The sequence below is a fragment of the Thermobia domestica genome, chromosome 3 (genome assembly GCF_964235325.1).
Source record: "Thermobia domestica chromosome 3, izTheDome1.hap1.1, whole genome shotgun sequence".
NCBI lineage: Eukaryota > Metazoa > Arthropoda > Insecta > Zygentoma > Lepismatidae > Thermobia > Thermobia domestica.
The window spans coordinates 306,765,430-307,053,787 of record NC_137456.1 but is presented as its reverse complement, the minus strand read 5'-3'; the positions used below and the strand labels follow the sequence as shown (position 1 = coordinate 307,053,787).

The following is a 288,358-nucleotide window of genomic DNA, read 5'->3' as shown; positions in this document are numbered from 1 at the left end:
TTCCTCCTGTTGATAGGCTTTAGTTCGGAAAATCAGATTTTAATTTGAGTTGCGATCTGGTGACATTTTTAACTGTTCTTTTTCAATAATTTCCATCTAAATTGTACGGAAACTGCAACTACAAGCAATGTACGACTATCACTGGAGGGAGGGGGGGGGGGCGGGAGTGGATGAGGAAATAACCTGTGAACGTATTAGGTCTTGACAAATAGACCATAACTCTTAATTTTTGAGCAGATTATTGTGTAGCTGTGAAGGGTGACCGTCAGCTGTCTTATGTCACGCAATAATAACAGCAGTCACCAAAGGATAAGACGCATTTCGTTTTCTTTTGCTAGGAGCTGTCGCTTATCAGAGCATCGAAATTTTAACGAAAGTATCAATATACATGGCTTTACGCATTAAAGATTAAAGCATCTTTAATATACTTTCGAAGACCGCGTGCCAGAGCCGAGAATTAAAATGTTCACGGACTTTCACATTTTTTTTTCTTTCTTTCGAACAATTTCAAACCGATAACATGAACAAAATGAAAGATAAGCCTGTTGCTAGGTAAAATAGATAGGTTTTCCTTAAATATGTAAAAGTATGGATTAAAAGTAGAAATACGGAAAAATATGGACTATAAAGTTTATCTTAAATCACTGCAAACGTTATTATTCGTAAAGATACAACAATTTCAATGGGGTAATTGATCAAACTAAAAATGTGTATTCACATATACAGTAAATCCTGTGTTAATGAGTCTACCTGATATACCACGGTATATATGAAGGAACGAAATTTGATTTCTGAATTATCTCCGGTAATCGTTTAACATTACCAACGACAAAAAGGTAAAACGTGAGCTTTGAGAAAATTGGATAATTCGGATATGAGGCTGTCACGAAGAAATAACTGAAGTACAATACTAAAAAATAATAAAATAAAAAGCGAAACACTTATGGCCCAATAAGCTTGACGCTGTGGGCGTATAATGACTTATAATGAATTATTAAACGTGTGTGTTTTTTTTTTGGGCGGGGAGGGGACAAAGTCAAGAAACATACTGTGAACGAGTTACGTAACTTGAGTCTTGATTTGTACATTTAAAAGAAACAGGATACTTAATTTAAAGAAAATTAAGAAAATAATATTCCTTTATTGATTTTTTTTTTTTTTTTTTTTTTTTTTACATTGGCGGATAAAACTTCTTTCCAACCAAATGTTCGTTCTTTTGTACAGAGGCCGTTTTTCGGTCCCGATAAGAACTCATTTCAAATAAGAAAACTATATTTGTTCATTGATCACAAGCGTTGTACACCCGCAAGAACGAGGATGTTGAGTAACAAATGTTTTAATTGCGTATCTGGTTCATTTCCTTCTTTTGATCAGTGGTAATTCTGATCGCTTCTAAGCAAAAGCTGTGAAACCAGGCGTTGTTTCCATCATGTAAAGATTGGATTAACATATTATGTGCTGTAGAAACTGGGAACCAATCATGTTTCCTTCGACAGCTAAACACTAATGAAGAGCTTCGATGTCACAAACATACTTTTACATTTTATTCACTTTTCTTTTTTCCCACAGGAAACATTAAAATCAGCTACGAGTTAGTGATTATTACAGACACTAATTCACAACTTATCGATACTAATATAAAACAATCAGGATGTTACTATTACACAGATTTCATACAATTTAAAATGTTCCACTTTAAGTTGCTTTTTGAAGTGAAGTTGTGAGCTCAGTATGTATGATGATTACCAACATACTGCTGATTTTAACGTTTTTCCGGGAAGAAAAGAACTATGTTAAATACAGTGTAAGATAAGACAAAAAGTATAGACCAATCTGGGTGCACAAATGCTTCCTCTCGGAGTTATAGGCTGCCGAAAACATGAAAAAATGAAGTTTAAAGGTCCATAGCTAAAAAACTATGGAATCTACTGTAGTCGGATCAAAACTTAACTTAGGAATTAATATGTGGTCTATCCAAAAATAAATGTTTCAGAATCCTAAGGTACTCACGCAACAATTTTTATAGAGGCAGTTTAGCTATGGGCATATAATTTGAAGTACTTATCAACTACCTCTATAAAAATTGTTGCGAAAGTACCGCAGGATTCTTAAATATGGATATTTGGATAGGTCACATACTAGTTCTAAATAAAGTCTTGACCCGACTACGGTAGTTCCCATAGTATTAATGTTATGGACTCCATAATTTTTTAACTATGGACCATTAAACTTCATTTTATCATATTTTCGACAGCCTATATCATATTTGTGCACCTACATTGGTCCATACTTTTTGTCTTATCTTGGTGTCAGAAATCACTTCCCAAATGTTGTCGGTGCACGAAACGTTTTGAAACACCCTGTATATATGAAGCCTTCATTAGTGTCTAATTGTCGAAGGCAACAGGACAAATAACGGAAGTGTTAGTTAATCTTAACAAAATGTACAAGATTATATATGTGTTAAAGTACTGATCACGATGCTAGAAAAGTAGTTCAGTGGAAATTTTCTGAATATTCCACTTATTCAGTTCTTTTTTCCTTTCTTATAGTCTTTACTGGATGAACCAAATCCAAATTCTCCCGCCAACTCGCTCGCAGCACAATTGTACCAGGAAAACAAGAGAGAATACGAGAAGAGGGTGTCCACAATTGTGGAGCAATCTTGGCTTAATTTCCAGGAGAGCAGAGAAGAGACCCAGGAAGAAAATCAGTGATACCTGTGACGCATCTTGTTAACTGTTTGAATGTGTGTATGTGTGCGTATGGTTGTTTTGTGCATAGATATAAATATAAATATATATATTTGCATTTGCCAAATAGTTGACATATAATATATGATCTGAATCATGAATAAATGAACATTGCGGTCGAGTTGGAGACTTTTTTTTCCGTATGGATTGTATCTGAATCCTTGCACGATTTATGTTCTATGTATGTACATATATAGATATATATATAAATATTTAGGAAAAATATTACTATCAAAATTCTATTAATCCTAGCAACCAGAGAATTCCGCGTAATAATAATAATAATAATAAGGGGGAAAAGTCATAGTATTGATACTACCGAATAAGTGTGTTTTCCTTGAATTCTGTATGGTTATTCATAATATACTTTTAGTGTATGAACCAGTAAATACCGCTTTCTTACCAATTTAGGAGTAGATTTTAAGATTTACGTTTTGTTATTTAGTGTGTATGCTACAGAAACTGAGTGAGAGGGAGAGAGAGAAATAATGACTCATTCTTTCGGGAACAAAGAGAGTATAAATACTTTACGCTTGTGTGATGATACTGATAAAAAAATTCACTAAAGAAAACAGAAGTTTGAATGAAAAAAAAAAAAAAAAGAATCAAGTCAGTGGACTGTTAAACAGTTTCTTTATTAAAATCGAGGTGGTAACAATCTGCAAACAATCCTTTAGCAAGAGCTTTTGTGTTACTAATAGAATGGAGAAGATAATTACGTAATATATATAATTTGTTTTAGTAAATATGACTGATTCTAAAGTTTCAAGTGTGTACATATATATTTTTTGTTACCTAAATAGTTCGACTTTAAGAAAAAAATCAGTCAAGGCAGGTTGTGATTGATGACGTAATATATTTTGACGACTCCTGCTGCTGTGTATATTTACATTTAAATTATATTAAACAGAAAGTGAAAACCTACAAAAGTAAAATACTAGGTAAAATAATAGTAGACGTTAATACAGAGAAACACGAATACGACTGTACTTATTTCAATGAAAGGCAAGGGACGAACACATACTTAAAGTAATAACTCATGAGAGACAATTTTATAGAAGGCAATGGTATATTAAACAGCCTACTGAACTCTAGCACTGTACACTTCGTCCTGTTTAATTCTATGCAGTATGCACATTCATGGACTTGCTCAATACAAATAGCTTGTAAAATGCGATGAATGAATCGGGAGAGAACAGAATGATATTGGGACAAATTGCATACGGTGAAAGTTTTAAATTAATACATAACTTTTCACGACGAAAACCAAGATAAATGTATAAAATAGAAACCTCATTTAGTACTTATTGAGTGTGGCATCAAAATACTAATGCTGCTATGAGTGCTCATATTGTGATTGTCACGTGACCCTTAAGTAGTAGTAACGTTAAAAAAAAAAAAAGCGGAAATTTGATTGACTCAATTTAGTACTGTAATATGTTGTACATTATTTTACATTTTTCTAATTGATTGCATATGGTAGAGAGAATAATCCACATAAATTTGAATCTATATAACTATCATTTCATTTTCATCTTATTGCAGTGAGTGATGTGCACATAAAAGTGACAAATACTCCATTTAGAACCTTTTTAAAATTCGTATTTCTTACCTTTCACGTTGCAAAGGAAATCCGAACTGTATATCTATCTTGGTAATCGGCAGCTACAAAAGATAATTCCCTGAGGTGGTATACAAACAGATGCTTCTTCGGTTTGCGTTCGTCATATCCTTATGCAACTGGAAAATAATTTTTATCTATAATTATTGATATAGATGAAGGAACTAGGGCACGCACACACACATACACAAAGAAAAAGAATTCACGATGCCAGGACTGTCAGTGGTCAACGTAAGTGATCATGAGTTACCGACGCTTCCTTTGTTACCATCGTGTTTGTTGCAGTATCACTCTACACCCATTTTCACCGCCACTAAATTTCTCGGATAATATTTTACCTAGAAATAATAGTAACTAATCCCGGTAAAACTCTGTGAAGAAAGTTAATGTTTCGATCATCTTAGTAAACATTTTTATGTTTTTGTTGCGTATTTTCTTCGAAAATTTCTCGTCAAGTTACTTCATACTTTTGAATTCCCCGTCGAAAGTCCATTTGCACAACTTCGAAAGAGTAAGATTTAGAAAAAGCGTAAAGGGTCCCATGGTCTCTGCTCTTATATATTTGCGCCCTCATGTTCGCAGATTGAAATCCCTTATGGTCCAAATACATATCCCAATAATGGCTTGGATCCTGGCTTTCGTGTCCTTTAAAAAAAAAAAAAAAAAAAAAAAAAAAAAAAAAAAAAAAAAAAAAATCATGCAGTTTTGGAATAGAGAGGCATGCGTAATTATCACTGTAATTAAGTACGTTTGGGAAACTGATCCAGTAATGCCTTCAGAACATTAATTTCATTAGCAGCTTTGTACTAGGTCTGCTTGCTGTTGCGGGCCTCGATCGTAATCCACCGGAAATGTGGGAACCGAAGTTTGGGACGCTGCGATATTCGAAATCATGTAGTATAGAGTAAAAGGTACGTAAGTAACCTTTCTTGGGGAAATTTACATAGAACTCCAGTGTGTGTACTGCTTTCGTTATGGCTGATTAATATTTCCGCTTTGTATTTATGTCGTGGCATGCTTATTTTGGCATAAGCCTTCTTTACAGGGTACAGAATATTATGTCATTACTTGAAGGTATATCGTAAATATAATTTATTTTCTTATTTACACTTTCATTGTGAATAATTTTATCTTTTTTTATTTTTTTTTTTTTTTACAAAATTGTGTCACTCAGTTGTGAAGGAGCACCCTTGAATCAACTAATAAAGTTTGGGGTACAACTCTTCCTGGTGACTCCCCTTCTTAGAGCACAAGACCCTGGATTCAATTTTCAGTGGGAAAGAATCAGACGCATTACACGTATTACAGTGATTCATATCCCATGTTAAACCGTAGGCCTAATCCTGTGTAGTAGCCATTTCCAAGTATGATCATTTCCGATGTATGATGCGGTAGTGAGATTTTAGAAAGAAAATGAGAGAGAGAGAAATACAATGAAGAAAGGAGAGGGGACGACGTATGAGAATGCAATAAAGCAAGTGTTAGCAGAGTACGTGTAGTCACGGATCCACGACGTAGTATGCCTGGAAAACCATCGACTATGCTGTTGACAAGATAGAAAAATGCAGTAAAGCAAGTGTTGGCATCGACTACGCTGTTGAAGTTTCTTATCAACACCAGGTACGTGTCTGCTTCTTTTCCTCAATATAGTTTACTGGGAAGTGGACAAGCAAACTTGTGACGTAACATAGTATTGAGTTCCTTCCCTACATAGCCTTGCTTCTGAGCAAGGACGTAAATACAAATCACTCAGTCAAGGCTTAAGAATAGTTATTCAATTAAGGCCTACTTTGGGATGTAGCATGAACACAATGCACGAAAAATATTCCAGCAAGAACTATAAGATTTTGAGCATTGCAACATTGCCTTCTATAAAGTTTCTCATTAGTACATGTCTCTCTTTTCTTTCACCGAAGATGTAGTGACAGTTTAGTCGTGTACTGTTCTGAGAAATGCATTCTATTATTTTACTTAATATATACTTATATATAATGTCTCGATTTAAGTCCGCACTTTATATATGTATAATTTCTGCATAGCAGTTGTAGTAAATATAACAATTAATTGTGTAAACTCTGTAAAATGTAGCTTTTGTATATTTTAAATGTATAATTTATATATTAAAAAATAAAGGCTCACATTGTTGCTACGTACATTTTGCAGAGATTATGAAGCATGAAGATAGTGTATTGAAATGTAATTGTGTGATGTCCATGGTGGCTCACTTATCTAATTAAGTGCCAATATATTGCTGGTGTAAATTAAAAAATTAGTCTATTTCTTAGTTGTCAGTTTTGTCGTAACGATAAGAAACGATTTCAACCATGTTTGAGGTACATCACCTTTCCTTTGAAAACCTTTTTAATTCACAGTTGTATATATATAATATTTTAATAGTTGATATTGTAATAAAAGTATGAGAGAGATGTAAAAAAAAAAAAATGCGTGATTCGCTAATATACTTATACCTACCTGTCAGTTTAAATTTCCAACTCGCTAGGTCCTGGTTTCGATCTCTGAAGCAGGTACTTTCTTCGGATACTAACCGGAGTAGTAGTTCGAACAGTAAGTCTTGTCATACTTAGAGTCGGCGCTATATATATATATATATATATATATATATATATATATATATATATATATATATAAAAAGACATTAGACTTAATCGGCCCAGAGAAAAGTGCATCTATTAAAAAAATGGTTTTAGGTCGTTGGCAGGTTATAATTATTTTCAAAAAGAAGCCTCAGTTCAAAATAATCTCATTTGTGCATATTTTAACTATTATTATTAGGATCTTCGAGAAGATAGCGCTTCTGCCGATAAACATACAACATGCCCCATAATTAACTTTCTTTCATTTGTAGGCAGGCGATTGCGATATCACAATGCAGTATTTTGACGTAAAAAAGTACTAAATTGAATAGTTTAGCCCTTTTCTTGGCAAGAAAACTTGCGTTGCTCAGAAAAATACTGCATGCGATTTTTGTGTCAAATAGTTGTAAAATCAGACATAATTGCACATTTTAGTTACATGTTTTATTTAGAAAAGCCTGTGACGTTCAAGAGTAGGTAGTCACAAAGTAACCAAAAATATTCAAACACATTATGTATCCTACAGGATACATTGCCAAGAAAAGTGTTAGGAAATGTTCGTTTCTAGTGATGCCATATGAATTTTTCAGTGGTGTATTGAAAGGAAGGATTAGTTGCTTGATTCTCTCGTTCGTTCAATATTCTATTCTATATAAAACCAAAGGTGGCAGTGTAGACCTGAAATGAAAGGTTATTAGAGTAAGCTTTGGTACAATCTACAGGTGTAGGATTGAGAACGAATGTGGCAACAAATCGAAGTTTCCTGCAAATATACAGAATGTAAATTAGAAAGAAAGGTAAAAAATAAAAAGGAAAACTTAACCTTCCAGTATATATATATATATATATATATATATATATATATATATATATAAAAGCGTGATTGATCTCTCTCTCTTCACTGTCGGGGAACATTCTCGTCTATAATGCAGAGAGACAGTTCATTCCGGGAGGAGTATATAGTTTTGTCAGAGAAGTTTCAGGACATTTTTTTTTTTAATTTCTGAGTTTGCAATACTAAAAAGGAACTTTTTTTTTTTTTTTTGGTTACCTGGTGTATTCTTACTTGACATGATTGTTTCCGCTCACTCACTAGGTGGCAGGGCTGTGGTTAGCAACACATTGTTCGGGTTGTCGCATTAGTTAAGGTGACACAATGGATGTTGATTGTGAACGTTAAGTTCTGTGTTAAGGTCGGGAAATCCCCTAGAAAAGCGTGGGACGTGATTAAGCAAGCATATGGAGGCGAGGCACTGTTTTCGAGTAGCACAAAAAAGGTTTCGTGAAGGCAAAAATTCAGTGCAGGACGATCCCAGAACTGGTCGCCCGTCTACAGCACATACCGATGCAAATGTGGAGCGTATAAGGCAGTTATTGCAAGAAGACCGTTGTGTAACTGTGCGTACGATATCAGAAGAACTGAATTTGAATCATGATATGTCGTAAGATTTTATGCGAAGATTTAGGGAAACTGCAACCTAAGGCAAAATTCGTCCCTCACTCACTAACAGACGAACAGAAAGAGAAAAGACGAAGAATTTCTGCTGGACTATTGGATAGAGCGAGACGTGATCCCACATTTGTGTCAAAGATTATTGCAGGGGATGAAAGTTGATGCTACGAGTATGATCCTCACACGAAGCGTCAAAGTGTTGAATGGCGGAATCATGGATCGCCAGCCTCGAAAGTCAAACGACAACCTTCGAGAACAAAGACAATGTTGATCGTATTCTTTAATAGTAAACAATTGGTTCTCCATGAGTATGCTCCTCCAGGTCAAACAGTGAACCAAACTCTTTACATCGGAGTCTTGAAACGTTTGCGACAAGCAATTCGATGTCGCCACCCTGATTTGTAGCATTTTCAGGACTGGTTCTTACTCCATAACAACGCAAGACCCCATACTGCTTTATCTGTTAATGAGTATCTGGCCAGATATTGTTATTTCCATCCCACATCCACAATATTTGCCCGACCTCTCACCTTATGTGTTTTTTCTTTCCGCGAGTGAAAAGGCTACTGAAAGGAAAGCTTCATAAGATATTGCAGACATCCAACGGGTGTGACAAATGAGTTTATGAGCATTGCAGTTGAAGATTTCCCTGCTCAAGAGCTCCGGAAATGTTGGCAATTGTGTATAGATAGGCAAGGGGACTACTTTGATAGGAGCTAGAATCATTACTTGGTAAATGCAATTTTCTACTTTTTACGACCTTTGTCCTAGAACTTTCCTGACAAAGGTTGTATGATCTAAACCTCACGTGAACTGCAGATCCTTATTTTAAATAGGCTTGACTTTAAAAGTTATGCTTAAACTAGGACTTGCACTTAACAGCATAGCTAAAGTGTTAGTCTTCTTACTTGTGTAACAATTTAAACCTGCAAGAACATAACGCTTCCGATGCAAACTCTAATAAGGTCCGAATCCCATTTTAATACAAGATCATCATCTTTGTAATCTTACTCTTATATAAGTACAAGGGGCATTCTATATTGATTTACACTTTATTTCGTTGGCATACAATCACGATAGTTCACTTCAGTAGATATTTCCACTTTCTCAAAATAGTCTTTCTTCAACTCTATACACTTGCGCCAACGGTGTGTGGCAACTTACGCAACTCCTTCTGGAATCACTTTGTCGACGTGGCCTCTTATTCATGTAAGAGCAGATGCTTAGAGATGTGCGAAGTCAGTGAGATTTCTTCAAAGTCTCGAACAGGTGGTAAGTAGAAGGATCGAAGTCTTAACTAGGAAGGGTAATCAGAGGGATAACTTGCCTTCATTTCCGAGAACATCTTGCACCTGTGTTCTTGAATAAGCCATTCCACTCGTGAGCTTTTGAATGGCCTTGTTACTTTACTTCCGAAACGGGTTCCCTTCATTGCGGCATCCAGTTAAAAATGATTTTACATGATGTTGCATGCTCTCCACCAACTGTTTGTGAACCTCAGCAGTTGTTACACCATGCTATCCGCTCATGTCATGGTGACTGTATGAGAAATGCACAGTGGTTCATGCTTCTCTTTCATGTGCGTACACCTGAGAATACCCTTACGTACTACTACCTCTCAGTGAGTTATGCAAAGCCAAATGGCGGCCCGTGGATTCCTGGTACGAGATATGCAAAAAAAATGTATGGAACACTCCGCGTATGTAAAGTAAAATCGATTCCAGAATAAATTAAAAAATAAATAAATAATAATAAAAACTCATAAACTGAGATTTACTAGGTATTTCAGATATGATTAATGAAACCTCTAATTTTTTTTTAGTCTTACTCAATTTTCACCGTCGACTAATTCACTTGCAACACCGTACGCGGTGCACGTGTACGAAGTAAAGTGTCAGAATTTGCAAAAATATTTCAATTCAAGCTAATATTTCAAATGTTTTGACGCTTTCAACATTAGCAAAATTCATTTCGTTTTCGAATGTACACTCATGTGCAAAATGATTATCGCATATCTATAACTGTCTTCTTGTAAGAACATAATTTGATAATGATTTTGCAGAGTACTTTCAATACTGATACTATGTATATAATCGGGAAACGTGCATTTGTAGTAAATTTCATAGGAAAAGAATTATAAATACGAAAATTAGAATGAGTAAAACAAAATGTTGCTAAATGGACAAGAAAGTTTTATTTTCGTTTTGTTGTTCTCATTTACTGCTCTTTTGACATGAAATTTGCCACAGACTTGTCTTTGCTGATTATACACGTACTAACATCATAAGAAATACCGGGCGAATTCGTTATCAAATTATATTCCTACAACAACATATTTATAGACATGTGACAACAATTTTGGACATGAGTGTACATAACTGCCATATCTATCCTTATATATCCAGATTTCCCATCTGCCATTAGTGAAGTGCGTTACGTATAATAATTCCATTGATCTCATGTAGCCGCATCAATGCTGCTTTTCTGTATAAGTAATACTTCATGTTAATTTATATTCTTGTCTTCTAAAAGTTTGTCAAAAGCACGGCGATAATTTAAATATTCTATAGAACTAGCATTCAAACGTAGAAAACTCTTCAAGAACATAAAAAAATAAACAAACAAACAGACAGAGCCCTGCTTAAAATAAATGCTGACTTCCAATTTGAATTCCTGTGCTCCATGATGTGACAAGAACTTTATCCCCACATTATTACCTATAAGAATACCAAAATTCCTAAGATATATTACATTGAACCTGAAATGCCGATGAGATCAGTGTAGAAAGCTTTCACCTTTAGACGGCACTTGCATGGTGAGACAAAATTCATCGTAGGTCCACAGGAGATGCCAATGCTTTATAAGACAAACGCACGGTGGAATCAAATCCTATCTTCTGCACCAGAAGCGAAAATGCTACACATTCAGCTGTAAGGAGACCTTATACAGAAACCGATATGGTTTCTACATAACTAAAAGTGTTTTATTATGTTGACTACCACTTATGGAGCACATACCTGTAAAATAGTCTCATGATGATGATAAAAAAGATAAATAAATAAATAAAACGTCTCTTTGTACACTTCTCCAATTTATAAATGCGTAAGTAAAATTTTCTAAGTTCCTTAAAATTGTAAGTTTGGCAACAACGCAATCTGTGTGAGAGGACGGGAAGGAATGAAAAAGAAACAAGACTTATGAACACAGCTCACAGTTTGCTGTTTGAAATTCTCAGTTCCTTTTTTGTTACTTCTTATAACGATACTTCTAGTACGAAACAGTACCTTAGCATTAATGCAGCAAACCTTTTCTTTTCTTTTTCTTTTAAAAGAAAACACATACACTTCTCGACGAAAAACAAAGATCGTCATAAAAAAAAAAAAAAAAAAGGGAGTACTTAAGGAGTTCGTTATATATCAATGCAACTTAAGAAGCGTTCTCTAGTTGTTGCGATAGTCATGCGTGTTAGATAGTCTATTTTTTGTGTTGATGCAATACTTTTTAACCTGGTTCAAATCTCACTCGATGCATTTATATTTTTATTTCGTAATTTTTCAATCATTCTTGCCGTACATTTTTTTATAGTATATGTATTACACGGAGGTGATGGACAACTTTCTAATTTATCCAAAAATAAAATGTACAGGCGTAAACCTTCTCTATATATCCCAATGTGAGTCTCTCTTAGTGCAAATCACTTCTTGCATCGATCCATAAAAGTTTCGTAATCCTCTAAATAAATCCGGAGATCTAGTGTTCAGGAAATCAGTATCAGATCTAATACCTCCTTCATCACTACCAGAACGCAATTCATATTACTGTTATACATGTCTTTGGCGTGGGAGACCCGAGTTCGGTTCGGGGCCTACGTTAAGGTGTAGGTTTAACTTCTTATATAGCCTCGCTGCTGAGAGGGGCGCTAAACTCAAAATCAAATATATTATTATTATACGCATCTTTGTCGTGGGAGACCCGGGTTCGATTCCCGGCATATGCTTATGTGGTTCGGGGCCTACGTTAAGCTGTAGGTTTACTCCTCATATAGCCTAACTGCTGAAAAGTGTGCTAAACTCAATAATAATAATAATAATAATTGTAAGTAGGGAATAGAGAAAAGCTTTGAGGGTACTAAATTTGGTGATACATAGACATTTTATTTCTTCCCAGTATGGACTTTATTGTTGTCTTGGTGTATCAGAACCATTTTATATAGGTTTTCATGACGATCTCACTTTCTTTTTCACTTAAAAGTCTTAATAGCTCTCAATAGTATCACCGCTTGCTAGAGTCTATCTCACAAGAATGCACCTAGATTCATTGGCCATCACCTTACACCTGAACACTCACTATTCTACGAGAGGAGATGAGGTGTGTTCTCTGCTGTTTTCAAATCGGTTTTGTCTCGGGTTCAAAGTAACTGCGTTTGAATGAAGAAAAACCAATTGTGTGGAGATTGAAAGAGAAGTCAGACAAAGCTGTTGTATACCACCTCAATTATCCAACTCTTACAGTGAATGCTTAATGAAGGAAGCATTAATGGAAGTTAAGGATTTCAGGATTGCAGGACAAGTCATTAACAAGATGAGATATCCAGATGGCACGATTATTATAGCTAAACAGGAGATAATGCATAAAATAGTTGACATTGGGAAGCCATATGGAATGGAAAACCATGTTGAAAAATTGGAAGACATGAGAGCATCTCATGGAAGCACGGCCTTACCGGTCACAGTAGAACTTGATCATTTCAACTATTTGGGAAGTGTTTTGATGAGATTTGCTTACTGGTACACAGAGATCAGGTCAAGGATTGCTGTAGACAAAGAGGTATTCAGCAAGAAAAGATTACTCGTAACTGTAGGAGGGCCAAGCGGGGTACAATTTTCAATGATAGCTCTGTAAGTAATGACTGTTAGCTTTCCATTTTTTATATAGATAACTAAATAAATGAAGAATATAGCAATGAAATATTTTTTGTATAGAAAGTGTTATTTTTCGTGAAAAAAATTATTGGGGTCCAAAATGTATTCCACTCAGCACTCTGTGGAAATAATTTAAATTATTGCAATGCGCATTCTTTTACATTTGGGCTGGGGCACTACTGCTTCGTAACAATCAATTCTGAGAAGAATGATGTAATATTACCGTAGGAAACATTGAACTTGTCATTTGAAAAGCTCCAGAACGAATTGTGCAGCCCTGACCGAACAAGAAATAGAATCGGAACTTCTTGCATATGATACTTCATCTGATGAGGATTATATTGAGAATTTTGAAGAAGAAATTGAATACCAAATTGATGTAAATGGTTATTTTATAAATTTTTACGACCAAACACATGTCAACAAAAATACGTTGGGATCCAATTTGTGCCCCGCTTGCCATTTCGCGGGTGCTAAACAGTTTGGCCCTTCAAGAGTTACCTTGCACGCCAAGAGTTATATATGGAGTATTGGACTGCATGACCAGACTTGGACATTATGGAAGTTAGGTAATATAAAATGGAGGGGACGAAGATGTTTCGAGGGAAAGACTAACAAACGAAGATGATTAACACGAATAGAACAGAGGACACTTTTTGCCAGCATCCTTCGTAGGAAGATCAATTAGGTTGAACACATCTTACGAAGAAATTAATTGCTTTATAAAGCCATAGGGAAAAAAAAGACGGAAGAAAAGTGAGGAGTAGAAAGAACACAATTGATCGATGATTTGAAAATTAGAAGAAAATATTGGGAGTTCAAAAGAGGAAGCTGAAGATCGAGAAAAGTGGAAAAAACATTTCCATCGAATTTAAGAAAAAAAAAATCATTAGTCACAGGAGCTGCCAACAACCAGAATACTTTTATCTACTTACCACGAAACTTCTCCGGGGGTGGTGTGAGGTTGAGGACGAAACCATAGTAAGCGCTTTCGCTGACGATTTATTAGATAAGGAGGAAAAAAAATATTAAAGAAAAGATACCGGTATGAAACCATTATCCTTCCCTTTTTATTTTCACAATTCTGACGAAGCGTCGACGAAAGCTCTTACAACATACTGTTATTCTCTTAACCATTACAGGCATTCATTAATAATACCTAGTCACGAATTGCCTAGCAGAATATGAAGGCTGTGACAGCCCATATGGTCTGAGTTGAGGTATACACGGAATGTATATTTACATTACGACTTTATTCTAACTTTTAATTGTGGTATTGATCTGAAAAGAACGAAAGGCACAGTGGTAACGCACCGGCACAGTAAAACGGATACTATCTTGGCCTATTCGGAGATTTTTACCGTTTGAATTACACTATTTGTACATGTTCCCTTCAGTGAAAGATTGACTGGAGTCGCCTCTCTTTTCAGCAGCTCGACTATATAACACAAGGAGTGAAGGAAGCCACTTTAACTTTTATTTGCCTTAAAATAATCTTCTGAGTCTTAAGAAAGTGAAATAAATAAATAAATAAAAGAAAGAAAGAAACTTCTGTACCCATCTCACGCACACGTCATGGAATCGGGAGTGTCAGAATCTTAGTTATGGACCTGGCTGTGTGAAACGCAAATATTTTATATTTAGATATTATTATTAATCATAAATTCTAAACATCCTAATTCTTGTGCAGATATAATTATCGTAACTTGATAAAACCAGTTTTTTTTTTTATAAAAGTCTCGTATATTTTCGCACGAAGACCACAATCATCGTGTGTTGACGAGAATCCTTGCATATCTGGTAAAGTTAGACATGCTTGTAGTATCTGCTTGTTCAGGGTGTCTATCGGTCACGAAATCAGAAAGCGGTCATGAAAGTCACGAAATTTAGCTTTTGGGTCACGATTTTTTTTAACTGTACAAATGTAAGCAGATTGGAAAACTTTGTTCCATAAAGCGTCAAAATTTACCACCAAAAATGTCTGTGGCCGGCTTTAGACGCTACCAAATCGCAAGCAAAGTACGTTTTTATCGCATGGATGAAAATTCGGCCTAATTCGCACCCAAATTCGCTCTTGAAAATGTTAGGAAATGTTGTGATTTGGTAAAGAAAAGGTCAGAAAGTCACGAAATTTCATTTTGGAATTTTAGTAGACACCCTGTTGTTACAATAATTTCCGACAATGTGAAGGATATAATTATAAGCGTTTACAATATTTATAATTTCTATACGCTGTATTGAATCTTACAATCGTCTACAACCAACCCTATCTCATATACAATCCTGATTTTTTCGTGTCTATGGAGACTAGATATAAAAATGAAATACAGCAAATATTACCATTTTTAAAAACAAAACAAAAAGTTTAATGTCCTAAAATAAATTAGAGAATTAATTACAACAACTTGGAAAACTCAGCACTTTAGTATCTATCGGATCAGTGCAGCCGAAATTCTAATTTGACAGCCCAACCAATATTACAGTATATTATTTATTCATAAGCTACAGTATATCACAGCTGCTAAGACCAAAATCCGTGATTCATGGTCTTCAGAAGAATGAAGGAATCCTACAACTGACCGTATCAAATATAGAAGCTGCCATTAGTAAATTTAGAGGCATGAACAGTCCGACTAAATGGATATGGATGTGTATAATCGAGACGTTCTATTGGTCCCCAGCCGGCTTCCTTTGTACTCAAGCAGAAAATTTACCCTAACCGCCCTCATAAATAACATTCCAAATAAGTCATAAACTGCACGTGTTCGGTGTCGAAGTAATACGTTGTTGGCATCGCTAAACTTATATTATCGATGAATACATTATGTAATAATACTAATAATAATAACACAACAATCTTAAAGGAATTCAATACAATAGTGTGGACAGGGGCGGTCAAGGACGGATTTCTGGAGGTGGCAAAGAAATGATTTTTTTTCCCTCATCGACCTATTGCGGCACTTATGCCTTACGTGGGGGAGGGAGAGGAAAGGGGTGAACCATTTAACATGTTTGGTTCGTACAAGCGTTATTGTTGTGGAAGTTACACAATATGCTATATTTAAGAGTAAAATAAGCAAATATCAAGAAACAAATGATTGATTTCCTTTTTTCTATTCATTACAACATATTCAAATTGGGGGAACGTCCCACAATTATGCCCTTCAAGCTAAGGGAGACGGAAGGAGGACGATGCAACAAAAACAAAAGTAACGGAAAAAAAACTAGATAAAACCGTCTTCCTGCGAAGACTACTGAAGAATCAGTAAGCAAGATTGTGAAAATTGCAACATCGCTTTCTTTTTCAGCAGGTCAAATGGAAGGACTTGTCGAAATATCCCTCTCATGTAACAAAGAAACATGTGGTTTTCTTCAATGGTGTTCCGCTTCCTTTGAAGCCGCCTGAGGACGGTTTGAGCGATTTTACTTTAATAAGTGTAGTGCTGAATATGGAAAGCATATAGAAAATGAAAGTGGTTGCAGAACCGTCGACTGAGGTCAATGACCGATGAGGGTGAGAAGTAGTAGATGAACTGAAGAAACTTAAAGCAGCAATCTAATCGTTTACAGGGGAACAAGGAACTTGTGAGACATTGAAATTATTCGATAGACCAGTCATTTGCAAATGATGTGCCGGGAGAAAGTTAATCCCTTTATAGAAGAGTTTATTATTTAAATCTTTCAAAACGGCAACAATAACTATTTTTCGTTAAGATAGTTGCAGTTCCGTAGGTAGTAGATCAAACACACAAAGTAACTTGGCAGTAGCTATTAAATAAATAAAATGTTAATTTATATAGGTGTGCCGTGGGATTTTAAATAACACACTGCCTAACATTGAAAGAGATCTGAAAATGCTGCAATAGACAATCTTACTGATGTTTCTCTTCTACCATATACCAACTTTCTATTAGCAATAGAAAAATGGCAAAATACATAAAAAGCTTTTGGCATTACAAAATCTAAAGTCCGAGATCGCCAAGGAAAATACCAATAAAATCATAAATCGTGGTGGCCCAAAAGTAGATATAGACCCCTGCATTGATCTAGTGTAACATTCTAGTTATGGGTTTATTTACTTCGTATGTTCCGAGCTTACGGTATAAATAAAAGGACATTAAGAACAAACAATAAAGAAACTTAAGTATATCTGATGGATAGCAATAAGAAATGATATAAAATGGAATGAGCTGATCAGTACGGTACTGTATACCTACTTTTGGGCTACCCTGTATAATCGATTTAAAAAAAACAACGTGAAAATCAAGAATTTACCTTTACAGGATTCACACTGGCCTTGAAAAATCACGGAAATTCTTATATTTTATAGAAAAGTCAGTTGATTTTTGACCTGTCCTCAGAAGATATAAAGAGCATCTCAAAGAATCAAGACAGATTCATAAAGATGATAAGAAAAAGCTTGAAGAAAGACAATTAAGTTTTAGAACAAATGAGCTTGAAGAGCGCCGAAAGGTGCGAAAACTTGAAACTTTAACAGAAAAGTATAAGCTAAATAAAAAGAAAATCAAATGCAACATAAAAAAAAAGTTACGTTTGTTGATTCCAAATAATCAGAGATATGCCAAATTATTACACCTGTTTACTTGTTTATTTAGAATGCGACGATATTATACAGTACGTGTATAATTATTGTTTGGCACAGGAAATGAGTAAGTAAATAAGCTTACAATGTATGAAAAAATAAAAAACGAATGTATGAGAATGATGGAGATCGATTAAGAAATGTTATTTTTCTCCTTCTAAAGAACATTGAATGTGTATATATTTATACATTTAAATCTACATGCAATATTAAAATAGTGCCAATTTAAGTTAAAGAGGTACAATTTTCATTATTCTAAATTACATACAACGATATAAAACAACTTAACAGTTAATGTCAGTTAATAAACCCTTACATTATAGATATAATTTAAACCTTATTAACTATAGACATTTTTTGATATAACTGATTATTGATTTGCGAGATATTCTTCTATAGAATAGAAGAAGTACTCGAGGAGGTAGTATTTGACTGCTTTATTTTTTGTTGTTTAAACCGGATGTTTTGTTTTTTTAAAGTGGAAGGAAGCTTGTTATAAATATTCACTGCCATAGGAAATGTATTATTCTTATGCACTTTTAAACGTGAAGATTCCACATGAAGATCCGACGCTTGTCTTGTATTATGCAAATAAATATCTGAGTTCAATCGGAAGCTGCTTGTACCTATCTGTATATCTTTTCTTAAAAATTTTAGAAGTTCATATATATATAAACATGGAAGAGGTAAGATTTCAAGAAAAGTTTGACGTTTACTTCCGGTCATAAACCGGTCAGAAGGTTTGAGCCAATTTACCAGATAATTTTTGAATGTGAATTTTCCAATCACAGGAGAGTTTTCTTCTACATGTAAGAAGCGCTTTCGGAAGAAACTTCCTCTAGCATCAGCTTACTAAAATTCAATCAGGATTTAAAAACATGAAGAAGAACGTGGAAAGGAAAAAAAAAATTAACGAACTCGGCCCAGATCATCATTCTAGCTATTAAAACAAAAAGGAAAAAAAAAAGGACTTCAAAAATTCGCATTCGTTCGCTATCGTGTGGATTAATGGACATACTAACTTATAATCTTATAAGACTCACTTGCGTGATTCTAATAAGCTTAACTCCTTGACATGAAGCGCGGAAGAGCTTATGCCAACCACCTGAGAGTTTTACTTAGGGAATGTGTGATTACCACATCTGAGGCCCATAGACATTGGTGTCGGTTTATTCGACCAGTTCGCTACATTTCTTTTCTACTCCAGTAGTTCCTCAGTTGTACTCACGTCGCTGAGCCATCATCATCTGAAATGCAACTTAAAGAGAGAAAAAGACCTTACGAAGAAAGAAAAAAAAGTTTCGATGTTCTCTGGCATCTCTTTCAGTATCTTCAAACCATGCTGCTAGACTGGGGCTACCTCTCTGTGAAGTTTATTACAGATTTTCTCCTACCACAGTATTGATCATTTTCACTTCCACTGGGACATAAATATTCTAATTTCATCACATATACTACGTGAAAAATACTGCAGAACCTTTATTGCAGAAAACTATAACTCAACCTTCAAAAAAGTGGAACACCTATCCACATTATTATCTTCTTTCACGAGATCAGTTTAAAGACAACATAAAGTGAAGATTTTTTAAAAAACTTTTTTATAAGAAGTAAATTTTCACCGAAACACAGGAATCTACCACGTTGCAAGTCTTATAATGCAGTTGAAAGCATTGAAAAATATACCATACAGCCGTGGACGTCAGCAGGGGACAAATGCTCATTTCCCTGGATTTTCGAAAGGGGTTCAGTTGTTCGAAAAACGTCAAAATATACCAGATTCACTTCCTTACTCAGTATTTAGGCCTAATATATTTATAGTAGTTAATAAAATTATGCTGTGTCTATCAATAAGTATCGTTTTACATGAAAAATCATGTGTATAAGACGCATATATTGGGTATTTTGTCCCAATTGGAAAAAATCAATGCCAATAACTGAACGAAGTATTTTCAATGCAACAAGGCAAGATTGTACGGATACATACATAAATTCATTGAACATTGATACACTCTTTTTCATTGAATCGGCTGCCTGTATCGTACTTAATCATTTTTAGGATATGGATTTGCATTTGTCGGTTCAGATTCATTTTACGAGTGTTAAATTGCCTCTAAAATACACTAAAGCAACCAGTTCACTGCAGTAGAGCTCCGAAGTGGTGACATGTTATTGTACGATATTTGTACACATGTGTCATCTCCACCATTACTCACAATTCCGCAATAAATAATCCTTTATGTACATGTATTACTTCACCTACACTTCAATGGTTCTGCTTCTTAACTTCACTGCCTTCACATTGGCATATCTTCAATCATATGCCTTTACTTTGTATACTGTGCTTTATGGCTACCTTATGAACGAATCTGTTCTACAAGGATTACATTTTGATTATTTTATTTCTACGTATACTCATCACTCAGATAAGAACGGAACATAATTTCAAATATATAGACATTATTTGTCTATTGAAATAGGTCCAGTATTTTCCTGCTTAAAACGTGAATATTTTATCACTTATCGGGAAATTCATTGCCACTACCTTAGAAAGCGTCTCTTAAGAATTTTCGGTGCACATTCTCTTTAAGAGGACTTTACCGTCTTGTGTGTAAATACTGCGTCAGTTAATATGCCATAAAAACTCATGTAAAACACAGAAATCAGCCTGTGCTCGGTGGCCACTAAAAAGCACAAATACTATTTAACCGAGTCAGAGCAGAGGCCCGAGCGGTATCAAGAGGGGTGTGTCAACGATGGTGAGTATGCACGTAAATGAGGACGTCACACATACACACAACTAATTTTCGTTAGGTTAGTTGTTTTCTTAATATTCAGCTGCGACTATTTACCTTTATATTGTGGTAGAGGACTTCAATAGGTAAGTACTCTAATAAATTACCTTCCACGTGCTCACTTTTTTTTCATACCATCGACTACGATATTCATATTTAAATATGTAACGGTTTCTCCATTTGTTCATTTTTTAGGTCGTCATACATTTATCATATTTACTGCTTAATTTCAGCAATTAATGCCTCTTCATAAAAACGTAGTAACTCCTGTTCGCTAAGAGTACACTTTGAGGGAACAAATAATTTTGTCACAGGATGTGACATTGTTCACATAAGGAAAGGTAAGGTAGGGTTGGGTTAGCTTAGGGTTAGGGAAGTTCACATTTTCAATAACTAGCACCAGCTTCGTTGGAATATTTTCCTACAGAGCAAGAAACTGCAAATAAAATAAATAAATAAAAGAGCTTTCGCGGAATGTAGGAGATAAAAGCTTCTACAATACTAAATTTGACTGTCCCTTGTTGACGAAGATTAGAAGTATCTAAAGAAGCGACCCGCAAATCATGTGTATGAATATTGTATGAAAGCAATAATGCCAATTACATGATCACTGAAATTATAATACGTGCGAACAACGCAATAGAATGCGATGTTGCTTGAGAGCAACAGTGACAAATGAAAAAAAAGTTAAAATAGAACCAACAAGATGTAGCTTTTAACATGTCAATATAATGCATTAAACCTGTTGGTATGTATTAAGAAAAATAACCAATTCACTATTTCTTTCCTGTAAATTTTACGTATGTTTCATATTTGTGGACCCACTCTCCGACACTTGACACTTAAAATATTATCACAAATGTGTTCAGTAATTTTATAAAATATGTGGATCCGTATAATCAATGAACGCCCAAGGCACTCCTAAATCTACAATAGCAACATATTATTAACCCTGCACGTACACACTGGGGTCTGTGGGACCCCAAGGCATATTCATTTTAATACTATAACAATTCTATTTATTTTTGCAGTTTGGGCTACCAATGTAAATTAAGTTTGTAACACTGTCTATGCGGAGTAATAGCAGTTTAGCTAGTTTAGTGAGACTCATTGTTGGAATTAGACGTTATTTTCGCTCTTGCGTTGATTGGGGTCCAGCATACCCCAGTGTGTACTTTAAGTAAGTGATTTTTTTTAAAAAACATTTTAATAAAATGGATTTGGAATTTATACGACATGCATTATTGGAGAGTGAAGATGGTATGGAAGGTATGCTACTTACAACAAAGGATCACAAAGTTTAGTTTCATAATTGTCAGAAAGGTGATAACATTTACTGCCGGGGGGGGGGGTCCCACAGACCCCAGTATATATTTTAAATGAAGATTTTTTTTTATAAATTTGCCTCATTTTTTCAAAATAATACTGTAACTACAAGAATGGCATTAGAAATATTATTTTCAGTAAAATGTTGGAGCATTGTTGATAGATATTGTGTAAAAATGTATGAGTTCATTAAATAAAAAGAAACTCCATAATTTAGAGAAATATGATTGGGGTCCTACAAACCTCAGTATGTACTTTGTGAGTAAGAAAATAAGTGTGTACGTGCAGGGTTAACTAAGAACGTACTCGAATTACTGCGAAGTTTTAGTGTAAATGTAATGACTGTTGTAAATTTGTATATATATAAAGTTTTAGTTTATGTAAAACAAAACATGTCAGATGTGAAACGTAGACAGGATATTCATTCATACAACACAAGATATGCTAAACAAGTTGATGTATCATACAGCAGGCTAACAAAAATTAAAAATAGCTATGCAATACAGGATACAAAATTTATGAATAGGGTACCAATAGACATCCAAAAGTTACCCCTCACTCATTTTAAAAACAAACTATATGATTGGTTAATTACTGTACCATATTATAATATTAAGGAATTTGAAGAAGATAAGAGTATATTGAAATAGGGATTAAAAAAATAGTTGTAAAACTGCATTTGACGTTGTCTATTGTCTGTATACAGACTTAACGACAATAAAAATATTCTATTCTATTCTATTCTGTACACACAACATTGATATATACAATGTAATTACGATTTTTCACAATTTCGTTTAGAAATTAATCTCTGGCCTAACGTTATATGCGAAAGTAGAATATGCATTTATTAAAGTACTGATATTAAATGAAACTGATTTATTTCTAGCAAGATTCTAAAGGATCCCTAGCAGAGTAGAATTTTAACCAGTTCATGTAACAGGATACATACAATTTTGGAAATTTAATTACGCACAAATCTCGTATTACTCTAATATAAAAAAGCTACCCATAACTATTACACTGTTTAATGCTAATATCTGGTATTCGATAAAGCAAATATTTCTCACCAGTTCCTCCTACTATTGGTGCAGATTCAGAATACAAGGTATTTTTTAATTAAAATCTACAGGTAAAATGTGTCAACTTATAATTCTACGAAATGTAATTGTAATGCAAAAGTAACTTGTAGTGACCATCTAGCACAAACTGGTGCGTGTTTTTCGAACTTATTTCCCTTGATGAGCATACTCCCCTTGGGAAAGGTTTTAGAACACAGGTTCGTAGTTAGGATAGTTCCTTTCTGTACCAAAGTTTAATATTTAATTCAAATATTAGTCTCGATCGAGCGCCAGCGAATTGGAAGCCCCGCAGGGCACGTTGATTTCTGTCTTTACTACAGCCAAATGGGAAAGGGTACCTGTGTTCTAGAACCTTGCCCTCACCTTCACTAACGCTGCTATTTCCCTCTGTGAGCTTTCCAGAACTCGAATAGATGCAATGGTGGCCACCAAGCAAAAGTTGGTGTTTTTTAATTTATTATTATAAGGAGTCATCATTTTAATAGCTTATAAATCTGGGTAAAGCTTTTGGATAGGCGATAAAAAGTCTACAAGGTATTCGAATATAATTTGTGAAAGAATTACAATCCCTCAACGATTATTTCTGATGGCGGCCCTTCCGGTTCCAAGTTGGGTGTCCGCATATAACAAGAGGAGAGATGAATATATATTTTCTTTTGGGCAAACTTTACAATACACGCTCCAGCTCCATATCGATTAGGACCGCTTTTAAAAGGTATAGTAGAGTAGAATAAATAGGGATAAGTAAGGTAGGGTGTAGCTTAAGGATACGGAAGTTTTGAACTATTTTCTTAAAATTAACAGAATGTAATTTCTCGTTTTGAGTGAGTATACCAGTTGGAGCGGGCTTTGTAACGTTAACCCCTACTTATATATAAACTTGTCCTTGTATGCCCACTCTGTACGCCACTGCTTTTTTGGCGAACCATTTTCCGTGTACACTGCCGATGGAGTTTAGAAACTTCTAAAATCCCTTACTAAATATACACAAATTACAATGATCTGTGAAAAAAAAAAACCCTAGATAGGTCTAGCTGTTCAAAAATGTCCCAGTGCCATTCTGAATACGTGAACATTTCATATCTTTGCGATATATGTTTACTCTTATTACAAGTGAAATACAAAAATAAATATTTACAACTGTACAACACTGAAAAAGTCAAGTACAAAACAAACAGTTTATTGTTGCAGAATCACCCAAGTCGTGCACTCTGTGAACAATCACACTACTGTTTTCGGGTGAAGTTCCAAAGTTGGGCGTCCGTTTCCAGCAAAATTTTTAAAATTTACAGGAAAGATATGGATAATTTGATCGTGTGCTTGACAATATATAAGGGCCTTCGATAAAATCTGTTTGTTTGCTATATATAAGCGGTTATAAACATGGGACTATACCACGAGCGGAGGGAACTATTTCGCGCAAGCTAACTAAACAGTTGCATTGTGGGAATGTAACGAGCATTTATGGTATCAACATGGAGAATGTACAAGGGCAATGTAGTAACAGTTTGAACATTTGTGAAGCAATACGTTGATAACGAGCAAAATCTTTTAAAAGTTTGCGAAGAGCACGGATTAATGAACCTAATAACAAATTGCAGAAAATGTGGGAACAAGATGACAGCGAAAAAACGTGGCGAAAGCGGACGCCCAACTTCGGAATAAATGCCCAGTTCTCTTGCACTTTGTCATGAATCACACAATTTATCTTGCACTTTGTGATCAACTTCCATGTTAAACAGAAAAAAAAATATAAAAAAAAAAAAAATCTACCAATGTGCATTATGCCTTCTAGCAACTTTCTCGAGAAACTGAATGTGACTTGCGTATAGTTTTAGGTCACCACTAATATCCATCCACCGGACGTTAGCTGCATCATCACCTGCGTAAAGAGGAAACTGACCAACTGAAGTACCGGTATCGTCATGAAAATTCATGGCAACAGTCTCCATCCACGCGTTGTCTGTGTTGCGGGGATCATCCACATAACCTCTATATACTTCCACACCGGAATCAAAAAACTGGTTGATCATTTTTTCAGACTCTTCTTTTTGTTTACCGCTCTTTTCAAGAATATTTAAGGCTTCTTCCATAAACTCTCTTTTTAATGTTGTTGTCACAACTTCACCTGGATCTACCATGCCTCCTGGAATTGCCCACTCGCCGGAATCCTTTCTCTGTATTGCAACGAATTGAAGTATTGGGTTATTCGTTTCTTTGTTACGTTCTATCACATTCACATCCTCAGTTGTCCTCTTCCACCTTGTCACTATTGGATCAGCTGCGTGGTTTGGACCCCATCTTCCCAAACATCCTCGTCCCGAAATTCCAGTTCTTCCCACTGGATTTCTTGGAAAACCATTAACAACTTGATATTCTCCCATATGGCTTCTTCTGTTTATCTTCCCATCGACAGCGTTCCAAACTGGATTAAATCCGGAACTTCCGATATCAGGATCGGCCCAGGACTGGTTTAATATATAGTCAGCTGTATAGTTAACTGCCTTGTACTCAGGCCAGTCAACGTTCCACAACACTTTGTCGTCTGGTACAACAAAACGACGTATTTTATCCAATGTTCTTGGATAAAATAAACCTCTACACTTTACATGTATCATATTGTAATAGAAAATTTTGTCGTATGCATAAAAACTTAAAAGCACAATAAAAACGACTACAACGCACTGAGTATTACACATACATATTCGCGGCGTTTTTGTTTATTTTTCTCAATGTTGCCAGCAGCGATACCAATGTGAAACATTAGAAAAACCCATTTCAAGAGACATTTTCTCTGGAATTTCCCATTTATACTAATCACAAAATTAAAACGAAAAAAAATATGAAAAATAAAGTTATTGATTGCCACATATTTTCTTAAATGTCTGAGTAAACTAACCGTAATTCTCAATCTTTTATGTTTACCAAGTAGTTTATGAATAACTGTTTTACTTAATTGAGACACTTGGAAATGGCGACAATAGGTATATTTTGATGTCAAGAATTAGTAGGGTAGAAAGGGGAAATTGGAAGATATATTTTTATTGATTGATTGATTTTTTTGTTTAGCGTCCCGTTCAGCAGCGAGGCTATATGAGACGTGGACCTACTGATTAACGTGGAATCCGAACCACATGAGCTCCCGCCGGGAATCGAACCCGGGTCTAAGATATATTTTTGTCAACATTTTTTTTTCCTCACAGGTTATAGGTGTTTTTCTAGTTTTAAAGAACTGATTGTATGTCGCAGGCTTTTCTGCACCTATATAATGAATTCATAAAAAATTTGCTTACTATTTTGATATAGCTTTTCCTAAAATGGAACTCGTGTTAAAATCCCAGAAGAAGGGACAATGGGTTACTCCTGAAGTACTAAAAGCAAGTGCTACAAACATAAATTTACATAAACATAAATTTACATGATTTAGTTTGTGCCTGGGCCCTTCTTTCAATATATTGGACAGCTAGGACCATAGGCGTCTCTGGCGGGGGGACGAGGGGGTCGCGTCCCCCCCAATATTTTGAACTACAAAGTATTCAATATTTCATTCTAATTTAATTTATTTACTAACGACAGAATAACAAATAAACTTTTTCGATGTCCCCCCAAATTTTACATGCCAGAGACGCCAGTGGCTAGGACCCTTCTTTCATTACATTGAACAGTTGGGGCCCTGGGCCCTTCGTTCATTACATTGAACAGTTGGGGCCCTGGGCCCTTCTTTCATTACATTGAACAGTTGGGGCCTTGGGCCCTTCTTTCATTACATTGAACAGTTGGGACCCTGGGCCCTTTTTCATGATGTTGTGCAGTTGGAACCCTGGACCCTTTTTCATTATGTTCGGCAGTAATTTATTATATTGGGCAGTTCGGGTCCTTCTTTCATTACATTGAACGGTTGGAGCTCTAGGCCCTTTTTAATTTTGTTGGGCAGTTGGGCCCTTTCATAATTGAAGACTGGGGCCTGGTTTGTAGCTGGGCCCATATTTAACTACAGGCTGACCAGCCCTTTATGGATGTTAATACATCTCGTAGAGCTATATCTGATAACTCAAAAATAGAAAACAGCGCATTTTTAGAAATGTATTTGCTTTTGCTTAGACGAAATATCAAGTTCAGTTGAACCGAAAACATGCTTCGTTTTTGGAATTATCCGCTGGAGTTTATGCTACAGTGTTGACATGAATTTTTTTTCGCCAGCATAAATACCATAGTTCTATCCAGCTCTCGGACAAAAGTGTTCTATCAAAATCATGTCCAGTAGGCGATAATGCAAATAAAGTACGATATTTCAAATAATGGTATAGGTAATTGCTACAGTAGGCCGAAAACAACGTGATTGCTAATCAGAAGACAACGCACGACGTTTGAGTAGACGTAGCTCAGAATAGACGTAGCTCTGCAGTGAGCAACGCCTCTTCCTTAGCAGCCATGTTATTATTTTTGCGTCTACTGTATGGGGTCCATTCACGTTACGTCAGAGATATTTTGATCACGTGCACGAGCAAAAACATCCAAGGTATATAAGCAGCATTTGTAGAATTGAATGACAGAAATATCAACTACGGCAACTTCCTGGAGTTGGTTTTATTAGTGGCTGAATATGATGCTATAGGCGTACTGGAAAAGCATTTTAAAGGAAGCTATATCGCTCAGTAAACAGCGCAAAGAATTATTGCAGCAACGTGGAAATCTGAAAGGGCAGGGAAGAGGATCGCTAATGACTTTTCTATCAAAAACATTTATAAAGAAACTAATCCGTATTATTGGACAGTTATAGCAGAAGAAAGTAGTGGAAGACGTCATGAAAGCGGCCATTTTCAGCATAATGGTTGATTCTACCCAAGATATTTCAGTGCTTAATCAGCTGACTGTAGTAATGTGCTACGTTATAAACGTTCAAGAATTTGAGGGGCTATTAGCAGTTGTCGTAAACAGTGACACTATCGGACAAGGAACTTATAATGAAATCAAAAGAGTACATTCTGCCAACAATGTTTTGATGTGTGATATTGTAGGTTGCTCTTTCGATGGAGCTGCAAACTTGAGTGGATGCTATAAAGGAGTTAAAGCATTACTAGAGAAGGATAATCCCAAAATCATTTACACCCGCTGCATGGCTCATACTCTTAATTTGGTTATGATAAGTTCGATATAGCAGATCCCTGAAGCTGCAAACTTGTTTGGTATGGTTCAAACCAGTGCGGTGTTCCTATCTGAATCCTATAAAAGAATGGATGCTTGGAAGAAAATGATTGATGCAAGCCACGAGGGACATGACAGACTACGAGAAGTTCAAAAAGTTGATGCAACACGATGGTGGAGCAAAAACAAGGCACTGAATGTGATAATCGACACTAACGAGTTTCGCTACGAAACAGAAAGCCAAGTCGAGGACTACTGCCCATCATCATCAAGATTTCTTACATTTTTATTGTTTCTCAATGACGTTCTATAGGACATAGTAGTAATCGCGTCACTTTGCCTAACTTTTTGGCCCCTGGGTCCCTGCCTCAGGACCCATGGTCCCTGGCCGGGGTCAATGACCTAGGGGTACCTAGGACCACCCCCTAAAATTTGGCAGGGGTACATAGGACCACCCCCAGGACCCATGGTCCCTGGCCCGTGTCAATGACCTAGGGGTACTTAGGACCACCCCTCTAGATTTTGGCAGGGGTACATAGGACCACCCCTTAAATTTTGGAAATTGCCAAATCTAAAAATTGAATGGGGTAGCCTAGGACCGCAGTATGTACCTCTATCAGTATTGGGTGTCTATGTCGTTCCCTTTTATGAGTAAAAAATTGCCAAAAATTCAAATTTCGGGGTGTTTTTTGACCTAATTTATCCCCTTTGATGAGGTATTATTACCCTATATGGTTATATGTGCATATACAGGGGTTCATTACCTTTCATAAGACATGGGTATATTGCTGCACCCCTTGAAATTTTTGGGAGGTGTACCTTGGCCCACCCCTTCAATTTTGGAAATTGCCCAATTTAAACATTTTGGTACAATAGTATGTATTACTATAAATTTGGGTGGTCCACTTCGTTCCCTTTTAGGGGTACAAAATAGCCAAATTTTTAGTACAACCACATGTTTGGTTTTTTGGCTCATTTTATTCCCTTGGATGAGGTCCTATTACCTTATATAGTTATATGGGTGTATACAGGTGTTTATTTCCTATTGTAAGACATAGGTACATTTGTGCACCCCTTTAAAAAATTTGGCAGGAGTGCCTTGGCCCACCCCTTAAATTTTGGAAATTGCCCAATTTAAACATTTGGTATAATAGTATAGAACCCTAATATAGATCACTATAAATTTCGGTGGTCTATCTCGTTCCCTTTTAGGGGTACAAAATTGCCAAAATATAAACGTAAGCATTACGTTGTACCACGTGTTTGGTTTTTGACCTAATTCATTTCCTTGGATGAGATCCTATTACCTTATATGGTTATATGGCCATGTATAGGAGTCCATTCCCTATTATGAAACATAAGTACATATGTGCACCCCGGGAATGGTACCTTGGCCCGCCCCTTAAGTTTTAGAAATTGCCAAATTTAAACATTTGGTATCATAGTACTGGACCCTAATATATATTACTACAAAATTTGGGTGGTAGTAGTAGGGGTCGGCGTTGGCGCGAATGACTCATCCTCACTCTCTTTTATGACCGGGATTTTTGAAATTCGTTCCCTTTTAGTGCTTTGGTATCTCGATTCTGATTGGCTGAGAGAGGTCACGTGACGTTAGGCCCCGCCCACGCGGGAAATTCAAATTTCCAGGTCACGTGGTATGACGTCATGAGTCACCCTGCGGGGAAATCCCTCACCGGGATTTTTGAAATTTGTTCCCTTTTACGGGTACGATGTGTGATTCTGATTGGTTGACAGATATCACGTGATTTTAGACCCTGCGATATTTGAAAATTCGTTCCCTTTTACGGGTAAGATGAATCCTTTGGTACAACGATGCTGATTGGCTGATAGAGGTCACGTGATCTTAGGCTTTGGGACTTTTTTTAAAAAATGTTCTCTTTTACGGGTAAGATGAGTGCTTTGATACCTTGAATTTGATTGGTTGATAGCGGTCACGTGATCTTAGACCCTGGGATTTTGAAATTTGGGTATCCTCTTTGATGAGTACTTTGCTACCTCGATTCTGATTGGCTGATAGAGGTTACATGATCTTAGACCCGCTACACGGTGAACAGGTCACATGGTATGACTTTATGTTTTACCCTTGCAGGGAAATTCATCACTCGGGATTTTTGAAATTCGTTTTTTTTACGGGTAAGATGAGTGCTTTGGTACCTGAGGTCACGTGATCTTAGGTCCTAGGATTTTTTAAATTATGGTATCAATTTTGATGTTTACTTTGATACTACGATACTGATTGGCTGATAGAGGTCACATGATTTTAGACCCGCCACACAGTGAACAGGTTACATGGTATAACGTGTGGAAATCCCTCACTCATTTGTTTCATTTTATGTGTAAGATGAATGTTTTGGTACCTCAATTTTGATTGGTGGATAGAAGTCACATGATCTTAGCCCCAGCCCATGCGGGAAATTCAGAGTGATATGATGGCGATCCACCCTTGACCAGGGATTTTAGAATTACGTTCCCTTTTATTGTTACTGTACTGAAGTTCATCTTAAATATTATCGTTTCCTTTTATGTGCAAGATGTCTGTTACCTTGTATGTTTACGTATGAAGATCCTGTACTTGAATTAGCGTGTCTCTGGAAGTAACAATGGTGAAAGAGGGTTCCGTTCTTGTCGCATGTAGATTTCTTATAACACATTGTTGTGAGTTTAAGCGATTTATTGCTCAGTAAGCGCTTCATTAATGGAAACAGTGTTGCCAGATTTTTTCTTACCTAAACTGCTCCGATTCTTTTCGAAACGGTTCCGCAGAGTGCAAGAAATTTTAAACTAAAATTTTTTCGAACTAAAAAAAAAATTTGTAACTAAAAAATTTTAAAACAAAAAATTTTCGAACTAAAAATTTTGAAACAAAAATTTCAAAAAACTTTCGAACTAAAAAATTTAAACAAATTTTTCGAACAAAAAATATTTTAAACTAAAAAACTTTCGAACTAAATTTTCAAACCAAAAAAATTTCGAACTAAAAATTTTAAAAAAATTTCGAACCAATTTTTAAAAACAAGTTTTGAACTAAAGTTGTAAACCACATTTGAATATTTTCAAATCAATTTTTTGAACTAAATTAAAAACCAAATTTTGGACACTAAAAAATTCTTTAATTAATTTTTCAAACTAATCATGTAAACCAAATCTTGGATATATTTTCCACCTTAAATTTTCAAGATTACCATTTATTTGAAAACAAGTGTTCAGGATTTCAAGAAATAATAAAACATATTTTTTTCAACTTGTTGTATTTTAACGAAAGGTATGTGCTCTTCTCATACAATTTTATTAACATAATAAATACAGGATCTAGTTTAATGAATATGTTGGACGTGTCATCATCTTCGAATGTTGTAGACGTATCCTGTAAAGAAAAAGAAGAAACAATGGATTACTTTTTGAATTTCTTTTTTTTTGAAACAATAAAAACGAGTCAATATTGATAAGAGAGAAATAAAACTTACTCGTAAATGATGGATCTGTTTAGGCTCATCTTCCTCCTCGGGTACGAGATGACACCATTTCAACCACTGATGTTGGTTTACGAACTCTTCTGGGTACTGCATTTTTTTTCTTAGTGTTGCTCTTTTATGGTCAAGGTCCCCCTTGGATACGAGATGATTGCATTTCTTCCACTGATGGTGGTGTTGGTGGTTTATGAACTCTTGTGGGTACTTCATTTTTTCTTCTTGGTGTTACTGCTTTGTGGTCAAGGAGGGAAAAAAAAGGAAAAGGAAAAAAAGAAATGGCGGCCTCATTGGGTATTTACAGTTTTTTCTTCTTCATCTTCTTTTTCCAGTTCCATCTTCTGTTTTTTAACGTATCCGTACGGAACCGTATCATAAGAATTGAGTTCTTTAAATCGACGTTTTGTGTACTGGATGCTGTACATTTTTTCTTCTTTGCGTGTGACGACGGTATGGTCTTTGGTCCTGCATATTTTATGGGGGATAGTGATGGTGACTTGTCCACGGCATTGATTTGTAATCATTTCTTTTAGCGTGTTGAAATTTAATTGTTGTCCTGCATTGTAGTTTAATGTAAATCCTCTAATTTTACATATGTAGCTGGTGACGTTGGTATCTGGATTGTATATTTCTAGGCTGTAATTTTTCGGTCCTCCACTGACAAATGTCTTGATGTATGCTCGTGGTCCGTAAGACTCCATCTCATCCGATAAGCATCCCAAGTACGTAGAAGGTTCAATGGTTGGCTCCCCGGGCTTTTCTGTAAATATTACAGAATCCGTGTCGAAATATAAAACACGTTCCTGCAACATTTCCAGGTACTTGTACAGTTCCAGACGTGCCTGACATGTTGTAAATGCACCTAACACGACATTGGTGTTTCGGTTTTGAACAGGCACATGTTCATTGTACTCCCAGAACGCATACAACATCGTATCATTGATGGGTACAATTTGATGGAGTTTAATGTCGGGGGAAGTGAGTTTTTCATAAAATTCTTCCGGCCGATCAATAATTGTGGTCTGGCTAAAGTTTGAACGCTGACAAAGCTTTCCCCATAATGAGTTAACACAAAGCTTAGATAAACTTCTTCGTGCAGGATTATTTTCAATTTTGGACGGATCTAATGCAATACCTTCACGCTCCAGGACGGTTTGTATGAATTTTGATTTGTCTTCTTCGGTCACACAGGAACTGGGCCAGCCAGACGCTTCCATTTTTGATTTCAGAAAAGTATTGATATATTCCGTGAACAAGCCACCTGTTTTCGTGATGGGATCATATTGTTCAATGTCATAATCCCAAATTTCAAAAATTTCCACCGGTTGATATCCTAATTCTATTGCTTTCTGTATTTCATATGATACCCATGTTCCAGTGAGGCACCGCTCCTGATCGTTGTGTGTACACGTTGCTGTAGGGTCTGGGTTCATTTCTTCGGCACACGCAGCACACAGTGGAAAGAGTAGTTTCTTGTTGCATCGGTAAGGCAGGAGACCATGATAAAGATGGCGACTTGGTAATATCGTCATTTTGATCAGACCATTGACTTTATTTATTGATGGTATATTTTCATCACCCTGTAGATAAATTCTAGGATGGCCTACAGGGTATTTAGCACATTTATTTACATAAGGATAAAGCGAGACAATATCGAAATATTTTATTACTTCCCCTGCTTTTTCGTCGACTTGATGGTACAATTTCACACAATTGGTCCTTCCTCCAAAAAAGCTATCTCTTGGATTTAATGGTCTGCGGTTCATGTACGGGTGATTCTTCACATACGTCGCCATTGCAGGATTTTGTTTTAAGAACTGATTAAATTCGGACTCCCACATTTCATGTACAATGTACCCCAATTCACGCAGTCTTGCATTTTTGCGTTGCGTTCGTTCATAACGGAATTCCATGGTGTCTTCTGGATTGCCATAGATGGGCTGATTACGGCCTGTAGTAATACATACTTTACATCCGTGATAAAAGCAGCCAGCATGCTCGTAGACGTGCTCCTCTAACGTCTCAGGATCTTGGTAGTAGCCATCAACATGGAATCCCGCAATAAACACTTCTTTTTGTCGGGCCGCATGTAAGATTTGTTTTCCTTCGCTTTTTTCAATGTAGGCCAGCCATTGCATTGCAGCGATCGATTGGGTACTTCTCCATCGATAGCCATGTGCCGGTAGAATTCCAATGGTGTTGGGTTTAAGGAAATTCCGGCGGAATACTAAATTGGAAGCACTGGCAATCGTGATCGTCTCCAAGAAGGGATTCACTTTGGTTTCTGTTTCAAATGACGTCATAAACGAAACGCATGCTTGTCGCAGTACATTGACATCTTGAATACAATATTTGATAATTTCTTTCTGGAAATCAAACGTATCATTACGATGATCGTTGTACCACTGCATGAACTTGTTCCTGTCTTCGACGGCCATTTCATCTGCACCATAATACTTTGTTTCTGGAAGTGGTCCAATATACGATTGATTCTCCTTGCTGTTGAAGAAATGCGGGAAGTAGCCTTTGGTTGCGGGTAAATTGAACGCTTTTGACAATTTACTTAATGCCATAGGTAGGAAGTTCAACGAGTCAATGAACGTCAGATTATTCAACGTTAAACTCAGTATCTTGGTACCATTTAATATGACGTCAGGTCTCCATTGGCATTGTTCGACCATGGTCTTTAGGATAAAATGTCCATCGTATCCCTTCGCGTTGTGCGCGACACAGAAAATCCTATTTATATTGGGACGACGTTCCCGCAAGTACTGGAGAAAATTATAAATTGGATCGTCCCCCTGGAAAATATGCTGGCGCTGACCACACGTACTGCAAGACTGCTGGATATTAGCGTTTTCAACACATGCATAACATACTTGTTGTGCAACCAATAAATTTGGAACGTGTACATACGTATTATCGCCAATATTTTTGTCCTGCATAGATTCTATATCATAGAATATCAACAAGGCTTTCTTTGCGTGCATGAGCGAAGGAACACCAGGTTTCAAGCATTGTCGATCGGGAAGCATAAAACATTGATGTGATCCTGGAACAATCTTCTTACAAACATTGCAAAAAATCTCATTACAATCATGAATGCGTTGTCCACTTCGTACAAAAGAATAAACTCTGTAGCATCTAGTACATTGCTTCACCATTTTGCATATAGGTTCCCCTTGATGATATACAATATTACGATGATTGTTAAAACATTCTTCGCCGTAAAATTGACGATTGCAGTCGTTGCACAGCACTAGCGTTTGATTCTTGTCGCATAGAGGTCTCTGTAAGCATTTGGAGCACGTTACAGGACAATTTTTCACATGTCTGTTACGTTCACTATACTTTTTATGGCACGCTTCACAGTAGAAATTGGTTGCAAAACAAGCAGTTAAAGATTGGATGATGTCAAAGTGTCCAGCCAAACAAATCAAATTTATGGGAGTGCGATTTTCATCGTTGGGCCCCTCGTACATGATATCATGGCCTGTGAAACTGGTATACACTGTAATTTTATATTCTTTGAGGTATGACTGGAATTGTCGTATTTCATTTACACTGGCACCATGATCCAAATTGACTCCTGCATTTGCACATAGCGCATCGACTTCTTGGTCCACAACATATTTCGATTGGCGTTGATATTGCCAATATCGTTGCATATCTACATTCTTGTATTTTTTCAGGCCAATAGCAATAACAAGGGCGTACGCCAGGCACCTTGAATCTTGATTTTTTACACGTACAATCCCTCGCTTGCAACGTAACAATTCTTCGTTTTGAAGTACTCCTTGTCGCAAACCGCCGCCGTAGCCACGTGGTATATCCACACGATGGAAATGAACGGTGAATGGTTCGTGCAGGAGAAATGCATTGTTACTTTGTAAAACTCTTTCAAAGGAGGCCCACATCGTTTCCAGTGTTAGGTTTCGCGCTTGGCGAAAACTCACCCAAAATGGTTTATTCGTGTTGCGTGGTGATATTACCGATAAACCAACCATCGCCTCATCGTCGACATTGGATAACAAATGGTCCAGCATTGCTTGGAAACTGTTATGTACATACTGTATGATATCGGTTCCTACGGGCGGTGCGTTGAATTGAACTTCGAGCATTCTACCTTCAATGTTAAATCGTCTATAATGACGAGTGATTTCATTGCGAACAGTAAAACCCGATTCGGCCATGGTTAGAAAAGGTGAAAACAAACAAACAGGTACGGTAAAACAAATATGTAATGGGAAAAAAAGGAATTGTGCAGCGTGAATTTACTACAAAAGAAAAGAAGAAAGAAAAATCTTAATCATCTGATAAACAGGAAATCATAACATTCATGATAAATTCTTAACTAAGTAATTCATGTAAAGGTCCTGAGTTTGATTCCCTGGCGGTGGCGTTCAGAATCTCATTATGAAAGCACGTGTACTAGAAATCAAAGTTTTTTTAAAAAAATTATGTTACTGAAATGAGTGCTTTATTGCTGTCAAACTCGAGACCATTACATCAGCATGTAACTGACCTATCATTCTATAGTGATAAAAAGAATGCATGAAATGAATGAATGTTTTAACAGTGCTGAGATGTGATAAAGCACGCGTAAGCATTTTTTCTACTCACAACGACCTTTAAATGATGCGTTTGCAAGTTGAAGAGATTCATCAAACATTAACGTTACGCATACGTAATTGTCAAAACAAAATCTGTATTTTTTTTTATTATTGTGACTAAGCGGTTAGCGTACATGCTTTTAACGTGGAAGTCCCTGGTTCAATCCTCGGTGGGTTTGCTTTCCACGTCGGGGGCATGTCAAGCCTTTTCTGTAATTTAATATTCTCATGCGTTATCATACATTCTTTTCAAAACTAAGCTAAATGATTGACGTACACACCTCATAATACATAAACGTACATAAATCGTCTATAATGACGAGTGATTTCATTACAAACAGTAAAACCCGATTCGGCCATGGTTAAAAATGAAAACAAACAAACAGGTACGGTAAAACAAATATGTAATGGGAAAAAAGGAATTGAGCAGCGTGAATTTACTACAAAAGAAAAGAAGAAAGAAAAATCTTAATCATCTGATAAACAGGAAATCATAACATTCATGATAAATTCTTAACTAAGTAATTCATGTAAAGGTCCTGAGTTTGATTCCCTGGCGGTGGCGTTCAGAATCTCATTATGAAAGCACGTGTACTAGAAATCAAAGTTTTTTTAAATAATTATGTTACTGAAATGAGTGTTTTATTGCTGTCAAACTCGAAACCATTACATCAGCATGTAACTGACCTACCATTCTATAGTGATAAAAAGAATGCATGAATGAATGAATGTTTCAACAGTACTGAGATGTGATAAAGCACGCGTAAGCATTTTTTCTACTCACAACGACCTTTAAATGATGCGTTTGCAAGTTGAAGAGATTCACCAAGCATTAACGTAACACATACGTAATTGTCAAAACAAAATCTGTATAGCGTATTTTTTTATTATTATTGTGACTAAGCGGTTAGCGTACATGCTTCGGATGTGGAAGGCCCTGGTTCAATCCTCGGTGGGGTTTGCTTTCACACATCGGATCGCTGTCAACCCTTTTCTGAAATTTAATATTCTCATGCGTTATCATACATTCTTTTCAAAACTAAGCTAAATGACTGACGTACACACCTCTGGCCTTGGTTCAATCCCGGGTGATTGCTTGAATATCACGTTAAGCTGAAGGGGACGCTAAAATAAAATAATGCTTTCAAAGGGAATCGAACCATATTATTCTCAGGCATAGTTTTTAATATTCTGTAATGTATTCTTTTCAAAACTAAGCGTACACATTTTTCTGGCCATGGTTCAATTCCCGACGGGTGCTCGCTAAAGGGACGCTAAACCATATCATTTATCGTGCTTACTTCTAATGTGTGGGGGTCCTGATTCGTACTCTCACTTTCCCATTCCACTAATTCTTTCATAGCCTAAATATTTCGTACTAAAAGTAAAACAGTGTATGAGTGATCCACCCCCACAAATATGAAATAAAAATGATTTTCGAATCTTGTGTGAAAAATAAAATCTCACTGAACTTACCTCAAATTCAATGAACAAAAAGTCGGTGCAGTAAAGCTTCTTAAATGAAGACACTTTTAAAAAACAAACCTTCTCACTCGATAGTTGAGAGCGGTGTAGGATTTGAAAAATGAAATTTAGATTTTTATTTAGGTCGTTGTGAAAACGATGTCATCATCAACCAATCAGAAACGAGGAAATTTATAAAATGACATCACAACGAACCAATCAAAACGCTCGCTGCTTTTGTCATGAATCACGAACCAAAACGATGTGTAACAATCGATCGTGACGTCATTCACGTTTCTCAATAGTTACAACATCTAGTATCGCAATTCCGATGCCAATTCCCTTCTGCCAGGATCATGTCACTACTTGTCGTAACTGTGACGACATTTCATTTTTTTCCTCATATTCCGTAAGAAAATGTCAATGTTTGCTTTTTTCATGAATCATGCTGACACGTTCGTAGTAAAACTAAAGTAATGCGATCCGCTGACGTTTGCATTTTCAATCATATGTACTTCTATGTCTACACACAAAAAAGTCTATCAGTATTTTATTTTAATCCATGAACGGAAGCGTTACACTGTCAGATTTATTTTCTTAAAGTATATGTGTATCCTTTTCAAGAACCATGGTTCGAAACCCACCAAGCACGATTAAAACCGAATTCATTCATAGCTAAACGGTTAGCATACACATCTTTGGTTTGAAAGACCTGAGTTCGATTCCTGGAGAAACATTTTTTTAGGATTTTTCTAAAACTTGGTTTAAATTTCTAGTTCGAAAATTTTAAAAGTTTAGTTCGATAAAAAGTTTGATTTGAAAATTTTTAGATGTGATTTACATCTTTAGTTCGAAAATTTTGTTTTTAAAAAATGTTTTAGTTCGACAAAATTTTGTTTCAATTTTTTTTTAGTTCGAAATTTTTTTTGGGTTCGAAAATTTTTTGTTTGAAACTTTTTTGTTTCAAAATTTTTAGTTCGAAAATTTTTTGTTTGAAAATTTTTGTTTAAAATTTTTTAGTTTTGAAATTTTTTTAGTTCGAAAAAATTTTAGTTTAAAATTTCTTGTACTCTGCAGAACCGTTTCGAAAAGAATCGGAGCAGTTTAGGTAAGACAAATCTGGCAACACTGTTTCCATTAATGAAGCGCTTACTGAGCAATAAATCGCTTAAACTCACAACAATGTGTTATAAGAAATCTACAAGCGACACCCCTCTTTTACCTGTAAAAGGAAACAAATGAGTGAGGGGTATTCCCATGTAATCTGTTTACCGTGTGACGGGTCTAAAATCATGTGACCTCTATCAACCAATCAGAATCGAGATACCAAAGTATACATCAGAAAGGACACCCTAATTTCAAAAATCCTAGGACCTAAAATCACGTGATCTCTATCATCCAATCAGAATCAGGTATCAAAGGACTCATCTTACCCGTAAAAGGAAACGAATTAGTGATGGATTTCCCCGCAAGGGTAAAACATGACGTCATACCATGTGACCTGTTCACCGTGTAGCGGGTCTAAGATCATGTAACCTCTATCAGCCAATCAGTATCGTAGTACCAAAGTACTCATCAAAGAGGATACCCAAATTTCAAAATCCCAGGGTCTAAGATCATGTGACCCCTATCAACCAATAAAATTCAAGGTACCAAACCACTCATCTTACCCATAAAAAGGAAACGAATTTTAAAAAATCCATGAGCCTAAGATCACGTGACCTCTATCAGCCAATCAGCATCGTGGTACCAAAGGATTCATCTTACCCGTAAAAGGGAACGAATTTTCAAATATCGCAGGGTCTAAAATCACGTGATATCTGTCAACCAATCAGAATCACACATCTTACCCGTAAAAGGGAACAAATTTCAAAAATCCCGGTGAGGGATTTCCCCGCAGGGTGACTCATGACGTCATACCACGTGACCTGGAAATTTGAATTTCCCGCGTGGGCGGGGCCTAACGTCACGTGACCTCTCTCAGCCAATCAGAATCGAGATACCAAAGCACTAAAAGGGAACGAATTTCAAAAATCCCGGTCATAAAAGAGAGTGAGGATGAGTCATTCGCGCCAACGCCGACCCCTACTACTGTGGTCCACCTCGTTCCCTTTTAGGGGGCATTTTGTTCCGCTTTAGGAGTGAACATGGATACCTTGGAATCGTCCCGAGTTTGATTCTTGGAAATGTTGAATTTAACGTCCCCGCGAAAACGGTGAGAAATGATAGGACGAAACAGGAACTTACTTGACTGAGGATTGAAGCAGGGACCTCATACAGTAGAGACAAGCACTGAGCCATCGTACACGTGTGTTGATTACTATGCAATGGTCCCGAGTTTGATTCTTGGTGCTAGTGTTAGAAAAATTTAACGTCCCACTTGAAACGATGATGAGAAATGAGAAAACATCATAAACTTACTTGCTTGCGGATTGAAGCAGAGATCTCACACATCAGAAATAAGAGCTGAGTCACCATGGCCCATTGAGAAGTTCAGTTTGTTGATTACTATGTCATGGTCCCGAGTTCGATTTTTTTTGTGTTAGTTTAAGAAATGTTGAGTTTAACGTCCCCTTGAAACGATGATGAAAAAATGATAGGAGGAAACATGAACTTACTTCGTTGTGGATTGAAGCGCTGAGCCGCCGTACTCCATTCAGTGCGAACAGTTTCTCGTATGAAAAGAAGACGAGCAGATTATGTTACATTACACATTTCAGTGCGAGAAGTTTATACTAGGTTTATGTTTCATATAGAAAGATAGAAGATCTGCGTTGTCATCTTTTTTACTTCGTGTGCAACTTTGACCTTGAAGAAAACCTTGTTGACTCAGTGCAAAGCATTGACGTATACACATAATCTTATTGTTTAGTTGGCTGTATTTAGAGATGAATCAGACATGTAAGGTTGTTGGTTCGAATCTAGTTGTGTTCGCTGTAACTCAGTGCCTGAGCGATACTTACCGAAATTTTTCCAGTGTTGCCAACACTATCAGAATGAATCGATTCATTTAGTCGGAGCAGTTTCGTGACGAAAACTGATTTTTGTTTTGCACACAAAAATTTTTTCTGAAACAGAATTTTGTTTGTACATAAATTTTTTTTCTGAAACAGAATTTTGTTTGTACATAAAAATTTTTCTGAAACAGTTTTTGTTTTGTACACACAAAAAAATTTCTGAAACAGAATTTTGTTTTCGTACACAAAAATTTTCTGAATCAGTTTTTTTTTCGTACACAAAAAATTTTCTGAAACAAAAATTTAGTTTGATTTTTTTTTCCGCAAAACATTGATTTATTTTACCGGTAAACTGATTCAGAAAAAAGAAATTGAAATCGCAGTACAGGAAAAAGAATTTGATTTTAGGATGTGAAATAAAAACACAGAATCATGTTTTTGTACATTTATTTTTAGCATGTGAAAATGAATACAGAATTTCTTTTTTCTTCAAAGGAAGACGTGTCCGTGACGGGTACAAATTCTGTAAAGAGAAAATAAAACATATGAATATACATGGTAATATTTATTTTGTTTCCTGTGAAAGAAGAAAAACAGATTATTAACATCGAACTAACTGATCAAGAGAGAGTGAGGTGAGAAAAGAAACGCAAATGTGACGTACCTGAATTCCTTTTTTTTTCTCCACTGGTTTCTGCAAGGTGATGTCATCTGAGTTTTGTTTCCGCTCGTGCATCGTTGAAGCATGTCCCGTGTTGCGTTGATTCTTTGCGCCGTCTTTGGGAAGTGATGTTGGTGGGATTAGGGAAAAATATGGCTGTTATTCTGTTCTGGCTTTTTTATACCCATAGGGCAATGTCTCGTATGTGTCTGGTATTAATCGGCGTTTTTTATAGTTGAAACTGTACTTCTTTTCTTCAGGTTTTGTGACAAGATGATGATCGTGGGTTCTGTAAATTTTGTGCGGCGTGCTAATGGAGATTTTTTCACTCGATTGATTTATGATCATTTGCTCCAGACTGTTAAAATTTAACTTTTGACTTGCTGTATAATTGAGTGTGAATCCACGAATTTTGCATACATAACTGGTTGATTTCGTGTCGGGGTTGTAGATTTCCAAGGCGTACTGTTTTGGGCCACCAGACACGAATTTTTTAATGTATGCTTTTGGTCCAATTGATTCAAGTTCATTTGACATTGAACCAAGAAATACTTCTGGTTCTATTGTGGGCTGTGATGGTCGCTGCGTGAATATCACGGAATCTGTATCGAAATATAATACTCTTTCTTGCAGCAGTTCTAAATATTTGTAGAGTTCCAGACGAGCTTGACACGTTGTAAATGCTCCAAGGACAACATTAGCATTGTGATTTTGTACTGGAACATCATCTTCATACTGCCAATAAAGGTATAACATCGAATCGTTAACAGGTAAAATTTGGTTGACTTTTATATCTGGAGCAGTTAATTTTTGATACAGTTCTTTGGGGTCGTTAATGATGGTCGTTTGGCTGAAATTGTCTCTTATAGCGAGTCGTCCCCAGAAGGCATTCAAACAGAGCTTTGCAAGACTACGACGTGCTGAATTTGTCATTATATTTGCTGCATTGGATACCGTCCACATTTATTCACATAAGGATACAGGGAAACGATATCCAAGAATTTTATTTCTTCGCCTTCATTTTCATTTGCGACGTGATACAATTTAATGGCATTAACACGGCCACCATAGAAGCTGTCTCTTGGATTTAATGGTGTCTTATTAGTATAAGGATGTGTGCTTAAAGAAGAGACCAATGCTGGATTGGATTTTAACACTTGACGAAATTCACATTCCCACATTTCATGTATTTTATATCCCATGGATCGTAATAATTTCATTTTACGCTGTGTTCTCTCGTAGCGATAGTTCATTGTTTCTTCGGAGTTCTCATAAATGGGTTGATCACGGCCTGTAGGGACACATAGAGGACAGCCATGGAATCTGCACCCTTCAAATTCATACACGTGTTCCTCTTTAGTGTCGGGATCTTTGTAGTAGCCGTCCAGATGAAAACCAGCAACATAAACTTCTTTTCCTCTCGCAGCATGTAGAATTGAATGACCCTCTTTTTCTTCCATGTAGGCAAGCCACTGCAAAGCAATCCGTGACTGATTGTTTCTGTGACGATATCCTCGTGCAGGAAGAATGCTAATAGTATTGGGTTTTAAGAAATTTCGTCGAAATACTAAATTGCACGCACTCGCCAAAGTGATAGCCTCCAGGAAAGGATTGACGTGAGTTGCTTGTTCAAAAGTGGTCATGAAAGATATACAAGCCAATCGAAGTACGTTGAAGTCCTGGACACAATAGTTCACCAATTCTTCTTGGAAAATAAACGTATCGTTCTGGTGTTCGTTGTACCATGTCATGAATTTTTCTCGTTCATCCACTTTCAGTTCATCTGCACCATAATAATGGATGTCCGGTAATTTTCCCACATACGTTTGATTTGCAGCAGTATTAAAAAAGTGTGGAAAATATCCCTTGGTCGCTGGTAAATGAAATGCCTTGGATAATTTACTTGAAGCCATTGGCATGAAATTTAAGGAGTCAATAAACGATAAGTGATTCACTTTCATGCTTAAAATTTTTGCTCCGTTCAAGATCAAAGTAGGTTTCAATTCATGTTCTTCCACTAAAGATTTAAGAATAAAATGACCATCATATCCCTTACAGTTATGTGCCAAAGATACAATAAGTTTGATGTTGGGTCGTGGTTGACGTAAATACGCAAGAAAGGCATTGATCGGATCATCTTGAAAAATATGTTCCCGCTGTCCACAAACTTCATACGGATGATGTATATCCTCATCTTGAACACAGTTGTAACATACTTGTTGGGCCACCAGTAAATTGGGCTTATGAATGAATGTGTCTTCATCGAAGAAAGTATCCTGTGTGGCTTCGATATCATAGAAGACAATCATAGCTTTCTTGGCATGTAACACTGATGGAACTCCAGGTTTTAATTGAGTCGTATCAGGCTTCATGTAGCATTGGTGGGTAGACGTAACGTGTTTATGGCACACATTACAAAAATAATCTGTACAATCATGTTTTCTTTCCCCTGTATGGACAAACGAATAAATGCGTAGACATTTGGCACACTGTTTCACCATCTTGCATATTGGCTGGCCCTTATGGTATGGTACAGTTAGATGATTTGTATAGCATGTTTCACCATAAAATTTACGATTGCACTCTGGGCACTGCTTCTCCGTATTGGTCTTACTACATGACGGTTTCTGCAAACATTTTTCACACATGGCCGAACAGTTCTTGACGTGTGCAATACGATGATCATATTTTTTGTGGCATGCAGCACAATAATACACAGTAGAAAAAACGGCCGTTAATGACGTGATGATGTCATAATGTGAATTGATGCACATTAAATTGATTGGAATTTTGTCTTCGCCACCCGGCCCTTCATACAGAATATCTTCTCCGGAAAAGCTGGTGTATACGGTAAGTTTATAATTTGTCAAGTAGCGTTGCAATTGTCGTAATTCTTCCACGGATCCTCCATGATCTAAATTCACTGATGATCTGGATAAAAGTTCATGTACGGCTGGAATAACAACACACTTGCTCTGGTTGTGATATTGTCTGTACAGTTTCTTGTTCGTATCCTTATATTTCTTTAGGCCAATAGCAATCACAATTGCATACGCTAAACATTTCTTGTCGGTGTTTTTTACTCGTAGAATGCCTTTCTTGCACTTTAATAATTCGTCGTTTGATAAAAGACCTCGACGCATTCTTCCAAATCCACGGGGCACATCCACATGATGAAAATGGACAATGAACGGTTCGTTCATGAGAAAACTATCGTTACTTTGAAGGATGCGATCAAAGGAAGCCCATAAAGTCTCCAGTGTCAAATTGCTTGCATGCCGGAAAGATAAATAAAATGGCTTGTTCTTCTCATCGTGGGATAAAATCGATAATCCAACCATCGATGATTCGTCGACGTTTTCCAATAAGTAATCCAACATCTGTTGAAAGGAGGCCTGAACCCACTCCACAATATCGGTGCCACTGGTCGGAGCATTAATTTGAATTTCCAGCATTCGTCCTTCAAGATTAAAACGCCGATAATGTCTATTGATTTCTCGCAAGACAGTAAAGCCAGAAGTAGCCATATTCAAATAGGGAAAAAAGGTAAGGTAAGCAAAAAAGGAATAGGCAAAGAAAACAAATATCTAAAACGAGAGAGAAAAAAAGCACGAATTAAAATTGAATTCAGAGATCACTACATTATCAAAATGACTACACGATTAATCCTAAAAGAATTATCATATCTCAAATAGTTTTACTGTTAAAATTTTTATTGTCGTCATACTGGAAATCAAACCCGGACCAACATCAACATGTAAATGACCTAAGTTTCTGTAGTGATAAAAAAGAATGAATGAAATTGTTTTTCTAACTGTGCTGAAAGAATCATTGTAGTAAGCATTTTTTCCTCTGACACTGAACTTTAAAAACATATGACGAACATGAAACGAAAACAAAATCTCATGCGCTTGCTTTTCTCGAGCTAAGGCAAGAAAGACTCGAATTCGTTTCTCGGCGGGAGATCAGATCCCACATTAAACTGCAAGTCCACGTCTCACGTTGTAGGGAACAAATTCGTGCGTAGTTTCTTTGTTTACTTTCAGAAACTGAGCTAAGTGGTTAGCGTTACGCAACTCTGGCCCGGGTTCAACACCCAGTATGCGCTCAAATTCAACATTAAGCTGTATTCCTAGCACCCCACTACTGAAGGGACGCTAAACCAAAATCAACAATTTTCTCGCGCCTACTTCTAATGTGCGGGATTCCTAATTCGATCCCCGGTCAAGTTATTCTTCCATTTGCTAAATATTTCATGTTAAAATAAAAACAGTGATAACAATGTTATCCTTATGCAAAAGCACTCCATTGATATTAAGAAAACGCGGTTGATACTTACCTCAAATTCAAGGAACGGAGTAAAGTCACGCTGACACAAGAGGTACACCTACGTTCATTCAAGATCTTCGTGGAAGTAGAACTTCAAAAATGAAATTAAGAATTTTATTTAGGTCTGAAACGGTTCAACTATAAAGTGACAACACTATCAGCCAATCAGAAACGAGGAAAATGAATCAATGACATCACGGAGAACCAATGAAAACACAGCTTTCATCATGTATCATGAGCCGAAACGTGATGTAAGAAGCAATCTGATTGGTTGTGACATTATTCACGTTTTTTCTCCTTACACATCAATCGTTACGACATCTAGTATCGCAATTTTGATAATGACATCATACCGTTGACTCGTTAGTTTCTTACGACATTCAAATTACCACATCTAAAATGTGATTCATTTTTCTTAAACTTGATTGAAAAAATGTAATACTCATCGATATGTTACGAAACTGTCTTTGACATAAATGTAAAGTTGAGCTTTAAAAGTCCGTCAGCTGAGAAAAAAATGCTGATGTAGTATAAGCAGATTCTGCAATTTCACAATAACAAGCTTCTATGCGTAACAACGAGCAGAAATGTGTAGTAATGTAACATAATCTGTTCATGTTCTTTTTTCATACGCAAAAATTGCTTGCACTGAAGTTGGCATGGTGCCTCAGCGTTTTTTTTCTGATGTGTGAGGTCTCTGCTTCAATCCGCAAGCAAGTAAGTTTATGATGTTTTCTCATTTCTCATCATCGTTTCAAGTGGGACGTTAAATTTTTCTAACACTAGCACCAAGAATCAAACTCGGGACCATTGCATAGTAATCAACACACGTGTACGATGGCTCAGTGCTTGTCTCTACTGTATGAGGTCCCTGCTTCAATCCTCAGTCAAGTAAGTTCCTGTTTCGTCCTATCATTTCTCACCGTTTTCGCGGGGACGTTAAATTCAACATTTCCAAGAATCAAACTCGGGACGATTCCAAGGTATCCATGTTCACTCCTAAAGCGGAACAAAATGCCCCCTAAAAGGGAACGAGGTGGACCACCCAAATTTTGTAGTAATATATATTAGGGTCCAGTACTATGATACCAAATGTTTAAATTTGGCAATTTCTAAAACTTAAGGGGCGGGCCAAGGTACCATTCCCGGGGTGCACATATGTATTTATGTTTCATAATAGGGAATGGACTCCTATACATGACCATATAACCATATAAGGTAATAGGATCTCATCCAAGGAAATGAATTAGGTCAAAAACCAAACACGTGGTACAACGTAATGCTTACATTTATATTTTGGCAATTTTGTACCCCTAAAAGGGAACGAGATAGACCACCGAAATTTATAGTGATCTATATTAGGGTTCTATACTATTATACCAAATGTTTAAATTGGGCAATTTCCAAAATTTAAGGGGTGGGCCAAGGCACTCCTGCCAAATTTTTAAAGGGGTGCACAAATGTACCTATGTCTTACAATAGGAAATAAACACCTGTATACACCCATATAACTATATAAAGTAATAGGACCTCATCCAAGGGAATAAAATGAGCCAAAAAACCAAACATGTGGTTGTACTAAAAATTTGGCTATTTTGTACCCCTAAAAGGGAACGAAGTGGACCACCCAAATTTATAGTAATACATACTATTGTACCAAAATGTTTAAATTGGGCAATTTCCAAAATTGAAGGGGTGGGCCAAGGTACACCTCCCAAAAATTTCAAGGGGTGCAGCAATATACCCATGTCTTATAAAAGGTAATGAACCCCTGTATATGCACATATAACCATATAGGGTAATAATACCTCATCAAAGGGGATAAATTAGGTCAAAAAACACCCCGAAATTTGAATTTTTGGCAATTTTTTACTCATAAAAGGGAACGACATAGACACCCAATACTGATAGAGGTACATACTGTGGTCCTAGGGTACCACATCCAATTTTTAGATTTGGCAATTTCCAAAATTTAAGGGGGGTGGTCCTATGTACCCCTGCCAAAATCTAGAGGGGTGGTCCTAAGTACCCCTAGGTCATTGACACGGGCCAGGGACCATGGGTCCTGGAGGGTGGTCCTATGTACCCCTGCCAAATTTTAGGGGGTGGTCCTAGGTACCCCTAGGTCATTGACCCCGGCCAGGGACCATGGGTCCTGAGGCAGGGACCCAGGGGCCAAAAAGTTAGGCAAAGTGACGCGATTACTACTGACATGCGCTTTGATGCGAAATTAAAATTTGCTCAATAAATGGAGAGAATTTAACACCGTAATGATGTGTTAGGTGTATCAGGACTTATTTATAGAAACGGAGCCTGTTTCAAAATACCTGCAATCTCACTTATGGACTATCTTACGGCCTGGAGAGTTGTAGACAATTTGCAGCAGCAGCTTCAGAAGCAAATAGAGACAAAAGAAGATGGCTGTTTAATGCTTTACCAAAATACAAAAATATTTTGTGAAAAGATAAATCAACAGCTTGTGCAATCTGGTGAGATAGAAATGGAAGTAGACTTTCTGCCCAAGAGAATCTCAAAGAAGAAAATGCCAGGAGAGATTGCCGCAGATGAACTGGGAAAGAACTTAAATGTAAGTGAATATGATTTATTCAGAATAAAAAACAAACAAACAAACAAAAACAAAACGAAATTCTGAATCGATGTACGGTTGTCCTCAGTTAGTCTCTTCGTCTTGATGTAGCAATTTTCTGTCTTAATACCTTCCTTCAACTACAGTCTCCTTCACCCCTCCTCTCTTTCGTTCCACCATACTCTCTAGCGTGTCCCTCATAATACAGTTCCTCCTCAGCCAATGTACCAACTAGTTCCTCTTTATCCTCTTAATTACATCTAAAATTCTTTTTTTCTCTCTAATTGCTACTATTTCTAACACCCAGGGACATCGTTAGGGGGGCGCGGGCGCTTTTTCTTACAAGGACCACCAGCATCTCAATGTCCCAAATCAAGTTACGCAGTTTTCTTTCTGCAGTAAGTCAATAATATTAACCATTAACAATTAAAACCTTATATCTTTCTTTCAGTGTCTCATTCTGAATTGTTCAAAGTTCAAGGAATACATAAACTATATTAATAAAATTAGCAGATGTTCTAGTGTACTACCTTTTGATGCTACAAGGTCTATCATCTTTTCATTCAAAACATTCTCTAACAAGTCCTTTTCAATAGACATCAACATAAATGTCTGAGACATGGCACTCCTTAACCAGTTTTTAATGTATTTCAGTTTTGAAAAAGTTCTTTCACATGTTACCTGGGTTAAGGGGCAAAGTTAACAGAAATTCGGATGCTAGTAGCAAACCTGAATAAACATTACTGTTGTACAAATTAGAATTCTGCAATAATAAAAAGCAGCACATTGGACAATTTTTGCAACACCTTTTGCGCTCGCATTCTTTGTGAAGAAATGCGTTTTCTTCTAATCCTGAATCACTTGCGCTATCAACATAATCGGTCGTTTCTTCTTGGTTGTACTTGTCAGCAAGATTGACTTTCAAGGATTCCCACTTCCTTGAAGAGTCCAAAAGCTTTTCTTTTATAGAATCCTTGGAAACTTATTTACTGCTTTCTCAAGAAAGTCCGTAAGTTTATCGAAAACCTTATCTGGAAGTTCTGTTACTTGCTGAAATTTTTAGAGTCCGAACACGATAAATCAGCCCATAAAATATCTTGCTTCTTGAATCTTAAAGAAATACGAAATTACCGTATCCAATATTGTGTTGAATGCTTCGATGCAGTACCTGATCATTTTATCAGAAGCAGCTTCATCTTCAAATTCATAGGGAAACATCCTTTTCCACCTTCGAGGCGAGTTTTTGTCAGGTCAGTAGATACAAAGAATCCACGTTTTAGTTCTTCAAATCTGTTGTTGGCTGATTCTAAAAATCTTAACGGTGTATTTTTAGCAGATTCAAAATCAGCTCTCTGCTCTTTCAGTTGGGACAGTAGTTTGCAGCATTCGATATGACTATAATACATCAGTACCCTGTGTTTGGAGAAGTTTGACAGAGGTGTCGTCACTTGAAATATTCTTAGGAACACGTGATGTCAGAATTGTTTTGAACTTCAGAAAACCTTCTATATATCCTTCAGCTTTGTACCTAGCGTCTGGTTTGATATTTTCTGTAGAAGCAATCTCCTTCATTTTTATGTACGAAGCATTTTTTGGTTCGAGAAATGACAAAACACTTTCTGCAAAGCAAAGTGTTTAGCCCACCATCTTGTTTCTGCAATAACTGTAAGACGTCTTTGTTGACATTTGAACTTCCAAATGTTTATTTGCAGATAAGACTCACGTATAAATACGGCACAGTCATTCAGCAGAACAAACAATGACACAGAATCATTTCATTTTCATCCATAAGTCATAAAGCTCGTAGGAAGACGAGCATATGAATCGGACACGTCAATAAATAGATACAAAGAAATAGTTATTATATACTAAAAAAAAAAAAAAAAAAACAATAACGCTATGTTGTTATATGAGACAAAATTACACTATACAATCTACAAGCTGCATTTAGCAAAACAGGTATTCATCTACTGAATAAAAACAATTTTCCAATAGATACTTCTTTGTAACTGATTTAAATACATTCATTGACAATGTTACGGATATCTTTAGGGAGGTTATTATATAATGTTGGACCTAAGTATATGGGACCGTTTTGAAACAATGCTGTATGGTGATTTTGAATGTGGAGATTGCCGCTATATCTAGTATTATGACAGTGAAAGTTTTCTTTATTGGCAAAGAATGTATTAAGATTTTGGTGAGTGAAAATTCATAACTGTAATATATAGACATGGCAGTGGTAATATTTGTAGTCTTATAGAAAGTTTTTTTACATGGTTCGTTCACTCTTGCATTCGCTAACTTCTTCTTCTTCTTCTTCTTTTTTTTTAATAAGGAAGATTAACTTACTTCTTGAATCACTTCCCCAGAAGATAATGCCGTACATTAATAAAGATTGAAAGATACCAAAATAAATACTTCTACAGCTATTTATATCCAAAATATTTTTAATAACATTCAAGGCATAGAAAACATTATTAAATTTTTGTGCTGACGATATTACGTGCGTATCCCAAGTAAGAGTGTTACTTATATGAAGACCTAAGAATTTTGTTGAAGTTACATACTTTAAGTCAGAATTCATGATTGATACATTTATGTCATGAGTATGATTTTTCGTAAATGGTGAAAGTTCAGGGCCACCAATTTTTCTGTATTTACTTTTAAACCATGTAGTAGTATTGGCCCCACTTTGCCTCACTTTGGACTTTGACCCCGACCTTTGTGACGTCATAGGTCAAAGGTCAATGACCTTGGCCCGGGGTCAATGACCTAGGGGTACCTAGGACCACCCCCTCTAAATTTTGGCAGGGGTACCTTGGCCCACCCCCTAAAATTTGGCAGGGGTGCCTAGGACCACCCCCCTTAAATTTTGGAAATTGCCAAATTTAAAAATTGGGTATGGTAGCCTAGGATCATAGTATGTACCTCTATCAGTATTGGGTGTCTATGTCGTTCCCTTTCATGGGTAAAAAAATGCCAAAAATTCAAATTTCGGGGGTTTTTGACCTAATTTATCCCCTTTGATGAGGTGTTATTACCCTATATAGTTATATGGGCGTATACAGGGGTCCATTACCTTTCATAAGACATGGGTATATTAATGCACCCCTTGAAAAATTTGGGAGGGGTACGTTGGCCCACCCCTTAAATTTTGGAAATTGACCAATTTCAACATTGGGTATTATAGTACCGGACCCTAATATGTATCATGATAAATTTGGGTGGTCCACCTCGTTCCCTTCTAGGGGTACAAAATTGCCAAATATATAAACGTAAGCAATACGTTATACCACGTGTTTGGTTTTTGACCTAATTTATCCCCTTTGATGAGGTGTTATTACCCTATATAGTTATATGGGCGTATACAGGGGTCCATTACCTTTCATAAGACATGGGTATATTAATGCACCCCTTGAAAAATTTGGGAAGGGTACCTTGGCCCACCCCTTAAATTTTGGAAATTGACCAATTTCAACATTGGGTATTATAGTACAGGCCCCTAATATGTATTATAATAAATTTGGGTGGTCCACCTCATTTCCTTCTAGGGGTACAAAATTGCCAAAAATATAAACGTAAGCAATACGTTATACCACGTGTTTGGTTTCTGGCTCAATTTATCCCCTTTGATGAGGTGTTATTACCTTATATGGTTATATGGTCATGTATAGGGGTCCATTCCCTTTCATAAGATATGGGTATATTTGTACACCCCTTGAAAAAATTTGGGAGGGGAACCTTGGCCCACCCCTTAAATTTTGGAAATTGACCAATTTAAACATTTGGTATTATAGTACTGCACCCTAACATGTATTATGATAAATTTGGGTGGTCCACCTTGTTCCCTTCTAGGGGTACAAATTTGCCAAAATATAAACGTAAGCAATACGTTGTACCACGTGTTTGGTATTTTGGCCCAATTTATTTCCTTGGATGAAGTCCTATTACCTTATATGGTTATGTATAGGGGTCTATTCCCTATCATAAGACATAGGTACATTTGTGCACCCCGGGAGGGGTACCTTGGCTCACCCCTTAAATTTTGGAAATTGATCATTTTATATATTTGGTATTATAGTACTGGACCCTAACATGTATTATGATAAATTTGGGTGGTCCACCTCGTTTCCTTCTAGGGGTACAAAATTGCCAAAATATAAACGTAAGCAATACGTTATACCAAGTGTTTGGTTTTTGGTCGATTTTATCCCCTTTGATGAGGTGTTATTATCCTATTTAGTTATATGGTCATGTATAGGGGTCCATTACCTTTCATAAGACATTGGGTATATTTGTGCACTCCTTTAAAAATTTGGGAAGGGTACTTTGGCCCACCCCTTAAATTTTGGAAATTGTCCAATTTAAACATTTGGTATTATAGTACAAGACCCTAATATGTATTATGATAAATTTGGGTGGTTCACCTCGTTCCCTTTTAGGGTACAAAATTGCCAAAAATATAAACGTAAGCATTACGTTGTACCACGTGTTTGGTTTTTGACCTAATTTATTCCTTTGGATGAGGTCCTATTACCTTATATGGTAATGTATAGGTGTTCATTCCCTATCATAAGACATAGGTACATTGATGCACCCCGGGAGGGGATTCGGTATCATAGTACATGACTCAACATGTATCATGATAAATTTAGGTGGTCCACATCGTTCTCTTTTAGGGGTACAAAATTGCTAAAATATAAACATAAGCAATATGTTGTACCATGTGTTTGGTTTTTGGCCCAATTTCTTCCCTTTGATGAGGTTTTATTACCTTATATGGTTATATGGTCATGTATATAGGTTCATTTCATATCATAAGACATGAGTACATTGATGCATCCTTTAAAAATTTGGGAGGGGTATCTTGGCTCATCCACTCGGTTTTAGAAATTGTTTAATATAAGCATTTGGTATCATAGTACAGGTCTCCAATATGCACCACTATAAATTTGGATGGTCCACATCGTTCCCTTTTCATAGGTAAAGAACTACCAAAAATCAAATTTCGGAGGTTATTGACATGTTATATGGTTTATTACCTTTATATGTTTATGTTCCCTTTTAAATTTGGGAATTATCAAATAACAAAATTCGGTAAACGTTTTTTAGGGCCCATTGTAGATGTTGATGTTCCTCTTATGGCCAAATATTCAAAATTTAAATGTTATTGACCGGCTTTATTATTGAATAAGTACAGGATTCATTACTTTTTTCATAAGACACAGGTGTATTTGTGTACCAATCTTAAATTTTGGAAGGGATACATTTCTTATTGTCGTATCAATAATTGGTAATTGGATAGTATCTCATTCATTGGTTAAATCATTATGATCACGTGATCGGTTATTGACCTATGATGGGATTAGGAGTTCAGGACATTGGTACATTGAAACTTTGTAGGATAATTTGATAATGCGTCATTGGTTTTGATTATTCCCGCCAAATATAAACGTAAGCAAGACGTTGTACCACGTGATTGTCCTTGATGAGGTAGTGTACAGGGATTCATTTCCTTTGTTGTGGTACTTCTTAAGTTTGAGTACACACACACTTCTAGAAAACAGTTGGTTCTACTCAGGTAAACAATTGACGGACATTATTGACATTATTGAACATATAATGATATGATTAACTCTAAGACTTAGGTATATCAAGAGAAGTATTCTTTAAATTTGGGAATGGTGATAAACAGAATTTTAACATAAGGTGCGAAATTTGAAACAATACATTGAACTTTAGTCACAGCTCATAGTCTAAGATCATTGGTGGTGATTGATTTGAAATCTGATAGCTAACCTTATTGAATCTTATGACTCATAGACGAAAGGCAATACATGCTACAACACTGGCAAAGTTATTGTTAATGCAATTTGATTGGTTGATCACTATCTGTCGTGCAATCTGATTGGTTGATCACTATCTTTCGTGCAATCTGATTGGTTGATGATTTTCAAATCTTTGCTGTATTCAGTTTTAAGTTTTGTTTAACATTTAAAAATCTTGGTTTCGTTCAACATTTTACACTCACTGATAAATATGATCAAAACCGTTTATTTGTTAATCGAATAGTTAAAAACGGATAAAGTTTGACGGTTAACCGTGAAACGTAAAATTTTTAGTTTGAATTTTTTTTGTTTGAAAATTTTGTTTAAAATTTTTGTTTGAAATTTTTCGTTTCCAAATTTTTTCGTTTGAAATTTTTTGTTTGAAAATTTTTGTTCGAAAATTTTGTTTAAAATTTTTTGTTTGAAATTTTTCGTTTCCAAATTTTTTGTTTGAAATTTTTTGTTTCAAAATTTTTTCGTTTGAAATTTTTTGTTTGAATTTTTTTCGTTTCAAAATTTTGTTTCAAAGATTTTTTGTTCTAAATTTTTGTTTCAAAGTTTGGTTTGACATTTTTAAAAGTTTGTGCACTCATTAGTAAAGAACCGGAACTGTTTAGAGCAAAAACCTCTGGCAACATTGTGGTGCACGTCAGAACATGATAATGCAACGTCATCAGTTTTGCATCATATATAAGTATCGTTCGAGTTAGTATTCATGATAACATCATCATGGCTACTTGTCTGCAGTTTCTAAACACACGTGATGTGATGAAATCATTTACCAAGATTACTGATTTACAACAGAATGTACCTTATAGAATCTTAGCTAGCCAAATGATCCCTACAAAGTTTGGATTAAGAATCGTAGTGAAGCTTGAAAATGATAAGAATATAATTTTACCAGCAAGATATTTACCCATGGAGGCATCAAAACAAGAAGAACTGCTGCGTTTCTTAAATACTGTATCTGTATCTTTATGTTACAAAGGATTCTTGGGTCGAAGTCATCAACTTGAATTTAGTACACAGCCAGATTCGTCAGCCATTGTGATGAAATCATGAATCAGCACATTCCAATGACGTCAGCTGTAGTTGTATGAATTTGGTTGGTCGGCATGACGTCAGCAACTGTGATGAAATCATGAATTCAAACGTCAGCACATTCCTTACCAATGACGTCAGCAATAACTATAAACCAGCAAATACAGTGTCATCCCACGAAATCATTTGAGCAAGTGCTTTTCAGGAGGAAAGATGTGTACTTCTAACGATAAAGAGTTCATCTTCGCAAGCTATTATCCAATAAATATATTTCAAACAAAACATGTGATGATTGGTATCAGTGCTAGAACATTTGAACCAGTGATTCGATTGGTCAAAGCAGAACAATTTGGTGTACAACTGACCTGTGAAGAATGGCACGAATCGACCAAATGAACGATTATTTTCATGATGAGCTAAATGTGACCATAGTCAAATCATTAGGCTCAAATCATGAAGTGGTCCTCGAAGAGAAGATGGTGCTGTTACGTAAAAAGAGTACATTCCATGTCCATCGCAACATGGTGTATCTAACGCAAACAGAATGGAACAAATTTATAAACGTATTTCAGTGTGTGAAACATGCAGTGGAAGTGTGCAACAAAACTAGTATATTCCTGAAAAAGTACTATTTTGAAAAATGTGTTATGCATATTGTACAACATGTATCTAGATATTGTGATGGTTGTCAACATCGTTCGTGGGTGCATACCTGTATTGATAAACAGTTTATTTGTGATCAAATGGACATTGAGTTTCCACCAATTGATATCGCAATAGACCTTAAAAGACTTCAACTGGAATTAAAATTATATGCTAAAGACAAACTAGTGCAAGAAGTTCAAAATACATTGTATCGACAATATCCAGAACCACTATCTGGTATGGATGTATGTGGAGTGTAATAAAATGATCCATTTCAATGAATTGTGTTTTTTCATTTCAAGTACAACCCCAGGTTCTGACGTGTACTATTGCACCACAATGTTGTCAAAGGTTTTTGCTCTAAACAGTTCCGGTTCTTTACTAATGAGTGCACAAACTTTTAAAAATGTCAAACCAAACTTTGAAACAAAAATTTAGAACAAAAAATCTTTGAAACAAAATTTTGAAACGAAAAAAATTCAAACAAAAAATTTCAAACGAAAAAATTTTGAAACAAAAAATTTCAAACAAAAAATTTGGAAACGAAAAATTTCAAACAAAAAATTTTAAACAAAATTTTCGAACAAAAATTTTCAAACAAAAAATTTCAAACGAAAAAATTTGGAAACGAAAAATTTCAAACAAAAATTTTAAACAAAATTTTCAAACAAAAAAATTTCAAACTAAAAATTTTACGTTTCACGGTTAACCGTCAAACTTTATCCGGTTTTTAACTATTCGATTAACAAATAAACGGTTTTGATCATATTTATCAGTGAGTGTAAAATGTTGAACGAAACCAAGATTTTTAAATGTTAAACAAAACTTAAAACTGAATACAGCAAAGATTTGAAAATCATCAACCAATCAGATTGCACGAAAGATAGTGATCAACCAATCAGATTGCACGACAGATAGTGATCAACCAATCAAATTGCATTAACAATAACTTTGCCAGTGTTGTAGCATGTATTGCCTTTCGTCTATGAGTCATAAGATTCAATAAGGTTAGCTATCAGATTTCAAATCAATCACCACCAATGATCTTAGACTATGAGCTGTGACTAAAGTTCAATGTATTGTTTCAAATTTCGCACCTTATGTTAAAATTCTGTTTATCACCATTCCCAAATTTAAAGAATACTTCTCTTGATATACCTAAGTCTTAGAGTTAATCATATCATTATATGTTCAATAATGTCAATAATGTCCGTCAATTGTTTACCTGAGTAGAACCAACTGTTTTCTAGAAGTGTGTGTGTACTCAAACTTAAGAAATACCACAACAAAGGAAATGAATCCCTGTACACTACCTCATCAAGGACAATCACGTGGTACAACGTCTTGCTTACGTTTATATTTGGCGGGAATAATCAAAACCAATGACGCATTATCAAATTATCCTACAAAGTTTCAATGTACCAATGTCCTGAACTTCTAATCCCATCATAGGTCAATAACCGATCACGTGATCATAATGATTTAACCAATGAATGAGATACTATCCAATTACCAATTATTGATACGACAATAAGAAATGTATCCCTTCCAAAATTTAAGATTGGTACACAAATACACCTGTGTCTTATGAAAAAAGTAATAAATCCTGTACTTATTCAATAATAAAGCCGGTCAATAACATTTAAATTTTGAATATTTGGCCATAAGAGGAACATCAACATCTACAATGGGCCCTAAAAAACGTTTACCGAATTTTGTTATTTGATAATTCCCAAATTTAAAAGGGAACATAAACATATAAAGGTAATAAACCATATAACATGTTAAATAGGGGTCAATAACCTCCGAAATTTGATTTTTGGTAGTTCTTTACCTATGAAAAGGGAACGATGTGGACCATCCAAATTTATAGTGGTGCATATTGGAGACCTGTACTATGATACCAAATGCTTATATTAAACAATTTCTAAAACCGAGTGGATGAGCCAAGATACCCCTCCCAAATTTTTAAAGGATGCATCAATGTACTCATGTCTTATGATATGAAATGAACCTATATACATGACCATATAACCATATAAGGTAATAAAACCTCATCAAAGGGAAGAAATTGGGCCAAAAACCAAACACATGGTACAACATATTGCTTATGTTTATATTTTAGCAATTTTGTACCCCTAAAAGAGAACGATGTGGACCACCCAAATTTATCATGATACATGTTGAGTCATGTACTATGATACCGAATCCCCTCCCGGGGTGCATCAATGTACCTATGTCTTATGATAGGGAATGAACACCTATACATTACCATATAAGGTAATAGGACCTCATCCAAAGGAATAAATTAGGTCAAAAACCAAACACGTGGTACAACGTAATGCTTACGTTTATATTTTTGGCAATTTTGTACCCTAAAAGGGAACGAGGTGAACCACCCAAATTTATCATAATACATATTAGGGTCTTGTACTATAATACCAAATGTTTAAATTGGGCAATTTCCAAAATTTAAGGGGTGGGCCAAAGTACCCTTCCCAAATTTTTAAAGGAGTGCACAAATATACCCAATGTCTTATGAAAGGTAATGGACCCCTATACATGACCATATAACTAAATAGGATAATAACACCTCATCAAAGGGGATAAAATCGACCAAAAACCAAACACATGGTATAACGTATTGCTTACGTTTATATTTTGGCAATTTTGTACCCCTAGAAGGAAACGAGGTGGACCACCCAAATTTATCATAATACATGTTAGGGTCCAGTACTATAATACCAAATATATAAAATGATCAATTTCCAAAATTTAAGGGGTGAGCCAAGGTACCCCTCCCGGGGTGCACAAATGTACCTATGTCTTATGATAGGGAATAGACCCCTATACATAACCATATAAGGTAATAGGACTTCATCCAAGGAAATAAATTGGGCCAAAATACCAAACACGTGGTACAACGTATTGCTTACGTTTATATTTTGGCAAATTTGTACCCCTAGAAGGGAACAAGGTGGACCACCCAAATTTATCATAATACATGTTAGGGTGCAGTACTATAATACCAAATGTTTAAATTGGTCAATTTCCAAAATTTAAGGGGTGGGCCAAGGTTCCCCTCCCAAATTTTTCAAGGGGTGCACAAATATACCCATATCTTATGAAAGGGAATGGACCCCTATACATGACCATATAACCATATAAGGTAATAACACCTCATCAAAGGGGATAAATTGAGCCAAAAACCAAACACGTGGTATAACGTATTGCTTACGTTTATATTTTTGGCAATTTTGTACCCCTAGAAGGAAATGAGGTGGACCACCCAAATTTATTATAATACATATTAGGGGCCTGTACTATAATACCCAATGTTGAAATTGGTCAATTTCCAAAATTTAAGGGGTGGGCCAAGGTACCCTTCCCAAATTTTTCAAGGGGTGCATTAATATACCCATGTCTTATGAAAGGTAATGGACCCCTGTATACGCCCATATAACTATATAGGGTAATAACACCTCATCAAAGGGGATAAATTAGGTCAAAAACCAAACACGTGGTATAACGTATTGCTTACGTTTATATATTTGGCAATTTTGTACCCCTAGAAGGGAACGAGGTGGACCACCCAAATTTATCATGATACATATTAGGGTCCGGTACTATAATACCCAATGTTGAAATTGGTCAATTTCCAAAATTTAAGGGGTGGGCCAACGTACCCCTCCCAAATTTTTCAAGGGGTGCATTAATATACCCATGTCTTATGAAAGGTAATGGACCCCTGTATACGCCCATATAACTATATAGGGTAATAACACCTCATCAAAGGGGATAAATTAGGTCAAAAACCCCCGAAATTTGAATTTTTGGCATTTTTTTACCCATGAAAGGGAACGACATAGACACCCAATACTGATAGAGGTACATACTATGGTCCTAGGCTACCATACCCAATTTTTAAATTTGGCAATTTCCAAAATTTAAGGGGGGTGGTCCTAGGCACCCCTGCCAAATTTTAGGGGGTGGGCCAAGGTACCCCTGCCAAAATTTAGAGGGGGTGGTCCTAGGTACCCCTAGGTCATTGACCCCGGGCCAAGGTCATTGACCTTTGACCTATGACGTCACAAAGGTCGGGGTCAAAGTCCAAAGTGAGGCAAAGTGGGGCCAATACTACTCATGTGAAGTAAACCATTTTTGTAATTGATTGTTTATGTTTTTTTTATTTCCTGTTGCAGTGTATCGTAATTTTTATCTGTAATGAGAAAACTTGTATCATCTGCATATAAGGTTGACTTCCCTGAGTGAATGTAGTTAGGAAGATCATTAACTTATAGCAGAAAAAGGACAGGTCCCAAAACCGAGCCCTGTGGAACATTTGCTAAAACTGGGTTGGAATATGACAAGAAATGACTATGCATAATCAATGCAACTTTTTATTGCATCACGTGTAGAGATGCAAAAAAGCCGGCTTTTTTGAATCGATAGTTTTTTTCACATAAAAAGCCGGCTTTTTTGGAAAAAAACCGAGAATTTTGGAAATTTTGGCTTTTTTCATTTTCATGATTTTTCTATCTAAATAGCTTTCTTATAGTATATTCTATAGTTAGATAAGATTTCCACGACCTGAATGCCATATTTAGCTCTGTAATTCACCATCAAGATGGATGGAGCACATATTTTACGAATTAAAGCTAACATGAAGAATGTAGTATTTGAGGGCAATTATACAGGTTATTTAACTTTATTTTAACTTTTGAGTTATCGACATTTTTTTCCTTCTCTAGATCATTTTAGTTTGTCATCCGTGTTTCATTTCTAAGAGCTTAGTACTCCAGCTTCTAGCACGAAAGTTAAACTTACGTTTTTCTATATATCCGTCAAAGCATACGTTTTTCAATATGTCCGTCAAACCGTATTTCCACATTTCTGTTATACTGTAGTTGTGCAATGATTTAGCAATAATTTTCCAGATACAACCTTGAATACCAATTTATACAAATAATCAATAGCGGATTTAGAAAAGTACGTTGGGAGGGGTTTCTCTGATTGTTTCGTTTTCTAAAAAGTCCTAATTTTATTTGGGAGCAGCTTGAAGTTTATGAGTATAGGCATAACTAATATTTCGTTTCGTTTATATGTTTAGCAATAATCTTCCGGATACAAGCTTGAAGATCATTTTATACTGAGAATCAGTGGCGAATTTAAAAAAGTGTTTTGGGAGGGGTTTTCTTACTACTAATGTTTAGTTTTTCTAAACATTCGTAATTTTTATTTGACGGGAGCTTAAAGTTTATGAGTAAAGGCATAACTAATAGATATTTCGTTCGTTTTAGACATTCCACAACTTTGGAGAACAGGTTTCAGTCCGAAAGACCGATCCTCTAACCTTCGCAAAACCGTCACTGCTGGTAATTAGTAATAATAACGATTTAAAAACAATAAGAAAGGAAGTCGGCCAACTCCTACACTCCTAGTCGGCCAGTACACGCACTATTTCTACATTCTCAGATGGAATGAAGGAAGGCTTTGTCAGAATGGTCGAATGCTGGGTTGAATCCCGGACTTCCCGATAGAAGTGCAAAAGCCAAACACTCAGTCACGTTTGTTGTGCAGTTGTATTTAGCTTAACTTAAATATATTCCGTAGTCTTTTTTTTTTTTTTGTTCCGTAATGATATGTTGAATCCCTCTTGTTAAAAATTCAGAAAACTTGAGGACTGGGTAAACCGTGATGGTGGTCAAGGGTGCCCATGTTGTGGTTTCCAAGGAGGGGCAAGTATAAGCGACGTTTCAAAAATAGTTCCAAATTTTGCTGTAACTAATGTAAAAATCCTATTGGATTTTAAATATTCTGAAGTACATTTTCCTCTAGGGGGGAAGCGCCCCCTTAACCCCCCTGATGGGCGCCCTTGATGGTGGTTATAAAAAACGTGAGTGTACGTCTGATGAGGATCTTGGATAGGAGATCGAAACGTCACGTGTAAATGTGTTTTTATATTAAATAAGTGCAGTCTTGTTCAGCAGTGTGTTTATTTTTCTGATTTTATTCGTAAGACGTTGACTATGATTGTGTGTCACTCAGTTTTAGCGTACTGATTATAATACGTTGACCTTTAAATTTTACATGCAAATTAAATTTTACAGGATTTTCCCGTTATTGTTTTACATTTAAAAGAATGACGGAATTTTCCCGATGGCTAGGGCGGGAGTTTCTCAATTTAAGAAATTTACTGACCGGACTTCTTTAAGCTTATGGGACCTCTTCCAGCATAACCCCGTTGTTGGATAATAACACCAAGGCGAAACAAACTTATTTCTGTGAATATGTAATATAAATACATAAAGCAAAATATCTAAATCAAAAAACCTGGTTTAAACCCCAAAATAGCCTGGTTTAAACTGCCCCCCCAAAACGGGTTTTTGGCATTTTCAGAAACAACCATGGTTCTTGCCAACTCTGCTTACTTTTGTATATAGGAGGTTAAAATGTGTTTATTATATACATTGGTTAATCCTTTGGAATTCATAATGTAAAAATGTTGAAGTAAAATTGTTTAAAATATCTTTTCGAAATTCATGGTTTACTTTCGAGGTTTTATATTATTATCGGCACCAACCACTAATTAAATGACTTTCTGTGTTATAGAGAAGCGAAACAAAGTCTGCTTTATCGATTTAAAGCAGAATTTTGAAAAAAGCCCAAAATTTCCCAAGCAAAAAGCAAAGCAGAAAAAACCGAGTTTTTTTTCAAAAAAGCCGGTTTTTTTCCGAGCCCTTGCATCTCTAATCACGTGTGCCAAGATTGAGTTTGTGAGCATAACATCAGACGTGTAACTGATCAGTGCATACGGTACTTAGGTGTTTTGTAAAACCTGAATATTGTCCTTGCATATTATTTGTGACTTCGGTTGAATTTCCAATACACTTCTTAATATCAAAGTTCAACTTCAGCAGAATTTCCAGCAGTAAATCCCAAAAATACTGACCTGTGGTATATATGCATTTTGCAGAGGCGATAGTTCTTTCTTTAACAACAGTTTTAGCAACATATCTTCAGTAGTGTCTAATGCACTGAGTGCTCACTGAATTGCGACCATCTACCTAATATTTTGTTGATCATCTTTTGCTCAAAGGACGGCGTGGCATAGATTCTTCAAGTTGCTGATATGTTTTCACGATGATTTGACACCATGACATCCCACAATGATCCCACATATATTGGTGCAGGAGTCATGGCGCGAAGAGCTCGTTCCACAACATCCCATGGATGTTCTATAGGATTAATATTCAGTAAGTTAGAGGGCCAATCCATATGCTGCAGCTCCGTGGAATGTACCTCAAGCCAAGCAACTACAGTCCTGGCTCGGTGGCAGTGTGCATTGTCCTCCTGAAAAATTCCGTCTTCGTGTCGGTAGAACTATTGCATAGTAAAGTGCATGTGATTACCTAACACTTGCAATACAGAATGGATGTCATTGTGGTCCAGCCATTGTCGGCAGCCAACAAGGAATAAGGAGTGGCAGCCTCTTTGTCTTTGCTCAGTCGGCACCTGAACACACCTGTCTTTGATCGCTTGATCACTGGTGACGAAAAGTGGTTCCTCTATGACGCTCCCAAGCGTACTAGCCATTGGTTGTCTCCGTGTGATCCTGTTCCTCACACCCCAAGACCACCTCTGCATCCACGAAATATTAAGTTCTCTATATGGTAGAATTGTCTGCAAATGATGCATTACGAGCTCCTTTCACCTGGTCAGACCGTCATTGGTGACTTCTACTCTCGGCGGCTGCAAAAGGTGCACCGTGCATTGTGAATTGCAAGGAAGGAGCCGAAGTGGTGAATTGCAAGGGTGTGCTATTCCTGCACGACAATGCCAAACCATATGTAGTAAAAGGACGCGGGAGACCCTTCAACAACTTGACTGGGAGACAGTTATGTACCATATTCTTTGGACCTTGCGTCAACACAATGTCATCTGTTTTATTCCCTTCGTGGGAGATCTTTCGCAAATTAGAGAGACCTGCGGACTTTTTTGTATCCACGGTATCAGAGTTTTATCACCAAGGTACTGTGCATCTGCAGGAACGTTGGCAAATGATGTTGGATGCTGATGGAGATTGCTTCAAAATCTAAAGGTACGTACTTGTCTACTATATTGCTCTTTGTTTATCATTACTCTAGAAAGGCAAGAACGTTTTCGGATCCCATTATGTAGGCATCCACACTAGCCTGATGTATTTTAGAGGACTTGTGTTCTCTTATTCGCTGATAAGCGTGTTTAGTATCACATACAGAACCTTTAACTAATGTGTTCGTTCGATTTACAAAATAACTTATACACACGCTGCAAACAACCGTATTTTGAGGACAATATGACAGCCAAACACTGTTGGTGTCATCTGCTCGTTTATAAGCAAACTTTGGATATTAGGGTGTGTTCTTTTGGCTATGGAAATAATAATAATAATAATAAAAAAATTGATATAATTATCTTGTGGACGTATGAAATAATTTGTTGCTCCGTTCTCTGTTGTATAAAGCTTGATGTTGCCAAGTGTACTGTATTGAATCTAAACACGCTTGCTCGCGTCGTGAAAAAAAAAAAAAAAAAAAAAAAAGCGCGGATACTCCATGTATATGTATGCGTGGAAAATCAAGAAATTGAAAGGAAACGTTCGATATTGTCAAGTAGCATTATAAGAAAACAGTTACATGTATTTCAAATGCAAAATAATGTATAGCAAGCTAAGTTTACACAGAGACGTCCGAAATGTTTGAGTTTACGGTCGGGATGAGGTTAAACATTCAGAAAACAGAAAATTCAACAGTTTTTTTTTTTTTTTTTTTTTAATGTATGAGCCCCACTTAAAACAAAATATGTTCCTTCGTTTCTACTACACCGATTTTCACGATTTAAAGTTTGTTCTGTTCAGTTCAAAATTTAATTTTATATGTTGCATCTAGGGGACGCTTGGGGAAGAGGGCGCACGCCCGGTAGCCCAGTGATTTTATCCGCCCCTGCTAACACCGCACTCGTTTTCCGTTCAACCGAGCTAATTCTTTTATTCTTTTCAGACTCCATTTTTTCACCGCTTTTGCGTAATGTCGATGTTTCTTCCCCACTGAGTACATATTGGAATCAGTAAAATAAAGTCTCAGTATTTAATTGGACATTTGTTCAATACAAAGAGTAGCTAATCGTAGTTGAAAAGAAAAAAAAAATCTGACGCCTTTAGAGTGTAAAAATAATTTTGAAATTCATCATATTTGAGTAATCTGTGCCGCCTTGATTTTCTTTCATGCGTCTCAGGGGGTAACCTAGCTAGGTTGGGAACCAGTGGAGTATTGGATTTGTTAAGAAACATAGAAAAGATTACGAAACGTTGTGATTTATCTTATAAGTAGTGAAGCGTGGGCATCTATTAAAAAAAATAATGGCCATCGCCTATGTTATACACTATCATCATATTTACATGAAGCTAAATTATTACATTTGCAAACATACATTGTATTTCCGTTACTATTGACGCATGGTAGAATTTATTATCCCTTATATCCAGAGTAATATTTACCTATGAAAAGTATATGATTTCTTAAAAGCAAGACTTGCAATACTCTTGTAAGCAAGACAAGACCAAGACCGAGACCAAGACCAAGGGTTCCAGTGCAAGACCAAGACCAAGACAACCCAGGTCTTGATCTTGGTCTTGCATTTGCTCATAACTAGAAGCAATAAACATTCATTCAAATTTCACATGATGATGTAATGCATTTTGGGTGATTTTTCTTCTCCCTGGTTAATTTTTAATTTAAGCTAAAATGCCAGCGTGAAAGGTATGTTTGATATATGTGATGAGTCGTATTGGATAAATATGATATGATACGTCCTATTCAGTGCAAAACTACGCAGTCACATCCTCTAATTCAGCTACTGCGTAAAATTATAAAGATATTGTATTAATAAAAAAATTAAGGAGAATAAAACAATTCCAACTTATAAAATATAGTTTTGAATGTACTTAAGTACATATTACCAATTGAAGTAATTGAAGTCATTTTACGAACTGAGAAAATTATGGGAATGAAAATATTTTAAAGAAATTGTAAATCAATAGTTACATGAGGTAAATCTTTATTATTTGGTTAACTACATTAACAAATTCGTTTTAATAATATACTTATCCAAAAGTGTATGGACAGTCGCCACGGTACTGACAGGCCAAATACACTCCCAAGGGTACAACTCCAAATGTATACTGAAATTAGAAAAAAGATCCTATTATTTCATGGGCATACAATTATCTTTGTAAAAGAAAAAAATAGCAATATTGTTGGTATTTGTTCTTAGATTGATTCATGTTGTATTAAAATTCAATATAATGAGATTAATTGTGTAAATTCTACAACAGACATATCAAACTAACGTTTCACATCGAAGGCTGTCAGATTTAAGCCAGACTCGAAGGACCACACTTCAACAGAGAATAGTTTACCGGTTGTTTATTGGATAAATTTAACGAAAGAATTTTCTGTAATGTATCAGTAACTATTTTATGTTATTTGTTATACAAGTCCATATTACATATATTTAATATTGTCCACAAAACGAAAAAAAATCTTATCCGTTCCTGAAAGCGAGACAAGAAATATTTTTAAAAAAAATTCGAGACGAGACTAGAAACTCGAAAATTCTCGTCTCATTTTCGAGATATGAATCGAGACAAGGCTAGAAATTTTAATAGTCTCATGGATAACATCAATTTATTTAACTCTTAACTTATTTAACTTCAAATACCGTTTTAGTATTACATGATTCATACTATAAAACTGGTTCTAAGAACAATGAAAGAAAATTTATCAACTTTTAAAGATATATAATACAAATCATTGCACAATGTACTCCAACTATAAATAGGATTTAAATGTAAACCTTGAGATTTAATACATTATTATTGTGCTCTATTTTCTATGTAATTTAATATCATCCGAATATATAATGCATTCTGAATATTTAATTTCTCCTTTCATTAGATTAGATCAGGGGGAAAAGTGGATCTGAAAAAGGTAGAGGGACAGTAGAGTCATGCTGTCAGGCCGCTTCCCTGCCTATCTTTGCCTATTGTATTTTTTTTTAGCAACTGGAGGGCCACCGTAAATATTTTTTGGGAGTGGAGGGACCGCGTATCCTGCGTTCCCCCTCAGTTTTACCCCTGGATTAGATAGTAAATAATAAAGATCCGAATGCAAATGGTTTAGGATTAAACTACTTATGCAATTGTGTTTAACTATTGAACTCCTTAAACTGTTAATGGGATATTCTGTTATTCTTTTTAATTAAGGACTTTTTTTTTCATGTTATATGGTATGATGGGGGTCGTTGGTTCAATTCCAGTTGGTACGAATTTGTGATGGGGAATATCTGTACGTACGAGGTTTGCACTTATCTCGGTTTCCTTTAGCGCACAAGGCATGATCGTGAAACGTTGAACCCAATATTTAATAAGCGGTTTAATTGGTCCGGAATCCCGATCCGGAAAATATTTTCTTTAGATATATTCCGCAGTTTAGTAACAAATTGGCTCTTGACTCATATTTATTGTAACGTCGCGGTAAATACTTTTTGCAACCAAATTACTAGATTTAATCAAATATCATTTCGAACATGCAAGAAAGCACCAAAGAGTTCTTCGTACTATACTCGTTAAAAATACATAATACACTAATAACGGTTGAAGTGTCTGCTCATTGAATTTTGAATTTGGACTCCTTAACAGCATAACCATTTTAAAATTAATTGATACAATATAAGCCTATTCAAATCTTTGATATTAGATTAAAATATTGAATTGATCCTTAACCTTACTCCTTACAAATACATAAAATAATGTGTGTCTATACGTGTATCTGTCATCAAATTTTCATATAGAAAGACAACCCGCATTATTTTAGTGTGTTACAGGTTACATACTGTTGAAACCATGAAAAGAACGGCTATCCTGCTATTAAAAATAAGCGGACTCATACGGTATTTCTCGTTTTTATTTATTTATTTATTTATTTTTTAGAGTTCTAGTCTTAACTACGGTGTGAATGTTGCAGCCAGTCCGGTAGCCAGCCCAAAAATGTAGGGGCGTAGGGATGCGCACGAGACGAGTCGAGACAGGATTTCCCTGACAAAATTCGAGTCGAGACACGGCTGTTCCGGTAGAGAAATATACATTTTTCGAGTCGAGACATCACATTTACAACACATTTTCGAGACGAGACAGCCACAAATCTTGTCTCGTGCGCATCCCTAGTAGGGGGAGCCCGGTAGAAGTTAGGGGGGCTCGACCCAACCATATTATAGTTCATCACCATATTATAGTTGATTTGCAAGCCTAAGCGAAAATTTTAGGGGGGGCCCAGCCCCTAGACCCTCCGTAGATATGGGCCTGGTTGCAGCATAACTCTGGAACGTCTGGAGCATTTTCAACCAAATTGGTGCTCATGTGACTTACTATCTGGAAAAAGTAATTTGTGAGTAAGATCCTTAGCAGGTCTAGAGGTGGGAATGAAAAAGGATGAAAATTAAAATGTCCAAAATAACCGAGATTAGTGTCGAATCCTTAGTTTTCGTTGTTGCTAAACTGATTGGAGACAGTAGCCCAAGTTAAGCAAACAATAAAAAATAAATAAATTAATAAAATAAAATAAAAGACATATCAGTTTGCTCAAAAGCATTGTTCTTTATTATTATTATTTATTTCACTCATTTCTTTATTTCTAAATGTTATAAACGTTATTCTTCCCTTTCATGTCAGTTGGCCTGAATATCGACACGGATGATAACGCCGACGGCGTTGCTCTTCGTTATTTATTTGCCTCATTCCTTTACTTCAAGTATTTTGCACAATCCTTATTCTCCTCGTGCGGAGAACGGTCATTTCAGCTAATACTTAAATAAAATATTCTCTCTAGTCTAACTCTTGTAAAATAGTACCTACTGTCAGAAATATGTTAATATACTTACAGATTGTCTTTTTTGAATTTCCCGTGCTAGTTCCTCCTAAAGAAAGGAAGAAGAAAAAGAAAACTAAATAAATTGTGATATATATATATATATATATATATATATATATATATATATATATATATATATATATATATATATATATATATATATATATATATGTGTGTGTGTGTGTGTGTGTGTGTGTGTGTGTTTATAGTGTTAGGGAGTGAGGTAGGGAAATATCACGCAGATGTGAATTTAGACCGAGGGTAACATTGTTCATAACACATGTTACTAACAGTGTTTCTGACAAAATTTCAATTTCATATTTTAAAATGTTAACAACATTTGCTATGAATATTATTACTTCTTTTCGGTAACACAATGATAATAATGTTATCAGTTAATAATAATATTTTTGCGATCACTCTGAAGGCCGTTCGGATCAAAGGTATGTTGATAATATTCTTTTTGGTTTGTTTGTTTGCTTGTTTGCTGGCTTGAAAGGTTGGTTTTCCAAGGGAAAAAACTAGGAATATGTTCCCCCAGTATGTGGACACTCGACACATTAATCAAAACTCTGATTTATGTTGAGGATAATGTAGCACAACGGAATTAAAAGTTAATTGGTGTACGAGGAGGATCTTGAATCCTCGTTTTAGATTTTCCATTTTGTATATAAATACGGTTTGATTTTTAAAAATCATACTACATAATAAAACTTGCCAAACATATAGCCTAGAATATAGTACTTTCGAGATACATCTTGTGTATATACGTGAACCTGATGTCCCGATGTGGGTATCCAAATTGAAAAAAAAAAAATTGGGGGGGGGGCAAATTTCCTTGTGATTTTATGGATTGCGACACATGCGAATGATATCATTGAAAAGCCTGATTTATTTTAGTAACAATGTTTCTACTTATCGCACCTTGAATCTAACATAGTACATTCGCGATGTGTCTCCTCGGGATTCGTGTAAAATTGATTCAAATACAAAGTTCTCCACGGCCCAATATGTATTGTACTAATTTTAGCGGCCCATAACTGTAATTTGCATATTTATGGGCCTTCATCTATCCAGAATTCAATCATACATTACTATAACGCTCGGACATAAAATTATTTTTAGATTCTTTAGGTGTAAGTGGACATGAATGTTGGCATATCCAAACAAATTGGATCAAGTACTGCTTCTCTGATACATGTTATCCACCCCGTCGACCATCTTGTATTCGCCATATTAGATTCAACTTTCGGTTTTTCAAATGGGAATAGGTGCAAGTGATACATCAAATTCATGTATAGTTTTCTCGGAAATGCATTGGTGTAGTTAGTTTTACCGTAGCTTGTACCCTTTGCAAGGTATTGCATGTTAAATGTCAGGCACTTAACGAATGTTGAACCAAATAAAAAGTTGTGCAGGGCCCCGTGTGTATACTTTATGTTTTATGTTATTTATCGTTGACGAAATATTCTCTGAACGTACGTACATACTGTATATACAGACACATAGATGTCAATACGAACATTGTAGGTCTTCACCCAAAACTGGTTGTATCTGGATTTACATTAGGCATTTTGACCATAATACAATACTTCCTTGTTATAGTATAACATGGAAATACTAACAATCACTCACACAAATGTAATAACATTTTGACACCAATGTTGTAAAGAGTTCGTTTATACCTACAGCGTTTTTCCAGTTTAAATTTGTTTTGATTTGTCAACATCAAAAACGTAAGCTTAACTGATGTTACTCTGCAGTGTATTTGCGAAGTGCCTGGAGGGATTTAACAGGCAAAATCTTTCAAACGGCACAAGATACAGTAAAATTCATTACAACAGTGGATTTCTGAGAAAATTGATACACCAATTTGATGTATCACTTGCACTTATTCCCATTTGAACAACTAAAAGTTGAATCGAATATGGCGGATCCAAGATGGCGACCTTGATAAGTAACATGTGTCAGAGAAGCAGTAATTGATCCTATTTGTTTTGCATATGCCCACGTTCATATTGAGATATTCAGTTACATCTAAAGAAACTAAGAGCAATTTTGTGTCCGAGCGTTATAGTAATGATTGAATTCTGGATATATTAAACCCCATAAATATGGAAATTACCGGTATGGGCCGCCGCTAAAATTAGTACAATACACATTGTGCCGCGGAAAACTTTGCATTTAAATCAGTTTTACACTAATCCCGAGGGGACACTTCGCGAATATACCTTGTAAGATAATGATCGTTGGAGCAACTAATAACTCCCCCCCCTCCCAAAAAAAAATGGTATTAAAAGTGACAATTTCAATTAACAAGTATATTTAGGTATTTAAGAAAATCGAAAAGTTTTATTTTCAACACGAGTAAGTATCTAAAGATATAACAATTCCTGACTATCTCAGAAATTTATTGGCTTGATCGTGTTTAAACTTTTATTGATTTTTTTAAAGAATAGATTTAAGAAAGTTTTATAGAAAATTTTCAGTGTAGATTGTATTATGTTCCTGCTATTTTATACACTCAAGTCTATTGGTAATAGCATAGGCAATACCGATGTTCATAAAATTAAGCAGATTTGTTAACAATAGTTCAGAGAATGTTTTACGCATAACAATTGTAAATTTTAGATAGTTTATACTATTAAAATAAGTTTTAGCAGTTTTGTATTAGAAAGAGTTACAAACATAACTACATTCTAAAAAAGTACTGTATGCTTTCTGATGTTCTATGAATTTTATCAAAGTGTTATCTTTAAAAGGGTTTCTGTTTAGGGGGGCAGGGAGGGGCATTTGCCCCCCTGAGTTTGAGATTTATATAGATTTTATCAATAGAATAGTAGTAAGTCAGTGAAAAACGCGAAATTTTACTTATATCAAGGGGTCTTGCCCCCCTTCCTCAGACAAATCTGAAATCACGCTACTGTTTCTGTTAGTCTCTGATGTGCGTGAACCTGGCAGAACCTATTTTCGGAAATCAAAAATAAACCATGCGAATCGTTTGTTCACGATTGTTCTCATAAAATTTTAGTTTCTTCACGATTTGTAAACAATTTTTACCAGAAGCAAAGTGGGTAATGTCAACCCATTTTCGAAAATCCAAAATAAACAAAGCAGATCATTTGTTCATCGTTTGTCCACAATTGTCCAGATAAAAAAAAAAATCTCTTCTTCACGATTTGTAAACAATTTATACTAAAAACAAAATGGGCAAGGTTAACTTCATGTTCATGAAAAAGTTTCGAAAATTGATAATAAACCATGCAAATTGTTTGTTCACGATTGTTCACACAAAATTTTCATTTATTTACGATTTGTAAACAATTTGTACCAAAAACAAAACGGTAATGCAGTGAGAACTTTACGTTCTTGAAAAAATTTCGGAAATCCAAAATTAACCATGCAGATCGTTTAACTAAATAATAATAATAATAATAATAATAATAATAATAATAATAATAATAATAATAATAATAATAATAATAATAATAATAATAATAATAATAATAATAATAATAATAAATAATTTAGACTAAATAATAAAAACTTGCAACATTCGTCGTATTAGTCGTGGGCTCTTTCCTTCGGTGAGAGCGGTCCCGAGTTCGACTTCCAAAGCTTTTTCAGGTGAGCCATTCTGACTAAGGTTTTCCTCATCACTCTAGGCAAATATTGGGATGATACCTTACATAATGGCCCTAGGCTGCTTCCTTCCTTCCCCATTCCTTTCTTTCCCCCCAATTCCCCAATGTGATCGCCGATAGACGTCATTCCTCATACATGTTGGGTTAACATGACCATAACTGCCGAAATCTAATTTCTAATTCCCAATCCTAATTTTTCGTATTCATATATCATAATAGATTTTTCACCTCAATTTTTAGCACTGTGTTATTAGTGAGATACTTTCCATCAAAGGGAGAGACAAAAGATACAAAAGAATGTGCGCATATGTAATGCATGAGGAAAAACTTTTGAAACAAAAAAATGAATGATGAAACATACCTGCACAGATGGCGCTGCCAGTACTACATACAGACAAGTAGCTATTATTAGAAAAATCTTTAAGTTGAAGCCAACCATATTTGATTTTTTTTTTTTCGTCTCCGAAGTAGAACAAGAAACTATCAATACGGTAGACAGAACTAGCTTCTACAAGAAAAATGTTTTTATGAAAATGCTTTTTTTATTATTATTATTGCATTAACAATATGTTAGAAAAGAAGTAATATTCAAGTCATAATAAGTTATGATATGAATTTGTTGGATGACATGTAACAGTTAAATAAATAAAACAGGCATTTGCGCATCTGATGTACATATGTTCTGTACAATCTGTTTGGAAGGAAAATAAAATTTATCTTAGGTGTTTATAGCATACAAAATACATAAATTTTCCAAAACAGATGTTTTAAATACTCAATATGAAGTTTCTAAAGTATTTGTTTCTTTTATATCATTGATAGATTTTTGTTCACCGATAGCTACTACTACAAAAGGGTAAAGGACTTTGTGAACTGTCACCAGAGGCGTCATTTGGGGAGGGCAGCAATTGCCCTTCTCCGAGTTTCAGAAGTTCATACATTTTAGGGCCGCGGTGGCTCATTGGTAGAGCGTTCACCTCTGGTGCATGGGGTCCTGGTTCGATCCCAGCTCGCGTCAAGTGAACTTTCTGGAGGACAAACACCGTGTGCGTGGGTTTCCTCGGGGCTCTCTCACTTTCTTCATTTCACTCATTTCTCATCATCACCGACTCCTTTAGCCTGGCCGCCATAAGCGTGGGACATAAAACTCCATAATTTCATTTTTCCATACTTTTTAATCATTTGTATACCAATATAGTAATAAATAACGTATACATAAAAAATAAATATAAAATTCATTTTTGTAAAGAGTAAAGTGTATTAGTATATTACAATAATGGAACGTGTAGTATAGTGGGTATATAGTTATAGTGTATTGCCTATCACATGGAGATCATTACCCAAATGATTTATGACATTTTATTTAGATGTGACAGATAGTAGAATAAAAGAGACTGAATAAAAATAATAAGAATGCATAATGTAATTAATTAATATTTAGAATAAAAGAAATAATTACCTATTAGTTAAATGCACAAATATATTACGGCACTAAAAGAAAGAAGTATACATGTAAATTGCTAATAAATAATTTTGACTTCTTATATTATACCATACATTTGTTATAGGCCTACTTTTTTTTTTTTTTTTTTTTTTTTTTTTTTTTTTTTTTTTTGAGTTTATATTTAATGTTTTGGCGACAGGTACTCAGAGACTTTATGTTGAAGCTTTGAACGGAACGAAGTGAATCCGAAATAATGGAAGCCGAATGAATGATTGTTGAATGATTTTGAATGATTGATTTTTGGTTTATAAAATTTATTTTTTTTTATACTTGTAAATGTCCTTGTTTGTTACAACTAGTTGGCACTATATTTTTAAATTTTAAAACGTTTAAATTATAGTTTTTTTTAATAAATATTATTGTTGTGTATACAAATATAAAGGTTATTTTTATTCTTTTTGTTTAGTTTTAACAAATCCGTGTATATGTCCACCAAAACATTACCAGATATTTTGTTTTTAACTTGTTTTGCAAACAATAAATTAGATTACAGATGCACATATTCAGGTTAGCTAGGTGTTATGTTATAGCTTGTTGTGGAAAAGTTTATTTTTCAGTTTACACAACCTTAGCCTCATGTTATTTTTATTTTTGGATGCTTTAACTATTTTTTCACCTTCCGCGTACCAAATATTTGCACTGAAAAATATTATTTTAATTGTTTATTTTGTTTTATTTTAATAAAAAACTTTATGCACTAAGTAATAATTTATTTATTATATAATATAAAAAACCGAAACTCTTATGTAGGCATATCATCTCCAAACAGACTGTCAAACTCGTGTTCTGTGCTTTTGAGCTCAAATCGTACTCGAGTTGAATAATTGAGCGGTAACGCGAGCACGCGCACATGAGCACGAACGCTATAGGTAGAAAAAGAGGCAAAACCTATGTCCAAGTGAGCGCGTGCCCCATCAGGTTAGTGAGCACGAGAACGGAAAGGCAGCTCTATTGAAGATAGTATGCCAGAGCACTTAGAGAGCGTGAGGATGGAGTGGGAGCTCCATTGAGGATAGTAAGCCAGAACACTTAGGGAACGTGAGGACGGAGTGGGAGCTCCATTGAGGATTGTGAGCCAGAACACTTAGGGAGCGTCAGTACGGAATAGGAGCTCCATTGAGGATAGTGAGCCACTGCACTTACGGAGCATGAGCTCCATTGAGGATAGTGAGCCAGAGCACTTTGGGAGCATGAGCTCAATTAAATAATTAGGAACGAGATCGAGCTACCGTGAGTCTCATTGACTTCAACTAATAAATAAGGGTAAGATGTAACCAAAAGTTCAGGTCGAAACTGAGTGCATATATTTATTTCTTAAAGCAAGTCCGAGCTCGAAAATCTCTCGTCTCGCTTAATAAATATATGAACTTTACTTTTGATAGTTGTCTTGATAGAATTTTACGCTTAATAATGTAATTCAAATGTTATAATTGTTAAACAATTCCCATAAGTGAAGAAAGGTTAGTTTGATTTTAGCATCCCTTTCTGAAGATGTGGACGTACAGCTTACAGCAGGATCCTCTCATTGTACACACGAACTCCCACCGGGTATAAAATCCGGATCTCCTACGCGGAAGACACGTATGCTAACTATTTTTCCTTGTTTTTATTATGTAACAATAACTGCACATTAGCTGAATTACAGAGGGAAATAAGTGAACAATAAGTTAGGTGGTAGTAAAAATACAGAGGACGTAAGAAACAATCGAACAAAAATGAAAAGTTACCCTTAAAAATAAATAAATAAATACATAAATAAATAAAAACTGAAATTACATAGTAAGTATGGTTAGGATTAGGATTAGGATTTAGACTTCTGGGCTTTAGGCATCTATGGCTACGTTAGCCCGTCACTAGAGTTAGGATTAGAAATTAGATTTCTAGGCTTTCGGCATATATGGCCACGTTAGCCCGTCACTAGAATTAGGATTAGGAATTAGATTTCTAGGCTTTCGGCATATATAGCCACGTTAGCCCTTCACTAGGATTAGGATTAGGAATTAGATTTGTGAGCTTCCCGCATCTATGGCCATGTTAGCCCATCACACATACAGGCACGTAGCCAGGATTTCGTGAAGGGGGGTCCGTGACATGAAATACTGTGATCATCACACCAGGGGCTCGATCATTCTAAACTATTTTACTGGAACATATATTGGTTCGTTTAGCCAGGATTTCGTAACGGGGGGGGGGGGATTGAAGGCTCAGGAGCTTGATCAATGTAAACTACTTTACTATCAACATATATTTGTTTGTTAGGACAATAGAGGATATGTTGGCAAGTCTTTTAATAACACACTATGAAGAAATCTCGAGTAATAAAAGAAGAAAGAAGTATTGAAAAAGATTTTACAATATTTACGTTCCTTTCTTTGTTCATTCAAATATAACAATTTTCCTTTAATTATGATCTCAACTATTATGAGAAGTACATATTCACTATTATAAAAAGTACATACTCAATAATGTCTTGTAAAATATTTTACAATATCTGCGTTCCTTCTTCTGTTGAATCAAATGCTAATAGAACTCCTTTTCCGTATAAATTTTTGTTTTTATTATTCCGTCAACTACTGTCGGTTCCAAATGACAGGTTAAAGGAGCAGTAGAAAATTGTTTTTGAAATAACATGTTTGATTCTGCAAGGATGCGATGACGAAAAATGTTGATAAAAAATGTCCACGCTGTTACTCAACGGCACTCTATGCTTTCGGAAGCTTGAAATCTCCCTGACTAGTAGCAGAAATTCTGAGAATTCTGTAACTTTTCTAGAAATTTCAAATTTCCTGACTCTTCCAGGATATCTCGCTTACCTCGCCACCATGTATTGCAAGTAATACAAATCTCCTCATAAGAAAGAGTAACCAAAAGCTTCCTGTAGTATTTTTTCATTATTTTTTTTAACGCTGATCCTTTTTTATTCATTTCATTTTGTTTCATCCTTCCTTAATTTTTTTACATTTCTGGTCTCGAAGGGAGGGGGGTCCGGACCCCCCTTGGCTACGTGCCTGACACATATGAGGGATGACATCCCTCGGCGATCACACTGCCCGTCTTGTGCAGTTTGGGTCTATGCCGTTTAGGACTAGTGCCGCGTTCTCGTGGTATTTAATCTTCTGTTAATTCCCATGTAAGTCATAGTGTCTGATGAAGCAAATTTGTTAGTTAGCGAAACTGTCACAATATATTTGTTTATAGTAATAAATTGGTTTGCTTCACTGAACGATTAGTTTATTTTTAATTATAAGACTTTCACATTTTTAATTTCTTAAATTAAACTACTCGATGCTGTACATCTTACCTACACATTTATTTACCAAATATGGCCAAAATTACAGTAGGCGTATTTGAAAGCTTCGACTGAAGAAAATCAACTTTGTGGATTTTTCATGAGATATTACACGCCATATTGTAGGACTGTGAATGAAATATTTATTTATAAAGTATAAATAAAATTGCCTGATCAGTTTTTGATATATTTGTCCGGAAAGAACTCACTCTCAAAAGAAAAAGTACCCTTGTGGAGTACTTATTCCATATTGTAGATCTTTTATAAAATATGAGCAAAATAGCTTGAGTTACTTTTGAGAAAATCATGCGAAAATGAAGACTAAGGTTACCATTGGATTTTTTACTTGTGAGTAACGAGGTACTCCACGTTATGGGGCTGTTAATTAAGTATTTATTAATGAACAAAATTACTCGAGTTGTATTTGAAGAAATCATTCGGATAAATCTACTCCCATGGCTAATTTATCTTTCATGGATTTTTTCATAAACAATGAGATATCATACAATAAAACTGCTAATAAACAGTATTTGTGAAATATGAATGAAATCACTTGTTTCGTTTATGAGAGAAACGTCCGAAAACACACTCACCCCAAGAGAAAACGGTGCAATTTTACGAGATGTCGTCTCAAAAATGGTAACTTTACGTTTAAAATGAATGACTAGAAATGAAAGAAGGGTGCATAAAATAATAATTACTACCGGCGCTGAATTTCTACACAATGTTGGAAAACTGTATGTATGTATGTGTATACAAAAGATAAACATGGGATTCCATTAAAAACACTAAAAATATTTCAGTTTAACGTTCCACGATTATGCCAGTTAGGTTAAGGGAGACGATGATTAAGCAAGTGAACGATGATGGAATGAAAATGTGGAAGGAAACGGGAGTACTCGAGAAAACCCATGGACACGATGTTGTCAACCACAAACTTATTTAAGTGAGGATCGAACCAGGAACCGCACGCACCGTGTCCCCAAAATTCTTTCAAGAAGTCGCATTTTTCGTAATATGTATGAGTACTTACACCAACGTTTGCTTCACCAAGGGTCTTATTGACACAGTATTAGAACAAGTTCATCGCATATCTCTTTCTCTTGTACCCATCAAAAATGGAAATGTATAGAAGTAGTGATGAAAGTGCATCCAAGCAACATGAATGAAGCCATTTTTTCAACAATATTATAGAATTCAAAGTGTTTAAATCACCCACAAATCTGTAGGAACGTTGGAATTGTTCACTACTGTCTGAAGAAAAGAGTGGCTATCTTCCAACAATAAAATAACTCAGAGAAAGCATATACGAGTCTTGTTTGTGGCCATCACCTACCATAGGCTGGTGGGTATATTTTGCTCGAGCGATCGTTTTGTTCCTACCCACCGTCGCATCACGACTGCTTTCTACGTACGCATCCAGCACAGGCCCACCAGCTTCACCACCTTGCTCTGAACCGAATTAGGTACAATTCTTTTTGTGGAGTGACCTAGAACAGGTTATGCCCGTTTTTCACATGAAGAAACATTTTTACAGCATATCACTGTTCACGTGTATTATTAATCTGTGCGCAATTATTGGGGAATGTGCTAAGAAAATGACACTCTAGAATGTATAATGGAGTTATTTAAAGCTAGACAGGTGATGTGTTTTCTTTCTGAATTTGACGATATCTTGTAGAACTGCACGGAATAGGTACACACATATTATCAATCAGTACGCAGTTATTTAAGCCTATCTCAATAAAGCAACACTGTGAAATCATTAGAGAATCCTTTAGTGATAAAAGTATGGGTATATAGTAAGAAGATACCACCGTAGAATGTGTTAAAGAATCATTTAAAGTAACAAAAGTAATTATTTATTTTTGAACTTTAAGGTATCTTGGAAAATTGTGCAGTTATTTCTTTTCATTTCAATATCATAATTATAGAATACATAGTATCACAGAGGTTGGTTGGGTTCTGTTCTCGACATGGATAAATTAAAGACACGGCCAAATTTTTCTGTACATTTTACAATCTATGGATCTGTATAGTACATAATGTTATTCCGACTACAGTAATGCCGTCTTCTAGTAGGCGCCATTTTTATTGCAATGCATTGTGAATCAACACCTAGCAATGTCATTCGTTATGACAAGGAAAATATCTGCATCTATGACACGAAAAGACATGATTTCCTGTAAGATCTTTTATAACATTTTCCCTAAGAAATCTCGTAACAGAAATACTAGAACTTATTCCATCGTGTATAGCTCGCCTTAGAATCAAACTATTTAGTTATCTGTGAAAACAGTATTTCTAATTGATAGCTATCTTTATTATTTATACACATTAGGCATATTTTCTTTCTTTACCTAACAATGTTTTTCTTTCGTATCTACATAGATTATACTAAGAAAATTTTCTGTCAACATATGCACTTTCCCCGTACGCATGGTATTTGTCACTCAAAGAGCTTCTGATTGACATCATAATATTTGTATCAACATTTCACGAGATATTTAAAAGAAAATTATGCTAACACTTTTGCACTTGTCTCTGGATGCATAGGTTTTCTTCTACGGTACTAAGAGTAACAAAATGTCTAATTTTGTAGTTTGGTTCGTTATAGTTACTCTTGTTTCTACTTATGTTGTTATACCAACTGTGGTAATGGCACAGGTAACTGTTTTATTATTAATATATATTTAGTTTGATAGTGGCGCTATCTGTCTATTTTATTGGCACATACTTCTGTAAAATTTACGGGAGAAATATCTATTCTGATTTCAGGATAGGAATAAACAGGTAGTAGGATATATAAATGGTTATTACCTCAGACATAAGTAATAAGGAATACATAAAACAAAATATATGGTTAACCACGCATTAGTCCATAAGGAAATCATAAGAAGTCAAGAACTAGTTAAAGACAATTCCAAAGTGAGAATTCCAAGGCTGTCACACACGCAAGGCATTGTTTTTATGACATGTGAAGTGTGTTTTGCACTATCCTCGTTTATAACCGTGTATATCCACTATGGCTGAGAGCCTGTTCCGTACGGACTACGTACCCTGCGCTATCGCTCCGGTTCCTCTGCTGTGCTCCTATCCTGATTAGATCAAATAACATGCTTGTTTTTAATTGCCTCCTAGCCCAAGTAGGTTAATAGGGTTTGCACTGTAGATTTTAATCCGGACACGTATTTATACCCCTAGCGCTTTAGTCCTCCTAAATTGAAACTGTACTTTAAAATATCTCTTTCCCCTAAGAAACAATTACTAAGGCATTATGATGTCATTTAGTGATGAAAAAAAGTGCAAAACTAATGTTTTTTTTATTCACCTATTAAATAGGTAAGCATACTGCTGACCTCAGAACATACAGGCCTAATTTACGGCTATTGCATATTATTGAGTTTTATTTAAAGTATTTTTATTTAGAATGGGATTTCCGCTAAAATATTTATTTAATATTTAAATTAAGAAGTATATGTAAAAAATTGGTATAAAATATCCCTTAAAATATTCCTTCAAATAACTTTCTAATTTCTGAAGATATCAGAGATATATATACCACTTGAATTTTTTGCGAAACGCAATGCAATTTTATTCGTCCTGAAGACATCATATGCCTTTGCCCATTACAGATAGTGTAAAACAATGAATAATTACAGTTTCTTTTTGGATAAAAAGATCCAATATATTTCAGGCAGAAATTTTCTTGTAGGCCTTATATCTGGAGAACTACATATACTGTAGCGAAACCAAAATTATCACTTAACTCAGTATGATGTGCTTATTCCGTAAAAAATACGAAAACTCGATTTAGGAGCCATCCAAAATTTTTGTGGCTCCTGATCAAAAAAATCCAATGTTTTTCATTTAATTACAATTTTTTTTTTGTACGCCTTATATCTCGATAACTACATATACTGTAGCCAAACCAAAATTACCGCTTAACTCAGTATGATGCCTATTCCGTAGAAAATATGAAATCTCGATTTAGGGCCATTCAAAATTTTTATGGCCCCTGATCCAAAAAAAAAAAAAAATCCAATATATTTCACTCAATCAAACGTTTTCCTGTACGCCTTATATCTCGACAACTACATATAGTGCAGCCAATTCAAAACTACCATTTAACTCAATATAATATGCTTATTCCGTTAAAAAAAAAAATCTCGGTTTAGGGGCCGTTCAAAAATTTTGTGAGCCCTGAATCAAAAGATCCAATGTTTTTTCATTCAATTATAAAATTTCTTGCATGTCTTATGTCTGGAGAACTACATATAGTGTAGCCAAACCAAAACTACCACTTAACTCAGTATGATGTGCTAATTCCGTAAAAAATACGAAAACTCGATTTAGGGGCCATCCAAAATTTTTGTGGTCCCCGATCCAAAAAATCCAATGTTTTTCATACAATTACAAATTTTCTTGTGCGCCTTATATCTGGAGAACTATACATAGTGCAGCCAAACCAAAACTACCACTTAACTCAGTATGGTGCACTTATTCCGTAAAGAAAATAAGAAATCTCGATTTGGGGGCCGTTCAAAAATTTTGTGGCTCCTGATCCAACATCTAATTATTGGCGAAGATCTCAATCTTTTGATCCATTTCTTTGTATCATTCCTAAAATTCTTGTTTACATCTACATAATTATGGAAGAAGTATTTCTGAAAACTGATTAATCGAGTTTAACAGTTGTAAATTTCAATTCTTTGCTTACACGCAATATAAATTTTTCCTCCCTCAAACCTCTATTAAAACTTTAATTTCATTGTCATATCACTGACATGCCATGATACGTATATTTATTTAGAAACAACTTTAACTGAAATAAAAGGAGAAAGACAAAAGAGTAGTGAAAAATCCAGTTGTAGGAGAATTCATTAAAAATGAACATCAAATACTGTAACGTGCCTCGATGGACGCCGTTCTGGGCCGCTGGATATTAGATCCAGGACAACTATATAAAGTATTCGAGGGGTTAGAGTTGTTAGACCTTTTTTCTCTATCATAAGAAATTAACTGGTGTATATTCAAATATCTGGCTAAAGATTATGAATCTGAATAACTTTAACATTAAATTCAAATACATTAATAATACACTTGCGAACTGCACTAGAAATATACCGTTTTATAGGTAATTCAATATCAGGTTCTTTTAAACGGAAAATCAGTAAATTATCTTTTCTTATTTTATTAAAAAAAAAAAACTAAAAAATTGAACTATCAAAAATGTATCGAAATTACAGATTGAATATTGAAACAATTGAAGATAATATTAACAGTTATGAAATATCTATAAGTACATTCTCCGTTCATACAAGCCAACACGTGTTCAAGTATGTCTATAGGATACATTAACTGACACTACTTGATTAATACTATAATACATTAAATCGTGGATAGCTAATATATTTTAAATTCCTCCTTAAATTCAATAAGTATTTAGAATAATTAAATATATTTCACAATGTGATAAATTGAATAAATTACTTGTATTTAAATTGAAAAAGTATAACACTCACCATTAGACAATTTCACTATTATGCCTTGTTAAATACCAGCCAGGAGGAGTATTTCACAATATTGCCTCTGAATTCCACCAAATAATCACACAATTAGACTCCAATTACAGATTTATATAAATTATAATATTATATAACACTTGATTAACTTCAATAGAACTTTAACACTTTTCACCAACTCGGATATTAATACACTTGAACTTTTGAAGAATTATCGTATTCCGATTAGATTTAAATATATATGCTATAGAACCAGTATAATTTCAATGTGCCCAGTTCTACATTTCGTTCCGAATAGCCGCTTAGGTAATCCGCAGCTCATTCGAAACGCAGTAGTTCTCAAGTTTTCCTCTAGAGGCGCTGCATATGCCGAGTATTCGGAAGTTTAACATAACCTCTAGGATAACATGATTTCTATCTCTTTCTTTTTCTTTTTTTTTCCAGAATCAAGTGTGATAAAACTTATCACACGCAACAAATATCGCCCTCCCGGCATATAAAAAGTTGAGGCAACTTTTTATTAATTTAACCATATTAAGATATTCCATTTCGACCTTTAATTATGAATAGATAGTACTAGTTATTTTTAGTAGGTTAAACTTATAACTTACTTCTACACTACACTACTAACTACTAATTCTAACTAACCCATCACACTCACTATAATTCATTACATACAAAATAAAAATTTAAACGAAACTTAAGAAAAAAAATCCCCCAAAAATTCTAACACACCACTAACAATCTATCAACCACTCTAAGTTAGTTAAAATTAAATAGCTATTACTAATGTTGTCTATCTATTCATAAATTTACAATATATACTCATTAGATGTTCTTAAAAATACTCACATATACCTTATATTCTAATATGAATATCAGGAGGTAACAATATTCTATAAATCTCACATATATTTAATTTACAAAATTTTTTATCCTTTGTACTCATCTGATATAGCACCATTATTTTCCATCAATAATCTTTAGAACTATTTTTTCGAAGAACCTTTGAAACAATATTTGGAATAATCTTTGGTACCATCTTTGGAATTATCTTTGGAATAATCTTTGGAAGCTTCCATATATCTGTTATTCTCGGTTTCCATTAAAATCTCCATGTAGGACATTGGACAATGACAATTCATACAAACAATTCTCAATACATAGACATAAGGACATCCAGATCTGGAATACTGATAAAAACATGCATTAGTAAACACATTAAAAACCTTTTTTCCTTAAATAAATAATTTTATATAACACTACATTTGTCTAAATAGCTGACTAGATGGAAATTATTTCGAATAAGATCTTATAAACTGACTAGATTTTTTTTTCTTTAGGCTGACTAGATTATTACCTATTTTCCATTTAGCAATATTTACGATGCATTATTTCTAGGCTCTCTGTACTTTTTAGTTAAACTAACGTGGCTTTTACGTATATCCCTAGGATTATTAACGTTTACTACTCTAATAGTATTTCTACCTAAGAAACTCTCAATCTGATAGGGCCCGATCCATTTTGCACATAATGATTTAGTTCTCTTTTCTTTCAATGAAGACAAAACCTGTGACTTAATTAATACTTTATCTCCAATCCTATAGTCTGTTTCTACTCGTCTTTGATCATACAATTTCTTTTTACGTTTCTAGGCTTTATCTAGATTTTCTAAAGCTCTATTCCACAAGTTTGGATCCTTTTGAGTTAAATTCATAGTACTTATTTTCCACTTAACATCTAGAGGGTTGCAAACGTTATAATTGAAAACTAGGTCCATGGGACTACATTTAGTTTCTTCGTGGACCGCATTATTAACGGAAAATTCTATTTCCCATAGTCCTTTGTCCCACGAACTCTGTTTATTACCAAAATATATTCTTAAGGAATTTTTAATTGTAGCCACGTATCTTTCACTGGGATTAGATGCCGCGTGATATGGTGAGATACTAATATCTTTAATCCCGTTAGCATATACAAAATCTTTAAACTTCGCTGAGGTGAAGATTGAGTGATTGTCATGACATATACTGAATATAAAACCATTTCTACACATCAATTTGTACAATTTGTTTATTACACTTTGTGTAGATAAGACCTTTATCGGTTCTAAGAATACTCTTTTTGAAAAAGAGTCTACTACAATTAGACAGTATCGTCCCGACTTACTCTCTACCAAAGGACCTAGCAAGTCTACAGCCCAGAGTCCGTTAACCCTAGAAAGACCATGCTCGCGACAGCTACGTGAAGTACCAACGGGGGGTCAAATTTGCCCGCGCTCGGTTCAAGTAATTTGCTGACCTTATTTATTGACTCATGGTTAAACTGAACAAATTTCAAAACCGAGAATATTTCCAGCACTGGTAGTGTATATATACCAAAAATGCGTGAAATCACTGATATATTATACGAAAATGCTTGTTTTATTTATTAAAATATAAAGTTCAGGTTATGTAAGGTTAGGCAAAAATTTAAAATTATTGAGATGTAAGTTACTCTCGTTTATATGCTGTCCCACTCATACTTTTGGACGGACATTCCTTCCCAGAACGCTTTCCATTGCTGATACTACTGGCTTTTTGAGGCCGTCTATGTTCAAGACCCATTTTTCAATGTACGGTTTTAAAAGAGATTCCCCAAGTTGTAGCAGAAACAGTCGTCTTCTTTCCATTTTGTTGCTATTCCATTCGGGGAAATTTAGTAGAAATAGTGTGTAGCTATTTAGAGCAGCAACATCCACGAGTGTGTAAAAAAGCGAGAGAGGCCATCTTCTTGTTCCCCGCTTCGATGAATACTGTCGAACCATTTGGTCAATGATGTCCACCCCACCCTTTGTTTCATTATAGTAAATAATTATATCAGGTTTGTTGGATTCACTTGGGTTCACTTGATCGTCGTTATGTTGGTGGAAAGCATAAGTATGTTTCGTAGTGGTTTTTTCGAAGCAATATATGACACTAGCGTAACAGGTGGCTTACCGGTAGAAGGGTCAGTGAACGCAAACTTTGACGAATGTTCTGCACGATCTCTAGTGTCCTTCAGTTCATTTGGTATGCCTTTCCTATTCAGTTGGAGAGTTCCAACGACTGTCAGATTGTTGTTGGTGTATAATTCGCCAGCTAACTCAATGGAAGTATAGTATCGGTCCATTGTGATATTGTAAGTAATGTATCACTTTATATAAAAGCGACTCTTACTTTCATGACCATTTGGTTATCTTATCCAATCAGAAAGATATCATGGTATTTTAGGGCCGGCTCTATGTAAGGCTAAGTGTTTATATAAAGGGAAATTCAATATAGTTTAAAAGAATTAAATTTTGGACATAAAAAACAAAATTAAGAAATCATCAAAAAATAAAAGAATGGGTAGCACCTATGACCAAGGGGGGGGGGGTCAAATCAGCCCGCGTAACATGTATATTTTTTTATATAAAACCACACTGCTTTAAACATAGGTGGAAAAATTCCAAAATGATCTTCTAATCAAAAGTAACAATAACAAAAAAAATGAGAATCCGTAAAGCATTTTAAGGTATTCAAATTGAACAAAAAAAGACGCGCGGGCAAAATTGACCCCCCCCTTGGTATTTCTAGGGTTAACAATGTTCTCATACTGTGATATTAATTTACCTGATTGTTTTCTGTTATGACTTTTATTTAATTGGCAATCTACACAAGTAGATACGTATTCTCTTATGTCTTCTAGGATACCTCTCCAAGTAAATCTAGCACAGATCTTAGCTATTATCTTATTAATGCTAGCATGAGAACCTGGTAAAATTTGTGTATGAAAGAATTCAATAATGCTGGGAACTAACTCCTTCGGCAAACAAACCTTATAGGGATTCCTAATTGCTTTTGTCTTTTTACAAAGAATTTCTTGAATTATTTTATAACCTTCAACCTCTTTCCTAGCTCTTATATCTTTTATAATATTCTCTAACTCTGGATCTTTGAGTTGATGTTCTTTTATGGAAATATTAGCATAAGGCATATTCCAGATGTTTATTAAACAATAGTTATTAACCTGTTCCGCATGTGATGGTTCGGTTTCCATTTCTTCAAAATTGTTATGATCATATAATCTAGATATGAAATCGGCTGAAATATTCATATTCGAGGCTATAGATTTTACTTCAAAGTTAAAGGCAAAGAGTCTATACAATAGCGATCCATATCGCTTGACCCTCCTCATATTTCTCATAGCATATACTAAACCAGAATGATCCATCCTAAGTTCGAAAGGATTATGTAAGTAGGTACTGAAACGTTCCATGGTTTCGATTGCAGCTAACATTTCCAATAAATAAATAGGTTTGTTAAAGTCGTGTTTCTTTAAACGCCGACTGTAAAATGCAACGGGAACTAAGTTATTATTCTCATCGTACTGTTGGAGGACCCCTCCTAAACTTTTGAGAGAGCTGTCAGTATTGACTATACATTTCTTACTTAAATCTGGAAGTTTCAACATAACATGGTTGACAAATAGTTCTTTTACATCGTCTAGAGCTTTCTGTTGTTCCACTCCCCAGACAAATTCCGCTGAAGCCCCACGTAAACGTTCTATTGGTTCCATGACTTCATGGAATTGCGGTACAAACTTAGCATAATATTGCAAGAAACAACACAAAGATATTAAACCCTTTTTTGTTTTTGGTGCAGGTAGTTTTCTTATGACCTCTAACCTTGAAGGATCCATATACATTTTCCCATTTTCTATAATATAACCTAAGTAAGAAATTTTATTGGAAAAGAAAGTACATTTCTTAGTTGACAAAGTTAAACCTTTTTCTTCAAGTAATCTTAACACTTTTTCCAATAATTCCTTATGTGATTCAACATCTGGACTTTTACATATGAGGTCATCCATGTACCATTGTACCCCTTCGTCCTTCAATGGATATAATAACTCAGTCAAGATTTTAGACAAAACATGGCTACCTGCAGCCAAACCAAAAGGTAAGACCTTAAATTCATACAGCCCCCTATGCGTAAGAAAGGCAGTAAGGTGTCTACTTTCTTTTGTTAAAGGAATTGTTAAATAAGCCTTCAAAATATCTAAATGGCTAAATACTTTTCCATCTGATAATTCTGCCAATATATCTTCAATCCTAGGAGTGAACTGTGTGTTCAAATACAAATGACGATTAAGATCCGAATAATTAACAATTAACCTCTTGGATCCGTCATTATTGTTCACTAGGAAGCATGGAAAAGCATAGTCGCTATTGCTGGGCTGAATTAAATCTGCTTCTAGCATTTCATCTAATATTTTATCCATTTCTCTTTGCGAACTCCGAGATAATGGATAAGCTTTCTTACGTATAGGAGTGTAGTCGTTAAGCTGTATTTTATACTCAAAATCTTTTATTTTTCCAACCTGCGATGCAAAGACATTAGAATATTTATTATAAATCTCATCAACGTACCCTTGTAAGTCTGGGTTTGCCTCAAGTACATCTGGATCCACCCTCAACGGACAAGCCATTTGCTCCATATGGGTATTAGAACCACTTTCAATAGAAGGATCAACTGCACTGGCAACACTGCAAAACCCATGAACTGGACCACTGAGATGCCCCTCTCTCTGTGAAACCAATGTCTGACTGGTTGACTGTCCATCAGTGTCCGACTCACGCAAGAATAGCTTGGAAGTGTTTCCGGCCGCTTCACTGAAAAATAAATCACCCGGACGAGTTTCTGTTTTCAAATTAGGGGGGAGGGTCTTTAAAGTAAAGTTTAATGGTACATAAGCACCTTCCAAAGGGAGAAACAACTTATTGTTCACTGAGTCGATGTTCGCTTTTAGAATTTTAAGTTCATTTATCCCAACTATGAACACTGGTTCTAAGTCACTCACTAAGAAAAACTTCATTCTGTAAACACGGTATCTAAACTTAATTGGAATGATCACACACTGATCTAATGTTAACTTTTGTTTATCAACCCCAACTCCTACGAATTTTTCATTAATTATCTTAATTGGGTATTTTAACTGTTTATTCCAATTAATAAACCTTTGTTTGTTTATTAGTGACGCCGTTGAACATGTGTCCAAACCACCTCTTATGTTTTGTCCCAACACAAAAGCATCCACCAATGCTGCAGTCAAAGTTCCACAAGAATTGGCATTTTCTTTTTCTATTTTATTTTTATTATCACTAACTTTAGTTTCAGAATACGCAAATCTTCTTTCCCCTATCTCTCGTTGTTGCGAATCATGACAAAATCTATTTTCAGTTCTTTTAAATAGGTGTTTTTTACTTTTATAGCTGTTCCCTCCATAACCGCCACTGAAACCAAAGTCTCCGCGCTGTTGGTCACGCGTATTACTATCTGTCACTTTCGCATTAACTGGTATAGCTTTTGGGACCACTTCGTGTTGTTCTAATTGTACTCCCTTACGTCCATGACTTCTACCTCCCCCATGGGATCGAATCCCGGACCCCTTCATAAGAGTCAACACTTCATCATTACTTTCACTTTTTTGTTTCTCGGACCACCCCAACCTTGACCGATTACCTGCAAAGCGTCTTTCATTATTATTTAAAGTAATGGGTAATTGTTTATTGGAGGCACTAACACCACTATGAATGCTTCGGATTTGATCTTCCGACCCCGACGTCTGAGTAGTTCCCACTAACCGGTCACTAAGATCTGCAAAGCGTCCGTCCGAGTTTAAGTTCATATTCACTTTCACTAACTGCTTATTCACTAAACATTGTTTATGAGCCCTGCAGTTAGCAACACGATGCTGTCCGCCACAAAAATAGCACTCAATTTTGTTTTTCTGGGTTTTACTTGTATCGGAGTTTCTCACCAGTGCATTATACGATTCTAAGTTCCGCTGATGTTTCTCATACTCAATAATGTCTCCCATAAGATCTTCCATTGATACTGAGTATCGGTACTTATAAATATCAAACCTAATTTGTGGCTGCATCCCTTCCATTATTAAACTAATTAATTCACTAGAGTTATTCCCATTCACAGTACCATAACATATTTCATATGCATCGCATATATTGTTTACAAAATCTAGTAAATTTTCTCTAGGCTTCTGTATTACTCTTACATACCGATTTAAGAGTTCTCGCTTTCCTAAAGGTGTAACTAATTTAGTAAACAAATAATTAGAAATAAACCTCCAGTCATGTGACATTTCATACAAAGTAAGCAATTCTTGATTCAACCTCCCTTGCGCTTTACTTAACGCAGCAACTAAAACTGACTCGACTGGAAAAAATTTTTGTTTCATAATTTTATGTACTGCTAATAGAAATTGAAATAAATTAAGATCGTTTGTTCCATCGGTACTAGGTATTGATTGAATTTTCTCATTAAATAAGTTACCTGTAATATTACTATTTAATTTATCTGCCCTAATATGGAAAGGCATAAAACTATTTATTAAGAGATTTCTACCAATATTTAAATTTGTAGCTTCATATGAATTACCAACTACAAAAGGATTCTTACTTTCTTTTTCTTCGTATTCCTTGCTATCATCGGTAACCACAAGGTCAATAAACGGGTTGGTAACAAGACTTCCACCACTCTCACTTTCTACAGACAAAAGCTGTTGTGAGCTATCACGCGACATACCAATTGCAGCTAGCTTGCTTGTTTTGTCACTAGCGTTTGAACATAAATCACGTGTTTCACTGTTTTCATCAACAGACAACGAATGCCTTGACCTTGACTCACTTTCAGTTTCTAAATAAGAAAGATCCCATCGCCGCCTAGCATTAGGAGGAATGACTACCCCTGCATTTCCATTTTCAAATCCATTTAGCACCAACTGCGGCTGATTTCTTTCACCCATATTTTCTAGAAAAATTACCAGGCTAAAGAAAAGTATTATTCTTAAACCAAAGTAATGTCTGCTAGAACTACCTTTCTTTAGGATAAGCGTTTGACTCTTTACATTCATAGATATTAAATTTTATAATTGCTATTTCCGTAATAAATATATACAGGGTGTTCACAAAAGTTTTTCAAAAAATGACACAACCTACTAATATTCTTTCCACCTAATTCAGCGTTGAACATACTAACCCCTCTATTTTAAATCCTAATTTTCTTCCTATAGAAGAATTTTAGCATTCGGAACGAAATGTTTGTAACGTGCCTCGATGGACGCCGTTCTGGGCCGCTGGATATTAGATCCAGGACAACTATATAAAGTATTCGAGGGGTTAGAGTTGTTAGACCTTTTTTCTCTATCATAAGAAATTAACTGGTGTATATTCAAATATCTGGCTAAAGATTATGAATCTGAATAACTTTAACATTAAATTCAAATACATTAATAATACACTTGCGAACTGCACTAGAAATATACCGTTTTATAGGTAATTCAATATCAGGTTCTTTTAAACGGAAAATCAGTAAATTATCTTTTCTTATTTTATTAAAAAAAAAAACTAAAAAATTGAACTATCAAAAATGTATCGAAATTACAGATTGAATATTGAAACAATTGAAGATAATATTAACAGTTATGAAATATCTATAAGTACATTCTCCGTTCATACAAGCCAACACGTGTTCAAGTATGTCTATAGGATACATTAACTGACACTACTTGATTAATACTATAATACATTAAATCGTGGATAGCTAATATATTTTAAATTCCTCCTTAAATTCAATAAGTATTTAGAATAATTAAATATATTTCACAATGTGATAAATTGAATAAATTACTTGTATTTAAATTGAAAAAGTATAACACTCACCATTAGACAATTTCACTATTATGCCTTGTTAAATACCAGCCAGGAGGAGTATTTCACAATATTGCCTCTGAATTCCACCAAATAATCACACAATTAGACTCCAATTACAGATTTATATAAATTATAATATTATATAACACTTGATTAACTTCAATAGAACTTTAACACTTTTCACCAACTCGGATATTAATACACTTGAACTTTTGAAGAATTATCGTATTCCGATTAGATTTAAATATATATGTTATAGAACCAGTATAATTTCAATGTGCCCAGTTCTACATTTCGTTCCGAATAGCCGCTTAGGTAATCCGCAGCTCATTCGAAACGCAGTAGTTCTCAAGTTTTCCTCTAGAGGCGCTGCATATGCCGAGTATTCGGAAGTTTAACATAACCTCTAGGATAACATGATTTCTATCTCTTTCTTTTTCTTTTTTTTTTCCAGAATCAAGTGTGATAAAACTTATCACACGCAACAATACATGCTATTAGTGACTAATTTAGTCTAATTTATTTCGAATCTCTGTGGTAATAGGTATTAAGGAAGAATTTGTTTTTGTTTGATTTCTTAAGTAGATGAATTTTAAGACAATACTAAGTTTACATATGTTCCAAACTTGAGAGATGTATGTGGTGTAAAAATGAAATAATGTGTTTTCCTGTATATTTTGTGCATAATATAAACGAGGGCCGTCATTGCAGACTTCGCTTGAGGAGGGCAAGAGCACCACCGACATAAGACTTTCACGTTTTGTACTAGTATATTAGTAGACAATTGGTTAAAGTATATGTATTCCTCAAACTCTGGGGGAGGGGGCAACCCCCTAAATGACGCCCCTGATATAAAGTGATATAAACTAGTAGTAACTGCAGTATTATTTAAGTTATTTTTAATTATATAAGAACTTAAAATGGCCGTCAATATAAATTAGCTCCAAGGGTGACTTGTTAACAAAACGTTCATAATAAATTTGATTCGGTGTCTTTACAGTTTGTATCTGGAATAACTAAACATTACATACAGTAAAGAGGTTCAGAACTAGTAAAGTAACAGAATTTATCTCTGACGCTGTAATCGTGAAATTAGGAGACTATAATGGATTCTATCAACTCCCCCAATTCATTCATTGGTGCTATAATTGAAATTTCTGCGGGAAGAGTGACTTGCTTTAAAGTAGGTGGTAAAGTTAGTAGTAGAAAGCTAATTATTATAATGAAGATCTACAATGTCGTCAAATTAAAAAAAAGAAAAAAAAACAACTCAAATATTTGCTCTATATGTAGATAATTCTTTGGACTTGCGATAAATTCTTCGGCCCCACTTACGTCATTTCCGCATAAATATGGCGCGGTTTTTTTTTTTCAGTGAACGTAGCTTAGAGGAATTTTCAAGGTCAATTTTCTTAGTTAATATTCCATAAATAAAAGAGAGGAACATTCATTTATTTATGGCGTAAATTCTAATTGATGGGAGAAAATTAGCAAATATCAACGCAACGAAGTAATTATAACTGGTATGCCGAACACTAAAATGCAAAATCTGCGATATTTTGACGCAAGCCACTTGGTTGACGCAATGAGGTCCCGTATCCGGTAGTCTATAGGTATTTTCATACTAAAAGGCACTGCTCGGGTCAGGTCGCATGGCCTCAGTACAGCTCAGCACGAATATAAAAAGACTGGCTTTTCACTTCAACAAATATCCACCAGGGGGCAGGGAAATCTGCATTTTTGCTTCTGAACTTAGACTGATCTTGAAAAAATAACTCGAATTCATTCGTATTTTTAGCTCTGTATGCCATTGATGATCTTACAATATAACATTATTCACTAGTAAGAAAAAATAATGTTGAAAAGTTTAATTCACCGTTAGGAGCGAGTTTCTTTAATATGATTTCCGCATTTTCTTTTTAGATAGAAAAGAAAAGTTATATCCATTATTTAGTCCGTATCTTGCTTATGCAACATAAGGAATATAATTTTGAAATCGATTAATATTTATAAATAATACACAGACAAGTAATAATCGTGTAAATTGTGTGAGGAACATTCAAGGTACATTGCTACTTCTATTCTGATCTGCATAGTCCACAGAGTTACGTATTAAAATCTGTGGAACTATTTGAAACAGTCGGCGAAACATAAAAGTCAGCATCTCCTTACTTTGCTCCAACTACAACGGTTGACTCAAAATCCATGGGCATACCTACACATAGAACTTACCTAATAGTCGGTTATACTGCTTCTTGCATGGATAGCAGCATGGATTCTGTTTGGAAGTGATTCCATAAGGTGTTGCAGATACAGGGAATTTTGCATTTTTCATTTTATTATTATTTTACGAAAAAGGAAACGAAGCAAAAATTTCCGAAATATGTAAACGAAAGTTAGTACATATGCAAACGTTATATGCATAGAGTTCGATAAACACAAAAAATCCATTTCCATCAGGATATAACACAAGAAAAGTAAGTGGAACTAATCGTTCGTTTTATACGTGTTACAGCCCATACAACAGCGTAAGTACAGCATCTTCTCGTGTGATGGGGATCAGAAGTACTTGAACATTCACTATATTTGCCATGCTCCCACCTTGTGATTTCGACCTCATACCAAAACTGAAGGAGCAACTGCATGGAATACTCTGTGAAACAAACAATTCTTTGTTCTCATCTTTCTCGTGCTATATCCTGATGAGGATATGCATGTTCATCTTAATCCCAACATGTAACGTTCACGTATGTAGTAATTTTCGTTTGCATATTTCGGAATTCCATGTTTTGTTTTTATTTTTATTTTTTAAAAAATACAAAAACCCCTGTATCTGCAACACCTCATGGAGTCACTTCCAAATAATCCAGGCCCTTGGGGATGACTAACTTTTTGTCCGTTGTGTTTAAAAGAAGTTAAAATCTTGAGGCAAGAAGGTGAAATGCAAGGATCTTATAAAATATAGGATCTGCCCTTATAACAAAATCTTGAAGCCATACGTCACAGTTTCGCCACCCCTACTCTGCCCACTCCACCCAACAGGATCGTAATGTTTTGAGCCAACAAATATGGCGGGAACGAAAGTAGCCAATCAGACGATGCTGGAAACGAGAGTAGCCAATCAGACGTGCGGATGCTCGGTTGTTTTTTGGCTTTATTATTTAATAGGATGAAGATACATACGGGCAGATGCACTATTTTATAAGATCCTTGATCCTTGGTGAAATGATTGAAATGAAAGGAAATAAAATCTTTTAGTTTAACGTCCCATGATTATGTTCTTTAGGCTAAGAGAGACGAATGATTAAGGCAAGGGAATGATGATGGAAGAATTGGTGGAATGAGAAATGTCGGGGGAAAGGGAGTACCCCAAGAAAACACACAGACACGATGTTGTCCACCACAAGTTTACTTGGCTGGAGGTCGAACCAGGGACCCCACGCACCAGAGGTAAGTACTATTCTACTGGGGCACAGCAGAGATAAGGGCTCTACTGTTGAGCCCCCATGCCCCCGTTGAAATGATTGAATCTCATAATATATTGATTAACAATAATGCCTGGGAGTGCAAGCAATAAACACCAGCACTTTTTCTAATTATGTAACATTCAAGTAACCATTTTGTATATTTTACATCTTTAACATGTTAATCTTTGTTAAACTTTTCACTCTAACTCTCGTTTCTTCTTCCTTTTTTTTTTTGTTAGTGTGACAACTCCACTCGTCGACCTTCACAGGTAAGTCTCTAAAGAATCGTCTTTTTATAAGGCTTAACGATCATGCACGTACGCAGAAATTTATTTCAGGAGGTGTCCAAAGCTTTTCAGTGGGGTCAAAATCAATATAAGGGTAAATTGACATATTTTTGGAACTGGAGGGCCAGAATATTTCGCTTAAATATCATGCCTTTTTTGCTATATTTTCTGTATTTTTAATAGTTTAGGTAGGTTAGGGTAGTTTGGGTTAGTTCAGTTTAGTTTAGGTTAGGTTATGTTAGGATATTTGGATTTCGGAGACCAGAATTCTTCGCTTAAAATTCGTACTTTCTTGCTATATTTTCAGTGTTTTTGACGGTTTAGGCTAGGTTAGGTTAGTTTAGGTTAGGTTAATTTATGTTATTACTTAGTAGCTACACTTACGTAACACCAACTCATTTCTCCTGTAAACATGGCGATTTTACTTGATTCCCCCCCCCAGTTCCAAAATTATCCCGATAAATTATATTAAAATTTGTGAAATAACTCCTAAAATTAGACTAAATTTACGGAGAAGTCAAGATATCGGGGGTGTCCGGACCCACCAGGATCAGGATCCACCTTCTGCGTACGTTCCTGGCATTGTATAAGTATCTTGTAGTTCTCAATGTTTTAGTGTATGTAGTTTGAAATGTCCATCTCTGGGGTACAAATTGAAAACAAATCATTTCTAACATTTTATTTTAAATAGAAAAGAGTAACGAACTATCGTTTTTTTTTGTGTGTGTGTGTGTGTGTGGTCTACTTATTTCTATATGAACTTTCCACATGAATTAGTTCTTAAAAGTAAGTACTTTCTGTGAACGTTCTGGCTTCTTGTATAAGTGACTGCCTGTTTAATGAATGTATAATTGCATAGTTCTTTATATGATGTATTTCCAAAAGTTTCCGGCTTAACTATAGGTCGTTCATGGCATGTGGTGCCATCTATGAAATAAATAATGTATCTAGCTGCATCAGTTTGTTGGAGTCATTAATATGAATCACTTGCTTAACGCTACAGTGACCTTCTGTGGCTTCGGGGAGATTCAACACCTACCCACAGTCCAAATTTAGCACTAAGGCTGCAGTGGAAGACTGTAACTGTGAGTAGATTCCACATCTATCATCTGGTCCAGATTTAGCACTAAGCCTGCAGTGGAAGACCGTGGTTTCGAGAAGGTTCAGCACTTCCCGTACAGTCCAGATTTAGCACTAAGGCTGCAGTGGAAGACTGTAATTTCGAGGAAATTCAGCTTCCACCATACAGCCCAGGTTTAGCACTAAGGCTACTGTGGAAGATTGTGGCTTCGAGAAGATCAGCATCCACCCATTCCACATTTAGCACTAAAGCTGCAGTGGAAGATTGTGTCTTCGAGGAGATTCAGCTCCCACCGTATAGCTCAGATTTGGCACTAAGGCTGCAGTGGAAGACTGTGGCTTCGAGGAGATTCAGCACTCACCTACAGCAGAGTGGAGCATTTTGAACTTTTGCTGAAAATTCGATAACGACTAGTGCGGAAAAAGTGCCATTAGTGGCACCGACCTTACTGAATTTTTGGGGATTTTTTCGGACAACCCCTTACCTTGTCAGAACTGACTTAAAATTTTTACCGTGTCTGGTTAGGCAACACGCACAACACCAATTACAGAAAAGTTACTTGGAGTGGTTTTTAGAGCTGCCTGATGGTTGTAATACAATTATTTTATTAAAAGAAACTTGTAGGAATGCCAGTAAATAATTTACTGATGTTTATGAGTCAAAGTACGGCCATATTAGCTCAGTTGTTGGAACGAATGTCCAGATTTTGTTGGGAATGCCACGTTAAAGATGATTGTAAACCTAGTCTTTGTTACAACATGGTGTTTTCTGCAACTCTTCGCTTATTTTGCTCTGTACGCAAAATAACCCAGAACTCACCACAGGGAGGTGGTTGCACATCGAGCTCCGCCCACCCACGTACCCGGTACCTACGTTGACCTTTGACATTAGGTCGCGTGGTTCTTCTTGGTCTCGAAGCGGGGCATTCTTGTTCTAGACTTCAGTTTGGCTCTAACGTAGATATCTCTTGCGTCCTGGCCGCACTTTTTTGAAGCTGCCTCGGACAGTAGCTTCACTGTACGTTCCACAGGTTGACTATGGCAAGGAAATATTATTTAGAGTAGCTGAAGTTCTGATATTTTCTTCAAGCTGCTGATCCGTTATGTTTCGTATGATTGGCGGTTCTGTTAGACGTTTAGGCCAATTAATCATGTCGTAGTAATTTTCGGCTGTAAAGTATAATTTCGGAACAATGAAGTCACGTGGGCGGCATGATCTCAGTCTTTTGTCTGCGGCGCTTTTTTTTAAATTCTTCTTAGTAGGCATACCCGTGTTTTGTCAATATTTACTTCAATATCACGAAATCGGGGCTTTTGGCCCGATACTCTAAGCAAAACATCACAATTACTTGATCATGTGTGACTTTTAGTAGATACTCTACTATTGGTACGTGCAGGACAAGGGCGCCGTTTTCTGTGTAACTTTGGAGGGCCCTATGAAAGATATGCATTAGTAAAAAGGAAAAATGAATGACCATGTACTATAGAAATAGGAGAACCTGCTTCAACTTAGCAATTTGGCCCCCCTCGTTAGAGGGCCATTTCAACTTTGGGGGTCCCAGACCACTAAACCCCACCGGATCGACGCCCTTGGTGCAGGAGTAACAACTTATGCGAGCTAAATTAAATTTTTCTAAATAATCAACTTTCACCTAATAAGAATATTAAGTATTATTATTATTATTATTATTATTATTATTATTAATAATAATAATAATAATAATAATAATAATAATAATAATAATACCAGCGGTTCGGAGTTCACGCATGCATCGGATATATTTAATGAGAACCAAGCAGCCAGCACCATTTTTGATTTAAAGCTGAAATTATTTTCGAAAACATACGTACTTATATGTAAATTGGTAGCATGAGTCACTGCATGCACTCGTCCCGAATTACTGGTGTGTTGATTTTATGATTTTTGTCAAGTGTTTTTTTTTTTCAGTCCTTGGAAATGAATCACAAGCAAGTGAGATCCCTTTCAGCATACTGTAGGTAACCAAAATATTTGTTCACTCCTTTGTGGATTTGTGCAGGAAACGAGTTCCTTCTGAGAATCCCTTATGTCTTTGTCTCTTTTCTTGTTGCTATTTTTGTTTTGCTAACGGTACTGTTTCTTAATAACTACATACTTCCACTACCTAACACAATAATATCGTATTTTAATATACACTTACCTCCGTTTTTCTTAGCAGTTCTCTCCAGCACTAGACAAACGAACACACACAATAACAAGTCAGAATTCGCTCCATAACAACACGAAAACCAGTCGAGCATGCGCAGTAAGTGCTGGAGACTAGCTTCAAACAAAACAAGACAGGTGACGCTCACATCAAGAAGAAATGCATCAGTACCGATGCAAATATCTGCATCAATCGAGTAATCTTAAACTACAATGCATTTATATGTCTCAAATGACCCATTTTTTATTTTCGATCGTTCTCTAGGGTTGAAAATGCTGTGCATCAGTGACAAAAACGAAATTTATACATATTAACGCGCCATTTGATGCACGTAAATGTTTCAAATTTCCTATGATGCACTTGTAGTTCTGTGTGGCAGCCTAACGTTCGAATATCCGGATTTTCATCTGCTGTCATCGCTATCAGCAGGTTTTAATGATGAGTGTAATATACGTTTGTTTGTAGAACAGAATGAACTATGCGTTGTAGATTTTCTGGCAGAAAGCGTGATAACTTAACTATGCTAAACAAATGCATAGTGCCCATTTCGCACGAAGAATTTCGCCGTATTGAAAACCAGACGGGAGTGTACACTTTAACAATGTACTGGAAAAGTAGACGCAACATTGAGCTAGGTTTATCAGTGATGAATTATTATCTTTCACAGCTTGAGTATGGATTTCTTCTCTTGAGATCTTACGTGATTATATCTGCTGTATGACATATGATTTACTTTTAAAAAAAAAAAAAAAAAAAAAAAAGTCTTAATTTATTTTATCTTTTACAGGCTGTGAATGGATTTCTTTTTTTTTGAGATCTTATCTTAACTTATCTGCTTTATAACAAAAATACAGTACATTTTATTTTATTTTATCCTTTACAGCCCATATATGGGTTTCTTTCTTTGAGATTTTACGTTATCTGCTGCGTGATCACTGATTTACAACAACGAAAATACAGCAATTTATTATATCTTTTGCAGCCTGTGTATGGATTTCTTCCGTTGGGATCTTACCTTATCTGCTTGTTAGCTGGTAACTGCCCATATCGTCCGGTGGGATAATGATCTGGATATTTCTGCTTGAAGGAGATCGAAGTGTTTTTTTTTTTTAATAAATTTACTTTTAATCATAACATTAAAAAGTCAGTAAAAACGATATTTGAAAATCACTCGAGAATTATTTTTTAAAAATAACTTTGAACTTTAATTTACAAATTGAATGCCTTTCTTTCATATATTAGAGCACAAAAATGCTTACGTATTGTTCTAGTCATGTATTGCACTTAAGTTGGAAATGTTATTCGTAGGTCTATGTTATTAGGGACAATAATAACAATAAAATAAAAACTTTAAACGTACATTTACTGTTTATTTAAATACATGTTTTTACCTTTTCGAATGCTCTTGGGACACCGATTCCATAGCAAAAATAATTTCTAGGTTCATCTTTCAGGTTTTTTTTCTATAGAAATAAATATTGAAATTAGAAATTGCAGCAGATTTTTATCAGTTCTAGCTTTGATCAGGGGCGGATCCAGGACTGACTTCTGAGGGGCGGTGGGTTGTCATACTGCTACTTTTAAGGGCTCCAAACTTTGGGATGGGTTTTATTTATATATATATATATATATATATATATATATATATATATATATATATATATATATATATATATATATATATATATATATAAAATAAGAAAGTTTCCTCTTCTCGGGGGGCAATCGCCCCTATCGCCCCCCTTCGGATCCGCCCCTGGTTTTGATAGAGAAAAAAGAACAGAGATGGAGATCAATTTTTACAACACTGAATCCATATTCAAGAACAGATTTCCGCTACTAATTATCGCTTTTATTCTTTAGCGATCAGTGTTGAATTAGATTGGGTTTTCAATTTAGCGTCTCGTTCAGCAGCAAGGCTATATGAAGACTTGAATTAAAGCTTCATGTGAGATCCGAACCATATGGACTTCCACTGAGAATTGAACCCGGATCCCCTACGCCAAAGGCGCGTACACTATCCTCATAGCCACGAAGGAGCTCGTGATCAGTGTTGAAGCTGAGAATAGTAGAATTCTATCAATTTGGGTTTTAATAGAATAGGAAGATCATCATAGAAATGGAACCTACCGTATCTTACGGACTATAAGATGCTACGGACTATAAACACACCTTCATTTTTTAGCAATATTAAAAAAAATACCGTAACATTTTTATTATTGGATTGTAAAGCCACACTTTAAAAAAAAAATTCTTAGTTTATAAAACCGAACTATGCGCTATTGAAATTAGTTTGTATCGTCGGCATCTGCACGACGAAAGAGCCAATCAATGTTTGGTGAGAAACTATGTTTCATCATAAGTTGGTTGGCGCTGCCATCGTTTTTCGAGCGTGACGTCATGGGTCGTCGACTAACAGATCGACTGGGTAGTTCCGTCGTCGCATGTTAGAGGCGTTACGGTTCACCTTGTTTCCAGTTTTTCTCCGAGTTTACGGTCTGTATATTTTAGTCTGTGGTCCTGCGTTTGTGATGGCGGGATGAGGTGAGGGGTGGGGTGGAAACAGTGTTAGCAAGTTTGTGAATTTCCGCAACTCATGTTCGTCGCATCGGTGCACTGCTGCTGCAGGTTAAATCTAATGTTGCCAAATAGAGATAGGTTTCCCGCGGCATCGAATATGTGACCATTTTTAAGACTAGCGGGAATTTTAAATCAAACATTGGACATTTTTATATTAAGTTTGAGTATAAAACGCACCTGAATTTTAGAGGTAATTTTTCGAAGAAAAAAGCGTGTCTTATAGTCCGTAAATACGGTATTCTTGGGATGCTGAAATCATATCAGAAAACCATTTCTCGCAAACTCTTATGATAGGCCTATATTCTCTGTAAGCACTAATATTGAAACTGGAAAAGATAGATTTGTATCAATTCTGGTTTGAATAGAATAGAAGAGTAATAATAGAGAAGGAAACTATTCTTGGAACGCTGAAATCATATCAGAAAACCATTTCTCGCTAAGCATTTCTCGATATAATCTCTGTAAGGATTAATACTGATAACGGAAGTGATAGATTTCTACCACTTCCGGTTTTGGTAGAGAGATTAAAACGGAGAAGGAACCCCATATTCTTGGGTTGTCAAATCTATATCAGAAGACTGTTTCTCCCTGTTTCTTATCGTTTTCGCTCTACCGACAGACCGACGTAATTATTCTACATGATTTTATATTTTTATGCAGAGTATAGATTGAAAATTCATAAAACAAGAAGACGTAAAATAACGTAACCTTACATAAAATTACTAAACTTAACAGAAACCGAAAGAATTACTTGAAATGACATCCGTTAAGATTAAGAATAACGGTACATTTCAGCTGCTTATGTGCCAAAACTTTTAAAAATGAAGGTTTGAATGATATCTTCCACTGGAGAACTGGAAAAAAAAGTAAGGTAACTGTAGCATTTAGTTCAGTATTACAGAAAATTTTGCTAAAAGTTTTACTACTTGTCAATTGTTATGTTAATTTTAAGGGTGATAAGGAAAACATTACCTTATATCCTTTAGGTATTGTAATATTGTAATAGGAAAATTAGTTAATTGTGGTTTATTCTTTATTTTCTTCACTGAGTTATATGTTACAAGGCTTTATCTGTCTAGACAGTCAGTTTTTATTATTAGTAGTAGCAATTTATGTTACATAATTCTGTTGATTGCAAAAAGGACCCGAAGCCAACAACTATAAATTGTAACCATTGCTATGTAATTATGTTACTAAATTATGAAAATGTAACTTAAAATATGAGTATTTAATTACTGTTTGGGACCGAGTTAATTGGATATCTCAAGTACGAACATGGACTTTTAAAATAATTTTTCTTCTTTGTTGGATATCTCAAAGCTACACAAACTGAAGTCAAGTCCTTTCTGGAATGATTGATTTAATTATAATGGTAGGTTTATTTAAAAGCCAAAAACTCTTGAGCATGTTGAGATAATGCCGTACTCAGAGTTCTTCTTATTTGCGATTAGCGTCAAACTATGAGTTTGACTACTGTACCGATTCATACATAATGCTCTTTATACACGGTTAAAGAAAGCTTGAACAAGATTCTTCTTGTTCAAAGAATCATTCCATTCTTCTATAGGACACGTCCCTCAGCTAATAGTGTCCCAGTGTGTCCTCGTCACATTATGCTTTTGTCCCTGGACAGGTTTCTGGAGGGAAAAAAGCCTGGTTTAGATTTCGCCTTAGACTATAGGTCCACGTTTCATATAATTTCACTGCTGGAAAAGGATCGCTATATTTGAACAAACAAACCAAGATAACATAATATAATACATAAGATAAGTTTTATTAACGTGAGAGAAACCGCGATTTTCGAATTTCATTGTTACTGAACTGTTCTTTTTATTTCGCATATATCATTCAGGATAATATTAAGATATAACTTAGATGACCTAGATTTCCAAGTTTTTCCCCAGGAAAGGACACTTCCAATACAGGAAGGTGAAGAGTAGTACTGTGAAAGTATTTGAACCCCACTTCATACATGAACGTTTATATGATGCCTAGGGGGGGGGAGGGAATGTCGTAGCTGAGGGAGAGCATTTCCCTGGGGGATACTCGGAAATTGTCACTGCTCAAGATAATTCGAAAACTATTTAAATTAAGCGATATAGAATCCTGGACTGGAAAGGCAGAAATAACAGTGATGCGTTCTGAAATGCTGACCACACAAAGCCCCACTGAAAACTGACTGGCCGAACCCTTCGTGGGCTGAACGTCAGAAGTTTAGAAATGAAAATAAATTTCTAATTTTCATCCCATAGTTATGCTACGTGGGATAAATGAAAGATGACTAATAAAAATGGAAATGATTATGAAAAAGCTGGTGAAATGGGGATGTGGGAGAAAACTGGAAAACTTCGAGAAAATCCACGAACATGAATTCACATGGTTTGGTATCGAACTGGGGATTCATCGAACTAGAAATGAACTCTCTCTCATGAAGGCGCCGACTTTCCAAAATTTATGTGAGTGCAAATCAATGGCGGGGCGTGTTATATGTTTTAAGGAAAGTCTCGATATTTTTTGATCGATACCCTTTTAATTAAAATATTTTATCAACTGTGTCATAAAGAGCTGTGCTTGATTCTATTAACAATATAGTTATTATTATTATTATTATTATTATTATTATTATTATTATTATTATTATTATTAATATTATTATTATTATTATATTATTATTATTATTATTATTATTATTATTATTATATTATTATTATTATTATTATTATTATTATTATTATTATTATTATTGTGGGGACTGCCTTTGACTAGGCCAGAGACAGGCAAGGAAGGGAGAAGTGTGTTGCTTGGTTGCCTTTGCAGAAACATATTTGAAACAAATAATTATGTTTTAGAGGTTAGAAATTTTAACTTCCATCTCAATGTTCTAATTGCTTATTATTTTTTTATAATGGCAAGTAAGAAATATTTATCTTATTTTGTTTCTATCAAACTAAAAATCTTGTGGGTGAGCCGCATGGGTGCTGGAGTCCCGGAGCACTCACGTAGGTGGCGTGTTTGTCTCTCATTGTATCATTTTGCCCTAGTTTCGATTGATTGATTAGTTGTGATTTAAAATCTAATTTTAGCAGCGAGGCTAACCAGACGAAACGAAACGAAATTATTATTATTAGTTAGTTAGTTTAACACTCTACGTTTATGCCCTTTCCGCTAAAGGAGACAGAGGATTGATGAAAGTAAATGATTGTAAAATTATTTTTTTTGTGCTCTTCCACCAAGAATCGAACGCGGGACCACGTACAGCCAGTGTTGAATTCAGACATTTTCACCCGGGGGGGAATGTGAACTCCTCGGGGGGAGGGTTGTTTTTCTACATTTTTGCAAGAAAGCAGCATATTTAACAATTCCATTCACATGCAAATCTTAGCTAATATTGAAACTAATTGCTGATAACTATTCAATGTCAGATTATATAAAAAAAAAACAATCGTTTAATTTTATCTAAAACATTAAATAAAGACTGGCAAAAATATTTTAGACTAAACTTTAACTGCTATTTACAGTAGCTATTTTACTTATTTTTTTCTATATTCAGTAGTTACTGTTTGTTACTAATGTAGAAGTTTTTAAAAAGGTTTAAATTAACTCAAATATTTTTTGTCCTAAAACAAACATACATAGGAATATCTTAACAAAAAGTAATTATTCTTTCTCACACTTCTGATTCTAAATCAAGCATATTAGCCTTGGTTTCTTCATTGCATACACATCAATAATTTAGTTTACGAAATCTTCAGTAGGATTTTCCACGACTTTGTGCCGTGTCGTGGAAAATCAGCGCTTGGGTTGAGAGTATACGAAGGTACCCCCGTACATACGAGTGAGGTGGACAAACCAGCTGCGAAAGCTGAGAAAATTTTAAAAAGTAAACCCTCCTTTTTCTTGATTTTGAGCACTTTTTATTATTTTTTTCCTTTCATTTTATATATGTGCACATGCCCACGTGTGCACATGTGTTTCATTCCTCTCTTTTTTCTTTCCTTCTTTTGTTTTCTTTTTCCCTCCCGAATCGCTCGCCCCTTACTTCCGTGCCCGGGTTCCGTCGCCCCGCTTGCCCCATTTTCGTCACCTTCAATGGCAATCTTTCATTTATATACTACTATTATATTGATAAATTTTAGATAAATCTCTGACCCAGGAGGGATAACTGATCCTCCATGATCCCTCTAAATATCGCCCTCTGAATCTCACCCTTTAACTGACTTATTTTTAGTTAAAGAAATGTGTGTTTCATTTAACAATCGTATAAAACATTTACGTCTGTTAGTTCCGATGCGAGAAATGGGATTTAGGCGCTCTATTTCAAATAATGCAAGAACTGTACATTTTCAAGAACTGAAGTCTGCTGACATCAGAGATCACATGGACTGATCGAAAGATCTTCCCTATCTTTCCTTTCCTATCTCAATCTGTGCTAGTGCTACCTACTAATATATAATATAGGGCGAGAGTAGGCCTATAGTACCTACTAAAATACCAACCTTTCTTCAACAGTTGACAATTTCATGTTCTGCCAAACTCGGTCATAGCGTTAAGAAATACAGGTTTTATTGACTATTTGGTATTCTATCTTAGATGTTGCATGGTTAATATTTATATAGAATGGGTCTGCGTCATTTATATGTATATTGAGAGATCGGATTTCGTCTGCACGTGCACGGAAAGAAAAAGAAATAATTGGGTGAAGTAATTTTTACATTTTGTGACTGAAATTTTGGGAGTTTCTCCGGGGGGGAATGAATTTTCTTCGGGGGGGACATTCCCCCCCGGGCTACCCCCTGAATTCATCCCTGCGTACAGTTCACATGGGATATATTGGTTAAGGTGGATTTGGAACCTAAGTAGCATTTTTATTCGAGGTCGGTACCTCCATGTGGAATTGAAGTGGGGAGTACGCTTACAGAGAGCTCGCACAACGAAGGGATGTTACACTTCTGTCAGTTTTATGCTTGTTTCTTTATGCCTTCCCGTAAAAGGTACACAAGGTAAAGCCTAGCTACTCCTTTTTAAAATTTACTACAATTATTACAGTAAATATATATGTAATAATTGCAGTAAATTACATAGTAAATATATATGTACTAGGGATGGCCAAAATTTTCCGGAATCCGGATTCCGGAAATTTTGTTTTCCGGAATCGGAAAATTTACTTTCCGGAATTCGGAAAAATTCCGGAATTCGGAAAAATTCCGGAATTCGGAAAAATTCCGGAATTCAGAAAAATTCCGGAATTCGGAAAAATTCCGGAATTCGGAAAAATTCCGGATTTCGGAAAAATTCCGGAATTCGGAAAAATTCCGGATTTCGGAAAAATTCCGACATTCGGAAAAAATCCGGAATTTAGAAAAATTCCGGAATTCGGAAAAATTCCGGAATTCAGAAAAATTCCGGATTTCGGAAAAATTCCGGAATTCGGAAAAATTCCGGATTTCGGAAAAATTCCGACATTCGGAAAAATTCCGGATTTCGGAAAAATTCCGACATTCGGAAAAAATCCGGAATTTAGAAAAATTCCGGAATTCGGAAAAATTCCGGATTTCGGAAAAATTCCGGAATTCAGAAAAAATCCGGAATTTTTCCGAGATCCGGAATTTTTCCGATTTTACTTTCCGGATTCCGGAAAGTAAAAATTCTGGAATTGGCCATCCTTAGCTAGTAGTTGTTAAAAGAGAAACACAATAATGAATAGGCTATATATACTGTATTAATTTCTTGTAGTTGGATATGTCTTTATCATTTACGTAGACAATTGCTACTGCAGTTATTTACTACTTTATGAGAAAGATCTTATTTTCACACACAAAAAAGTCGCCGGTATGTCTCAAACATTATCGCGTTCCCACCTGCAGCTGCTCCAAAGCACTGGAAACTACTTTTTAATCAGGCGAAAGGCAGTGAAGGAAAATAAATCTCAACAAATATTCTAATAACATTCGCTTATTGTCAACATACCTACAGTGAGCGCAGAAAGTGTTCGTACACCGTGCATAGTTTATATTGAAAACAGCTAGCATGAGAACGGGAGGTGGAAAAATATATATATAACCAGAATTAAGACTACACATTCATACATTTTATTTCTATATACAAGAGAAAGGCCAAACAAACACAATCACTGTTTTGTTCAGAAGAAAAGAGAGAATTCCTTTTTTGTAAACGCAAAAAGTCACCGTACACTTATGCTTGAATTAATGCTTATAAAGTATATTACGTTATTTAATATTTTGTGGGATTACCCTGTGCGTTAATGATTGTCTGTAATCTTCGTGGCATTGATTTCACCTGTAGTAGTTCGTAGTTCTGTAGCTTCGGGACTGATTATGTCCCATTCTTCTTGAATAGCTTTTCTTAGGCCTTCTTTAGTAGACAAGCTGTGCCTTCTGATTCTTGTCTCCAGAACAGATCATAGATGTTCTATGGGGTTCATGTCTGGGGATTGGGGAGGTGTGCGAAGCTGTTTCAAGGTATTATAGAGTCAGGGGCGGGTCCAGAGGGGGCAATCGCCCCCCCCCCACAAGAGGAAACTCTTATTTTATACATAAATAAACCAATCCATAACAAGTTTGGAGCTCTTAAAAGTAGCAGTATTACCGCCGACCGCCCCCCCCCCAGAAGTCCGTCCTGGATCCGCCCCTGGCAAACCTTGCAGACAGGCCTTGTTCAACAGTACAAACAATAATTGCGATGTATAATGTTTCTATCACTGTGCGAAACCATAAAAAAAATAATAAAAAAAGAACTCGAAGACCAAGAGTGTTGAGTGAACAAGTTAAACGTTACATTATTAGGGAAAGAAAAAAGGTTCCAAAAAGTAGTGCTGTGCAATTGGCAACGGATCTGGAAACACGCGGTGTTAAAGTATCAGCCAGTACAGTGCGGAATATTTGCAGGGTATCATGGTCGGATAGCCAGGAAAATGTTCTGGGTGAACAAGACAAATCGTATAAAGAGACTAAAGTTTGAAAAAGAGTATAAAGATAAGGGATCAGGCTTCTTTCTGGAATAGGGTCATATTTTCGGACGAAAATAAATTTAATTTTATCGAGTCCAATGGGAGGCGTATGGTATGGCGCAAGGTGAATACAGAGATGAATCCTCAAAATCTCGTCTCTAAAGTAAGACACGGAGGAGGGTCCGTGCTCGTCTGGGGTTGTATGAGTGCCTCAGGAGTGGGTCGTCTCCACCTTATCGATGGAGTGATGATCTACAAAGTGTATATTAACATATTAAAGGAATATCTCCATACTAGTGGGCAGAAGATGGTTCTTGAAAACAATTTATTGTTCAGCAAGACAACGACTCCAAACATACAGCGGAAAATACTCGATTGTGGCTACTCTATACAGGGGCGGATCCAGGACGGACTTCTGGGGAAGGGGCGGTCGGCAGTAATACTGCTACTTTTAAGAGCTCCAAACTTGTTATGGATGGGTTTATTTATATATAAAATAAGAAAGTTTCCTCATGTGGGGGGGGGGGCGATGGCCCCGATCGCCCCCCTCTGGATCTGCCCCTGAGGTTTGCTATCTTTCTCAAAGACTTACCCTTCTTATGCACTTTAATAATTACTTTTCTTGTCTCCTCATTTGTTTCTGTTCGGTTGCTTCCCATTTCGACAGCCCACCGTGCAGTTTTTTCACTCCTATTCACAACTAAACTCATTCTGTTACTCGTCATGCTATACAGAGGTGTATACTCAGGTGAATACTAGTGAACCCCAGTTGTGGTATCTTTGTTTCGTATTCGTACGTCAGGTGTACGATCACTTTTTGCGTCTACTCTATATATTTTCTACGGAATTTATTTACTTTCTGACCATTAAACTTGTCTTTGTGGTTCTTTATTGATATATTCATAAAGCTTAGTTTTCATTATTCATATTGTGTGTGTTATTACACTTCTTAAATTTTCTGTTTCTTTTTCGCAGGCATTCTCGTTTCAATAGCATAGGTGTACGAACACTTTCTGCGCTCACTGTATGTACAGTAAATACAAATTGACTTTACGAAGTATACAATGTAATTGTTCAATAATTAACATAAGCAGGCATTCATTAATTTATATTAATATAATAGTTAACAAAACTAATAAGCGGGTGATTGATGACTCAGTGGTAGAGTTTTCATCTATGGTATTCTAACCCAGGACATGTGGGTTTTCGATGGCTAATTTTGTGTTCGAAAATTTTCCCGGTGGTACTCTTGGTTCCCTTTCTTATATTTGTTCCATCATCACTCATTAACGAATTTAGTTTATCAAAACTCTATAGCCATATATTCATTCTGTCCGTCAGTGAAACAAACAGTCTCAAGAACTATCTGATGGATTACCAATCAATTTTGGCCATGATGTACAGAGTCAATAGTTAAGAATCGAGTTCCCTGATGAATGTAATATTCAAACCGGAAGCGGTACAAATCAACCATTTCCGGTTTTAACGTTAATCATTATATAGTAAATATGGTAATAGATAGCGAGAAGCGGTTTCCAGTAATCGACATATATAACATTCATGTAGATAGCATGTTACCCAGTTTGTGCATCTGCTGAAAATAATGAGCTTAGGTATTTAGAGAGCATTTTCCGCTTTAGAAAATGTGTGCTTGGTAAAGAATGTAGAGATTTAGCTGAGTCAGGCACGTAGCTAGAATATGGTAATAGGAAGGGGGGGGGGGTCTGTCACGAAATACTATGGTTATTTACCAGGGGCTCAATCATTCTAAACTATTTTATTGGCAACATATATTGATTCGTTTAGCCAAGATTTCTAATGGGGGCATGATACTGTGGTTACACACCAGAGGCTCGATCAATCTAAATATTTTACTGACACCATACCCATATTGATTGGTTAGGACAATAAAATGAGGATATATTAGTAAGTATTTTAATAAGAAGCTATGAAGAAATCTCGAGTAAAAAATTATAAAAAAAGTATTGAAAAAGATATAGTCTTCCGAGGTCATTCGAACGGTGTCGAGAATTTTGCGTCTGGGAAATTTGCGCCCTACCTCAAGAACAGGGAAAATTGCGCCTGCGATGTACCTCCACCGGGAAGTTTGAGACCTGCGAAATAAAAGAACCTATTGGAGCTTACGCATTTCCTCGGAGGGGCTGACATTACAGCATAAACAATCCTCCCCCCACAACCATGCCATTTGTGATTTATTTTCATTGTGGCTATATAAGGGGAGAATAAACTTCAATATAAGCCAAAAGAACACAACGGATCAACGCAATCACTGCTTCTTCCAGAGATGATTTTGGGGGAACACTGGCCTCCCCAGAGCTCTCAGAGTGCCCCCTCGGAGGAGACCAAAATAATACGTCTATAATATAATAATAAATAGAATAGTACCAGCAGTGACCCCCCTCCGGAATACTAAATGTGCCCCCCGGAACATTTTTCCTGAAAGAACGACTGAACGCAATTGTGTGTTTGAAGTGTAATTCCAGCAAGTAAACACACTGTACATAGTTTTCTTGATAATATTACTGAACTGATTTTACATTCACTTTACATTTTCTTTTCTATATTTTGTGTCCTGAAAAGCCAAACAACTCTCAAGGATTGTGAACAGAGATATCTGGGTAGAGCCAAACAGCCTTTTGTAGATTAAATTATACTCTTTGATTATATTAATAAATAATTATATATCAGTCATTTATACGTTTATTGTAAATTTTGTAGTATAATGAAAAATTGTATTTGTATGGATTGCCCTTTAGTGAACTAAAATTGTATTTTTTTTTCATTTGTTCGGAATATTATAACGGATGGAGTAACTCACTGAGACGATGAGAGGCAAGCCTAGTTCAAGTGCGAGTGGAAGTTACTTTACACAATACAATAATAAGTTGAATTGTAGGGCGCTAACATCCCAGTGCAAATATATAGCCGGCGCATTTTCCCCTCTTTTTGGGGTAGGGCGCAAACATTCCAGTGCAAATATATTGCGAGTGCATTTTTTCCTATTTTTGTGGTAGGGCGCAAAATTCTCGCATTCAAGGAAAATATAATGTCCGTAAAGTTGACAAGCCACTTATGTCAGACTCCAATTTCGACTTTAAACGTCGCTAGTGCTAAGTTAGTGTTCGATAGTGACGCAAATCGTTAGTACTCCAACTGCATGCCAACACGCCCACTTCTAAGAATCATCTCAAAAGTGAGGTTAACCATTAGAGCAAGTAAGTGCTCATTGGTGCCATTAACATTAACGTTAAAGCCTCCATCGTACGGCCCTTTGAGTAATAATAACACCACGTTTTTTGCTAGTCTCAATGCGTCCCTATATTCTCGCGAATATTCTGACGTGCCCAAGTTAGTTACTTTTTTTTTGGGACTATTGTTTATGTTATTGTTTATTGTTTATTGCTAGTCTGCAGAGTAGTCCTTACATTAATATGCCATTGTCCTTGATAATCATTGCGTATTTACAAGCAATTTGTTATTACTGTTAGAAGATATCAAAAAACAAGATAAAATATACTACTTAACGGTTCATATTTTTCTTTTACAGTACATAAACGATTAATAATAATAATAATAATAATAATAATAATAATAATAATAATAATAATAATAATAATAATAATAATAATAAGAAGAAGAAGAAGAAGAAGAAGAAGACTATTCCAGCATAAAAGTTATCAATTGCATTACACTGGCAACAAGCGACGCATATTTTAACTTCATAAAAAATCGTTTCTCACGATTTTCTGGAAAACTACGTATGATAACATCTTCATTATGTCAAGTTGTTTATCTCAGTGTAATATATGTCTTACCTCTGGACAATATCACAGTAAAACAAAAATTAAATATTAGGAGTACATCGTACTTTTGGACTACATCTCATTAACCATGGGAAGATTGAGTAGTGTATACTTTAAGATATAAGTTTCAGCTTAACTTGCATCATACATTCTTAGGATTACAAAAAGGAAATTTGTTCGTTTGCATTTGAACAAAATTCTTAGGATTACAAAAAGAAAAAATAATTTTTCCGAATTCCGGAATTTTTCCGAAATCCGGATTTTTTCCGAAATCCGGAATTTTTCCGAATTCCGGATTTTTTCCGAAATCCGGAATTTTTCCGAATTCCGGAATTTTTCCGAAATACGGATTTTTTCCGAAATACGGATTTTTTCCGAATTCCGGAATTTTTCCGAATTCCGGATTTTTTCTGAATTCCGGAATTTTTCCGAATTCCGGAATTTTTCCGAATTCCGGAATTTCTCCGAATTCCGGAATTTTTCCGAATTCCGGAATTTTTCCGAATTCCGGAATTTTTCCGAATTCCGGAATTTTTCCGAAATACGGATTTTTTCCGAATTCCGGAATTTTTCCGAAATCCGGATTTTTTCCGAAATCCGGAATTTTTCCGAATTCCGGAATTTTTCCGAAATCCGGAATTTTCCGATTTTACTTTCCGGATTCCGGAAAGTAAAAATTCCGGAATTGGCCATCCCTAATATGTACAGTAAATATGTCCACGAGCAAAAGTAGATTCACACTTCCAATTTTTTACATTCTGCAACGTTACACAATTAACAATTCAGTTAAGTTTGGTTGGTTGAGAACTAATTAAGGCGTTTTACAAGTGCTTTAGTTTGTTCGAAAGATGTCATTGTAGCAAACGGCATAAAAAAACATGCCTCTCCAACGAATAAAGAATCGGGTAGAAGACAACGTTTAGTATCTACAGAACGATTGATATCATGAGAAAGTCACAAAGAGACTTATTTGGTCAAACATTCATTTTATTTCACATGTTACAGTATTTTGTAAAATATTTGAATGTTTTACATTGTTCGTTTCAACGTTATCTTCACTTTTTGTTAATTTTCAGTTTTAATAAATCTACTGAAACTGTGTGAAAAATATCATATCGTGCGGAGTTATTTGACCCTCATCTTTGTTTTACAAGAATTTCTTTCATCCGCAAAACCATCACAGTTTTCATATTTAAAAATGTATTATTGTTATTACGTGACATTTACACATTAAAGCTAACAAGAATATATTTCCGTGTTATATTATTGGTGCCCAGTGTGTTCTGAAAACGCAAACGAAAAAAAGATAATTTAAGAAAGTAAAATCAAGATGTGCAGTATGTAAATGAAATGAAAAAATGAAATCTTTGAGTTTTACGTTCCACGATTATGCCGGCTAGTCTAAAGGAGACGGTGATAATGAGAAACGAATTAATGAAATGGTGGAATGAAGAGAGTGAGAGGAAACAGGAGAACCCGAGGAAACCCACGCACACGGTGTTTCTACACCACCACAAATGTGCAGTATGTGAAGTTTAATTTGTGAAAACTATTGCATCAATTGAAAATATGCCATGTGTTTCAAATATGACAAATAGTAAAAATATATATCTTTGACATCCCTTTCTATACTTTAAGTAGTCGAGAACTAATTTCGTTGTAACGAGATAATTCTATTCGTTCCATTATGTTCATTTTTTTCTCTTCAGTGTTTCTCCTTTTCCTATTCTATTATTTTAATTCCATTTTTTGTTGTATTAGCCCCGTTCAAAATTATATATTTAACTTAAAACAGTATTTTTTCAAAAGAATTTTATCTTTAGTTATTAAAACATTGAGGAGAATTTTTGGTGAATTTTACGTTATAAGGAGTTAGCAACATTATTTAGAAGCAGAAACAAAGCCAGGAGGCGCTCGTATTGTGATGTAAAAAGGGCCGGCGTTGTGCTTCGTCGTGAATGTCACTCTTTCAATTAAATTAATGGGCACATACGACTAACAAATACGAAAGCAATGCCGAAACAAAATAAGAATTTGAATATTCGTAAGTTTTGATTTTTGTAAAATAGGTCTCATTTCCCAAACTCATAAAAAGAAAGAAAGACAAGAAATTTCGTTTCATATGCATTGTTTGTAGGGCAACCATATTTCTGTATAACGTGTAAATAATTGGATATATGAGAGGCTAGAATTATCAATAACTTCCTCTTCTTTAAATTTCTATATGCCTATGATGTGAAGTCATTGTTAAATCTTGTTATTTTTTAATGATTCTCCCTTATAAATGATTTTCGTTATAATTCGTTTATATTTGATGAATTTAAAGTAATTACAGTGTTGATGATTATTAACAATGTGTTGGCGTTAAGAAAAATATCGAGACAGTGCACAAAATAAGGTATAACTAGGCGACAAAAGAGTTGCCTAGTGGCGAGCTAGTGTCACCTAGTGAACAGCTATAGTGCGGCCTTCGCGGTCTTTATCTCACATGCATGCCAAAGTACTAATTGCGGCTTTCAAAGACACTGGGTTAACTACAGAATTTCCATAATTTAATTCATCCCTTTCAGCACTACAATACAGAAACCCGGTAATATATCGAGAAACGTTGGATATTGTTGGCGGTCTTAAGATGGAAAACGTTTCGGATAAATTGAAAGAGGCTGATATTTTTGCAATACAAATTGATGGTTCTGTAGACAAGTACGGAATTGATAATAAGTTTATCGCTGCTAGATTTTTATCCGAGAATCTAAAATTAACCACAGTATTCCTAGTAGAAAGTAAAACCGATATACTTAGACTGCAGAAGAACTTCTAGATTCAGTTAAGCTGCGTTTGCATTACTTAAACGTTGAGAATATAGCCAAAGAAAAGCTTACAGACTTAACTACTGATGGTAAGAGGATTAATGCAAGCGAAAAATGGGATTATAGGTTCGGATGAAAGAATATCTCGATAGGAATATTCTTTGTGTATGGTGTATTGTCCACCGAACGGATTTGGTTCTAACTGATTTGGAATCAACAATTTCAGAAATAAAATTTTGAAAGAGTAATATGAAGTCGGTTGCTACTTATTACCGAGGATTTGCTGTTCGTTTCGAAGAGCTGGAGAAAATTGGCAAGGAAACAAATGTTTCAATTGTGCGTTTCCTGTTTATTTCGAGGTGCGTTTTGTCGAACACTTGATAAAAAATTGAGTCAAGCCATTTGAAACAACTTACCATGCATGCAAAAGCACTGGACATCAATCAGTGAAAATGCAGAAGCAACAAAGTAGAAAAAGCTACTGGCAGAGGATTCCTGCGTCTTTGAAAAGATGGTGATCAACAACAACATCTCACGTGTCTCTTGATGGACTTATTGGGACACCTTAAAAAGCTTCAAAAAGAATGTCAACGATCAATGATAACCACGATAGACATATAGCTTACGAAAAAACTGTCATTCAGTATCTTACTTCAATGGAACAAGGACCTTACCGTGGTGGACTAGAAGAAGAATTGCTTAATAACAACAATGCCACAAGTGATGAAGAAGATTACCCATCACATTTTGGCTTGGAAGTTCTTTCCCAAAGACGTGCTGTCAACCCCCTTGTCCCCACTAAGAGTTGCTGGTCCGCAATAAGGACAAAAGTGATATTGAGTTGCAAAGAATGTATTTCCGAAAGACTTCGTAATGAGCAACAAGGCATCCTGAATTCAATAAATGCACTCATCGAGACAAGGAGGGTGAATGAAATAGTTCAAGCAGCAATTGTCCAAGTTGAAAATTTAATTTGAAAAATTGCAGTTTCTTCTTTAACAGACTATATTGTAAATTTATTTGCTGCTGAAAAACTTCCTATTCCTTTGAATTTGAGTATCCCCACGGCAAAATTAGAACACTATTAGAAGGCGTCCACACCGTACTCTGTATTTTCAAAATTGGTGCAGTCTTATATTTGACCCCTCATAGCGCTGAGTCCAAATATCAGTTCATACAATATTGAAAACAATAAGCAGTCGAGTTATTCAAGGGAAGCTCTAAATTCAAGAATGCATATTGTTTTTAATGGTGTTGGAACAGCATTGTATGATCCTAGGCCTCATGTGGCAAAAGTTTTTACAAACTAAAAAGACAAAAACTTCCAGATCCAGAGTTATATAAGGACCAAGAATACATCAAGAAATATTTTTCCAAAGGTAACCGCATCTAGTGCGAAAGTCGTCCCTTGTGTGGTATGTTACTTTAACTGAGTCATATTTTTGTTCTAAAGCTAGTTATTAAGATTTTGATTGTGATTTTTCAGAGTCAAAATTTTGCTTTTAATGATTTGTAAAAACATTATCGTGAAATCTGATGTTCCAATTATATTTGCTGTTTGTTACGTAACTGATACATTGATATGTTGTTATGATTCTATATATGATATTAATGCTTTAAACTACTTTATTGTATGTGTTCTTTAAATGTCGCCAAATATAGTAGTCAATGACCTCACTGCAATCAGCTGAGTAGATTCAGTGTCGCTGAAAGGGGGCCGCGGTGGCTCAGTGGTAGAGCGTTCACCTCTGGTGCATGGTGTCCCTGGTTCGATCCCAGTTCGCGCCAAGTGAATTTTGTGGTGGACAAACACCATGTGCATGGGTTCTCCCATTTCCTCCCACTTTGTTCATTCCACTATTTCATTGATTTCTCGTCATTACCGTCTCCTTTATTCTAGCCGGCATAACTGTGGGACGTAAAACTCAAAGATTTCATTTCAATTAATTTCAGTGCCGCTAAATTTATAATGCTGACCTCTTTACTTCATCTCTTTATCATCTATCGTTGTAATCTGAAAATAAGGTGTTCAGATAACGTTACTCAGTCTCTGCGACGTTAGTACAATGACATCGGAACGGTGATTTTAATGTTCTTTCTCTATAGCCTCCACTCTGTTGATTATTAACACACCAGAGCCCGGAGTGGTGAGGTATAATATGTTTTGCCTGTCAAGTGCGTGATCACTTACTCACTTTTAGTGCGGAAAGTATTAATAATATGGTGTAGAATAACAAGAAACATCAACTTGCATGCAGAAAATTAAATATACCGTCAATATCCTATTTTAGTCAACATAAGCTGATTTCGTAATTACTAAGTGAAGTTGCTCTGATATCTGCACAGAAGTTCTTAAAGTTAACTGTTCGTTCACTATTTACCATGAATAAAATAATAGATATATTCGTAAGTAGACTTCGGATTTTTGAATATTTGCATGTTTTTTCCTGATGTGATATTGATATGTTCTTTAAACAGAAATTCGTTTCAGTTGTTTAGCTGTTTATCGCAGAGTTTTATAGTGCATATATGTGCATATTTTAGAGGTTAGTGCATGTTTATGTCGTTATTGCATATGAATGCATATTTAAAGGAACGACCAAATTGATAATTTTTAATGTCCAACAACGTTCCTTATAAATGGAATTTCAAGTTTCTAATACAAATAGACTCAAGATCTTTAAGTGGTTCATTGTTATCGGTTTAGAATATCTTCCAAGGTCATGTGAAAGAAGAATAAGAAAAGGGTGAGTGATTCATCCTCTCGGCAATGATGCATGCTTGTCACCTTTTTGGAAGAATATATAAACAACGGTGTCAAATCACCTTCAACAAAATTTCTACTTCACCCATCTCGGAAGCTAAAGTTGCTACAGTTGAGTGTGTGTGTGGATTTGAAATTGTGTGGTCCTGTGGCAGTATAAGAATACCAAAAGAAAAATCTAGGTCCATTTAGTTGTAGTGTGACATCTTCAAATTTCAATTTTAACTAGCTCAGAATTTTGACAATTTTTGTCCACCCAAGAAAGAAATTTGTACCATTCAAATAAACGAGGGAGGGCCATTTTAAAATTTCGGTCACTTCGATCACCTGTGGTGCGACATCTTCAAATTCGAGTTTTATTAAGCTCAGAATTTTGTTAAATTTTTGAACATTTTGTACCACCAAGAATAAATTCTGTACCATTGAAATAAACCAGGGACTGTCATTAAAAAATTTGGCCACTTGGATCACCTATACTGAACCATTTTCAAATTCAAATTTCAACTACCTTGGTGGTATAAAAATTACAAAAAATAGAGAAAATTCTAAACTAGTTTGAATTCGAATTTAAAAATGTCGCACTACTGGTGATCGAAGTGGCCAATTCTAAAAATGACCCTGCGTTGTTAATTTAAATGCTACAATTTTTTTCTTGTGTGGACAAAAATAAACAAAAATTGAACAAAGATGTCGTACTACAACTAAATGGGCCCAAAAAATCTTCTAGAAGTTATCTTTTGAAACAATGGATTGAATTTGAGAGACGTTAACAATTCAAGAAGAAAATATATTTTACCAAGTGTATGCTAAACAAGTAATATTTTCAAAGTAAGCAAGCTTGTTTTCAGAAGAGAACATTTTTATTTTATTCGACAGCAAAAGCTTAAACTTTTTTCAGCAGCACTCTACTTTTTGGCCTTCTTATACTTTCAGAGCAATTTCAAGTTTGGTAAGAAGTTTATACAACTATGAAACAAATCAGGTGTGGCTTTTTTTCATACTCGACAGAGTTCATCCCAAAGAAACCGTTGAGAAATGTGTTGGCAGGAAATGTCACAAAAGTTTGCACATGGCGATGTGCCTAAGGTTAATGTCAAATAGTCGAAGGTTTACCACTGGCAAGCATGATACGTGTATCACTTGCAAAAACTACGCATTCATCATTCTCCTCCATATTGTTTTTCGTAGTTCTTCTACTGGCAACACTGGAAACTCCGTATTCACTGGCAACCCTGGAAACTATGCCTTCCATGTTCTCCTTCTCCTGTACTCTAGTCCAGTTAAAGGTATTATCCCCACTTGACTTGCCCCTAGCAATCTTCGCTTCAACTTTTTCACACTTCTGCTCAACTTCCTGTGGTTTCTAAGGAGAACATGGAAGGCATAGTTTCCAGGGTTGCCAGTGAAGACGGAGTTTCCAGTGTTGCCAGTAGAAGAACTACGAAACACAATATCGAGGAGAATGATGAATGCGTAGTTTTTGCAAGTGATATACGTATCATGCTTGCCAGTGGTAAACCTTCGACTATTTGACATTAACCTTAGGCACATCGCCATGTGCAAACTTTTGTGACATTTCCTGCCAACAATATGGATGTTTTTTCCTTAAATGATTATTTTATTCGAAAGAGGCTCGGGCCTTTTTGAGACAAGGATCTGCACTACTTGGCAGATGGATTTGTATGGTAATGGTAATGAGAATCAGATTGGAAATTTAAATAACTAGGTGAACCTCACTCTCTACACAGCCCATCATTCGCATATGAGCATAAATCTCCTCATTCCTCACAACATATGTACATGTCCCTTTACAGACACAAGTGAAAGACGTCTTGATAAAAAAAAATCGGCAAGGCGTATCATAAAGGGGAGATTTTTCGATTATTTTTTCTCAATATCTTGCACCGTTTGCAAGATTTGAACCTACTTCCGGTTGGAGTTTCTAATTCATGTATGACCAGTGTTTTCTTTCTTCTTGCATGAGTATGTAATAAGCAATTACATTACATACACAATTAATTATAATGTCAGTGTTCATTATGGTGTTCATTGGACAAAACACTCAAAAAATAAAGATTTAGCTTAGACTCGAGAAATGGTTATCCTTCCTTTTTGATTATTATTTGGCGATGAAACAAACGCCTGAGACATATATAACCCCAGTATACAACAGTGTGGTGTTGGAATGTATAACGCATAGGGTATGATGCTTTAGTTTTTTTTTTATTTCAACGCTTCTAGTGTACCCTAAAAAATGTAATAAAGAAACAATGGCAATGTTTTTTAAATATTCACTTAGTGCTGGACAATCTACGCAAAATTTCCAATCGATCAGTGAAAACGTCATCTTTCTAGAGACTGTAGTTTCCGAGATCTCATTGTCGAAAGGATTGACCACAAATATATAAACGTCCTCAACATATAGTTTAAAAGAACTCGAAAGATGGAAGCACAATTCACATGCATCGATTTTAGAGAAGACTTATTAAAATAGAAAGGCTTTGAACAATAATTTTATATCATAAACTTTATGAAAAAGATATAGTTAACTAATTTAGACTATTTAAAGTACAAATACTTAAAATGTTTGTCTCTGTTGAACGTGAAATCACACATAACCGTAAATGAAAGATTTGAAAGCTAAAGTTATAGGTTGGAGCTCAGGCGCTTTTAATTTCTGAAAGTAGTGCTGAATCTGTAGATCTCGATCCCGTTTACCTACTTATATACAGAAACCACCTGAACGTACGAAGAAATGCAGTTTACCACAGATCCGCCAGAGCCCACACCGTCTACTTCGGTAACACCTCCTATCTATATTGCATCACCGACCCGCCCGAAGATTTATTCATTTCTATTAATCAATTATGACGCCAAATACAGCAATAGTCGGCACATTTTCAATCAAATCATGAAGTACCTTCCCCCGGGCTAGTGAGAAGCAAATTATTTTCACCAAGAATGGTGTTATCATAAAGTCAGATGACGAAAAATTCGGCATAACACTCCGTAACAAAGCCAGTTATGAAATATTTGGTAAAAATGCCAAGCTTTCGAATCTGACTGACAAAGTAAAGCAAAATCCACCACCACCTCGCACACCGATGATGACTGTGGTTATTCGAGGTGTTTTGCCAGAAATAACGGATGATGAAGTTCTCGAGGAACTTAAAGCAGAAGGCATTGATGTAGCGAAATGTATTCGCATTAAAAATAACAATGAGGCTACATACATGGTTCCTGTCTTAACCACGTCCCAGACTTCTATTGACACCTTGTTGCAAGAGGGAGCTTACATCTTCAAAAAACGACACTGAGTAGAGCCATCACGTACTACGTCACCTCTCCCAGTTAGATGTGAGAAGTGACAAACTTATAATGCGCACATCACGTCAAAACGTCCAAATGTTCCCAAATGTGGATATTGTGCAGGACAACATGAAACCAAGGAATGCCCGAATACGGGAAAGCAACCATATTGTTCCACATGTTCCAGCACAACGCATCCTACTTACAGTTACAAATGCAAGTCTAAGCCGGCATCTGATCCAAATCAACCAGAAATGACAGTTCCACTCCGTACAATGGATGCTTCAGTCCTATTCTCACAATCTATTATTGCTTCACCAATCACTGTGGAAAACTTCTTGCGATATATCACTCTTATTTGCAAAACATTTTTCCATTTCAACGTCAGCTTATTCTCGACCATGTTATTGCAGCAGCCTCTGTTATTTTCCAAGTTAATCTATATGCCACGAATTCTGGTCCCATTCTTCACTTTCATATTACACCACGCGATACTGCAGTTTATATCGAGTTGGATCAGATGGAACCACCAACATCTGAAATTGATCTCAACAACGCCGTTCATAACAACCACTGCACTTATTGATGGTGCTAACAAGAATATCCCTATCTACCATGGTAAAACGTATCAATCAATATTACCACCTCAGTACCTCACACTTGTAAGAAAATCCAGGCAGTATTTTCGTGAATACGAGAGGACACGAAATCTTGAATATTTAGCTCAAGCGCGTCGTTGGCAACGCACAGTTCACAACTACATTGTTGCACACAGAAGACTTAGTTGGAGTAAAGTGTGCAACAAGTTGAACACGGAAAAGCACCATACAAAATACTGGAAGCAATTTAATCTATTGACTGGACAGAAAGTTGGTACTACTTACCCTCTGGTACAGGACGATCATCTTTTGCAGACAGATCAAGCAAAAGCTGATACTTTTGCATCTCATTTGCAAGCAGTCTTTACACCGCCTCTATCCACACACCGTTTAAGTCCCCGGCTATCTGAGCCAACACTTAACCGATTGCTCCAACCTTCTACATCGCATGAGTTAGATAACTCCAACCCTTTGACTGAGGAGATCACTTATGATGAAATACGTGAAGCTCTTAAACGTAAACGTAATACTGCTCCTGGATTTGATTCTATATCTTACAAAATTCTTAAAGAATGCTTTGTAAATTTTTTTGTCTTCTTAGCAACAATCTATACGTTTATTTTACGAGCTGGCTATTATCCGCAGGTCTGGAAGATGTCTATTGAAACTATTTGAAAAAATCCTAGTACACCGTCTCCATCCATATCTTAATGAGCATAACCTTCTACCTTCTAATCAAACAGGATTCCGGCCGCTATATAGTATTAATGACCAATTACTTCGCCTTACCACTATTATTACAAATCATTATAACAAAGCACTACCGTTTTGTTTCATAGGTATGGATCTGGAGAAAGCATTTGACCACATTTGGTATTACGGCTTAATTTAAAAACTTTTAAACTAAGAATTCCTCCCACTTATCTCCGAGTTATATATTCCTTTATACTCAACCATATTGCCTACGTGAACATCAACGGCTCTCTATCACATCCTATATTTCCATTCACCGGTGTACTACAGGGTTCAAGCTTATTACCTCTTCTTTACATCCTCTATGCTTCTGATTTGACATCTCCAGCACCTAATACATATTTGTTCCAATATGCGGATGATACCGCTTTTCTCACTCTTGGTAAAACAATCCAGCAGATTAACGTCCACTTACAGGTTACAATTACAGCATTCCTTCACTGGTGCGATAAATGGAGACTCACTGTTAACGAAGACAAAACACAGGCTATAGTAATTTTACCACCCAACCGCCGCAGCAGGGTTCATCGAAATCCAAATTTGCTACGGATACGTGTTGGCGATCATCATTTACAACCTACTAAAACTGTTACATATTTAGGTATTGTTTTCGATGATACATTGCGGTGGACAGCCCAACTCCAGAAACTTGTTGTGAAAGAAAAAAAAAAAAACGATTGCAGCTTCTACGTCGTCTTGTGGGTCAAAACTGGGGTTTAAACTCTAAATTATTACTGAATACTTACAAAGCCTTTATGCGTAGTGTCCTTACTTTCGGTCAAATAGCCTGGTGCTCTGCTCCGCAGAAGTTTTATAATAGATTAGAAATTCTTGAACGTCATGCTATCAGACTCGCATTTCGCATAAGACTACCATACCCCAATGATGATCTCTATAATAAGATCGATTTTCCTCCGCTTGTCAAACACATTGCTCTCTTACGCCGAAAATATATAGCTAAATGTCTTCATTCATATAAAGATATTTTTCTCGACACCATATTCACAGACTTGGAACAAGACTCTCAGTACCGATACTGCTATACACCTCTCAGCATCCTCCTTTCCATTTATGCTCGACAACTTCCAGATGATCATCATCATGCAAGATTTTTCCGAGCTCATCCATGACGACATTCCTCATCTCTTACCATTATAGCACTGTCTCCCACAACACTAATAAGGGCTTCCCCTTGTTTCACATCAGTCTTGAGTCGCCCCAAGACAGAAGACTAACCAGCATTCGTCTCACTAATTTATTTCATTGTGTTGTGATGTGATGTGCACTGCATTCATTATCATGAGCATACCAATCTTCCCTTACAATGCGCTTATATTCATTAGAACTTTTGTATACACATATTTTGACTATTCATTTATTTTGTTGCTTTCTCTGCACCTCTTATTTATTTTATGCACATATTCTCTTCTACTATTTATGTATTAGTTTAGATATTATTACTGCTCATAATGTTATATTATTATTTATTATTATTATTATTTCAAATATATTCGATTATATTAATGTACGTATAGCCTATATGTTTGCACCATTTGCTTTTTGTATATTGTTACTTACAAAAATTTTCCTTTGACAGCCCACTACCAAACTAAAATGCAATCAAAAATAATTGATGCTCCCACCTCCCAGGCCAAGAGAGAGGGCGAAACCCTCTAGTGGCAGTTCTTCTTATTCCCACACGTTGAATGGCAATAAAGATTTCAAACAAACCTCTCTCTCTCTCTCTCTCTCTCTCTCCTCTCTCTCTCTCTTTTAATTGCTATAACGCTTTTAATTGCTATTGTAGCATTTTAATAGATAGATTATTATTTTTTTACACTCCTTATTTTTCATAAATCTTTATTTAACAATATTTATTAATTTGTGCTTATCTTTACTGAGTCATTCTATCCCTTTTGGAATTAAGGTTCTCCCTAGTATGACTATACACCTCCACTGCCTCATTAGGATTACACGGCGTAAGCTAAACGGTGACCTATTATAAATATTTTTGGTTTTTAGGAAGATTTATTCTAGAAAAAAAAAGAAAAATCCAATTAAAAAAAAAATCCATTCAAGCTATATTATTATTGTAGAGACTTGTTTATTTTTTGTCTCATCGTAAAGAAGAATAAATAAAAATGAAGTAAAACATAAACAAATATGAATATGGATGAATGTTCCCGATAATATTTCAATAAGATCGATTTCCATTCTCTCTCTCTTTCGGTTAGTATGTGCATGATTCTTGCATCCAGTGGTGCTATTCTAATATTTTAACAACCGGTTCTGTATATACAAGGGTTGTTCAAGGTTGACCGGGACTTTTATTTCCTCAGAGGAAACAGATAGCACAAGAAGCACCAAACTATGTCAGATTTTCAAAGTATTTTCCGTGCGCGTCAAGGCACCGTTGCCATTGTTGTGGCAACTCCCTGATTCCCTTGGCGTAGAAAGAACTTGGTTGTTGTCGTAGCCACTGGAGGACATCGTTCCTCAGTGCTTCATCTGTCGTGAATTTCTTCCCTCCCAGATGATCTTTAAGGGGTGCAAACAAATGATAATCACTAGGGCTAAATCTGGACTGTAGGGGAGATGGGGCAGAACTTCCCAGCGCGGCCAGAGTTGCGGCCTCACATTGGCCGTGTGAAGGCAGGTATTGTCATGGAGAAGAATGACATTTCCAGACAGCATCCCAGGTCTTTTCATGCAAATGGACTTTCGTACAGCACCATTCAACAATGTGGAGTAATACTGGACTTAATTGTGCTTCTTTTGTCCAGAAAATCCATAACACCCTTCATGTCCAAGAAGACACTTGCCATGATCTTTCCAGAGGACGGCTGCATTTTGTTTTTCTTAGGCGGTGGAGAACCTTTATGCCGCCACTCCATGCTGTTTCTTTTGGTCTCTGGGGTTGAATTGTGCAACCATGTTTCATCACATTGATGATGGATTGCAATAATTCATCGCCTTCGGCTCGAAACCAATTCAGAAGCTGTTCACAGACCGTCATACGTGCCCACTTCTGATCAAATGTCAGCTGGCGGGGAATCCGCCTCGCACAGACTTTGCGGAAGCGTAAGTGGTCGTGAATGATTGTTCCAACACTCCCGACACTGATATTCACCTCGGCAGCAATATCCCGCACTGTTACTCGCCGTTTCTCAAGAATCATTTTCTCAACACGTGTGTGTGATATTCACTGGTGTGACTGCAGTCGGGCGAATGTGTCCATGCGCTTCATTTGTCACCAGCTTCCGTCCTTCGCGAAACTGTTCACACCATTCGTACATTCTTGTTCATGACATCGTTTGTTCACCATACTGTACTTGCAATCTTCTGAAAATCTCAGCTGGTTTAACTTTCTCCTTCACAAGAAATTTGATTAAACACCGCTGCTCCACAGCAACAGCCACACTGCTTGCCGCCATGTTCGCTGCAACTGCTGCGCATGCGCCAAATACGTCATGCCGGGTGCTAATTACTCGAGAATGAATACATTACGTCACCCGCAAGTTTCGTAATGATCCGGCTATTCATCGATTATTTACGTACGAAAATCCCGGTCAACCTTGAACGACCCTTGTATACATATACGAGGTGTCCCTTATTTTGGGTAATTTTGTGTTGCGACACGCACACACCCCAAATGTATTATATGTGAGCGTAAACACGCATTAGTGAAATAGCAACTCTCTCCAAGAACGTTAACCCGTCCCGACTTGACAGTCATGAAATGACGTTTCCACATTATAATTTAGAATTTCCAACAGTAATAACGGAGAAACTAAAAGAGACAGAGAAGCGAAACTTTGCACGAAGCAACTAGAGAAAGAACGACATCTGTCCGTGTATTGATGAACATAACCGGATGAACAGTGTTGCCAACCCAAGAGAAAGTTTGTTTTTGTAAACCGAATGAACTACATTGGATATCATCATTGGAAGCACCAATAAAAGTTAAGACAAAAGAGATGGTAAACGTACATCAATGTTGCAAAACTTTTCGAGAAATAAGGTGAAACATGTCTTAAATGTAAACATCGTTGGCCCATACAGAGAGTGAGGTACTAACATTTTGTACACCTTAAATTAAATATTGATAAGAATTATTTACGCTGACTCTAGGGTAAGTTTAGAAGGGTCCGCTGAAGAGTGTTGCCATCAAGAGAAGAGAAAAGTTGGGTTTGAAAAAGGTACAAGAACTCGGAAAAGGTCACTAGTACTGTATGGTTTAATACCTATAACGCAAGACGGTAGAGCATTAGGAGTAGTACCATGTGAGATCAATTTGTCAAATACTGACAGAGATATTCGGTATCTTGTTAAAGCTGAGAAGTAAGGTTTGTAAAAGATGGCAACATCGCACAGAGGCGATTTTTTACTCTTGAGGTCATCATCGTCCTCAGCAACTTCAAAAACCCACGAGCACATAAACCCATGCAAATTGCACGCTGTTTTCATATTTTAACCAGGTTGTTAGAATTCCAACCTGCTATGCAGCATTGCCACCTTTTACAAACCTCACCTATCAGCTGTAACAAGATACTGAATACCTCGGTCCGTACGTGACTTATAGATCTCACATAACCACGGTACTACTCCTGATGCTCTACCGTCTTGCATTATAGGTTTTAAACCACACAACAGTCGTGACTTTTCCGAGTTATTGTACCTTTTCCAAACTCAACTCTTCTCTTCTCTTGATGGAAACACTCTTCAGCGGGCCCTTCTAGACTTACCCCAGAGTCAGCGTAAACAGTTCTTATCAATATTTAAATTAAGGTGTACAAAATATTAGTACCTCACTCTCTGTATGCGCCAATGATGTTTGCATTTAATACATGTTTCATGTTATTTCTCGGAAACTTTGCAACACTGATATGCGTTTACCATCTCTTTTATCTTCACTTTTATTGTTGCCTCCAATGATGATATCCAATGTAGGCCATTCGATTTACAAAAACAAACTTTCTCTTGGATTGGGAACCCTGTTCATCCGGTGATGTTCATCAATACACGAGCAGATGTCGTTCTTTCTCTAGTTGCTTCGTGCAAAGTTTCATTTCTCTGTCTCTTTTAGTTTCTTCGTTATCACGGTTGGAAATTCTAAATTATATTATAACATGGAAACGTCATTTCATGACTTTCTCGTCAAGTTGGGACGGGTTAACGTTCTCGGAGAGAGTTGCTATTTCACCAATGCGTGTTTACTGTCACATAGAACACATTTGGGGGGTGTGCGTATCGCAACACGAAATTACCTAAAATAAGGGACACCCTATTATATATATATATATATATATATATATATATATATATATAATATTCTGTAGCAATTTTCGATTCTCTTGAACTTTTAGAACTGTAAAAAATACTGTGACTTAAAAAAAACCACCGATATTACATGGAACATGTGAGACAAATGAAAACATCTGTGTTTTCTGCAGTCAGTCCTGCACAAGCCCTGGCGTACTTCTGTGTATCATGCTTGGTATTGATTTAGTAGCCATGGAATCACAAATACTGAAATTACACTGACAAAACAGTGTTCCTAGACGGACACAAAATAAGGCATACATTGCTGTAAACAATTGGCAATGTTCTGAGTTAGCACGGTACTAATAACGGATTCTTATCTCTATTGAAATAATGTCCTTCCATAGAACCTTCCAGAGGCAAGCAACACTGCTCGGCGTGACGGTTTCAGCGCTGGCTCCCGAAGTATGCGTCAAATCGGACTTGTCCAAGATGGTGACACATAATGCAGGACACTCTAGCGGATTTCCTCGGAAACGTCCCAGTACTGAACCAATGCCTTCTACATCCGCCCGCTTAGTGAATCGAGGAGGCGGTGTACTGAACACTCTTCGTATATACAGTACCTGCAGTTACCTTCTATAGCCTTGTTTTCAACACGTTTATTTTGTATAGATGAAAACGTTATAATGATCTGCATTACAATTTTGTAGCCATTTGTTGAAAATTACGAAAGAAGCATTTAGAGAAAAACGCTTTTATCACAGTTTTCATATTTTATTATTATTATTATTATTAAATAAACAATTTTACGTTGAAATGGTACAATCAAGATTTTAGAAATGGTACAACTTACGAACATAATTACAGGTACAACTGGGAAAACTTTGTTTAATGATAGATTAGTGTAGTATTGTGCAAACATTCATGGTTCAGAGCACAAGGAAATCAAATCGAACTACCGAAATTGTACGAATAAGAGGCATAAAGTTTGCACTGTACGCTTAAGTACATGGAAACATAAACACTGTGTTTTTAATATTATATTTATATTATAATTTTACAATATAAAATGTTTCAAAATGTATATTCAGGTTTTATGGCTTTGTAGTATTTATTACAATTAACTTACAATTATAACAGTGGTGCCCCCCTCTTATGTCCATGACGCACCCCCCCCAATTGTCTATCCGTAGGTGTTCTTCCATGAAAAAATATTCTTTTCGATTAATTTTTACACCCCCTCAAACATACTAATATAGATTTTTACCTCCCTTCAAATATTTCAATGACGCAGTTTGCGTCATAGCCCCCCTCTGTGGGCACCCCTGATTAGATATAATATGTCAAGTGAAAGAGCATCTCAAACAGTTTTGTGCGCACGCATGTGCATGTACTGTTTCCGATATCTGCCGTTAGAAAGCGCTAGTATCAAAGATGGCGACTAGTGAGCAAAAAGCTTTTTGTGTTTCACATTTTGCAAAGACTGAAACTGTAGTTACAGTGCAATCTTCTTTGTGGGAAATTTTAAGGAGACTCTTACAACTACACCCTTGTCGTTTGCAGTTGCTTCAGGGTCCAACGCCTACCGACTACAGTTTACGTGTCAACTTTGCAATCAAATGTTGCTGCTAGGGTTGCCAACTGGCCGGTCTTTCACCGGTCTGGCCGGAAATATCGCTGTTATTTTGATTAAAGCCGGTGACCGGTACAAACTTCTTACCAGCCTCTTTATGACCGGTTTTTTCAAATTTATATCTAGTTCGAAGCAATTTCATCTAGTTCAAAGTATAGATTTAAAAAGTAACTTTCATTCTGTAAATCCAAAACTTTCACCTTTCACCATCTATCAATGATTAATATATTTTGTTCATCTGTTTAGATAATTTTAAAGAAATGACAAGGACTGTACCAAGGAAAATTTGAAATTTACTTCTAAGGAACTTTAGACATTTATTGGGAGTGAAAAAGGATTTCTTAACGCAATTTCCTGCAGTTGAAGTATAAGTTTAGAGAATAAATTTCATTTTCCAAATCTAAAATTGTCACGACCCTATACTTTTGTTAATCTGTTTCGACAATTTTAAAGAAGTGATAGTTGATGGTAAATACAATAAAATGATCAATGCCGATTTCAGTTTCTCATTTATAGCACAATGAATCTGTTAAGCTTATTAGTGAAGGTACTAAGGATATGCAGAATACAGGTGCTAATACACTTTTGTCCACAATAGTACATTTCCTTCCCATGAATAGGTCCGAAAAGAGATACTTCACACTTATACCTATATCATAGGGAATTTTGAGGAGGTGCCGGTTTTTTTATTTTCCGGAGTTGGCAACCCTACTTGCTGCATGACGATGAAGATTTTCTGAATTATGTCGTCTTCAGTGATGAATCGACATTTCACCTAAGTGGCGATGTGAACACTCATAATGTTCGTATCTGCGGGTCAGGAAATTTCCACGAGACTCCTCTACTAAATTGAATGTGTGTTGTGCTATATCCCGGTGGAAAGTTTATGGACCTTTCTCGCCTATCGATTCGATGTGTGCCATGTGATGAATGGTGCCCACATGGAACACTTGGTGGAATACTTGTAGCAAAATCTGTTTGAGTTGCTCTTTCATTTCATGTATTATTTATAATTGTACGTTAAATGTAATAAATACTACAAAACCTTAAAACCCCGATATGCACTTTGAAACACCCTGTATTATAAAAATTTTACATTTACAATATCTGTACATGAACCTTTTAAGGTCTTGAAGGATTTTCAGTTAGAGAGATGAAAGATAAAAAAATGTCCAAAATGACCTAAAGTGGACTTGACTTCCTTGTGGACTGAACGCGCGATATGCACAATGGTATTTAGTAAATATTACTTACAGACGGTAACAGAGGTCATTGCTATTTTATAGGTCATTTTATATGATGGTTCATATTTCCCGCATATGAAAAAAAAAAAGTCTCTCTTAGAAATTTGAAATTTTCCTCACTTTAAATTTTATAAATGACACATACACAGTATGGCACGTAGGTATTCATATATTATATCAACCAAAGGTTATAACAGTATCACACCAATTGCTAGTCAGGGATTAGACACGCAAACGTGAGCAGATTCTAGGTAAGTCTAATACGGGCGAAACAAGCATCACAAATTGTTGAAGTAAGAACAAACTTATCTCAGTATATAATTATGTTTTCCTTTTAGTTCAAGGGGATATTGAGATTGAAATTGGAATTTGGAGATCTAGAAAAAAGAAATAATTCTACGGTCACAAGAATATAAGATTTATAACTTCATAATATTCAACTGAGGTAATATTGGTATAAGTCACACAGAGTGCATATCAATTAAATAACAAAATATATGAAAACAGACAGCGAATAAATATACCTAGATATATGGTACTTTGAAAGGATGAATGTAAGTTTATTAATTATGGCTAATGTCATATATTACTTAAGCATAGAACCTACTTCAAATGCAATTTGTGCAAAATACATATTTACAGTTAATTCCGAAAATTTCTTACAATACACACTGTACACACAGAAATTACTTTTTCCAAGTTACAACATTTTCACTTCTACCATAATATTCTATGCAATTTGTATCTTAGTTCACCGTAACATTAGCTAAAATCTTCTACTCTTACATGGCAAATATATTGCATCATGTCATCCGTTGTTTGCAGAGACAAGGACAACCACACTTGAACTAATACTTAACTCTTTGCATTAGTTCAAGACTTGCGGTGCACGAGCTTTGTTTGAATAACGCAACTTCATGTCTTTCACTTGATTTTCAAACGGTACATACAGTATAACATTATCTTGCAAGGTACATTTTCTCTTTCCTAAGTAACGTGACACTTTAGGCTTATTTGCATTCATCTACTGAGTTGACCAAGAGCTTCGTTGGTGTTTGCTTTGCCGGAGATTTCAATTTGCAAATTTAATCTTTCTGACAATTCCAAGTATTCGTATGTTATCTAGAGAACAATAGGGACGGTGATGCCGCTTTCTCATCACACTCTGTCTTGTTATAACACAAACTAGCATGACGGGAGTCAAAAGAAATTCAGCAAGTGTTTCATGAAGTTTCTTAATTTTATTACAAATTAAGATTATACCGTAAAGCTGGTTGTAAGGATTTCCCTCCACCCTTCTAGTTCATCTGTTTATTTGTAATCTAATGTTAGATTAGCTGATCATTATAATCTACATTTAATGAAACGCCGAAGAAAATATTTTTAAAATTTAAAAAATCACGTGAACCTTCTTTATAAAGAAATCTTTTAAACGTCCTTGAAGAAAAATACCTGTGAAATAGATGCAATAACAAATTTTAAAAATACTGAATTAAATAAACATAACTAAAATAAGACCTAAATTAGAAGCCATATTTTAAAATATCTCAATTACGTATTATTCAGTGAACTTACGATATTGTAATAAAATCAAAATAAAAACAAGTTTATTCTGTACTAATTACCTATTATCTGCCTATTTTTACGTCTAAAATTTTGCAGCTGGGTGGTATTCTCAGCATATTACTCGATCGTTCAGTCATGGTTTGGGAAATCTGTTCTTTTCTAGAGATGTTACTGCATGACGTGTTTCTACATCATCTTTAAAAAACGTTTAATTAACGATCATCCATACTGAGATTGGTTGGTACTGTACGAATACTGCAACTAGAGCAATATTCTCAAATCACATACATATAACATCAGTGTTTGTTTAGTAATCTATCTAAAAACAACAAACTATCTATAATTTTTCTTTGAATAATCTTTGGTTTTAACGTTTAAAAAACATATGAATAGCAAGCGTATAACAACATATGCTATCCAAATAAAGTTTAAACAATATTTAAAGATAACCTAATTTAAGAAACTAAGAAAACATCATTAAGATAACTTTCAGAGCAATAATTATAACTTGCAGAAACACAAAAAGGTAACTTAAGACATATTTTCGAAATCAATAATAAATAATACTTCGAAAATAATTTTAACGGAACTTTAAATATGACTATATTTGTAAAATAACAATTGTTACTGTATTTAATTCCCTTTTGGATCATATCATAATGTAGTTACTTTTCTCGCAATAGTCGATGATACTCAAACGTCAACACAATGTCCATTCCGTTGGATTTGTCGTTGTCGATTTTCTGCAGGCTTCAGAAGTTCGTCTTTCTTTGCAATTACTTCGTCAAGGAAAGCGTCCCATTTAGTTTCCCATACGGCCATAGCTTCCGCCTTTTCAGTGTCATTCATTACACTATACCTGCAACACATCGAAAAAAAAAAACTTCCAATTAATTTGAAGGAGTTTATCAGAGTAATAACTAGCAAGAATACAACATAGAAGTAAACAGATGTAGCAATCACATCTGTAGAATAAATTTGTGAATTTTCAAATATTTTCTGTTGCTATTTTTTTTTAATAAAACATTTTATTTACACAATGCCTTGCCTGATAAAGTACTACTTTCATAGCAGATAGCCTCAGTCAAGGACTGGGTTAGCTATAGTTCTTCTACGTAGCAGGGTTGCCAGGACGTAACTCTAACAGGTTGCCCATCAACTTTATTGTTTCCTTTATTGAATTTCGCGTTTGAAGGCTGCATCAAAGAAAGAGTTCAGAAACAAGCAATAAATCGCCCAAGGTACAATGCTTGGGTAGAAACTCGACTGATTGAGTTTAACGCTCTTTTTGTGCCTCCAACCTAAATTTATATGAAGTAGGATTTGCTGCTTAAAGTGAGTTCCGAACTATTGGGATTTATATCCGAAGCTAATATTTCCACCGAGGATTGAGTCCAGAACCACAAGCACAGGCATTTCGTACGTTGGTCACTTGGCCACAAAGGAGCACGAGGCGGAACTCAAATCCACGGTCTAGCTTGCTTATGCTAGCCAGTCTAAGGCCTTAACTAACGAAAAACCTACGAAAAGTGTTCTACTTACCTGTCTGCATGTACTTTTACTATTAGTAGTGACGGAAGTGGTACTATTCTTAGCTTTGTAATAGAAATTCACGCACAGTTCTTTATTGCAACTCGATATTATTCCGTAACTATATTTTCTCAATTGTACTTTACAAAGAGTGCACGATCTTGCGTCTTGAAATAGAGTTAGGCCATGGTTCTTGTTGCATGTTAGATCACATTTTAATATCTAAGTTTATGTTGCTTAAATACCTCAATGATACTATTGTAAACATATCATATCGCTAGAACATACTCTATAATAGCTTCATATTGAAACTTAACTACATGAGTGGACAAAATTAAAACAATTTCTCGCTTACTGTATGCGAGGAAGTTTCTTTTTCTTTTTCGGTTCTGCAATTCCGTAAATTTCGAGCAGAAAGTCTGCTTTAAAATCCAATTTTTAATATACGTATGCTTACACTATCAGCTTAAGATTTTTTTTTTAGGACCACAAACTTATTTTTGTTCAGAGAAATACAAAAGACACCTTCTTAGCTAGTGCGTAATTATTAGGTATGCTTCAAAATACGTTTTATGAACTGAGCACTAAAGCTGAAGCTTTGCTTAAGCTTTTCGAAAGCTGAAGACATCCATGAATCTTTCCAATTCGTATATTGGCAAATTATCAAGAGACTAAGAAATTGTATGCTTTAACTTTAAGCGAGAATGGAACAAAACTATAATATGTTTATACGATTATGGATTAATTTCAACCCGGTAATCCTGTTACATCAGTCACAAAAAGATATTGTTTCCACAGTACTTTGGAAATGCTTAAGAAATTACCCCCATACCAATCCCAGTTATCTAGGCACTATGGCCAAACATGATTTACACTGTACTGACTGCCCTTTATCTGTATAATAGCGCCATCTACATTTTTCACGAAAAAGAATACGTATTTGTTTGTACAGCATTACATTTATGATTCTTTCTTTTTTAAGTAACGTGATTTTCTTTTCAATACGATTTTGACTAATTTTGACTCATATGAACACAGGGGAAAAGCTAAAAATAAGCAAAATTTCTACAAATTATATGAAATACGTGTTGTTCGTCCGATAAGAATGAAAATTAACGGCAAGCGTTCCTAACTATCTATGGGAAGTTTTATAGAGGGGAAATCATTCCTATCTTCCTGTCTATCTGTTATCAGGTATCAGGGCCAAAACGGCAAGACAACTAGGTATAGTATAGTTTGTATGTCTAAAAGTGAGAATATACCTTCTAAACATATTCAATATCCTGCACGTAGTTATATTTGTAAACAACAATGTTTTTTTTTTAATTTATAAACAATGCAATGTGTTTCGTCACCACTTTGTCATGTGATGGAAGAGGAACACCAGCGCCTCCGCTACTTAAAAGTATAAACTTCACGCACTGCCTCAAACGGCATCGATTTCGGCAGGTCAATTCTCTTCTCTTAGCTTGCCTGGAGCTCTGAGATATCCTAACCTAACCCACGCCTCCTAGCTTGCCTGAAGCTCTGAGGCCTCCTATCCACTCTGTTTGCCTGGAGTATTGTGGTAATTTAACTACTCTCCTACCTTGCGTGGGACTGTGAGAGATTCCTAACCGCAACCACCCAGCTTGCGTGGAGCTTCATGGTTTTTCTTCCTACTTAGCTTGTCTGAAGCATTGCGGAACTGTAACATCTCTTTGCTTGCGTGGAGTGTTGAGAATCCTAGCCCATCTTCACCCAGCTTGCCTGGAGCTTCGTGGTTTTCCTTCCCACCTAGCTTGTCTGGAGCATTGCGGAACTCCAACCTCTCTTTGCTTGCGTGGAGTGTTGAGAATCCTAGCTCACCTTCACCCAGCTTGCCTGGAGCTTCGTGGTTTTCCTTCCCACTTAGCTTGTCTGGAGCATTGCGGAACTGTAACCTCTCTTTGCTTGCGTGGAGTGTTGAGAATCCTAGCTCACCTTCACTCAGCTTGCTTGGAGCTTCGTGGTTTTCCTTCCCACTTAGTTTTTCTGGAGCATTGCGGAACTGTAACCTCTCTTTGCTTGCGTGGAGTGTTGAGAATCCTAGCTCACCTTCACTCAGCTTGCCTGGAGCTTCGTGGTTTTCCTTCCCACTTAGCTTGTCTGGAGCATTGCGGAACTGTAACCTCTCTTTGCTTGCGTGGAGTGTTGAGAATCCTAGCTCACCTTCACCCAGCTTGCCTGGAGCTTCGTGGTTTTCCTTCCCACTTAGCTTGTCTGGAGCATTGCGGAACTGTAACCTCTCTTTGCTTGCGTGGAGTGTTGAGAATCCTAGCTCACCTTCACCCAGCTTGCGTGGAGTGTTGAGAATCCTAGCTCACCTTCACCCAGCTTGCTTGGAGCTTCGTGGTTTTCCTTCCCACTTAGCTTGTCTGGAGCATTGTGGAACTGTAACCTCTCTTTGCTTGCGTGGAATGTTGAGAATCCTAGCCCACCTTCACCCAGCTTGCCTGGAGTTTTGTGGGGATCCTTCCCTGGCTGCCTGGGCCTTGAGAAGACACCTATTTACCCTAATTGCTTAGTGGATTTTGTATTGATCTCAGTGTATTTGTGTCATATTGTTTTATAACAAAATTTAATAATAAAAGGCTGTGGGAGAAAACCGAATGCCGTGTGTGAATTTCTCTACCTTCTATCTAACTAGGTAATTTTATAATATATACATATAATATTGTATTTTGCACTATATAAATACGGAATTTGAGCACTGATCGTATCTATGAACTCAGATTTTGAACGAAAGAAATCTTGCGGAAATATTGAGAGGCCAAAGTAACACATAACAAGTTAATAGAAATATAAGTTACGTAACTCGAAACTCCCTGATAAATACACATTAGTGGGTATCATGTAAACATTTTTAAAAAATCTAAGATTGGAAGTCATATTGATTATATCTGAAATACATTAAGAGGAAAATAGAAGTTTAGTTGGAAGTTTTTGGGAAGTGACCTTCGGGAAGGCCAAGATGAAGCAAGTGAAAGTATAATATAGCGTTTGGTCTTTGGTAGATAGGAAATAATTTCTTGGCTGGCTTGGATTAGTACTCCCATTGGTGGATTTTATTCTACGATGACGAATCGTCCGAGGTTTTTAGAGAGAATCTGCTACATCTACAATACAAATAAAGAAAAAAGTGCACCAATATTTGTAATGAAACATTTAAATCTTTTTCGAAAGATATTTTTACACAGACACTGTGATCAAGTGTACCAGTTTGATACATTTGTTTGAAATTTAATACTCCTTTCAGCACTAATGCTATATGAGACATGGATCCACAGCTTAGTGTGGGATCCGAACCATGGAGCTCTGACCGGGAATAGAATTCGGGTCTCCCGAACCAAGAACCGTATAGGCACGAGGGGATTCTGTAGGATAAATGGTTAAATAGGAAGGGATTATGATAACAATGATCAATATGATATCACATTATATAAATATTTCCTCCGAAGGAAACAACTCGTGACTTTGTCCTGCGCTTGCCAGCCAGCGTCTGAGCTCAGAGCAGGGACGTATGCAGGGGTGGGTTTTGGGGATTCGCACCCCGAAATCCTTATTTTTCCGCAAATTTGGTCTAATTCTAGGGGCAAGTTTACAAATTTTAACGTAATTTATCCTCAAATTGAATTTGAAATCCCCCTCTAATGAATTGACCCCTTCCGAAATAAATTCCTGCGTAAAATTCAACTGAGCACGTTGCTGTTTTTGAGAATGAAGACAATAGTATACAATGATTTTGCCCACAATATTAGCCATAAAACAGGAAGATATACTAAACACTAGCTTAGCAAACAATGTTGCAATCAATTAAGCCTTATTCCTGCACATAGTTGGTAATACTTGTTTTTCATTCTCGTAGCGGGTTCTCCGAGCACGTGTATGCTCTGGCCAAACTTCAATGCTCGTTTGAAATTAGAGAGCTGATGCTGATTACGTCACCGATTCCTTTCCTGATGGGTAGTGATCTAGATTGTAGTTCACAGAAAATAAAGAAAGCACGTAATTAGTAGGGGCAGGAGTTTTTCGCAATTTGAAATTAAACATTTCGCATTTGAAATTAAAAATTTCGTATTTTGTCGCATTTTGAAATATGAAATTTCTCATTTTGTCGCTAAGTAAATTATTTTTCAAGCTCTAATATACGAACGCTAATATAGGCCCAATAAAAGCAATAAACAATAATACCACTTAGGACAATGAATTACAAAATTTATATATTAACGTTTGAATATCACTTACGTACAAGTCTTCATTAGCAAATTCACTTGCTCGATCTTCTATCGACCCCATTTTATTCACCATTTTTAAAATTATAGAATCTTTTAGCGAACGTATTCCACAAAGACATCGAAGTGATGATTTTTGCTGTTTTAACACGACACTGAATGTTCTACATTCCACAACTACCAGCTATGAACTTGAAACGGAAGTTAGTAGTAATCAACGTTGCCAAACGAAAGCATTCCTTGGAAAATTGTACTTGTTATTTCTGTATTTTAAGAACTGAAATTAATTTTTAAAAAATCGCAATTTGTCGCATTTTACGGCATATTTTGCTCAAAATGTCAGTTATCGTATTTTGTTGCAACTTCAAAATACCCATTTCCTTACTCAATCTGACGTAGTTGGTTGAAAAACCAAATCTCGGCTTTGTCGGAAAATTTTCGCGATTTCGCAACTTGCGAAAAACTCCTGTTCCTAGTAATTAGTTTTTAATCAGATACTAGATATTGGTTTTTGGTAAATAAAATTCTGTGAAGATTGATGATAACATTAGCAGCTAATAAATACCAGAGTACCAGTTCACTTACGTTATCGAGTTCTTGGCTAATTGCTTGAGCACTCGTAAGTCTGCATTGAGTCCAGCTAAACCCATGAAAGTTTCGTAGAAATCGTAGCTAAGAGCTTTGGTTCCCCACATCCCAGGGTCATCATAAGAAACCACTACAGGGTAACCGTCAGCTATTAAAGTAGCACCAGGATGATTTCGAAGGTCTTTCACTAGTAACAAAACCTAAAATAGACCAATATAACTTCATCAACAAATACTGTATAACAAGGGTTAGTGACATCATATGTAGGCTACAAGTATACACAAACAAATCCACATGTATATACATGAGTGCCAGGTTTTGTACATCAGTGGAGTATTCTAATTCACAGTACACAACCAGAGGTTCTAGGGATATCTCAGGGGTAGTGGGAGTAGTATTGTCAAGGCGTAAAAAAAAAAAAAAAAAAAACGGAAGTTTGAAAAACAATCAGAAACTAGGTCGTTAACTAAACTTGTTGTCACAGTTCGCCACTTCTGAAAACGTATATTTATTTTAGGGCGTGTGACAACTAACATCGTGGTTGAAGGAGGAGTCGCCTGAACTTAGCAAAAGAGTGATAATGAAATATCTACTACTAATTGAAACTATAAATATTTTCTAGTAAAGTAAATTTTGAATAAGTTATATTATTATTCTTAGTTTCTGTATATGTTCATTTTAGAGGCAAATATCCCAAATCGGACTTCCGAAGAAACTTATCGAATCGAATTTATTGACCGTGCTGATAGCGACTACTCCCAGTCACGACCTAATTAGTTTTCAGTTTTGTTAGGAATAAGAAAAGGAAGTGTGAGAAGGGAAAGGAGGGGAAAGAAGTAGAAAGAAATAAGAAAAGAAAAAGAAAAGGAGAAGGAAAAGGAAAGATTGAGGATTTTAAAGGAGAATGGATTACTGGATGATTTAGGAGATATAGTAATGAATTCGAATGGTTATTATCCGGTAAATCGTTACAAATACTATTAGCGGAGAATCAATTTTGAAGTGATTTGTAATAGACACATGTTCCCTCATACCACCCAGACCTAGCTCCAGGCACCACGTTCGTGGGGTTGCCCAGACCTAGACCTGGAAATGAGAAAAGTGAAATTTAATTCTTTGTAATTTAATCTCAAACAATAGTTGATAACTATCCAACATCGGAACTCCATGATCTGAGATCGACCACACATGAATTAGTCAAGAAAAAAAAATATAAACTTATAAACTCAATATAAAATTTATATATCATCTCAATAAGAGTTTCAACTTCCTGGAAGAAAGATGTCGTATTTAGGCTCATCCTGTTATTTTTGTCTCACTCCTAGAGCCGACTTTAAATTTGTTAGTAGCGGTCTTTCATGACCTAGGTTATTTACCTTAACACATATATTAAAACATGACACATATATTATAGATGTTAATATGACAAATGATATTACTAAAATTACTTAAATTAAACCTATCATGCATTCACTCGCTCACTCATTCAGGACAGTGTATGTATGTTTAAAGGAAACCAACTAGCTACAAGGGTACAAATAGTTTATTACATTCATAGTGAAAAGGAAAAATAATTACAAAGAAAATCTTAAAAGCACAAGTTCTTGGTTATATATTAATAGAATACATAGAGTTATATTTTAGTAAATTTTTATATATTCAATCATCTTGACAAATAAAAAAATAATTACGTATATTATATCTTAGGCATGCTAAAGCAAATTATGATTTGCGACATACGCAAAGAAGACACTTATTTCACTTAAAAAAAAAAATGGACAACGAGGAAAGAAAAAAACTTTTAGGTGTACTAGAACTTATGACTCTCTACCTCACGTCGAGACATTAAAAAAAAAAGTATTCTTTGTACGTCCTGTAGCGTATATCAAACTCGGGCATTCGAGATCACTATTAATTCACTAAAGGTAGTGTCCAACACATTTCGCTCGATTTAAATTCAGTTTATGTTTATACACATATATTTTGCTTTATAATAACCATTTGTCCAGTATATACGAACTACCAGTTTGTAGCTGTATTTGCATATTGAAAGTTCTACCCATCTAGGGATTTCAACGACGATATTTGGTCAGAGGAGAATTCTCCTCTCGGTTCAGTCCATTTTTGGATTCATTATTTAGTAACTCCAGGTCACTAGTTAGTCATTCATCACTTGGACGCATCATAACACTTTATTTGTGAATTACTTATAACTTTTATTCATAGTATTTATATTTGAGAAGATCTTCAATGGTTGGGAGGATTATGATGATTTATATCGTGGTAAACACTGGTTAAGTCATAGGATACACATTGGAAAACAGGGGGGATTCTAGGTACACTTTCCAAAAAAGAAATTTCTGGTTGATCACTAAAGGATAATATTTGTTGAGAGATTGGATTACGTTTAGACCTGCCGTTATTTTGAAATGCATGCCATTGAAATTGTTTACATTATTGATTACTAATTACATTTATGCAGAACAAAAAAAATATTTAAGTTCGCGGCGGTATTCCTTAAAAAGAAAATTAGACTACATCATTCCATTCGTCGGAAAACATTACTTAAAACCCATGGCAACCAATAAACGTATGGGGCAGATGCGGTGCTCTTACCTATATCCATATTCTAAATTTAACATTTTACATTTCACTTTAATATTCTATATTTCATATATATTTACATTTCGACGTCTCTCTCTCTATATATATATATATTTTCAATACACGCGCACACATTTAATTACATAACTCCAACACTAATTTGTCCAAGAAGGTTGCAACATTACACCAAGAAACAAGACTTCCGACATATCATCATAAAATATTATTTTCATTTATACCGCGCGTCTATTAATTTTAAATTTTCACATATTCAATTGGAGAGTAGATCAAAGAAAAAAAAAACTTGTAAGGCAGGCACGTAACACAGAACATTCTTAGATACATGAACATATAGAAACCAAACAATTTTTATCTTAACTTTGGGCCCAATATTACAACAACATTCACGGAAATCAAATAAACTAAATGGAAAGTGACCACTGGATGAAAAAAAAAATATAATCCCAGACGGACAATGGTGAAGGAATGAAAGTGGAAATTACGGTGTACCGAATCGTTACTCACCCCGTCGATGGGTCAAATATAATGTAAACCCAGTCCCTAACTATTTCATCAAACGAATCGTGTCTTGAGATGTCTCAGCCGGTCATTTCGGTTAAAAAATATATATATATATTATACATTAATTCATTGATATATTATACTTTCAAAATCGGGGGGGAGGTTGAAAATTAAAAAAAACTCTAGAGGAGAAGTAGAAGAAGTATAGGTAAAGAGAGAGGAGACAGAACACTACAACTACGAAAGATAAGTGGTCGAATTTACGTATACAACATAATATAACCAAATATTCTCTTTTATGCCAAAAGGGGTTCGGCTTACCAAATAAATAGCCGAAAAAGATGTCTGCGAAGATGAGACAAGTCTGTGTCCCCGATGGGATTTTCGGAAAGACAAAGGCTTTAGGGAAATCCCACCACTCATCGTATCCGGTCAACACCCTTGCAGATCCCGGAATCCTCCGGAAGGTTAGAGTAGGCGTTAATTTAGAATTTCAAAAAAGGAAAAAAAATCATTCGACCTCTCGGAAACTAAAAGATTCCAGAATAGTAATGAAACTAGAGTAATAGCTAAGATATCCCTAATTAGCGATTTGCCAAAATAAAAAAAAATTAAATAAACTGGATTTTGGATCGGTGATTTCTATTGCCAAACTTCACCGATAGCTCCCCTTCGCAGAATGCGCTAAATTCTGAGGCATCGATTAATTTCCATCACTATCTAGTTTGGAAACTAAGAAAAGAAAACGAAAATATTCAAGGGGGGAGGGGTCGATGCCCGGGTACGGTATAATAAATTTCAATAACTAACTGTTTCGATTCTGTAACCCTGTCAGAGCTGTCGCCTCCATGAACATTGTAAGCTAGCCCGAGTAGGTAACGTGGAAAAAAAAATCTCAGAGTCATAGGGTCTTCTCTTTCATAACCGACTGTAAACACAATTCACAACAGCCCAAAACGCCAACTATTTGGTATCATAATCGATGAACAATTACATTTAGTTAGCCATTACATGATGCTATCCCTACCCTGCTGTCAGACGAGATTGAAATAAATAAATACTACTGTTATGGTATACTCAACTGCGAAGTAATAATACATGCTGATATATAACTCGCCTACCTTGTCGAGTGATGTCTCGGCGTGGAGGTCAGAACTCGAAACGATTCTCACCACACATTTACGTTTCATCTATCTATATATATCAACATATGGCTAAAATATACCGGGCCCATGTATACACTATACGGGTGTCCTATCATCTATTCACTTTTACTACAATATTCATATTCATATTCAAATAAATATTCATATATTCATATCATCATCTTTTCCATTTACTACGACGCTATATTTAAAAAAAAAAAAAAAACACCCTGTTTCTTCTATCTATGCCCGAACTATTCATTCATTTCATCATATATTCTAAAAATCTATAAATCGCGTCCCGATCAACACGCAAGAAACATTACTCGAACCCAAGACTTCTTTGCCACACAAACCATCCTATATCTTACTTCGCAGCTGTTTTGAAACAAATCTCTATATAGAAATATTCACAAAAAATAAAATATGTGCGATAATATTGCTGAATGTGATAGCATTCTGACAGCAACAATGAAAATTGTTCTGCAACTACAAGAAAAGAATTGGAATTCAATATCGTAATTTCAGAACGGAAATAGCATCACATTGGCTGACTTCGGTTAAGAATCTATGCATAGTTTATTTACTTAAATATTTTCATTATTGGATTACACAGAATGTTGTAGTTTTCAGAATATTAAAGTGTCAAATCACATTATCCAACTATCTGTTCATATGGGCCGGAAATTGTGTTTACTCGGTTTTAAATCGAAAATAAAGGTCAATTTTGTAAAACCTAAATCACTAACTGGGTTTGATGGTAAAATATGCACGACTGATAGTACGGAATTTCGACACAAGGGCGCTAGTAACTATTTGTTCGAACTGTAAACCACCAAATGTGACCTTGTACTTAGGATTATTGTACTATATTACGTTCACTTTCAAATATTGTTTATAAGTTCATTTAATGACGGAATAAAAAAAAATATCGCATAGTAAATACTACACTGTCCATATTTAATTATCTCACGCACTCTTTCATCACTTAACTACCACAATTACTACTACAAGAAAATGTTTACTACATTACAAATATACACATACTACTTAAACTACAAGACACATCATGCAAATACACACCAATCATCACTACCATTAATCTTATTATCCATTTAACACACATAGAACTCATCAGAATTTACCATTTTTTTGTTCAAATCGGCTCTAGCTGATTTAGGGGAAGGAAATGGACAGTGAAAACTGAACCAATTAGTCCTGATTAACTCATGATATTTTATCAGATACTGGTCAAAACGTGTTCAAGGGGAACATACTAAAGCTATTAATTTTGAGGTTCCCCTCCCTAAAAGGGAAGGAAATCTAGATAATTAAATATTTAACCCATCCCTACTGGAAGCTATCCCAATTCGGGATGAAAACAGGAGCCCTTGAAGTTAACCTAACCGATCATTCTCATGTTACAAGATTCCAAAACTCAGAATACCGCCATGTGGATTAGTAAGAAAAATCACTTACTATCTATATTAATAAGTTACTACATGGACAGGTCTTAACTGTATATAATATCGGGAGGGGTGAAAAGGATAATCACTGTTCTGAAATTTCTAAATCGAAGCAAATGAAGAGTTTAGCACACCAAATCAAATGCACGTAATGTCGAACCTGTCCACACTAAATATTTACATCCGGCATGGCGTCCTATGTATCCGGCTTCTTTTCACTGAGATTTTAGTCTGTTTTAACTATTAAAATTGTCTAAATTTTAGCTCCTGTGCTTCCTGGTAGAGTAGTTTTGACCTGGATATACAATTTACCTGTCTGACTCGGTTTTACTGTTAAAATTCCTTCATATTCGCTAGCTGATCAAACACACTGCTTTCTTTTTCGATCGACGATGTAGAGTGAAGATGATCGCGCCTTAATATGTAGCGCGGGTAACTGCACCAAAGTAAAGCTTTTTTTTTTTTTTTTTGCGGTGGAGTATTTAAAACGAATAAAAAATGGTAAAATCTGGATTGAACCGGATCTTTAGATGAACATTGGTACCAAAAGAGGGGTGAAGAGAGTCCAAAATATTGTGCCAAAATTTAGATTGGTTAATTATTCTAAACTTCCATCCAATGGTGGGACTATATTTCCGAATAGCACTGACACCGTGAGATTTGTAATCGTCCATTTAAAATATGCATATATAAGATTTATAATTAGTTAATAGATAAATAAAGATATGAATCCCCAAAATACGATTCCTAAACAAATTTTTTTTACCGTCTTCCATGTTAATTTGGAATAAAATAACGAACAAATAAATAATTTATATGGATCGAAAGAAATTTTTGCTAAATAGGAAGTACAGTCGGTGCAAAAATTTCTGGGACCCTCCCATCAAAAATATCATTACATTAAATTGTAATGTTCCATTACAAGTTTTGGGTTTAAAAAGTTTTTGTTACGGTTTTTCCCTGAGCTTGTAAAAAAAAAAAAAAAAAAAAAAAAAACAGAAAGTTTGGGAAAAATTGAAATTTTTGAATATTTTACTATAGTAGCTTTTAAAATGAAATAATTTAGAGTTAAGATAATTGAGTACTTATGTTTCTTATATTAGGATATGGAAATTTTGTGGCATCTGTACCGCTCATCTTAACACTTTAAAGTTACCATTGTGATAAAATGGAGTTGTGCTACAAAAGAAACTAAAATATAATCCTAGTTATCTTAATTAATATAGACGCATTAAAATTATCTTGAACAATCTTATTAAGTTCCCCCTTGATGGCAGGGAAGTATTAAAATTACCGGGCTAGAATAATTTTAGTTAATATATTAAATCAAATTTTATGGAGATATCTTCCTTGTGTTATGTAAAATTTCCGGAAATTTTGAGCCCGTAAGAAAAAATAATTTCGGAAGTATTGGCAAAAACCGGGAAACAATTTTGAACGCTATTTCTTCGCCTGATGCTAGAGTCTCTTTATTTCAATGTACCCTTGCTGGCGCTGCTGTAGATGTGTTTTCCCATACCTCCCTCAAAAGAGAAGGAAAAAGCTGCTGTGGCCGAGATCCTTCAATAGTTGGAAACGCACAAGATTCTTTCCCCAAAGCAAAGGGAAGGTTTCCTCCGTAGGTCAGCGGGACTGAGACCGAATAATGCTTCACTTTTTTTTTCTTTCTTCGAGTACACACTTGAAATGGAAAGAATCTAATCTTACTTGTAACCTGTCTGCAGGATATATACAATGTACTTCGCTAACAGGAAAAATTCTTAAAGCAAAAGGTTTTAATTTTACTTTTTAGTTTACACATACAATTATACACCGCACAAGTAAGTAAATTTGAGCAGCAAGAAATATATAAAAGGGTTGAATATATGAAACTTCCGTTCGTTATTACAGACTAGCAGAATATCCGTTCTTCGTACGGGGAGAATACCTTTAATTTTGTACATAAAGGACACCAAAACTGTCACCAATCGACTTATGGACTCCCAAAACTATAAATTCGACACTGCTATCGGCCATTTTCAATTATCTTTACCTGTCACCACCTAGGAGCACTAATCGGGCTGAATTTGCATTTAAACGGCATTGGCTGTTCATCTCTGCGACCCCGAATATATATATATATATATATATATATATAGTTGCGGATCCAGGATATGATCAAGGAAGGGGCTAAGCCGTAGTTTGCCGCTTTATCCAGTGTAAAACAGGATTGAAGCCCATTTTATCCAGTGTATACCTGAGCGTTAAGGGGGGCTATAGCCCCTATACTTCCCTCTTGGATCCGCCCCTGTATATATATATATATATATATCCGCCTTCCTCCTCCCCCAAGTTGCGGGGCTGAATTTGGATTTAAACGGTATCAGAAGTGTCACTGTTCATCTCAGCGACCCCGAAAATTATGCATTCGACACTTATATCGGTCATTTTCGATATATTTCCTTCTCCCCTAGCCTCAAGTTGCAGCTTGAAAGTGAAATGATACAAACCATCCCGAATCTCATCTATGTTGAAAATTATTTCGAGGTCGGTCGGGTAATTTGAGAGTTATTAATTTACAAACATAATCATTTTCATTTTGATACAAGTAGATATTTTGTCGCACTAGAAAACAGGTATTTGTTTACATACAGGATTTTGTACATAAAGTTTATAAAAAGTCTATATTAGAATTAAGTAATAGTAATTATATGTTTTAGTGCATGGGTATTAGTGAAATTTGCCTACTGCTCTTTGTTTTAAGAAGTAATTTAGTTAAAATTAACAAAACTTCATCAGATCAAAGAGCATATTAGGAACTCAGTTTCACTCAATATACCTACTTGTTGCAATAGAAACGCTTCATGATGATAGGCTTGTATGTAACTGTAAAAGTTCTGTAATTAATGCAAATCCACGAATAAACGACTAAAAAGCACATAATGGAACTGAGTGTAGACTACCGGTATTAATTTTCAAGAATAATTGCAACAATTTTATTTTCGATTTTTTTTTTTTTTTGTTTTTACTTCTGAACTTACATTTTTCGCGCGTTCGACAAAAAAAAAAAAGTTCCATTACTAGTAAAATTAACCTAATACAAAGATTTTTATTTTTTCCAATATTTCCAATTTTTCGGGAAAGAAACCAAAAGAATGGGTTTTTACCTACAGATTCAAAATTTCCGGAAATTTTACAACACTAAGTGGGAGTCTGGATGTTTCTCCGGAAAATTTCGATAATTTACTCCCCTAAAAATCAGTTCTAGTTTTTTTTTTTTTTTTTTTTTTTTTTTAATACAGTGAAAAATATTCTTGAATGAGAGTATCACGACATAACCAGGGAGCTTCTACAGTGTTTCCCCGTATCTTAAAACTCACCACTCCATTTTGAACACTGAATGCTGAGTTACAGATCTTGAAAGGACAGAAAACAAATGGAGTTATTTAAATAGAATAAAATGCAAGCGCATAGTTTTGTATAGTGATAATGTATAGAACGCAACGAATTGAAATGAAATGCTTGCCTTTAGTGCTAAACTTCATCTTACATCCTCTCTTTCAGCTCTATGGAAAAGTCGAGCCCTCTATCATTGAAGAAATATGGGGGAAAAGGAAAAATGAACATTTCCCTCTTTTTCTTTTCATTTGTCATTTCTTCTGTTTCGTATGGGTGCTGAGCACTCCGACAAAAATTCTAAGGGTGCTCAAACACCTGAGCATCCCTAATTATGTACAAAGTTGGAGCATAATGCATCCTTTCTACACCAAGAGTCCAAGATTATAGAAGATGCGAGTTATTGATTAAGGTTGAATTCGAAGCATTATTCGTGTCTCTCAACTCTATCTGCTGTGGCTGGCGGACAACATCGTCTCCGTGGGTTTCTCCGGATACTTCTGTTTCCTCCCACTTTCTCATTCCACCAATTCTTCCATCACCATTCACTTCCTTTAATCATCGTCTCCTTTAGCCAAAAGGTCATAATCGTTAGATGTTAAACTGAAATATTTCATTTCATTTCATTTTCAACTGTTAAACTGAAATATTTTATTTCATTTCATTTTCAACTGTTAAACTGAAATATTTTATTTCATTTCATTTTCAACTGTTAAAGTGAAATATTTCGTTTCATTTCATTTCATTTTCAACTGTTAAACTGAAATATTTTATTTCATTTCATTTTCAACTGTTAAACTGAAATATTTCATTTCATTTCATTTTCAACTATTAAACTGAAATATTTTATTTCATTTCATTTTCAACTGTTAAAGTGAAATATTTCGTTTCATTTCATTTCATTTTCAACTGTTAAACTGAAATATTTCATTTCATTTCGTTTTCAACTCTATCTGCATGTAGCTGTTCGATGAATTTTTTTGGTGTGTTTGTCCATTTTTATAGATATTTTGACCATTTATGTGGAAATTATTAAGTTTCTATGTGTGTGTGCGTGAGGGGAGGGGGGTTGACAGTTTTCCAAGTTTTGTTTTTTCCATTTATGTGGAAGATTTGACCATCTATGTGGTCTTTTGACATTTTCCCCGTATGGGTGGTATGATCTGCCAATTCATGTATTTGGGAAATTTGTCCATTTGTTTGGTGGTTGTGACCCTTTCAATGCACGTTTTGACATTTTCTCAGTGTGAAAGTTATGATTCAGACACATTTAAAAGAAGAGTAGAGTCTACTGAAAATAAATTATAACAAGCACCTGATTTGATATAGGATTCAATTCTATTGAGATATTTCTCTGCTTAGCAGTCTCTAAAACCAAGGGATGCTTCGTCACTGCATAGCCATGCCCAATTCTTGTAGTATTTAACAGAAGAGCGTCAATCAGATTTTCATCTGTTAAGCCTTGCCAATCTAGAATAATATAAAGAATTATCATTAGGTTAAGGTAAATACGATACAAGAATTATAATTATTCTATCAGGCCTTGTTTCCATTTTGTACTAATATACAATAACACACTGAGCAATGCTATGTGATAATATGTAAAGAAACACTATCACGTAACAGTTTCAACACAATAACTGTTTCTTTATCAGACTTCCACTCCTTCTGCTTATGATGATTATGATGTAGAATCTACAAGTACATTTATTTTTCCAAATATGAGGTGTCCAGAGCACAAGAGATTGGAATCCAATTACCAAAGTTATGAAATAAAGAGACATAGCTTAAAGTTTGTATGGTCCGTTTAACTGCGTAGGCCAATCAAATAGTTACTTGTATTGTTTCATAAAAACGGTTGCTACAAGGATATTTTGTTGAAACTTGATGGCAATACTGTAGACGTTTATCTGCAGCACGTGATATAGTGGCTTTGATGCGGCAGTTGAAGTTGGCTTTCCAATCAGTTGTAAATACGTCTCGGCAGCTGCAGGTGGCGTCAAAATTGGAAGTGTGTGCAGTGATTCGTTTTTTGTGCAGAAGAAAAGGTGTAACGGCACGACATGGCAAGTGCACGAAATGTATGGTGAAAATGCAATATCGCGTCAAGCTATAGCGAACTGTTGCAACATGTTTGACAACAAGTGTACAGATGTTGACGCTTACCGCGACGGAAAACCATCAATTTCGGCCAATGCTGAGATCGTTGCTCGCGTGAATGAACTGAACTAGCACCTTGTGATTTCCATGTTTTCGGCTCCGTAAAAGAAGAACTTTCAGAGCGACTATATCACTCAGATGGCGAGGTGAAAGCTATAACTCAACAATGGTTATCGGATATTGGACGAGAATTCTTCGCAGAAGGCATAGAAAACCTTGTACCATGCCTTGACAACCATTTAAAAAAGAAAGTGATTGATTATGTCGAAAAGTAGATTTTATATGGAACTTTTGTGTACAAATAAAAGTTCCTTAAAAGTTCGCTTCTGTTTTGTTTTCTCAACAGCGCAACTAACTTTTTGACTGACCTTCGTACATGGAAAACTGAACATTGACTTTTAGAATATAAGAGTTATTTACAATATCTGGACATGAATTTTTAAGCATTGAAAGGAGCTTCAGATTAAATAGAGCTTCAGATTAAATATGAAGTATGGCCAGAATTGGATTTGAATTCCTTGTGCACTGAATGCCCCATATGATACACAAGGTGATAAAGTCTAAGACAAAAAGGTTAAAAGTATCTACAAATCCTCCAAAGCTTACTTGATTTTTCTCAATTGTTTATTTATTTATTTATTTCATAAGGACAACAGGCTTAATGCCCAGTTATAGTGTCGTATACAGAATTATTTAACATACACTATTATACATACATTATATACATACACAAATATACGCTATCTAATTATACATAAGTTATTGCATGATAATTCTTTTGAACTTGTTCTCTGACATACTAAACATATCTATTACATGAAATCTAATCATTTCATTGTACGAAGCACACATTCTCCACAGAGGAGACTTATGTAATATTTTTGTTTTTGCTTACGTAATAATACTTCTGAAACTAATTCTGGACAATCAATTTTACCATTTAATAATTTATGTAAGAACAACAAATTAAAAACACGTCTCCTTTTTTCTAATGTTTGAAAATTAAAATTCCTTACCAAGTCTTCATAGGGGTCATACTTTGGATAGAAACCGTTTTTTTTTTTTTTTTTTTTTTTTGTATGCAAGCATTTTTAAGAATTTAAATTGTATATTTTCTATTGCATCAGTGTATTTAGTGACATTTGGTGTACAAACAGTACAACAGTATTCTAATTTTGACCTCACATATGAAACATACAGTATAACCTTATAAATGTTGATTTTTTGCAGAAATCCTGTCCTATCCTAGGATTCTATATGCACTACTCGTTATCCCGTCAATGTGTTGAGTAAAAGTTAATTTGGTATCAAATATAACTCCTAGATCTTTGATAGTATTTGGGGTAGACAAGGAAGTACCACTTATTGTATACGTAAAGTTAATTTGATTTTCTTTCCTCGTGAAAGATACAGATTTACATTTGGACACATTCAGGACTAATTTATTCTTATCACACCACATTTGAATACTCTCTAGATCTTGTTGAAGTTTCACGCAGTCATCAATTGAACTTACTTTGGAGTATAATTTGAGATCGTCGGCAAAAAGAAGAATTTGAGAAGTTTTAATATATAGAGGAATATCATTAATAACAAGAAGAAACAACAGAGGACCTAGATTAGATCCTTGAGGGACTCCTGATAGAGTATTAAATTTTTCAGCAACAAATCCTTTATATGAAACATATTGTTTTCGGTTATGCAAGTATTGTACCTGTTAATTCGAGAATATTACACTTCGTAGGAAATTTGGAGGATTGCTTATAAATTAACTCTTCGAATAATAATGAACAAATATACAGCATATCGAATTAATTTCCTCATGCTAGTAGTTTCCTTATATAATGTCCTCAAATATTTTTCCTTCGATGTGCGATGTGTAACAAATGATGCTAAAAAAAAAAAAAAAAAAAAAACAAACACACACACACTAAAATTGTTAATCTCTTAAGTTCAGAAGAAGCAAAATATGTTTCTTAAGTCTAAAAACACACTAAAATTGTTAATCTCTTAAGTTCAGACGAGGCAAAATATGATTCTTAAGTCTAAAAACACACTAAAATTGTTAATCTCTTAAGTTCAGAATAGCAAAATATGATTCTTAAGTCTAAAAATACACTAAAATTGTTACTCTTAAGTTCAGAAAAGGCAAAATATGTTTCTTAAGTCTAAAAACGCACTAAAATTGTTAATCTCTTAAGTTGACAAGAGACAATATATGTTTCTTAACTATTCTATCAGGCCTTGTTTCCATTTTGTACTAAAACACAACAACACACTGAGCAAGGCTATGTGATGATATGCAACAAAACATACAATTACGTAACAGTTTCGACACAATAACTGTGTCTTCATCAGGCTTCCACTCCTCTTCTTCTGATTATTTGGGAGTTGGTTGCCTTTTATATACTCTCCGGAGATCAACTTTTAATTAGACTCCACGCCTTCATTAAAAAGTAACACTTGTGTGGTTTTCACTTTCACTTTTTAGCTGCACACGTGTCCAATTAAAAGTCTACTTTTTTCCCTGGATACATTCTGCCTTTAATTATTCTTATTTTTCTTATAAGTTTGTTCCCTTTCTTTCTTCTTCCTTTTCATTTCTTCTTCTTTAAGCAGAATCTTCTCCTATTCTTTATTTATCGAGAATCCTGCATTCCAATTCATCACCTTATCTCCTGCCTTCATAATGTCCCTAGCTTCCTTCCATTTACTCACAAAAGTTCTGGTCTCTACTTCTATGACCTCTGCTCCTTCCCACCCAATCCTGTGGTTTTTATCTCTTTCTGATGCTTGTATATCGTATTGTTGTCCCTTTTCAATCTTACATCATCCTGGTGCTGTTTAATCCTTTCTTGCATTTTCTTTTTTGTTTCTCCTATGTAAATTTTGTTACACTCCGCGCATCCTACTCTATATATTACCCCCTTTTCGTCTTTGTCTGCTTTGCTTTTCTCTTGGTTTTCTTGACCAGTTCAATTATTCTGCTTCCTCCTTTCCTGTACGTCCTTATTCCTGCTCTCCGAAGCATTTTCTTTATCTTCTCCGTTTCTTGACTAGGCTTTCTATTCCAAACCATTTTTTTGTTCTTGTCTTCTTCCTTTCTCTCTTGCTGTTTCTTGTCCCCCCTATCCTCTTCGTTGTATCCATTTCTCCTTAGTTGTGTCCAGAACTTCCTTAAATCTCTTTTCCTCTGTTCTTCATTTGTGTTTAGGTCTCCTATTCTTTCCTCCATGCTTTTTATGAAATTCTTCTTTGTACCCTCATCCACATCACTTCGTTTGTGGCAATACACTCCCGCTGCACACTCTTTGTGGTACCACGATGTAATAAACTCTCCTCCTTCTGATTTCTTTATTTACATATCTAAATAGTTTATCTCCTTGTCTACTTCTATCTCATTCTCTAGTCTAATTCCTTTCTTTTCATCTTCCCCGTCTCTTATAAATTTCTCCAGCTGCCTTTTCGTTCCTTTCCATATCCCTAAACAGTCATCTACATAACGGCAAAAAGAAAAGAAGCAGTCTTTCTCCTCCTCTTTCTATCGTCTCCTTCTCCCATCGATTCATTATTATATCTGATAGTACTGGACTCAAACAAGATCCTATATTAAACCCTTCCTTTATTTTAGCAATCCTGGAAATCTGGGTGTGGAAGTCTGATGAAGACACAGTTATTGTGTCGAAACTGTCACGTGATTGTGTGTTTTGTTACATATTATTACATAGCCTTGCTCAGTGTGTTGTTATGTTTCTTAAGTCTAAAAATACACTAAAATTGTTAATCCCTTAAGTTCAGAAGAGGCAAAATATGCTTCTTAAATCTAAAAACGCACTAAAATTGTTAATTTTTTAAGTTCAGAAGAGGCAAGATATGTTTCTCAAATCTAAAAATTAATAAGTATCATAAAGCCCTTCTTTCTAACTTAAAAGACTTTCTTCCATCTTCGATAGATGAAGTTCTGGGTTTGATTTCCGGTGGTAATACATTAGGTCATATCCTTGATGCTGGCAAAGAACATAAAAAAACTAGTAGCGTCACAGTTTCGTGTAAGGATTTGGTTTCTCACAATATAGGCTACTCAACGCAAAAATTGAAGTTTGAGTTTTTTTAAATAACTCAACAATGGAAGCTTCCCTGCTACCGTCTACCCTTCAACGATTCTCTGCACCTCCCGAACACTCCGCACGCAAAAAAATATTATGTATCTAGTTCATTTGAGAGTGCAGTTCGAATTTAAATTGCATGCCGCCTCAAATCTCCTCTGAACAATGTATTTCCTCAGCCTCGTTTCCCCATTCAAAAACTTTAGTGCTGTAATGGAAACTGATTTCTATTATATTTAAGGTTTACTCATGGCGTGATGTTTTGTCAATTAATATTAAAATCGGAGTTGGTAATATATTTGGTCTAGGAATTAATTCGTGCGGGTGGACAAGAGATGGCGCAACGAACGGAGCGTCCCACAGTTCCGTGTATCCACACATGTGTTTCAAACCCCTGTCATCCCGTATCGTTCGTAGTATAGGGCAGTGGATTAAAGCGTCAACAACACCAGTTTGTAGTTAAGTGAACATGGCGCAATTTGTGCCTGATAAAGTGTTTTTGCGGGGTGTCCTGCTGCATTACTTTAACATGCAGAAAAGTGCGACTGAAAGTCATCGTATTTTGGTGGAAGTGTATGGTGACCATGCTCTAGCTGAGCGAACGTGTCAGAAGTGGTTTGCACAGTTTAGAAGTGGTGATTTCGGCTTGGCAGACCAAGAGCGAGCTGGACAGCCAAAAAAATTTCAAGACGAAGAATTGACAGCATTGCTCGAGCAGGATTCGTGTCAAACGCAGGAACAACTTGCAGCAGCATTAGGCGTTGATCAAACAACAGTCTCCAAACGCTTGAAAGCCATGGGAATGATTCAAAAGATGTCACATTGGGTTCCACATGAATTGAAAGACAGAGACGTTGAAAGACGAAAAACCATTTGCGAATTGCTGCTTCAACGACAGAGCAGAAAGGGGTTTCTGCATCGAATTATTACGGGTGATGAGAAGTGGATCCATTACGAGAACCCTCAACGAAAAAAGGCCTGGGTGAAACCAGGTGAACCAGGTCAATCACAACCAAAACGAGATATTCACTGTGCAAAGGTTATGCTGTGCATATGGTGGGATATGAAAGGTGTGGTGTACTATGAGCTGCTGCAACCGGGTGAAACTATGAATGGAGAACGTTACCGACGACAATTAATGCGTTTGAAGCAAGCTCTGGCCAGAACACGACCAGAATGGGAGAACAGACATGATAAACTTATTGTTCAACATGATAACGCTCGCCCACATGTCGCAAAACCGGTCAAAACCTATTTAGAAAATGTCGGATGGGAAGTTTTACCCCACCCGCCGTATTCACCAGACGTTGCTCCTTCGGACTACTACTTGTTCGATTGCATGAACAACGATTTGATTGGACAGCGGTTTACTTCTTCAGAAGATATCGAAACATGGGTCTCTGACTGGATCTCTTCCAAGGATGAGGACTTCTTTCGCCACGGAATCCGTACATTGCCTGACAGATGGGCGAAAGTGGTGGCTAGCGATGGACAATATTTTTCTTAAGGTATTTATGTATTTTGTGTTTGTACTACAGCTTCAATGTGTGCGTACCAACCGCACGAATTAATTCCTAGACCAAATATTTGTACCACTTCCGGTTTTAGTAGAGAGATTAGAGTGGAGATGGAATATAGGCTATTCTCGGTGGCTCGTAATTGTTTACTCTACAGTGATCAACGGGAGGCACGATGGCTCACTAGCAGAGCGCTTACCTCTGGTGCGTGGGGTCCTTGGTTCGATTCCTGGCCAAGTAATTTTGTGGTGAACAACATCGTGTCCGTGGGTTTTCTCGCAGTACTCCCGTTTCCTCTCACATGCTGATTCTACCAATTCTTCCATCATTATTCACTTGTCTTAAGAGTCTTCATCTCGGTGAAATTAAAATACCGTGAATTTTACAGTAATTATGTGATATCTTCAAATAGATAAAAGATAATTGAAATATGGAACAAGAGCGCCCTAGACAATATTATTTTGCGTGAGGTACCGTTATCACAAGTCACCTAGTGGATTTCCGTTTTCAGCTGTTTAGAAACGCGAAAATAAATCCCGATTTTCAAAACGGCTCGAAATCGAAAGCAGATAAGTGAGTCGTGATAACGGTTTCTCATGTAAAATAATATTGTCTAGGGCGCTCTTGTTCCACATTTCGATTATCTTTTATCTATTTGAAGATATCACATAATTACTGTAAAATTAGCGGTATTTTAATTTCGCCGGGATGAAGACTCTTAAACATCGTCTCCCTTAGCCTAAAGGGCATAATCGTGGGATGTTAAATTGAAAGATTTCATTTCATTTCATTTTCATTTCAGATAGTGATCAACCTTTGAAACCGAAAGTGATTGATTTTTGTCACTTCAGGTTTGAATAAACGGTTAAGACATAAGATGGTGCCTATTCTTAGAACGCTAAATCGACTCAGAAAAAAAATCTTCTTGCTATCTCTTATCGCTTCAGCTCTATGTAGATCAATATTGAAACCGGAAGTTGAAGTGGATTTTCTATTAGTTCCGGTTTTAGTAGAGAAGTAAGGATCGAGATGAAATGTATTCTTGCTGTTTCTGTTGCATAGTGTGCAACGTTAAAACCGGAAATAGTTTATTTATACCACTTCTGATGGATGGATCACCTGCATCAATAATCTCAATTCCTAACTCTTCATCATCTACATCCTGGACAAGATTGATCCATCAAGTAGTTCTTGAGACTAGGTGTCTCCCAGACGGACATAGAGACACACAGTAAATATAAGTTATAAAGATTTTGGTAAACGAACTCCTTAAAAACTAACCAATCAAATCAGTAATTGGGCGACCAAGACTTATTTCACAATTAGCAATGTGAAAAAGTTAATTGCACTAAATATATTTCAATTCTGAGGTCTTTAGTATGGGCTAGGGAAATTTGAGCCATATCCTATATAGGCACACATGATCAAATTCAAAACTTGAGCTAGAGAGAGATCTTGAGCCGTATCCTACATCCTATAAAGGCGCACATGATCAAATTCGCAACTTGAGCTAGGGAGATCTTGAATCATATCCTACATCCGTATAATCGCACATAATGAAATTCAAAACTTGAGCTAGAGAGATCTTGAGCAATATCCTACATCCACATAATCACACATAATGAAATTCAAAACTTGAGCTAGAGAGATCTTGAGTCATATCCTACATCCTATATAAACGCACATGATCAAATTCAAAACTTAAACTAGAGAGATCTTGAGTCATATCCTACATCCTATATAAACGCACATGATCAAATTCAAAACTTAAACTAGAGAGATCTTGAATCATATCCTATATCCTATAAAGGTGCACATGATCAAATTCAAAACTTGAGCTAGGGAGATCTTGAGTCACATCTTACTCCTATATAGGCGCACATGATCAAATTCAAACTTTGAGCTAGGATGTTCTTGAGTCACATCTTACTCCTATATAGGCGCACATGATCAAATTGAAACTTTGAGCTAGGATGATCTTGAGTCATATCCTACATCCTATACAGGCGCACATGATCAAATTCAAACTTTGAGCTAGGATGATCTTAAGTCATATCCTACATCCTATACAGGCGCACATGATCAAATTCAAAACTTGAGTTATGAAAATTTTCAGCCACATCCTACATCCTACATAAGCGCACATGATCAAATTCAAACTTTCAGCTACGGAGATCTTGAGCCATATCCTACATTCTACCGTATATAGGCGAACATGATCAAATTCAAAACTTACTTGTCTCTCCTGCGTGAAAGAACCTCTTAATATCAGCTGGGATGTTCCCCAATTTTTCAGCAAACTTGAGTAGAGTTCCTCCTTTATCTTCTTGCCCCACTAAATCAAATCCTGCCAGAAAGTCGCCATATTCATTTTTGAGTTTAATTACAGTGTCCACATATTGCCCAACAACAGACTCGTTGACGCCTCGGGGAGGAGCAAAGATAAATCTCGCACCCCAGAAGTTTGGACGTGGATAATCCTGAAGGAATTTCTTAGTTACATCTTTGTAAATACCTACGACTTCAGATTGAGTATGGATGGTGCCATCAAGGTCGTACACCTGCAAAGTGAGAAAACGTAAAGTTTTTCATTCAATATAAGAATGATCATGATACAAACACATCATATGGCTCCACTGAAACGATCTGCAAACTACACCATGATTTAAACAAGTGATGGAGGGGCACAGAGGCTCAGTGGTAAAGCGCTAACCTCTGGTGCATGGAGTCCCCAGGCAAATATGTTTGTGGTGGAGAACATCGTATCCGTGGGTTTTCTCGGGATACTCCCGTTTCCTCCCACATTTCCCTTAGTCATCTGTCTCCCTTAGTCTTAAAGACATATTCGTGGGACGCTCAACTGAAAGATTGCATTCATTTCAATACAACAGTGATGGGTAAAGTTTTTTATGAGGGGCAGACGGAAGAAACAATAATATTTAAATAAGTCAATAAAATTAATTAAAAACAAAAATGATACTTTTACGAAACCTTTATAATGATTGAAAGATTATGAAGAAGAACGCGATTAACGGAATTGTAAATGTATTTCCAAACGTTTCTTGTTATATAATTTAAACTAGGATGAACTGATTCCCAGTAGTCGAGTTAAATTAGTTACCTGATGGGCAAGATAGAACTTTTAAGGGTTTCGCGCCTAGCCTGTCGGACGTAGTTTGCCTATCACTAATTTAAATTAACGTAAGAGGAATATAAAAACATTTATTCTAACATTTTTTCAACATCATCTTTCGTTCTGACTATTGTTCATACGGCTCTGTCTATGTATTGTTATAGGACACTAGTGAGCCTTTGCGCCCATCAGTGGAGATAAGCGAGAATTCTTTATGAGCGTCGTTATCTTGAGAAGACTGAAGGTAAACCTTACGTTAGGGTGAATCAAGTTGCTGAATGAGACACATATGAGAAAGTAGTACTAAATGTAATCAGTATTTCAGTGAAGTTGTAAGTGCGAAGGTCCAGGGGTTTAGGAGATACAGCTACCACATCACATGGAAGTACAGAATAGTCTCCATACAGTTGGAGGTAAAAGCCCTGTAAGACCTCTTGTAACTACAAAAGGTGAATAACAAATATATGGGTACATATTAGGACTAGGGGGAAGTCATATAGTAAGGGTATACATGATGGCGGCCATCTTGAAATCCGCCATTTTGAATTAAGGTTAAGTTTTTAAAATAGGGATAGGGTCATGTGATACATGATTTAAGGCGCAAATTTAATCAAAAGAACAATGGTGACATTAATTTTGATTTACGCGCAATTGGTAAAAAGTTACAGGGAAAATTAAATATTGTTGCAGCATATGTATTAGTCCTTTACTCCACTTTGTAAATTTTGTGTTAATGATAATAATTAAATAAAAAGCAGGTGGATAAATATTAGGTCTATGGTAAGAGTTGCCTTGATGGCGGCCATATTCAAATCCGCCATTTTGAATCAGACAAAAGTTTTAAACAAAACGCATAACAGTGACACCTTATTAATAGCAAATTTTACCATAAATCCAACGGTATAACCATTTTTGTTTTACCATTAACCAGCATTTGTTACGCCACCATTGTAGTTCTGATTAACTTCTAGCCCAAGTCATCTATTGCATTACTCTATTCCCATTTAATTTTGTGCTGGTTAATGATAAAGCAAAAATGGTTATACCGTTGGATTTATGGTAAAATTTGCTATTAATAAGGTGTTACTGTTATGCGTTTTGTTTAAAACTTTTGTCTGATTCAAAATGGCGGATTATAATATGGTCGCCATCAAGGCAACTCTTATCATAGACCTAATATTTATCCACCTGCTTTTTATTTAATTATTATCATTAACACAAAATTTACAAAATGGGGTAAAGGACTAATACATATGCTGCAACAATATTTAATTTCCCTGTAACTTTTTACCAATTGCGCGTAAATCAAAATTAACGTCACCATTGTTCTTCTGATTAAGTTTGCGCCTTAAATCATGTATCATATGACCCTATTCCTATTTTAAAAACTTAACCTTAATTCAAAATGGCGGATTTCAAGATGGCCGCCGTCAGGTATACCCTTACTATATCACTTCCCCCTAGTCCTAATATGTACCCATATATTTGTTATTCACCTTTTGTCGTTACAAGAGGTCTTACAGAGCTTTTACCTCCAATTGTATGAAGACTATTCTGTACTTCCATGTGATGTTCTGGTAGCTGTATCTCCTAAACCCCTGGAGCTTCGCACCCATAACTTCACTGAAATACTGACCACATTTAGTACTACTTTCTCATATGTGTCTCAGTCAGCAACTCGATTCACCCAAACGTAAGGTTTACTTGTGAGTGACAAGGTAGTACTACGAGGTACAGTCAAATACGATTGAAACTGTTGTCAGTGCAAGATGAATAGTTTATTGGAAGATGGCTGGAGGATTTAAACTAAGTTATTACCATATTATTGTGGTTGAGCTGTTGGTCTGGTTTAGACAGGTCAAATTGTTACAGAGGTTGCATGCGTGATAGGCGTATCAAAGACTATTATTTATCGACTTCAAGAACCCACTGTTACAAGAGAAACATTTATATGTGTACGCATGGAGCTCGTGGAAGGTGTACACATTTTGACTGAATCGGTGCGTAGGCTAGTTGATTCTATCTGCCACTGACTCCAGATCAAATCGCTCGCGGATTGCCACTGTTTCTGGTGTCATTATCTTCTCCAAGCATGTTATAAAATAGAGGATCTGCCCATATGTATTTTTATCCTAGTAAATCAACGAAGCCGCCCCTCCCCCCCAAAAAAAAAGAGCATCGGCACGTCTGATTGGCTATTCTCGTGTCCGCCATCGTCTGATTGGCTACTTTCGTTTTCGCCATGATTGTTGGCTGAAAACATTGCGATCCTATTGGGCGGAGTGGGCACAGTAGGGGTGGTGAAACTATGACGTATGGCTTCAAGATTTTGTTGTAAGGGCAGATCCTCTGTTTTATAAGGTCCTTGATCTCCTCAATAATTTCAGAACAATTGACGTGCTGCCCTGTGTGCCCGGAAGCCAGTGAAGTTTGTTCATTATCGCCCACTCACCGCCGTGTCATGTTACATGGTGAGGAACACCGTAACTGGGACCAATAGATGACCCACTGTGATATTCTCAGATGAATCACGGTTCTGTACTATACATGATTCTGGAGATCGTATGGTGTACATGACGGTCGGGGGGAAGGGGGGTCTGGAGTTGTGACATGGGCGGGCTTAATGAAAAATGGAAGAACACCATTTAACATTTTCAAAACAAGATCAATTACTTAGAGTTACCATATGTTAGCATTTATGCGGACGTATCCGCATTTTGGGAGTAAAAATTTCCATCCGCATATATTTTCCGAAATTCCCTGATTTGTCCGCATTTTCTAAGCTCAAGAGTATTGTAAATTCAATTTCAGATATTTGACATGTAAAGATATGTTTGATTATGTGTATTCAAAAGAACTGAAAAGATTAAACATACTGAAAAAATATTAAAGTCAACATGATGTTTGTACCTAAGTGCTCTTCTTAAATTATTTCTCATTCTTTTCAATATATGTTTCATAAGGATTTAGAAGCAAATCTCAAAGTAAAAAAATAAAGATTGTCATTATTGTGCCGAAAATAATGATTATCTATATAACTAGTTACCCGGATGGAAATGTGTCCGCATTCTGGCATTTTAGAATATAATAGATCCACCAGTACCGGTAAACACTATTCTTTCGGGATCCTGAACGGGTATTTTTAATCTTTTCCGTGGAAATGATGTTTTTACATGTATGACAACACGTGCCTACACAGAAATTGTCCAAATTACAAAGACAATACAGAGTGAGGAAAATGGCCGTATGAAGTAACAAACATTTTCCAGATCTTAATTTCATCAAACATGCCAAAAATAATGATTAAATTCCTTCAAATAATGTAAAATAATGTAAATGTAAAAATTCCTTCAAATACGCTCCATATGGTGTTTATGTCTGGATACACTTCTGCAACAGAAAAGAATTACTTTCTCTTAAAGATTTTTGTTGATCAGGAATAGATAAATAGTTTTTAAGGTTTCAAATCAATCGGTTTTGAATTAAAATTACGCAGCGAATCATCATGAATGCTCTCGAAACACGAGTTTCACAGAGAAATTCAGAGAAGGGCAATTTCTCCCTGCCCCCTGGAAATAATATATAATTTTTACATCAGGTTACTTTATGATATGCTCACAAATAGATTATTGATTTGTTTCTAGTGTTTCTTAACAGTCAGACTACATGAGATTTGGACCTACAGCTTAACGTGAGATCCGAACCACATAAGCTCTCGCCGGGTATCGAACCCTGGTCTCCTACGCCAAAGGTGCAGAAGAAAACAAGTATGCGCAGAAAATAGAACAAGAAAATCAATATACTCACAGGAGGAAGAATTCCACGGAACTCCAAGTACATAACATTGTCTTCCATTAACTCCTTGAGTGATTCGTAGTAGTAATCTTTAAATACAGGAGTATAAGTGAGAAGCCCGCTCAATATTGTAAAAATTCCTTCAAATACGCTCCATATGGTGTTTATGTCTGGATACACTTCTGCAACAGAAAATAATTACATTCTCTTAAATATTTGTTGTTGAATGGGAATAGATAAATTTCTTTTCAAATCAATCGGTTTCGAATTAAAATCACGTAGCGAACCATCATGAATGAACGGTTTTCAGGGGAGTTTTCAGCTAATGTTGGCATCTTGCCGGCTAGCTCTTTTTCCTTACAATGGAATTGACTAGTGGTCTGTAAAAGCAGTGGTTACAATAACAAAGACACGCTCTCTGCATCTAAATATTACATAGAGCTTAGAAAAGTACATTTTCCTTTATTTTTATGCTTAATTATTATGTTTACATTTACTATTATCTTTTAATATTCTCAGTTAACAAAAAGTGCTCAATATTTATTTAAAGGTTATTGCTATAGAACATTGATCTAAATGATTTATAACATATATTATAAGGTATGAAATATTCTTTAATAATCATCTTCTAAATGAGAATGAAAACGATATACTACCACAGTTACACCTCACACATGCAATAAAACAAGACTGATTTTTTTTTAAATAGCAGGATTAAAAGCTTGGACCACTCTAGACAACACTCTCTTTTCCCTAGTAGACACAACTCGAATTCACTTATGTGAGTAGAGAGAGCTTTCAAGCTGAACATCCTCATACAGGAAATGCTACGAGCACCTTCTTCAGTATATGGTTAGCATGCGCGTCTTTGGTGAGGGAAAGCCGGGTTCGATTCCCGGTGGAAGTTCATGTGGTTCGGATCCAACGTTAAGCTGTAGGTCTATGTCTCGTCTGAAAGGCATGCAAAACTTTAATAAATATATATACAAGATATACCATGTATATTTAAATGAAATGAAATCTTTAAGTTTTACGTCGCACTGTATGCCGGTTAGGGTAAAGGAGACGGTGATGATGAGAAATGAATGGAATGGTGGAATGAAGGAAGTGGGAGGAAACGGGAAAACCCAGAGTAAACCCACGAGCACGGTGTTTGTCCACCACAAGGTTCATACGGCGCGAGCTGGGATCGAACCAGGGTCCCCAAGCGCCGCAGGTGAGCGCTTTACCACTGAGCCACCGCAACCCCCCCCCCCAATGTATATTTATTTTGAGCGCTTGTATTAATGTAAAGGAGCCGAAAGACCAGTTAAATTAGCCCGTATTACTGGCGGATTCACGGAAGGGGCGAACAATCCTACATACTTCTTACAATCCTATTTGAATTGTGAATACTTCTGTCTCTAATTCCTTGAAGCGGTCATCATAAGCCCCAAAGGGGCGAGAATATGATTCCTTCGTTGGACAAACAGCTGAATTTGAGATGAGACTTTTCGGTTGGTTGATTGATTGATATGTATTTACGTCGTTTGTCAAAAGTGATGCTTTACAGAACGAGAACTAGAGTTTAAAGAAGGATCTGAACCACTGTAGTGCGTTCGTTGCTCACTCACCGGGAATCAAACCACAGAACCTCATGCATGTACGTATGCCAGCTAGTAGATAAACAAACAAAGCCGTGACTTTTACGGTTCAACACGGATACATTAGGAAGGGACCAGGGATTCATTGTGACTTTTAATGGCATTTCATCTTTCCTTGGGAAATAACAAATCTGAAATTGTAATTGACGTATAAAAGACGAAGTCCTGAGTGAATAACTGATCTTCGCACAGGCCAAACCTCCTTTAAAAACTTGAAATTCGGGCAGTAGATAAGATTTTTGACGTAGGGTATCATTAAGGAAGGATATTTTGGAAATTCGAAGAAAGGAAGGGGGAATGGGGTGGAAATTATTTTAATAAAATGACCATCTCTCCGAGTCCCTTAAGGACTTGAAATTTGGTATTTGGATTCTAATTTAAAATAATTTGACACGCGTTTCAACGTTTTTTTGATACTTTAGTAAAATGGAAAAAAAAGAGGTAAAAAGAGAAAAGGGGTGGGGATTGCAATTATAATAATAATAGGTCTATATCAATAGCTAAGAATCTTTGAAGGTTAGAAACATGGAATGTGGTATATGAACTTCTCACTTAAAATACCAGGCATATTCCAAAAGAAGGGCCGTTTGATGATAAAAAATAGACGCTCGTTCGGAACGGGGTTGATTGCCAGAAGTAGGTGCCTACAGAGCTACTTTACTTTTCCACATAGTCACCATGCCGTTCCAAACACTTTTCGCAACGCTGCACCATCTTCCGTAAACCCTCTGCATAAAAGTTTGCTCTCTGGGATTGGAACCAGCTCACAACGACAGTCTTGAGATCCTCGTCGTTTTCAAACTGTTGTCCACTAAGCCATCGTTTCAAATGCAAGAAGAAGTAATCGCTGGGGACAAGGTCGGGACTATATGGAGGATAGTCAAACAGGTCCCAACGAAAATCTTGAATCTTCTTCTTGACAACGGCAGCGGTATGAGGACGTGCATTGTCGTGAATGAGAATGATTCTGGGCAACAGTTTCCCGCTGCGTCGATTTTGAAACGCACACCGCAGTTTAGTGAGAGTGTCGCAGTTCCTGTGACAATCCTGTAAATGCTGGTTCGTGCAACGGGGGGAGGGGAAGTCATTAGCCAGAGCACTGATAGTCAATCGCCGATTACTTCGCGGTTTAAGGTTCACTTGCTCCAAGAGGTCATCAGTCTGAACACTAGGCCTGCCACTCCGGTCTTCATCATGCACGTTGGTGCGACCATTTTGAAACTCGCGACACCATTTCCGAACCTTTCCTGCACTCATTATTGTAAGTTCATACACTAGGCATAACTGATGATGGATATCAGCAGCAGAAGTTCTTTTTGCAAGCAAAAATCGTACCATACAGCGCACTTCACAACTAGCGGGAGAAACAGTTCTCGCAACCATTGTGATCAGGCTTCTACGGCTGCCAAACTCCTACTGACTCAAGAAAATTACTGCAGTGGCTTCGTCAATAGTCCGCCGTTGGCGCTGCATGCGTGAAATTGTATTCCGGCCCTAAACTATTTCACTTTAAGTCGACGGCTCTTACTTTTGGAATACGCCTTGAAATTCAACACGTATTTGAGCGTTTTTGATAATTTACCGAGAAGGAAAGAAAAGAGGTGGGAATTATTATTATTATTATTATTATTATTATTATTATTATTATTATTATTATTATTATTATTAAAATATTTCATATCTCGGGATTCCTTAAGGTTAGGACATGAAAGTTGGTAGACCATTTTTCTGTATATATTATATATGAACATAATAATCCCCACTCCTATATAATGTGTATATATTATATTTTTAATAAACAGTTATATATTAAACGTATGATATTTGATTTGTTTGTTTAACGTCCCACATTTGTGCCAGGAAGGCTGAAGGAGACGTGGCCCTACTGATTATAGTGGAATCCGAACAACTTTTTTCGTTCAATTGTACCCCCACTGGGAATCGAACCCGGGACCACGCACACCAAAGGCAAGCGTGTTAGCCATTAGGCCAAAACAGGGACCATATTACATCTGAGATGAAAGAAAAACAAGTTATACGTACTTTATTCTCTATTGGTAATTTCGTTTAAAGGTGAGAATTTTTCGAAATTAAATTTTCATTTTCATTTTTTTTTCAAATATCTGATATTGTCAGAAATATCTCCAGTCGGTATGTTAAAGGAAATACAGTTTGTGTGCAGTAATGGACGGAAACATCACTTTGGTTATACATATCCTTTTGTTCATTTCATTGTAGGCTTTGCTAATCTTTCAGAGGGTTTCGTTTCTTAAAAACTATTTATGTATTATAATGGCTTATATTGAGATTTTATATAATTTTAATTCATGTACAATGTATACACATTTTGTGTTAGATTTGAGAAAATTTATGTTGAGTTTGTGTAAGAGAAAGTTTAGTACTGATGTTTTTATTATTACCGTACATTATTTGTAGTATTTTATTGAATAAATTGTGCATTTACCTTCGTAGTGATTTATATGATTAAAGAATACTTCAATATATTATATTAATATAGGATTTATATTCACAATTCATGTATTTATGTTACTACTGTAGTTTAACTTCAAACCATCGCTCTTGGTTCCTGTTAGTAGTACATTACAAGGTTTAAATGCAGTAATGATTAGTATTATATATTAGAAAGTGTACCCATTTCATTCTACTGTACTTGATCTGTGCTCTTGAGTCAACAGGCCAGATCTTTTAAGGGAAAAAAAATTATTTCGGGAAAAGCCACGAAACTGATGTTCGGGCAATCACTACCACGGGGAATAGTCACCGAGCCACTAAAACATCCTTGGATTTCAGTTTGAATATTGTATTTTTTTTCTTTTCAATTTTCAATTTGCCGAATTATATCCTGATATAAACAAAAATGAAAGCAATATATAAAGATTGCTCCCCTATTTTTGGCCCACTTGGAACAAAATATACCATATACTATTAAACATTACTTTATAATGAATTATTGTATTATTCTTAAGCTACCAAGAAATGTACATAGAAATATCATAAACTCTTTTAATATTTGTTGACATTTTGTATTTATTTTTTCGTAGAGCGAGTTTGCCTTTTTTATTTATTTTTTTTCAACTGTTATCCCGCAATTGTTATTCAAAATATAAATGATTAGAGCAAATTTTACACACTTTCGTTAAAATCAATGCCATCACCAATACAGTATTTTCTTTTGTGCAAGTACTATGCAAGACAGCACATCTGATATATTGCGGTGACTGTGTGTGAAGTGAATCATAACACCACCTCGCCTCTAAGTGCGTACCGTATTTAATGTAAATCTACAGAAAGAATATACTTTTATATTTAAAAAAAATAGAAAAAACTGACAAATTCGGGTTAAAAAATGGAATCTGGGAATCAGGTTTATACCTCCCTCCAGCTCCGGATTCATATGCGTCCTATTCTTGCAAATTAAAATTCTGGTCACCTTAAGGCTACGCTTATCTTCCAGGAAGTGAACCGCTCCCTTCAAACGATCCTTCTGGATCCGCTGGTGGCCTATAGGCTATATGCGTATTATCCCAATTATAAAAGAGAAATGTACCTGTTATCCATTGTTGCGGGAGACCCGGGTTCGATTCCCGGCGGGAGCTCATGTGGTTCGGATTCCACGTTAATCAATAGGTCCACGTCTCATGTAGCCGCGCTGCTGAAAGGGACGCTAAACTAAAATCAACTAAACTCAAATTAACTGTTATAAATTATGTGTCACGCGAATTCCTTATAGTAAGTGACGCTAATAGTTGTTGGAGTCTGCCTGCCTTATGCCAATGGCTGTTACTAGCGTGCAGGTAAGGACGTATAGAGGGATGGGTTCTCTGGTTCGAATATCTCCCCCAAAATTCCTCCCCCAATAACTTTTCTGTTATTTTAATCTACTTTTAGGTACTTTTACAAATTTTAATATAGGGTCTAATTTATCCTCGTATTGAATCCCCCCCCCCAAAAAAAAGATTTGGACCTCTCCCGAAACAAATTCTAGAGTACGTGGTTGGTGCAGGTAATTTGTAGTTCTAAAACAATTGGGACGATTTAATTGCAACTCAGAAACTAGATTGTTTCAATTCAAAGTAGGACAAAAGACTGTGACCATTTTAGATTTAACCATTAATATTTGTATAAAAGCAAGTTGGTTGAGAGATACTTTAAAAAAAAGGGTTAAATTTAAACAGTCAGAGATTTTAATCTATAGTGCTCAGCGCGGGCAGCGGGGGCTCAGTGATAAAGCGTTCACTTCTGGTGCATAGGGTCCCGGTTTCAAACCCTGCTCCCGCCAAGTGAACTTTGTGTGGACAAACACTATGTGTGTGGGTTTCCTCGGGGTTCTCCCGTTTCCTCCCACTGTTTCATTCCACCATTCATTGCTCGCCATCACCGTCTCATTTAGCCAAGCCGACATAACGGGGCGTAAAACTTAAAGATTTCAGTTCAATTTTTTTTATAGTGCACAACGGGCCAAACTCGCTGCCACAATAACTAGTTATCACAGAGCACGCACTACACTGTGCTTAATTGTGGGCAGCACATGAGTGGACGGGAAACTGCCCTCTTTCAGGTCATTCAACATGGAAAATAAATTGAACAGAGGAACTGCAAGAAGGAAATGACGACCGCAACTGTTCGGCGTCACGGTTTTTACTATTGTAAATGCTTTTTCCGTGTTTTGTTCAAGGTCACGTCCAACTTTTACATTTACTCTAGTATCCATGTTTGATTGTTTATCTTAACCTAAACCCAAATGACAATTGTTGTAAGCGTTGCCAACACGTACATGATAATAATTAGGAAGTGATATGTTGATTTTGACTTGTACAATACGACGTACGATAACTATCAGGGCCAGTTCTAGACATTTCTTAAGTGTAAGCAAACGTTAATAAGGCGTCCCATCTAAATCATAATAAAAGAGTGGAAAGTTGTAATGGACACAAATTCTTCAAATAATTGTTACAATTGCAAATTTCTTCAATATCTGTAGTCTCCCTGTGAATATTAATGAAAAATGACTAAATTACAACTAATTGACTGTGGATGAATAGTGAACAAAGCTCCAATTTTAGTAACTAAAAGCATTTCTTATTAAATAAACACAAGACATAACTAAGATATATATATATACCTAAGATGTATATTGACAAGCACAATTGAAACATAAAAGTCGAAACAGAATAAAACTCATGAGCTTCAAATCTAACATGAACACAGGTTTGATTTTTGACAAAGTGGTACAGTAGACGGTAATATCTACAAAAAGGTATGCTAGATGGAAAACACTATGTAAATATGCTTCATTGAAAGCATATTGATATAGTGTTTTCTAGTGATACGATTACGGTAATTAGCTTATCTTCTCGTTTTCTTTGTTATTAAAAAGTTCATGTTATAAAGACAGTTGTCTGGCTTTCAATTTGGCAAAATATCTTATTGCATCCGTATCCATTTTCTATGGCCATCAAAACTAGTTCATAGAGATATAGTTGATCTCAAATAATTCTTTATTAATTTTAGCTGAACTTGTTTAACACACGACAAATGACAAAAATGTGTGCCTTAATCAAAATTTAATTTGTCTTTGTTTCAGTGGCGGAACTTCAAAATCAGGTTCCTGCAAATATTCTTTTCAGGGCCCCTTAGGCCTATAAAAAAATCAGTTCTTTCATGCCTCTTTCCAACATAACCCTTCGAAATTAGGCAATGAGTACCGGTAACACAATGTAAATACAAGCAGTGGCGCACACAAGATTTCTCTTTTGGGTCCGATTTTTTTTTTTTTTTTTAGAGTAATCTACAAAATACAAATAATTTTGTGTATTTGTCCCCTGAAATTGTGCTATTTTTTTCTTTAAAATTAAAAGTTCTGGAGGATTTAGACTCTCGGACGACCTCCGTCGGTGCATTCCTGAGCCCAAGTAACTAATAATCAAACTGTACTTTGCATTAGGACTATAACCAAATGTTTTAAAATATCGTTCTACCTAAATTTATGAAATGAAATGAAATCTTTGAGTTTTACGTCCCACGGTTATGCCGGTTAGACTAAAGGAGACGGTGATGATGAATAATGAATGAAATGGTGGAATGAACAAAGTGGAAGGAAACGGGAGAACCCCGAGGAAACCCACGCACACGGTGTTTGTCCACCACAAAGTTCACTTGGCGGGGGCTGGGATCGAACCCGGGACCCCAAGCGCCAGAGGTCAACTACTGAGTCACCGCGGCCCCGAATTTTTTTAGAGTAGTCTACAAAATACAAATAATTTTGTGTATTTGTCCCCCGAAATTGTGCTATTTTTTTTTCTTTAAAATTAAAAGTTCTGGAGGATTCAGACTCTCTGACCACCTCCGTCGGTGCATTCCTGAGCTCAAGTAACTAATAATCAACACTCTACTTTGCGTTAGGACTATAACCAAATGTTTAAAAAATATCGTTCCACCTAAATTTAATAGGAGAGAATGGAATGATAATGATTTGTAATATACCATTACAGTTGAAAGTAATGGCAATTTTTTTTTACGCACCCTGTACCTAGTAATTTTTTTTTTTAATTCAATTTCGGTTTAGTTACACAATTTATTTACTCTCTCTACTTCGAATTAAATATAATGAACCCAAAGGTTTCGTTAGTAACCATATTCCCACTGTATAATATATTTATTTATATTTTGATTAAGTGTAAATCCCATTTCCGGATATATAACTTGAATAGTTACAAGGTTTACCATTCTGACGTCATACCGAAACATAGTTCCGTTATTGGATATAAATTTCCTTAATTTCAGACCAATGTAGATTTTGGCCAGGTACCTAATCTTTCCCTCACCCCCTCTCACTAGTCCATAGTCGCTTTCAGATCCGGTTATATCTGGATTTGCCAAATTTCTATTTGCTTTGTAATTTCCGCGGCTAAAATTTTCGTTCTGATTGGAGGAATTCTCCTACCTCTGGCTTTTTCGGCGCAATGTTATCAGAATAATAGAAGACACCTTACGAGACGCAGCTTATATTTTCGCCTACATATCTGCGTTACAAGGACTAGGATTTTAATAGAATTCAGGTAAAAAATATGATTTAATTTCCTAATTGAACACTGAAGGCTGTGTAGGAGCCCCCAAAACAGTGAAAAAAGCTACATTTTCCGTAAAGAAACAATAAGTTAGTGAAGCATCCAGTTCTGTTTTTCTAGGAAGCCATGTTTGCTGCCTATCGAGAATAGACAACAGTGAAAGAGTGACTTTACTTTTTTTTATTTCAAACTCAAGTAGGGATTAGGGAAATTACGACCTGTTAGTGCATGTTGTTCGTGTATTAAGTAGAAGTGACTTTTTATTATTTATTCAGTAATCGCATGTACGTAGGTTTGATGGTTGTAAAGTGAATAATCATAATGGCAGCTTAAGTTAGCCTAAAAGGGCTCCTATCCCCTTTTCCAAATTGAACCAGTTCTAGCGGGGGAATGGGTTAGTTATTGTTTGTTTTAGGGCCTTTTCCCCTTTCAGGGGAAGGGTCCCTCCATAAACCTCGTTAAGGTGCCCCCAGGGCATCAATTTTTGGCAATCATTATGTAAACAATTGGTCAGGTCAATTAGACCTAGTGTTACTTTTCTCATTTTTGACCCCTTTTAAATTAAATAGAGCCGACTGTATATATCGACGAGGGAGTAATGTATTTTAAATTTAATGTGTTAGGTTATTTTCGTCAACATGCATGTAACTAAATGGTGCATGTTTAGTTTAGTTAGTTGTCTTTATGTATAGTACTAACAGTGGTGTATGTAGTTAGTAGGTTTGTGTGAGTGTGTGAATTTTCGATTTGGACAGTGTATAAATATGCTTTAATTTAGTACCATTTTGCTAACATAAATAAACCAGAGTAAATATTAAATTTCTGATTAATGAGTACAAGTATACATTTCAGTACACGGTAAATTATGCCTCCACTACAGCGCTATAGCGTCAGTTTTCGGTAGTCAATTGTTTGTTGACAGTACGACATCGCATGACTTAGTGATTTAGATTGTTTGATTTTGGACAGTTATTCTCAAATTACTTCCCGTGGACATGGTTTTCGGTTCAGATGAGTATACCTTCGTATAAAATAGCATGAGATCTTACTGTACTGAAAATTTCAGCTTGCTAGGTCCAGTAGTTAATGAATAATCCGCTGAAATAAAGAACACCTATTTTCTTAATAGAAGTAAAGTCCATATGCTGTTACTGTTCGTTTAAAAATGTAGGATTAAATTCTCTTTTCCCGTGGCTGTAGAAAATTCCATTGTTGCTTCAGTTTTATCAACAAATCAGAAATAGATTAATCATTGACAATTTAACTTTCCGTAAATACATGTATGATTTTTTTTTTAACCTGCAAGGTAAATACAACTTGGGTGCTTCGAAATAAAGAGTACGTGGTTCGATGAATGTGATCGTGTGGTGGTTTGAGCGTGATAGATTGTGATAGTTATATATATATATATTTATTACTGCGTAACGTAAATATGTGTATGGCCTGCGTGTAAAATGTACGAAATAGGGTGTTTATAAAATATTACTTCGTGCGAAAATTAGTAGATAATGAATGAATGTAATGATATGTTAATAATATGATATATAATATGAATGAAATGATGACCCCTATATTTAAATGGATAGGCCTAGTGAATTTTATATAGTGAAAATATGAATATGTTTACGAAGAAAGAAAAAAAAAATCTCTCGCGTTTTGACTTCCACACCAGTGCATTCATCCAACCGAGTTTGCTACTTGGATAGTAAATTATAGTTGGGAATTGTGTGTTACTTTGCATTTATGTACCTCCTAACAACAGCCCCAGATCTTAAGCCTTTCAATAGATAGAGTAGCATCATGTGGAAATTACTTCTAAAGGTTGACAGAAATGATAATTAAGAAAACCAACTGCTATATCCTGTGATCATCGAAAAGTACAGGTTTCGGTCATTTGTACCTTTAGCATTCATTGCCTCTCCGAGATTTTTTTTTTGTTGCTTACCTTATTTATTTATTGTGCAGTGTTCATATAACTCAGTTCGGACTATCCGATTAAATTAACTGCTACTAAATTAATATTCATGGATAGCGTACCCGGATGTCGACCCCTAGTCCCTTTAAGTATTTTCATTTCTTTTCTTAGTTTAATTAGACGAGGGAAATTAACGACATCCCAGACGGTGGCATGTCTGCGCTGGGTAGCCATCGGTGATGTTTCGGTAATTGAAATCACCGATCCAAAATTCAGTTTATTTATTTAATTTTTTTTTATTTTGGCAAATCACTAATTAGGGATACCTTAGCTATTACTCTAATTTCATCCCTATTCTGGAATCTTCTAGTTTCCAAGAGGTCGGATGATTTTTTTTTCTTGAAATTCTAAATTAGCGCCTTCTCTAACCTTCCGGACGATTTCCGGGAACCTGCTGGTTTGGGCCGGATACGGGGATCGGATTTCAATCTTACAACCAAATTCTTGTGGGATTGGGATCTGATGGACACAGAACTTGCATCCTTGGCAGCAGGGCGTTCCTTGAGTCTACGTATTTGAGTAGACCACCCTTTTGGCATGTTAAGAATATTTTGGCTATGGATTTTGTTGAGAGCGAAATTCGATTTCTGTCTTTGTAGCGTTAGTTATTTCTCACTTAAGTCTTTGGCGCCACTATTTCTTCGTCTTCCTTCTTCTCTATCTCTCTCTGTCTTCATTACTTCGAGATTTTTTTTTTTTAAATTTCAACCTCCCCCCCCCCCCCCCGGTTTCTGAAACTCATGAAAACGTACAATATTTCATATCACCTATTTCGATCGTATGTACTAACTGAGACATCGAGGGATGCAATTCGTGGAGGTATTGCAGCACAACTCAGGACCATTTTCGCGATATTCAATCCACCACGGGAGAAATTGACGAGAAGGTACACTATGCTTTTAGATTCCTAGAAACCCTTGTTATTCATCGATCATACAACTTATATCAATTGATTACTGATTTCTGGTTTTTATTTCTATTGATTGGTCGTATAGTGTGTATGTATTAATAGTTTGGGCCCACTAGTTTCGAATAACATTGATTTTTTTTCCTGTATATACATCTATATATGTACTTACATAGTGTTAAAAGTTACGTGCCTGCTCTATTTGTTGCATTTTCCACCTCTTATGTCAACTCATTAAATAACACCAGCTATTTTGTTTTTTGTATATATACGCGGATCTTTAGTAAACTGAAAATGATTATTGATTATCGGGTTTATTCATATGAAATACAATGTTGCAACCTTATGAAGGAAAAAGGTGAATGTTGATAGTCAGGGTTTTTGTTTTGTCTTTGAGCCAAATAAATATAAATATTTATAAAATATGAATACTTGTCGAATATGAACGGTGATGTAGAATTTAAACGTCGATGAAATATTAGGATAGATATTAAAGTGAAATTTTATTGTATTGATTAATATGAATACATATATATATATACGAGTATGTATGTAATGGGCTCGATATTTACCCTGGTCTTGTTAGGTTGCCATAGATTTTAGACACCCGGTATTAACTAACTATTTGTGATATATAGTATTCCCGCGTAAATTGTCATAAATTACTTTTTGTTGAGTTGTTATTAATTTTTGTAACTATTAAAGTGGAATATAATGTTAACTACTGCATGTGAATAAAACAAGTAGCGGGTCGTAAGATAAATAAGAATAACCCTAATCCTTACTCAAATTTACTTTGCGAGTGAAATTAGCAACCTACGAAACAGTGCGCCCCTCCCACGAATCTTTCCATCAGTAAACCATGAAACAAATCCTTCCCCTACGATCGGAAATCAAACTATTCAATATTTAGAATCTTTTGACTACAAGATCTATACTGAAAAAAAAAAATTAGTGATCTTAAATTCAACGAACTGAAATCTGTTTAATAAGTTAATATGAATACCGGAATATGGAAATATGTTCCCAATATCTGTGACTGGATTTGATAATTTTTTCTCTAATATTAACAAACTTTGAAATTTTAGATCAAGTGTGTCGAGTGACAAAATGAAAAAATATAAACATATATGTGATATGAAGCAATTAGTTGTCTATAGTTAAAACAAAACCAATTGAATACTCTCATGGACACAAACCACAGTGCGTAAAGAGAGTTAAAAAAAAAAAAAAAAAAAGGAGCTATTATCGACGTAAAAACAAAGACTCATAAAACTGTCGATATGTCTCCTATTGAGACAAAGACTCAATAAAATATTACTAAAGTGTTTTTTTTTTTTTGAATGATTAACCAATTATTTTTTCTCTTCTGCCTGCAACGATATGTATTCATTGCACTGAATTTTAAATATATCTTGACCCTTGAAGTTTTTTTTCTTCTTTTTTCTTGTTTCGTCTTTGGTTTAATTCTTTTTCATGTAATTCAACTTTTAATATATATATAGGAAGATAAATGTGTTATTTGGTCTTGATAAAATTAGCGAATTTCTGTGCATGTTTATGAAACATTCTTTTCATGTATTAAATTTTTTGTTATGTTAAACTAAATCTTCTTCTATTGAAATGTAATAAATGTTTATATCAATGTAGTTAGGTTAGTTTAATTCAACCAAATACAACCCGAAGTATACATTGTCCTGTATGAAGGTGTGTGTGAGTGAAATGTAGGTTTAGTATTAAGTGCACCAATTATCTTGTCATACATGTGTAATTTATTATAATTATTGGTAGTTATCAATTGAACTCATTGAATGTTAATACTAACTTAAGTTGGCTCTATGAAGGAAGTAAAAAGGACTGAAGTAGCCTGAACGAATGATCATCATGAGAGAACTGTGAAAGTCAAAATCTTCGACACATATGTGATACTCTGATTTTTTTTTTTCTTTCTGTGGTCGTTTCTAACATGCCATCAACTGCGTCGTTCATTTTTCAAATATTGAATATTAGTCTAAAACTTCTGGAAATATTAAATAAACGGTAAAACTAAACTTTCTCATCTATCTCCGAGCTAGATTGGGATAATTCGGTAGTTGGGGTCAAATGGATCTAGATCGGGGATGTATGGGTTAACATGTGTCTACCTTTGATCACCCTGATACCAGACATTTACCCAATAGCTATTGGAAATGATCACCATTAGATAATTATTCACTTTCCTTTACCATATTCCTCAAAATATCCAGTAACAGTTTCCTCTTTATCACCTTCTTACTTTACCTCTTTCCTCTTCTATCTTCCTCTTCCTTTCTTCATCTTCTTCTTCTATTTTTAATAAAACTGAAAGGGGGGTCGTGACTGGGAATTCTATATGTAATAAACACGGTCATGTATGTATTTGATTTTATTTTCTTTAGAAGTCCGATAAAAGGTTTTCTCTTTTCGATCGAACCTAGTATGTTCGAAATTAAGAAATTAAGAAATGGAAATTATATTCCAATATAATTAGGCATAAGCTGATAGCTTCATGAACATCCCCACCAGGGGTGAAGGGTTCCCACTCACGACTTATTCTGTGCATCACATTTGTTGCCCTTTTTCCTCAATCAGTCTTAGATTGACGAACGGTGACAGGATTCGTTGTTATGGAAACGTTTGTTTCTATGGCAACGGCCCCCTTTTTCCAGTTTTAGAATGGCGACACGTGACAAGATTGTTGCCATGGTAACCATGTTTACTGTGGTAACGGATCTGAAAATGCTTATTGAATAATACCAGTTATCATGCCAATTAGTTTGAATTGGTGAACCGCGACAAGAATGTTTGTCATGGCAACGTTTGTTCCCATGGCAACGGATCTCCGTTTAAATGGCGACCGATAGATTTGAAAATTTTTTTAAGAATGTCAAAGAGTGAGGTTGAAGGCATGTTGAATTGATTACAACATTGAAATTAATAAGAGAAATTTTATAGTCAAATGAAATAAGTAAAGTCGTTGGCTACTTTGTCATTTTTGTTTCCTTTTCTAAGGGGGAAAAAGAGAAGGAGTGTCCAAATTTTTCTAAAATTAGAATTAAACGCTAGAAGGGTTTCAAGGAAGGAAAGAGAATGGGAGTCCTTTAAGTCATGAATAATACTTGTCTGGATAGTGAATAAGTATTTTATAGTATATGTGTATTTTTGCTATATATATCTTGTCTTTTGTAAAGTGTAAAGTGTCTCAAAACTATGGCAACAAAAAAGGTTGTGGTGTCACAGGGCGAGTGTGAAATCACGTGCACTCAATGCACATTAAATGAAAAAGAGAAAAGATCTCGCGCCCCGCGAAGATTAATTAGATGCACCGGTTGTGGACAAAAATGGATCCACTTTGCTTGTTCCAATTTAGATGATACTGCGGAAAATGCAGAAAAGGTGCAAACCGGCGAAATAGAAAAATATTGTGAGGACTGTGAAAAGGACCGAGGCCAAATATCTCCAGCGGAGATATCTGACCTCGACGATGAGGAAAAAAATGAAAATCACAGTGATTCTCGGGATCAGACGGCAAACCCGAAGGAAGGAATGTCATCTGGAGGGTCTGACACGTCTGCATTAATTCGCCAGATGATGGAAATGATGCATGAAAAATTTTCTAATATGAACGAAAAATTCACTAACATGGAAGTTAAAATAGAACAGAATGGTGCAGATCTGAGACGTGAGAATGCAGAAATGAGGCGTGAGAATGCAGAAATGAGACGTGAAATAAATGAGAAGTTTGATACCTCGAAACGGGAGACCGATGCTCGATTCGAGGTATTAAACAATAAATTCGACCAGATTTGTTTAGACTTTGCCTCTTCGATTAGTAAATTGAAAGAACAAACGTCTACTGAACTGGAGCAGGTTAGATACCAGGCCCAACAGTCTACCGAGCAGCTCAGAGACGAAACAAATGAGAAATTAAACGAAATAGATGTAAGGTTTGAGAGTACGAACAAAAGATTTGGTGACATCGAACAAAAAGTTGAACAGCAGCAGGCTGAAATAAGTAGATTGAATGTTGTAATATCAGACCTATCAATAGAAACTAAACTAGAGTCGGTTGATCAAAGAATTAGTCGAATTCAAACCGAAGTAGACAGTATTAAGGGGAATATTACTAAATTGCAAATCGCCAAGTCTGATATCTCCTATCCTTTTCCTGATGGCGATTCTCCAGGGAAAATTTTCCCAGAAACAAGTAATGTCCTCCCGGGTAAGAGTCAAGTGTTGCCTGATGCACGGGACACAGCAATGTATTGCTCCCCGCATCAGCCAACCTCGAAATCATGGTTGAGTAATTTCGATGTACCGATGCAGTCGAGTGTTGTGACTACAACAGTCACTAGCGTAAATGCTCACTCTACCTTTGGAATGGTACAATCGTACAGCGTGCTGCCAGGAGGGGAAAGGAGATGTGCCGGACCGTCGGTTACTACCGTGGTGGGTCCTAAATTCGAACCTTACATGGTCAATACTAATTATAAAACCTCTCTTGGTCATATGGGAGCGTTCAGTTCAGTGACCACTCCGTCGGTGGCAAATCCGGTGACAACCCCAACTGCTCAGGATAACGTGTTGATTCCACTGGATTCTTTTCCTGCCCCGCATAGTATGAGCTCTAAAGTTTCCCTCCGGGATATTGAACGTTTTCCCACTTTCGATGGGAACATTACTAACGGGTTACCTCGAGTTTTCCTGCGGAGACTGCAGCAATATTTAGACATGTACAAACTTACAGATGGGGAACGCCTACAGATAGTTGAAAAATGTTTGATCGCCGCTTCGGGCGCATGGTTTGCTTCAGTTAAATACCAAATCCGGATGTTTAGTGATTTTTTGATTCTTTTTAAAGAAGAATATTGTAATGAGCACATCGAACGGCTCCAAAAGAGAAACTTACAATCACTCCGGTATGATCGCTCCAAGTATGGGTCCCTCTTGGACTATGCTTGGAAAATTATCGAACTATATTATCAGATAGCTGAACATCCCTCTCAGGCTGAACTTGTAGATATTATAGTTAACGCTCTTCCACCCGATGAGTCCCGGGCCATAGCGTCCCACTTGTGCCAAACGGTACGAGAAGTCACCTCACGTTTAGCTGCCTTGTGCGGTAAGGAAGTTGGTGGTCCACCAAAACGATACTTCGCCCGACAGGCAAAAATTCTAAAACCGACGAAGACGAAGGTAACGGCAAGTTGCCAGACAGATTTCCTGAGTTATACCCAAGCTGGATCTCGTTATCCTAGTGGGTATGGCTCAGAAAACAACAATAATGGCCGGCGACTATTTAGGAATCGGCCCATGTTCAACAATCGCCGGAGTTATCGTCCCTATGACCGTACCAACATGGAATCGAACCCGGGTAGGGGCGATAACACCAGGAGGAATTTTAACAGGGCGTACGGAAGAAGGGAGAACGGTAATAGTCAGAATAATAGTAACAATAATGTAAATCGACCCCAGAATTCAGTCCCTTCGCAAGTGCGTGGTAACGGTGAGCCTAGAACAATATTAAATGGGAGTGATAGTCGGGAAACTAGATCCTAATGTCATCTGATATGCTAGTCGGCGAGTGAAGCCTTACGAATTGTATCTGTCGATTTCTCAGTTAGAACTTCTATCCGTTCTATTGCTATATGAACACTACTGAAAAAAAAAAAAAGTATCGGAACTCACAATTTTCGAAATTTAAAGATTTTCAATTGTACAGAAGATAAACGTAGTGAATTACTTGCGCAATACCCCAAGTAGATATAATACACTGTCCTAGAGTGACTGGTAACGTTTGAATGGGATGAATGAGTGTGTTAATTTAACAAGCATCATTAGTTAGTATTCCCAATTAGCAAAATTTTGTTATTCTAACAAAATTTTGTTAATGGGCCGGGGAAAACTGTAATATACCATTACAGTTGAAAGTAATGGCAATTTTTTTTTACGCACCCTGTACCTAGTAATTTTTTTTTTTAATTCAATTTCGGTTTAGTTACACAATTTATTTACTCTCTCTACTTCGAATTAAATATAATGAACCCAAAGGTTTCGTTAGTAACCATATTCCCACTGTATAATATATTTATTTATATTTTGATTAAGTGTAAATCCCATTTCCGGATATATAACTTGAATAGTTACAAGGTTTACCATTCTGACGTCATACCGAAACATAGTTCCGTTATTGGATATAAATTTCCTTAATTTCAGACCAATGTAGATTTTGGCCAGGTACCTAATCTTTCCCTCACCCCCTCTCACTAGTCCATAGTCGCTTTCAGATCCGGTTATATCTGGATTTGCCAAATTTCTATTTGCTTTGTAATTTCCGCGGCTAAAATTTTCGTTCTGATTGGAGGAATTCTCCTACCTCTGGCTTTTTCGGCGCAATGTTATCAGAATAATAGAAGACACCTTACGAGACGCAGCTTATATTTTCGCCTACATATCTGCGTTACAAGGACTAGGATTTTAATAGAATTCAGGTAAAAAATATGATTTAATTTCCTAATTGAACACTGAAGGCTGTGTAGGAGCCCCCAAAACAGTGAAAAAAGCTACATTTTCCGTAAAGAAACAATAAGTTAGTGAAGCATCCAGTTCTGTTTTTCTAGGAAGCCATGTTTGCTGCCTATCGAGAATAGACAACAGTGAAAGAGTGACTTTACTTTTTTTTATTTCAAACTCAAGTAGGGATTAGGGAAATTACGACCTGTTAGTGCATGTTGTTCGTGTATTAAGTAGAAGTGACTTTTTATTATTTATTCAGTAATCGCATGTACGTAGGTTTGATGGTTGTAAAGTGAATAATCATAATGGCAGCTTAAGTTAGCCTAAAAGGGCTCCTATCCCCTTTTCCAAATTGAACCAGTTCTAGCGGGGGAATGGGTTAGTTATTGTTTGTTTTAGGGCCTTTTCCCCTTTCAGGGGAAGGGTCCCTCCATAAACCTCGTTAAGGTGCCCCCAGGGCATCAATTTTTGGCAATCATTATGTAAACAATTGGTCAGGTCAATTAGACCTAGTGTTACTTTTCTCATTTTTGACCCCTTTTAAATTAAATAGAGCCGACTGTATATATCGACGAGGGAGTAATGTATTTTAAATTTAATGTGTTAGGTTATTTTCGTCAACATGCATGTAACTAAATGGTGCATGTTTAGTTTAGTTAGTTGTCTTTATGTATAGTACTAACAGTGGTGTATGTAGTTAGTAGGTTTGTGTGAGTGTGTGAATTTTCGATTTGGACAGTGTATAAATATGCTTTAATTTAGTACCATTTTGCTAACATAAATAAACCAGAGTAAATATTAAATTTCTGATTAATGAGTACAAGTATACATTTCAGTACACGGTAAATTATGCCTCCACTACAGCGCTATAGCGTCAGTTTTCGGTAGTCAATTGTTTGTTGACAGTACGACATCGCATGACTTAGTGATTTAGATTGTTTGATTTTGGACAGTTATTCTCAAATTACTTCCCGTGGACATGGTTTTCGGTTCAGATGAGTATACCTTCGTATAAAATAGCATGAGATCTTACTGTACTGAAAATTTCAGCTTGCTAGGTCCAGTAGTTAATGAATAATCCGCTGAAATAAAGAACACCTATTTTCTTAATAGAAGTAAAGTCCATATGCTGTTACTGTTCGTTTAAAAATGTAGGATTAAATTCTCTTTTCCCGTGGCTGTAGAAAATTCCATTGTTGCTTCAGTTTTATCAACAAATCAGAAATAGATTAATCATTGACAATTTAACTTTCCGTAAATACATGTATGATTTTTTTTTTTAACCTGCAAGGTAAATACAACTTGGGTGCTTCGAAATAAAGAGTACGTGGTTCGATGAATGTGATCGTGTGGTGGTTTGAGCGTGATAGATTGTGATAGTTATATATATATATATTTATTACTGCGTAACGTAAATATGTGTATGGCCTGCGTGTAAAATGTACGAAATAGGGTGTTTATAAAATATTACTTCGTGCGAAAATTAGTAGATAATGAATGAATGTAATGATATGTTAATAATATGATATATAATATGAATGAAATGATGACCCCTATATTTAAATGGATAGGCCTAGTGAATTTTATATAGTGAAAATATGAATATGTTTACGAAGAAAGAAAAAAAAAATCTCTCGCGTTTTGACTTCCACACCAGTGCATTCATCCAACCGAGTTTGCTACTTGGATAGTAAATTATAGTTGGGAATTGTGTGTTACTTTGCATTTATGTACCTCCTAACAACAGCCCCAGATCTTAAGCCTTTCAATAGATAGAGTAGCATCATGTGGAAATTACTTCTAAAGGTTGACAGAAATGATAATTAAGAAAACCAACTGCTATATCCTGTGATCATCGAAAAGTACAGGTTTCGGTCATTTGTACCTTTAGCATTCATTGCCTCTCCGAGATTTTTTTTTGTTGCTTACCTTATTTATTTATTGTGCAGTGTTCATATAACTCAGTTCGGACTATCCGATTAAATTAACTGCTACTAAATTAATATTCATGGATAGCGTACCCGGATGTCGACCCCTAGTCCCTTTAAGTATTTTCATTTCTTTTCTTAGTTTAATTAGACGAGGGAAATTAACGACATCCCAGACGGTGGCATGTCTGCGCTGGGTAGCCATCGGTGATGTTTCGGTAATTGAAATCACCGATCCAAAATTCAGTTTATTTATTTAATTTTTTTTTATTTTGGCAAATCACTAATTAGGGATACCTTAGCTATTACTCTAATTTCATCCCTATTCTGGAATCTTCTAGTTTCCAAGAGGTCGGATGATTTTTTTTTTTCTTGAAATTCTAAATTAGCGCCTTCTCTAACCTTCCGGACGATTTCCGGGAACCTGCTGGTTTGGGCCGGATACGGGGATCGGATTTCAATCTTACAACCAAATTCTTGTGGGATTGGGATCTGATGGACACAGAACTTGCATCCTTGGCAGCAGGGCGTTCCTTGAGTCTACGTATTTGAGTAGACCACCCTTTTGGCATGTTAAGAATATTTTGGCTATGGATTTTGTTGAGAGCGAAATTCGATTTCTGTCTTTGTAGCGTTAGTTATTTCTCACTTAAGTCTTTGGCGCCACTATTTCTTCGTCTTCCTTCTTCTCTATCTCTCTCTGTCTTCATTACTTCGAGATTTTTTTTTTTAAATTTCAACCTCCCCCCCCCCCCGGTTTCTGAAACTCATGAAAACGTACAATATTTCATATCACCTATTTCGATCGTATGTACTAACTGAGACATCGAGGGATGCAATTCGTGGAGGTATTGCAGCACAACTCAGGACCATTTTCGCGATATTCAATCCACCACGGGAGAAATTGACGAGAAGGTACACTATGCTTTTAGATTCCTAGAAACCCTTGTTATTCATCGATCATACAACTTATATCAATTGATTACTGATTTCTGGTTTTTATTTCTATTGATTGGTCGTATAGTGTGTATGTATTAATAGTTTGGGCCCACTAGTTTCGAATAACATTGATTTTTTTTCCTGTATATACATCTATATATGTACTTACATAGTGTTAAAAGTTACGTGCCTGCTCTATTTGTTGCATTTTCCACCTCTTATGTCAACTCATTAAATAACACCAGCTATTTTGTTTTTTGTATATATACGCGGATCTTTAGTAAACTGAAAATGATTATTGATTATCGGGTTTATTCATATGAAATACAATGTTGCAACCTTATGAAGGAAAAAGGTGAATGTTGATAGTCAGGGTTTTTGTTTTGTCTTTGAGCCAAATAAATATAAATATTTATAAAATATGAATACTTGTCGAATATGAACGGTGATGTAGAATTTAAACGTCGATGAAATATTAGGATAGATATTAAAGTGAAATTTTATTGTATTGATTAATATGAATACATATATATATATACGAGTATGTATGTAATGGGCTCGATATTTACCCTGGTCTTGTTAGGTTGCCATAGATTTTAGACACCCGGTATTAACTAACTATTTGTGATATATAGTATTCCCGCGTAAATTGTCATAAATTACTTTTTGTTGAGTTGTTATTAATTTTTGTAACTATTAAAGTGGAATATAATGTTAACTACTGCATGTGAATAAAACAAGTAGCGGGTCGTAAGATAAATAAGAATAACCCTAATCCTTACTCAAATTTACTTTGCGAGTGAAATTAGCAACCTACGAAACAGTGCGCCCCTCCCACGAATCTTTCCATCAGTAAACCATGAAACAAATCCTTCCCCTACGATCGGAAATCAAACTATTCAATATTTAGAATCTTTTGACTACAAGATCTATACTGAAAAAAAAAATTAGTGATCTTAAATTCAACGAACTGAAATCTGTTTAATAAGTTAATATGAATACCGGAATATGGAAATATGTTCCCAATATCTGTGACTGGATTTGATAATTTTTTCTCTAATATTAACAAACTTTGAAATTTTAGATCAAGTGTGTCGAGTGACAAAATGAAAAAATATAAACATATATGTGATATGAAGCAATTAGTTGTCTATAGTTAAAACAAAACCAATTGAATACTCTCATGGACACAAACCACAGTGCGTAAAGAGAGTTAAAAAAAAAAAAAGGAGCTATTATCGACGTAAAAACAAAGACTCATAAAACTGTCGATATGTCTCCTATTGAGACAAAGACTCAATAAAATATTACTAAAGTGTTTTTTTTTTTTTTTGAATGATTAACCAATTATTTTTTCTCTTCTGCCTGCAACGATATGTATTCATTGCACTGAATTTTAAATATATCTTGACCCTTGAAGTTTTTTTTTTCTTCTTTTTTCTTGTTTCGTCTTTGGTTTAATTCTTTTTCATGTAATTCAACTTTTAATATATATATAGGAAGATAAATGTGTTATTTGGTCTTGATAAAATTAGCGAATTTCTGTGCATGTTTATGAAACATTCTTTTCATGTATTAAATTTTTTGTTATGTTAAACTAAATCTTCTTCTATTGAAATGTAATAAATATTTATATCAATGTAGTTAGGTTAGTTTAATTCAACCAAATACAACCCGAAGTATACATTGTCCTGTATGAAGGTGTGTGTGAGTGAAATGTAGGTTTAGTATTAAGTGCACCAATTATCTTGTCATACATGTGTAATTTATTATAATTATTGGTAGTTATCAATTGAACTCATTGAATGTTAATACTAACTTAAGTTGGCTCTATGAAGGAAGTAAAAAGGACTGAAGTAGCCTGAACGAATGATCATCATGAGAGAACTGTGAAAGTCAAAATCTTCGACACATATGTGATACTCTGATTTTTTTTTTTTCTTTCTGTGGTCGTTTCTAACATGCCATCAACTGCGTCGTTCATTTTTCAAATATTGAATATTAGTCTAAAACTTCTGGAAATATTAAATAAACGGTAAAACTAAACTTTCTCATCTATCTCCGAGCTAGATTGGGATAATTCGGTAGTTGGGGTCAAATGGATCTAGATCGGGGATGTATGGGTTAACATGTGTCTACCTTTGATCACCCTGATACCAGACATTTACCCAATAGCTATTGGAAATGATCACCATTAGATAATTATTCACTTTCCTTTACCATATTCCTCAAAATATCCAGTAACAGTTTCCTCTTTATCACCTTCTTACTTTACCTCTTTCCTCTTCTATCTTCCTCTTCCTTTCTTCATCTTCTTCTTCTATTTTTAATAAAACTGAAAGGGGGGTCGTGACTGGGAATTCTATATGTAATAAACACGGTCATGTATGTATTTGATTTTATTTTCTTTAGAAGTCCGATAAAAGGTTTTCTCTTTTCGATCGAACCTAGTATGTTCGAAATTAAGAAATTAAGAAATGGAAATTATATTCCAATATAATTAGGCATAAGCTGATAGCTTCATGAACATCCCCACCAGGGGTGAAGGGTTCCCACTCACGACTTATTCTGTGCATCACATTTGTTGCCCTTTTTCCTCAATCAGTCTTAGATTGACGAACGGTGACAGGATTCGTTGTTATGGAAACGTTTGTTTCTATGGCAACGGCCCCCTTTTCCCAGTTTTAGATTGTTTCAGTATTATAATACAACGAGCATATGTATACGCTACTGTGATTGACAGTGAGAGTTCTGAAAGAAGAAATATTTTACTTATAATCTTAATGAACTTTCAGTTACGGTTTCCATTTCGAGTACAGTTACCCTTTCGAGTTACGTATTCAAAAACAAATTTGAAAAACACTATATTTAACTCAGACCCGTAACCGAAGAGACCGTACCCATTCCATTTTAATTTAACAATTAAATTATTGTAATCAAGTAAAATAAACTTATAGTTTCAAAAGTTTGTCGACTTGCAAATGCTTCGTTAATAGTAACTGATATTGGCAACTCTCCCACCTTGACATTTGTATGATTGTCACTTTCGAAATTTTGTTCAGAGACCTCTCATCTTTTTCATAATAAGTTTCGTAGTTTTGTTTTCCGATAAAATGCTCACTTGTTTCTTTAGTATTAACCATTATTATTATATGAAAAACAAAGCACTATTGAAAAGTAAAAACACACATCATTATAAATAATAATAATAATAATAATAATAATAATAATAATAATAATAATAATAATAATAATAATAATAATAATAATAATAATAATAATGACTCAGAATATAAATGAAAATGTTGACGAGTGACAAATGACGCAATAGACATTAACAAAGTGAGCATTAAGCAGTGGGCAACGATTGTAAGCCATTAGGAACTTAAGTTAAAATTTCCCTCAGAACTGATAAAAAATTCCCTTTGTACTTCCTGTCTTTTCTTAGTATTTGCCCCCATCCATGGACCAATGGACAAGTCACTTGAACTTCGATAATGAGTATTTCATTTACGCTGACCTTTCTCAACCTTGGTCAATGAACCGAAGCACTGTGCAGTAGGGTGGAGCGAAAATTTTTTTTTTCGAAATGCGAATTTGGATAGGGAGCAAAAGTTGCATCATATCATAATACTTTTCCATAGAAAATTTCAGCTCTCTGAAATAATTTTTAGCCGGGGCGCAAAGGGCCTTAAGTTTTGAGATTTTGTAAATCAATTTCCATTTACTACGTAACTATTTGGCAGATCTTCGTTGGAAGCAGACTGTAAGTTTTAGTATAAATAGAGTGCAAAAGATGCATCCTGTATCAGTACATAACAACAAGAACTTTTAATTCACTAAAATTATCTTCAGCTGGGGCGCAATGGCCCTGAAATTTGGGAATAACTAGACGAAAAGTGATCAACTATAAACATTTTGCTAGTTTGCCATAAAGAAGGTTTTTTTTTTTTTTTTTTTTTTTTTTTTTTTTTTTGCTATTTAGTAACAGTCTTTTTCTGGTATAATGAACTTGTTAGCTGTATTAAGTCACTAGTATAATAGTTTGGTGGGTGGAGAAAAGAGGGTACAAAACGAAATCAGGACGCGCGGTCGTGCAAGTGCTAAAGTCTTATGCAACTGTTTGGCAGCGTAACGATTGTTATTTGTGTGTTGTACCTGTGCTCGGGGCACGTGTCTGGTTAGCGGCTGTGTTGCTACGTTAGTGATTTGATTAGTTTTGCGCTTTTGTAGGTACTGATGGGTTTATTATCTACCACTGTATTACAGCCTAGTATTTGGTGTTTTTGTTTTGTGCTATAAAGAAGAAAGATGACAAAATCAACCAGGTAGAATATGTCAAGAGCACAAGAGATGTTTCGTAGTGCCAAAGGTCGCGACTGGAGAACGCTTCCAACTTACGAAGACGTTATGGCATGTTATTTATTTACGCGTCAGCAGCTGAAGGGGGTGGAAAGTAAAGAACCAGCAGAGAACTTGGTTTCCACGAAGGTAGCAGTAAAGGTGGAAGACATTTGGTAACGTGTTTCAATTCCTGTTGTTTCGCTCGGCCTTGTATCAATAGTGATCAACAGTCACCACAGGAAACTGAAAATATTTTTAAAATTGGCAGTAAGAGGGAGAATGAAAGAAGAAATAAATTACAAGAATTGAATAGCAGGGCAATAAACCATTTGATATAGCAGCTTGCAAGTGTTTAGATTTCACGGTGTGTCGTTGTACAGAACACTCAAAATGCCTGAATCGGAGAGAGTGTTTTATCAGACCAAAGGATAAGTAGAAAAATGGTAATCGGTGGCATTGATGTTACTTGAACAAAGAAAAGAGAAGAAAGGAAAGCCAAAAAGCAACTTGTGATCAAACTTTCAACCAAAACAGTACCAGTTACATTATTGAATCTTTACACTCCTCGTCATCTTTGGAAACAAGAAACGAAGGCAATAAAGAACACACTAAAGCTGGAGGAGATCCTGATTTTAGTTCGAAGTATCCTTTAAAGACAAGAAAGCAATCACAGATTAGATGCACGGAAATGAGAAAATTCCTCTCGACATTAGCAAATTGAGGGAGAAAACTGGCATGACTGGAAGAAAATTTGTAGCTATTGGTACTGAAGTTTTGGAAGATTTTAATATTGTGAGTCCAGAGCAGCTGCAAAACATAATTGATAGAAGTAAAATACAAAGAGAGGTTGCGAAAAATCGTAGAAGTGTAAGAACTAATGTGACTGTTAATAAAGAGAAACCTCGTACCATCTATTTTGATAGGAAGAAAGAGCAAACACTCGTAATGTCCGGCTCCGGAAGTCATAGAGATATGAAGAGGAAACAACATTATTGTGTTCTTGAAAAACCGGGTAATAAATTTCTCAGCTATGTCTCTGACAGTTTCAGCATCAGCAAAGAATACTGCTAATTCCATCTGCCGGGAATTACAAGAAAATAATGTGAACCTATGAGATCTGGTAGCTATCGGCTGCGATGGTACTAATACTAATGTTGGGTTGATTAGAGTGCTCGAAAACCATTTAGAGAGGTCCTTGCAGTGATGCATAAGTTTATTGCACATCATTGAACTACTACTTCGTCATTTACTGAAAGAAATCGATTATGTATCTACTGGTACTTTGTCTGGTTCTATTCGTAGATCAATGGTGAATTGAGAGACGAATCCAGTGTGCAGCATCGGAAAGATTTCTTCAGATCTCCCTACATACCTAAACGTGCGTCATCTCAGTTATGATCAAAGATATTTGTATGAAATATATCAATTTGTCATAAGAGGAGACTGTGATAAAAACCTAGCAGATAAGAAACCTAGGAAACTTGCGCATACTCGCTGGTTAACAATGGCTTGCAGATTTTTGCGTCTATATATATATATATATATATATATATATATATATATATATATATATATATATATATATATATATATATATATGCCAAATTCTTGAGAGAAGCTCTAAACCCTCGTAAAGTTCGTAGTAAAAGTATATGCACCAGTCTGGTTCAGCATAAAACTGAAACCTCTTGCCAAATACGGAGCTAAACATTTGTTCTTGACCATAAGACTTTCGTGATGTTTGCAAGAACCATACAAAACTTTTGTCAATAAAGTAATTTCCAAAAATGCATTCTATTCGAATTCTGAAAATATTCTTATTGCCATGATTGGTGACTACAGATCAGCTACGCGAATCCTTGCTGCCGATAAAATTCTCAAATCCAGAAAACAATGTAACGTTGTGAAACTCGTTCCTTCCCTGTGCCAGTGTTAAACTTCGAGGCTAGTAATTACACAGAAATGATAAACTAAAATGGGTGTAACAACAGAACCGCCAATACTTACTCATATTACAGATGATAAATTGCGAGAAATTTGTTTTTAAGAAAGTACAAGTGTTGATATCCCTGAGTTTCCATGAAATACGCGAGCAGTGGAAAGATTAGTGAAAATACTTAGTGAATGTTCTTCTTCAGTATGTGGGCCACGAGAGATTTCTTTATTTGTTCCAAATTTGACTTAAGAAAATACATGACTACTTTTCAGATAAAGTCGCAGTATTTTGCTTGAAGACGTGAATGAAATTTATGAAACATTCAATCTAATACTGATGTAGCTGTAACATAGAATATGAACTTCGATAGCTTTAGAAATCCACCTGGACACGACAACGAATCTTAACACCTTCAAATTATAGTCTCCTTCAAGAGAAGAGCTGCCTAATAATTACACAAATGAATAATAAACGTGTATTTATTTACAAAATCTATCAAACTTAAGGCCCATTGCGCCCCTGCTAAAGAATATTTTAGAGAATTGAAATTTCCGGTGGTAAAGTACTACAATATGATGCTGTGCATATGGTGGGATATGAAAGGTGTGGTGTACTATGAGCTGCTGCAACCGGGTGAAACTATGAATGGAGAACGTTATCGACGACAATTAATGCGTTTGAAGCAAGCTCTGGCCAGAACACGACCAGAATGGGAGAACAGACATGATAAACTTATTGTTCAACATGATAACGCTCGCCCACATGTCGCAAAACCGGTCAAAACCTATTTAGAAAATGTCGGATGAGAAGTTTTACCCCACCCGCCGTATTCACCAGACGTTGTTCCTTCGGACTACTACTTGTTCGATTGCATGAACAACGATTTGATTGGACAGCGGTTTACTTCTTCAGAAGATATCGAAACATGGGTCTCTGACTGGATCGCTTCCAAGGATGAGGACTTCTTTCGCCACGGAATCCGTACATTGCCTGACAGATGGGCGAAAGTGGTGGCTAGCGATGGACAATATTTTTCTTAAGGTATTTATGTATTTTGTGTTTGTACTACAGCTTCAATGTGTGCGTACCAACCGCACGAATTAATTCCTACACCAAATATATATATATATATATATATATATATATATATATATATATATATATATATATATATATATATATATAAAGTACGGATCCAAGGGGGGCTATAAGGGCTATAGCCCCCACCCTTGACGCTCAGGTATACATTGGATAAAATGGGCTTCAATCCTGCTTTACACTGGATAAAATGGCAAAATATGGTTTAGCCCCTCCCTTGGTCATATCCTGGATCCGCCCCTGTATATATATATATATATATATATATATATATATATATATATATATATAAGATGATGAAATATGATATGGTCCTTACTTTTCCCTCTGTTGGAGACCCAGGAAACGGTTGATTCGGCCCTGCTTTATTAAAGAGATTGTTAAACTGTTTGTAGTTTAAAGAAGGCAGTTAAATTGAGATTTCTGCTTTAACCCACCATTATTCATAATCGGCCTTGATCATACAGGAAATTGTGGGACACACGACTGTTAGCAACTCAGATTGATACAATAGAAATCGTTTTCTGGTCAACAGAATACGTGATTACCATTTCCTGCCTTACAATACAGAACATAAGCTGTATGTTACTGATTTCAGTTATCGATCTGTTTTTCTATGCATTAGACTCCTATATGTTCTGGCTGGGTTTATGAAGCTATTGAATATAATGGTGAAAACATGACCAGCAGGATCTAGAAAAAGACTGAGATTATTGATGGTGGTTATTATATTAGTTGCTATTAGCTATACCTTTGATATAATACTTGCTATTCTATAACATTATTAATATATGTCGGGAGATTAGACATATAGCAGTTGATAACAAAATGAGTATCAATTCTCATGCGTAGTTTTCGACAAAATTATTTTGTAAATTTAACAAGGAAGAAGTTGGATGATACTACGTCATCTGTTAAGATGAAGCTGATACTGAAGCATACAATTATCAAACCCTTCATTGTGCCATTAGAAAGACGACAGTATATACATTAGGGGATCTAGAAGGTAAAAACTGGGGGGGGGGGTAGCCAGAACCAAGAATATGATAGGTATATCATGAGTTTGCTATAAGCTTTCAAAATATATAAATAATAGTTTCAATTATTTTGATCATCCAAAAAACTGGGGGGCTTAGGCTCTCTCGGTTCTGGATTACATCAGCCACTGAGTACATAGACGTGACCGAAAATTACGATTACAAATTACAGTCCGGTTTCAAACATATTGACGTCTGGTGAAAGCCAATGGCGTGCAAGTGCGACGTTGTCGAATTTCATTTTTTTTTTTTTTCGTATTCAGGTAACAAGCATAACGTGAAAAATTAATGCGAGAATATAGGTACACTAAGCATCATTCTTCCCCATTTACTACCATATCCATTCGAATAAACATTATCACTTGTACTGGACCTTATTACGCAACATTAAAAAAAAAATAGCTGTAACACTCTAACGCTGAAGGCTGCAAACAAATATACTGCTTAAGAGAGCAAGACACGATTTGAACTCAAACTCCAAACTAAACGATGTTCCTTGTTCTTTCTGTGGCACTGACTGATAGAATGTTCGTTATAAACATCGTTTGTTCATTCGAAGTTTTGTTTATACGGAAAACACAAATTGTATAACGAAGCAAACACTTCGAAGGAAGATATGGAAGAATAAACGCTGTTTAGATTGATTTTTATATAAAGTTTACAATAAATAACAATTGCTAGTTGATAGATGGCATAATAATTGATAGATGGCACTGGACTCAACAAAATTACATGCTTTGAGGGTAAATTTTCATTTGTAGTAGCCATTTTTTATTGAGTTATCATTTTTGTTAGGTTAAACATTTCTTAGCATTCAATTAAGTGGGAAGAACACAGAAGCGTATTTTTGGTAAATGTATACTTGAAGCATCAATTATGTTGGGTTAACCGTTTTCTAGCATTCAATTAAGTGGGAAGAAAACAACAATGTACTTTTGGTATATGTATGCTTGAAGCATGAATTATCATTTATGTTGGGTCAAACGTTTCTTAGCATTCATTTAAGTGGGAAGAACACACCAGTGTACTTTTGGTGCATGTATATTTGAAGAATGAATTATAATCTTGGTCGGGTTAAACGTTATTTAGCATTCAATTAAGTGGGAAGAACACAGCAGTGTACTTTTGGTAAATGTATACTTGAAGCATGAATTATCATTTTGTTGGGTTAAACGTTTCTTAGCATTCAATTAAGTGGGAAGAACACAACAATGTACTTTTGGTACATGTATACTTGAAGCATGAATTATCATTTATGTTGGGTTAAACGTTTCTTAGCATTCAATTAAGTGGGAAGAACACACCAGTGTACTTTTGGTCCATGTATACTTGAAGCATGAATTATGTTGGGTTAAACGTTTCTTAGCATTCAATTAAGTGGGAAGAACACACCAGTGTACTTTTGGTCCATGTATACTTGAAGCATGAATTATGTTGGATTAAACGTGTCTTAGCATTCAATTAAGTGGGAAGAACACACCAGTGTATTTTTGTTACATGTATACTAGAAGATTGAATTATAATTTTGGTTGGGTTCAATGTTATTTAGCATTCAATTAAGTGGGAAGAACACACCAGTGTACTTTTGTTACATGTATACTAGAAGATTGAATTTTAATTTTGGTTGGGTTAAACGTTTCTTAGCATTCAATTAAGTGGGAAGAACACAACAATGTACTTTTGGTACATGTATGCTTGAAGCATGAATTATCATTTATGTTGGGTTAAACTTTTCTTAGCATACAATTAAGTGGGACGAACACTCCAGTGTACTTTTGGTATATGTATACTTGAAGCAAGAATTATCATTTTTGTTGGGTTAAACGTTTCTTAGCATTCAATTAAGTGGGAAAAAGACATCAGTATACTTTTGGTCCATGTATACTTGATGCATAAATTATCATTTTGTTGGGTTAAACCGTTTCTTAGGATTCAATTAAGTGGGAAGAACACAGAAGTGTACTTTTGGTACATGTATACTTGAAGCATGAATTATCATTTTGTTGGGTTAAACCGTTTCTTAGGATTCAATTAAGTGGGAAGAACACAGAAGTGTACTTTTGGTACATGTATACTTGAAGCATGAATTATCATTTTTGTTGGTTTTAACGTTTCTTAGCTAAGTGGGAAGAACACACAAGTGTACTTTTCGTATATGTATACTTGAAGCATGAATTATATTTGGTTAAACGTTTCTTAGCATTCAATTAAGTGCGAAGCACTTACCAAAAAGTACCAGTGTACTTTTTTTACAGGTATATTTGAAGCATCAATATGTTGGGTTAAACATTTCTTAGCATTCAATTAAGTGGGAAGAAGACAGAAGTGTACTTTTGGTGCATGTGTACTTGAAGCATGAATTATCATTTATGTTGGGTTAAACGTTTCTTATTATTCATTTAAGTGGGAAGAACACAGAAGTGTACTTTTTTTACATGTATACTTGAAGCATGAATTATCATTTATGTTGGGTCAAATGTTTCTTAGCATTCAATTAAGTGGGAAGAACACACCAGTGTACATTTGGTACATGTGTATTTGAAGAAAGAATTATAATTTTGGTTGGGTTAAACGTTATTTAGCATTCAATTAAGTGGGAAGAAGACAAAAGTGTACTTTTGGTACATGTGTACTTGAAGCATGAATTATCATTTTTGTTGGGTTAAACGTTTCTTATTATTCAATTAAGTGGGAAGAACACAGAAGTGTACTTTTGGTGCATGTATACTTGAAGCATGAATTATCATTTTTGTTGGTTTAAACGTTTCTTAGCTAAATGGGAAGAACACACCAGTTAGAACAGTTGTTGACTATATTAAGGAGAGTTTGTGCTAAACTGAGGTTCTATACAAGTACGGAAGAAGTGTTTTTATTTCTAGCTGTTTACACGCGACTGAGATTTAAACATATTTTTTGTGCTAGATTTGGCTACAGGCGGGAATATTTTTTTCTGAACCTGCAGGCAAAAATAAAAAATGCAGCTTACGGACATGATAATACTGTAATCCTAAGAAGTGAATGTTTATGTTATTCCTTAGTTTAACATTGATGAAGAGTTGAGATTGTTTCGTCTCGTAAAACGTATTTATTTCTATCATAAGACCTCTTCAAGCATTGACACATGTGGAATCTTTCTGGTTTATTTTATATCGAGGTACGTATTTGTTTTTATCACTGCTTTGATCTATTACAATGCTTAAGCTCCCTCGTAGCTTAGCGGTTCATGTACACGTCTTTGGCATGGGAGACCTGTGTTCGGTTCCCGACGTGAGCTCATGTGGTTCGGATCTCACGTTAAGCTTTACGTCCACGTCTCATATAGCCTCGCTGCTGAAAGGGATGCTAAACTGAAAATCACAGCAAATCAAAATCTATTACAATACGTTAGAAATTAACGAGTTCATGGTTTCGTAATTCTAAAAGGCTTACCTTCTGGGTTAGGAACAACCAAAGTCAAATTTCCATAAAGCGTTTGGTCATAAACTTCTGCGCCCATTTCCTTCCTGACTTCGCTCACTAATCGCCATGCACAGTTGTTGTCCGGAGTATCAAAGAACATGAATCTGGGCTTCCCATCAGTTTCAATGCAAGTGTATAGGTTGTCTCGGTAACTTACGTTTTGTACCACATAGTCTGCCGAAGCAATCGACGTGTCATGCCCATGAAGCGCAGCTCCTAAGAGTAAAAATTCATAAATTAATATTTTCCCAATAATTCTGTATTCAAAATTATAGTATTTTAATCATGAAGGTTTGTCTATGGGCGAACACAAATAAACAGTTAAAGAGGTCGTTTATTTTAAAATAATGAACTAGTATACTTTCTTTAGTGTTTTTTTTCGGTATTACTGTTTTTTCTCAATTTTGACAAACGGTTTGTCACTACTTTTCGTATGATTTTCTGTATTCTACTCCATACTAACATTTAGAAAGCTCCCACCTTTATACATTGTTCTTTCGTAATGTTACGTATCCGCCAGGAAGGAGGAACGAATTTTTTTTTTTTTTTTTGAAGTGTTAAAAACATTTTAAGATAGTAACTGACTGGCAGCGAATGAAAACCAAGGCAACTGGATAAAACCTGACCCCGCATGCTTGCACCCAACCTTTAGATAAATGACTATTAAAATGGTTTTTAGTAACTAAACAAAAGGTAAAAACAAAGATAAAGTTTCAAATAAAAAAAAACCTGGTTGGGAGCAGCGGGGTCATCTCTCTCTCATCGCCGCTCTCCTCATCTCGTCACTCCACTGCAAAGGATCAGACCTTCTCTGGAGCATGGAACTGGAGACAATAGTGTGAGCCATTTTCCCTTTTCTCCAATCTCTGAGCTGTGAATTGGGTAGCTAAATCGGTATCCCGTGAGCGAATAATACATTCACTTGTGTGCACTATACTATTTATTAATTTTATAATTGCAACCATCAATAAATCAAATTTTGTTTAAATTAAATTCATTATTTAATAGCCGAAGTTAACAATTAAGTTGCATCTCAAAAAATTGTCTATCAAAAAGATTGAAATCAACATTTTAAAGATCGAAACAGTAATATCCATCTTTCTGCTCCTAAATATATTTCTTCATGGGAAACATTTGATAAGTTTCTCCATAAATTTTCCGTCTTACAAAATACATGTTGATACATGCTAAGGCCTCTTGTTCTAACAGGACTAGCTCAGGAGAGTAATGCTCCCGTAAGTAGGAACGGAAAACACAGTTCTGATTGGTTGGCGTTATCTATGTTTTGCCACGTTGCATTCAAATAGGAGAATTCAGACAATTGTTGTTGTCGATACTCGAGGCCGAGCTATATGCTAATAACAAAAATTTCTTTTGGCGTGAGTTCAAACCCGGCCCGAGGAAAGTTTTTTAACATTATTTTTTACATTTTTGTAACACCTTTTAAATAAAAATAACACGAAAATAATACTCAAAAATGTGATTTACTTACTTTTGTGCAGATAAGTAGTAGTAGTAGTAGTAGGAACGGGTTAGAAGCCCCGCAGCGCTCGTTTTGTTGCCCTTGTACTCCATGATATAAGGCTCGTTTTGTTCCCCTTGTACTAAATGATATAGATTTTGTGACCAACTTAAAACAACTGACTAGGATAGCGCGTAAAACAGCTGGCTAGAGTAGCGCGCGAAAAAAACGTGGTTCCGGGAGTATTACTCTCCGAGCGGGTCGTGTCGTGTTCTAACTTACTGTCTTGGCTGACATCTTCTGATTACATTTCTTATTTTTACTAATAATACTAGCAAAACTAGTCATCTTTCTTATAATCTAATATAGAAGGACTTTATTTAGGCCAATGCGGTCTGTTATATTATATAATGTTTCTGGAGAGCGTACTAAGTGATGGTTCGTCAATATTTAGTATCGATCCAACTATGTAATCAATAGAATGGACGAAGTAAACATCATGTGTTAAGAGTTGAATGCTCTGACTGAAAGAGACCAGAGAAATTTATAACTTGATTTTTACATTGCTCAATACATACAGCAAAAATATTTTCGCTAAATAACAATAACAATAAAAGTATATGTTGTTTTATTATAGTGCTACGTACACTTGCTTGTTACTTTCGAAATATTTTTGTTTGTTTGTTTGTCTATAGGAATTATATATATATATATATATATATATATATATATATATATATATATATATATATATATATATATATATATATATATATACACAGAGGGTTGATTAATTCGTGTGTCAATTTCATTTGTTCACTGTGCAAAGGTGGTATGAGGTAAAGCCAGGGCCGGATTTTCCTCTAGGCCCGGTGGGCCCGGGCCTATGGGCGCAGGCTCCCAGGGGGCGCACGGCCGAGGGGAAAAAAATAAAAAATATCTAGAAATAAAAATAAATAGCCATAATTTAACATATTTTTTGAATTGATTAAAAGAAATCAGGCTAATAAAGCACTCTGATTTTGAAGTTCATTGGAACAAATAATTGTTGGTAAAGTTCACCAATCTTTTGTTAATACATTAACGGTATTTTGTTAAGCCCAGAACCAAGTAAATTCCTCAAAAAACTTGCAAAGATAAAATTGCATCGTGGAGTGGTGTTTAAGCAATTAACATATAGGCCTGATATAATTTTTTAATAAAGGTTTTTAGGAAAGTAACTTTAACCAGACTAGGGGGCGAAAAAAATTATTGGGCCTAGGGGCGCCAAAATGCTAAATCCGGCCCTGGGTAAAGCTGTGCAATTTGGTGTAACTTTAGATGAAGGACATAAGTTTGGTTTCGCCATAGAAGCATGTCACTCGTACTAAAGATTGAAGAGATATAGGATCAAAGGTCAAATTTCGATTTTTTTCCTTATGGGACTTCAATGGTAAATTCTGAAACAGGCTGAAAAAACGTAAATCGAAGTGATAACAGAGAAAAAGCTATGATTCTATGTTGCAAGCCGACAAAATATTCGTCAATCAAGTGTCAAGGTCAGAGGTCACGGTCAGATCAAGGTCACAGGTCATCTTGAGAACCCATTTGAATACACTGAAAACAACACAATGTCCGTACCTCATCATGTCAAATGGATTCTCAAGGTGACCTGTGACCTTGATGTGGCAGTAACCTCTTACCATGACACTTGATTGACGCATATTTGGTCGGCTTGCGATATAGAATCATACCATACAGCTTTTTCTTTATCACTTCAATTTACGTTTTTTTCAGGCTCTTTCAGAATTTACCATTGCAATCCCATAAGGACTAAAATCGAAATTTGACCTTTGACCCTATATCTCTTCAATCTTTAGTACAAGTGACATGTTTCTATGACAAAACAAAACGTATGTCCTCTATCTAAAGTTACACCATATTGCACGGCTTTTACCTCATACCACTTTTGTATATATATGGGCTTTCGGCATCTATGGTAATTCTAGCCCGTCACGTATGAGGTATGACGTCCCTCGGTTATCACACTACACACTGATCGGGAAAGGGAGGAAGCAAGGAAACGGCATGATACCTTTTATGTTAGGTACCATTCCGTCATTTGCCTATTATAAACGAGAGAAACAAAGGAAAAACTCCACTCAGGATAGCTAGCCTGAAAAGGCTTTTATATCTTTTCAACCCGAGTGGCTCCACCAGGAATCGAACTCGGGACCGCTTGAACTAAAGGTGAGAGCATTAGCGACTACGCGGATCTTGTCAACATTAAGTAAAAATGTTCAAACTCGCAAACCCGGCTTCCGAGTTTTAACATTAGGTATAAATGTTCAAACACGCAAGCCTGGCTTTCGAATTTCAACATTGGGAAGAAATGTTCAAACACGCAAGCCTGACTTTTGAGTTTCAACATTGGGAAGAAATGTTCAAACTCGTTAGCCTGGCTTTCGACTTTCAACATTGGGAAGAAATGTTCAAACTCGTTAGCCTGGCTTTTGAGTTTCAACATTAGGATGAAATGTTCAAACTCGTTAGCCCGGATTTTGAGTTTCAACATTAGGTAGAAATTTTCAAACTCGCAAGGCTGGCTTTCGAGTTTCAACATTGGGAAGACATGTTCAAACTCGTTAGCCTGGCTTTCGAGTTCAATCATTGAACACGAACACGTGTGAGCAGGAGCTAATGTTGCTCATGAGTGAGAAATTCCTCTTCTTGACGAGAAGTACATTTTAAATTTGAGACGAGGCGAGAAACGACATTTCTCGTCTTATTACTAGACAAGACATTTCACGAGTCTCTTAGACAACACTAGTTCATCCAAGTCTTAGATCTTAAACACTGCATTAGCGTTACATGCAGGGCGGTATTAACTCATCTGGAGGCCCGGGTCTAGGAAAAGATATGTGGCCCCTACTGACTTAACCTAATACATTTCTGTGAAAGTACAGTACGAAACTTAAGGGAATACAATAGAGCGTCGATTATCCGAAGTAATTGGGGGACATGGGTGTTCGGAAAACTGGTTTGTTCGGATAATCGAACTGTACATGTTGAAACCCAGCGACTGGCGGCTTGGCCGGTCAGCAGCGCCTTATGAAGGCCCCATTAGAAGCAATGTTCCGCCAGCGGTGGCTCAGTGCGGCGACTACTGTGGGAAACTTGGTTTGGGAGTGAGGGGGATGATGGACGGTAGGGTGGGAGAGTAACAGGTGCGAGCGAGTACACAGTTTGGTTAAGCGGTCGTTCGGTTGAACGACGTTCGGATAATCGACGCTCTACTGTATGTTTCAATTTTTGATGTTTTATTTTATGATGATCATTGTATCTTCATGATTGTTTTTAGATAGCCAGTTGAGATTTGAGTCAGAGTGGAGGCCCGGGGCTATAGCCCCCCTAAGCCTCTCCCTTAATCCAGCCCTGGTTACATGAGTCATAACTATCACATAAGGATTATAAACATATACTGTATAGTGTACGGACACAATAAAGAGCATTTGTCAACGTTTAAAAACACACAAGTAATTACAAAATATACTCCAATAATAAATATGGTTTGAATGTTGTTAAATCACACTCTTCGTTGACCTCATGTAACGCGGAACGATTCTAATAACTTCTAGATAACGTTAAGAAAAATCAGGGCATAGATTTGGGTATATAAATTTACAAAACGAAACGAGATAATTTCGAGACAATAAGAGAAAAACTCTTCGAGAATCGAGACGATACTTTTTTACAAAATGTACAATATTTGCCATAGCCAGTAGATAAAATAATGTAAAGACTGAGATAGATAGATAAAGAGAGAGAGAGAAATATGACTGAGTTCTTTAATTTAAAGAAGGCTACAGAGACAACTCCTGATTAACAGTCAATATTTCAGTTTTTCAATGTAACTGCAGGCTATAATAAAAATTCACGTAAAGTAAAGAGAAGTGAGAATCAACTCGGAGTAGAATACCTGCAATTGATTCCCGATGAGAGCTCATGTGATTCGAATACTAGGGATGGCCAGAACCGGTCTAAACGGATCCGGTTCTAGAAGATCCGGTTCCAGAACCGCATTTTCGGATCCAGGTCAGAAACAGAATTTTCGGATCCAGGACTAAAGCCGGTTCTTCGTATCCAGGTCTGGAACCAGTTCTTCAGATCCAGGTCTGGAACCGGTTCCCATGATTCGGTTCTGGAACCGGGTTTTCGGATCCATGTCTGGAACCGGTTCTGGAAACCAATATCCAACAACCGGTTCCGCTGGAACCGAAACTTTGTGACTATCCCTACGCTAAACCCGAGCTGCTGGCAGGCTGTGAACAGTGTGCTAGATGAAATGGTGGAAGCGACAGGCAGACGCCCAGGAGGCGGCCGCTTGTCTCATTTGGCTAAATAAACTGGGTAACTGGCAAACTCATTGGCCAAAGAGGCAAACTGGCCAACTCATTTGGCTAAATACAGGCAAGCGCACGGACCTTTTTGCAGTGTTTTGAAGGTGAACTTTGTGCCTCCTTTACGAGTCTTTGGGAGCTTTCGGATCCAGGCCTGGAACCGGTTCCTAAGATCCCGTTCTGGAACCGGGTTTTCAGATCCAGATCTGAAACCAATTCCTAAGATACGATTCTGGAACCGGGTTTTCGGATCCAGGTCTGAAACCGGTTCCTAAGATCCAGTTCTGGAAACCGGATCTCCGAGAACCGGTTCCTCGTGGAACCGGTTCCGCCTGAACCGGAACTTTGTGGCCATCCCTATCGAATACCATGTAGCTCCAATGCTCATGTAGCCCCGATGCTGAACAGGACGACAAAGTCCAAAGCAAACAACAAATCAATTATTGCAGTTACTAAGTAAATATCTGTATGTATATACAAAAGTAGAGATGCAAGGGCTCGGAAAAAAACCGGCTTTTTTGGAAAAAAACTCGGTTTTTTCTGCTTCGCTTTTTTGCTTGGGAAATTTTGGGCTTTTTTGAAAATTTTGCTTTAAATTGATAAAGCAGACTTTGTTTCAATTCTCTACAACAAAAAACTCATTTAAATAGTGGTTGATGCAGATAATAATATGAAACCTCGAAAATAAACCATGAATTTCAAAAATTCTTAACATTATGAATTCCAAAGGATTAACCAATATAAGTAATAATATTTTATCGTCTTATATACAGTAAGTATTTTAAAAAATGATTCACAAATAACGCAAAATTGTATGTAGTATTTTTACTTCAAAATATCACACACCCTCTTTTTGAAGCAAAATAAAGAAAAACATGAGAGAAATCTGCACATCAAGAGCTTCGTTTCCGGAGGTTCTGTACATTCTTGAAATTTTTCAGTTAAGTTTTATCTTTCATATACATTGTATGAATATTTCGAACAAATTTTTCACTGATTGATCACATACGTAATAATATGTTACCACCTATTATGTGCTTCGGATCTGCAAAATCGGTAAAGCTCCAAATTATGTAATGCACTGACTGCTTCTTAAGCTTGTTGAGAATCGGGAAAGTATCGAATTTTATGTTCATGGATAATATACGTAATAGACGGTTCATCTGAGCGTATGGTTTCCTAAGCTGTAGAATATATAACCACCATCACGGTTTACCCAGTGCTGAAGGTTTCTAAATTTTTAGCAAGAAAATTCAACATATAGTTGCGAAACTTTTTTTTTTTTTTTTTTTTTTTTTTTTTTTTTACAAAAAAGAAAAACTATGGAATACATTTGAAAAGAGTGGAACAATCAATCACTGTTTCAATTCACAAGAAAGACGACAGAATTGATTGTAATAATTGTCGAGGCATTTCTCTTAACATTCTAAGATTGACCCCATACGCAGATTAAATTATTGGAGATTATCAGTGTGAATTTACTCGAAATCGACCAGATATTTACCACTCGACAAATACTCGAAAAGAAATGGGAATATATTACCCAGTACATCAACTGTTTATTGATTTTAGAAAGGCTTACAACTCGGTTAGGAGGGAAACATTGTACAACATTCTTACAGAATTTGGAATACCGAAAAAGCTAGATTTATTAAGTGTTTAAATGAATTCCAGAGTAAAGTCCGAGTAGAAAAATGCGAGCTTTCACGTCGAGATTGGCCTGAAACAAGGATATGCATTATCGCCGTTATTATTCAGCTTTGTTCCGGAGTACGCTATAAGAAATATCAAAGATAGGAACCAGGGCCTAGAGCTGAATGGTATTCACCAGGTTATGGTGTATGTTGATGATGTAAATCTGATAGAACAACGAAAGAAATGCAGAGGCCTTATTAAACGCTTGCAGGGACATGAGTATGCAGAGAAATCTAAATACAAGGAAGTTCACAAGGATCGTAATACGGCAAATTATGAATGCGTTAAAATATTAATTAACACTTTCGACACAGTGAATACTTTCAAATATCTTGGATCAGTATTACCAGATCAAAATCATACCCACAAAGAAATTAAATGTCGACCAAAATCAGGAAATTCTTGTTATTATTCAGTTCAAAATACTTTGTCGTTGCGAATTCTGTCAAGAATTTAAAGCTTAAAATATATAAAATGATAATCATGCCTGTCATGCTTTAGGTTGTGAAACATGGTCGCTTACGCTGAGGGAAGAACGCAGACTGAAATTATTTGAAAATAAAATTCTGAGACAAATATTTGGACCCAAGAGGAACGGGAATGGGGAATGGCGGAAACTTCATAAGGAGGAACTACATAATTTATACGGTTTACCAAACATCGTTAGAGTCATCAAGTCTAGGAGGCTCAGGTGAGCAGGTCATGTAGCCAGAATGGAAGAAAGTGGGAACGCTTTCAAAGTTTTAACTGGAAATCCAATCGGAAAATGTCCATTAGGAAAACCTAGGCTCAGATGGGAGGACAATATTAAGATGGATTTAGCAGAAATAGGAATACAGAGTAGAAACTGGATTGAATTGGATAAGGACAGAAGTCAATGGAGAGTTTTTGTGGCCACAGAGAAAGAGAGAGAGAGAATATATTTAAGTTAAGCACAACTGCATAACAAACATGGGTGAGTGGTTAGCTTTCGCGCTTCTATCGTGAAGTCCGGGATTCAACCCCGAATTCGACCATTTTGACAAAAGTTTTTCTTAATTCCATCTGTGAATGTAGAGATAGTGCGTGTACTGTGAGTCCTGGCCAACTTACTTTCTAATCGTTTTTTAAATCTTTGTTATTAATTACCAGCAGTGATGGGTTTGCGAAGAGAGTTAGGGTGGGGATGTCTTTCGGATTGAAGCCTCTACCCCGAAATTACGGAATTTCTAAAACAAACTAAATATTAGTTTTGCCTTTACTCATAAACTTCAAGCTGTCCTCAAATAAAAAATTAGGAGTTTTTAGAAAAACGAAGCATTAATAAGAAAAGCCCCTCCAAAATACTTTTCTAAATCCGCTACTGATTATCAGTATAAAATGGTCTTCAAGGTTTTATCTGGAAGATTATAGCTGAATATACAAACGAAACGAAATATTTGTTATGCCCGTACTCATAAACTTAAGCTCCTCTTAAATAAAAGTTAGAAATTTTTAGAAAAACCAAACATTATTCAGAAAAAAAAACCCTCCCAAATATTTTTCTAAATAAGATACTGTTTATTTCTATCAAATGGTATTCAAGGTTGTGTTCGGAAGATTATTGTTAAATCATTGTACAGCTACAGTATAACAGAAATGTGGAAGTACGCTCTGACAGACATATTGAAAAACGTACGCTCTGATGGATATATTGAAAAACATAAGTTTAATTATGTGCTAAAAGCTAGAATACTAAGCTCTAAGAAGTGAAACACGGATGACTAAAAGGAAATGATCTAGAGAAGAAAAAATGTCGATAATTCAGAAGTTAAAGTTAAATAGCTTCTACAATTGCCCTCAAGTACTACGTACTTTATGTTTACTTTAATTCATAAAGCATGTGCTCCATCCATCATGATGGTGAATTTCAGAGCGAAATATGGCATGCAGGTCATGGAATCTTATTTAACTTTAGAGTATACTATAAGAAAGCTATTTAAACAGAAAAATCATGAAAATGAAAAAAGCCAAAATTTCCAAAATTCTCGTTTTTTTCCCAAAAAAGCCGGCTTTTTATGTGCAAAAAACCATCGATTCAAAAAAGCCGGCTTTTTTGCATCTCTATACAAAAGCGCTTAACAATTCTGATTGGTGATAACCGTGATCGGTCAGTTTGATATTACTACCTCCTTTTACTTCCTATTCAATAGCTTTCGCCAAGGAAATGCACTAAAGCGAAACTAACGTGATGCTGACCCAAAAGACCCAGAGACAGTCAGACTCATGACTCACCAGTGGTTCACAAACACTTATGACCCGGATTGACCTAGATTGACCCGGGTCAAACATATGGGGAATAAGTATAAAGCCACTAAATCCAATTCTGACAAACATTATTCTCTCTTCTCCCATTACCTTTTCACAAAATATAATTTTCTTTCTCGCTTTTTGTTTACGGTTGTGTGTGTCAAGCGCTGCACTGAAAGATAACTATAAGATTTATCAGCGAATAAACGCGTATGAATTACATAAATAATAAGCTCTACATGTTTCTCTTCTGAGGGATTGTCAAAGTTTAATCGACTTGTAAAACTTGTCGTTTAGAATATACTGTATAAAAGATACCGCTGAGAACAAACAGTGTTTTGTTACTTCTTTTTGCATAGGCTAAGTTCACGTATAGGAAAGGGAATAAATATCAAAGTATATTTGTGAAAACATGAAAAATTCAAAACATGGTATCTTGATTAAGAGATGTCCAAGAAGACCATGAAATGACCAAGAATCAAATCAATGAACATCATTAATCGAGCTCGAGTAATGAACATTATTAATCAACTACAAAGTTCTGCAGTAATGCCGCTGAGATGATATTTCGGTTGCTTGTGGGTCGCCAAGTCTGATCAGGGAACTGCTCTGACTGGATCTCAGAGTCTGTCTGCTTTACGAGGTCTATCTTTGTCTCAGGGTCTGTCTGGATCACTGGGTCTATCTTGAGTCTCGAAGTCTGTCGGGGTTACCGGGTCTGTCTGGATCAAGAAGTCTATCTGGGTGTCAGGGTCTGTTGGGGTCACCTGGTCTGTCTGAGTTACGAGGTCTCTCTGGGTCTGTCAAGGTTATTGAGTCTCTCTGGGTCACGACGTCTGTCTAGGTCGCAGGGCTTGTCGTGGTCACTAGATCTCTCTGGGTTACGAGGTCTGTGTGGGTCTGGGGTCACCGTGTCTATCTGAGTTACGAGATCAGTCGAGGTCACTGGGTCTGTCTGGGTCCCAAGGTCTTTCAGGATCACCGAGTCTGAGTCACTGGGTCTGTCTGAGTGTTAAGGTCTTTCAGAGTCACTGAGTCTATCTCGGTCACGAGGTCTGCCTGGGTCACCGGATCTATTTGGGTTCGAGGTCTGTTTGGGTCCCAAGGTTAGAAAATCGAGTCCCACACCAGGATGACCAGAACAAAATTCGTGATTCAAGTGGCCTAGTGAGCCATAACCCATTCCATCACTGGTTTGCAAAAAAATGTTTGCATTAAAAAAAAGTGCAACCAAAACACAGGCGTGTTTATTTAAGGTGTTTTTTTGCAATACAAGTTAATTTGGGCATTTAGTAGCAAAAAAAGATCAATATGTAAAATTCCTACTTTATTTATTATTATAATATGAAATATCAGTAATATGAATTAGTGTGTTTAGCCCCTTTTAAAAGTGTGCCTACACCACTCAATGAATAGTGAGGAAAAAGCAACGTATGAAAATATTGAAACTGAACTTTTGCTGCTGTACTACATATGATGCTCCATAGCTGCACCCGCCAGATAATGACAATATGTCAGTAGGTCACAAAATTGAATTGTTGATTTCGTGAGTTAAATTCTTAGCATGATACGAAACAAAACAAGCAAAAACGATGTGAACGTATGTTTATAATTTGATATGTATACCTATATACAGAGGTAGATATGGTACTAGCCGGAGTGGAATTTCCATATTTAGCCTAGTGAGTTATTTGGGTATATAATATCACAATGTTTTTTAAAAGTAACAATACAGTGTTATATAGTATGCTCGTACATCAGAAGCTGCACAAGTATTGTGGTGCCTCAGTGCTAGAGTGCTCACCTCAAATGCAATGAATCCGTGGTTCGAGCCCAAGACACGTAAGTTTGTGGTGGACATCGTGCCCAGGCGCTTTTTCGACGTCCTCTCAAACACTTGAATTCAAATCATTTTTAAAAGAATCATTCACTTCAGTAATCATACATCTGCTTTAGCCTAAATGGCATAACCGTGCGACGTTAAACTAGATATTTGATTTCATTGCATTTTAATTACGGAAATGTCAGAATCAATTATCACTATTCATATTGCCAACATAAAATATTATTCTTGGAGTAAAACGAGTGAATCTTTTAATAGTTAAATAACACTTGCGAACTACTCTTATCTGTTACTAATGTATAAACAGGAAAATATAGATCAATTACTTACAGTTTAAGCAGTGGTGTCCACCCCCCTTATGCCCATGACGCACCCCCCCAATTGTCTACCCGTAGATGTTCTTCCATGAAGAAAATCTTTTCGATTAATTTTTACACTCCCTCAAACATATTTATACAGATTTTTTAAGCCCCCCCCCCAAATATTTCAATGACGCACTTTGCGTCATAGCCCCCCTTTGTGGGCACCCCTGGCTTAAGTAAAGAGACAACGGCAGTAAGTGAACCTAGATACGCTAATTGTCTTATAAAAAACCATTACGGGAACGCAGTGGTTTACTGGTAAAACGTTTATCTCTGGTGTATAGGTTCGATTCCCGGACAAGTAAGTTTGTGGTGGACAACATCGTGTTCGTGAGTTTTCTCAGCGTATTCCCGTTTCCTCCCATATTCTCATTCCACCAATTCTTCCGTCATCGTTCACTTGCCATAATCATCCGTCTCCATTAGCCTAACATGCATAATCGTGTGACGTTAAACTGAAATATTTCATTTATTATTATTATTATTATTATTATTATTATTATTATTATTTATAAACATAGCCACTTAAGCGGACAGATTTTATCCTCCTATTTACAGCAGACACTTATATACGAAGAGAAGTCTAGGAGCAACTACTGATTGCAGAAATCACCTATAAACAACCTATACGTTATGATTTCACCGCTTTGTTCTTACAGAACAAATAGTGTTACTCATGAGACGAGATGAGACGAGATTAGAAATAAAGTTTTCTCGTTTCGTCTCGTAAAATTTGCAGAAGTCTCGTCTTGATTCTTGAAGAATTCTTTCTCATCTCGTCTCGAAGTTTTCTTTCTAGTTTCACTTTGTACATTTATGTACAAATTTTATGTCCTGGTTTCCTCCTTTAATTTTATCCAGAAGTTACTATCAGAATCCTTCAAATTGTAGAAAAATATTTCAATAGTTAGAGTGCAAACTGCAACCAAGATGGCATGAACGCAAGTTCGACATTGCCTGTATCTAAGCGATATGCTTAAACACTTGAATTGTTATGAAGACGCTGAATTGTTTCATTTAAATTGCATAATATCAAAATTCATATCAAAACACAAAAGATCTAAAATAAAATTTTAAAAAAATAAAATAGAAAACTTGTATTAAAGTTGAATTAAAAAATACTCTGCTTACTAGTGATTGGCAACCTATCCAAAATCCTCGAATACGACATTTTGAGTCACTCGAAGCTCTATGTATAAAAGAAGTCTGAGTGAGTGACTCACTTGATCAACGCTCAGGCCAAACCGCCTACGCTAGTAACTTCAAATTTGAACAGTGCATAGGATCTGTGACGTAAAGTAACACCAAGGAAGGATTTTTGGAAACTCAATTCAGAAGGTGGAGTTGGGGATAGAGGCGGCGACTATTACATTGAAATGAATATACATGAGTTGCAGCGTGTTTTATATATGATCTAGAAGGGAATAAAAGGGGTTCAAAAGGAAAAAAGTGGGGATTACAATTATTATAATTAAATGCCCATATCCAGGCCCGTAGCCAGCCCAAAAAAGTAGGGGGCCCGGTACAAGTTAGGGGTGTCTCATTCAACCATATTATGGTTCATTTGCAAGCCTACCGTGAAAAAGTTTGGGGAGATAGTAAAAATGTTGAGGATCCCCACTCCCGTATATTCGGGCCTGCCCATATCTCAGAATTTCTTAAGGTTAGAGAGATAATATTTGGTATTTGCACTTCTCATATAAAATAAGAATGGGTTTAGGCACTTTCTGGTGTTTGACCTACGATGGAAGAATATGAAGTGGGCAGGTAAAAGGAGGTGGAATTACAATAAGATTATCATATTTCGGAGTCCCTTAACGTTAGAGATGTGAAATTTAGAGTTTGGTCCCTTCATTTAAATAATTATGTGTTTCATAGTTTTTTTATAATTGTCCTAAAAGAGAAGAAAATAGGTAAGAAGAAAAAGCTGTGGGGGGTTGCAATTATTATAATAAAATACCATATCTCGGAATCCTCTAAGATTAGAGACATAAAATTTGGCGTTTAAACTTTTCATCTAAAAATGATTAAACAAACGTTTCAGCGTTCAGTGTTTCAGCTTTTGACCTAAAATGGAAGAAAAGGAGGTGGGAGTGCTTCCTTAAGATGCTCATACGAGACGTTTTAATTTTGTGCAACACTGAGTCCAGATGAATTCTGTAGAAGACAGAATGCAAAATAATGCCACAGGGTCACCTATGGGCATTTATTTCTAGCTATTAGATCCTATAACAAAATCAAGAAAGAGGTTATTTACATCATAATTATATTTGTGCGACATAAAGTAAATTTGTACGAATATAAGTTTCGAGAAGATTGTAAGTAGAAATGTATTTCTTGGTGCTTTAACATTTACAGCACAAAATTTAAACCGCAAAACTATCAATTTTGACACTCCTAAAGAAAATTTGTTTTACAATTCGGTACAGATTTACTGTACGGATCCACATATTTGTAAAATTTACACAACAAATTTGTAATAATCTAAATATCTAATCTAGTGTGTAAATAATCTAAATATGTTGTGTTTTTACCAGTGAGATGCGTATCTACGTTAAAATACACTGATGAAAGTCCAACCTGTAATGTATGGATTCCGCTATATGATAGCTAGTTACCATAGTATACAAAATAAAGTGAAGCGAAGAAGCTAAGTCAATGTGCTAACTCCTGATGCGCCTTAAGGGATCTATATAATTTTGAAATTTTCATTAGTAATCTGCACTACAAACCTAGTAGTAGTTACTTTGGAACACAAATATGCAAGCAATGAAAACATATCGGGATATTACCTATAACGTCTTTAATAACGTAAATACATAATTCAACTCATAAGATAAGTAATTTTATGCCATATACACTATTTTGCACTATCTTTGTTTATGTGTATACGCACCTTCACTGAAGCTGCCTGTTCCCTACGGACGCACTCCCCGTTACTGCTCGGGCTCCCTTGTTGCACTTCTGCTCTGACGCAGTTAGATAGCATTCTTCCTTTTAGTGGCTACCTAGCACAAGTTGATTAGTGTCTTTTGCACAACAGTTCTTATCGTGTACGTACACTGAAGCCCCACTAAAATGAATCTGCACAGAGGAATGCAAGTCTACACCCCAAAAATGATTGTTTAACCCTTTCGGCCTTAGCGGTACGGTAACATATGTGTACACTATATTTCAAAGTTAACATAATTACTCTGGAGGATTCAAAATGGCTAATTTTTATGTCTTTGCATTCATTGAATTTATCTAAATCATTTTCCACTATTTCTATAGTGCTTTAAGTTCAGTCATGTAGGTTGTTCTACTTTTAGCGAAGAAAAAAATTAGCAGTTCTGCTCTTAGTGGTGCATTTCGAGTCTCTAAATCACGTAGAATACAATGATATTTTCGATTAATGCAAATTTGTATTTTCATTCATGTTTTAGCTCTAGTGTATGCAAATGTGTACGTCTCATAATTATGTAAATATGACAGCCGCGATCAAAATGGCGATTGTATTTCATTTGTTAAGTCAAAAAATAAAAATAAAAATCAAGAGTAAACAAAGAACAGGGCTGAAAGGGTTAAGATACAAAAAGTCGAGTAACTGAAAAAGTACTATATATGCAATTTATGTATGGATCCGTACAATAAATCTGCACTTATTTAAAATACAAGAAGTCGATTTACTGAAGAATAAGTATATATGCAATGAATTTATGTATGGATCTCTACAATAAATCTGCACAGACAATTCACTGTAAAATCTTTAAGTAAGTTACATATTTTGATTGTAGAGATGTAAATATATAACATCTGAGAATTAACCATCTGTGTAAAGTACTAGGCTGGAAACTCTTAAAAAGAAGCCACATACACAATAAACAAGAAGAAAAGAAAAAAATGCAAACATCAATAATTTTGTACTCCATCAAGATGCTTCAAATCTTCAAATTTTGGAGCATCTTAATCATTCTAAATTCTTCAGTGTTTCGCCTCATGTAATTTATCTGAAATTTAATTTTTTTACCTAAATAGAAATCATGGCAAAATATGATCGAGCAAAAATAGATAACATTATATATCGCTTATTAGAACCATACCGACAAAAACACGATATGGGTGTGGATCTTCCAGAGGATGACATAACTGATCTATGTATGGTAGCAATGGATGTCTTTCAGCATGAAAACTCTCTTCTGGAAATATCAGCTCCGATTAAAGTTGTTGGTGATCTCCATGGACAATACTTTGATCTTCTCCGTCATTTAGAAGGCGCAGGTTTTCCACCAACATCCAAATATATTTTTCTCGGAGACTACGTGGATAGGGGTAAACGTTCCATAGAGGTAGTATGCCTCCTCTTAGCTTATAAAGTGAAGTATCCAAATTCAGTTTATTTGTTACGTGGGAATCATGAATGTGAGTTTGTCAACAGAGATTATGGTTTTTATGACGAATGTAAACGCAGGTACAGTATCAAGATGTGGAGAACATTTGTAAACTGTTTCAACTGGTTACCACTTTCTGCTGTCATTGAAGGCAAAATTTTTTGCTGCCACGGAGGTTTAGGGCCTGATCTACACCACGTAAATCAAATAAAACGCGTTGTGCGACCAACACAAGTACCGGTCGAGGGTCTTGTTTGTGATCTTCTCTGGTCTGATCCCGACAAATATATACGTGGTTTTGGAAAAAATGATCGCGGTATTTCTGTGGTATATGGTGAAGATGTTGTTCAAAGGTTCCTTCAGACGCATAATTTTGATTTAATCTGCAGAGCGCATCAAGTTGTGAACGAGGGATATGAGTTCTGCTTCAAACGCACTTTAGTAACAATATTTTCTGCTCCTAAATACTGTGGTGAGATGAATAATGCAGGCGCCATTATGAACGTAGATAGTTCCTTGCTTTGTTCCTTCTTAGTTCTCAGATGACAACAGTGTTAGTATGTGAAGAAGAAAGATGTCAAACAGGTTGTATAAATCTAATACCTCTAATGCCAAGAGGTATTAGATGTTTCCGTTTTCATGTATTTTTGTACAGATTTGGATTGTGAAATTAAACGTTTAATAGTTTTGATGGATTTTTATTTGTCTATATATCCTTAAAAGCCATAATAATTGGACTTATCAATATTACTAAATTGGGCTTTATTTAATAGAAGCAGCCCAAACCTGAACGATGGCATAAAATGCCAAATTTCGGTTAGGTTAATAGATGAGTTGCTAAAATCGATTTGCTTAAGTTAGGCTTGGCTATTTGTGGACCCAGTCTCTGAACTTTACTCTCTTAAATTCAATTTAAAGTATACGCGTTCGTTTTGGAACAGTAATATTAATAGATTTTAAGTTAAGTTTAAGTATATATTAAGAATATGGAACGATTTTTTGAAGAAAAGCTACAAATAATGCATGTTTTCACAATGGAAGAGCTCCCTTCATGCAGTGGACCGTCATCGCCGGGCAGAAGTGAGGTTGAGAGAACAGCTGACAGCTTCTTATAGCATTCATTTAGTCACTCTTCATTTTGATTTTCTTTGCCTGCCCTCTCAGTTGCGAATACCGCTGCAGAACTCGGGGGTTTGTCTTGGGAGTCTTACAATGATGCGTCTTAGGAGTTGAATGATGCGTCTTAGAATGTTGAGTCTTAGGATGATCAGTGTCATATTCCTCTGATGTGGATGTGCACCACTCCGTCCTAGTTTACTTGAGTGCAATGTTTGTTTGCTTTTTGTATAAACAAACCCTCTAAAAATGAAAATGAGTTGAATTTTGGATTTAGCGTACCATTCAGCAGCGTAAAACGTGGTTCTACAGCTTAATGTGAGATCCAAACCACATGTCCCCGGGAATTGAACCTTGTTTTCCCCGCTAAAGACGTGCACACGAACGATATAGCCACGAAGGAGCTCATGAAAAATTTTAAAAAAATGCAAAATCGGTTTTTAAAAAATTCGCACGATGTTTTTTTACGAGGGGTGTACTATAATGATTTATACTTTTTTCTCTCGTTCCAGACGCAGTATACCACTGAAATTGAGAAGGCTGTCACAAGCACCTAGGACCTTCATCTACGAATTGGGAGCATCATTGGTAACGGAGGCGACAGGAAATTCCTGTGCAACCCATTTCTTGAACCTCTGGGAGTGTTACTAACGGACAACTTGGAAAGTTACTATGGAGGACATCGCTGAAACTCGTGGTTCCTGTGGAAAGAGGGTGTGGTCGCTACTGAAACTCATAGGCGATTTTTGATAGTGTGTAGAGAACATGCAACCGACGCGGAAAACAATGTACAACCGGGTAGAAGGTTTGAAAGTGGGTAGCACCTCGATGAAAAAGAGCAGTTCTGGAAGGAAAGTAACAGTGACAACACGAGCCATCATCGTTGTGTTAGAAATGGCCAATCAAGAGAACAAATATATTACATTCTATGAAATGGAGGCTGCCACAGGAGTAGCCAGAAACATCCTATAGCGCATAATGCACAACCAGCTACAGTTGGGGTAGGTCAAAAACAATGTCGAGTGGACTGTGAAGGGAACTTTTGCAGCGCCATGATTATGATCTCGAAGATTTCATGCCTCGGTTTGTGACTAATAAAACCTGGCTTCATTACCATGAGCCGTCGACGAAGCAGCAATCAATGCAGTGGAAACATCGTAACAGTCCACCACCAAAGACATTTCGAACAATACCTTTAGCTGGGAAGCGTATGTCTACAATATTTTAAGACATGAAAGACATTATCCTGATCGACTGGCTGGAAGATGGAGCCACGATTAATAGTCCAACATACGTGGAGACCTTTAAACGCTTATGTCGTGCCATTCAAACGAAGTGGCCCAAAAAGTGGGCGAAACAGTGCTTCTGCAACATGATAATGCGCGTCTTCATGCCAGCGGGGAAACCACTGCTGCTATTGGTTAACTAGGGTTTACAATGCTGCATCACCCTCTGTACTCTACGGATTTGGCTCCCAGTGATTACCATCTGTTTAGGGCAATGAAAAAAATAACCCTCTGTGCGGTCATCGGTTTCTAGACGCTCATGAACTTCAAAAAGCTGTCCAAACGTGGGTGCGTGGGACTCCAATCATTTGGTTCCAGGAAGGCTTTCTGAAACTGACACACCGCTGGCAAAAGTGCACAAAGATAAAGGTAGATTATATTGAGAAGGTGGATACATTAGTTGCTGTGTAACCTGTATAAATCATTAAGTCTATAGTACGCATCTCATATGTTCATAATTTTGTTCAGGTTTTGTATTTGTTAATTCCGGCTTTTATTAGTTTTCGTTTCTTTTTCTGATTCCAGAGCCATGTATTTCTGTCGACGGGGTTCCTGTCATTCTCCTTGACCACGTCGGATCCACACTAATTCCTAACTTGAGAGCGTGTCTCCGCCATGGCTAGTGCAGTAGCATCAGTTTTCCCCGTGAAGTTCCAGTGTGGTGGTGTTGTGGCGATTACATATTTTTCAATTTATTATGTACTAACTGAAGTACTCGGCACGGGAAGAACAATGCATGTGCACGATATTTGAAAATAAATACAAGGAGGTGCTGAAAAGTTCCTGGCTTTGCCAAGGAAAACAAGTCAGAGGTCTGAGATTACACATTTATTCAACGTATTCCTCATTGAGATCAATGCAGCTTTTCTAGCGCATGCAAAAAATCTTTTTTTTTTTTTATTGTCCCTCAAACCAGCTCTTAGCAGCCTGTGTGACGTAAGGAATGTCCTCAAAACAGTGATATTTCAGGTTGGAAAATAGAAAATAGTAAGAAGAAGCCAGGTCTGGGGAGTAGAGTAGGTGATGGGGCAATTGGAATCCTAGTGTGGCCCATTTGGGAGCAACAATGTTGGACTTGTGGACGGGTGCATTATCGTGCAACATCACGATCCCTTTTGTGAGCTTTCCATGGCGTTTCTTTTAATTGGCTCTTTCAGTTGGTCTAGAAGATTAGCATAATATTCTCTGGTGATAAAGGCGCCATTCGGTAGGTGGTCCACCAATATAATTCCAGAAAACGAAAGCCAGGATTTTTTTTTGCCCATTTCTGGATACGGAACATTTGGGACGGGGAGAATCACTATGGCGCCATTCTTTTGACTGTTCCTTGGTTTCGGAATCATAAATATGGAACCAGGTTTCATCCTTTGTCACTAGTCTGGCACAAAAGTCATTTATCTTTTCAAAATGGACCAAGGTGATTTCGTAACAGTAGAGTAAAAACGAAGAGCAAAGTACTCCGAGTTACCTCTGTCAGAAAATAAGGAACTGAATAGAATGAACAACAATAATCAACGTCTTCAAAAGTAAAGAACCGAGTAAAATAAATATGCACGAGCAACGCCTCGAACCTGTTGGCATGCAGGTTCTTGACTAAATCTGGCCTTAATCCACGTAGCACACGATGTCCCTAGGGCGTCGCATTTTGATCCCAATTATCTCATATAGTTCCCGGGATTATCGGGACAATGAGTACACATCTTACTGTTGCCTTATGCTCAGCATAACGTAACATGGCCCGGTGCTTTTGAGCACCTTGTATATTGGAAAGGAAATTTTAAAATTTTATTTAGAATGGAAGAGAAAATTTTTATGTTATAGTAGGAAAACCGTAGGTCGAAAATTTTGTGTAATTTTAGTGAAATAAATCGTTTCAATGGATATTATATGAAGATTACATGATTATTAATTATATTTTGTATATTTTACGTATTTATCCAAGAATATATCATTATTTTAGACAAATAAGTGTATATTCCAGCTTTTTCAATGGTTTTCAGTTTATTTCTATTCATATTTCGGCATAGGGAATCTTCTCAAGAAAGCTAAAAATTTTATTTCGTAAAATCTTCAAAATTCCAAATTAAGAAAGTCAGCCATAATTTCTTCTTGGTGCATCTCTTTGTTTTCGGAGTAAATTATTTGATTGGATAATCCACAATCACAGCTGCGGCTGAGATTTCGGTTTTCTTTGATCTTCGCACAGAAGCCTATCATCCGATAGTAACGTCACGATTATCTTCCAATTAGGGATCATCTTCATGTAATTCTTTGTCTTACGGCGTCAGCCATTTCAGGAGACAGACGTGCAGTGTTCAGCGTCTGCAGAAATTGTGGAATAATTTGTTGTTACGTTAAACTGTGATAAATTCTTCGTTTTGGCGAGTATTAGAAGTTGTCAGCAGAGATAAACGTGCTGTGTTTGGTGTTTTCAACAAAATTATTAAACCAGTAATATTATAAACTGTGAAATGATTTCGTCTTGCATAAGGGATACTAGCATGGAAGGTGTCTGTTGTTACGGAATGAGCTCGTTGGCAAATTTTACGTTCTCGGTCAGCGAGAGAACGTAGGAGATGCCGGAGGAGACGGTGACGGAGAGTAAACATTGAGTCGTTGTGCAGGCATCGAAGAAGAAGAAGAAGTTAAGTGATGCTCAATGGCTTTTTCAGATCGGTGCTATAGTAGTTAGTATCCGAAATTGTTTTGGGACCACAATTTAAGAGTCTCCCAGGAAACTCAAGTGGAGTAGTTCGTCAGGAAACTTTTTTTTTAATATATCCGTTCAGTCGCTGTTTAAGAAGCAGATTCACGTAAGTAGGAACCAGTGAAAGTGAAAACTCACTCCAGGTATTTGGCATCTTCAAAATTCCTTGTTTCGAGAAAACAGATATGTGTGATTATATTTTCTGTTGTATGTGTGAAATCCAAAACATGAAGTGTTAAGTGCGTAAAGTTTCCCTCAACGCCGCACACATGCAGGTTCGGGCAATGTGACGTCGTGATTTCATTCGATGGGGGGGGAAAAGAAAGCTAGATTCTCAGCACAGAGCGATTGTCGTAATCACAAGAAAATGTGTGTACCACACACACATTTTCCCCCAGTGAAGAAAAGATGTTTTAGATTCCCCAAATCTTGAAATTATTCATTTTCGGTAACACTGCTCGAAATTAAGTTTTATTTATTTTGGCATGTTATCTTTGGTTTTGAAACAAAATGATTCTAAACGTTGATTTCTTGTAAGTAAGTGTCAGATTCACGGCTACATTTAAGTGCAAGGGTACATGAATTTTGCGTACCGGTAACTGAAAACTTTCGGCAATAGGCTAGACCTTCGTAATATTTTAAATCTGATACCCATCAAGTTTAGAAATTTCAATTTTTAATAATTACTAGTAAATACCTTTTCTTCTTCTTTTTTTTTAAGAAACTTAAAATATTCAGAGCGACACTAATGCAAGTAACCACTGCGTCTTCGGTATGAATGTGGTAGCGAAACAAAAACAAAATATAAATACAAAATAAGGATGGTGCTTCATGAAATATATGTGTGATTTTTTTTATATATTCTTGTTTAGGTTAAGTTAGTGTAGTTAGAATAGGGATTTAGGTTTAAGTATTTGGTCTAGGAATTAATTCGTGCGGTTGGTACGCACACATTGAAGCTGTAGTACAAACACAAAATACATAAATACCTTAAGAAAAATATTGTCCATCGCTAGCCACCACTTTCGCCCATGTGTCAGGCAATGTACGGATTCCGTGGCGAAAGAAGTCCTCATCCTTGGAAGCGATCCAATCAGAGACCCATGTTTCGATATCTTCTGAAGAAGTAAACCGCTGTCCAATCAAATCGTTGTTCATGCAATCGAACAAGTAGTAGTCCGAAGGAGCAACGTCTGGTGAATACGGCGGGTGGGGTAAAACTTCCCATCCGACATTTTCTAAATAGGTTTTGACCGGTTTTGCGACATGTGGGCGAGCGTTATCATGTTGAACAATAAGTTTATCATGTCTGTTCTCCCATTCTGGTCGTGTTCTGGCCAGAGCTTGCTTCAAACGCATTAATTGTCGTCGATAACGTTCTCCATTCATAGTTTCACCCGGTTGCAGCAGCTCATAGTACACCACACCTTTCATATCCCACCATATGCACAGCATAACCTTTGCACAGTGAATATCTCGTTTTGGTTGTGATGGATCTGGTTCACCTGGTTTCACCCAGGCATTTTTTCGTTTAGGGTTCTCGTAATGGATCCACTTCTCATCACCCGTAATAATTCGATGCGGAAACCCCTTTCTGCTCTGTCGTTGAAGCAGCAATTCGCAAATGGTTTTTCGTCTTTCAACGTCTCTGTCTTTCAATTCATGTGGAACCCAATGTGACATCTTTTGAATCATTCCCATGGCTTTCAAGCGTTTGGAGACTGTTGTTTGATCAACGCCTAATGCTGCTGCAAGTTGTTCCTGCGTTTGACACGAATCCTGCTCGAGCAATGCTGTCAATTCTTCGTCTTGAAATTTTTTTGGCTGTCCAGCTCGCTCTTGGTCTGCCAAGCCGAAATCACCACTTCTAAACCGTGCAAACCACTTCTGACACGTTCGCTCAGCTAGAGCATGGTCACCATACACTTCCACCAAAATACGATGACTTTCAGTCGCACTTTTCTGCATGTTAAAGTAATGCAGCAGGACACCCCGCAAAAACACTTTATCGGGCACAAATTGCGCCATGTTCACTTAACTACAAACTGGTGTTGTTGACGCTTTAATCCACTGCCCTATACTACGAACGATACGCGATGACAGGGGTTTGCAACACATGTGTGGATACACGGAACTGTGGGACGCTCCGTTCGTTGCGCCATCTCTTGTCCACCCGCACGAATTAATTCCTAGACCAAATATTTCAATATGTAAGTGAATGTTTACCTGTGCTAGATTGTCTAGTGGGTCCGAGCTGTAAGAGAGGTCGCGAAGAGCGTAAATCCTCTATGCCGGCCACAATCTCTATGCACAGAGAAGTTTAAGCACCAAAGAATAAATAAATAAAAGTGAAAGTAGCTAACCACAACTGTAGGCAGTGAAGTATTATTTTAATAGTGTAATGTGTTTATATGGTATCCTTTCATTTGTTTTTGCGTGTCGATTCAATGTAAATGTTCTGAAAGTCAAGAATATTAAATGAATATTAAAGAATATGAATATTTTGGGAATATGTGCAAAAGTAAAGAATGTTTTGGCTCTGAAAGATATCGAAATCGATCATATTATTTTCTTAGATGGGTATGTCAGTTTAGTGTAAAGATTTTTCTGTTATCAAATATTTTGTCCAACACTACATTCATGAATATTTTAAAGAATAAAACTTACTAGCCGTGAAAACATCTTTCTTTTCGAATACAGAATCTAATTATCTTGTAATTTTAAGAAGTAGTAGAAATATGGAGTTGATGTTTTTGGTATGCATGCGAAGCATGATCAAAGCAAAGAGCAGTGTGTACAGAATAAGTTTACTGGGGAAACGAAATAGCTGTGAAATTCAGGGAAGAGACTTTCCTTAGTGTGACCGAGTTGAAAACAACCGAATCTGTAGAAAATTTCTCATTTTATCAGTTTCAATCAAAATCTCAGTTTGGACTTTTTTTTAAGTTGCAAAATTCTGTTTCAAGATTTTTTTTTTTTTAAGATTCAGATAGGGCTTTCACAGACAACATTAAGATCTTCATTGTGCTCATTGCCAGCTCCCCTCGTAGGTCGATGTCCTGTGTCTGTAGTCGTGGTTCACAACCTATTTCCGGATGGGATGTGGATGATGAACTGCAGGCCTGGATACCGAACTGCGAGTCGAGATGGAAGAGAGTTTGGAAGCTTTATATTTCGGGCCAGATTTGAGTTCTATTTTCCGTAGATGATTGGCTTGGTGAGTGTATCAGTGACTGTTGATGACGAGCCCATACGGGCCCAGTAGGTTCGGCGTCACTAGTCAGTGATACATTCAACATAGCATGTAATCTCAAGGAAAGGGAACATCATACAAAAACACAAACAGTCAATTACATTTTATTTATTTATTTTTTTTAAAGTAAAAATGGCGACCCAGCCAGGATTTCTGTTGTTTCAATCCTACGCGAGCGCTAAGGAAAACAAACAATCACAGCAGAGTATTTGTAATGTGGATCATTATGACAATCGCTGCATTGAATGAATCATGGTCACTTCTGGATCTGCATGTGCGTGATGTTGTGGGAAACAAACTTAATGAAAGTGAAAATGTCTGTGGGTAGCAGATCGAGTAACGAATCTCGTCATCCGAACGAATATATATGCTGTAGTGACGAAGTTGCAGGGTTCAGCGTTTATTGTGACAGTTGTTTTAGATGGGTACATGCCCAATGTTATGGTTTGTCAGAGGAACAAGTGCAGGAATTAGACAAGAGTAGTGAGCCGTGGTTATGTAAGCCTTTCCTGGCGAAACAGGTGACAGTGTTGCCACTTCCGAAATCATCGGAAACCGAGAGTGAGGAAGGTGAACGTGTAACGCGGGGTAGCCCGAACGATTCTGACAAGGAGGAAGGAAGTCGAGGAAACGTAGCTTCCGGTTCAAATGTGCAATTAACGGACTTTGCAGCCATGATGGAACGATTTAGTCAAACTTTAACTTTGACGTTAAACGAAAAATTTGAAAAGGTGGACAATAAATTTCAGGCGATGAGTAATCAGGTTGACCGTAAGTTTCAGGATATGAATGTAAAATTCGATAATGTCAAATTCGAAATGTTGCAAATGATTAATGAGAAGGTAGCCCATGTAAACGAAGACGTAGAGGCTGTTAGGTCGGAAGTTCGCGATTTATATACCTCTGTTGGGAACTATCAGACTAAAATAGACGCGCGGGTAGATGCCGTTGAGGAAGGTCTCCGGTTATCGGTTGAGGCGCAGAATCGACGATGTGATGACTTGACTAAGGAGTTCTCACATCTCGAACTAAGTACCCAAAGGTCGTGTCAGGCACTTGAAGCCAGGATTCAGACGTTGGAAGAGAAACAAAACCAAAGAAAAGACAAACGGTGTGGACGTAAACGATCGCGAGACTTTGTTGTCGGTGATGGAATCGAGTCTGACGGGACCGAGTCAGACATCCAAGTGGATGTACCGGTCTCTTCAGTTGGGGAGACTCGTACTATTCCCACGGTGACTGTCTCTGTCTGTCAGCCGACCAACATTCACGGCACAAATGTCCTTCCCTTTGAATTATCCTCACATACGTTGAACTTAAACAAGTCACATACATCCTGTGTTGAGACAATAGGTTGTCAGGCGTTGTCCAGGAGGTCGAATCCATTGTTAGTTTCATCTCAGGTGTCAGGATCTTCCAATACCAGTTGTCGGTTGAACCATGTGGTGTCCTCTAGTAATGTAGCAGACATGACTCCATCGTGTGCTGGAGTTCAGGAGGGAATGTGTGGTCACGCGGTGGTATCAATGCCAGACAACTTAACTTCTGGACAAAATTACCAACACTATTCTATTTTCGGTCAAAATCACTCGGGTGCAAAGAGCCCCGTCGTTGGCCACAATTCTCCCGTGAACCCCAGTAGAAGCGAGGAAGGCTTTGGTAAGCGAACTCTAAATTTAAGACTTTCTGAATTAAATTCACTTACCTACATTTTCTGGTGAATACGGTTTGGCGAGATCATTTTTAGAAAATTTGGAACAAACTTTTAAGGTAATTTCAGCATCAGAACACGAAAGTCTAACCTTGGTACCTTGTTGTTTAACAGCTGGGGCCAAGACATGGTTTCAGACTGTGTGTCAAGACATTAATAGTTATGCAGATTTTGTGCGTCTGTTCCGGGAACACTATTTCTCGGCAAGGATGGAAAGGTTGCAAAAGAAGTTCATTCAGGGAATGAAGTATGATCGAGCGAAGTACAACCGATTGACGGACTTTGCATGGAAAATTGTAGCGGAATATTATGCGGTGGCACAACACCCGGATGAAACCGAACTTATTGAGATAGTCTTGGATTGTTTACCAGCTGGTGATGCCAAGTTGTTGAGGGCTGTTGAGCCGAAAAACATTCAACACCTTATGGTCAAAATAGCCGAGATAGAGGGACATCCGGAGCCGAGTGAACCGGTCACTGACAAGAAGTTTAGACGCTTTCAGGTGCGTCAGGCGAAAGTCGTCAGAAAGGCCGAAAAGTCAGGAAAACAAACCACCAAAGATACTTCGTCTCAGACGGAGGAAGACGAAGGCAAGAGGAAGGAAGGAAATTCCAATGGCAAAGGAGATGACCGATTTTCCGGAAACAGGGGTCGAAGAAGGAACTTTCAGTCTCGAAGACCTTGGCCCAATCAAGGAAGACCGAATTGGGTAAGAGATGGTAATGGAAATCGGAATGCTCCGTATGGGTACAACCAACGCTACTATCCAGCAGCGATGAGTTACGGGTATCCGCGGGGTACATCTCAGACATGCGCGCCAAACGCGATGAACTCAGCAGGAGCGCAAGCCTATCCGTGATACGCGCCGAATTTACTTCCTGGAGGGGGAGTGGCGGCTCCCACGTCCACTTCTTCCCCAGGAGTGAACATGGCGATGTCCACTGGATGGCCTCCGCAATATACGACATTCGTACCTACGATGACTCAGCCACCGGAAACGAACGGGAATAGTTTGGGAAATGCATACCGCAGCCCTCATTAGGGGAGAGTGTGGACTGCGATGTGGATTTCTCAACTCCCCAGAAAGAACAAGATCGGTTAGCGAGTAGTCAAAATTTCAATTTGGTAACAACCTCGTTCGGTTTTGATACCAACCCTCCAAATTCAAAATTCAATGTTTTGGCAAATGGAGTAATTTTCTAAAAACCGCCCAAGATTTGTGCAATCACTCTTGGTGTGATGCTCTCGGATGTACTCCAGCAGAGCGTTTCTTATCGTATTCAGCATCCAAGAGCTTCAAAGAAAACTTCATTTGGCCCCAAAGAGACGGTGCAAGTAAAGGAAGACAAGAAATTTGTAGTTTCTATTCCGGCAGCAGAACCGAAGAAAGAAAGAAAGAAAGCTGCGGAAACAGCAAGACATCGTCACAGAAGGTTCTTTGGTGATGGTGAAAACTCACCATGTGTCGTCGATACCAAAAAAGGTATTCGCTAAGTTTATGCATACCTACGTTGGACCTTACAAAGTGGTATCTCTAACTCGAAATTCAGCGAGATTGCAAACTCTGAAGGGAGAAAACATAGGAGTTCAGAGTTTTGACAATCTAAAATTGTATCGTTGTTCCGAAGAGAAAAGAAAGGAATTATTAGAAGGATGAAAAAAAAGGAGAAAGCTTAGTTTATAGGTTAAGGTTAGGTTAGGATTGATTAGAATGTATAATTGTGATTAGAATCGAGAATTTAGAAATTTTGTCTTGTATAGTCTCCAGTAATTTTGTAGTAACAAAAAAAATAACTTAAGAAGAACTCATAAGTTCAGGTTTTTTTTTCTCCGAAGCTCCCGGAGGATGTTACCTTATGCTCAGCATAACGTAACATGGCCCGGTGCTTTTGAGCACCTTGTATATTGGAAAGGAAATTTTAAAATTTTATTTAGAATGGAAGAGAAAATTTTTATGTTACAGTAGGAAAACCGTAGGTCGAAAATTTTGTGTAATTTTAGTGAAATAAATCGTTTCAATGGATATTATATGAAGATTACATGATTATTAATTATATTTTGTATATTTTACGTATTTATCCAAGAATATATCATTATTTTAGACAAATAAGTGTATATTCCAGCTTTTTCAATGGTTTTCAGTTTATTTCTATTCATATTTCGGCATAGGGAATCTTCTCAAGAAAGCTAAAAATTTTATTTCGTAAAATCTTCTTCAAAATTCCAAATTAAGAAAGTCAGCCATAATTTCTTCTTGGTGCATCTCTTTGTTTTCGGAGTAAATTATTTGATTGGATAATCCACAATCACAGCTGCGGCTGAGATTTCGGTTTTCTTTGATCTTCACACAGAAGCCTATCATCCGATAGTTACGTCACGATTACCTTCCAATTAGGGATCATCTTCATGTAATTCTTTGTCTTACGGCGTCAGCCATTTCAGGAGACAGACGTGCAGTGTTCAGCGACTGCAGAAATTGTGGAATAATTTGTTGTTACGTTAAACTGTGATAAATTCTTCGTTTTGGCGAGTATTAGAAGTTGTCAGCAGAGATAAACGTGCTGTGTTTGGTGTTTTCAACAAAATTATTAAACCAGTAATATTATAAACTGTGAAATGATTTCGTCTTGCATAAGGGATACTAGCATGGAAGGTGTCTGTTGTTACGGAATGAGCTCGTTGGCAAATTTTACGTTCTCGGTCAGCGAGAGAACGTAGGAGATGCCGGAGGAGACGGTGACGGAGAGTAAACATTGAGTCGTTGTGCAGGCATCGAAGAAGAAGAAGTTAAGTGATGCTCAATGGCTTTTTCAGATCGGTGCTACAGTAGTTAGTATCCGAAATTGTTTTGGGACCACAATTTAAGAGTCTCCCAGGAAACTCAAGTGGAGTAGTTCGTCAGGAAACTTTTTTTTTAATATATCCGTTCAGTCGCTGTTTAAGAAGCAGATTCACGTAAGTAGGAACCAGTGAAAGTGAAAACTCACTCCAGGTATTTGGCATCTTCAAAATTCCTTGTTTCGAGAAAACAGATATGTGTGATTATATTTTCTGTTGTATGTGTGAAATCCAAAACATGAAGTGTTAAGTGCGTACAGTTTCCCTCAACGCCGCACACATGCAGGTTCGGGCAATGTGACGTCGTGATTTCATTCGATGGGGGGGAAAAGAAAGCTAGATTCTCAGCACAGAGCGATTGTCGTAATCACAAGAAAATGTGTGTACCACACACACATTTTCCCCCAGTGAAGAAAAGATGTTTTAGATTCCCCAAATCTTGAAATTATTCATTTTCGGTAACACTGCTCGAAATTAAGTTTTATTTATTTTGGCATGTTATCTTTGGTTTTGAAACAAAATGATTCTAAACGTTGATTTCTTGTAAGTAAGTGTCAGATTCACGGCTACATTTAAGTGCAAGGGTACATGAATTTTGCGTACCGGTAACTGAAAACTTTCGGCAATAGGCTAGACCTTCGTAATATTTTAAATCTGATACCCATCAAGTTTAGAAATTTCAGTTTTTAATAATTACTAGTAAATACCTTTTCTTCTTTTTTTTTTAAGAAACTTAAAATATTCAGAGCGACACTAATGCAAGTAACCACTGCGTCTTCGGTATGAACGTGGTAGCGAAACAAAAACAAAATATAAATACAAAATAAGGATGGTGCTTCATGAAATATATGTGTGATTTTTTTTATATATATTCTTGTTTAGGTTAAGTTAGTGTAGTTAGAATAGGGATTTAGGTTTAAGTATTTCAATATGTAAGTGAATCTTTACCTGTGCTAGATTGTCTAGTGGGTCCGAGCTGTAAGAGAGGTCGCGAAGAGCGTAAATCCTCTATGCCGGCCACAATCTCTATGCACAGAGAAGTTTAAGCACCAAAGAATAAATAAATAAAAGTGAAAGTAGCTAACCACAACTGTAGGCAGTGAAGTATTATTTTAATAGTGTAATGTGTTTATATGGTATCCTTTCATTTGTTTTTGCGTGTCGATTCAATGTAAATGTTCTGAAAGTCAAGAATATTAAATGAATATTAAAGAATATGAATATTTTGGGAATATGTGCAAAAGTAAAGAATGTTTTGGCTCTGAAAGATATCGAAATCGATCATATTATTTTCTTAGATGGGTATGTCAGTTTAGTGTAAAGATTTTTCTGTTATCAAATATTTTGTCCAACACTACATTCATGAATATTTTAAAGAATAAAACTTACTAGCCGTGAAAACATCTTTCTTTTCGAATACAGAATCTAATTATCTTGTAATTTTAAGAAGTAGTAGAAATATGGAGTTGATGTTTTTGGTATGCATGCGAAGCATGATCAAAGCAAAGAGCAGTGTGTACAGAATAAGTTTACTGGGGAAACGAAATAGCTGTGAAATTCAGGGAAGAGACTTTCCTTAGTGTGACCGAGTTGAAAACAACCGAATCTGTAGAAAATTTCTCATTTTATCAGTTTCAATCAAAATCTCAGTTTGGACTTTTTTTTAAGTTGCAAAATTCTGTTTCAAGATTTTTTTTTTTTTTAAGATTCAGATAGGGCTTTCACAGACAACATTAAGATCTTCATTGTGCTCATTGCCAGCTCCACTCGTAGGTCGATGTCCTGTGTCTGTAGTCGTGGTTCACAACCTATTTCCGGATGGGATGTGGATGATGAACTGCAGGCCTGGATACCGAACTGCGAGTCGAGATGGAAGAGAGTTTGGAAGCTTTATATTTCGGGCCAGATTTGAGTTCTATTTTCCGTAGATGATTGGCTTGGTGAGTGTATCAGTGACTGTTGATGACGAGCCCATACGGGCCCAGTAGGTTCGGCGTCACTAGTCAGTGATACATTCAACATAGCATGTAATCTCAAGGAAAGGGAACATCATACAAAAACACAAACAGTCAATTACAACATTTTATTTATTTATTTTTTTTAAAGTAAAATTACGGACGTTGTAAAGGATTACCACGTAGGATGTCCACAGGACGTCCCGGATGAGACAGGAGATCCCAGGGGAATCCCACACCGAACATACCTAGGACCACATTATCCCTTGATTTACCAGTGGACATACCTTTGAGGTCCTGTTGAATATCCCACGGAGGTCCTACAGATGTCGCAGGAGCAAATTTGTATGAACCCGGGATGTCCCGATGTTCATTGCGGATCAGTCTCGGACGTCCCGTCGACGTGCGTGTGCTATGTGGGAAATATTATTTGGAAAGTCACCAATCAGCTCGGCGACTCGTAAACTATGGATTCGACATTAATATCAGTCATTTTGAACATTTTGTTTTCACTCCTTCGTTTATGGCACTAAAAATTGTCGTTTGTTGCCAATAATAGTAATAATAACAATAATCGATATTTCTTTTTATTTTCCTGAAACATATTATTTATTTAACAGATTGAATTTGTTACTGTTATTTGTCTTCTTGTAACAATGGTTCACATACTACTTGTAATCTTTAAGATATCTGGTACCAGTGGCGTATTTAGGGGGGTTATCGGGCTCAAGCCCCTCCCCGAAATAAATTTGTTATAGGCCTATGCAAAACTTCATTAAAATTTTTCCGCAACCAAAAGAAAAAAATATAAGTGCTTGTTCACGTGTTGTGCATAGCTCCCTTCCAAACAAAATTCTAAATACGCCACTGCCTGATACCCTAAATTCAGGACGTCCCTTCACTGATAAAGCTTGTAGAATCTGTTTCGAAGGAATTGGAAGTTTTAGTGCAGTGTACAAACCGTCCATTCAACTCACCATATCCTGTATTTCTGATCTTAAATCACACTTAAAAAGACAGAATTGTTTTTTTTAAAAAAAGAAGAATTAGAAGTGATAGCAATAATACGTCATCTTTTAAAGATCTGATAAAAGTATTGTTATTGTAAAAACGATTAGAGAAATCTTGAGCAACAGCCTATCAACCAAGTGTCTTGTAGCAGCAAAATATCTAACAATTTTAGATCAATTGTTTTGAGATCCCGCCTAGTACTTATCATCCCACCTTCCTCACAATTTGGTACCTCTGCTACGTTACATTAGGCAAATAGGCTACAATTTGCCTTTTGAGCTAGGGTTGCCAACTGTCCGGTAAAATACCGGACAGTTCGGTTTTTGGCCTTGTCCGGTGTCCGGTACAGGCCCGTATCCACGGGGGTTAGGGTGGGCCGCCCCCCCTAAATTTTCACTGCCCCCCCTAAAATTTTCACGGTAGGCTTGCAAATGAACTATAACATGGTGATGAACTATAATATGGTAGGGTCGGGCCCTCCCTAATTTCTACCGCCCGCCCCCCCCTACATTTTTGGGCTGGCTACGGGTCTGGTCTGGTACAACCTCGAAACCGGACGTTTAATGTCCAACAATTTTTCCTTTTACTAGTCCTAATATCCGTGCTATTTATATTATTTTGTACGAAAAAAATCGTTTGCCAATGAACATAATTTCGAGCTTATAGTTCACTTTGATATCGACCTGTCGTGTGCGGAATTTGCTGGAGAGTTGAAGACAGGAAAATTTACTGATCGTATCAAAACTGCTAACAGTCAACAGAAGTACATTTTCAAGAGCGCACCTAGCACTGCTTCATCTTCAGCTACATCTTTTAGTTTCATAATGCATTCAGATCTAGTAAAATTATGTAGGCATTATGAAACATTACCGGCCTCAGTGAAGCTAGTAAGACTTATTTTTCAAGTATATTTTGTGCATATCATAATTATATTGCCAATTATATTTGCTTTTCTGTTTTAAAGATGGTGTATTTTTGATGGTAGACTACAAAACTTACATGTGCCAACTCAACCAAAACTGGAATAAGTAGGTTTAATAAATGCTTCAAAAGTAATTAAAGCTATTAAATTCGAACTCCGAATCTCTCAATTTTATGTGAAGAGATCTCTTTCAGATTGTTCACATTTTTGACGAGCGATGATGTCACTATCTTAAGAGTATACGTACTTCAGGAGGGTGTCCGATATTTCAATTTTCAAAAGTTGGTAACCCTACTTTGGGCAGAAAACGTATACAATGTTATGGACTCTTAAAAGAGAAGATATTATTCATTAGTTTATAATGTAAATTCCAAGGATGTTATAAATAGAGGATCTGCCCATATGTATCTTCATCCTATTAAATCGACGAAGCCAAAAAGCAACCGAGCATCGGCACGTCTGATTGGCTACTATCGTTTCTACCATCGTCTGATTGGCTACTTTTGTTTTCGCCATGATTGTTGGCTCAAAACATTGCTGTCCTATTGGGCGGAGTGGGCAGAGTAGGGGTGACGAAACTGTGACGTATGGCTTCAAGATTTTGTTGTAAGGGCAGATCCTCTATTTTATAAGATCCTTGGTTTATAATGTAAATTCATACAGAATGTTTTCTGCTTCAATAAAAGTGGAACCTCGCGTTTACACTATTCCACGTAAGAACTATTGTATAACTGGTAATTGACTGACATTGCTGTACGCTTTTCAGTTCCCAAATGCGTATAAGCTCAGACAATAACGTTATTATTGTGAATATAAGGCCTTACCCTCCCTACAACTTACATAATATCCTCTTTTTTTTCTTTCTTTCGTACGAAGAAGTCTGAATGAAGGTCCATACAAGGGATTCCATTATTATTATCTTAAATTACCCTTCGAAGATGGGAAAGGAGCCACTCCTAGTGACGTGGGATTTCCGCTTCATTTCCATGGAGTGAATCCAAAGTTCTGCTTCTATCAAGATGATAACGCTAATGCAAACTGTATCTATTATAATTAGATTGGAACTGTATTAAACACTAGGATACCCAAAACCAGCTACTCTCTTTTAATTTTCTTTGCTCATTTCTTATCTTTTGTTCTTTTACGTTTTATGTCCTACAATTATGCTAGCTAGGCTAAAGGAGACGGTAATGATGAGAAATAAATAAAATGGTGGAATGAAGAAAGTGGGAGGAAACGGGAGAACCCCAAGAAAACCTACGCGCACCGTGTTTGTCCACCACAAGGCTCACTTGGCGCGAGCTGGGATCGAATCAAAGACCCCATGCACCAGAGGTGAACCCTCTACCACTGAGCCATCGTGGCTCATTACTCATTTCTTAGTTTAATACGTTATACTAACTATAAATTCCGAAGACATGGCATTTGCTGATTGACATTCAAAAATCCAGCAACCTCCGAATACTTATAGAACAGAAAATGACTAACTGTACAGTCTTCTAAAGTAGGGGCTTCCATTTTTTTTTTTTTTTTTTAAGCTTAAGGGCCACACTGGCTTCACTTAGTCCCAAGAACCAGACCCATCTAACTCATATCAACATACAGGGCTAACATAAATAATTCATTCATTTTGAAAAGGCTGTATTTTCAAAAGTATTAGCTACACGTACACACATGAAAGATTTATGGAAAGAACCACAAACTCACCATTCCAGGTGGCAGCACAAGCCCATTATCCTTCTGATTGGATGTGGCAGTACATGGAGGGAAAGCAAGGAAGAAGACGTCGAGTATCGTCTGTCGTGTCACCAAAGCCGAAGGGGCACATATTAGTGAACATTTCTAGAGGGCGTATAAACTTGGTGAGTTTGTGGTTCTTTTCATATATATATATATATATATATATATATATATATATATCTTTCGTGTGTGTGTACATGTAATACTTTTGAAAATATAGCCTTTTCAAAATGAATGAATACACCACCTTCTGGGGAGCAGTGGAATTACGCAATTATGCTTGGTTAGTCGAAGTATACAGCTTCATCTTGTAACGAGTAGCATGTTCTGGAGCTCGAAAAGTAGATGATATTGCAGAAAATATACTCTATGAACTCGATTGTCTGACGAAAATTGGCACTTACAGCGGTTCTCTTTGGCCTTCGATGAGTCAACAGATCTTTCAGATGCAGCTCAGGTGTTACTTTTTATTCGAGGAATAGATAAAAATTATGAAGTGTATGAAGAGCTTCTTGAAATTTTTAGTATTCATGAACACTGGAGATGAAATTTTTAAAGGAGCTGAAAATGACGATATATATCACTACTGATAGTGGCAAGAACATATGTGGAAAAATAAGGATGTTGTTGCTCTCGTATCAAAGGCCGTAGAAACTGACAGTGGTTAAAAACCATTAATAATACATTGCATCATTTATCAACAATCTTGGTGCAGAAAATGCTAAGATACGTCAAAAGTTTTCAAGCCAGTCATGTCATGTTATTAATTATATCAGATCACATGTGATCAGTCACTGTCGAGTTTATTGAAGCGATTGGAGAAAATGACTTATGATATACTGCAGTACGCTGACTTAGCTGAGTTCTATTATTTGACTTATTTGACTATTATTGAACTCTGAGCAATAATCGGAATTTTCTTGAATGAAAAGTTTCGTCCTTTAGCTGAGTTTACGAGGTTCTAACCAAAACAGGGAACAAGGAAATACAATGAACTAACCTGTGTGTATTTCTCAAGAAACTCTCCCTCTTTATTGATACACAGTTGCCATCACTCCGTCCATTTTGTGTAGCATGTGGCATAGTCATTTTTTTGAGTGTGTTTTAGATACTGTAAAATAGCAGGGATGATCCTACTGGTAAAATAGCACCAGTATATAATTGAAAAAAAAAAATGAGAATTAATGAGCAGGAATGCTCATTCGTAGGTGCAAGACTCTATTACTGATTATTGACTACAGCGCCATTGAGACAAATGAAGTTTCCAGAAAACAGTGGCGCACCAAGCCGGTAAATTCGAAAATGCGCTCCGAAATACATGCCAGGAATGGGATTATTGATGGCCTGATTTTTGAAAAAATGAAATGAAATCTTTGAGTTTTACGTCCCACGGTTATGCCGGTTAGGCTAAAGGAGACGGTGAGGATGAGTAATGAATGAAATGGTAGAATGAACAAAGTGGGAAGAAACGAGAGAACCCCGAGAAAACCCACGCACACGGTGTTTATCCACCACAAAGTTCACTTGGCGGGGGCTGGGATCGAACCCGGGACCCTAAGCACCAGACGTGAACGCTCTACCACTGAGCCACCGCGGCCCATATGGCCTGATTTTTGAATATCAACCTGTACTACATATGAGAATTAAAATATGTAACATTTTTCGTCCTTCATTTTATTTTTATGTGTTTTCTGATAAAAGGATAGTATATAATTCCAGTGGTTCACAACCGGTGTGTCGCAAAATATCCATAGATTGTGTTGCGAAACTTATTTGACATTTTAAATTTATGGAACATTTGATAATTGGTTAATCAATTTTGAAGCAGGTTGAATCAATCAATGCCTCCAGCGGCGCCAATAATGCTGAATACGTACTACTTAATAGAAACTCGTAGTCTTACTCTATTGCAATTTGTCATTATTATTAATGAAAAAAAAAACAAGCAAGTGATGTGTCGTAGGCGACCAATAGAGTCGCCAGCTCATCAGCTAGAAAACTTTGGGAACCCCTGACATATCGTATGTAATTAATGAAAATCATCAGATCTGGATCAAATTTGGCATCATGGTAGATCTGGACAAGTTTAGTAAACTCATGAAATATTACGGTGTTCTGACCTTTGATTCCCGAGTTATAAACATCAAAGGACTCCGCACAATCCTTATGGAAATTGGATTGCGGTGGAATTGCTTGAAACCGTGATATATTGTATTGTATATATTGTAATCCTGAGAAAAATTCTCAATGGGTACAACTACCAATCACTGATCGTTTGGCCACTATAGGGCCATATTTTTGAAAACAGCAGAAGGTAAGGATATTCTTGAATTTTGGTGGAATTGTATGAAACTCAGAAAAGGTGTAGATCTTCTCATCCCATCCAACAACCCGGAAAAGGGATGGTAAGAGTAGCTGCCAACACCATTTAAGCATAGATAGCATTCCGATGTTTATCTTGTGGTACAAATGAAAGTCCTGGAAAATCCTAGACAGGATGACCGGCCCGCATCGAATCTCCCGAATGCGATCAAATTCTCTATCAATTGACCTACCGTTGCTCGGTAGCCATAAATTAACATTGTTTCTCAGAATCACAATATCTACAACACATCACGGTTTAAGTCATTTCCACTGAAATCCAAAAGAACACTATCTTCTGCTGTTTTTTTAAATGACCCTGTAGTGGCCAAACGGTGAGTGATTGATGGCTGTGTATATTGAGACTTTTTTTTCTCACGAACACAATATCTACAACATAATCACAGTTTGAAGCAATTCCACCGAAATCCAATTTCCATAAGGATTGTGCGAGGTCCTTTGGGGTTTAAAGGTACCCAATTTTTCGAAGGGGTAAAATCTTTAATTACTATCTAGAACGAAAACACATGGGACACACCTGTTTTTAAACATTAATTTGAGGCACAAAAAGTAAATAAGACGATTGATTAGCTATGCTGTTACTTATAAATAAAGGTTTGTTGAAAATAAATCAGTCAAGGACTTAGAGGCGAATATTAGGTTGCAAGAGGGAGGAGAATGACGGAAACTTCATAACGAGGAATTGTACTATTTATACCGTTTACCTAACATTGTTAGTGGCATTAATGCTAGGGAGTTCAGGTGGGCAGGTCATGTATCCAGAATGGAAGAAAGTAGGAACGCTTTTTAAAATTCTAACTGGAAACCCAAATGGAACCTGCGTCGAACCTGTTATGCATAAGGTAGCTAGTAAATACAGTAAGTGAATTGAAGTATCTGAAGACAATGTGCTAACTCATGATGCGCAACTAGAAACGTTCGAGAGTTAAGGGATCCACATAATTGTGAAATTTACGTTAGTAATGCGTTATCTTAGTTTGGAATACAAATATGCAAGCAATAAAAACATATCGGGATATTACCTATGACGTTTTCAGTGAGCACAAATTCAATACATAAGGCAAGTAATTTTATGCCATACACAGGGGTTTGTGCTATCTTCGTTTATGTATATACCCACCTTCGCTGATGCGCCTGTTCTCTACTGACGCACCCCCTCGCTACCACTTGAGCCCTCTTGCTGCGCTCCTGCTCTGACTCGGTCAGATAGCATTCGTGCTTTTTAATGGCCACTTAGCACAAGTTGCTTACTGTTTTTGTACAATAATTCTTATCGTATATGTACAGTAAAGACCCCCTAAAGTGAATGTGTACCGAGAAATTCAAGTCCACACCCTAAAAGTGAATGTTAAAGATATAAAATGTATATTTACTGAAAAATACGTATGGATCCATACAATAAATCTGCACCAAATGATCTTCAATCTTTTTACTAAAATTAACAGTCATTCTTTAAAATTCAATATCAGTAGTTTTAAAAAGAATACGAAGAATCTATAGTGTTATTCTTTGTATGCATTGGGTAGCAAGTGTTCACATATTTAAGCATTAACCAATTTAGAAGTGAAAAGAAAGAAAAATTATCTATTCATAGTGTATTTCTTGAGAGAATAATGTCTATATTTAAGTTTTGTGAGCAATATTTGTGCCAATATGGCTAATAGTACAAGCAAGGAACAAGATGCTCCCGGCGGATAGGACATGTGGAGCATTTTTCTCCTCTCAAATGTGTCAATATTTAGTCATGTATGTCTGATCGGACCTTTACGAGTTATTCGCAGGGAAATCATGGCACGACTTGACAGAGCTAATATAGACAATATGTTATTTCGACTATTAACTCCACATCGAACAAGGCTAGAAAAAAGTGTGGACCTTCCAGCGGAAGACCTAACAGAACTTTGTATGTTAGCACGGGATATTCTCCTCAACGAAGCCACTCTTTTGGAACTTGAAGCGCCGATCAAAATAGTTGGTGACATACATGGACAATACTTTGACCTAATTCGTCATTTTGAACGAGCAGGTTTTCCACCTTACTCAAAATACCTTTTCCTTGGAGATTATGTAGATAGAGGTAAGCAATCAATAGAGACCATTTGTCTACTTCTAGCGTACAAAGTGAAATATCCAAATTCAATCTATCTGTTACGAGGAAATCATGAATGTTCAAACGTCAACAGACTGTATGGTTTCTACGATGAGTGTAAACGCAGATATAGTATTAAATTATGGAGGACATTCTCAGATTGTTTCAATTGCTTGCCTCTTGCAGCCGTTATTGAAGAAAAAATATTTTGTTGCCACGGTGGCCTGAGTCCTGATTTGCATCATGTAAACCAAATCAAACGAATCAGTCGACCAACTACTATACCAGACCGAGGCCTTCTCTGTGATCTTCTGTGGTCTGATCCAGACAAGGACATAAAAGGTTGGAGGCCGAATGAGCGAGGAATCTCCGTCGTATTTGGTGGTGACGTTGTAGAGCACTTCCTTCACGCCCACAACTACGATTTAATAGTGAGAGCGCATCAAGTAGTAGAAGATGGCTACGAATTTTATTTTAGACGTAAGCTAGTGACTTTGTTCTCTGCTCCGAACTACTGCGGGGAGTTTAACAATGTTGGTGCCATTATGAATGTTGATAGTTCACTGTTGTGTTCATTCAGACTTTTGAGATCACAGCTGCGCTGAGCTGAGGTAATGAAAAATAAAAGCATTTTATAAAGACCTAAAATAGTTTTCTGTAACAACTTGATGGCAGTCACACGGTTATAAGCTTGGCAAACTCATTAGTATGAACTCAATCAGTATTGTTTTATGAATTTTTTAAAAAAATAACGACCTCGAAATTTTAATAATATAGAACCTGCTAGTTATCGCAGTAGAATCATCCTGGCGATCTGTTAGCCTTTATATCAGATGATCTTTTTAAATATAATTGTTAAACCTTACAGTTAATGCAAAAGGCACCAATAAAGTATTAGTATTACGATATAAAAGATGAATTTGGATTAGAATTTCAAATAATTGTGGTTTTTAGCATTACTAATTTCATTCTTTCTTTTTCTTGATATTGAAATCTTGGTGAATATAAATTCAATGCTGCATAATCTGTCGATAATATAATAAATTAATTACTTTCATAATGAACTGAAGAAATTGCATCAAACGACAATTTTAATAACTTTGCAGCTTGTTGTTGCTGAACTATGTGAGAATTATGATCGTACTTGAACTAAAATTCTGTTTGTCCACCTGCCTGGTAACAAAAAATCACCTTATCGGAGGACATAACCTCCTCAAAGAAAGGATAGCAGCAATGCACTTTGGCATGGAAGGAATGAAGCCTTGGTAGGTGACGCGAGTCATCGAGCACCACGTTTGCGCACACAAGTTATTTAGTTACTGTAAATTCCGCGTAGAGGGGGATGATGAGCTCTGATCTAATGTTCACTGATATCTCAAAAATGTGTTCAATTATTTTAAGATTATGTGAGTTTGGGGGTTACTGTAGCAATTAAAATTCAATATTGTGCTCTTCCAACCAGGGGCGTCATTTAGGGGGGGCAGGGATGGGCATTTCCCCCCCTGAGTTTGAGATGTATATAGATTTTATCCATAGAATAGTAGCAAAACAGTGAAAAACGCGAAATTTTACTTATATCAAGGGGTCTTGCCCTCCCAAGCAAAATCTGAAATGACGCTCCTGCTTCCAACCACTATAGCACAAAATTGGCATTGTGACAAAGAGCGTCATCCTGCTGAAAGATGCAATTCCCAGTTTCAAATATGGCCGACATGAATGGGTGTACATCAAGGATGTTATAGAGGATCTGCCCATATGTATCGTCATCCTATTAAATCGATGAAGCCAAAAAAAACAACCGAGCATCGGCAACTCTGATTCGCTTACTCTCGTTTCCACCTCGTCTGATTGGCTACTTTTGTTTCCGCCATGATTGTTGGCTCAAAACATTGCGATCCTATTGGGCGGAGTGGGCAGAGTAGGAGTAGCGAAACTATGACGTATGGCTTCAAGATTTTGTTGTAAGGGCAGATCCTCTATTTTATAAGATCCTTGGTGTAGATGGTCAGGAATGACATACCGATAAGCAGAAGCTGTTATGGTGCCCTCTTTACGCACTACCGGACCCATGGATTACTATGTGAAGATTCGCCAAATCATAATGGAGCCACAAACAGCCAGTCATTGTCTTACTGTGCAGGTCTCGAGGAGCAGCTAATCCCCTGGAAGACGACAGATTCTCGCAGGGTTATCAATGTGATTAAGGCAGTATCGTGATTCATCGGACTATGCAACGTTAAGTCATTGCCCGGCAGTCCAATGATGATAGTCATGTATCCATTCCACTCGTAATCGACAAAATCATGCGGTTAACCGAAGGCCAATATATAACGACTTACGGTTAACTGTGTGCTCAGACATATTCGTGATTTGTATACTATTGAAATCTGTTAAAGTTAGTTGTTGATTGTGCTACAGTTTGCGTCCTGTCCTATTGTACCGATCTCGACAGTTTACGATGTCCGACATTTTAAATAAGGTGTGGCTACCCTATTCCTTGTGGTTTGGTGCTAGTTTCACCGTTATTTGCCCATCTTTGGAAATCACTAACCACGGCAGCTCACGAACACCCGACAAGACGCGATGTTTCTGAAATGCTCGTTACCAGCCCTATAGCCATCACCTAATTTTTCCGCAATCAAACTCTTAATATATCGACGGCGTTCCTCACCCTACTCACAAGCATCACACTGAGTGATCAGGCGAGATCCCCGTCACCGTCTGGCGAGTGGTTCTGCTGTGTGTCGTGCCTCTTACTTCAGCCCAACGACTTCGTTCAAAAAGTAGCAGGTGATCATAATATATATGTAGCTCTGTTGTGAATTTGATTTTGTGATAGGTTGTTATGGGATTTTAATATTAATTTTAATTCTGTTAGTGATCAAGATATCCTGGTTGAGCAACAGCGTCAAAGGAGCATTAGAATAAAGATCTCAGGCTAAGAAAATTGTTCAGGTTAGTAGCTTAATAACGAAAACAGTTTTAAATTTTATAACTTTAAGAAACGGAACAAAAATGTTAATTTTATAGACTAAAAGGGTATAATGAAATACACTTAGTATCGCAGATGTTTATAATCTTTTACTACGAGCATAAATAAGCCAACCCCCTAGTTCCAATGGGATAGCGCTTCTTGAGAGATCAGCGAGATATTTTTCAGTTTAATGTCCCACGATTATGGCCTTTGTTCTAAGGGAGACGGATGATTAAAGCAAATGAATGATGATGGAAGAATGGGTAGAATGAGATTGTGGGAGGAAGCGGGAGTACCATGAGAAAACCCAGGGAACCCACGCACCAGAGGTAAGCGCTCTACCACTGAAGCATCGTGCCCCCTGGAAATATAGATTATTACCTATTATTATTATTATTATTATTATTATTATTATTATTATTATGATTATTATTATTATTATTATTATTATTATTATTATTATTATAGAAGATTTGAGAATTTAATGCTGCATCTGAAATCACAAAGAAGTCAAACCAACAAATAGGAAGGAGATGAGGGTGAAGTAACCAGGGTTCACGAAGAAGGGCGTTCTAACGGGTTTTACTAAGGAGGCGCAAGGTAATCAAGGTTGGGAATCACTGGTTTAAGAGGATAAATAACTGGGAAATCGTTCTTAAATTATTTATTATGTCAAAGAACTTAAAACTTGGAAGTTTTTATTTTTTCCCAATCATAAAATATTAGACCTATACTAGAACGATACCCTAACAGCACAATTACATAACGGGTATATGCCTATCATGTTCCCTCAGGTGCATGGGAATGTGTCCAGCATGTGCTTTATGTACCTCTGAGAGAGAAATCACATGGATGGCAAGTGGTAGTCACAGTCTATGTCCGCCCCTAGGCACATGCCTGACATGTACCTGGGGAACGTGCTTAGTATGTTCTAGTTATGTTCCCCATGCAGTAAGCGTCAACGAACCACAAAATTACTCCCCCAAAATATGTTAAATCGTCTATATGTGTAATGTGTTTACATTAAGGTGAGTCTAAAAAACACTTTAAACAAGTAAAAAAAATGCACTCTAGGGTGAGCGCAAACCATCAACCTTGGGAATAATAGCCGCATGCTTTACCGACTTGGCCACGAAGGCGATGAAGACAATGTCGCTTGTAGAGAGATAAATTGTTGAGGTCTTTTGAATTTGACTAATCATAGTGCTCCTTTAACCGCGTATATTCGACAATAACCGTTTGGGATAAGATAAAATCTACTCGCCATGTAATTTTATAACAAAATGACGAGTGTCTATTTACTTTATTTCATGGTTCTTCCATATTCACTTTTAAATGATCGGCGACAGTTGCCATCTAATAAAGTTGATGCGTTTGTTGCTTCTAGTACACAATTGCTTAGAAAAAGAAGCAACGAATGCATCAAATGTGAGAGATGAATTTAGAACACCTAAATGTAGCATGCCTAGCACATCTTGTGCTGTTAGAGTATCTGAAGCAGTATGTACCTAAAGGACGTACTTACAATATGACAGATATATGTCCCAAGTGACGACATAAAAACAAATAACTGTTAGACTGCGAAGCTGAGCCAGGTATATAAATGCTATATTTGTGGTACATAGTTGCAAATATCAATTAGGTGCAACAAGTATCTAAAACTGTATTTAGCTGAAGTACATACTTAGTACATGAATATTATATGTGCCAAGTGTCGGGTACCTAAAAAGTAGCTAGGACACCTAAATGGCACATGCCTAGCATATCCTGTGCTGTTAGGGTAGTAAAGGAGAGTAGTTCTAATTTTATGATCCATTTGGAGAAAACAATCAATAGGTTTATCATAGTGTTATAAGAAAGGTAAAAATAAGGGGAACGCGAGGGAACGACGTCCCCTTAGTAAAATCCAAGATAGAGGAAAAAGAGATAAGTTAAAAATGACTAGAATCACACGAAAATGTGGACACAGGAACAACTTTTCTTTGTTTCGTACCCACTGAAAATATGATGTAGATTAGGGGATGGGAAACTACTTAAGTAAAACCATACTGAAAATAATTTGTACAGCTGAGCGCTGTCAAATGCCAAAATGAATCTCGAAGCAAGGGCGCCGATTTCTCTGTATTCTTTGGGGGGGGGAGGCATTGAGATGCAGAAGGTATATATATATATATATATATATATATATATATATATATATATATATATATATATATATATGAGGATTTTAAGACAAATTGCATTCAAATTATGCCAAATATTGTATATTCATAAATACAATAGGGGGGCTGACATGAGCTTTGGGGAGGCCCGTTCGAATACGCGACAAAACGTACTAGCGACAAAACGTACTACCGACAAAACGTACCACTTACCCTGAGGGATACTTGTGAAGGGTTTTTCAAAAACACTTTAAATAATGACAAGCGACAAAACGTACCACTTGATAGGACAGCATATAAGTATATATATATATATATATATATATATATATATATATATATATATATATATATATATATATATCGGCCAAAACAAGGTTAAAAGTTGAACATATTGGTGCTGAGAAAAGTACCGATGCAAGACCAAGACTACGACTAAGGCTAAAACTAAGGCCATGCCTGCAAGATTCTCGCAACACCAAGACAATACCTACAAGATTCTCGCCAGACCAAGACCAGCAAGAATCTTGTATATGCAATATTTGAATATTTGCTGATTTCCATCACACTTTATCCAGGCTTTGAACCAGGGACGGATAGGTATTATTAGAGGGGCGCGGGCGCTTTCTCCCACAAGGGCTACCAGCATCTCAATGTCACAAATCAAGTTGCACAGTTTTCTTTCTACAGTAAGTCAATAGTATTAACAATTGACAATTAAAACCTGATATTCTTTCATCAGTATACACCGTATTATTCTGAATTGTTCAAAATATTATATGATGTTCAAGTAGAACGTATACTATATTACAAAATTAGCAGATGTTTTAGTGTACTAGTTTTTGATGCTACTGTATCTATCACTTTTGCATTCGAAATATTTTTTAATAAAGCTTTTTCAATAGACATCAACATAAATGTTTTCAAATGGTCCTGAGACATGGTACTCGTTAGCCTATTTTTAATGTATTTCAGTTTATTTCAATTTTGAAAAATTTCTTTTGCATGTTACCTGAGTTACGGGCAAAGTCAATAAAAATTTGTTTGCTGGAAACCTGGATAAATATTACTGCAAAATTTACAATTCTGCAAAATTAAAAACCACCACTTTCCCTTTGCATTCACTTTCCTTGTAAAGGAATATATTTTATTCTAATTCTAAGGCATGTCTGGAAGTTCTGTTACTTGGTTGAAGAATAATCCATAAAGTACATTGCTTCTTGAATCTTGAAGAAATACTCAAAACTACCATGTCCAATATTGTGTTGAATGCTTCGATGCAGTACCTGGTCATTGGATAGAAGCAGCTTCATTTTCATATTCACAGGAAAATCTTTGTCCATCTCTGAAGGCGAATTGTCGACAGGTCAATAGAAAAAAAATCACGTTCTAAGTCTTCAAATTTGTTATTAGCCCATTCTGCAAAGCTTAATGCTGCATTCTCTACGGATTCAAAATCATCTCTCTACTCTTTCACTTGGAACAGAGTACTCTGCACCATCCGATAGGACTACACTAGCAGTACACTCTATAAATAATTGGAGCAGCAAATTTGGAGATAGTTTGACAGAGAGGTCGTCACTTGAAATATCTTAAGGAACATTTGTGCTGTCCGAGTTGTTTTGAACTTGAGAAGATCTTTTATATATCTTTTCGCTTTACACCTAGCTTTTGGTTTGATATTTTCTGTAGAAGCAATTTTCTTAATTATTATGGTCAACTCTATGTACAAAACACTTTCTGGGTTCGAAAAATGACCAAACTTTTTCTGAAAAACAGTCTGTTTTCTACCATCTTGTTTCCGCAATAACTGTAAGACGCCTTTGTTAACATTTGGTCTTCCAAATGCCCATTCGCTGATAAGACTCACGCATAAATATCGCACAGTTATTCAGCTGAACAATGACACAGAATCAATGCAATTTTTTGTCAGATCACATATGACATGATTGAGTATATGAGCGTAACACCACACATGTAACTGAGTTTCTTAGTGGTTAAGCGGTTAGCGTATGCGCCTTTGTCGTGGGAGACCTGGGTTCGATTCCTGGCGGGAGCTCATGTGCTTCGGATTTTCCGTAAATCAGTATGTCCCGTCTCATATAGCCTCGCTGCTAAAAGGCCCGTTAAACTCAAAATCAACTGAATCACACGTGTAACTGATCATAGGTGAATTGAAAAAAATCCAAATATTGTCCTTGCATGTTACTTGAGCCATCGGTTGAATTTCAAATACACTTCTTAATATCAAGGTTCAACTTCTGCAGAATTTCCAGCAGTAAACCGCAAGGACACTGGCCTGTGGTAGATATGCATTTTACAATGACAATACTTTGTTTAACAACCATTTTAACAACATACCGTAAAACAACAGAGCACTAGCCTGAAACTACTATATCTTGAGTAGTGTCTAATAGAACAGAAAATATTGAAGCTTGAGAGACTTCTTTCGAAATATCTTCTCTGATAAGTGTGTTGGTAGCATTCAAAACAAAATTCACCGTGTTTAGTAAAAGTTATGCGACCACTATCCTGCTTACTTCCTCGTATATGATTCTTCTCGGTGACAGGAATAATATCCAAAAAGTTTCCATGATCTATAGCTGTGTCTTTCAGTTTATAGGCTGCTACATTTCCTCTGTAAATGAGCCCTCTTTTACCAATGAGTTTCTGCACTTTGACAACTCGATACATTACATGTCTGTTCTTCTCAACCTTATACTGCCATTGTTTTACCTGTTCATGAGGAAGTGGTTTCTTAACATTATGTTCTCTTTTGTTAGATATGTAAGCACCCACATTGGTCTAATGTATTTTGGAAGACTCGTGTTCTCTTACTCGCTGATAAATGTGTTTAATGTTAAGTTTGTCACGTACAGAACCTTTAAGAGAAGTTTGTTCGATCTGGAGAATAATCTGTGAACACGCTGAAAAAAAAAAGTGCTTGAAGTGGTACGTTTTGTCGCGGATTAAATATCCGAAATGTTTTAATTAGTCCAAGACAGGTTGTAATTTATATAAGTGGTACGTTTTGTCGTGGAATAAATATCAGAAATGCTTTAATTAATCCATGACAGGTTGTCATTTATGACAGGTCGTCAAAAGTGGTACGTTTTGTCGCGAAAATTCAAGTGGTACGTTTTGTCGCTGGTACGTTTTGTCGGGACACCGGCCCGTTCCCCCCCAGAATCGGCGCCCTTGTGTCGAAGGCCACATAAAAAGAGGTAGCCAAAGTTTTACCAACCCTTGCTCTAAGATAATCGTTTCGAGGTTTCATGAATGGAACTTTTTTTATTTTTAAATGTACTTCTGTTGAAGAATATTTCAGATATTGTATTGCAGAATCGCTAGTCTCGTTTTTGTTTGTTGCTTGAGGTATATTCTTCAACAAACGCTGGCGCCTTAATCGGTCGTTCATTATAGTTGGATTGTTCTCCATTCCCTCTGGGATTGCGTCCAGTATTCGTAGTTTGAAGAAAATTTCACTAACCTAGGGAAATTTCGTAGGTAAATTTAGCAAACAGGGAAATTTTCGGCAAAACGTAAAAAAATCAGGGAAATTTTATCGCTAGCTGATTGGCTAATATAAATGCTTAAAATTTTCTTTATTCTTCAGAAATAAACTAATATAACACCAATATTTTCTGTATGTTTGTGTGTCTATTCAAAGTAGAATAATATGCAATTATTTTTGGCTGGATATATTTGTGCATGTTTTATAATAAAAAAAGAAAAATGAAAGAAAGAAAAAGTTTAAAAAAAGTAAGGAGTTAGGATTTAGATTTCTGGGCTTTCGGCATCTAAGGCCATTTAGCCCTTCAAGTTTTGAAGGACGACGTTCCTCGACGAGCACACAATCCGGGGAAAAGGAAGGAAGAAAGGATGGAGGTAGGAAGGAAGCGGCCTGTGACCTATAAATTAGGTACCACCCCGGCGTTTGCCTGGTGTGAATGAAGAAAATCCAGGAAAACCTCATTCAGGGTGGCTGGCCTGAAAAAGCGTTTTACAGTTTTTCGACTGAGTGCCCCCACCGGGAAAAGTAAGAAAAGAAGAAGAAGAAGCAAAAAGCAAATGAATAAAACAAATCTACGGCTTAGTGTCAAAGGAACATATCTACATTTTTTTTTTTTTTAAGGTACGAACATTTCTGACATCAGAGCTCGAATGTTTCTTTCTGCGAAATGATTATAATTTAAGTCAAACATCCTTGTACAAAAATATGGTTGATCAAATAAAAAGCACTTTGGATTATCAAAAACTAAAATCAAATACGAAATAACAATTTCTTCTCGCGATTCTGAAAAACTAACTTTTTTGTAGATAACGTTCGTATGACACTAAGCCGTCGAAATGTGGTTGGCACTTCCTGTAATATAGCTAAATTCATCTTATTACATTACTTCTGTCATAGGAATTGGATACTCAACAAACTAGGGAAAATTTGATACGGAAAGGGAAATTTTTGAGTCAGTTGAGGGAATTCTTTTACGGAAACCTACAAACACTGATTGCGTTTTCGTGGTAGCCTTATCAGATTTCATCTTAGTCAAGGGCGCCGATTTCTCTCTAAATTCGGGGGGGGGGGTTCTCATTCAGCTGCAGAAGGTATATATATGAAGATTTTAAGACAAATTGCACTCAAATTATCCCAAATATTGTATACTCATAAATACAATAGGGGGGCCCACATAAGCTTTGCGGTGGCCCGGCCCCCTCGCCCCTCCCCCCAGAATCGGCGCCCTTGCCCTTAGTTCCGGAATTTCATTTCCATCACTAGTTATAAGACCAGCATCTTATGCGAGCACAAGAAACAAGTTTGATGATCGTTTAAGACGGCCTTTTTTTTTTTTTTTTTTTTTTTTTTTTTTTTTTTTTTTTTTAGGAAAACAGGAGACATCAATCTCAAAAGAGGAAGAAAGTTTAGAACAATCATTTTGTCTACCAACTAAAAGCTCAAGGAGAAGAGATGCAATTATTATTAACTGCTGCTTCACAAAAGTGGCTTCATTTTATAAACATTCGTCCACTCAAGCACATACTCTTGCAAGCTTATAGGCTATTATATCAGTGTTATTCAGAGGTTAACCTTGAATACTAGGTTGTGGTGATTCAAACCCTATGATTGTAATATTGCCTTTGAAGCTTCGTGACACACACACACACAATACCGACTGCAGTTCATGAATAATAATTAACATCATCATGACAATAGCAAAAAAAAAAAAAAAAAAAAATCCAATTGCAACTGCCATGATATTTTCCGAGTACCTTTTATACAGCTTTACTTTTTCAATAGATTTGTAGAGAAGAAAGTCCTTGATAGCCTTACAAAATTAAATTCTTCGTCTTAAAAAGTTGTTTTAAGTAGTACATAGTAATAATAATAACAATAATAAAGGATTAATATGACTGAACAACGATACGGTGTTTTCAAGACACACTCTTGGGAATTTAAAAGCGACATTCGATCAGCAACATGTGACCGTTATTCATAATTATAATACGTAGTTATACAAAAAAAAAAATAATTGGTTCATATAAAGGTATAAAACTATGTATGGTAATTGTCGATGCGAAATGGGTAGATACGAAGATAGATGAAACTAATATATAAATGAATATTTTATCACACATACCGATCACTATCAAAAGCTCACAGGAATGTATTAGAAAGCAATGACATTCCTTACCAATAGCGTCAGGATTTACGCAAAGTTTTCAATTGTATGTTCTTGTTCCATCAGTGGCGTAGCACACTTTTGCGGCCCCCCCCGCAAAGTATAGAGAAGGGTCCCTAGTTGTAAAGCCGACAGAAGTAAGGTTGAAGATCTACTTCTTTAAATCTTTATTCATCGCAAGACTTCGGGGCCCCCTATACCTCGGGGCCCCCCCGCACTGCGGGGGTGCGGGGACAGCTGCTACGCCACTGTGTTCCATACAGATTGCAATGTTCGTATTGAGCGACGGATTTTTTTTTATAGGTGCAATGCGAACTTCCTTTAGCTCCAACTACGGAAATGAATGACTATCTTCAAAAATGTAAACAACGGATCTTAGAGTTTTCAATAAGCTTCACAGGGCTGGGCTAATTGGCAAAGCACAGGGTTATTAAACGTGCTGTTTTCCAAGCACATACCTTCTCTTTTTCTTCCCAGTAAATATCTCCGGGCAGCTTTTTAAGGTTCTTCAATACTTCTAAGTAGTTTGAAGCTGAGCCATCAGATGGCGCAACCCTCGGCCAATAGAAGTATATTAGAAAATAAAAAAAGATTGAAACACAATAACTACATTATTTAAAGTAATAATAAAACCAAACTTAGAACATTATCGTAGCTCAACATTATCTAGTGCATTATCGTGCAAAATTTTGATTAAGTCATTATTTCCATTGTTACAACCATTCATTGTTGAAAACGCGGAACACGATATCTCAGTCAGTAATTCACCAATGGATCTCAAATCACGCAGATGTATGCACTAGTACAATATCTAGTGCATTATCCGTGCAAAATTTTGATTTAGTCATTATTTCCATTGTTGTGAGCACTCCATTGTTGAAAACGCTGGGCACGATATCTCGGTCAGTAATTCACCAATGGATCTCAAATCACGTAGAAGTATGCACTAACACATCACCTAGTGCATCATCCATGCAAAATTTTGATTTCCTTATTATTTCCATTGTTGTGAGCACTCCATTGTTGAAAACGCTGGGCACGATATCTCGCTCAGTAATTCACCATTGTAATATGTGCGGGTGCCTCATTCCGTAGCGGTTTGAATTATGCGTTTTCGTTTGGATAGTCAACATATGAGTTATCGTGATAGTTCTAGTAGAAATAACTAATTCCATCTGTTACATACTAGACTCACCGTTAGTTAATTATTCCAGAACGATGATAATATGTAAAATGAAATACGTGGTATTGTAACATTGTCAGGATGTAGAAGTAGAAATTGTCGTCTTAAGAATAGGCGTTATAATTAGTCTACTTGTTGCATTACTTGCGCTGCGTTGCGATCACCAAATTTCGCAATTATACCTAACCTTACAAAACGAGGCAACAGGTTTTTTTTAAAAAAAAAAAAATAATCAGTGCAAGGTTATTTATTACAAGTAATCTGCTAAATGAGCTTGTGTCGTGTAATTAGACGACTATTGGTTCTCTTGTGTTTTGAGGTTGGTACTGGTGATGACGTCATACAACTTCGGTTGTTTTAGCTTTCAATTCCACATTATTTGAATTGTTATCATGTTGAGGGATAAATCCCATAACGCAAGCATATAACTCGTGAATAATTCTGTCTCATACCATCTTATTTCAAATGCCAATATTTAAAATTAGGTGTATTTCTTTTAGTTCCAAGAAATTTGGTAACTGCCAGAGCAGCACGTCTTCAAAACGCCATTTTCATTTGCAAATAACATTTTTCTCTACTTTGTTTGAATTCTTCAGTATTTAAAAGAAATGCTTACAACTCTGAAAACCTTAAGTGAAAGTTTTGTTTTAAATATTAATTTTAAGAGTTAATGATAGTTATAGGTTATTAAATCTTATTAACCAAGCCAGCACCCGTAACTTAGACTTTTTCTGGGGGGGGGGCAAACATTAATAAGCATATTTGGGCCCCCTAGAAAAAGTTGTTTTTCCAATTATTGGGCCCCCTTTTCCATATTTCTCTTACTCTTTATGCGCCCCCCGGAGCTTGAGAGCCCTCCTGTACGGCAAGGTCTGCGAGGCCGTTAGTTACGCCCCTGGGTCCGTTACATACAGGACGAATTAATTAAGGGGACAATGTTGACAAATCTCAAAACCATACGAATAAGTATTATTTCTAGGGTCCCTAACAGTAGATATTTTTTACTGAAATGGGCCCACGATTCATTTTTGTTTTATTTATCTTTAGTGTGCTGTTTTGTTTATGTAATGTAGTGAACCTGTTTGAGGCTTCATTTATAATTGCATGTTCGTATCATATATGGCGTACGAAAATTTTCTCTTAAAATGGGACCCCTCGAACGGCGGGAAGCTCTCCTCGGGGGGCAGTTGCCCCTCCTGACCCCCACAAAAAATGAAATGAAATCTTTAAGTTTAACGTCCCACGTTTATGCCGGTTAGGCTAAAGGAGACGGTGATAATGAGAAATGAGTGAAATGGTGGAATGAAGAAAGTGGGAGGAAACGGGAGAACCCCGAGAAAACCCACGAGCACGGCGTTTGTCCACCACAAAGTCCACACGGCGCGAGCTGGGATCGAACCAGGGACCCCAAGCACCGGAGGTGAACGCTCTACCACCGAGCCACCGCGCCACCCCTGACCCCCACAAGTTACGGTCCTGAATCAAGGCGTATTCTATCATAGTGACAGGATTGATGAAGGCGTATTGTAGTATCTGTTTCATCTTAAAAGGTCGTGTGCTTTTAACCGTTTATCTTAGACACGAATGACTTATTTTCTAGAGCCATATTGAAAAAGAGAATAAGACCAATCTCTGCCATCTATGTTACTTTCAATTTCTTCATCTGCATCAGCTTGAAGAGGCTGGTTAATTGAAAGTTTTAGGTTATACTCAACATTTTGTTTTGTTAGATTCGACATTTTAGAACTCAAAATCCAATTGAGCGTGGAAAATCTCATTTGAAGCAGATGATGAATTGCTCTGATTCAAAATGTGGTCTGACTATGAACTTGTTAAACTTTACGTACTGAGGTTGCCCACATTAAAAGTCAACTTTCACTGGTTTTCCTCAACGACGAATTTAACCGCTGTTATATCCCAAATCATTCCTGGGTACACTGTGACCTGTACTTAATAATAGTACCAGTTGAACACGATCCGTGGTATGACATCTTTCTGAAAAGGGTTCATTTATTGAGTTTCCACCGAGAATTATAGACAATCAGCAATACTGAAACAGTGCAAAGAAGACGGTTTAATCCCCAGTAAAGATGGTGTGGTCTCTTGCGGTAGGCCTACATGGTCGGCACACATTGTTGAGGAAAACATGCCCCAGCCCTCTCAAACTTCTAATACTATGCGTCCCAGTAGAAAACCGGCGACACAGAACAATCCTCAAATGTAAAGAAGTTTGGCTATATTACACAGTATCTGAATAGGCATAACTTCCAATATCATCCGGAAGAACCTCACGATGGAAGCGCGACACAAAACGCCACACCCGGGAGAGTACATAAACGACAGAAAACTGTAAGAAACCTATCTCGCAGGGGACAAATGGAAATGCGTGTGTGCTCTGGATGGGGGTGGCTTACCTACATGTGACCACCAAAGTTCGATCCATTTTCTACGTCAAACAGACTACAAGAGCCATTCTGACTTTATGCTGCAGTGCAAGGAAAAATTTACAAGGGATTTCGGGTGATGGTGGAATATTGCATTTGGGGAATGCAGCCACTTGTCGAAGTATCTTCCAACACGAAAGTAATCGCAGCTTACTTTCAGAAGAGCGTTATTGACGCTTCATATGACACACACATCCAATACTTGCACAGTGACGAGACTACAAATGCATGGATACATAGTATGGGCAAGGCCTCCAGCCATACCATTGGATCATTCCAGGCAAACACAAGAAAGATAGAAGAGACGGAAGTTTGAGTTAATCTGTTTTCGTCCATCCTTGTGAAATCCTCGGATCCCCCTTCCCCCAATTGACTACTGTGAGTCTGGACTCCACATAGCTTGCAGAGTCTTCGAAAAGTCTCCAAAGCGGTATGGCGAGATACTCCCCTTACCAATCTACATAGGAGATTTCAACAGTGGAGATTACGATGCCGGGCGATCGTTAGGTCCCATATCCATCAAATCGAACACAATCGGTAGTGGAGAAAAGAAATTTTAGCAAGGTAAGTAGTTCAAAGCAGAGATGGTCATTTTTCCAAACCCTCCCTCACCCTCACCCTCAATTGACGCCCCCACCCTCAACCTTCATTACACTCACCCTCCATTGACTCCCTCCCCTCACCCTCCTTCACCCTCACCCTCCATTCACACCCTGTCACTCACTCTCCCTCACACTCACCCTCCATTCACGCCCTCACACTCACCCTCCATTGACGCCCTCACACTCACTCTCCATTGATGCCCTCACACTCACCCTCAATTATTTTATCGCCCTCACCCTCAACTACTAAAATGAGGGTGAGGGCGGCCCTCATGAGGGCAAAATGAGGGAGGATGACCATTTCTGGTTCAAAGTCAACTAATGGGTAACCTTCTGCATTGTAATGTTATTTTAGTTATCGTGTTCCTCACAAAACTGAGGTTATGTTTTTAAAGTTCAGTGTACGCAGGGGCGGATCCAGGGGGCGATCGCCCCCCACAAGAGGAAATTTTCTTATTTTATATATATAAATAAAACCCATCCCAAAGTTTGGAACCTTTAAAAGTAGCAGCATGACAACCCACCGCCCTCCCCTCCCAGAAGTCGGTCCTGGATCCGCCCCTGAGTGTAAGTATGAGAAGAAAACATTTTGTTATTATTTAAAATATTTATTCTTGAATTGTTTGGCTTTTTATTGTTGCTAAATATAAATTTCAATGAATTTTCTTCAATATTATTAGCATTTTGCGAAAAAAGGCGAGAAATGAGACCATGATACTTATTGATAAATCACATTGAGCTGAAGGAAATGACGACTGTTAATCCTCATGCGCCATTTTTTGAAAAACTTGAGTAAAACTAAAAATTTGTTGTTGTATGATAATCACGTCTTCTATTATGATGAAATTGATTCTAAAGTATGCCTTAACAAAGCTTTCCATTATGCCACTAGCAAGACAACAGTATACAATACAGTAAATGAGATATGGCCCAAAATTACAATTAACTCTTAAACTGTAGTTTTTGATTAGCTATATCATTGCCCAAAGATGATGCGCAAATAGATTGGTCCATCATATCAAGCTGAACAAAATGCATAGTTCTTGATGATAAATTATCATGCGTAGTTTTCGAGAAAGTCGTGAAAAATGAATGTTTATGGTGCTAAAAGGTTTTCTCTTTCGTTGCTAATACTAAATGGTATCTTTATTCTCCTAAAACAATATTTTATTCATTTATTTACTGTATACTTAACAAACACCAACTGTTCGGGAGCATGGTGGCTCATTCTGGTGTACGGCGTACCTGGTTCGATCCCCGGCCAGCCAAATGGGAGTAACCCGAGAAAACCAGCGGACACGATGTTGTCAACCACAAACTTACTTGCCCGGGGATCGAACCTGGTAACCAATGCACCACAGGCAAACGCTCTAGCACTGAGTTGGTAAGGTTAAAACCTCACATATTTGGAAAATTAGAGGATATATAATAGTCACCGCTTCAAACTACCAGCATAGATTAATTAATAAATATAAGTTTGTCTGATCTTCCTTATTATCTTTACCAGTATTTATTTACATTTATGTACGAGTGTTATCTACGTAAAAAGAAAATAGTTGTTAAGTAGCTGATTGTATTCTATTGCTTTTGTCTTCTAACGATAACAGAATGCTCCTAACAATGACACATTCGTCGTCTCAGATTCAATACCGCATAAGTAACATTTCACCAATTTTACAAGAGAAACAAAAAACTGTTTAAAAACTAGCTTCAGCCTCACTATACGCGGTATTACTTTGAGGAAATACCAGAGCGATTTGTCATGATATAGGAGTACAACGTAACCAGCTTGTGCACCATCCTATACTGATTCAAATGGTATCAAAAACTCAAATCCGCCAAAATTGGAGATACGCGGTATTGAATCTGAGACGACGATGTGACACTAATACGGAGCCACATACTCCAAGAAGCACAGATCGTTGGCCCAACATTGGAAAACAGTGTATTGTTGAAAACTCGTTGGGCCAACATCTGTCCTACTTGGGCTCCTAACAACGACTTGCAATAAAATATGCCATTGAATAGATTGTAGATATGGCTACTTCGTGATGAACTCTTTGATTTTTATCTCCGAAACGTTTCTTGAAAGAATAACCAGTCATTACGATAATACTAAAATATATTAACTGCTCTTCGTAACAAAGAAAACTACTTTCACTAATAATAACGTGTAAATGTCAACGTCACGTAAACATGACGTAATTTTTGTTGATGTTTCATTGTTCAAAATATCCAAGTTAAATACAGTACAATGTTCAATTTCACTTTCTGCTTCCAACTCACGTGTGTGTCCTCAAGAGCTACTGATAAATTCAGTAGATGAATTCTATTGTCAATAATAATATATCTAAGTTATATTCAGGTTCGTTATCTAATCTTTCCTTTTATTTTTTAGTGTGGCAGAAGTAGTGCTCTCAACGGGTCGGGTCGGGTCGGGTTGAAGACCGACCCGACCCGACCCGTGACCCGAATTGACTGACCCGACCCGATGACCCGACCCGACCCGACTGACCCGAACCGTGATCCGATCTGATTGACCTGACCCGATAACCCGACCCGAGCTGACCCGGTTGACCCGACCCGACAACCCGACCCGAATAACCCGACCCGACAACCCGACCCGAGCTGACCCGATTGACCCGACCCGACAACCCGACCCGAATAACCCGACCCGACAACCCGACCCGAGCTGACCCGATTGACCCGACCCGACAACCCGACCCGAATAACCCGAACCGAGCTGACCCGACTGACCCGACCCGACAACCCGACCCGACTGACCCGACCCGACAACCCGACCCGAGTTGACCCGACTGACCCGACCCGACAACCCGACCCGAGTTGACCCGACTGACCCGACCCGACAACCCGACCCGAACTGACCCGATCCGAGTCGGGTCGGGTCAACCCGACCCGTTTGAGAGCACTATGGTCACGACACTGGGTGAACGCCAAAATGCACTCACATTGGGAAACTAGTTTTAAAAGCATAATTTTAGAAAATAAAGCATAAAGCATAATTTAAAATATATAGCACAATTCTTGGAAAATTCTCTTTAACTGAAAGTTTAACATACTGTGTTAATATTTTTAAAGCCAATATTTACAATGCAAAATCATTGAGAACATAACAATGCAACAATGAAAATCTTATTTTCATTTCTGTAAACTTTTCGGTGAAATCCTTTGATGTGGAAAAAAGAAAAAAGTAAAAGAAAAAATTTTTCTGCCAACAATGAATAGTATGCAAGAACTCCATACTATATTGTTACAGTGACGACGCCAGCTTTAAGTTCTTAGGGGGGCAAAGGAGGGGCAGATACATTTTCGGGGGGGGGGCTATTTGCCATACCAAAAATGACATATTTATTACGTTTGACTTATTTTACATTACATTGTGTATTTCGTTGCTGTTTTTATGTTAGATCTATATGATTATAAATTAAACTTATTTCAAATAAAATTTGTAACTAACAAATAAGTAACGTCTGCACATGAAATATTTTTCAATGAAAATTTTGAAGCCTAAACATAAACTGAATTACTTTCGCGTATGCTACAAGTAACACATTCGTCTATATGCTACGTCTCTCTCTCTCTCTCTCTCTCTCTCGATATATATATATAGCCAGAGAGAGAATTTAGGAGGAGCTGCTGAAAATGTCGTAGTCCAATCCAGAAGGAGTGTAGGTACTAGGTAGAAAAATGAAACCTAGTTTAGAAAAACATATCTCTGTATATACAAATATAAAGTTTCATATTAATAATGACATTCTTATTGTTTCTCAGGCCTCTGAAGTGATTATGTGTGCCCAAACAGATAATTTCACGAACATCCAGATCCTTACTGTTATAACATTTTTGTTCCACCAAGGAAAGTCACCGAAGTAAATTAATTAGGAAATCAGTGAAACACCACGGGACTCTCCTCCGTTATATATGGTGGTGAAGAAGTACGTGGCTTATTATAAACGTAGCAATTTCTCAACAAATTATGCTTTACATCCAGGATGATTAAAAGCAATGACTCTTCCTGGAATCATGGATGCAATTTGTGACATTATTCTTGAAAATTGCAGCATTTCAGCCAATGGTGGATATAGCCCGGGGCCGGAGGGCCTAGGCCACCCCAGTTTTTGTGTGACAAAAATAATTTAAGCTATTATTTATATAGTTTTTAAAGTGTATAGTAAACTCACGATATATTTATTATAGTCTGAGGTCTGCACCCCGCTTTCTCAGTTTTTACCTTCTCAGCAAAACTTGTGTCAGAGATTCTGGGCATTTCTTTGGAACTCGTCGGTAGCATAATTCAGAATGGCTTGGGTATGCGCAAGTTCTCGGCATAATGGGTTCCCAAAAAATATGTCAGGAGAATAAAAGGGTAACGGCATTAAGAGAAGTCTTCTCCCAGTTTGACCGTAATGCTGATCAATTTCGCTGACGAATAGTAACCATAGATGAAATATGGTTGTACCACTATGATCCTGAATCGGAACAACAGTCAATGGAGTAATAGCACTCATTTCTCCATCGCCCCAAAAAGTTCAAGACACAGAAGTAGGTTGAGAAACTGTTTGGAACATTCTTCTGGTATAAGTATGGAGTGGTAGACTACCTCCTCAATGGTCAGATATTTAATCCAGAATCTATACATTACTTACAAAACTGAAAGAAAAATTCAAAGTTCAACGCTGCGGAAAATGAAAAGAAAGGAATTCTGTTCCTTCAGGAGAATACACCTGTCCATCAAGCCCCTGCGAACATAACTGACATTGCATAATCTAGGATTTCAATGTCTAGATCATCATTCTTATTCCGCAGATTTAGCTCCGTCTAACTATTACGTGTACTTATTTCTCAAACTTAAATAACACTTGAAAGACGCCATTTTAGATCTGCTAGGGGTAGTGCTACGAACAGTGCTGCGAGGAAATCTAGATTTTTTTTAACTTTTCTGCAAAAGCTGGAGCACTGTACAAGGTAGTATATTGACTCTCGGGGGAAGAGAAGAAGAAGTAAAACTTCACCAATCCACGTGCACTCCTTCTGGGTTGGGCTACGAATTTTTCAGCAGTTCCTAGTCAATATGGTAGACGTCACGTCAGTACTTTGAAACAAAATAAGTAAAGGAGCACTAGTATAAACCAATTACTAACTAAAGATCAGCACTCTGACAATACGTTTTATTGGGAATCAATTTAATTCCATAAATTTATTATCATTTGCAGGAAGGGAAAACACAACTCTTTTTATCTCCTTCAAAAAATTAAGCCCTGGTAGTTGCAAACTAAGCTGTTATAAGCACATCCTCGGAATATTGGAAGCCGAGAATAATGTTTCAGAAAAAAGAAGTTTTAAATAAAACAAAATATGAAACTGAAAACTTCAAACCTGGATAAATACAAACAAGTTACGTAACTGATTTTACCTTTCTTTTGTTTCCAATCGAAGTTGATCCAATGAGAAGAAAACAAGTCGACCAAATCTACTATTGTTCGCTAGGCACAATTATTAAAAATCATAAGAAAGAAGTATAACTAAAATTTACCTCAAAAGGGGCTAAATTAGAAAACAGAAATATGCGTGCATACCCAGACGCTCAAAGAAGAAAGCTTGAGAATTAATCTGCCACATAGTAAATTCATGGAAAGTAGACTACAATTTGTCAATGAGATTGGTTATGATACTGATATAAAATACTACGTGAAGAATGTTTAAAGATTGTACGAGTCTGGAGGGGCAGTCTAAGTGGCAGTCAGGGGGCAAAAGTAGCTACTATGGGGGCGCTCGCCTCCCTTGCCCCCTTCTGTCGTCGTCACTGTATTGTTATGTTTACTTTTTGAACTTAAGCACTTTCTGTACTTTTTGGTGGCATTTTTACTTTCCCTTTCTGTATATATGTACCTGTAAGGCGCACACAAATGATAGAAAAAATTTATTCGAGCAAAGCACATCTCTTTACAATGAATTAAGTAGAAAGTTCATTAAATATGAGAGAAACTAGTTGCAAAAAAATATCAATAAATAGATCAAGATATTTAGAATATTTAATGTATAATAAATATACATTATACACGATTAATGTAAAATAATCATTGAAATTAACAATAAAGCATAATTTAAAAAAAGCATAATTAAACAAGAAATAAAGCATAATGTGGGTTGCTCTAACAATTAAGTTGTATGAAGACGAGAAGAAAACGAAAGCTGGTTCCTTAACGAATTTCGTTGATCTTCTTTGTGTCTACAAAAACACATTCCTAGAAACCTACAAGCTAGGTATCATCTCTGTGATTATATCAGTTTCTAGTGCTACATGTGAAAGGTCATTCTCTTCTTTGAAAAGATTAAAGACTTGTATACGCAAGTCAATGACTCATGATAATGACTGACATCATGATAATGGCTGGTTGAAAAACTAAGTGTTACTTTATATTGAGAAGAAAATTGCTAAATCGTTAGATCTTTAACAAGTTGTGGATATGTTTGCTGCTGCCCACACGAATAGAAAGATCCTCTTCAAGTAGAGACATGAACCTATAAGTTATTTTCTTTACCTGTAAAAGTGTATTTGCTTCCACTTAAGTCAACCAGCTACACATATTTTAAACGCCATGATTAAATAACTATTTACTTATATTAGAAATCAATTGCATTAATGAATCCTAGTTGTTTGAGGTACTAAATTCTTATATTTTCACTGTTTTTCAAAGAGTAAAATCATGAACAATAAAGATGGAAACATTCACCTTAAATATACACACACACACATATATATATATATATATATATATATATATATATATATATATATATATATATATATATATATATATATATATATATATATATATATATATTGGAGATGTCCCCCTCAAAATCCTCTTGGGCCCTTCATTGTCCCCCCCCTGAAAAAAACTCTAGCTACGCTACTGGACACCATGCACCAGAGATGAATTCTCTACCACTGAGCCACCGCGGCCCTGCTTGGGCTTGGTCGTCCATATCCAATATCTCTTTTGGCGTTGCTTAAACAACTTCTAGTTTTCTTCTAAATCCAGACTCCATATTGGCGTAGATATTAATATTACAGTCGATTGGTAAAATCAATCTTCCACATTTAAAAATTAAAGTATACACAAGTAGAAAAATAAGCATTTATCATAAAAACACTAGCTGCAAGTGTTCAAAATAGATTTATGGTTTCTATAAAATCAATTGAAAATTGCTTTTTTTAATTAGGCAGCTAGTGAAAAACAGCAGCTTTCGACTCCAGCCGAGTTTAAACTCAACCTAAACTCAGTTGACCAAAGTGAACTGACCCGACTAACCCGACCCGACAACCCGACCCGATAACCCGACCCGACAACCCGACCCGACCTGACCCGATTGACCCGACCCGACAACCCGACCCGAATAACCCGACCCGACAACCCGACCCGAGCTGACCCGATTGACCCGACCCGACAACCCGACCCGAATAACCCGACCCGACAACCCGACCCGAGCTGACCCGATTGACCCGACCCGACAACCCGACCCGAATAACCCGACCCGACAACCCGACCCGAGCTGACCCGACTGACCCGACCCGACAACCCGACCCGAGTAGCCTGACCCGACAACCCGACCCGAACTGACCCGACTGACCCGACCCGATAACCCGACCCGAGTTGACCTGACCCGACCCGACCCGTTTGAGAGCACTAGGCAGAAGCGATTGAATGTTTTAGGGGTGAATGCAGAGTTACCAGATCGAAAAGTCAAAATCATCAATATTTCGGTACACAGAAGTAATTGATTTAATTATCAAAGACACTTGTTGTTGTGCCCGTTCTTCGACCCGATGTACACCATAGGAAACAATCGTATTTAATCAAATCATCTGTTTACACATAACATTTTTCTCTAAAACATTGTTCACCAATCACTCACAATTCCATATTTTATTATTCAATGACTTCGTTACATACAACTCCGAACGCAGCGACATCTGTTATCGTCGCTGTTTATTATAAGGAATTCCTTGTTTTGCTACAGCCAACATTACAAACATGTTAATAAAGTTGTATAACATTCCAGGATAGCATGACAGACACACTTTCGCTTTTGCGATTAGGATAGTATATATTTCGTTTGAGATTAGATATAGTACTCATTTAGTTTGTAGTTGAAAGGGAACGCTAGCTTCTACGTACAGTGAACAATATCGTTACTGTGCAATTGGGTTTTGGGCACAAAAGGAAATGCAAAGTTAACTATGAATGACTCAATATCCTATTTATGGTATTACGCAACTACAATGGAATATTACTGGAAGCCAAATATCATTTTTAATCGAAGCACAATTTCCCGGAAGAGTTTTTGTCGTAGATATTATTCAAGCAAAGCAGCATGTGATACATATTAAATAAGCTACTTTTTGGGTTTAGAATAAAATTTTGATGTCCTTTCAGCAGCAATGCTATGTGAGACGTAGACCTACAACATAACGTGTAATCCGAACCACATGAGCTCCCGCTAACAATAGAGCCACAAGGGAGCTCAAATCAGCTCCTTATGATTAGTAAACCGCTAAAATGTACTTTCATACAATAACATTTAAGCATTAAACAAAAAACTCAATCTCTCTAAAAGTATCCTGTTAGGAACGCGATAGTTCAGTGGTAGCGCATTCACATCTGGTGCGCAGGTCTCTAGTTCAATCCCAGCTCGCGTCAAGTGGACTTTGTGGTGGACAAAAATCGTGTTCGTGGGTATTCTCGGGTTCTCCCGTTTCCTCCCCCTTTCTTTATTTCACAATTTCATTCTTTCTCATCATCACCATCTCCTTTACCTACACAGCAGACACGTGGGATGTAAAATTGAAAGATTTCATTTCAAAAATATATTTTTGTGTGGTTGCTATTACCTCTCTTTTTGCTGTTGTTTTAATTATGTGTGACTGAGAACTATTACCGGTAGATTTTAGTTTCATTTTTATTTGGTCTAGGAATTAATTCGTGCGGGTGGACAAGAGATGGCGCAACGAACGGAGCGTCCCACAGTTCCGTGTATCCACACATGTGTTGCAAACCCCTGTCATCGCGTATCGTTCGTAGTATAGGGCAGTGGATTAAAGCGTCAACAACACCAGTTTGTAGTTAAGTGAACATGGCGCAATTTGTGCCTGATAAGTTGTTTTTGCGGGGTGTCCTGCTGCATTACTTTAACATGCAGAAAAGTGCGACTGAAAGTCATCGTATTTTGGTGGAAGTGTATGGTGACCATGCTCTAGCTGAGCGAACGTGTCAGAAGTGGTTTGCACGGTTTAGAAGTGGTGATTTCGGCTTGGCAGACCAAGAGCGAGCTGGACAGCCAAAAAAAATTCACGACGAAGAATTGACAGCATTGCTCGAGCAGGATTCGTGTCAAACGCAGGAACAACTTGCAGCAGCATTAGGCGTTGATCAAACAACAGTCTCCAAACGCTTGAAAGCCATGGGAATGATTCAAAAGATGTCACATTGGGTTCCACATGAATTGAAAGACAGAGACGTTGAAAGACGAAAAAACATTTGCGAATTGCTGCTTCAACGACAGAGCAGAAAGGGGTTTCTGCATCGAATTATTACGGGTGATGAGAAGTGGATCCATTACGAGAACCCTAAACGAAAAAAGGTCTGGGTGAAACCAGGTGAACCAGGTCCATCACAACCAAAACGAGATATTCACTGTGCAAAGGTTATGCTGTGCATATGGTGGGATATGAAAGGTGTGGTGTACTATGAGCTGCTGCAACCGGGTGAAACTGTGAATGGAGAACATTATCGACGACAATTAATGCGTTTGAAGCAAGCTCTGGCCAGAACACGACCAGAATGGGAGAACAGACATGATAAACTTATTGTTCAACATGATAACGCTCGCCCACATGTCGCAAAACCGGTCAAAACCTATTTAGAAAATGTCGGATGGGAAGTTTTACCCCACCCGCCGTATTCACCAGACGTTGCTCCTTCGGACTACTACTTGTTCGATTGCATGAACAACGATTTGATTGGACAGCGGTTTACTTCTTCAGAAGATATCGAAACATGGGTCTCTGACTGGATTGCTTCCAAGGATGAGGACTTCTTTCGCCACGGAATCCCTACATTGCCTGACAGATGGGCGAAAGTGGTGGCTAGCGATGGACAATATTTTTCTTAAGGTATTTATGTATTTTGTGTTTGTACTACAGCTTCAATGTGTGCGTACCAACTGCACGAATTAATTCCTAGACCAAATATATACAACGCATACTAATGTCATACTTCAAATACAACATAACAAATACGCCATACTAGTTAACTCAATTTTCTTTTAACCCTTTATCTGGCACTGTTGTTATGAAGCAACATCGCATTATCCGCACGAACTATAACTTCAGTGATCATTTAACTGGTATTATTGCTTTCATATAATATTCATATACATGATTTGTGGGTGGCTTCTTTAGATACTTCGAATCTTCGTCAACAGGGGACAGTCAAATTTTGTATTGTAGAAGCTTTATCACCTACATTCCGCGAAAGTCTTCTTTTAATTTTTTTTATTTGTGGTTTCTTGCTCTGTAGGAAAATATTTCAACGAAACTGATGCTAATTACTGAGAGTATTCTTATGATATTTTACCATAATAGAGCATTGCTGCTCAGTAGCTACACATAAGACCTATTTTATGGCAATGTTGCTTTGAAATAAACATCTTGTATTTTGTGACCAAAGTACAAAAATACTTTAAAAACTACGAAATTATGATCAGAAAGTCATGGTTCAACCATGAAAGCAAACTAAATATTTTAATGGTAATGCTATCAATGCTTGCTAATTAAAAGGTTAAATTCCTGTATTTATACATTCTATTGTATAAATTCACATCTTCCTTCCAGTGTTCCCTAATACAAGTCTCTTCGAAGCGAGCTAGTGTGGTAGAGAACTGCATATAATATAAGAAATGAATTAGTCTAAATAAATAAGGAAAAAGTTTAGTATACAATGGTTTAAACGCTATTATCAAATGCTATATTTAAACTTATGACCTATGGTGTTGGCAAGGTTTTTGAAATTTTTGTTATTAGGATCACGCAAATAAACCGTTGGGCCTTATACGATTGTAATGTTAGTATGTACGTGTTAATTCACATGACAACTCTTGAACGAAAGTGAATCGTTGAATTCTATTTTTGCAATAGATAGTTAGAGCAATTATGCATTTGAGTTTGTAAAATGGAGTGAATGCGTAAACATTTTAAAGCGTAATGGCTAATTCACACATACGGTGCCGTGCACATGCCGTTCCCCTGCCATGTCCCATCTGTGCCACGGCCGTAAACATTCACATATACCATACCGTGCCATGCAACTGCTGCTTTCTCCACCATTTCCCAAGATACACGGTGTAGATTGAGAAGAGGATTAACTTCGTGCTGCTTCGAGTATTCCGAGGAAAGCCGAAGCATCAAGGCGGTCAAATCGTGACCGGAGTGGTTTCTCTTCAAGGCGGCATTATCGGGGTACGACATGGGAACAGCATAGGCACGGCACGTAATGTGTGAATTAACCTATAGGATGCCGTGCCCATGACGTTTCCCTGTCATGCTCCGCCCTTGACCATTCACACATACCATGCCGTGCCGTGCCACTGTTGCTTTCTACACCATTCCCAAGATGGGTTGGAAGGAAGGTCAATTTCGAGCCTCTTTGAGTACTGTACTCAGTGAAAAGCAAAGCCGAAGCATCAAAGCCATCGGGGTTGGTTTTTCTTTAAGGCGGCCTGTCGGGGAACGGCACAAGCATGGCACGTCTTGTATGAATTGAAAAAAGACAACTCAATAAGTTTTCAATGTCAAAGTCTGAAAACAAATTTCGTGGACCACGGCACGGCATGAGAACGGAACACTATATGTGAATTATCCTTTATTGTGACTTGTGAACGTCCGTTAGTTTTCATTATAACTCTTGAACGAAATTATTCTTTTTTTCAAATAGATGGACAGATTCATTATCTCAACCGAGTTTGTTAATGCAATCAATCCGTTAACATCTTCTGGTGTAGCGGTGACTTTAACCGTGGGTATCCATATCTGATATTTTACTATTGCAACGAATATAGTAGAAGTTATACGCCTCGCCGTTAGATGGCAGCAAACATCCTCCAGCGGCTGACATCTACGGGACGAAATTGAAACTTCCAGACGCAATCATCTTTATTGTCTATAACAGATTTTTTTTCCTTTAGTTTCAGACAGGTAATTTAGTAAATGATTTGTTTCCCTCAGTTTCATGCAGGTAATTTACTAAATGACTTGTTCCCTTCAGTTTCATACAGATAATTTACTAAATGATTTGTTTCCTTTAGATTTATACAGGTAACTTAATAAATTATTTGTTTCCTTTTGTTTCATACAATAATTTAATAAATGATTTGTTTCCTTCAGTTTCATATAGATAATTTAATAAATGATTTGTTTCCTTCAGTTTCATACAGGTAACTTAATAAATGATTTGTTCCCTTTCGTTTCATACAATGATTTAATAAATGTTTTGTTTCCATCCGTTTCATACAGATAACTTAATAAATGATTTGTTTCCTTCAGTTTCTTACAGGTAACTTAATAAATGATTTGTTTCCTTTCGTTTCATACAAATAATTTAATAAATTATTTGTTTTCTTCCGTTCAGTTTCATACAGGTTATTTACTAAATGATTTGTTTCCTTTAGTTTCATACAAATAATTTAATAAATTATTTGTTTCCTTCCGTTCAGTTTCATACAGGTTATTTACTAAATGATTTGTTTCCTTTAGTTTCATACAGGGTTCCCTTTCGTTTCATACAATAATTTAATAAATGATTAGTTTCCTTCCGTTTCATACAGATAATTTAATAAATGATTTGTTTCCTTCAGTTTCATACAGATAATTTAATAAATGATTTGTTTCCTTCAGTTTCATACAGGTTATTTACTAAATGACTTATTTCCTTCAGTTTCATACAGGTAACTTAATAAATGATTTGTTTCCTTTCGTTTCATACAAATAATTTAATAAATTATTTGTTTCCTTCCGTTTCATACAGATAATTTAATAAATTATTTGTTTCCTTCAGTTTCATACAGGTTATTTACTAAATGATTTGTTTCCTAGAGTTTCATACAGGTAACTTAATAAATGATTTGTTTCCTTCCGTTTCATAAAAATAATTTATGAAATGATTTTCCTTCCGTTTCATACAGATAATTTAATAAATGTTTCCTTCAGTTTCCTTCACTTTGTTTCCTTCAGTTTTATACAAGTAATTTAATAAATGATTTATTTCCTTCCGTTTCATAGAGGTAATTTAATAAATAATTCGTTTGAAGCAATACCAAAGAAACAACTAATGATATCTGATCTCTTGCACTTTGTATCGTACAAAATGCGTACGCAATGACACAGTCAATATACTTGAAAAATACGCTAAAAATAATTTATAACACTCGATATACTAATAGTTACTACTTGAATTTAAGTTTTAATCTTGATGTCATTGTACTATTTTGATAACACCAAACAAAAGAACTAAGTTAAGTTTTATTGACTAATACATAAAATGCTATCTTCAATTAGTTTTTCATTTACAATTAAAACAAGGAAAAATCTGATCATGCAAATTTAGGAGATTAAGATATCTTATATTAGCTCCATTATCTATTGTCAATGTGTGAAATAGCGAACTTGGCACATTTTATACTTCAATCAAAGCGATTCTACATTACGTTGAAGAAAACGCAAATTGCTTAACAAGAAGAAGATATCGGGTTTGAATTTGTGAAGATTTTCCATGGATTTTACTCATTTCCACCCAAGCAATGTTGGGGCCGTACCTTTAAATATGATCCCCGGTAGAGAGCATCCTAGCTTATCGGTTTCTGCTCTCATATCTTTTCATATTTAGAAGGCTTGGATTCTTGAGTGTGGTTTCGTATTTACGTATACCATCCAATATTTTATTCTCATCTGATAAGGATTAATTTCAAATCATAAATTTTAAAGAAATTTAATCAATGTCGTGCACGTGCATACATAGCTTAAAATAGTACAATTTTAAACAAATTCCTTATCTTATCTTTTGGAAAGGTTCAATTACACAATTTCAACTACGTAATTCGAAGGTCTTTGCAGCTTCCGATTAATAACAGTAATTCTAGAGAAGAATTGCTATACGTACATATGCACATTTTATTAGAGATAGCTTATTTGATTTGATCGTACTGTAACTCCCTTTCAACAACGAGGTTTTATCAGACGTGGGCCTAGGAACATGAATTCCGAACCTCTTTAGCGGGTTCAAGATTTCGAGGCTCCTTCACGGGGAATCGAACCCGGGTCTCAGTGCACAAAAGTCACATACGTTAGCCATTAAACTAGCGTGGAGGACTTGTTCGAACTACAGTCTGCTAATCAGAAAATAAACTTTTTAATATATATAAGTTTCAGAAAAAGTTCAGCGGTGGCTCAGTGCTAGAGCCTGCACCTACGGTGCTTGGGGTCCCTGGTTCGATCCCAGCTCGTGCCGTGTGAACTTTGTGGTGGACAAACACCGTGCTCGTGGGTTTTCTCAGGGTTCTCCCACTTTCTTCATTCCACCATTTCACTCATCTCTCATCATCACCGTCTCCTTTAGCCTAACCGGCATAAGCATGGGACGTAAACCTTAAAGATTTTATTTTCATTTTTTTAATGGCCTGCGGAACATGTGTGAACATCTTTCCTTCGTGTCAGTCTACACGTTATAGAATTACACGCGTACGTGAACATATACAGAATAAATTACGGTATTAATACTGTCAACCGTTGATGAATTTCATGGTTTACATCAATGATTGGCAAATTACGATGCGCAGGCCAGATGCGGCCTTCTGAAAAATTCTATGCAGCCAACAACATGATAATAATTTGACGACTTTAATTTAACTTCAGAGAATCAATACATTCAAATTCGAATCAGATTATGAAAAGCTTTTCATAACTTTATACACCACATTCCCCTAAATAATCTTTCAATTACCAGAGTTTAGTATCACAACAATTTTGTAAATTATACCATTGTTGGTTTTAATAAATTACAGTGGGACCCCGATAACTCGAGTCTGAGGGGAATACACAAAAATTCGAATTATCGAGTGTTTGAAGTAATCAAAGTTCGGGTTATAAGGCAACCACAACAAAAATTCGAGATACTAAGGTTCCGTGTTCCTCATTAAGAATAACAATATAACCTCTATAACTCGAAGGTTTATTCATTCAACCTCTATAACTCGAATTTTTATTCATTCAAGCTCTATAACTCGAAGTTTTATTCATTCAACCTCTATAATTCGAAGTTTTATTCATTCAACCTCTATAACTCGAAGTTTTATTCATTCAACCGCTATAACTCGAAGTTTCATTCATTCAAGCTCTATAAGTCAAAGTTTTATTCATTCAACCTCTATAACTCAAAGTTTTATTTATTCAAGCTCTATAACTCGAAGTTTTATTCATTCAACCTCTATAACTCGAAGTTTTATTCATTCAACCTCTATAACTCGAAGTTTTATTCATTCAACCTCTATAACTCCGTTTTATTCATTCAACCTCTATAACTCGAAGTTTTATTCATTCAACCTCTATAACTCGAAGTTTTATGCATTTAACCTCTATAACTCGAAGTTTTATGCATTCAACCTCTATAACTCAAAGTTTTATTCATTCAACCTCTATAACTCGGAGATTTATTCATTCAACCTCTATAACTCGAAGTTTTATTCATTCAACCTCTATAACTCGGAGTTTTATTCATTCAACCTCTTTAACTCGAAGTTTTATTCATTCAACCTCTATAACTCGAAGTTTTATTCATTCAACCTCTATAACTCGAAGTTTTATTCATTCAACCTCTGTAACTCTCAAGTTGTGAAAGTTCCTTAAATTAAATAAGATGACTAGTAAAAATAAAATACCAGATATAAGTAAAACACAATTACAGTACACATTAGCAACAATGACAGGAGTAGCAACATGACAATTACGTAAAAGCATAGAACTATATCTTCGAGTTATCGACGTCACATCAAAAGAAATTCGAATTATACAGATAAACTTCGACTTGTGGAAGTTCACCAGACACGAAAGTTCAAGTTATCGATATTTTAAAATATAATTATGAAACCCTTAAACTTCGACTTATCGAGGTTGTGATTTTTAAATATTACACTTGCAGAGGTTATTTTAATTAACATTGGATATTATGGAGAGTTCAAGGAAATGTGAAAAAAAAATTGAGTTATCAAGAAATTCGAGTTACCGAAGTCCAACTATGTAAGACGCACCGTTTAAGTTTGTTTTTGTTTATTCTCATTCTCAGAAAGTTTGTTCATCACCGGTCTAGTTTAAAAGACTATCATCAGGTCCTGATTAAATTCACTTTGGATCACCGGAGAAGAATACTGTTTCACACAAAATGGAATCGTCTAAATCCATGCACCTACGTCGAAGCTACGTGTGAACATACCCACAACATATTGAAAACCCTTCTATTTTGGAAGACGATTAAAACGAAATCATAGAGCGATTTTCAACAGTTATGAATTTTCTACTCTGTGATTAGGTTCATATCCATCACGTCAGCATGCATGTTTTGTTATTATCGTTTTGGGTACTGCATGACCTACGTAATAGAATTTTTTTTTACATGTTTCTTTTTATTCGGAACAAATGAGGAAGGTCACAAGAGAGAGATTAAAAAAACACTACATATCTCTTTCCGTCTGATATTGACCTCAGTACGCAAGGGCGCCTGTTCCGAATGAGGTTACTATAACGCACACAATACTAATAAACATATGTATTGTACTGTATAATAAACGTACACTGAAATCTTGAGTCAAAATTATTGTCGGCCCCTTAATAAGTTTCTCTACGAACAATACATTTAAAAAGAAAAAAGGAAAGAAAAACAGTGTGATGATAATTGAATTACTAATGCGATAAAAATCAAAAGCCATTCTTTTTTAGCGTAACGAATTTTTTAAAACGGAAATGAGTAATAAGGTAGTGGTGTGCGCGCGTAAAGCTAAGCGGAAATGACTTTTTAATGACAAATGTGATTTGACGAAATGCATTCCATACGTTTTGGGTTGCCAACTTCCTCGCTAAATTATTTTAATACATGCTAAAGAAAAGATCATAATTTACAATAGAAGGATTCCGCTCATAATATTTTGTAATTCTGGATTAGTAGAAACAAAATGAGCTAAATTAGCTGCGCTTCTAACCCCTCTAGTTTCCATAGGTGATACCAGTATATGCATACATATTTACAGGGTGTTAATGAACTGTACCGACAAACTATAAAATCCCTTACATGAAAATAAGAGAACACGCTCATATGGATCTATGGGGAACAATGGGTATAGTTTCAGAACTAGAAGTGTCTAAAATCGTCGGAAAGCGCTATTTCGAATTCGAGAAAACGTAGAGTGGCGGTTAATATTAACACAAAGGAAGTCATAATACCCAATCCAAAAATGCATTTAGGATTTAGGATTTAGACTTCTGGGATTTCAGCATATAAGGCTATTTAGCCCTTCACGATTTGGGGGATTACGTCCTTCGGCGAGCACACAATCCGGGGAAAGGGAAGGAATAAAGGATTGGGGAAGGAAGGAAGCGGCCTGGGACCTATAAGTTAGGTACCAGCCCGGCATTTGCCTGGTGTGAATGAGGAAAACCTCATTTAGGGGGGCTGGCCTGAAAATCATGTTACACTTTTTCGACCGAGTGACCCCACCGGGAATCGGACCCGGGACCGCTCGCACCGCCAATGCAAAAGTGTATATTTCATCACTGTGTAATGGGTGTGCAAGGAATTCTCTACAAGGTATAATTCGCAGATATGCTCCCAACAGAATTCTCAGATATGCTCTGATTTCAAGGTGGATCCAAAGTAGATAAAAGGTAAACCTTAACCGTAGTGACCACGGAACGCTTCATCTGGAAGTCGAAAGTGTTAGAGAACGCCGCCAGCATCACGGTTCCTCGTATTCGGAGTTATGTCTGTTGGGATGTTTTTCTTCACGCTTATGCGTGAAAAAAGTATAAAATATACGCAAAATTGTTTCATATGCATTCCGGACGGGTAGTGTCTACGAAGCTCTTATCAAAATATTTTACCTTGTTTATTAACTTTGTTTCTGCGAAACTAGAGGTTTGCGAAGGGAGAAGGTTAAGATTTCTATTCCACCAATTCTTTCACAATCATTCTATTTTATTATTTAACGGTCTCCTTTAGTTCACAGGGCATAATCGTGAGACGTAAAACAAATATGTTATTTCATTTTTTTAAAAAAAAGTTCTCCATCTCCAAGGATTGTCACTTTTGTAAGTCCATATACAATTTTGATAGAAGAAGAAGAAGAGCCTAATAACCAAGGATGTTATAAATAGAGGATCTGCCCATACGTATCTTCATCCTATTAAATCGATGACGCCAAAAAAACAACCGAGCATAGGCACGTCTGATTGGCTACTCTTGTTTCTGCCATCGTCTGATTGGCTACTTTTGTTTCCGCAGTGATTGTTGGCTCAAAACATTGTGATCCTATTGGGCGGAGTGGGCAGGGTAGGGGTGGTGAAACTGTGACGTATAGCTTCAAGATTTTGTTGTAAGGGCAGATCCTCTATTTTATAAGATCCTTGCTAATAACATATTTTTACGCCAGAATATTTTAGCATTATTTCTGAAAAAAAAAATAATAATATATTTTCCTATTTATAATTTGGTTATCTCTGAAAGATTCTACGCTTCTGCATTGAGAGGCAGATCAAAGGTTTAAGGAAAGAATGACATCTTAAAACAAATCGCTATCTAAGAAGGAATGAAGAAATAAATGATTCTTGGAAGAAGTGCTCGCATATGAAAAATTTCAAGACAATAGCAAATTGGGAAAGAGGGATTTAGGATTTGGATTTCTGGGCTTTCGGCATCTAAGGCCATGTAGCCCTTCACGATTTGAGGGATGACGTCCCTCGGCGAGCACACAATCCGGGGAAAGGGAAGGAAGAAAGGATTGGGAAAGGAAGGAAGCGGCCTGGGACCTATAAGTTAGGTACCACCCCGGCATTTGCCTGGTGTGAATGAGGAAAACCCAGGAAAACCTCATTCAGGGTGGCTGGCCTGAAAAAGCTGTTACACTTTTTCGACCGAGTGACCCCACCGGGAATCGAACCCGGGACCGCAAATTGGGAAAGACCTATCATTGTAACAATAATTTATCAAGAATATTGGGAAATAATTTACGTTGGTTTTGAGATAAAGATGTTTTAGTTGCTGCTTCTAGAATAACGCAATGCATAAACGCATAAATTTATGTGTTGTGCCAATTTCCTTAGTAATTAGCAAACCCCCTAGTCGAACTGGAATATCGTGTCTCATGAGATCAGCGAAGTCAACCAGCATTGACCTGGTCAGAGGAAAGATGGGTTATCATTCGTAGGTGTCAGCATTATACGTCCAATCAACGTTGTGAGCTAATTGGGGAACTATTTAAAAGAAATAATAGTTAACTTCGGTATGGAAAGCCAGCGTTAATGGCTAATGAAGGCGATGAGCTTATTACACATTATCCCAAAGGACATGAATGCCAAAAGCCGGCTTGTAAGCATTGGTTCTCAAAGGTCTGTTCAACGAGAAGCTTATTATTATTATCTTTATAACTAAGGACATGTTAATTTCAAGTGTTTTTAGCTCAGAGCCGCATATGAGCTAAAAACACTTGAAATTAACATGTCCTTAGTTATAAAGATAATAATAATAAGCTTCTCGTTCTGGTGATTATTTATAGCATAACATTAAAATGTCGTAGATCATTTGACGAAGTAAAATTGACACTTTCTTCACAATGACCGTAAAAAGAAAAAGAAATACTTTAAAACAATGCTTTTATAAAATGCACTAAAAGGGAAAACATTTTTGTGGGGTAAAATGAAGAAATAAAACTAAAGCTAAAAGCATTGTACTCTCCTTCTAAAGTTGAGAGCTAAAGTTTATGTAGAAAGAAGAAAATACATTTTTCGTAGGGCAAAATGAATAAATGAGACTATCACTAAAAGCAATGGCCGCTTTTATTTTTCTAAGATTGAGCAATAAAGTTTTTATGCAAAGGGGGGAAAAAGTTTTTTCGTAAGGGCAACTGAAGAAATAGGACGAATACTAAAAGGTTCTTAATAAGTTTCTTAATAAGGTTCTTAATAAGTGAGCGCTCTTTATAAGTTGAGGACTAGAGTTTTTGTTGAGATTAAATATTTTTTTCTGGGATAAACTGAAGAAATCAGACAAACATAAAAGCATGTTGCGCTCTTTCTAAAAATGTTGTGAAGAGGAGAAAATAAGTTTTCCATAGTGTAAAATGAAGAAATGAGGGGCTTCTCTATCTCACGTTAAGGACTAAAGTTTGTCCGGACAGGATAAAATACCTTTTTTGTAGGGTAAAATGAAGAAATGGGACTAATTTAAAAGCTTTGCGTGCTCTTTCTAACGTGAGAGCTAAAGTTTTCGTGGAGAGGTAAAAACAAGTTTTCCCACAGGATAAAATAAAGAAATCAGGCTAAAACTAAAAGCATTATATGCTATTTCTAACATTGAAGACTAAATTTTTTGTAGGAATGAGAAAAATTGGTTTTCGTGGGGTAAAATGAAACTAAGATTAAAAGCATTGGGGTGCTTTTTCAAACGTTGAGAGCTAAAATTTTTGTGAAGAGGAGAAAATAAGTTTTTCGTGGGGTCAAATGAAGAAATGAGACTGAGAAATCCTTCTTGACGAATCCTTCCACTTCACCTCTTAATAATAATTATTATTATTACTGGAAAAACCGCCCGTTCTTCGCATGGTTACAGTAAAATTTAATGTGTAGACCCTTTAAAAAACCGGAAATTTTGATATTACGTAAATTTCTCCTTTTGCTCCATTTAGGAGCGGAATTTTCAAAAACGCTGAAATACATTTTTCCTAAATTTAAGTACCGGTATCGGATTTCATACCTTCAACGCAAGCGAATCTTTTTTTTCCTGAATAATTAAACTGCAATTTGAATATTATAGAAATCTCCTCACTTTTCCCCTTTCAACAGTGATATTTTCGGATACCCTGAAACATGTATTCAGTTACTTCCTAATTTCAGGGATTCCATTGTTATCAAAACCAATGAAAAACTTGTTTTCACATTTAAAAAAAAAAAAAAATCTTCTCATTCCTTGCTTTCGTGACAAAAGGAGTTTTCAATTCAAATTTAATTTTTTCTAACTATATTGCTATGACATGGACGTTGATGAGTGAGAGCAAATTACTTTTACTCTTTTATACCGTAGAATAAAGTGTAGATATCAGTGGCGTATTTAGGGGGGCTTCCGGGCTTAAGTCTCCCCGAAATTTTACTTACTATAGTAAAGTATATGAAATATCTTGCAGAATTTTTACATTTTCAGGCAAAGCCCCCCCCCGAAAGTTAGCAAAGCTCCCCGAAACAAAATCGTAAATACGCCACTGGTAGATATAAATAGATCGATATTGATGAATATTATTTAAATTGCCCTTTTAATCGCTAATATTATTATTATTATTATTATTATTATTATTATTATTATTATTATTATTATTATTATTATTATTATTATTATTATTATTATTATTATTAAATATTAAGTCTGTTGGCAGGTTCTGGAACCAATGACGTGTTTGAGGGCTTTTTAAGGTCTAGAATTGTTTCTTCCACGTTTATTGATCCTCAGCTTCTTCTTTTAACTCTCCATATTTTCTTCTATTTTTTCAAATCATCAATCAGTTGTGTTCTTCTTCTTCCTTCTCTTTGCTTTCCTTCCATCTTTCCTTCTATGGCGATGTGAAGAAGTAAATTTCTGCGCAAGACGTGTCCAATCCAATTAGCCTTCCTACGAAGGATGCTGACTAAAAGCGTTCTCTTCTCTCCTATCTGTTTTAAAACATTTTCGTTTGTTACTCTCTCCGTCTCCCTATAAGAGCATAATTTAAAAAAAAAACGCTGAAACATATATGTCTCATTGTTTGTAATGAGTAGTAACGAGATTCATCTCCTTAACTTCAGGGGTTTATGAGATATTTTATTCTTGGAGGGGTGGAAAGAAATTCCTTTATGAGTTCCTCCGTGGCTAAGCGGTTAGCATACGCGCCTTTGGCGTGGGAGGCCCGGGTTCGATTCCCGGCGGGAGCTCATGTGGTTCGGATTCCACGTTAATCAGTAGGTCCACGTCTCATATAGCCTCGCTGCTGAACGGGACGTTAAACTCAAAATCAACTCAACTCAACTCAGAAATTCCTTTACTCACTTTAGCATCTTTAATTCAAAAATGTCTTCCTTATTCCTTGCTTTCGTAACAAAAGAGTTATTCCCCAAATCTGGCATTTCTAGATATCTATACTACGGCTGGCAGAGCGTTGATAAGTAACACATTTTCATTCTTTCATATAATAGTATAGATCGCATCTGTTTCGTATTTTAGGAGTGGGTTTTTTTGAAAATGTTGAAACACGTAGTTACTTATGTTTAATTTAAGACTTTGTATACCAAATTTTAGACCTCTAACTTAATCGAAACCTCACATGGGCACTTTCTGAAAAAAGTAGGAAATTTTAATATTATAGAAATTGATCCCTTTCTTTCCTTCGAAGAGGAATTTTCGGAACCGCTGAAACACAAAGTTCTTTATTTTTAATTAACAGATTAAATACGGAATTTCAACCTCTATCATAAGCGAACATTCACATTGGGCATTATCTGAATACTTGGAAATTTTAATATTATAGAAATTGCGTTCTTATTGCGAGAACACTATTCGGGGAAGGAAGAACACTGCTACTATCAGAAATGAGTTACCAGCTCTACAGCGGAGTGGGAATGTTCCCTGTTTTCATTCAAACACTGGTTCACACGTTTCACCAGGTTAGCAACAACTTTACGAAGAGTAGAAATGTTAATGTTCTCAATGGCACTGCGAATGTTCGTTTCCAGGTCTTGAATAGTTCGAGAATTGTTCTTGTATACCTCTTGCTTTAAATAGCCCCATAGAAATGAATAGCAGTGTTGCCGGGTGCATTAAGTAAAAATTTTATCATGATAATTTCAAAGTTTGTTTTTCATCGTTTTCAGGAATTGCATAATGTAGACAGATCCTTAACACATCTTTTGATGCACTGAAACATCAGCAAAGTTACCAATTCAGAGTGTTAATTTATGAAAACTACGATTTCCCTAGTTCCCCCTTACACAGGCCTCATCCGATTAGTTATCAGTGGAAATGAAAAATTCTTTTTTCTGCTCCATAGTTTCCAAGCTACTCCAACTAAACAAACTGAAAATTAACGACAGGACATCCATACGTATGAGTTATGAGTCAATTTAAATGTTTTCCAAAAAAATTGATTTACACCTTCGGTTATATCTAGCAACACTGTGTGGTTCCTAGTGTACTTCAATCGTTGCTTCCTAGTTGCTTCGTTGCTTCATTTTGGTATAACCATTATCTGTGTATCACTTCAGTTTCAAAGTTCTAGTGTCCCAAACTGCGGGTTGCATTGTATATTGGACACCCTGTAGTTTAACATTCGAAACATGAAATACTGGTTGACTACATTGTGAAAAATTTCTCCGCCAGTGGAATTTCATATCCTACACAAGCCTCTTTCATGTTCACTCACTCATTTTAACCGTAAAATTACAATTTTGATTATGGATTATTCTTAGTCAGTACTCAAAAGCACATACTTTGTTTACTAGTATATAATTTCTTTCTTTACAAATGGTTGAAAAAATTAAGCTATCAAGGTGTATTAGTGAAATGAAATGAAATGAAATCTTTGTTTTACGTCCCACGGTTATGCCGGTTAGTCTAAAGGAGACGGTGATGATGAGATATGAGTGAAATGGTGGAATGAATAAAGTGGGAGGAAACGGGAGTACCCCGAAAAAACCCACGAGCACGGTGTTTGTCCACCACAAAGTTCACTTGGCGGGGACTGGGATTGAAGAGGTGTATTAGTGAATATACTGTATGCTACCAAATGAACTTCAGTTGAATATAAATTTTAACATGACTCCATTCCCTGAAACTAGAATTTGGTTTGGTACGTACACTCATGTCCAAAATGATTGTCGCATATCTATAACTGTCTTCTTGTAAGAATATAATTTGATAATGATTTTGCAGGGTACTTTCCAGGCCGGTAGCCAGCCCAAAAATGTAGGGGGGGCGGACGAAGTTAGGGGGGCGATCTAACTATATCATAGTTCATCACCATATTATAATTCATTTGTACCGTGAAAATTTTAATGGGGAGCTAGCGAAAATTTAGGAGTGGCCCGGCCCCCCTAGACACACCTCGATACGGGCCGCGTACTTTTAATACTGATACTATGTGTATAATCGGGAAAGGTATATTTGTGGTGAATTTCATAGGAAAAGAATTATAAATACGAAAATTAGAATGAGTAAAATAAAATGTTGCTAAATGTACAAGAAAGTTTTATTTTCGTTTTATTGTTCTTATTTACTGCTCTTTTGACATCAAATTTGCCACATACATGTCTTTGCCGATTATACACATACTAATATTATAAGTAATACCGGGAGAATTCGTTATCAAATTACATTCCTACAATATATTTATAGACATGCGACGATAATTTTGGACATGAGTGTACACATTTAATTCATGAACTGACAGTGAGACATGGGATATGAAGAGAAAAAATGTGAAGGCTCTGCGGGCCCGAAACAAGTTAGAATTGGATAGGGGCGGATTCAGGACCGACTTTGGGGGGGGGGGCGGTTGGTTGTCATACTGCTACTTTTAAGGGCTGCAAACTTTGGTTTGGGTTATATATATAAAATAAGGAAGTTTCCTCTTCTGGGGGGGGAGCGATTGCCTCGATCGACCCCCCTGGATCCGCCCTGGAATTGGATTATATTATAGGGCTATATGACTGCCAGCCATGTCGTAATTTTCTCACATCAACATGTAAGTCATATGTATGCTCTTACCGTAATAGCTTACAAAATCAATCGACAAATTACAATTAATTAGTTGATTCCTCCTTTGTGTCTTTATTCTTATTTTGATGAAATTTATAAAATCTATAAACAGAGGCGGATCTAGAAAGTAAAAACTGGGGGGAGCAACCACAACCCAGACTATGATAGGTATGACTTTACTATAGACTTCCAATAATAGTTTCAATTATTTTTGTTACTAAAAAACTTGGGGTCAGTCCCCCCCCCCGGGCCCAGCTAGATCCGCCTCTGTCAAACTTAGTTCTTAATTTCTGATTATTTCCTTTGCAGTAGAAATTTGTTATATTAATTTTCTTCTTTTTCTTCCTCAGGTCGTTACAATATTAAGTGATTCGCACCATGAACACAATTGCCAAATGCTATGTAAAAAAAAAAAAAAAAAAAAAAAAACATGAAACAACTAGAAACAACAATAACATTAATATCGTTCAATATTTACACCATAAGATATATAACGTAAAGTTACAAGAAATTATTCTTTGAACTGAAGTGAGAAGTGGTTCAGTATACAGTCTCCCAGACTGCTTATAGTTTATTTTTTTATATAGCTTAGTGATAGCTTAGTGACTGTTATTGAATGTGATTTTAATTTTTTCCCTGAATAAAACAATTTTAAGTTATGAATCATAAATATTTTTTTGTGACTTTTAAGGCCACTAGAGGTCTCACAGACTTATTATACCGTTTAGGGGTATAGGAAAGTGTTTGTTTAGCAGAAGTTTTATTACGAAGTAAGGATAAAGACAACTGGAATCCAATGTTCGTGCCTATAATGAAGGCGCCTCGCAAAAGGATGAAATGAATAAATGAGATTGGAATCCTAAGCATAGTTTCCGTAAAGACAATGATTTGTGTACATCAAAAAGTTGGCAACCTTGTGTTGTCATCAACGTGGAACAAGGCGCGAACAGTAAATAGTTTGTTCGGATGCACTGTAAAGTTTTTGTTGTTATTATGACACGGTGTCCTTCATCTAGTCTTTTTTTCTTCTTCTTTTTGAATGTTATTTTCATTTTTAATCTCAGTGTCAAAAATGAAAGAAAGTAAAGAAAAACCGGCTGTAACAACACTAATTTATACGGTGCAGGTAAAGTGCTTTTCGTGAAACCAAGTAGCCTTGGCATAATGCCATCTAGTTTTGCAACAGCTGAACAAAATAGAATCATACGTTCAACACAGAAATATATACATATAAAAGAGAAAGAACTAAATTTAATCATACCTTTCGGCATCATCTTGATTATTTTGTAAACACCTGAAGCTTCAATATCACATTTGGCGCGAAAAAAATGTCTCGCAGGAGGGAAATCCTGATTGACAAATCCATTATTGTATTCTCGTTGCTTGATATTCATGAGGGTCTCGTTCACTTGTTTCTCTTTGTCGTTTAGCACTAAATTTGCACCGAGAAACCTAGCTTGTTCTTTCTGAATAAAATCATTTCGTTCTTTTAAATACGTTTCTATTGAGAATCCTAGAATTCCTAACCACAACACCGTAAACAAAAGTATCTGTAATATTTGATGTCGCCCCATCTCCCTATCACTGCGAAATAACTAACAATGCTACACACCATTCACATTGGATGTAGCGACTACTGTTGGCTTCGCTGAGTGCACTCACTATTTCTATGTTGACAAGCTTTGGCCGTGTGGTGCTACGTAACAATACGTCTGCGCAATCGCAGTTCTTTTTTCCCCTTTTTTTGTAACTCCCACTCTTCCTTTGAAATCAGTCAATCGTTGCCAACTTAGAAGATAAGATTACTATCTAATAGAAACAAATGCTACATCGTTCTTTCATAATATATATTGTATAGAGTCTCGTGGTTACATAGGGAGAAATATAAATAAACGTTTGTTTTAATCACTTTTTAATTTTAAAGAGCTACAACACATTATTGCGTATTTTCCTCTGTAGTTTAAAGTGTAAACAATCCCCTATATTATTATTATTATTATTAACTAAAAGTAGGGTTGCTACATTTCTAGGCCTGGACTGGCCCAGGTGGTTAGGCGGTGATCGCCACCCACACAGGGACCAAATCAAAAAGGGACCAAATGAAAATTTTAATAAAGAGAGGAGGCAAGAACGCCTATTTCTCCGTAAATTTGGGGGAGGCACATTCAGATGCAGAAGGTATATATGTGAGGATTACTAAGATAAATTGCATTCAAATTATGCCAAATATTATATATTCATAAATACAATAAAGGGCCACGGCCCCCGGCCTCCCCAGGATCGGCGCCCTTGAGAGGAGGTCATATAAATTTAGAATAAAATTACGTAAATCGATATAGAAATTCATGACACCACTTTCTGGTAGCAATATTAAGATTTACTATTGATAATTTCTTTCCTGGTCTTTTTATCACGTCACAACCATAGTAGATAAATCCATTACGACCACCCTGTAAGCTTATATGTGTACACGATTTGCATAAATACACACAATCTAAGTACCTGACATAGTTCGTGGACCGCAAGTCGTGCTTACTGATATTAATGTCCGTATGAGAAGATTTTGACGTGCTTGTTTCAGAAGGTGTATTCCCCCCGGAAAAATATTTCAGGCTACGTGCAGTGGGCGTTACTTTGCAGCTTATCGTATCCCTTGTTCACGAATACTGAAATCACCAGTGCTAACTTTACATTAATTTGTCCGTACTTCTTTTATTAACAAATTACAAATTTCAGCCATCCCAAGGTGAGATGAAAAAAAATAAATGTTGTGATTACTGTCTGTCTTATTCTGATAGATATCGTTACATAACATATACCCTGATATTATATTATGATCTTTATTGTATAATGTACGGTGTGGCTACTAAAGAATAGTGTGCTTTATCTAAGATAATACTATTCTTTTTTTTTTTTTTTTTTATCGTGGGACGACTGGACAGTTGGGGTAATGGTGGTTGGGAGGGTTAAGAATTCGGGACCAACAGCGGGACCAACTAGTAGCTAGTTCGGCCTCCAACCGGGAGATTTTGAAGCGTGTGTCGTTTTCCTTCCTCCCTTACCCCCACACACAACCATACAACACAATCGACGAAATCATGTTAATTCGTTTGAACTCAATTTGCTTCACAGCAGCAGAATTTGTTCTGTTCTCCTTTATAAGAAAATTGACAACAACTGTGGGGTTGGCCTAGAACAACGTTGTCTTCCCCCCAGGCCGGTAGCCAGCCCAAAAATGTAGGGGGGCCGGGCTGAAGTTAGGGGGGGCCCGATCCAACAGTTCATCACCATATTATAGTGCATTTGCAAGCCTACCGTGAAAATTTTAGGGGGCCAGCGAAATTTTAGGGAGTCCCGGCCCCCCTAGACCCCCTGTATACGGGCCTGCTTCCCCCTACCTACCCCCACACATAACGTTTAAATCATATATCAATATAGAACAATAACTTCAATTGTTTGTACTCAATTTGCTCTAATTCATGCTAGAGTTTCTTCTTTAACCATTTCAGAAAAATGCAACTAACTGGAGGGACTAAATCATCTCTTTTTCAATTTAAGAGTCCCACGATTATATGCTTTGGACTAAGGGAGACAATGATTAAAGCAGGTAAATGACGACGGAATAATTGGCGGAATGAGAAAGTGGGAGGAAACGGGAGTACTACCAAAAAAACCACAGATATATGTTGTCTACTACAAACTTGCTTGAGCAGCACCGAACCAAGGACCCCACGCACCAGAGGTAGTGCCTTACCACTTCGCCACCGTGCCTCCGTGGAAGGGCTAAAACAGTGTAGTGTCATTTGCAGCCATGGAGAAAATTCTTATTCAAGTACGTCAGTTGCGATCATTCATGGTTATCTGAAGAAAAAAAAAAATACCTAAGATAGACCCGTTACTTGCGACCATGAGGAACTGTTCAGTTCAATTGCATTCGATTCATTCTGAATTCAGGGGGGCGCGGTGGCTCAGTGGTAGAGCGTTCACCTCTGGTGCTTAGGGTCCCGGGTTCGATCCCAGCCCCCGCCAAGTGAACTTTGTGGTGGACAAACACCGTGCTCGTGGGTTTTCTCGGGGTTCTCCCGTTTCCTCCCACTTTCTTCATTCCACCATTTCACTCATCTCTCATCATCACCGTCTCCTTTAGCCTAGCCGGCATAACCGTGGGACGTAAAACTTAAAGATTTCATTTCATTTCATTCTGAATTCACCTTTATTGGATGCATTTTTATCTGCAATAAGAATTACAAACACATGTATTAAGATATCGTACTTGAAGAACTATCTTCATGATATAGCCTTTAATGTACACTGGTTTACTGTTAAAGTATACATATTCATAGTAACATTAGTTTTGGAGCAAAACCTATTCTTCAATATCTGTAGTATTCTTTAAGGGCAAAATTTTAGATTATGATCTTTCAAATATTACTATATGTATTGTACGTCAACTCTTATTTAGTAACGTTTTCTCATGTTTTATTTCTGTCATGTTATTAATTTCATGACTATTAATTAGAAAATATAAATACTTTTCATTTCTGTGTTACAAGCAGCGGCGTATTTAAGATTTTGTTTCGGGGGAGGCTTTGTTAACTTTCGGGGGGGGGGGCTTTGCCTGGAAATGTGAAAATTCTGCAAGATATTTCATTTACTTTACAATAGTACTAAGATTTCGGGGGGGCTTAAGCCCGGAAGCCCCCCTAAATACGCCACTGGTTATAAGCAACAGAAAAAGTAAAAGTTATTTGAAATTCAAAATTAATGAGTATGCCAGTGGAAGTCATTTAGAAAAGTTCTATTAAAAAAAAAAAGTTGTGATTGAATAAATTGGAGAAATATTTGATTAAATAGCAGCAAATATTCGTTCACAGGATATCTAGCTTCGGCGAATAAGAAGCAAAATTTTGATATCGTTTAGAACTCAAATTTTGTAGCATTTCATATTCATTTTATTTCTGTGCAAAGGCGCCGATCCTGGGGGACCGAGGGGCCCAGGCCCCCCAAAGCTCATGTGGGCTCTCTATTGTGTTTATGAACATACAATATTTGGCATAATTTGAATTCAATTTGTCTTAAAATCTTCCTGAATGGGCCCCCCAAAATTTACAGAGAAATCGGCAGCCTTGCTTCTGTGAGCAAACAAGATTGTTTTTGGGTTAATTCCGACTATTTAAGATTTCAAAATTTATATACATTTACACTTTATAAATTGTCTTTTATGATACTCGTTCCTACTCTAATGGGAAATAGTCTATGACACATAGATATGTTGTTTCCCTTGATCAAATCTTTGATAAGCTGCTCTTTTAATCCTTATTACGAATAAAAAAAAAATCCTTTAAAAAATATTTCTGGATGTCCTCACATTTGAAGTTTTGCAAACTCAATATTTACGTGTATCTTGTACACTGATATTCGGAATATACATGTATTCTAAATATTTGTTTGCCTGTGGCGCGTGGGGTCTCTGGTTCGATCCTTGTTCAAGTAAATTTGTGCCGGAAAACATTGTGTCCGTGGGTTTTCTTATTGTACTCCCGTTTCCTCCCACATTCTCCCGTCTCCAGTGTTGCCACACTTGGTACAATTGTACCAAATTCAGCCCTTTTTGTCGTTCATCGTCCCGTTGGTACCACGCTGGCATTTTCAGCCCCTTTTGTGAAAAAGTTGGTACATTTCTACCCAATTCAGCACCATTTAACAAATACTTGTCACATTTTCAAAAGTGTCAGTAAGACTTTTCCAACATCTCAAGTTACTCATACTGTGTGTTGGATTCTTAAAAAATGCTGTCTTTAAAAATCCTCCTTCAGTCTTGAAATAAGTGAGAATAAGGGGAGATGATTTATATTTTAATATTTTATTATAACGTATTGTTTACACACGAACTCGGAGATGATTGATTTGTTCCTCGTTTTATAGGGGAGAGGAGGGAAATTGGTACACGGGACATATACAGTAGGTACGAGGTAGATATTTTTCCACTGTGAAGAGGTAAATGGACAACAGTTTGGTATTGGCAACATTGGTGACAAACGAACATCATGAGGCACAGTTGATGGATGGACGCGGCGTTTTTTTCTCTGTACAGGAAAAAAAAAAACTTGATTTCTTAGAGCAAAAGTAAGTTTTTGCTTATGTGTTTGTAAGCTTATATTTGTAATAAGCACTTGATTTTTGAAAACTTATGTGTGTTGCATGAAAATATAATTCTTTACAAATAATTACATTTATGTTCAATTGCCCTGTGTGGAATAATTTTTCAGTTATAGGAATTAATGATCTTGAAGTTCGGTTGGGGTACATTAGTACACATGCATGTGAGGTGGATTGGTACGGACCAATGTGCCTCCACTGCTCTGTACCAATCTACCCCTTCCATTTGTAGTGAGCTCTACAAGCACTATGAGTTTCATCGCACTCGAGCCTGCGGAACAGGGAAACAAACCGGGTCAAAGTAAGGGAGCGTACCATCTCCGATGCTCAGACTGAGGCAAACACCTTACCTTGTTCGTGCTCATATCCATTCAAGGCACAGTAATGGATTTTTCAATTTCCTTTTATACAATCTTGTTCGGGAAGGGGACGATTGCATTATAGGATATTTTTGTCAATGTTCAAATTGAGCACGAATAGTTGGGTGTTGTGCCCATGTCATGCTTATTATTTGCTACTTAAAAATAGGCAAAGCAATTGCACCATGTCCGAAAACATCTGCATTCTTAGATGATATATTTTATTTGCAAGAAGACAAATCTAGAGTCTTGGGCGATGACGATGAATCATTCCTGTCAGAGGATGAGGAAATCGACAATTGAACCCTTTTACATACTTAAGTATAACACACTGCATCGTGCATAATAATCATCTCAACTGCCTGAGGATACTGGGAGTAAAGGAAACCTTGTAGTTCAGCTCAGGTATCACATCAATCATTTTATATTTTTCAATACCACCTGTTACGCTAGTGCAATGATCAAGTTTTTCTGCGAATATCCGTTTCTTTTAGATATAGTTAACAATGTGCGAAATCCTAACTACCATTTAATTTTACTTATTTCATCTACAGCAATGCCACTCAGCGGAAGTACGACACATGGTTACGGTATTCTCTTCAAAGAGATTTGCCTCATATCAAGCCAGTCTGAGCATCAGAGATGGTACATCCCCTGGCTTTGGCCTGATTTGTTTCCCCATTACGCAAGCTCGAGTGCGATAAAAATTATAGTACTTGTAGAGCTCAATGCGTAGTCTGGCTTCCATCAGACCTCAACGGAACGCGCAACCTCTTTTGGGGCATTAAACAAAATATGTCAAGAACATGCGCGCCTTATGGCCATGTTCCCGCTTAGCTATGGCCACCATTGTTTATATGTGAAGGTCTTAGGCCACGACCTCTTCCCACACCAAATTGTATGCGCTCAACGCAAACGGGAAAACTTGCTTCGAAAGGATATTTCAACGGAGACTACTACAGTTCGTACACAAGCATCACTTCTACCAGTCCATCAGTACGACTTCCGAAGCGGACATAGCACCGAGATGCAACTAGTCCGGGTAGTCGAACTCATAACAACCAGGTTCAACGACGGCGGCCACACCTTGGAAGTTTTCTTCGACATTGAAAATGCCTTTGACAAGGTGTGGCACGAGAGAATCATCCGCAGGCTCCATCTCCAGGCCTTCCCACACTACCAAATCCGAGTGGTAGCATCCTATCTATATGACAGATCCTTCTTCATCTCCCACGCAGGGCACAAGACCAACCTACGACCAATCCAGGTAGGAGTCCCCCAAGCCTCTTATATCTCACTTCTTTACTTATTGTACACAAGCGACGTTCCTACCACTCCCAACATCATCCTTGCAACCTTTGCTGACGACACGGCGATCTTTGCAACACATGGAAATCAACGATACGCCACGGTCTACCTCAGGCGACATCTTCAACTTCTGGACAATTGGACCCAGCGGTGGAAAATCAAAGTGAATCCCAAAAACAGCTGAGGTGAATTTTACCAAGAGGAGGGCACTGGCGCCTGCAGAATTCCAACTGGCAAGAACACAACTCCCAGAAGAAAACCAAGCAAAATATATTTTCGTACAGTTGGACCGGAAGCTGACGTTTGCTTCCCACCTCGCAACGGTCACTAAGAAAGTGACACAAAGGTTCAAGGCACTACTACCCCTACTCCTCTTCCCATCCCTAGCTCTTAAGACACGCAAACATGTCTACGAAATGAGCATCCGTCCCATCATCCTATTCGCCCACACTGCGTGGTAGCATACAGCAAGATGTCGACTAAGACCACTGCAGATACTTCAGAACAGAGCAACCAGGGCTATTACAGGACATTCGATGGACACAAGACTTCAACAACTCCATGAAGACCTCAACCTCCCCTTCCTAGAAGAAGCGAAGAGAAGAACCGTCAACTTCTGGAGAATCATCCAGAACTCATTACATCAACATATGACAGCCATCGGACGAGCACAACCCCGCAGACAAATCTGAAAGATGCCACGACCATAAAACTGAAACCCAGTCAACTCCACAAAGCTACAGTTGCGGTCCCTCCAGCAGAATTCTACAACGCAGTGAAACTAACAACAATTGCAAAACAAGTATGAAGGCAAGGGCTCTGGCCCGAAACTTCCAAACACGGTGAAAGGCACGAACGAAGGCGAAGAAACGAACGAACGGCTCCTTTTAATCACGGCTGCTGCAAGGAATGGAACTGGAAAAGGAAGAGCTCCGTACGATTAGTGCCAAGATCAAGACTGTTGTGATTTCAGTACAAGTGTAATACATGAATCATTTTGTGATTTCTGTAAAATTTCAAGATGTGAATTGATTATTTGAAGACATAACAGTAAAAATATTGAACGTTTCAATGAAGATAGATTCAGTGAAATGAAGAACTTACGACAGGAGCTTTTTATATATATATAAATTTAAATAGCTGAATTATTTCCTTTATTTTTATTCGTCAATACATTCTTTAAGTCAAATGAGACGTTTTGTATCGTTCTACATCCCTGGATTTCATCATCGACTTCTATACTTATTAATTCCAGGTAAAAGACACGAAAGCTGCCCTCTCGTTACCGGGCAATGTGCTCGTTGGACGGCATTGCCCGTTGAATATACAAACTGACTGATAAATATGTTAGAATACCAATGTAATCTGAAAACAGAATTTAAAAATTAAATTTCTTGTAAAACCTTCTAATTTGCCAGTTTTTAAAAGTGTAAAACTTTTCTTTCGACTCTTGTTGTTAGATTTGTTGTTAACCAATCATTGTTCGGACACAGATAAGAAAATTTTCATCCAGTACCCCAACTGAAGCCTGATCTATTCGATTTTTCAACTCAAATTATTTTCAGAACAATGAAAGAATAATCCACGTTTCTCGTTTACTTTTCCATTACAGGAATTCATACAGAATCTCGGCTACCGTTTTTATTTCAGTTGTGTGCTTTTCTCCAAATTCATATCCTACGTTTTGGTACTCTCTAGAGTTGTCTACTTAAAGTACCAACTACCGTTTATCTTCTGTTCCGTTAGATGTACTGCAGAAGCAATTAAAATATCTTTGTTCTTCACTATATTCCTCCTTATCAGAACCTGGAATGTTATATGAGCACTTTCCAACAATACAAGGCTTCATTAAAAGGTAATGCCTACAATTTCATATATGGCTATAACTTTCTTGATTATTTGTTAACCGATTTTCAAGATTCTTCTTGTGCCTGATCACTTGTCCTCTATGTAACATATATTTTTGTTTCCAGGTGTCGTTGGTATGCTGATAACTGAAGAAGATGGCGATCAACGTGGAGATGAGATTGAAATAGCGAGTCATCATTGAGCTCCTGACAGTTGAGGTGTGAGCCTATCCAAGTTAATCACCGAATGACAGCTGTTTACGTCGACGTTACCGTTGACGTCGGTATGATGAGCCGATAAACCAACCAGTTAAAAAAAAATCAATTTTGATCTAATATGGATTCCCAAGCATCGCAACTGTTCGGAGTTGAAGTTGCTGTGGCGGGCCGGCCGTATGCGTTTCCGTAGACCGGCACACACACAAAAGAGTTTAGTAACGAACCAATGCTCTTCTGAATTGATCAGCAAAGCTTCTGCAAACTACCAATTGTAACACGAGCGGCAGTTACAATCAGGAACAGGAACTCAGCTAACAACCAATTTGAAGATCTTAGTTTTACAGGGTAGTGCTGCCCTTGGCCAAGACTAAACTTCTAGAAAAGCAGGTGTTGTTTTCTTGACAAAGACTTCATAGTCAACAGTCTTTAATGATTTCTGAACTATACAAAAAAGTGAGTTCTTTGCAAAATGACTTCGTTTATTAGTCCCACTATTAATACAGGTTCCCCGAGCTTGGACGAAGTGTTTACAAAATATCTATGAAAAATATTGACTTACGTAATAACGTGCCCCAATTAAAACACAATTACAAACAAAAGAAAACTTTCACTAGACTGGGAGGGCACGAGTCAGTCCTAGTACAAGTTCAGGTTTATAGGTATGACTATTTGATCTACCGGTGAGTTACGGGCTAGCTAGACAATGAACCTAGAGTCTATCCGAACCTACATCAAATAGAGGAGCAACGAAACTTTGACTGTCAGCCTCCTAAGCAGGCCAGCAGTTTCTGGAGCGAACCCGGGCTGAAGCCAAGATTGCAGAAGTAGATTACCAAGTTCAAATGAAGCAGACTTTGACCGTCAGTTTCCTAAGCAGGACAGCAGTTTATGGGATGACTCCGGGATGACACCAAGTTTTCAGAAACAGAGTACCAAGTTAGCCACAAGCATAAGGTATGGAGACTTAACTAAGAAGTCGGACAGAGAAAGAGAGACAGCAAGGTTTACCAGGAATCGATTCAGAGCTCTAGATTAGGTCGTACCTAAGACACGATCTTGAGGAACCCTAGAACAAAAGGCGCAGGGTGCCGAGGCAGCCAAAATTCGAGTTTCTAAAGGGCTCAAAAAGCTTTGCACTCGACATCAATTCAAGTGTCGTGAAGAAAATTGTAATGTGTACAGACGTTGCACTAGGCCCATAAGGTCAAAGGTTGGTCATGAGTGGTAATCAAAAAGTGTTGTGGGGAGCTACAAATTAGTTGTTACCAACCTGAAAAGAAAGTTGAATGGTGTGCACACGGCACAAGGGCCAAAGTCGAGTTTAGAAAGTTCCTCTGTGTGGAAGGAAATGACGCTGATTGAAACACGTCATTTGAGATAACCAGATCATACAATGATTGGTACACGTAATCAAAAATTAACTCAGCCGAGGGTGACTAGGCGGAGTTTGGGTAAAGAAGAAGTGTTCTGCTGTGCTCATGCATATGTGTGGGTGAAGGTCAAAGTGTCCGTGTGTATGTGTGTGTTACCCAAAAGCTCTGGATAGACTTATACACTGGGTAATACAATAATGTTACATAGTAATATGATAATTTTCGAATACAATAAGGCTATACATATTTAGAATTATTGATCACTCTTCTTATAATTCATATAAATAACACACACATTTAAAACATACATAATATAGTAAGAAAAGAAAAAAAATATGTCTTTTTCTAGCTTTAAAAACAAGAATGAAAGATTTTAAAACAGGCTGTTTGTTAACAAGATTTTAACACTAATAATAAGCTTACATATAATATGCATTTGGTTGTGAAACACAAATGTTCCATATGTTGGCTGAAGGGTTTCGTTAATGAACAGAGACTTAAATTTGAGGTCAGCGAATGGGGAGATAACCGATGGAAGCAAAGAAGGCAACAACTCATTCGCCCTGACTAAACAGAAAACAAAAATTACTCAATAAGAATTCGTATTTAAAATGAATAATTGAAAATACTACTTGCGAAAGTAACAATGCAAAAAAGAAAAAAAAACAAGGAAAAAGTTAATGCGAATTTGCAGTCGTTACATGGCTCAATGATGAGAAAATTCATATTACATATTCTTAGTGAAAATTTATTTAAAAACTAAGATTTTTGTAGAACATAATGTGTATTTTCATGGAGAAGAGATTATTTACTTCTGTGGTTTGAAGTTCAAATTAGTCAGAATAAAGAGGAGGATCGTTCTTCAACCCTTTCAGACCAGGCACTCACTTTTGTGAGGTTATATTCACAATAGTCGAATTACACATATGCTGCCTAGGTAAACTTCGGCCCAAGTTTGAAAGATCGTGAGGATTTACGCAACGAGAATCTGTGAGCATCAATTTCATTTGTTCACATGTTTTTGTGAGTGAATTGTTTTTGTTGAAAGATGCTACTAGCTAGGAGCTATTCAGCAACTATTTGTAAACATTACGATTGTCTTTGTATTTCATGTTCTTATTGTATGCGTTGTTACGTTAAATGTTGCAATATATTATTCAGTGAATGTTACGAACTTTGCTTAATAATTTAATGTTCAATTTGGACAATTATTAGTAGCCTGCACCAAAGTGAGTGCTAGGGCTAAACGATATCCAAATAGTACTAGACTTCGAAATCCACCAGGGAGTACGCCTTATCCAGATACCAGTCTAGGCCGTGGTCCAGCAATAATCTTGCGACTGGTCAAGACGTTGCCTGTAAAAAATTTCGTTTATTTCGGCGTATATTTTACATCGATTTTTCTCCTAGAATGATTAAGCCACACACAGATAAATCGAACTGGTACACTTCAACTTAAAATAATTCCCAAGAAGAATTCAGGTTGTAGAAGTATGAAACATTTTAAGAAGCAAGACATGAAGACAGGGGAATACGAAGAGTTCATACACGAGACGATAACAAAATAGCTCTACGATAGCAGAAGGACAGGAAATCCATTGTGATTGTTTCGGCTAGCACTGGCCCAACTCCATTGAAGATGTCCGAAGATGGGGTAATCAGATAAGGAATATGTTAAGTGTTCGTTGTCCTGCCGTTAGGATTTAAATGGAATATTTTCGGGACATGGATTAGAACCAAGAAGTGGACTCTTAAAGTGATTTTTAATTTTTTGACTTTACAGTAGTTTATTCATGGTTCGAATACCTCAAGACTGTGACCTACTAAATGTCAAGAAACAATATCAGCTTTATATCCTGGAATTTCGTCTCACTATTTCAGAGTACCTTCTCGATGGATCACCTGGAAAGTGCTCACCTGATCACTTTAAAGGACCAAAAATGGCTAAGAGCCACCAAAAATTGTTAAGAATAGAAGAATTAAAGCACCGACACAAGAGATTTGACGTGTATAATCACTGACTTATAGTGGACAAAATTAAAAGCTTCAAGATGCTACAGACTTCAGGGCTATTAATCACGATTCCGAACAAAGTGTATGAAAATGCGATGTGTATTTGTGTCTTAACAAGGACGAAAACTGTTTCATTAAGTTTCACACATACGAGTACTGTGAGCATCCAACATTGTTATTGCTTTGTATTTTCATATTGTGTTCTAATTGTTAATCTGGTTATGAGAAGACAATCATTACAAGTCACAACCGTCACTTTTGTGAGTATCAGAATTAGGAGGGGGTTAAGTCCAAACTATCACAATTGTATCGTTTTTTTTCTCCCCACTTTGGGTGAAACGTCAAGAAACATATTACTACCAAATTTAAGATGTATTTGTCAAAAGAAAGTGCTTGAAATGAAAATCAGTCAAGTATTTCTTTCTGGATCTGTAAGGGATAATTCACAGCATCGCTTGTAATATCATTCTGCCAATAGTGGCGAAAATAATGTCCCCGCAAAGCAGGGACCCGAATTTTAGGGACTTCTCAAATTATGAAACTCA

General features: G+C 36.3%; 2 protein-coding genes, 1 long non-coding RNA gene and 2 pseudogenes across 3 annotated transcripts; 2 read left to right on the top strand and 3 right to left on the bottom strand.

The window, feature by feature from the left end:
* Window positions 1–24,228: 24,228 nt before the first annotated feature.
* LOC145681128 (ADP-ribose pyrophosphatase) lies at window positions 24,229–25,851 on the bottom strand. Its single transcript, XM_081752551.1, has one exon. The coding sequence runs from the start codon at window positions 25,843–25,845 to the stop codon at window positions 24,916–24,918; it is 930 nt and encodes a 309-aa protein (XP_081608677.1). The 5' UTR covers window positions 25,846–25,851; the 3' UTR covers window positions 24,229–24,915.
* Window positions 25,852–65,999: 40,148 nt separating this feature from the next.
* Window positions 66,000–90,441, bottom strand: LOC145681778 (uncharacterized). Its single transcript, XR_014130865.1, has 3 exons — window positions 90,322–90,441; window positions 68,889–68,924; window positions 66,000–66,132 (listed from the first exon to the last, which is right to left on the bottom strand). It is a non-coding gene; the product is annotated as an uncharacterized LOC145681778 (long non-coding RNA).
* A 37,777-nt stretch (window positions 90,442–128,218) lies between these two features.
* LOC145681124 (adenosine deaminase-like) lies at window positions 128,219–276,197 on the bottom strand. Its single transcript, XM_081752550.1, has 7 exons — window positions 275,797–276,197; window positions 194,961–195,206; window positions 162,115–162,284; window positions 157,411–157,735; window positions 148,707–148,861; window positions 138,277–138,479; window positions 128,219–132,767 (listed from the first exon to the last, which is right to left on the bottom strand). Exons 1-7 carry the CDS (start codon window positions 276,107–276,109, stop codon window positions 132,602–132,604), a joined length of 1,578 nt encoding a protein of 525 aa, XP_081608676.1. The 5' UTR covers window positions 276,110–276,197; the 3' UTR covers window positions 128,219–132,601.
* Window positions 210,881–212,058, top strand: LOC145681127 (serine/threonine-protein phosphatase PP1-gamma catalytic subunit B pseudogene; annotated as a pseudogene).
* On the top strand, window positions 233,864–235,119 carry LOC145681126 (serine/threonine-protein phosphatase alpha-2 isoform pseudogene; annotated as a pseudogene).
* Window positions 276,198–288,358: the final 12,161 nt, after the last annotated feature.

What these genes read in the sequence shown, in the direction of transcription:
- LOC145681128 (XM_081752551.1), bottom strand. Translation starts at nt 25,845, where the DNA reads ATGTGTAATACTCAGTGCGTTGTAGTCGTTTTTATTGTGCTTTTAAGT.
- LOC145681124 (XM_081752550.1), bottom strand. Translation starts at nt 276,109, where the DNA reads ATGGGGCGACATCAAATATTACAGATACTTTTGTTTACGGTGTTGTGG. An exon ending in AATCAAGATGATGCCGAAAG is followed by an intron (nt 195,207 to 275,796) that starts GTATGATTAAAT and finishes TTTTACTCTTAG; the next exon opens with GAGCTGCGCTTCATGGGCAT. An exon ending in TGAATCCTATATCAAATCAG is followed by an intron (nt 138,480 to 148,706) that starts GTGCTTGTTATA and finishes GGTCTATTTTAG; the next exon opens with GTTTTGTTACTAGTGAAAGA.